This window comes from Trachinotus anak, unplaced genomic scaffold, assembly GCF_046630095.1.
Source record: "Trachinotus anak isolate AG129_WGS33_773 ecotype Australia unplaced genomic scaffold, CSIRO_AGI_Tana_v1 ptg000008l, whole genome shotgun sequence".
Taxonomy (NCBI): Eukaryota; Metazoa; Chordata; class Actinopteri; order Carangiformes; family Carangidae; genus Trachinotus; species Trachinotus anak.
Window position 1 is genome coordinate 23,544,675 of NW_027273859.1, and position 232,826 is coordinate 23,777,500.

At 40.3% G+C, this 232,826-nt stretch overlaps 10 protein-coding genes across 21 annotated transcripts in view; 8 read left to right on the forward strand and 2 right to left on the reverse strand.

Moving 5' to 3' along the window:
- Nucleotides 1–2,035: 2,035 nt before the first annotated feature.
- Nucleotides 2,036–15,087, forward strand: malt1 (MALT paracaspase 1). Of its 4 annotated transcripts, none has more exons than XM_071483653.1 (17): nt 2,036–2,329; nt 2,681–2,847; nt 4,236–4,357; nt 4,932–5,079; nt 5,344–5,528; nt 5,734–5,830; nt 5,934–5,981; nt 6,683–6,706; nt 6,822–6,866; nt 7,786–7,989; nt 8,975–9,152; nt 9,774–9,845; nt 9,923–10,050; nt 10,738–10,887; nt 12,119–12,276; nt 12,558–12,683; nt 13,221–15,087. In XM_071483653.1, the coding sequence occupies exons 1-17, from the start codon at nt 2,181–2,183 to the stop codon at nt 13,710–13,712; spliced, it is 2,493 nt and encodes an 830-aa protein (XP_071339754.1). In that variant the 5' UTR covers nt 2,036–2,180; the 3' UTR covers nt 13,713–15,087. The 4 variants fall into 4 exon arrangements, with proteins under 4 accessions (XP_071339754.1, XP_071339755.1, XP_071339756.1 ...); XM_071483654.1 differs by having other exon boundaries at nt 5,347–5,528; XM_071483655.1 differs by lacking the exon at nt 5,934–5,981.
- Nucleotides 15,088–16,480: 1,393 nt separating this feature from the next.
- emb (embigin) lies at nt 16,481–22,898 on the forward strand. Of its 2 annotated transcripts, XM_071483660.1 has the most exons (10): nt 16,481–16,779; nt 18,759–18,836; nt 19,373–19,556; nt 20,057–20,139; nt 20,353–20,489; nt 20,897–21,058; nt 21,236–21,353; nt 21,452–21,485; nt 22,224–22,317; nt 22,468–22,898. In XM_071483660.1, the coding sequence occupies exons 1-9, from the start codon at nt 16,707–16,709 to the stop codon at nt 22,282–22,284; spliced, it is 930 nt and encodes a 309-aa protein (XP_071339761.1). In that variant the 5' UTR covers nt 16,481–16,706; the 3' UTR covers nt 22,285–22,317; nt 22,468–22,898. The 2 variants fall into 2 exon arrangements, with proteins under 2 accessions (XP_071339761.1, XP_071339760.1); XM_071483659.1 differs by having other exon boundaries at nt 16,482–16,779; nt 22,224–22,898.
- Nucleotides 22,899–23,517: 619 nt separating this feature from the next.
- On the forward strand, nt 23,518–33,038 carry ubac1 (UBA domain containing 1). Its single transcript, XM_071483658.1, has 10 exons — nt 23,518–24,497; nt 25,629–25,749; nt 25,832–25,905; nt 26,016–26,123; nt 26,281–26,383; nt 26,801–26,909; nt 27,084–27,360; nt 28,105–28,191; nt 28,696–28,834; nt 30,551–33,038. The coding sequence occupies exons 1-10, from the start codon at nt 24,360–24,362 to the stop codon at nt 30,664–30,666; spliced, it is 1,272 nt and encodes a 423-aa protein (XP_071339759.1). The 5' UTR covers nt 23,518–24,359; the 3' UTR covers nt 30,667–33,038.
- Nucleotides 33,039–34,585: 1,547 nt separating this feature from the next.
- Nucleotides 34,586–60,511, forward strand: camsap1b (calmodulin regulated spectrin-associated protein 1b). 3 transcript variants are annotated; one of them, XM_071483650.1, is made up of 19 exons: nt 34,586–35,063; nt 36,658–36,824; nt 41,417–41,679; nt 46,174–46,335; nt 47,159–47,239; nt 47,569–47,601; nt 49,718–49,859; nt 50,086–50,225; nt 50,350–50,446; nt 51,327–51,483; nt 52,048–52,133; nt 52,262–52,346; nt 53,032–55,309; nt 55,531–55,667; nt 55,758–55,972; nt 56,497–56,599; nt 56,804–56,916; nt 57,259–57,377; nt 58,145–60,511. In XM_071483650.1, exons 2-19 carry the CDS (start codon nt 36,659–36,661, stop codon nt 58,439–58,441), a joined length of 4,674 nt encoding a protein of 1,557 aa, XP_071339751.1. In that variant the 5' UTR covers nt 34,586–35,063; nt 36,658; the 3' UTR covers nt 58,442–60,511. The 3 variants fall into 3 exon arrangements, with proteins under 3 accessions (XP_071339751.1, XP_071339753.1, XP_071339752.1); XM_071483652.1 differs by having other exon boundaries at nt 51,327–51,450; XM_071483651.1 differs by lacking the exon at nt 47,569–47,601 and having other exon boundaries at nt 34,587–35,063.
- An 888-nt stretch (nt 60,512–61,399) lies between these two features.
- On the forward strand, nt 61,400–63,008 carry LOC139624770 (leucine-rich repeat-containing protein 24). The gene is made up of 3 exons (XM_071484147.1): nt 61,400–61,774; nt 62,153–62,677; nt 62,749–63,008. Exons 1-3 carry the CDS (start codon nt 61,642–61,644, stop codon nt 63,006–63,008), a joined length of 918 nt encoding a protein of 305 aa, XP_071340248.1. The 5' UTR covers nt 61,400–61,641.
- An 840-nt stretch (nt 63,009–63,848) lies between these two features.
- Nucleotides 63,849–67,270, forward strand: LOC139624771 (glutamate-rich protein 5-like). Its single transcript, XM_071484148.1, has 4 exons — nt 63,849–63,859; nt 64,565–64,665; nt 64,775–64,834; nt 64,939–67,270. Exons 1-4 carry the CDS (start codon nt 63,849–63,851, stop codon nt 66,120–66,122), a joined length of 1,356 nt encoding a protein of 451 aa, XP_071340249.1. The 3' UTR covers nt 66,123–67,270.
- A 37-nt stretch (nt 67,271–67,307) lies between these two features.
- Nucleotides 67,308–138,935, reverse strand: kcnt1b (potassium sodium-activated channel subfamily T member 1b). 5 transcript variants are annotated; one of them, XM_071483661.1, is made up of 36 exons: nt 136,168–137,400; nt 134,256–134,316; nt 133,297–133,467; nt 111,883–111,921; nt 103,450–103,529; nt 101,985–102,090; nt 101,228–101,287; nt 101,080–101,128; nt 100,805–100,864; nt 99,291–99,365; nt 98,879–98,962; nt 97,375–97,469; nt 95,923–96,103; nt 95,199–95,363; nt 94,108–94,244; nt 92,879–92,942; nt 92,481–92,589; nt 92,261–92,369; nt 88,745–88,894; nt 88,392–88,627; nt 88,034–88,054; nt 87,201–87,414; nt 85,930–86,035; nt 85,042–85,214; nt 83,847–83,918; nt 82,634–82,768; nt 82,156–82,267; nt 81,564–81,665; nt 81,062–81,145; nt 80,837–80,965; nt 80,135–80,155; nt 79,608–79,905; nt 77,259–77,321; nt 76,977–77,027; nt 71,620–71,704; nt 67,308–70,594 (listed from the first exon to the last, which is right to left on the reverse strand). In XM_071483661.1, exons 1-36 carry the CDS (start codon nt 136,211–136,213, stop codon nt 70,474–70,476), a joined length of 3,864 nt encoding a protein of 1,287 aa, XP_071339762.1. In that variant the 5' UTR covers nt 136,214–137,400; the 3' UTR covers nt 67,308–70,473. The 5 variants fall into 5 exon arrangements, with proteins under 5 accessions (XP_071339762.1, XP_071339763.1, XP_071339764.1 ...); XM_071483662.1 differs by lacking the exons at nt 133,297–133,467; nt 134,256–134,316; nt 136,168–137,400 and adding an exon at nt 121,376–121,906; XM_071483663.1 differs by lacking the exons at nt 111,883–111,921; nt 133,297–133,467; nt 134,256–134,316; nt 136,168–137,400 and adding an exon at nt 121,376–121,906.
- On the reverse strand, nt 137,547–146,751 carry LOC139624498 (kelch-like protein 20). The gene is made up of 8 exons (XM_071483666.1): nt 146,557–146,751; nt 146,109–146,263; nt 144,769–144,952; nt 142,858–143,001; nt 142,214–142,347; nt 140,646–140,857; nt 139,773–139,879; nt 137,547–139,040 (listed from the first exon to the last, which is right to left on the reverse strand). The coding sequence occupies exons 1-8, from the start codon at nt 146,577–146,579 to the stop codon at nt 138,983–138,985; spliced, it is 1,017 nt and encodes a 338-aa protein (XP_071339767.1). The 5' UTR covers nt 146,580–146,751; the 3' UTR covers nt 137,547–138,982.
- A 12,799-nt stretch (nt 146,752–159,550) lies between these two features.
- On the forward strand, nt 159,551–175,483 carry LOC139624500 (uncharacterized). The gene is made up of 12 exons (XM_071483667.1): nt 159,551–159,708; nt 161,918–162,031; nt 162,205–162,318; nt 164,307–164,501; nt 164,602–164,779; nt 166,991–167,174; nt 167,404–167,501; nt 167,658–168,053; nt 168,242–168,418; nt 168,793–168,968; nt 170,640–170,863; nt 172,089–175,483. Exons 2-12 carry the CDS (start codon nt 161,924–161,926, stop codon nt 172,678–172,680), a joined length of 2,442 nt encoding a protein of 813 aa, XP_071339768.1. The 5' UTR covers nt 159,551–159,708; nt 161,918–161,923; the 3' UTR covers nt 172,681–175,483.
- Nucleotides 175,484–182,898: 7,415 nt separating this feature from the next.
- col27a1b (collagen, type XXVII, alpha 1b) overlaps nt 182,899–232,826 on the forward strand; it is a 66,439-nt gene continuing 16,511 nt past the window's right edge. For both annotated transcript variants that reach the window (XM_071483668.1, XM_071483669.1), the window contains exons 1-36: nt 182,899–183,415; nt 185,110–185,174; nt 189,364–190,673; nt 194,633–194,686; nt 199,364–199,417; nt 203,215–203,268; nt 203,351–203,404; nt 209,810–209,854; nt 212,413–212,466; nt 213,720–213,764; nt 214,589–214,642; nt 215,612–215,656; nt 217,588–217,641; nt 218,188–218,232; nt 218,917–218,970; nt 219,235–219,279; nt 219,484–219,537; nt 219,864–219,917; nt 220,928–220,981; nt 221,102–221,155; nt 221,244–221,297; nt 221,399–221,443; nt 222,436–222,489; nt 222,718–222,762; nt 222,937–222,990; nt 223,404–223,457; nt 223,643–223,696; nt 224,436–224,489; nt 227,725–227,778; nt 228,243–228,287; nt 228,974–229,018; nt 229,210–229,263; nt 229,954–230,007; nt 230,086–230,139; nt 231,281–231,334; nt 231,579–231,632. In XM_071483668.1, the coding sequence (XP_071339769.1) occupies nt 183,363–183,415; nt 185,110–185,174; nt 189,364–190,673; nt 194,633–194,686; nt 199,364–199,417; nt 203,215–203,268; nt 203,351–203,404; nt 209,810–209,854; nt 212,413–212,466; nt 213,720–213,764; nt 214,589–214,642; nt 215,612–215,656; nt 217,588–217,641; nt 218,188–218,232; nt 218,917–218,970; nt 219,235–219,279; nt 219,484–219,537; nt 219,864–219,917; nt 220,928–220,981; nt 221,102–221,155; nt 221,244–221,297; nt 221,399–221,443; nt 222,436–222,489; nt 222,718–222,762; nt 222,937–222,990; nt 223,404–223,457; nt 223,643–223,696; nt 224,436–224,489; nt 227,725–227,778; nt 228,243–228,287; nt 228,974–229,018; nt 229,210–229,263; nt 229,954–230,007; nt 230,086–230,139; nt 231,281–231,334; nt 231,579–231,632 (3,129 nt within the window). In that variant the 5' untranslated portion in view covers nt 182,899–183,362. The remainder of the gene's footprint in view (nt 183,416–185,109; nt 185,175–189,363; nt 190,674–194,632; nt 194,687–199,363; nt 199,418–203,214; nt 203,269–203,350; nt 203,405–209,809; nt 209,855–212,412; nt 212,467–213,719; nt 213,765–214,588; nt 214,643–215,611; nt 215,657–217,587; nt 217,642–218,187; nt 218,233–218,916; nt 218,971–219,234; nt 219,280–219,483; nt 219,538–219,863; nt 219,918–220,927; nt 220,982–221,101; nt 221,156–221,243; nt 221,298–221,398; nt 221,444–222,435; nt 222,490–222,717; nt 222,763–222,936; nt 222,991–223,403; nt 223,458–223,642; nt 223,697–224,435; nt 224,490–227,724; nt 227,779–228,242; nt 228,288–228,973; nt 229,019–229,209; nt 229,264–229,953; nt 230,008–230,085; nt 230,140–231,280; nt 231,335–231,578; nt 231,633–232,826) is intronic.

A 232,826-nucleotide genomic window follows, 5' to 3' on the forward strand; every position in this document is an offset into this window, starting at 1 on the left:
ATCTTTGAATACAACATTTCTGCAGAGAAACATACTACAAACAACATACTAAAAAAAAGTAGAATTTTTCAATTATTACAGGCATTTGTACTTCAACAGTTTCCACCTTACTGTAAAAGCCAAAGATGGAGCAAATAACTTCTGAGACTTTTTCTGAGGATTGTCACAAAGGCACAGTTGCTTCAGCAGCCATGTACGACACCCCAGGATTGGCACTGTACAGGCTGAAATGGGGTTTTGTGCCTGGCATGCATTCCCTTAGAGAAAACTATAAGCTTACATTTCCCTGTTCCCCGCTTAAGATCACATTTTTTTTTAGGTCAAACTGTAATTGCAAATGGCTGTTTTGATCTTTGAGAATAATTGCAGTAACCAAGTACCATGTGCAGTAACCTCCATGTCAGTCTGTGCTTTGTCTCACAGACTGGGGCCCATGATGAATGTCCACGTCTTCGGGGTGGTTATAAGAGGCCTCGCAACTGCACAAAATGGTTGAAAAAGTTTGGTACAGAGTAAGTTTAGATCCTGGGGACAAAATGTGATGCAGTGAAGTTACTATTTTCTTACACGAGACAAGACATGGCGCCTAATGCACTGTAAGTCCAGTGCATGGAGGTTCCATATGCAGCTACCTGTATAACCAAACAAAAGATATGAAATTTGATCTGTGCAAAGATTTTACACCAGCACAAACCTGTTCTGTCTCATTCTGTGCAGATTTTCATTTGTGCCTCATGTCTGTAAGTCAGTACTTTTCCATTCCTCACTGAGCTCAAGAAAGCTTAGTTTTATTATTAGACCCAAAGGAAACCCAAAGGAATCATATGCATTCATTATAACCCAGAAAAACCCTAAAAGAAACTTAGAGGATATTTTCAATATGCAGAAGGTTGCTTTACTGAAATCCTTTACAGTTGCCATCTGTGTTATTCTGCATTTTTGTTTTCTTTAAATACAGTTGAAATTGTGGTGATGTTTTTATTTATATTTATATTTCAGAATTTTATTATTATTGTTGTATTGGTGTATTTATTTATTAATCTATTTTGAGTCTACCAATTAGAAATGGGCCCATCTGTGTCAGTGAACAGGAATCAGAACGCAATCTGTATCTTCTTCTATAAGGAATGCTCCTTTTAACTGCAGGCCTGACAATCATTGCATTTTTATGCTGTTTTCACTATCAAAGCAAGTCATTGATAGTTGTAAGTAAATCCAATGGTACACATCAAAAATGAAGTGTTAATAGTGAATTTGGGCTCAAGTTCTAGGCAACAGGGTCTCTCGCTGAATCCATGGCAATATTATGTTTGTTTTGTGGGAAGTTTCACATCTGTTCATTTATAAAACATTTTCAATATTTGAATGTAACATTATCCAAAAGCAATTTATGCAAGAAAAAAAGAACAAAATACATGAAGAAGCATGTTATTGGATGCTAAGTTACCTTAGCTTAGTTAAGTTAACAGTTTCAATTATTATTATTATTATTATTTTTTTTGACAAATGGTCAAAAACCCAAAGATATTGGGCTCATAAACTAGCAAATACTCACATTTAAGTAGCTGGAACAAGTGATTTTTTTTTTTTTTTTTGCCATTTCTCCCGCAAAATGGCTTAATGTTAAACAGTTAATCAACAGTTATCAAACTTTTTTTAAACCATTTTATTTTTCAACCAAGTAATTGATTAATCATTTCAGCTCTAGAGGCTATAGAGGTCTGGTTGATTTCTTCTGGGTTCCTGGTGAAATAATGACACTTCCATGTGTAGTGGGGGTCAATAGGGGCCCAACAACATTTTTTTGCCCTGGGGCCTCTTCAAAGTTTAATCCAGCCATGAGTTGTTACTGCAAAGATGTAAATAAAAAAAAACATAAATAAATAAAATAAAAAAAAAAAATATATATATATAAGTAAAATCTTAAACTCTGAATTTAAGTTATTTTGGGCACCAGTTTAGCTAAACGTTTACCTGCAGTGTCTTATCTTGGCGCATATACAATCTTTGGCAGAGGCAGCCCACAGCTGCTTGGGGGAAAACCAGACAGTGCAGTAGGTGTGTCTGTATCTTTCATCAGTTCTTCCAGGAAGTAACTTTTTTTTCTTGAAGTGAACTATTGTCAAGTGCCTCTGATCTGATAGACACTCGTCGATGGTAGACTTTTCTTGCTGGCTGCCATGTCGGATTCGTTGGACCGGTCCACAAAGATTAGCTTTTTGAAGGAGCCGGTTGTAAAGAAACTCTGCGAGGTGTTGGACAAATCCAGCACAAAAGGATGGCGCAAACTTGGAGAGATAGTCGGCAATGAGAGGAGGTTTAAAGTCAGGTGGGTTGAAAAATGACCGAGGTAGGTTGAAAGATAAATAGATAGTTAGATAGATAGATAGATAGATAGAGAGAGAGAGAGAGAGAGCTTTACCCTTTAACCCTATTAGATTACACATCATAGTTCTCAAATCTGAGGTGCAAGTCTGGAAAACTAATGCAGCAGCTACATAATATAGAGAGGTGTTCCTGATATTAAGTCAACCCTCTTTTTGTCTTATTTTTTATTTTTTTATTGAATTGTTTTCTGCATTTGCGTAAATATGTCGTGATCTGCTGACAACCTGAGTGTGTCACGGTTCTGTGTAACCCGAAATATGACGCGATGTCCATCACCTGCATCATCCTCCAGCTCAGACGACATGGAGATGTGCTCTCTGAAGGTGTTGGAGCTGGAGGGCAGCCCGAGCCGCATGCTGCTGAGGCTCATGGGAGAGCGAGGCTGCACCGTGGGTCACCTGATGGACTACCTTCAAACGCTGGGCAACTCGGAGGCCATGCAGTGCCTGAAACCATCAGGTACTGATGTTATGTTGTGTTGTCAAGCATCCAAAACAGGTTTGATGTTTTGTCTCTGTGGTGTATTTTAAGCTTAAAGGGGAATTTATGGCTCACATTCTCATTCGCTCCCTTCACTCTGTACATTGCGAGGCCAGTTTCTATGCCAGCAAATCATCAGTCCAATTCTAATTACAATTCAAATGATTATGGCAATAATTTGCTTTCATGACTTCACAGCTAGTGCAGCACTGTAGCTTGTCAGGGTGCAATCAGCTTGCAAGAGGAAACATGTGATTATATAATTCGATATTATTATATCGAATTATATAATCACATTATTTATTTGATATTATTTATAAATTTGAGCCCATATAGGTATGGGATGTGACTGAAATGACTTATTGTTTCTCGCTGGTTGTGGGGGACCATAAGGTGTAGTACTGGCCTGTGGTCTATTCTGATATTCCTATGAAAACACATAACTAAATAGAATGGCTTTCCATTGCAGGGCAAACAAGGACATTTAAAGCAGCTCTTCACAATACTATATTGAGAAATATTTATTTTTAGGCTACTTAAAATTTGTTCAAGCACAACCAGCAAAGGTGACATTTAATATTAACAGTCTGTTTTTTTTAAGGACGTCTGACCTAGGAGCAGATGTTCATATCAGTTTTTTCTCATCATTAAAAAAAACCTGAAAGCCTCTTACTTCCTACACAGTTGAGAGGTTAAATATGAATAAAGTGTTTTTCTGAAATCATTTTCCATTTTACATGTGCTTTGCCCACATTGCGCTTTGACTACTCATTTCACACTCATTAAAACACAGATACTGGGCCTAACCTGACTTCACCTACATTTGATGCATAGGAAATATATTTTGATTGCTTTCACATTAACTACTTTAAAGGTATGCTTAGAATATAAAATACAATCCTTTGTACTGAAAATTAAAATGTAATATACAAAGGTTTGTATTTGCATTTGTTCAATTCTGGCCAGTAGAGATTGTACTGTTACCATGAAGAAGAAATGAACCCTTCCTCAGACCACCTTGCTGGAAGTGATTCATCTTCTCCTGAAAATATGATGTCTGATTAGAAAGTAAACTCAAAACCTCCAATGTGGGGCAAAACCATCACTGCCAGTTCTAATGTTGGGCCAGAATGGCTTTTGTTGATTTCCTGCTCTTTCGCCCAAGCCACAATTTACAATACTTTGCTAAACTGATACATGCATGTCAGAGTTGCTCTCTAAAAGGCTGACCAAGTTCCAATTTGGGAGGTGCTGAACTCTCCAGAATTTTAACATGGGTCTGTTAAACCATTGTCCATTTAATATGAATGTAACAGTAAAGTAACAACGAAGTATGGATTCATGGTGAAATTCTCATAAATGTTCAGCCTTGCAGATTCTCATTCAGCCCCAGTCTGTGGCTCTTATTTCTGGCCACAATCTGCGCCTCAGCTGCCACGCCGTGGGAAAATCTCCAGTACAGTACCAGTGGTTCAAGAGTAAGGAAGAGGTGAGATATCACTCCTGCCCCCCCCCCCCCCCCCCCCCCCCCCAGACCTCTTTGTGTCTGCTGTTTAATTTCTTTGTTGTTTATGCTGAGTTTATGCGAGATTTTTAATTATTTTGCATCATCTTTTTTTCATTGATTTTATAGTCCCTTTCTGTGTGTCCCTCGCTCTGTTTTACTTATTCTGTCCATTCTCTCCTCTTGTGGTGAAGGAACCAGGTGTCTAAACAGACTCTTATTATAACCTTCAAATGTGCTGAATTTTACTGTGAGGAATGTATGTATAGATGGATGTCGAGCTATAGAATTTGAACTGGACCCTTTTCCACTGGCACCTGGACACCAGTTTTTGTCAGTTTTTCAAAATTTGAAAAGGGAGCATTGTGCATATTTGTCGTCTTTGAATTTGAACATTTTCATACACGAAAATTATACATGTGGCTTGCTTTCCCTGGGATACAGGGCAACTTCTTACAAGGGGGGTAGTAGAGTGAGCGAGGAGAGTGAATAAGAACTGGGGGCAAGGAGATGAGATTTGCTCGTTGGTAGAAAATGATTCATATTTTCACATCCTCAGGTGCCAAACAGCTTCTCACCAGACCTGGTCATTAGTCCGGTCCATCTGAAGGACGCTGGCTTTTACATCTGCAGGGTCAACTGCGGAGATACTTTTGAATTCAGCCAATGGGCTCAGGTGGACGTCCTAAATGTCACCATGTCTTACGGTAAGATATTGCGGCTCAGTCGTTTCCTGTATGTAAATACGTTCTTGTTTATTCTCTTTTCCTTTGAGCTACTTGTTGTTGTTTTACATATTTCTGATATTTCTGCATCCGTTGCGGGACGGGACATGTTTAGTTCCCTAAATGAAGTTACCACTGTGGGAATTGAACCTGTGACTAATACTTTTCCCCAGACCACCTGAAGCGGAACCCTTTTGACTGGATGTAGTAGATGATGTACTAATGATGTCTGCTCTTCGTCCCCAGCAGCAGGACAGAGTTATCATTCCCTGGAGGGTCGGCTGAAGTTGGTGATCCAGCCTCAGTCCCAGCGGCTACATGTTGGGGAAACTCTCCAGCTGGAGTGTGGAGCCATGGGACGGCCGATCCCTCGATACCAGTGGCACAGAAATGGAGTCCCGATCCTCAACGCCACTAAGAGGAGACTCATGGTGAGGAGAGGTCTCGTTGAAGTTTCTGTTACAAAAATTCAAACGTCAGACATTTAAAGGCATGAACTGGTATCTGTCTTATTAGGAGTCATTAGAGTTTAGTTTTGCAGTTCAATTAATTGTTGATAGCTACCATTGTTAACTAATCATAGACCAAATTTTCCTTAAGGAACAAGGGTCCATAAAACTTGTGTCTGCGTTTCAGATTCCTCACGTGATGCAGGATCACCACGGCAGGTATCGCTGTGAGATCAGCAGCAGCACTGAGAGGATGTGGACCAATGAAGTTGATGTCGTCATAGGTATGTCGCATCACACAATTTTTGATACTATAATTCAGCCCAGTAAAACCAGCTCTATTGTCATTATGTCTGAGTGATTGTCTGCTCTGTTCTTGACTGAAAGCACCAAGGATATCTGTCCAGATTTCAGGGGCAGTGGAGTTCTCTGAAGGTAGAGTTGAAAGGCCTGGTACATGGTGTTTTAAATGGCAATAGGGTAACAATTAACAGTTATTAGCTGCATGCAAATGTTGATCCTAACTAACCGTTTACAACTCCAAATAGTTCCTGTAACTGCATGTGGGCCATAATCTGGATTATTATTATTATTATTATTATTATTATTATAATATACTAACACTAACCAGCACAAGGTTTGGAGGGTATGATCTTCAGGTTTCACAAGCATGAATTTTGATTTGACCATGTCATTATTTTCAGTTAGATGTATTTTAAAGGATGGCAGTACTCTATATATGTCTTTTTGTCAAGAAATCCCTTGAAAATACCAAAATCAATATTGAACTGATCCTGCTAAAATAATCCTGTAGTATTGTCCGTGTGTCAAAGCCAGGGTTATTCTCCTTTGTCATTGACCTCCATTGTTGTCTCACAAAAATTACAGACGGGGTACGGAAGTGGGGAAATACTGAAAGACAGTCTAACTCAGTGTTGGGTTTTCATGGGATTTTACTGACAACAAGAAAAACATAGAATAACAGCCTTAATCTCCAAAATTAATCATGATTGGTCGATTCAACATCTCCACCGCCCTTGCTGTGAGGCTTTATAGTCCCTTTGATCTTTTTTTCCTAAATCAGTATCCAACCAACTTAAAAATGATGGTGATGTATTTATGTTTTTGATTTCTAGATGATGTTTACGCCATTGGAGGAGGTAAGAAAGTGCAATTGTCGTTAAGTATTTAAGTTAAGTTATTTATATCTGTTAGAGCACATATTTCATTTACAAAGCACTTGCTATATGATCCTTTGTTGTGTGTTTACTTCAGGTTCCAATGAATTTTTCCTCAATAGTATTCCAGAACAACTCTACGGTTAGTGTATTACAACACACACGTGTTCTTGACTGCATGTTTTTTAGTAATTCACATGGCTGATGGAAGGTTCCCCTGTACTGCATGTCTTATTGTCTGATCCTGTCAATGAGCAGCAAAACAAGGATGTGAAACTTGATGCTTTCTTGTAACATATGTCGTCAGCAGCTGCACAGGTGGACAAAATTACACTTTACAACATAATGAAGTGCAATTACACCAAAGAATAATAACGTAGAAATTAATAAATGTCTCTGTGGACACAGTGTCATCAGAACAGGAAAATTACAGACATCACAAAGGTTGGTTCAAGCTGAAGGTCTGCCATGCTGTCAGATAGTTCTAAATGGCATTGTGTGTAGGTTTCAGTGCACTCACTTCCTTCCTGCATGCATATCTTTGTTATTGTGGCTTTTACCACAACTTAATGAGTTTTTCCTATTATCCAAATGTTCACAAATTAATCCTCGCTGTCTAGATGTCTAGAGTTGAACGATTACATCTGTCAGCTTCAATTAGAAAAAAAAACAACAACAAAAAAAAAAAACCTTCAGAATCACTCAGATCCTTGTCAAAATATTTGCTAATGTTATGTTGTGTGCCAATATATATATTAACATTCAAACTCTTTCCTGTAATCTGTTATTTTGTCCTTCTCCTGTATTCGTAGTTCAGCCAGGCTTTATTAAATAGGCATTCAAAAATTTGCAGCCAGAAAGTCTGTGGGTTTTTGTTTTAGGAATACTTGTATTTTGTATTGTATTTGTATATATGTATTCTATGTTTGAGAAAACTTCCAAATGTACAGTACAGTCACTGGGGATCATTGTGCTAAAGCCAGAATATTGTTAGGGACACTTTGGACCTTTTGCAGCAGTTTAACAGAATGGGTTTCTCCCTCTCCCGTGTCCCCCCTCAGCGACTGACAAAGTGGCCCTGCTGATCGGCAATCTGTCCTACCAGAACCACCCGCAGCTCAAAGCTCCCATGGTGGACGTGTACGACCTCACCAACCTCCTGCGCCAGCTAAACTTCAAGGTGGTTTCACTGCTGGACCTCACAGAGTCAGAGATGAGGAACGCTGTTGATGAGTTCCTGTTGCTGCTTCATAAGGGAGTCTATGGTATGTTGGGATTTTACTCACCTCTGGATGGTTTTAGATATGGTCCTAGATCCAGAAACACTCAGACCCCAAAACATTACATGAATTATACGGTACTATCAGGGATTGTACTGCTACTACTTACTAGATGTAGAAACAAATCTAGGCTGGGAAACCAAAGTCCAAAAACGAAAGTACAAGGAGACGCCGAGGACGCAAGACAGAAAATGTAAACACTGGTAGCACTAGGAAACAGAACAGGAGCACGAGACAGAGGGGAAATTCCACTGAGGCAAAACAGATGAACTGACAAAGACCACTGGGAGCACAGAGACTAAATACACACAAGCGGGGCAGGTAACAAGACACAGATGTAACGCATTAGGGTGGTGGAGACAATCACACTGGAGGGAAACTGGACAAAAACAAGTGGTAAAACAACCAGAAGACACACAAGGTAAATATTCCACAGTAAATCAGGAAGTCAACCAAAATCCAAAGTCCAAATGAAAGAGTCCTTTCAGGGCAGACCATGAATGGTGAAGGCAAGGAAAGTAAATAAGGCTTATCATTAGAAAAGATGAATATATGAAAACTTTGTCAATTTAAAACATTTTCACACTTGTTTACATTAAACAAAATAATGAATAGAGGCATTAGTTAACATTTACATTAAAGCTGTGAACAAGTTTCCATTTAACTTGAAATACAGTGGAAAGGGATTTAACTACAAACCATAACCATTTTAAACCTGCAAATAAAGAATCTATGTACTAATGAGCACATCATTAATGTGTACATTACGCTTTGACATGTTGATGCCCAATCAAAGCCAATGAAAGGAGTAGGTAATGTAAAACTAAAGCTAGGCAGGATGGCCACTGACCTTGTTTGGTTTTTCATAGATTCATGTCAAATCCTTTCCTTTTTTCATGACCTATTAATGTAGCCAGTTTGGTCTTCTATAACCAAGCTCCTGGACTGAAATAAACACTTCCCCCTTTAGGTCTGCTGTACTACGCTGGTCATGGATATGAGAACTACGGCAACAGTTTCATGGTGCCGGTAGACGCACCAAACCCGTACCGGTCAGCCAACTGTTTATGTGTGCAGAGCATCCTCAAACTGATGCAGGAGAAGGAGACGGGCCTCAATGTTTTTCTGCTGGACATGTGCAGGAAGAGGTGAGCGCTGGAGTCAGTGGGATATTGCATTTCTAAGTTGTTACATTTCAGTCAATCAGAAGGTGAGAACCTGGTTTATTGCCAAGTGAACTGCCTGATGAACTGCAGCGTCCTGCCAGAGGGGAGTATGTGTCCAGGGTGGGAGGGGCCATCTACAATCTTTCCTGCTCGCCTCAGGGTCCTGGAGGGATGGTAGACTGCAACCGATCGCCCTCTCAGCAGAGCTAATGATTCAGTGCAGTCAATCAATCAATCAAACTTTATTCATATAGCACTTTTCGTACAGCTTAGAGCAATTCAGAGTGTTTTACCGAAGACTGACGAGCTGATAATAATACAGTCCAATGTAAACAATGTGAGACTAATGCATCCAAGAGACATTGACTTAAAAAAAAACAAGACATATGAAAATGTCGCCTTGGCTTAGTGGGAAATTATAACGTCACATTTGTCACTATTTTATCAACAAAAAACATTTTATCAACAAAAAATTCGATTAGATAAGAAAATATTCAACAGATTAGTCTATAATGAAAATAATCATTAGTTGGACCTTTTAAGGAATTAATCTCTCTCCATCATAAATATGTCTGGGGGCTTATAGATTTATTCATTTTCCAGGAATATTCACGATGACAGCACTCCAAACGTCGTCCTCAGGGTCACGGCCAACATCGTCTTCGGATACGCCACGTAAGTTAAATTCAAAATTAAATGTATACATTTTTTTCTTTTCAAGAATTGAAAGCATTCTTCGTTTGGCTGTGCAGGTGCCAAGATGCCGAGGCCTTTGAGCTGAGCTCCAGTGGCTTCACTAACGGCGTGTTTGTCAAGTTTTTGAAGAAGCGACTACTAGACGATGAGAAGATCACCGTGGTGCTGGACAGAGTCGCTGAGGGTGAGGGAGAAACAGAAACTCTTTATATAACAACCATTTTTAATCATATTTAGCCCTGCAAGAGGTACTGATATAAATAGTATATGTTAGAGTTAGATAAGTTATGGAATACATGTCATATATGCAAATGTAAGATTATTTTGTGTAGTTTTTGTAATTGCATCAATAAGAGCTGTTAAAATGTAATTTTGCTCATCTTAAAATGAATTTGTGATTCAGAAGATCATCAGGTTACCATGAAAAATTATGAATAAAAAATAAATTAAAAAAATTAAAAGACCAGTTTGGCCTGTCTGGTTGTTAAATTAGATTTTCTTTAAAGTTACTGTTTCCCACAGGATGTGTTTTGGTTTATTGTTAATGAAATGGTAAAAAGTTTGATTTGCATTATTAATGGTAAAATTGTATCAGCTTTCTTGTGGGGTAATGGAGTTTCCTTTTAAATGCAGGGTAGATAAAAGACAATGACTCAAGTTGCTGTGAGATGCACTTACCATTAAATAACTGTTAGGATATGGACAGGATAAACTTTAGGTCATGGTGGGTAAATTAAATGCTCCTCAGTGCTCCCCACTTCATGCAGAGTTACAGATGTTTTTGTTTAGACACAGTTTCAACTCATGTAATGAATTTTGGGATATTTTGGGACATTTTGCTGACATGTGATTTCTAATTTCATGTGTCCAGACATGGGTCAGTTTGATGCTACCAAGGGGAAGCAGGCTCTGGAGATCCGCAGTAGCCTATCAGAGAGGAGAGCTCTGACTGATCCTATTCTGCCCGGCGACAGCGCTGATCTCGCTCATGCTCACAGCCGCCAGTGGGCAAAGGCTCACGGTGAGTGTAAAGCACAAACTCTCTGCTTTAGCTTTAGAATTTGTTTCAATCATTTGTTATCACGGTGCCGGGAAACCACCATTAGCTTCCTGGTTCCCGGTCCCGGTTCAGTACCGCACGCTCATTCAAATGTTGACTGTGGTTAATGTGGTCTAAGCACACAATGCTCTCTCACATTATACACACTAGCAAACACAGAGGCTTCCTAAAGCAAACACCCTGTTGCTATCAGCTGGGTTGTTGGTGACTGGTCAGACGGTTGGAGGAGTGAGAAACACACAAACACAACATCATCACGTGTTCCTCTTCTATCAGATAATAATATATTTGCACGTTTTCCTGGGAGGAAGATAATATTCATTCTGGTAGTTTTGGGGACTATTCCAACCTGGGAGATGGACGTATCATGAGAAAACTATCAGAAGTGAAACCTAAAGTCTCACATGCAAATTGCAAACAGTGTTCAGAGTTCATTGTCACCAAGTCCTGTCAGACACTGTGTAACAGTGGTTCCCAAGCTGTTTGGTTTATGACCCCATTAAATCACCTTTTATGGCTTTAGTGTTGATATGAGTAAAGAGCAGTCTAGCCCATCTCAGAATGTGTCATTTGAGGGATTTTCAGAGGCCTGAGTGAATGTGGTGAAAGTATCCAGTATTTCACAAGACCGAAATTTACAATTCAGCAATTTCAAAATTCTGAGAAAAGTCTGAATTTTTTTTCTTTCTTATTAGTTGAACCATCTTGTGACCCCTCAGATTTATTGTGGGAATCCCTGGGGGATCTCAGCCCTCTGGTTGGCAAATGCTGTTATATAAGAAGTGTTTATTATATATATTTTTTATTATATCAGACATATGAAAATGTCAACAGCTATAACTCCACTGTGCCTCCTCTTATGGGTGCCCACAGGATAATGCATAACAATATAGAAATAATGACAATATAATAAAACATACTAAAATAATAATTATTATTACTATTATTATTGTTGTTGTTGTTGACAAATACTTTACATTAATAAACACTTGAAATGTCCTTATAGCGTCAAACAACTTACTTAATGTTAAGTGTTGTGCAAAAAACAAAATAGAGAAAAAAATGGTTTCTTTTTCAACATTTACAATAAATGTCAGACACTATATGAGAAACTGGTAATGTAGCATGAAATCCATCAAATGTGCCGCGCAGCACTTGCTTGATTCGTTTGTTTTGTGTGTCTGGATTCCAGAGCTTCCTGAGAGTATGAGTCTCAACTTTGACTGCGGGGCTCAGATCAAACTGGGCTTCGCTGCAGAGTTCTCCAACGTGCTCGTCATTTACACTCACATCGTTAAGAAACCCGAGAACATGTCCTTCTGCCAAGCTCACGTCACTGACTTCTCACAGGTCAGTATGTTGTCATGAACACTGGTTATTAACCCCTGAGAAGAGGCTGTCCTACCTGTGGGACGCTTTGGCCTTGGTATGATTCAGATGTTATTTTAGGTGTTTTTTTTTAATGGGGTTACGAAAGAGTAAGGAATTTCTCATCTTTCCTACCAATATAGCGGGAATGTTGTAGGAAAATTGGATAATTAAATCAGAATTTCATTAGAATTCACTTTTTACCTAAGTTTGTGTGTTTGTGCATATGGTCCACTGCTACCTGCTTCCTTTCCTTACTGCAGGACCTCGATGTGGATCCTAAAGAGATGAACAGAGAGACTCCAGAGGAGACGGGGATCTACCTCCTGTCCAGCAGCCTGCCGCAGCACTGTCTTTACACCAGACTCAGCTCACTGCAGAAGCTCAGGGTAACAACTCATCAAAACATTCTGGCATATATTGAATAAAAGCCTAATCTCTTTAAAAACAGAACAAGCTTTGTGTTCACCCTTATGACAGTAAGGATAAACACAAAGTTTATTTTTGAACAACCATACAGGAGAATTAATTCTCTGGGGAACTTACATTTAGACATATTTGTATATGTATGTATATGTATTTGCATAAAGATAAACTTTGACCTGCTGCCGTTGCTAGAAGTCAGGGGGAATCACCAAAGTCACTAGGATTCATCCTCTGGGACCCATGACTGTTTCAAAGCAGTGTTATAATAAAGAAAATCCGAGTGAACAAAGTTACAAGGCAACAATCTATTTCTCATTTTTAAATTTGTTTTCACTTAACATAGAATATATTTTTTCTGTGATCATGTGTTGTGTGCATCCTAGAAAGTATTTGGCTCATCATCTCAAGACGAGAGATTCTTGGTCATTATAAACAAAAAAAAGAGGATCCAGTTGTGTTTATTAATTCTACTGTTTCCACTCCAACCCCACATTCAACAGGAGGAGCTGGTCTTCACTGTGTGCCTTCAGGGCACCTTTCCAGCCATGGACGATGATCCTGTCCACTGGACCAAAAGCATCAACATTGGAAAGCCACTGATCGCGCGGCTGGACCTGCACCGGGCCATGCGGAGGAACAGCTGCCTGCAGACCTGCCTGATGCCCCACAGCCCGTCCCACAGCCCCTGTCACAGCCCGGGGCCTGAACACCGCCTCCAACTCCATCATGTGCTGCACCAGGCCCAGGACTACAGCCGCCTGTCCCCGCAGCAACACTACCTGGACGTCTACGAGCGTCTTCAGGGTGCGGCGGGAGGCTGTGGGGATTCCTACTACGAAAATCTCAGCCAGTGTCGCTATGAGCAAATGTGCGACTCAGCTGGTGGACTTTCAAGCTCACCAGGCAGGCTCAGCATCCCTATAGAGGCCAGTGACGACATCAACGAGCTGCAGACTGTGTTCATAAACAGTCTACAGCTTCAGCAGCAGTGAAACAGCTGCCGAATGTCATCGATATTTCTTAGAAGAGAAGCTATAAATGTCTTTAATGCTCTATCTAGAAAACTGCTGCTCTTTCTGTAACATGTGATTTTTACATACAATGTTATATTCTTAAACTTACAAGCATTATTTTTCTCAACAAGCTATATACTGACTACTGTACTTAAGATTTTAATTTTGTAAATGAAAAAGTGCATTTCCATAAACTGACAAGAGGTCATCACTGCAATTGCAGTTTTTTAGGGTTCTGGATCTTCCAATATTTCTCTGACTTTTTCTAAACAGAAAAGCTAAGATACTGGATGGTGTCAAAATGAAATGTGTCATAATCCACATGTATCAGTATTACAAAGAGTCTTTGTAATTGTACCTCTTACAAAGCCAAGGGCATTGGGATTGGGCAGATAAAGGGTGAGGTAGTCTGCACACAGGGCTTTGCTCTCCTTTAGTTCACGGGGACAAGCCAGTCTGAGAGAAAATTTGCAATCAGTGGGGAAAACTGGGGCAGCCGGTGCTCCCCCTGCTGTACAGTGAGAAAATGTATCTGAAGTCATCAGACATTTTATCAAATAATAAACCTGAGAAGAGACAGAGGTGCGTTTTAAGCACAAGTACCAATACTGCAGTGTGAAAACACTGTGAAACAAGGGAAAGTCATGCATTCACAATTAATGCTGACGCATCAGTGTTTAACTCGTTGTTGTTGTTGTAGCTGGTTGAGAGAGCGATTATTAATTTCTGCATATATAAGGGTCACCAGATCAATCTGAGGGTTGAGTCATGAGATGAGTAATGGAAGAGGAAGAAGAAAAATGTAAGCTCTGCAATACAAATCTGTATTTATTGTAAACCCAGGGTAGTAGATACTATGTTTTTAGAATCAATGAGATTCTGATATTTCAATCAGAAATATATAAATATAAATATAAATATACAATGGGAATGTCTAATTGCCATCTCTTAACTAATGATTTAAGATAGCGACATCTATTTCTTTGTAATGTAATTTTTTCACTGTCCAAAGAAGGGATAGTAAAATATTCTATTTGGCCATAAGCTTCTGGACATACAGGCAAACACAAAAACACTGAAAGAAACAAACACACTAACAGAGTGAATGTGTCTTATGATAAATGGATACATTTAAGTTAATCCTTTGGACCCTATTACAAAAATGATATGAATTGGGACACAGTTGGGAACCACTGGTTGATTCTTCAGCAGTGGATTGTATTTTATAAACTTACATGTTTTTATGTAAAATATAAATTTGAACTAACTTGTAGCAACAGCTGTCAAATCAAGTGGAGTCAAAAGTACAGTATTTTTCTCTGAACTGTCGAAGTATAAAGGAGCATAAAAGTACCTTAAAGTTGTAATATTTTAGTCAATATATTTTGTTACTTTCCACTGCTGGTCATGGATAATATGTTTGATATTCAATATGATTAAAAACAACCACACACTATAATTCCAGCTCTCCCCCTCAGGATGGCAGTAGAAGGCCAGTCTTTAAGGTCTGCCCCTGCTACTCCCCTCGCTCCTCTCTGGACCTACCTCCAGTAGCCATGTTATCAGTTCCTCTGTATGCTATTTAGCTGTGGACTTCATTAGAAGTAAGTAAGTAAAGCTTATTTATATAGCACCTTTCACAGATACAAAATCACAAAAAGCTATATGTCAATAAAAATAAAAAAAAATTAAATAAATAAAAAGGTTCGAAATACAGATGAGTAAATAGGCCAATCCGAAGCAATAAAAAAAACAACAACAACAGAGCAGCTATTCAGACAGACTAACCAAAAGCCTGTCTGATGCAGTCTGTGTCTGCTCCTCAGTCAACCCTGAAATTTTCCAAGAGTTCCACTCAGTGACTTTCCTGCAGGGATTTAAGGCATGGTTCACTTTATAATCCCCCACAAATTCATGTTGGTACTTCTGGATTGTCTAAGGGTGTGAGATCACAGACTGAGGACTGGCATCATCCACTGCACACTTGTTAGACATTATTCCTGTACTTTAAGATTCACACCTGCAAACTAAAGTACAACAAGGCAGTTTGTCTTACGTGAGGTCACCATTAGCTGCATTTAGGCTCATGAGCGCAGGCGTAATGCACAGTCTTATTTGTGTACTCATTTCTACCAGTGGCAGTGTGGCACATAAAGAAAGCGGTAGACCACTTCCTGCACAACCCTGACAGCAACTGAGAGCTAGGGCCCCACAGAGACTCTTGCATTTCTTGTTATAGGAACTATTAACAATGGAGGAAGAGGACATGAAAAGGAAAATGACAAATAACCATAAAAATGGAGCAGAATAATGAATCAAAATGTACTAATGTAGTAAGATGGGGGGTGGTACAAAAACAATATGAGCACATCATGTCTGGTGAAGAAAATTATTAAATAATTATGATACAGTGATATGCTCATGTGCATATCAGTGGTACATTTCACCCTTTGTAACCAGTATGTGCAGTGGTTGAGACTCAATCTCTGGTTTACAAGCTAAATTGTATTAAAAAGTGAATCAATTACAGTAACATTTCATTATTTAGTTTCCACTCCTGGTTGTTTTCATGAGGGCAGGCAGATCGTGTGACCTTCAGCTGCCAGGTCCTCTCACATGACTTTGCAGAAAGGTCCAAGGTGGCAACATACTAGCACTGGGATGAGTACAAAGCTTTTATTTCCCAAAGCAAGAATTTTGTTTTTAAGCACAGGGGTGTTTATTTCAGCATGTTCTGTCCAGGCACCACCCATGCATTAGAGGACACACTGCGGCACAGCATCAAGATATAAACCCTGTCTGCTTGAATAATGGATGGAGTCAGCCACCCACAGGCTGCAGGGTGTCATCATAGCTGCGTCACTTGTGCCGGCGAGGGAGGAGGGGTGGGGTGGTGAGACGATGCAGTAAGCAGAGAAAAGAGAGAGGTCCTGTAGGAAACGTGCTCGCAGAGAGGACAGAGGGGTAATAATCATGTCAGCCTTATGGAAGCAGCTCTTTTTTCAGATTCTCCTGCTTCTCATCTCCTGCAGATGCATCAATACAAGTAAATTATATTTAAATTTTATTTTGACTGTGTGTGGTTGTGTTAAAGCTCTGCTTGCATCTTCTTTTCCACTATGTGTTCTGTATCCTTGTGAAGAGTAGAAAGAAATGTCATAGGATTTCCACACCATCAGGTACCACATATTTTGGTTTGAAGTTTCCAGCAGTCAATGTTTATTATCTTTATTCTTTACATTTTGTCCCCTAAAATTTGACAGGAAGCATTTACATCAACACAGGATGCTAAGGCTCTCCATTAAAACCAAGAGTGATTACTTATTTAAGATTATTATGTACAAAACTGAACAATTACAAGGAAAAAAGTGTCATATTTTAAAAGCTTTTTATATAGCTGTCAAAGTACAGATATCACAATTGAACACATATTTTACACCTGTACTTTGACCTGGGTTGTACTCTACTCTTAAGAGTAGTGCTGTCTTTTTATATAACTGTGATTCTTTAAATAACCCAATATACTGTGGGTTCATTGTGAGTAGGCAAATTTCCACATGCAGGCTTCAGGAAACTGTTAAATAAAACAATTATTATTTTAGTCCTTTTCCTACATTTGAACTTGCTCTTGATATTTCAGTATTTACACTATTTCTTTTAGTGTTTCTGAAATTAAAGCAGAAAACAAATCAACAATTGGAGATTTTGAAAACAAAGAATTATGGAATCTTATTGCTGAACTACCAGATAAACACACTTCTGGTGTACTTTCTAAATAGGAAATGAAGCATTGTTTGGGAAGTTCGTCCCAACACAGTTGCAGAAGTTTCCCTGAATGTGTTACACTTGTACTATGCTTTTAACTTCTCTCCAGTTCATCTCAAACTAGCTCAGTAGGGTTTAAGTGTGGAAACTGTAATGTTCTTGTAATATTTTGGGTCATTATCTTGCTGATATCTTTGTTGATTAGCTTTTCCTCACCATTCTGATATATAGTAGTGCAATATACACTAGTACTCCGACAGTACAGTATTACCCTAATAATGCATCAGAGGGTGTAGTAACAGTTTGTCATGAGGCTTATATGGATTACCAATACATATCAAGAACACAGAATCACCATAGCAACCACCTTGTGCAACAAACACCCTAGTAACTACCTAAGAACCACTCTATAACACCCATACAACCCCACGGCAACATCCTAGTCATCCACAAGTACTATATAGTACCACCAGACAACACCCCTGCATACATTTAGCAACACCCTAGCTATCATTCCACTAATCAGCTGCAGGTCTATCATCACCATGTTGTTACTGAGGATGTCAGACAAGCTGAACTCATAAAGGTTTTATTACAAGTAATGTTCATGCAGCCATTTGGAGCAGTTTAGAAAAAGAGGGTTAAAATTTAGTGGGTTAGATTTTCAGATTGTGCAGACTTTCTTAAATGCATTAAAACACCTTTCAGTGATTACCATAACAATCATTACAGATGCATGGGGTTACACTTTTTGATTCAGTTATTTGTCTATTAAAGGGTTAAGGGGGGCATTCATAAGATATGCAGTTGGTGGTGGTTTAACTCTTTGTGGCTGTTTCTGAAATGCAACACAAAGCTTCTTAATCTCTCAGCGAGGCAACTATTACAATACTAGGTAACTAGCCATCTTAAAAACCTGGAAACTTAGTTCCACTATTCTCCTCACAGTGAGGCCCCTGGCAACCACCTACCACCACTCTAGCAAAAAGGTAGCAATGCCTTGATGAAGCCTAAACTCAACCAATTTAAGCACCCTAGCAACCACATTAGTGATGACCAATAATATCCTAGCAACCACCTGGTAGTTCCATACCAACAACTTAGTAACGCTCAAGTAAACCCCTCGTCCAAGCAATTTTTGCTTAGTTTACATTGTTATTTAATTTGTCAGAAAATAGCCTGTTTTACATGCTAGTGTTACATTTTAATGAAGCATGTGTCAAGTTTGTGTGTGTTTATACATTTATTCCTTCGTGTCAGAGACATCTGGCCCAACGCCTTCACCAGCGGCCCCCATCAGTCCTCTGCAAACAGATGTAAGAAGTGTTGTCCTTAAAGGTAACAAAAACAGCATTTAAATGTCATCAGGCATGTAGTGAATCTACGCTAACATGCAACATTGAAACAAATTGAAAGCGCTTATGTTATATGCATTAATTAAATGTCAGATTTTCAGTCATGACTGACAATGAAAGCAAGCTCAAATTTATATAATATAAACTAACAATATTATTAAATATGGCTAACAAAAACAAATAAATAAATAAATAAAATGTTAACTGACAAAATGATTAAATGTGCCTTACATTTTATAGTATGGCAGCAAATATGACCACATTACAATAATTAATTAAGCTAATCATTTACAGGCAAACTGTAAAGAGATAGAGACCACTGGTTCATATTCAAAAAATACTGCTAGTAGTAGTATTTCTGAGTTAACTTCAGCTACGTACAAGTACATTGCTAAAGAACTTGAAAATTGTGGTCTGACACATGACCCTGTGCAATGTGAATTCACAGTTTCTGAATGAAGAGATGTCTGATTTTACCTTGTGTCTGTGTTTGAAACCCCTCTACAACTCTCCACACAGGTGAAAGTCACACTGAGAAAGTTGAAGAGTTGAACCCAGTCAATCTAACACTCGAGTGCATCTGGACTGGTAATCTGAACAAACTACCAAATATAACGGGTTACTGGAGAAAAGATGGGCATGAAATTGAGAACAGCCGTGTCACAGTGCAGCTGGAAAATGAGAAGTATAATCTCAAATGGGTGTAAGTGTTCAGTATCTTATCCAATTAGCTTCAGAAAATGCTCTTTTATCTTAATTTCTGTTGGTTTTATAGGCATATGCCCCGATCGACTCTGTGCTGTGCTTTCTGATAATTTAAATATGTGCATGTGTACACCCTGATTTGAAAAGAAATTATTAATATGTACATATTATTGTATTCTTACACAATTAAATATTTTTTTAATGTTTAATGTCCCCTATGCAGCGTGGGAACTTTTATCTCCACTTTATAGTCGGATGATTCCAAGCTAGTTTTTATTAGTTTACACTGCCAGTCCATATCTGCAGTTGTAAAGAAACATTTTTGGCATTTTTTTTTCTCTACTGTAACTAACCTGAACAAATTTACTTGTAGAACAGTCATGTTTTGATGTAATAATCATGCATATCAAACAGACTAATAACTATTATGTATCATTAATCCTAAATTAAATATAATATGTTTTGGTATAAAACCTCTCATCTATTTTTGTTTTACAGGGTCACGATTGTCAGCAAAGAAAACCTGGGAAATTACTCTTGCATGTTTGGAAATGAAGCAAAAATAGATTTTATTTTGGCAGGTACACATCACATCCTTTCATGTTCATATTTGCGACTACCTGCATCATATTTCACATTCTCAGCCAGTATTTGTCTCGGTATCAGCTCATCAAGTCCCTGCTGCTTATTTATAGTGAATATCAATATTTGCACTCACACGTTTAAAGGACAAGGACTATACAGTGCTATTTTCTCACCATGATCTGTTGCAACTTTTCCCAATTTTCCACCAGCTCCACAGATTGGTGAGGTGCGAGATAAGCCAATAGTCAGCTATGTGGGGGATTATGCTGTGATTACATGTAAAATGGAGGAAACCAAACCAAAGCCCATCTCATGGAACTGGTACAAACCAAATGGGACGGATAAAGTGAGTGAGCTGCTTGCTGACTGGCTGCATTTGATGTTGTGTTAAGTGAAATGTATGTCATTGGTTATTTTCAAATCAGCCCCCTTTCAACATTTGTTTTAGCTAGTTTTTAATTGGTCAATGTTGGTAAGACACAACTTGTTTATTCATAATTTTGCCATCTAAAACAATAGTGGAATATTACTTTTTTAAATCCAGATCATCAATACATTTTCAATGTTTCCCTCTTGTAGGAGATTGGTAAATTTGAAAGCTGAAACTGTATTGTCTTTGTCATAACCCTAAGATGATGCTCATTTCTTGTTACAAAAGTTACCACAACCACCCGATGAAAAAAGTATGACATTGAAATACACACATGATTGGACCCACTGCATTTATAGCTGTGGGATGCTTTTGTTTTATAGGAGCAAATTTCCGTTGCTGCGGAGCCTCACCGGTATGAAATCAAAAATGAGGAGGGGACAACCAAGTTGGTGGTGCACAACCTGACACAGGATGACTCCGGCTTGTATTACTGCGAAGCGGTGTATGCCATCAGCACCTCCATGAGCCACGTGGAGCTAAGGGTCAGTTATGGAAAGTAACTCAGTACATTTATTATATATATTTTGCTAAAAAATTGTCCCATACTTATGTTTTAGTAAGGTTTTGAATGCAGGACTTTCACTTGCAATGGAGTATTTTTTCGATTATTGTACTGTCACAAAAAATCTGAGTACTGAATACCCCCACTGCTGCTGAAGGTCATCACCTTCTGGGAGCCCCTGAAGCCCTTCCTAGCCATCCTAGTTGAAGTCATCATCCTGGTCGCCGCCATCCTGATCTATGAAAGAAGTCAGTCCAAGAAAATCTGCACAGCAGGTAGTCAGACAGCATGCAGATGCTCTTGTTTATGTCAGCATGTAGTGTATTGTACAGTATGTTGTATTCTAACTTGAAATCGTCTTCCTTATTCTCAGAAAATGGGACAAATGCTGACCAAACGAACACACAGTGAGTACAATGTGACTGGTGCTGATGTCTTTACAGATTTCCCATGAGGTACCATTTATAGAGGTTTATAGGATGTAATTATTGGAGTGACATAGATTAGTATAACTTTAGGGTTGCCAGATTGTGGACAATCATCCTCCAGCATGACACTTTGCTTTTCTTCTTAGCTCTTTACAGACTGTTTGATCACATCTGGACCAAAATCCAGTTATAAACATCTTATTAACATTTACAACTGGAGACTTGATGGATCATAGAAAACATGGTTTATTTAGAATTGCAGTGGCTGTTTAACTTTTGCAAATGGCTCATAAGAATTAATATCATACTGACATTTATAATTGCAAATCAGATGATGAATGGTAACTGGGAAACTGTCAACGGAATTGTCCCATTGGAGATAAATAAAGTTTTCTGAATCTGAATCTGTTATCACTGAATAGAAACACACAGCCATGTCATTGCCAAAACATCTTATTTAAACAGAGTCCACTGATCAAAGAGAGTCTTCATACAAACAACAGAATGGGAACTTAAAAATGTAATAGAACAACTCTTAGCATCTACACTTCACATTTACTAATAAAGGTAATAATTTAATAAAGGCCTTAACTATTAATTACAGCTTATAAACCCTTTATGAATGGTGCCTTTTTAGGAAGAAGCATTGATATGTCTTAAGCCTTGATGCACATGTTTGTGGTTTTTTAATGTTGTAAATTTTCATGCTTTCCTCAGGATGCAGGGAGAAAATAATGGATCAGAGGGAGGTTCTTCAATGCGACAGCGCAAAGTCTGAAGACTGTGAAGGCTGCAAACCAGCAGATTCAAGGTTCTTTAAAACTGCTTTGTTTATTTTCACCAAACAAAATGCAATATCCACCACTTTACAATCACTGCTCTGGCAGTTAAGATGGGTGAACAAAATGTTAACCCACTCTGGTTTTCAGTGTTGAACTCTGTATACCCCCACTTCCTGTAGGGAAACCAAGAGCAAGCTGTTGACTTTACACCTCACTCTGCCTTTGTCAGAACGGAAGTACATGATCTTCGTTTTGACAACAACCTCAACTCCTTTTTACTGTTGTTTATGCATTACTGTTAGTGAGCAGTGCCTTACACGATCAAAAGCAATTAACTAACCATTCATACTGTGCTCGCAACGACTTCTTATCACTTTTTGGAGTTTGTCCTTATAGTAATGTGTGCCTAACACTGTCTACTATACTGTGAATTACCTTAATAATCAATATCCTCATGTATGCAAATGTGTCTGTATCTTTTTCATGTCAATGTATCAGAAGATGATCAGAAAGGTCACATTTTCCCCTAAGCATGACTTCAGATGTGTGTCTGCAGTAATTGTTGAAGGGTGTATATGTCAAGAAGCAGATTAAACTACACTAATCACTGTGTTGTGTGTTTGTTTCAGTGACAACAAAATATGTTAACTTGTATTTTGCACATTTTGTGAAAGCATTTGTGTTAGTTATATGTAGGAAACTAACTTTATTTATAATACATGGACAACTTCATCTTAATATTTTGAAAAAATTAACAACAGCAGTTGCCACATTTTGGGGGCAAATTTTTCTCAGCTTTAGCAGCAAAAATCCCCAAACTCATACACAAAAAAACCCATTTCAAATTATATGGTTGTTACTGTTTAATATTGAATCAATGGTCTCCAAGGAAATGCATGTTTAAATGGAGAGAACCCGTCTGGTTGAAGCTGATTGGGTGTTGAGGACCCCACAGATACAGAGTAGTACTTCAGTCCTGTCACTAGAGGTCACTGTAGACCTGCAGTTCAGAGAGGAGCCTTTATTTATTTATTTCTCAGATATACATTGAGGGTTGACCCTCATTTTCAATGATGCCGAGATTGCAAAAGCAGAAACAAAGCAAACAATCAGAATACAAATCAGTTTCAAACAAAACAATTACATTCAAAAATGTTACGATTTAAAAGGTTTGGAAGCATATTTCAGAACCATCCCAATGTTTTCAGGGAATGAATGCACTTAGGTCAGGGATCAGGGGGAGCTGCAGAGGGAGCTGACTGAGCTGAGGAGAATCGTACCCACAGCTGGTTACATCTCTGCTGTGAACTGGGATCAGGGGATTCACACAGCAATTATGACAAAATTTCACACAAATGTTTTTTTTATTTCATATGACTCTGGATGAACATGGCTGTAATCTGAAACTAATCTGAGTCATGGAGGCATACAACCGTGAGGCAGTAATTCTAGTTTTTGTTATTTGTTTTTTTTTTTGTTTTTTTTTGTTTGTTTTTTTGCTTATTCCTGAAACCCCAAATTTAATATTTTTGAAGTGAGATACTGTATTGTATATGGGTGTCTATTAGGTATAGCCATTTGAAAGATTTTTAAACTGGGGATCAATTATATTTTCAGCCCGGCATCGTCATACCAATTACCGAATAAATATGAGCAAGCTGATTGGTGTGGTTTGATTTCCAGGCTAAATTTTCTTGTATTTTGAGTTGTTAAAAAAATAACTACAGCTCCCATGATGCAGCGGCAGCAGCACAGATGAAGTTCATAGTTCAAACATTACAGTGAAAATAGGGTTCTCGCTGGCTTGGTGCTTGTGTGTTAACGAGGGAAAATAAACAACCAGGCCATCACTGGACATACCAATCGGTTGCCAGCGCACCGAAAACCGGCAGAGAAAACCGAAAATGGTCCTCAGCTAATCGGCGCCCGTTCTCCTTCTGTTGTCGGCGGATTTACAGAACGACGGCTAGCTGGGTGCTAACGTTAGCACGCTAGCTTGCCAGGAGCACATAGCAACTGCTGCTAGCTAACGTCACTGTACTGGTACTCTTTACTCTTTAAGACTGCAGCTATGTTCGTCCAGGAGGAGAAGATATTCGCCGGGAAAGTATTGAAAATACACATCTGCACCATGGACGGCACGGAGTGGTTGGAGGAGGTCACGGAAGACACCACTGTTGAGAAACTGAAGGAGAAGTGCTTGAAACATGTAGGTTTTGGGGTTGTTTGTGTCTCCCCTGTTGCTTTTTTTGTCCTGTCATTCCTCAGCCTGGGGTGTTTTGCCGTCTACCATGCCCTCTGTGTAAACTGTCAGTGTCGGTGTCACTAGCTTTGTATTTATAGTAACTGGGTAGACTTTGCTATTTATAATTTAGCAGGTTGGCTGCCCCTCTCAGGCTAGCTACTGCTAACTGTCCGTCTCTTCCCCTTTTCTGCTCCTGCAGAGGCATGTTGCTTTTCAGCCTGTCTATTATTACACTCACCTCTCCTTCTATGGCCTATAGCATAAACTCCAAGTGTTGGTCTTATGTTTGCTTCCCATGACAACATGGGATAATGCACAGATTGACTAACATATTTTGTGTGACATAAGGTTCCAGGCATTTATTAACCGATCTTAATTAAAACAACTAATTGATTAATTGAATATTGATGTAAGGTTATTGAATATTCTTTAAATTAATAGTTTAGTCTTCGAAACATCAGGAAGTAAAAGTAATTGTCACAATTTCCCAGAGTCCCATGTTAAGCTGTCAAATCTTTTGCACTGTCTGAACAAAAGATAGTTAATTCTGGACCAGCAATGACTAAGATTAAGAATTTCTGCTTTCTTTGTTTTATATTATTGTAAACTGAATATTTTTAATCCAAGCCTGTTGAGAGGAACTGGGATGGATCTTATTTTGCAGTTCTTCATTTTACACACCAAACAATAATGGTTGGTTGAGATAATAGTGTGGAATAGTGTGTTTTTTGTTTCACATTTCACTGAGACAATCAGTGGATTATCAGAATTCTTACAGATTAATTTTCTGATAACTGATCAATTATTTATTTTTTTTAGGTATTCATTAAGCAAAAATGCTAGACATACTTTTGCTCTTGCTTATTTTATGTGAGAATTTGCTGCTTGTCAGTTTTATTATGGTAAATGTTCTTTCAGGTTGGTAAATGTTGGACAAAAACCACAAATATCAGTTGGCCTCAGAAATTGTGACATTTTTTACATAACTTAAGGGAGTAATATGATGAAAAATGTATCATGAAAATAATAAATAATTGCAGGTCTGCTGTTTACTTTTTGTTTTCTGAACTGGTGTATATTGTGCTTTTATTGTAGTATGTACACGGAAGTCTAGAAGACCCTAAAACACTTACCCACCATAAACTTATACACGCTGCTACAGAAAGAGTCCTCACCGACACTAAAACAGTCGCTGATGAGAATCTCAAAGATAAAGGTATGTAACCTGCTATTCTGTGATTATGAGAAAAGAGTCCTACAGTTTTTCATGAACTCAGCATGTTTCATATATGCTGTAGATGTTTTGCTGCTCATAAAGAAAAGACCGCCACCAACACCTCCAAAGATGGCAGATGTTAGTTCAGATGAAAAGGTAAGCTTATCCAACTTTTTGTAAAGAAATGACAGCATGTTTTCAAAGTCTGCACAACTTCATTTGTCTGCTTCGTACTAACTCATTGTTTTTTATGGTGGTTTTCACAGAAGAAACAAGATAACAAAGCCCCAGACAAAGATGCTATCCTGAAAGCCACCGCCAGCCTGTCTACACGCCACACTGACCGCACTGTTACTCAGCACAATATCAGAGATGTGAGGGTCTCAGAGTCATCACTTTAGCTGACAATGTGTATATTGAAATGTGAATGTACAAGAAAAATGTTTACCTTAAGTTTAAAATTTGTTGTGTTAAAGATGGTTTTGATTTCTGACTTGTTTGTATGTTCATGTTATGTTTGTATTCTTCCAGTTTCAGACGGAGCTCAGAAAAATCCTGGTTTCTCTCATTGAAGTTGCTCAGAAGCTTCTTGCTTTGAACCCTGATGCTGTTGAACTCTTCAAAAAGGCCAATGGTGAATCACACAATCCCTTAAAACTACTTCCAAGTCAATATCAATAATCCTATCACCGGGAAAGTTAGGATGATATAATATTTTGTTTGATATATACCACACACATTAAAAATAAGTTTCTGCATTTGAAGCAGGAGAAGACACTTTTTTTTTTGTCAAAACACCTCCTGTGCTATGAAATATCATGGAGAGCTGTTGCCATTCTCGATGCACATTGGGCAAGAGGTGGGGTACGAGTCACCAGTACATAACAAGGCCAGCACTTACAAAAATATTCATGTTTCCAGTTGATATGGGGGCAGAAACCTGAGCACCCAGAGTTTACCAACACAGATATCAGCAGATCTTGACAATTGACACATATTGACCAGCCTTTGTATCAGTCCTAAGATACATTGGTGTTTCTGTGTCTTACAGCGATGCTAGATGAAGATGAAGAGGATCGGGTGGATGAAACAGCCCTTCAGCAGCTCACTGAGATGGGTTTCCCTGAGAGCAGGGCCATCAAAGCTCTCCGATTAAATCAGTAAGTCTCTACTTGATAACTAAACGCTCAAACTAATTGGTCCACATCTTCAGCATTATCAAAATTTATATTGTTTAAAATTATTGACTTTGACCTATATTCATGCAAGTAGTTGGTCCTAGATGGTTTGCGTACACAAGACATTTTTTCACACCTCATCCTTTCCTTCTGCAGCATGTCAGTGACTCAGGCCATGGAGTGGCTGATTGAACATGTAGACGATCCCTCCGTAGACACCCCACTGCCAGGCCAGGACTCTTCTGCGGCAGCAGGAGCCACGGCAGCTGCCACACCAGGCCCCTCTGCCTCAGCATCAGCCTCAGCTTCTGGTCCTAACCTTCTCCGCAGCCTCTCCAGCCAGTCGAGCACAGATGAGAGCAACAGGCAGGACGAGCTCACCGAGATCTTCAAGAGGATCCGCCGGAAACGGGAGTTCAGACCAGACTCAAGGGTGGGTGGCCTTATCAGATTGGAGATTTCATACAGTGCTTTGACTATGACTTTTCTAAAGTTTGATCTCAGAGCTCTCACCTGCTAGGTGGAAGACTACACTTACACACATGTACTGTAGCTGGCCTCTGACTATTTGGACGCCAATTTCTGAAATTGATGTGTCTAAAAGACATTGGTATTTTTTCCATTACTCTTGTTGTATTTCCACATATCTCATACACAGGGCAGATGCAAGGCAGAAAAAAAGCTTTTACCAAAATACAATTATTTTTACTAAATATAAGTCTGATGACTTTAAAGTTTCTTGCAGCCTGTTGAAGCATCAGCAGAAAGGAGTACAGATTATTGAAACATGCATTCATCAATATGAAGTGCTAGTAACACCATGGCTGCTTAGTAATTATGAAGTTTTTATATATAACATTGTGTTCACAGTCTTCTCACTTTGTTAATTGTAGAGCTTAATATACCTTAGTTTCCCCAGGAAACTAAGGGTTCTGCTCCAGAGCATATCCAAAAATAGAAAAGTGATTAAAGCCCCATCTTCCAACAAAACACTTCCACTGTGGTTCATTTTTCTAACGTAGCTGCCACCCAAGTAGTTTTAACACTATCTCAGTACTTCTGCTGCTGTGCACAAATGAGTTTCTGTCCCCAAGACATTTGCTGGACTCTGCCAAACTGTGACTGCGCATGTTGTTGTAATTAGACTGAGCACACAATCTTTTTCTTGTTTCCGCAGGCTGTCATTGCTTTGATGGAGATGGGCTTTGATGAAAAGGAGGTGGTTGATGCTCTGAGGGTCAATAATAACCAACAGGATGCTGCGGTATGTTTACACATCTATGATAGTAGTCTTAGAGCTTATACTGAAAATACAGCAATACAAGATATGAGAAATACCCATTTGTCTTGGCTGTTTGTGATGCAACTCCCAGCTTCAAAACAGATAAATGATGCTTAAAATATGTGCGTAAAATTCAGTGTAAAGCCAATTGAGACACATTTGTGATTTTGAGCTATTTAACTTGTGTGTTGACTTAATGATCTCACTTAATTTTTTTAATTGGTGGCAAGCTATAGTTTTTACTCAGGCCACGTTTGACCCATTGACTCCAAAACAATTCAAACCTGACAATGCTGTACTTTCTGTATTTAAGGAGTATGCATTAGCTTAAGAGTAATAGTCCAGATAATCTGCTGTGTCATTGTATGAAAATAAAATTTGGACACTGTTTTGAAGCCGATTCTGCACTCTGACCTTCATAAAGATATCACTGTAGCTTCAAAAACAGAAAGGGAACTTGATGGGTTTTTCCCCCCCCTCCTGCAGTGTGAGTGGCTGTTGGGAGACAGGAAACCTTCACCAGAAGACCTAGACAAAGGCATTGACACCAACAGCCCGCTGTTCCAAGCCATCCTGGAGAATCCAGTGGTCCAGCTGGGTCTAACCAATCCCAAGACTCTGCTAGGTACAGTCTAGTCAAATTTACTGGAAAACCCCAGGGTAGTGATTTTGTAAACCGAAAAAAATATTTCAGAGGAATCACAGCTTAAAGAAAATATTATAAAACTAATAATTGAAAAACTTAGTCTCACATCTTTGTCTATTTTGTTGTGTGGTAGTGTTTCTGAAAACTATAGCGCAGCTGCAATCTCATTCTGTAAAATGTACCTCAGTTATACTTGCTTGTAGACATGTATGCAGACAAATGTGGACACAATGGATGCTTAGTTTGTCTTTTTTTTTTTTTAATACTCCTCTTGAGTTCATTTGGAGGACACGTTTCATGCATGCACAGTAGATCACTGTCTTCGTATTCAGTGAGTGTGAACTATGAATCAAATGAAAATGGCGCCATCTATGCATGAAGAATTACAACACATTTGGTTGTCTTTGTGTTCTTCTAAAGATGAATTGTTAAGGTGAGGGTAGTGGAGGACATAATCAAACAGCTACTCTTCAGAATCAGCATCCATGTTTGTTTTCCAGCTCATGCAGACCCTCGCGTAATTGCGGATGTGGAAATTAAGCCTCAGATGCTCGTTTGCGGACACATGCATGGATAGCTGTGGACAGATGCATAGTTGTTTAAATGTATACTCTGCTTGATGTCTGCTTGGAGGACGTTTTTGATACTCGCATAGTAGATCTTTGTCTACGTGTTCCATGCATGCACACCACAAATTAAAATGGCGACATCCAAGCATCCATGCAAGAACAGCTGCCTTGTCTGCTGTGCTTATTCTTTTAAAGATGAATTGTAGAGGCATATGCTCATGTCTCCACCAGAGCCTCGCGTGCAACCTCCAGTGACAATATTTACGTCATGTGGACCCTTGCATACTTGCAGATAAAGGTTGTATAACACTGTCCAAACACTGGCTAAGAAATAGCCAGCTAAAGCAGACCTAGCCTAGGTAGGCTGAAGGAAGACAAAGAGACTAAGACAATAAACTTAATTAGTACGTGCAATGAACTTTACAAACTTAACAGTGTGATGTCTGATGCCTCCTTTTCACACCTGTAAAATAGTTCATTAGGTCTGGAGCAATGAAAAATAATTGTTGCATCCTATTTCTGGCTTGGTTTTTGTTCACGCTATCTTATTACATATGAACCGCGACCTGTAAACATGAAGTCATATAAACTGACAAGTCAGCTCTAGTGACTCTCATCCTGCACGGCTAAATGGAGCCACATGGGGGAATCAAATTTCACTGTCTGACATCAGGTTATATACGCAGCACTTTACTTTGTCTGTTTTGATTTGTGTTCTCTGGGCTCACAAAGAGCTCTCAAAGAAACAACTCGTTGTAACTATTATTGTTCGAGCCTAAAACTAGACCAGGATAGATTGTGAGGGAGCTGCCAAAATACACACAAGCTTAACATGTCCCTTTTTTGAATCCCTACTTACTTTTCCGGCACCCATGGTAACCAAGTGATTTTTTTCAGATACAGGCTACACAGATTGCCTTTTTAACAATAGCTGAAAAAATCAGTTTGCCACCCTGAATTTTTTCTTTCTTTTTTTTTTGTGGTTAAACCCATTTCTGCACCATGTGCTCTCATAACAAGCTGAAAGTATCTTGACAGTATATGAAAGTCTAGGTTTTACAGGCTGCTGATTTTAATGTGATGGTTAAATGTATGTCTTACCAGTGTGTCTCGTGTTTGTGTGTAGCATTTGAAGACATGCTGGAGAATCCTCTGAACAGCACCCAGTGGATGAACGACCCTGAGACTGGGCCCGTCATGCTCCAAATATCCAGAATCTTCCAGACCCTCAATCGCACATAGAGCCTCCTGGTGACCCCCTTGCGTGACTGTGGCAGCTTGTGTGTGTGTGTGTGTGTATGTGTGGGTGTGTTTGACCATATTGGGGTGTGTATGAGTGTGAGAATGTGTGCGTATCTGAGTATGGCAGAGACACAAGTATTCTTTTTGCCTTGTAAAGACAAAGCTCGAGGAGTCAAAGTATGAATTGAGATGTTATACATATAACTATTTATAACAGTACAGTAAAACACTTATAACAAATGTTAACATAAACATTATTATTATTACAGTAATAATAAAGAAATTGAGATTTAGTATGTTGTTTTTACATTCTAATGAGAACAATTTATAGTTACCACAGACATGATTTATTTTATATAATTTCTCCATGTCCAAAAATGACATCAGAATTCAATTTAATGTTTACAGCTCCAAGACAACAGTTTTTGTATGCTTTGCAATATTTAAATATCAAATACAGTTTTGTCTGTCTCTTTAAATTGTCACTGTATTTCATCCGTAGTGTATGTGTGGAAGATTTCTGTCGGTATTGTGTTTTTCCTTCTCCCATCTGACTTGTTTTCATCAAAGTATCTGCTTGTACTTTAGAGGCTGGTGGTCAAAGTTTGGTGTTTGTTAAGCTCATTGAAAATGGGCTTTCAGACACGTTACCTCTCTCTCCATTCATGCCCGTGAGGTCACTTTAAGTCAACCACCTCTCAGTTGAAAGAGGAGAACATTTGTCCATGAGCTTCTTCAAGCTTATTTATTTGACTTTCTTGCCTTTTAGAGGAAAGCTGTACACTAAACTGTTCGTGTCATGTTTTTACAAGAAAACGGTATACTGTATTAGGCCTGTGTGTTTATTGTCAATGTGCTCTTGAATGTCATATTATCATGTTGCATTCATTTAGCACTTGTTCACTTCTATGAATATCGCTCACTGCAGCACTAAGGAAGTTAAAAGAGGGGTTTGTGTTTTGTCTAAAAAGGCTGTAGTGGGATTTTAAATGAAGCTGAGCCTAATCAAAAAGGGTTTTTGCCTTTTTAACCTTTAATTTGAATGATGAAGATGCATGCTTACTTCAAGCTATGGAGACGCAAGCATCTTCATTCACACAAAGAAAAAATAATGGAATTTGTGGATGAAATTGATGCAACCAATGTTGGTCTTTTGGTTTACTTTTTTCTTTTGAGAGCAACTAACATTTATGCTGTCAAACCAAACCAAAATGTCACTATATAACCTGCCTTGTCATTAGATGTATCCATTGAAAATACCCTATATTTCTGTGCAATAGCAAGGACTTGTGTTGACCTGTAAAGAAATATATTTGATTTGAGTTTTAGAGATGTGTGAACTGCAATGGGTAGTGTGTTATACAATATTAGCCTTTGCATTAAGTACTTAAAATCTCCAGCTACAACAAAGGGATCTTCTCGTCTCCTAGTTGTACTGAGAGTTAAAAACAATATGGAGGGTGGTGTGTTTTGCCAAGGTTTTGAGTGTTTTTATTCAATATTTAAAATGTGGTATTGATGTGACTTTCTGCTCAGGGAGGCTGAGATTGTTTTTCTAAACCTGTCGTTATGGCAAACCTCTGCTCACCCCGTTCTAGTTTGGCATTTGAAAATGGCTTTAACTAATCTGTCTAGAATTTTGCTTATGAATAAGGACACCATGAGACATGGTTTCGTAAATGCAATATTTGAAAATATTTAAATGTTTTTAGAGAGAAGTGTTTGTTTGAACTATGTATATTGCATTATTTATATCAAAGCCAAACTAGTAACTTTTTCTTTTTTTTTTCTTTTTTTTTTTATTTATAACATTTTTAGCAAACCTCAAAGCTAATCTACAAATGTGAAAAAATTAAATGATTCAAATGTTGTTTTTACAAACCATTATAAAATGTGCTTATGAACTGGTAGGTCAGAGTGTGATTTAAAGTGTTTTAATGGAGGATGAATCTCTTCACATCTGAAAGCCTCTCTGCACACTTTCTTCACTGCACTGGACCTTTATCATGGCCACAGTGATCAGCTGTCTCACCACCTCCACGCTTGGCATTGGCACGCATATAAACCATCTCTCTCCCATAATATCTTGAAACAAACATAGGGAGATTGTATGTTTTGAAGAAAAAGGTCCGCAGAAAATGCAGATTTCTTTCACAATGGTCAACAGGAGCAGAAAAGAACAAAATGAATTGTATTGCTTGGGGACACTGAAGAATTGTTGGAGTCACAGGTTATTGTTTTCACTCAGCTTTCATGCAGGACTGTCCCAGATCAACAACCTATGCAATATACTCACAGTCTGTTCGCTCAAACAGCCTCATGGCTACTGGCATCTAAATCACTATTGCATTAAAGTTATTTTTGTGGCTGTACTCTTTGGATCCTGAGTTGTTTTTACATGACTTGAGTCCACACATAGACTTTTATATGTTTAGCAGATGAGTCTACGATTGAATTGATCGTTTTGTTTGGTAAATGGGGAATTTATTGTGTGAAGAAAATGTACTTATTAATATTTTTTCTGCTGGCCCTCAGCAGTGTCAGCCACAATAAATATGAACTAAAGGCATCAAGTACTGTCAAGTTTAGTTTTAACCCTGTGTTGTTTCAGTTCAATCATGTTTAAGATTGTCTGCTCTCTTTAAGTGCTCTGAAGCACCTTTTACACTGTGCAAAAAAACCTGCCAACACATCTGGCATTTGTTGTTGTCACACTGCTTTTTTTTTCAGAATATTTGTGGTTGAAATTCCCTTAAATAATTCCTTATAATATATTGGTTTGAACTTAAACAGATTGGAATAAAAAATAGTTTAAGAGTTGCACACTAAAAACTACATATTTATTTTATATTTACTTTTATGTCTGACTATAGATTGCTCTTTGTCATCATTGTGTCCCTGTAACCTCTCTGGTTGTGTCTGCCTGCCTGTCTATGCCTATTGAGAACCAAAAGTTCCAAAGTTAACATTATCACCATGCAATAGCATTCAGGCCCTTATTTTCTTAATTATACAACAGTCTTTCTAGAGAAGATTGCTTTAAAGATAGCACCTTAATTTACATTTTCAGTTTTGTAATTTTATTTCATGACACACTTTTATTTGAATACCAACAGTTAATTTGACTCTGAGTGTAGGCACTAATGCAGCTTTAGCAAACCTCTCAAATGTGGCATCACATTTCACCACTAGATGACATCATTGGTCAAAGTCACAAGGACAACACAGGACCACAATAATAAAAACGTGTACTCTATATTCAGTTGAACTGCACTTTACTTGGCTTTTCTTATTCCTTTTACACATGGTGCTGGACGTGTTTCTTTGGTCTTGCTGTCATTTCTGTCAGGTATGAATGTTTTCAATATAATTTATTTATAGTTTTATAGTTCTTTGACTACAGATTGTGGCAGCTCTTTGTGATGATAGTTTCCGTGGAGATTTTTCTGGATGTAATTTGCTACTAATTAATAGGAAAAATTATATTATATAACTTATTTAGCACTTAGTTGTGTTCAGTTATTGACCTGCATAGGAATTTTCCTGAGAGAGAGTCAGCTGACATGTTGAGCACTGACCAAAACTGTTACCTTAACAAATAATTTCAGTTGATTAATTGGAATTAATTAACTACAAGTACTAGCTCAACCAGTTAACCTATAGTAATAATACCATATTAATTCATTATCTCTGGAAAACTTAGGAGTAATTCATCAGGAAATTAGACACCTAAAACAAAAGTATTGCTGAAATAATTAAGGAAAGAAAAAGTGGACACAGAAGTTACAGCACTAGCAGGTAGCTTTTTTTTTGGCTTTAAAAATGAAACTAATGAAAATAAGTAAGAGGGTGGGATAGTGCTGGTGTATTATCGTCAGTTATTACCAGTATTGCTAGTAATAGTCTGGCAGGTAATCACGCATGCGTAGTTGCTGCCTTCACGAAGGCTGGGATGATAATTACATGTCTATGGGCAGAGCGCGAACACACCGCTGGTCCTTGCTGCATAGCCCGATCCTGAAAGACCTGCGTGTGTGTGTGTGTATGTGTGTGTGTGTGTCGTATCTAACATGAGGAGTCTAATACAGAGACAGATTTTTACACAGAAGAGCCTCTGAACGTCGTGCTTCTTCGCAGGAAAGCCCACCCTTTTCCCTGCCTGGATTGTGTGGAGGTCTCGCCGTGGAGCGGTTGTCACACAGGCCGCGGATCGGGTCTTGTTGCTGGGAGGAGACCGTTCAGACTCCCTGCTAGCATTATTAGCTGGCTATGATGCGTCGCTGCTGCTGGTGTATTTTCTACACAGCAGGCCACTGTACAGCGAGGCAGGTCCTTGGTTGATTGTTTACCCCGACAGAACTGAAGGGCGACGTGGATTATACACCACACCTTTGAAGGTAATGTGTTGCCAGCTAGCTAACGTCATTCATGGGGCCGATGAATGCAGTGCTGCTCCAAGCTAACGGTTAGCCGGTGTGTTAGCTGCTTTACATTTGCGTGCATGGCCGCTTAGCCAACCTCACGTTAGGCAAATGTGCACTTTGTCACTTAACGGTGGTTACCTCATTAATGATATTGTTGTAACACAAACATATTAACGTTAAAGCCAATTTAGATAACTAGCAATTACCTAGCTTGTCCAACAAGCCAGCGTTGGGCCGTTAGTGGTACCATAACGATAAGGTAGCGATGAGGAATTGCTACAGGTAATATAACAATAACTTTAGCAAGGTTAACTTTTCTGGCAAAATAAAGGCAAACCTCAGTATCTTAGTATGAAAGTGTATAGACTTGCTTTTCCTCATCTTCATCCCATCATGATTAGTGTAATTGGGAATGATTGGATGTGTTCTTACTGTTTAGGTCATTATAATGTGAGAAACACACCCACAATTGTCACTTAACAAAGAAGTTGTGTGGTGGAAATAATGATTGGGCAAGCATCAGCCTGAAGTGAAATGAAGTTGAAATTGCTCTTAGTTTGATTTAGGCAACTGATTAGAAAAATGAGTGCACCTGATTTACTGTCTGTAATAATATTAATATTATTATTAATAATGATAACCTTTAATTGCATATCACTTTTTGAAATAAAATAACAGAGTGCTTCATGGAGAACTGACAGAAAAAAAACACAAAAAAACCCCCACAAAGATGACCCAAATTAATAAAAAGAGGCCAGGCACAGACAGATTTACAGATTTGAACACAGTCACTGAGGTAACAATGCAAGGCTTTTCCAGAGTTTTTGGGCTCTGACAGCAAATACTATCATCCTGTTTGTGAGTCTGGAGGGGCAACCGCTGTGAGTTTTGTTGCACTATCTGAGATTGTCATGTTATCAATGTGATGGTGTCAGTAAGATTCCTTGTTCATTGTCAAAATGTACTTTCTGTAAGTGGTTTTGGTTCAAGGACGTATTATTATAATCACAAAAGTTACACCAGCATCACATCTATTTTGTTCTCCAGTTCTGGACTAGTACAGTACACGATACAGTTTGATTACAACAATGTACATAATGACCAGAAAGTTTCATCCTTGTATTCCAGACTGTTTTAGGTCACCATGGCCTCGCTGTAGGTTCATTTAAGTACAAGATATTGCAAAAACACTGTCTCCACTCTGTCATCAAGCATTTGACATAATGACTGTGATCATGCATGCAAGGTTGCTACTTTGGTACTTATGTCTCAACCACCAGATGCAAGCTGTAATTGACCAATTAAATGAAGATTAAGAGTAGCACCCAGAACAATAATTTCCTTAACAATCGGCAAACACCTGGCAAGACGAGATTTTATTTAATTAATTATTGAAAATACTCTCATGGAGCGTCCAGCTACTTACAAGCCATTCCAAAGGGCTTTCCATCATGGCAGATTGTGGATGGCTAATGTGCTGTTACTTGGCTGTGTCACTTACTATGCAGTTCAGTGTAATTGTGACTGTAACATCATGTTTATTTATTTATTTATTTATTTTTTTAAGGATGGATGTTGATTATTGTGCTGGCGGGGACAGTACCAGGAGAAAAGTGGATTTGTCTGGGGTTGCAGAAGGCACGATGGAAGTTGCACCATTGGAGATGTATGACTCCGCCAGAGCAAAAATAGCTGCCAACCTGCGGTGGCTGTTTGCCAAAGCCTATGGCATTGGTAAGTAATGTACATTTCTCTTCAAGCTACGAAAATGTTATGTACGTTTCTTTTTTAGACTTCATCTGTATGACTTAACTGTAAATAATATCTAAATATTTACTGTTACAGACCATAGAGAGTGTAATGAATCCTAAGATTGTGCCTGGAAATTTTCTGCATATTTTCCTAATATTCTCATAGTTATTTTGGAAATTCAGATGCTGTTGTTTTAACTATGTGTTTACTCTTCTCAACACACTGATGGTCAGCAGATTGTGTAGAGCTTCAGCGGTGAAACATTGACAGTTAAAGTCCAAGAGAAAGAAATATTTGTGCATGTTTGCACTCGGACCAACACTAATTCCCAGTTGACACTTGACACACAACTGAAGCCTCCCCTCACTGACTCACCAGATCCTTCCATTTTTGTTGGGTGGCCAGTGAGATTGAACCCAAATCGGGCTGAGTGACAGGCACTGAGGATTAGGCTATATTTGTTAGACTGTACTCAGAGCATGGAAAATACTGATCTGCACTGCCAGTCACTCACACTCCCTGTTAAGATGGCATCAACATTAGCAACTGGGCCTTTGGGGCAGATTTTGCTGTCTTGTCTGTAGTTGCAACAGTTAACAATTGCTCAGGTTTTAGGAATGAGGTGTGTGAAATTCAGCAAAGCCTTTTAAGGGTGTGTTTTGTTGTGGCTATTAAACTAGCAGCCGTAAAAACCCCAGTACTGCTTATCTTCTGTTATATAGCAGTTTTTTCACCGGGTACAGCTGGTGAAGTGCACAATAAAGACAGCAATTCACCAGATTTTTGGAACATTATTTCAATAATGTGTAGATTAATTTAATGTAGATGTGAAATAATTGAAGGTATGTCCAATCAGGTTCCAATATTGTTTTTATTTTAATTAAACACATCTGGCGGGAACTAATTTAAGGATAAACTCTGTCTTAATTCAACAGTCAGTAATTTCGGAGGCTGTAGTTTATGGTGCTGGTGGAATTGTATTGCAGTATATTGAGAGGTTGGTTTCTAATATCCAGTAGACCCAGTGTTATGAACGGGATGGACCACCTTTGAGAAAACACCTTCGAGAATAATAGTCAGTTGCCTAATACTGGAAAATTAGTGTGTAAATAAAGTTGGTTACAAAAGCAGCAAGGGCAGCTTGCTGTATATTGGTGGGCATGTAGAGGTTGGAACCAGTTGTTGTTGGCTCTTATGATGATCGAGCCAGTGCGTGTGCTGAAAACCTTACACCTCTTATCAGCAGCTGGAAGTTAACAGTCAGTTGTGGCTGATGTAAGTTTCCTTGTTCAAATTGCATGTAACTGGCTATCGTGAGAAGCTACAAACTTCTAGCTGAATTTGAATTTCTGGTTGAACATGAATTATTATACACCTGTAGTCCAGCTTGAGAAAAAAAATATACATGTGTGAGAATGTCGGTCTATTTTTTCTCTGATGGCTTTCACTCACATAATACATTTTTAACCTCTAAACTCAGTCATGGCAGCAGGGAAGGTCCTGACTGTTTGGCAAGTGTTAAATCATTAGCCTTAAAAAATGTTGCAGGATTAACATCGCAGCATATTGTCATTGTATTACTGCAGAGCTGCTAGTTACCTTTTTGATGCGCTGCAGGGTGTCTCCTTATCATAGCAGTTAAGCTTAGTCAGTGTTGGCCTAAGCTATCTGATGCTCAGGTCCCATCATTCACTGCTTTGCATTTCTGTTGTATCAATGTAGTCTCAGGTCAAATCAGCCATCATTATTTCAGAGGCTCGTACAACCTTTCCTTTGTGTTCTGTGGTCTCTCACATATCTGTGGTCATTACACAGATTTCCTAATGCCACTGAAGCATTCATACTAAACAACTGACAATAAGTTGGTTTTAATGGTAATGCGGGTTATGGATGGAAAGCCATTGTGCCGGGTTTTTTTTGTGTCTTTTTTCAGTCCACTGTTTTGTTCTAAACCCTATTTGTAATGAGCTTCATTGCATAGGCTCATATAGAGTTCATACCAAGGCTTGTAGGCATTTGCCTGCTCACTTCACTGTCTGCCATCATAGGCCCTGGCTACTGATGCAGGCCTAAAGATGGAGCATAACAACATCTCTGTACAAACAATAATGATGTATCACAGATGAACCTGGGTGGAGAGCCTGTTGAGTTACAATAGAAACCATACAAGGGCCCCAAATCTCCCAGTGGGAGGCAACTCTCAGGTGCAGCCACAATTATCTACCTCCCATGGGAACTGAATATATATTTGACCATTTAAATTTGACTTTAGTTGTGCAATGACTGACAGACACGAACAGTGCCGTGTAAACAGTCTCGGTGACGTAGTTCCATTACAAATAAGTGCAGCAATCTCATGATAGCGGGGGTTGTCAGCGATTCAGGTGCATCTGGTGTGTACTAATCAGCGTGTGCTCCCTGTTGGGTCTTTGATCATGCATGTGTATGTTTGTGTACATGCTCTCATCCTGCTGCCCTCTGTATGTGCCACAGCTGCTCCCAGCCTGAGCGACAGACAGCCAGACACATCGCAAGCAAGACTGAGCACCTGTCATGGTTGCAGGCACGTTGCTGGTTATTGCTCTGCACTTGCCTGCCTGTGCTGTTTGTGGTATGGTGATGATCCTATTCGGCTGATTGTGCTCTAGCACATCCTGGTATCTTCATGCTCCACCCTATCCCAGTTTGTAAAATTTTCAGGCTGGCTCCTAGTGGCAGGAGGGTGGGGGGCAGCTGCCAGACGACATCAGTGTCTGTAGAATGAAGTCAAACGTGAAGACTCGCCCCAGCCAGACCCCTTTGTTTTCATACACAATTACTCCCACTGTTCTAATTTGTTTATATACTCAGACACATCTCTCCAGGAATGACCCACACTGCTGGGCAGTGTTCACATAATAGGACAACATTCTTATTTGTACCATGTGTATGGTGGCAAACAGCATATTTACGAGGCTGGCATTGTTGTAATTCATGGAGAGTACAGTGTACAGGATCAATGTGGTCTGAGCATTAGCAGCTATTGAAATAAGGGCTGCATGGTAAATCACATTAAAATTGCTGTGTCAATTCATACGTCTTTGCAATCTCGTTCTCACATGACGACAAGTCTTCATATACAGTTTGCATTAGCAGGGAGATTTGATGCAGCGAACCAAAAGCTCCTAATTGTTTCCTAAGTTGCATCAGCAATGAATGAGATCAGAATTACCTAGCTTCAGCAAAATCAGTTGTGACGGAGACAAAAACAAAATGTGCTGCAAACTAGGAAATCTCATCAATATGTAAGTAAACTTATCTCACCCTAGTTCTGACTGAAATGTTCTCATGCTCTGTAGTACTTTTTAGATTAAAACATAATGATGGTCAAGCACTGTAATTTATACAACTGAAACATCACCTCATTAAAATATAACACAATATGATTGATGAAGGCCAAAAAATAAATGGAAAACCCCTTGCACTCTACAATGTAAATTTTATACTTAATATTTTTGTATTTATGCTTCCCCCAGGAGTTGTGACAAAGAACCAGTATCTCATTTGTCCACAACTGGGCAGCTGTAACTGTGAGATTTTGATATGTCTCTGTTTGGTCATGGTTTTGTATTTTATTATTCTTTTTCACCATATTTTCAATACTTCACGAAGTCTGGTGTGTTGCCTTCTTACTTGTGCAGTTCAGCATCCACAAAAGCAGCTGGAAGAAGCTGCGTTCCTGTTTTTGTGAGCAGGAGATTGCTGACGAGTGGCTCCCTTTATCCCCTCCGTCAGAGCAGACACTAAGAACACATCACATACTCGCATACAGCTTATGCTGTGTTACTGCAGCTCAGGCAGAGTTCAAAACAGATTGAATGGAACAGGGATATTTCTATCACCCCACCATTTTGAAGAAAAGTGCAATTTTGGACAGGTTATGTGCATCATGTTAGACCTATTTTAAAACCTATTTGTGTGGTTTACCTTGTAGTATAAATTTGGGTTGTGCATGCCTCAAGTGAAGTGCTCCTCTGTCCCATGCCCTTATATGGCATTGGTTTCTGGATCTGAGTATGACTTCATATCCAGAGAAACAGAATGTCTTGTATAGGTCACAGTTTTCTTTTCATTTTTGTGGCTCCACTAAATAAAAAGCCAACTGTGTCACCTGAGAAGCCTGCTCTCACTGCAGACTCAGCTTAGTAAGGATCTGTTTCCTGATGTACTCTTAAGGGCAGTAAGCCATGACTTACAATTACAGATGGCTATGTTTGCACCAAGTAAACTGAAATTGGCATAGCACAAATATTACATGGAAAGCACTTTGCTTTGTTGCATTCCTGTACTTTGTTGACATTGTAGAAGTTTGGTAGATGTAGGCTGAGGCAGACAGAGATGTCGGCCTTAGAGGTGCTTGACGGGCAGAATCATTTTCCTCCTTCATCAAACAATGTCTTGCTTTATTGTTGTCTTACCAGTAAACATATATCTGTCTTCAATTCAGGCCACAATATGAAAGCCAAACTGCATGTACAACTTTGGGAGTACATGGCAATGCCCCATGAGTCACCTAACTAATCTCTCAATTGCAGACCATATTCCAGAGGATTTAAGGGACCCGTTCTACACAGACCAGTATGACCAGGAACACATAAAGCCACCTGTCATCCGCCTACTGCTGTCCTGTGAGCTCTACTGCCGTGTCTGCACCCTCATCCTCAAGACGGAGCAGGCAGCTTCTCTTCAGTCCCACCTGTCTGTCATCCAGGCTCTGTCCCGAAAGGGCATTTATGTCGTGGAGAGTGATGATACACCGGTCACAGAGGGGGACCTGGCCTGTGTGCCCATCAAAATGGTGAGTGGATGCACTGAAAGTTGATACAGACATGTTTTTGTATGTCTGAAAATACAAGCTGGAGTCGTCATTGATGCTTGAGTTCTCAGTGATCCCTAAGTGGCCATTTTCAATGTAAGCTTCTGCTCTGGATGAAATTAAAAGTCATTAATACTGATATGTTTATACCCTTATGGTTTATAAGACACCCTTTAGCACCAGTATGTCCATAATGTTGCAGTTGCTTTTTTAGCACAGATCGCCTGTCAGAGAAGAAGGAAACCAGGCCAGAAATGAAACTAAAACAGTCATTACGACAACATTACCTGTAACATCCCTAGCACTTCCTGCTTCTGATGTATTATCTTACCACAGTGAAATCAGTGGAAGTAGCCAGCACTTGTATCCTCGTCCAGCAGTCAGTTGCAATCAATCTCAGCCACAGGCATATGAACCACTAGAAAGCCTCTATCTATTGTGTGGAGCAACTTTAAAACCTTGTGGATAGGCTTTCAGTCATTTGTTTCGCATTATACACTGTGTATAAGTGAGTGTCGGACACATTTTTGGTGCTTGATGCAGTGGAACAGTTTCCGGATGATTTGGGTGCACCCTTATCATTTTTATTCAAATTAATTGTGTGAAGACTTCCATGCAAGATAAAACTGAGATTAGGATTTGAGATTGTTATTGTGCCATGGCAATGCTGTATCTAGTCTGTAATGGTGGCAATAAGCAACTTATTATTCCTTTAGGGATGCAACTAATGATTGTTTTTTTTATTGATCAGTCTGCCATTATATTGATTAATGGTTTGTAAAATGTCAGAAAATAGTGAAAAATGACTTAATGGTAATTCAGTTGACTGAATAAATGAGAAAAAACAAACACTTTAGTTTAACTAATAGGACTACATACCTTATTTGTATTTTTAGTCAATGTAAAGATCATCAAATAAAATTGGGTGTTGGATATGCGGTTTTGCATAGTCTTAAGATTTGTTCTCTTTATTTCTTATGATTATTTTGTTAATAATTTTTCCTTTAAAATACAGCTGTATTGTTGCGATTACCATGTTTTAATCCAAGGACATTGCTTTAATCAACATCCCCTCTGCTGCAGTTTTCATATGTGGAACTAACTGATACTTTATTACTTTGTTGAAAATATCACTTTCTGTCTCGTTCATAAAAAAAAAAAAAAATCTACAAATCCTCATACAAATTGAGGTCGGTACCCTCTCAGAACAGGCAGTTTAATCAGGGGCATCAGTGTTAAGAGGGTTATTCTTGCGCTAATACTTCTGAGAATGGATTTTATTGTCTGTGATATTTTTCTCGCCTACATTTTTGTCAATCTGTTAAGCGCATTTCCTGAATGTTGGCACTCCCATGTAGTCTCCCAGTGCTTAGTCAAAATGCCTTTCTCCCAACCTTGCTTCCCTTGTATTAGTTTGATTCTGGTCAAAAGTAAATCTAATGACAAAGATGTTGTAGTTCTTCATGCAGGAAACTGGTGGCTTGACTGGACTGACCCTTTCTGTAGTGTAACACTCATAATATTTTCACAGATCAGCTCTTAAACAGGTTTGATGTCCTTTGTGTATATCCTACATCCTCTAGGTCATCACCTGAATCAATAGCAGCATGTCACAGTGTAGTCAATGACGTACAGAAAGCAACCCCCCCCCACACACACACCCATGTGGCAATGAGATCTGTTGTCTCGCAATTTCACTGAGAGCAGATAGAATGAACACCAACCAGCTCAGTTGCTCTGAGCCATCTTCCGACCCTTTTGTTACCATGGAAACCCGCAACAGTGTTGAGCAGGCCTCCTCTCTGCAGGCTAACTAGTCAGAGATGTGCGTCTGCTTTTCCTGTGAGCGGCCTGACAAAATAATCCATGCACGCCTGTGTGTAAGCAGCCAGACACAAAGCCTGGTGAGGGGATGGAAAATCCTGAGCAGGACACCGGTTATCTTTGATAGACTGTTGGAACCCCCCTCCCAGTTTGCTGACTTGACAAGGCGTTTCCATAGCAACTTCCATTTTCCTACTTTGTGTGTGTGTGTCTGTCTGTGTGTCTGTGTTTGTGTGAATGAAAGAGATATCTGTAGACAGTTCCTCTGCACCTTGTCTGATTCTTGTTGGGGCAACAGCTGGGGCTTGTAGAAGCCTTGAGAAGCTAGCCATACTCTGGAGTCCACTTAAACTTTTGTATATATGTGTGTGTGTGCCTGCACGTTGTCTGTCTGTCAGCGTGCACACTCATACCTCAGGGCAACAGCAGCCCTCTGCTCCCCATGGGACTTCACACTGGGTTGATGAAGGGCAGAGTGAATGGTGGAGAAGAACAAAAGATTGAACGGCACATTGTGCTGTCAGATGTTGATATTGAGCACCACTTATCAATACTTCGGTGTTAAATGCAGTCCACCGTTTTTGATTTTGAGTTGTTTGATATTTTCTGCTAATGCATTAAATTTCAAATGTATTATTTTGTACTGTATTGCATGCTTAAATGCTACACTCTTTTTTCATTTTATTTCTCCCTCTGTGTAAATCAGTTTCTCAATAAGACATGCTATACTTTACCCATTGTGCAAAAGTAGCATAAGTAAAGCATAATTTTGGATTCATACAATTTGGATTAACTTCTTCTGTTGCTTCTGATAATATCATTGTGTTGTTGGTTAGGACAGTGAGTACAGTGACTGAAACGATGGCCTAACCTTTCTTAATAAGATCAGAGTTTAAGTTATCCTTTCAAAGAAGGTAGAGATGCAGCAGTTGTGAACAGAAGTCTCCTTAAGTTGTTTTTGAAAATGCAAAAACAATCATCTTAACATTGGCTACTGTGTAAGTGAATCAAATGACCCAGCAGAACTTGAGCAGCCTTTGGCTCCTGTTACACACAGCCTTCATTCAGTCTTTATGTATAAACTTTCCTCTGTCTTCAATATTACAGTCAAGGTTTGTCTGAAAGTAGATCTTCACTGTCTGCATACATATAGGTCATGCTGTGGAGAAAGCTCTGAATAGCTCTCATTTGTTATGCTAACCAGCCTAATCTCCACGCACTTCCATCACCAATTGGATTAGGCTAGCAGCATGTTACACAAAGCATTGACTGAAACAATGGCATGTGTATATATGTTCTGTAATGGATTCAGGTGCTCCATTATTGGCTGTGATGTTGTGGACCATTGGAATAGATTTTGAAATTAAGGTTGACTACAAAATTTGGGTTTTTCCAGATGGGGACAGAGATTTATTCGTATTTGGTTGGTGTTAATTCCCACCCTGGCTCTCAAGGGATCAATATTTTGACTGGTGGGCACCAGGTGTTAGGCCACTTGCAGTAAGGATCCCCCTGCTGGGGCTCTTGATTGCATTAGGATGTAGAGAGTGGGTTTAAGGTTGGACACCTATTGTGCTGAATCACCTTTGATTGATTTGACATGGTGGTTATTTAAAGCTGCACAATTGTACAGTAACCTTCCACCGGAGCTCTGAATTAGACGGCACCCTTATCCATTAATCTCTTCCATTTATCCACACCCCATAGTGGCTGTTAAGTACCAGAGTCCACTGGTCACTAATTAGTGCTTATAACAATGTATGATCTTCAAATGATGGAAGATTACCTGCCAAAGTAATAGTTTGAATATTCTATAAACAAACTACAAAGTGTCTATAAGCTGAACATTGCTGTTCTGAAAGACCACACTTTATACATCAAAGTCTGTACACCTGCTCTGAGGGGTATTACTGTACACTTGAAAGAGTTTTTTGGCCACACAAGGAAAATGCGTGAAATATGATAACTTCCCTGAAGTGATGCCACTTGAGTCAGTTTCAGTTGGGGTCTACAATTTTAAAATGAAATAATCTCAGGGTGAGGTCTTAGAAAGAAGTTAGGTTGCCAGACCTCTGTGGTCTTTTCCTCTTCTTTGCTTGACGCTAGCAGCTTGATGCTACATTAGCTGCAACTAGCATAACGCACCCATATCTCCAACTGAACGGTTGGTGGTCAAGTTGCATTGTGGGTTAATTAGGAGCAGGTTTTGACAAGTGTAATATTTTTAACTGCCCATTATGTGTCCAGCAATGTTTCTAGGTGTGGAGTGCTACATGGGTGATGAGTACTGGAATGCAGGGCAGAAAGCTAAGGCGCGATAGTAGCAGTATCTGTGGTCAGTCCCTCTATGAAGGCATTAAAGGTGTTGGACTCATTTGTAGTTACAGAAAGTGACGGAAGTAGTTTTTGAAGAATCACAGAAGCTCATTTATCACAGGTTAGACTCATCAGTAAGGGTATACTTAAAACACACTAAATGTAACTATTGTAGCATAGTCTTTATTGCTTGTCAGAATTACAAAATTATACTGATGATCTCAATATTGTTTCATATTTGTTTGCCTCCAGTTTTGATCTCAATTATATTGGAAACTGGGGGGAAAAAAATCCAATGAAATTGAACTGTCCTCTGTCTCTCTTTCTCTCACCCAGAGTGCTCACATGCCAATGATCGATGCCCTGATGATGGCCTACACAGTGGAGATGATCAGCATTGAGAAAGTGGTGGCTTCCGTCAAGCGCTTCTCTACCTTCAGTGCCTCCAAGGAGCTGCCCTTTGACCTGGAGGATGCTATGGTCTTCTGGATCAACAAGGTTCGGACACACAGACACACAACCCAGAAACACCACAGAACATTGACTTTTCACTGCACTCCATACATCCTCCACTGGTTTTAGCCTTTTTATTGTCTAAAAAATCTAGCTGGTTAGATCATGGGCTGCCACCTGTTTATCATTCAGCACCATGTGGAATGAATGATCTGTTTCACATTCACATAAATAACAGTAGTCCACTTGTATATCACAGAGACGGGCTAACAGATAGGAGTTTGGATCCGGTGCACACACTAGAGGCTCAGGCTCATGTTACACTCATCTTTCAATGAGTTGAACGCCTGAGGCAGCGAAAGCCATGACGTAGTGTGTGCATGAATCATCAAATGTCTCACACCATCGTTATCTGGGAAAAAGAAAGTGTCAGTTTTTTAATGGAAGGAAATCTTTCCTGGTTAATCTTTACATGTATTTTATGTAATCACGTTGATTAATCCATGAGTTGTTTAGCTATTGAAATGTTAGAAAATGTGGATTATCATATCACAAATATATCACAATTTTTCAGAGCCCAAGGTTAGTTTAAAAAGTTACAAAAAGGCTTATTTTGTTGGAACAACACTCCAAAACCCATAGATAATTCCTGCAATATCAAGGTGAGAAAAACAGCAAATCCTCATATGTATGAGTATAGGAGAGAAATCTGATTGCTGAGCTGCTGCATGTGTACACAGATTGACAGCAATCAGGTTACTGCAGAACATGTAAACCTGGTTTCTCTGAGTGACCTCATTTCTTGAGCTCATGTAAACCTACTGAGCAGCCTTTGGCTAAACGTAATATGTCATTACTTCTTTTGCAGTTGAACATGAAGATGAGGGAGATTACAGAAAGGGAGCACAAAGTCAAGCACCACCCGCTGGAGTCCCCCAGCCACCAAAAGGTAAAGCCACTCACAGTGTCTAAAATACCTGACCCCAAACAAGTTTCTGCCAGTAGCTTCAATATTTCTGGCTTTCAATTGACTAAAAGAAGAAAACATCCATCCAAATCTTTACCAAATGAAAACATGGTTCAAGACAGCAGGAATGTTTCTCCCTAATGGCAATCGGAGTTGTTCTGACCCTGCTCTCTTTTTTTCTCTGTTTAAACCGGAAGCAGATCAAATCCTTTTGTCTGTGACCTCTGACCTGTTAATCTTTCTGCTCCTGTCCCTCATCTGTCCCTCCCTCCCTCCCTCCCTCCCCTCTCTTATCCCTGCAAACTGGATAGTCTCCCTCCAAATGGTATTGGAAACTAGTCCCTGTAAGTTGGATGCCAGCCCCCCGACCATAACCCCATTTTCTTTCTCCTCTCCCCCTTGCACGCATAGTTCTGTGTTGATGTACGAGCACACTCCACCATGGCTCATTCAAGCTCATTCTGTGCTGCTTGTAGCCAGTGTGTCAGCAAGGGGGAGAAAGCTGACAGCTATTATTTATTTATTTATTTATTTATTTCCCCCTTCTGGCAAATACGTCACACAGGTGTAAGGTTATTATAACCTTTGTCAAATGTTCAAAAGATATTCCTTTAGCTACGCTTTGTTTGCTATCTCATTTCAAGCTCAAGTAGGCCATGTGGGTTCGCCCTGTGTGTGTGTGTGTGTGTGTGTGTGTGTGTGTGTGTGTGTATGTGTGTGTGTGTGTGTGTGCGCGCGCGCGCGTGTGTGTGGTATTTGCTTGCCCAGTGAGAATAAAAGCAAATCCACGCCTACACCTCTCCTTTGCTTTGCAGTCCCATCCCTGGCCACCTCCCCTCACTGATCTGCTTTGTCATTCCCCCGCCAGTCTCTCTCTTCTGCTCTCACACACTGTTTCCTCTGTGCTCACGGTCTCCTCTGACAGTATCTCTGCTTTCTGTGTGTGTGCGTCAGCCTGATGTCGTGCACGAGCTGGCCCACTGCATGCTGGAGCCAGAGGAGCTCTCTGAAGCGGTACAGTGTTTCCTCCTAGGAGAAGACTCCCTTATGAAGAGCTTGTTTTGTGATAGAGCTTCTCGTTCGCCTGTGACTTGTGACAAAATCTGCCTGACTACAGTTGCTTTAGTTTTGTGGAATAGCCTCCAAATAGATTAAGTAATGTTGTATGTTTGGATCAGTATATTTTTTGCTGCTCAGCTGTTTTGTGATGTACATGGTCTGTTTAAATAGTGTGTAGCTTCTCCAGACTTGTACTTGTGATCGGCATGTTTTATCAGTCTTTTGAGGTCTAAAACTATGTTTAAAATAATGCTTTATTCTCTTTTATTAAAGGGTTTAATTGTTGATGAAAATTACCCTCCCTAGCCATATTATTAGATACACATATACAATCTAATGCCTCTGCCACATATTCTGCTTTTACAAACTGCAAACTACAACTTCAATAATAAAAATACAGCTAAAATGATCCCTCTCTGATATATCATCTCTGTAAAGGTTGAGCTGTTGTATTGGATTGTATTAGATTTTACAGGTGTACCTAATAAAGTGGCCAATGAGTGTATGTTGATAGGCTTCTTATTATTGTTGGAGTCATTCCCAGTTCTGCATCATATGATGCAAAGACCTTGCACAATCTTCCATACCAGCAAAAGGCTAATCCTGTCTGCATTTCATAATAACTTTGATTAATTTCCTTCATGCCTCTTTTAGTAGTGCCACAAAAAATGTCAGATTGATTAGTCATTACAGGGGAGCTGTGTTCTCAGTATAAGGTGAATATATAAAGTCATGCAGAAGCATTTGGCGTTACAAGCAGCAGTACCAGACAGTACAGATTGTTTTGACATCCTGTGTGGTCTATGAATATGTTGCTCCAAATCATTTGCAGACCTGTAAGTTTGTGCTTGTGCTTTGGGAAGCTGAAATAAATACTGAAAATGCCCATCCTTGCCAGCTGTATAGAGCGTGTGTCCTAAACTAATGCATCTGGGGTGAGTGAGTTTCTGTAGCAGCCACACACTCATTTCCCATAAGTGGGCCAGTGATTACCCCAGTTTCTGTCCCAGTCAGCTGCTGCACGTTGCCTGGGCTCCACCGCTGGCTGTCTTCCTCATTAAAGCCAGAGGAAGGCTGACCATCTACTCTGTGTTGCTCATATCACTGCTCTAACACCTTCACCTCCATCTCCTCACAGTTAACCTGGTCTTCAGGGTTCTCCCCAAACTGGATGATCACATTAAACCTGCTGCTGGATCAGTTAAAAAGGAGTTTTAAGTTCTATTAATAAAACAATCAAGAACCTTTTTGCTTTGAAACTCCAGGGGAGAACCTTGATCTGATGCATAAATGAATTGGCCAGAGCATTAACTGTCATTTGTTGGTAGAACCATGGTGGGGTGTGTTGCTGCTGTGGCCTTTCCTCTCATAAAACCGTCATCCTCTCCCCCTGGTGGTTAGGTGCGGTATCGTCGGGAGCACGCCTCAGGCCGACAGCTGCCCTTCTTTACACTGCTGGAAGACCTGATGAGGGATGTTTGTGATGGAGCTGCACTGCTCACTGTGGTCCACTACTACTGCCCAGAGCTCATGAAACTGGAGGGTATGCTGTGCTTGCGTGCATTCACTTTCACACACACACTCACAAATGCCCTCGTTCAATTGAGCATCAAGCTTTCCCTGCTAATGTTGAATTCAATATCTATGTGTGATACTATTTCTGGCGCTTGCACATGGCTCACTGTTCCAGTCCAGGCAGTGTGACATTTACAAACATAAGGTCATTGAGTTGGCTCCTGATCTGACCTGCTCTCTGCCCGTCTGATCAGATATTTGCCTGAAGGAAGTTCCCTCCATTGCTGACAGCCTGTACAACATCCAGCTGCTCAGAGAGTTTGCCAATGAGTATCTGAACAAAAGTTTCTATCTGACAACAGAGGACATGCTCTACTCACCGCTCGTGCTCAAGGTACAACTGACATACTGTGATTTCATACACATTTGCACTAGAATTGACCTTTTAACCTGGTAGTTCAAAGGTCAACAGTCTGTATTCAAGTCTTCTTACCATGTTTCTGGTGCTCTCCATTTAGCACAATGTGATGGTGTTCATTGCTGAACTCTTCTGGTGGTTTGAGACTGTCAAGCCAGAGTTTGTCCAGCCCAGAGATCTCCAAGAGTTTAAAGATGGTAAGCATCACAGCGTGACTACGCATACAAGATGAAGATATCGCTTTGGTGAAGGTTACACAGGTTCTGGTATAATGAAAGCATGACCATGGATTTAGCATCATGAATGTCAAAACTTAGATTCAGCAGTTGTTTCAGGCACGACATGAAAATTCAAGTTTAGATTTAACAGTTTTCACGTAATGACAGTGCAGCAGAGTTTGTGTTTATGCACCAAACCTTTAAGGTGCACTAATAACAAACACTGGTTACAGAGAAATGGCTTTGCTTCTTACTGTATTTATTAAGCATATATTTAATTAAGAACCTAACTATATTCTTTCTTTTTTTTGATCTTTTTTTTTTTTTTTTTGAATAAAGTGTCATGGGAGCTGAAATATTGAATTGACTGATCGATTAGCTGATCAACAGAAAATTAATCTAGCAATCACCAACTACTTTAATGTCGCATTGATCTTTTCAGTCCTTTTTCAAGCAACAGTGCAAAACATTCTGTTATTATCATCTCCAATATGAGGATTTGCTGATTTTCTGTCTCTGGGTTTTTACCGTTGCTCTGACAGAACAGTCAAAACCTTGGGCTCTGGGAAATAATGCATTTTCATTTTTTCCTGATATTTTATAAACAAAACAATTAATCAAGAAAATAATTGTCAGATTAATCCATTAAGACAATAATCACTAGTTGCAGCCCTAGTTACAGGAAATTGCATTTTAAATTCAAACTCTTATTTTATGTCTTACCTGTATTAATCTTTTATTTAGGTCAAGTTTAGAAATAAATGCTAGTCTCACCAGGTAAAACTTTTCTTGTGACAGTGAACCTCAGTGACTGCCTGTCTTTTAATGATCCACACCTCTGTCCTTCTCCTTTCCTCAGCTCGAGCTATAGCTCAGCCCAAGAGTGCCCGTCCATCAGTGCCCATCTCCAATGCCACCAAGCGCAGCTTCCTGGCCAGCCCTGGCGTGGCCGATAACCAGAGCAGCCCTGAAGTCTGTAACAGGTACTTCCTGCACCCTGAAGACTCTGACCCCCTGTAAGTCTTCTCTCGCTTTCCTTCTCATTCCACCTCATCATGAGCCTGTCTGCTAACCAGTTTCAGTAACCCTTCAAGGATGGGTAGATATGCAGCGGTGTCTTCATTTCCATGTGCCCTTCACCTCTAACCCTTCTCCTGCACCAAAGTGAAAAAATGATACGCACAAAGTAAAGCTGATTCTTGTATTGTCTCTGTCTGAGTGTGCTTATTAGTGCTTGTGTGAGAGACTGAAAGTTTGGGTTAGCGATCTGAAAATATTATGTTCTACTGTCAGTTGGGTTTTTTCATGCCAGTTCTTGTCTATTAAATGTTAAAACACTTGGCTTTCACTGTGTGAGCAGATGGTATTTGGTTGGCAGAACAAGTGCCTCTTTGTCTTGGGTGTGACCTGTGTACTGGGCTGATCCAGCGAAGTGTCTGTTCTGCGAACTATTCTGATGACAGTTTCAGTAATTGTGCATAACTGTTAAACAACTACTGGAAAAATTACACGGTGGAATAAATGTTGCTTTGGCGGGTTGTTAAAATGTTGTACTGATTCCTGCTCTTTTTGGCTTTTAGTAAAGGGGGTCCAACCTTCAGTCCTTCCCACCCACTTCTGCCCCTGCGACAGAGGCAGCAGAAGCAGCAAGGAGAAGATGGTGCAGGTAAGAAAACACACAGATCCTCAGAATCTACATATAAGCATACGATACAGCTTAATCAATTTGTCATGCTATTGTAGTCACAAGCAGCTTGTTTCCTACCTCCTGATTACTCATGTGTTTCTGGTTAGGCCTGAGAAACCGTTCGAACTCTCTGACTCAGATGGACGGACAACCCCGAGGATCTGTTGTTGCATGGCCTGACAAGAGGCAAAGGTATCTGGAAATAATGCAACAGCACAAATTTGCTAGACAAATTGTAAAATACTGTAAAGTTGGTGTATGTATGGCCCAAATGTGCAAATGCAAATCCATATATATGAACTCTGTATTCAATTCAATTCAATTTTATTTGTATAGCGCCAAATCATAAAATACATGATCTCAAGGCACTTACAGAGTAAGGTCGAGACTTTACTTTGTTATAGAGAAAAACCCAACAGCTCCCACAAAGAGCAGCACTTGGCAACAGGGAGGAGGAAAAATTCTCTTTTAACAGGAAGAAACCTCCAACAGAACCGGGCTCAGGGTGGGCGGCCGTCTGCCTCGACTGGTTGGGTTTAAGAGAGAAGAGAGAGAGAGAGACCAGGAACAGCTGTATAAGTCATGGTGTTATCAATAATAATGACAGATAACAGTGGTTAATAGTAATGATGAGTAGTGGTAGATCTGGAGCCTGCTGCTCCAGAAACAGAGATACCTGCAGAGAGAATGAGGACACAGAGAGGGAGAGAGAGGAGAAGCAGAAACTACAGGAAAGGGGGAAAAAAAAAAAAAAAAAAGAGTTAATGGCATAAAGTAGTCGAGAGGGTATATTGAGTATTATAATATATTGTATACTGTCACCTGTATATTATACTGACTTTACAAGTGAGATTTTTCCAATGCTCTCCCCCTGTAGACCACTGTCCACACTGGGCCCCTACATGTTGCATTCAGCCACAGACAGTGATGCAGACATGGCCTCTGGTGACAGTGTGAGTCTGGCTCGCTCCATAAGTAAGGACAGTCTGGCGTCCAACGTCATCAATGTCACCCCCAAACACCAGACTTCTGCCCACCAGCCCTCACAGGCTGCAATGCGCAGAGTCAACGGCCACGGCCTGCTCAGCAGTGTCAACGCTGAAGGCGAGGAAGAGACTCTGGTGGCAGTCGCAAGGACTGATGTTCCCGCCACCCCCAAGCGGGTAGAGGGGACACAAGCAACTGCCACTATTGGATCCAAACCTTCCACTGAGTCCACACCTGCACCAGATAGCTTTTACCTAGAACCACTGATGCCTGCCGTACTCAAAACGGCCAAAGAGAAGTCTGTATGCCTAAACAAGGAGGAGGAGAGTGGTGAGGGGACCCGCTCCTCAGGGAGGGGCTCTTTACGCCGAGGAGATGGATCTACATCAGCTGTTCGTAGGAAAGCACCCTGCAGCCTAAATCAAACCTTCAGCCCTCCAGGTGAGGAGGCAGACTTGTCAGAGGAGCCTCCCCAGGATCAGGCAGGTTTTAGGCCAAATGTCACGAGCAGTGTGGATCCCTCGTCCAGAGAGACAGCCGGGGGTTTCTACCTGCATTCAGATTCTGAAGAACCAAAGTCTGGCCAGGGCCTGGATGCTGAGCTGGAAGACCTGGATGAGGAGGAAGAGGATTTGGATGAAGCAATTACCACTAAAGACCCCAACTGGCCCAGGAAAGCCTTCAATGAGGAAGATGAAGAAGAAGAAGAATCAGCCAAACTCCAAGAGGATATGAATGTGAAAGAGCACGAAGACAAAGATATGAATGGTGGCAGTGGTCGTTCCAGCCCCTGTCTCAGCGCTCACTCCCAGGCCAGCAGCATGGCCAGCGGCAGTGTGCGCATGACCTCCTTCGCAGAGCGCAAAGCCCAGCAGCAGCGCTTTGGCAGCAACCATGACCTGCGCTCCAGTGCCTCCAGCTCCCAAAGGACCACCCCAGATGGGTCAGAGAGCAGCGGGCCCCTGGCCTCCTCCTGGAGGCTCAAAAGAGACCAGAGCCCCTCTTCACCCATAGGAGGATGCAATCGTACAGGCGATGGTAGCGGTGGTGCTAATGTGCTGGCTTCTGAACTTGTCCAGCTACGTATGCAGCTGGAAGAGAAGCGACGTGCCATTGAGCACCAGAAGAAGAAGATGGAAGTGCTGTCGGCGAGGCAGAGGCAGAAGCTGGGGAAGGCAGCTTTCCTCCACATCGTAAAGAAAGGTGGAGGCAAGAGTGACACATTACCCAACCCACTTAAAGCTGACATCTCTAAAGAGGAGCTCAACGGGGAAAAAGGACCATCAAGTAAGGATGATATGTGTGTTGATGCCCTGAGGGGGGACAAAGAGGTGGAGGGAACCACCCCACCAGGTGCCTTAGAAGCAGACAAGAAAGGAAACAGTGGAAGCTTCTATGTAGAAGAAGAGTTGGACCTGAATGAATGCAGCCGCTCCATCGAGCTGCTGAACGAAGCCATCGGCAGCATCCAGCAGCAGATGATGCAGCTGTCAGTGCAGCAGGAGATGTTGATGAAACAGAATGTACAGTCCCCCTCTGGTGCAGCTCCACCTCCTCCTGTCACCAGTGACAAAAACAGTGACTCTAAGGCAGGGGCAAGCTTTCATTATGTGGAGCACCTCTCCGGCAGCGGTACCGCCCCCACCAGGAAACCCCCCAAGCTCAGCTCAGGCCGGAGCTCCAGGTCCAAACCGTCAGAACTAAAAATAGCCAAGGAGCAAGGGCGGCAGGCCTCCACATTACCACATCCAAGGCAGTTATCTGGGGGCAGGTCCCCCAGGGTCGAGCAGCCTGGCAGCCCCAAAAACCCTTCAGCAGGAGAGACAATCGACAGGCCAGGCCTTGGCCACATTCGGAGCGCCACCTTCCGGCTGCATGACGATGCGAACATGCGCCTGCCGACCCGAGTGGACCTGACAGCGGTGGCTGCCCCAGAAGTGTCCTTCGACGAGTGCCTGTCCAGCACCACAGGAGAGTCCGTGCTCAATTCTTCAGACGGTTCAGGAAAAGAGAGCATACCATCAGAGGAGATGCAGCGCAGCAAAGCCCACCTGATCGAGGTTGATCTGTCAGAGCTGAAAGCCTCTGAGGAAGAGGAGGCTGCTGAGGGCGGAACGACAGAAGGAGGTGATGCAGAGCAGAAGTCAGTCCTGGGCTTCTTCTTCAAGGTAATGCCTTTTGCATCAAAATGTAATTGATTTGGTTTTTATTACAGTGATGGGGATATCATGACTTAATATCAGAAATTATGGCAAATATTTAAGCCACCTTTGAAAATTTGATTTTTAATTATATACCTGGTAATTGACTACATCAGAACTAAATGAAAGATTGATTAAATCGTTTAATAATAAAATGATTATCCGTTGTACTTTTCCCCATGCTCTAGGATGAGCAGAAGGCAGAAGATGAGCTTGCTAAGAAAAGAGCAGCGTTCTTGCTGAAGCAGCAGAAGAAAGCTGAGGAAGCTCGACTCCGTAAACAACAACTAGAAGCAGAATCTGAGCTGAAACGCGATGAAGCAAGGTAATTAATTTTTTCCAGCATTAATATTAGGATTCATACGTTATTCTACCAAACAGATACTAACAACCAGGAGTTTGATTTCAATACCAGACGGAAGGCTGAGGAGGACCGGCTGCGTAAAGAGGAGGAGAAGACGCGGCGGGAGCTAATAAAGCAGGAGTATCTGCGGAGGAAGCAGCAGGAGATGTTTGAGGAGCAAGGCCTCGTGAAGCCCAAAACCCCCAAACCGAAGCAGAAACACAGACCCAAGTCTGTCTTCAGAGAGGAATCCTCCAGTGACAATTACTCCAAGTGCTCTTCCACACGTAAGATTGTTACGTCATGAGTTTGACATTTAGCTGAAGTCCCATTTTTTTTCTTTACATGTCTCAGCATGGTGCACTTTGTTTGATTTTTCCAACTGAGCCGTGGGACACGTTTCCTGACAGTTATTTTCTATTTTACGTCAATAATTACATGTCCTAAAGTTATTGATAGCACATTAATATTGAACATGACTGAGATTAGGGTGGTGGTTGTTGTCGCTTTTTCTGAATTTACAATTGTACACGTACATGGGGAAACTTTTTTTGTAATCATCCCGGTTAATATTTTAGATTATCTAAAAAAAAAAGGTCTAAAAATTGCATTGAATCTATCCATAACTTTTCTTAAAAAATTGAAGTGAATGAAATTTGATTACATTATTGACTTTATGAGCATCAGTACAAATGCTATGAAGTTCCATTTAGATGATGAAGCCCTGAAAATTATAAAGTATTAACTGTGTATTTAGCAGTTGTTTCTAAATGTTGTTTTTAACACAAATTGTCGCATCTGTGTCTTATAGCTGACAACTTGAGCAACGCCCAGTCAGGCTCCAGTCTGTCTCTGGCATCGGCCGCAACCAACGAGGCTGACAGCATCAACTCTGGGGGAGCTGGTTCTCAGCGGTAAGCTGCTCAGTGTTTTTTCTTTTTTTTTTTGTGTGTGTGTTTACTTGTGAGCTGGTGCTTAAGAATATTTTGTACATTGCTGACTTTTAAGATTTGCAGTATTTACAGTATTTATACTAATGTGTTTACAGAAAATGTCATCTTATAGTTGTTATAATATATAATTACTCAGCTTGCATCTCCTTCCATTATGTCTTCCAGCTGTGACTCTGTGGAGTCATTTCCAGGCAGTCGTAACAACAGTCGAACTGCAGAAAGAGACTGGGACAACGGCTCTACTGCATCTTCCATCGCTTCCATGGCTGAATATACTGGTAAATGACCAGATATCATTGTGTTAACAGCTATCATCAGATATACTTCAGTGACAGCAGCCCTGTGGTTGTGTTTTTTCAGTTATTCATGGATCAGTGATGAAATTATCATATTTCAGGCCTGCTTTCAGCATGACACAAATGAGCACCAGTCAGTTTCACTGTTTTGCTTGTCATACTTTGCAGAAAACAATAAATGGATAGCAGTTACCTGACTGTAACCTGAAGTGACGGTGGCGTGACGTAGACTTGCAGTGAATTAATTGTCATCTGACTAATTATTTCCTCTCTTGTTTTGTGTTGCATAAGACTTTTGTTGTTAAACCGGCTTTCCTCCCTTAGGTCCCAAACTATTCAAGGAGCCCAGTGCCAAGTCAAACAAGCCAATCATCCACAATGCAATCTCTCACTGCTGCCTGGCTGGAAAGGTCAATGAGCCCCAGAAAAACCAGATTCTAGAGGTATTTTGTTTGTTTAATGACATGTCAGGAGTTGTTTTGTTACCTGGTTATTTAATGTCACCGTGGTTGAAAAAAATGTTCGAAAACATTTTTCAGAATATTGAAACGATCAACAGTTTTATAGCCTTTGTACAATTATGTTGGTAGGAATTTAAGAGTTGAAAAATAATAAGTCCATTAATTATGGAGGGGGTGAGAGGAAGGGATTTCATGCATTTCTAGTCAAAAAGCTTTTTTTTTTTTTATATATATCTCTCTGAGCTTTGACAAGTGAAAAAAAAGAGTTTTCAGAGCCTCTTGTGGTCAAAATGAGTATTACAAAAACAAAGACAAAAAATTCACTTGCTTCTCTACCCTTATGTAATTGATTAGTTAATCGACAAAAGAAATAATCGTCAGCTATTTTGAGAATTGATTAATTGTTTGAGGGATTTTCCAAGCTGTCTTATATCATTGCTAACTGAATACTTAGGTTTTTTTTAGCATTTAACATTTAGTCACTCCAAAAAAAAGATGTAGATGTCCCCTTCAGATCAGGACAATTGTATGACATTTTATACAACACAAGAGCACGTACTCACTCTATTCAAATCTTTTTCTCATGGTTATGTAAATATCTTGTAATTCAAGATGTGAGCCAAGTTCTTCTCACTCTTTTTTTGCCTACCATGATTTTCCTTAGCGACCTTTAAAACCCTGCTATTTAAATGTACCGTTCCCATTTGACTGCCAAATTAACAATTGTTCTCTGGCTCCTTCTTCACCAGGAGTTGGAGAAGTGCGAGTCCAACCACCTGATGATCCTGTTCCGTGACGGCGGCTGTCAGTTCAGGGCGCTCTACTCATACTTCCCCGACACTGAGGAGATACAGAAGCTGACGGGCACTGGACCTAAGAGCATCAGCAAGAAAATGATCGACAAGCTGTACAAGTACAGCTCAGACCGAAAGCAGTTCACCGTCATTCCTGCCAAGACTGTGTCTGTCAGCGTGGACGCCCTGACCATCCACAACCACCTGTGGCAGGCCAAGAGAAGTGCTGTGCCAAAGAAAAATGTAAAATAGCAGTCTGTGTTTTTAACTTCTGTCATCCAAATCATCTTAATCCCCATCTTGCTTGTGTCCTGCATAGACTGCATTGATGCTCACAGCCAAGCTCACCCCCGTGCTCGGTCTGGAAACCTACTGAGGAGAGGCCACATCTATGAACACGTGGTCATGTGTAGGTGGACCAAGACAGAAACAAGGGAAAAAGTATGTGTGGTATATGTGTATGTGTGTGTGTGTGTGTGTGTGTGTGTGTGTGTGTGTGTGTCACAGGTGGTCTGAGGAACTGGTGCTTGCAACAAAAAGAGGAATGCCGGCTGAATCTGCTTCTCCCTGTGATCTAAGTGCGATCTATTCAGGTTTCTTTTGGTCCAGCTCTGTTTTTCTACGATATCCACGACTCAAGCATGTGGCGTTTTTTTCCCTCTGTCTCTCTATCATGTGGTGGATGTTCATTTTTACATGACGTATTTATTAGTTCAGCACTGTCATGGTCAGGAGCTCAGCTGCAGCACTAAAATCCTTCCTTCCTCCTCTCCGGAAGCGCCTCTCCTTTGGACTAATTTGGACAAAAGGAGGGGACATGGGGGATTTCTGACGCTCTTTTCAGAAAATCTGAAGCAAGGGATCTTTGTACGACCCTTTAGGACTGTTGGGCTGCTCTGCCGTCCCAGCAAAAAACAACAGTCTCTTCCTGCGTGGACTGTCAAATCTGTCGAATCAGGCTGGCATTACCGATTTTGCCTCACCAGGGATCTCCACAAACCTGCTGCTCTGAACTGTCTTCTTCTTTTGTCGCGGGGGAGCTCGTCAGGGCTCCCTCAGACATCCGTTGGCCTTTCATGCATCGTGGTACTAACGTCTATTTATTCAACCGCTTTTTAAACTAGACGCTGATCTTGTAGCACTGGATATGTGTATAGCGAAAAAAAATATGTTAACGACGGTCATTTTCAATACTGTTGTTGGAACATCCTTTTTCTTGAGGGTGTCAAAAGAGGGTGAATGATAGGCTTTGGTACAGAAATGATGCTTTTTTTGTTTTGTTTTAGCTTTTTTTAATGATTATTATTAAAGCAATGTGGTATAGAGTTTGAGCTGATGTTATGTGTTTTCATCATAACGGGAATTCTCTGATGTTTAGAGCTTAGTTGTGTTTTCTCTCCACTGGGCACTCTTGAATTGTCCTGTATAAAGGTGCACTCATGAACACTTGTCGACGGCTTCTTTCATGCAATGTAACTCCCCCACACCTCCCTCCTCCTCCTTCCCTTGAGTGTTTTTGTCAGCCTGTCCCATCTTTAACCATGAGAGTGGCGCACACACACACACACACGAACACACACACACACACACACACACTCTTGTTGTGAAGAGTGTTTTCGTGCTGCTCTGTAACCGGTTCGAACGACAGTATTTGATATATTCGCAAAGGGGTTTCTGTGTGTGGGCGGGTTGGCGGGAAGGGGGGGGCTGTGGTTCAGTTCTGTACCAACATTAAAGAACATTCCTCCAAGGTGTTGACAAACACTGCCACGTCGTCTCTCTCTCTTCTCTCTGTCTTTAAGGAAAATCCAAGTGCTTTTTTTAGAAACCATTTGTTGGCCTCGAGAACAACCAGAAGTGTTGCACAAGCACTTTACTTCCTGTTTGTTTGGGAATTTTACCTTGAATGGGCATAAAAACTAAGAACTAATTAATAATACTGCTGTTGTGCGCTCCGAAAAGTGTGAAAACTAAACCAAACACTAAGATTTAATACTGACACATGAATCTGAACGGCCTCCGCTGATATGATACTACTGCTGTCTCCAAAAACTACAGAATACTTGATTTCTCGTTTGCTGCATTTTGGAGTTTTTGGGGGGGTTTGGGTGGGGGAGGTGGTAGATCTTTAACTGTATGTCAGTGTATTTTTATGTTAACTAAAAGATTGTATTGGCATTTGGTCACCATTTTTGTTACACTAGTGTACTTTTCATCCTTGTTGATTTTATCTTTGATCCCATGCCATCTATTTATTTTAAAATGGAAGCACTGAAACGGAATAAATTTTCAATTGAATAAAAGTCACATTTTTCATTTTTATTCTTTCTTCATGCCTTGATTTGTTCATTTGTGAGACTCGCTGTTTATTTTCTTTTGCTAGTTTAAGATATCACACTGATTTTAATATTTACAAAACAGATCACTGATACCACAAAACTAGTATTTGTCTATTTTTTCACTTTTTTTTTTTTTTTAACAAAAGCGTGGCTACATCTTTTCACTGAGTTTTCTTCCCATTTATGTGTTAAAGGTCCATTAGTTTACACTTTTCTGGTGCTTTATTTTAAGTGTTTAGGTCCATAAGAAGATATATCTTAACAACCAAAACCATTCCAATGTAGTTTTACAACCCTCTCAGGCTTCTCTCTGGACCTCTAGTAACTCTAGCTCTAGCTAGAGTACTAGCTTTAGTCAGTCAGCCAATCAGAAGAGAGGCTCTGAGCCTCTCTTCTGATTGGCTGACTGTTTTCTGAGTTATCAAATAAAAATATAGCAGATTTCTGGTTAAAACTCAAGAGAAACCAAATCCTGCATGGTTGGATGCAGTGTCCATGTGGGCTGGGCTTGGGGCATGGCTGTAGGAGGTAACTGCTTTGTTGTGACATCACAAAATTACAGAAGTCCTGACGGCTCGTTTTAGGGCTCCGTTTCTGAATACAGGATGTGTGCATTTCTCTGTGGACTGGGGCTTTGATACTTTCAGTATTAATATAGAACCTAGACCTGCTTTATAATCAAAAAACACATGGAAGTCTCACCTTATATAATATGGGACCTTTAAAACTAATCTCACAGGGTTGCGTGAATCTACGTAAAGTAAAGAAGAAAAAAACACAGGGTTTTCTAATTTAAGCAACTTAAATGGTCAAAACCTCCTCGGGCCTCCCCTGGTGCCTCGCACTCCACCGACCAACTGGAACAGCGGCCTTTCTAATTCCTTAACGCCAGTGCTCATAACCATGGCAAACTCTGATCTGCCATAGCAACTGTGTTTCTTTTTCACACCTGGTAGTTCAGGTGATCATGAGACCATCAAACCTGGTAAACCGACCCACCAGGTAGCATCCCAACTGTAGACCTGCATCCTGCACTGATGAGACTGATCACCATGATAGGTGAGTTCACTTATTTCACCCTTTAAACTGTCTGTAGAAAATGATGAAGTGTTGATGTCAAAGCTAAGGCGATTCCTCTGTATCTCCACAGTCGTTGCTGCTCTCGCTTTGTTGCTGGTGAATGTGCACTTCAGCCATTCATGTGACGGAGTAGATCAAGTTCTGATCTGCCGGAAAATCCCTTCATGTGAGAGCTCATGGTTTTTGATTCAGAGTGTTTAATAATCAGTTATATAAGTAGACTCTCAAAGACATCCAGGTACACTGATTTTTACTTCCCTTTATTTTTAGAGATTTGAATGTTAATATTAGATTCCTTACGTTTCACAGCTTTTAAAAAATTAATGACACAAATAATTTGCAGCCTCTTAAAATCTGTCTTTGATCTTGAATTAAGTATTAATTCTTTTAAAAATAGGATGCAATCACCAGACCCTTGTGTAACTTCCCACTGCTGAAAAAACCATCTGAAAGCATACACTGGATGTGACAGAAAAACATGTTGTTGTACTTACCGTCTTAGATCACAGGCTTTCTACTGTAACTGTAACTCTAATTCTCTCAGACTTCAGCCCTGGTTATTTGACCCTGGTGATGTACCTCAGTGACGTTGGGGAGATCAACTCCACTGTGTTTCGCAGCAGCAACCTCACCTCAGTAACCGGGCTCAGGATCGACAACGCTGGCGTCACAGCGATCGCTGAGGGAGCGTTCGGTTCTTTCCAGAACCTCACAAGTGTCAGTTTAAGGAGGAACGCGCTGATGCAGATCAACTCAAACTGGTTCGGCCGGCCTGCTGTCCTCAGGGAGCTCATCCTCGAAGAAAACCAGATTGAAGCAGTGAATGAGTCCACGCTGAGCGGGTTTATCAACCTCACAAAGCTCAGTCTGAATAAGAACAGAATCAGAACCATTGAGCCAAACAGTTTTCGCTCACACACCAACTTGGCTGAGCTGGACTTGTCTGGGAACAGGATGACTCGGGTCTCTCCGCAGGTCTTCGGGGCCCTCAGGTCCGCCAGGATCAGACTAGATGGGAACCCCTGGGACTGTTCGTGTGAAGCTGAAGACTTGGTTGTCTTCCTAAAAGGTTTGTGAACCATGAGAAAAAATAACAACAAGAAAGACCACTTTGATCCCTAGAGCTGCCTCTCTTCTCAGATCTTCAGAGCAGATCTCTGCTCGACAGACCGGCGGAGGTGACCTGTGAGAGTCCTCCATCTCTGAGGGGTCGACCTGTGTGGGGCGCGTCGGTGTGCGTGACGTCACCTGCACCAGGACCGCCATCAGTGTCCCAAACTGTCCCCCCCAGACCCACCGATGCAGTCACAACAGTCCCTGTATCCTCTGGTACATCTGGTTCTTCTCAGCTTTTCTTTAGGGCTGTCTTGGAAATATCCCAGACATTAACAGCTGAGTAACGGCTAACTTTTAGAAAATTATGAGAAAAAATTCCGGGAAATTCACTGGAAAATGATGGACCCATAAAATAAATTCCCCGCCATTTGATTTTGAATCTTGCCCTCTCCCACATTAGGTAACTTGTTGGTTTTGCTGTTCCCTCTAGCAAAAGTTGTGACAGCTCCATCACAAGAAACCTCTGTCCAAACCAAACCCACTGATGCACCCACCCACCCAATAATCTCCTCACACACTGGTACCTGCACTTCTTCTTGTCCTAGTTTGTGTTTAATGTTTAAAATTCTTCACCTCACAGTCGTATTTGTTTTTATGTTTGTGTCTACCATCTGTGTTGTTCTCTGTAGCAACGCCTCCAGCACGACCAACACCACAGACGTCCGTCCGCCCCTCAGCCACTGATGTCCTCAGAACGGTCTCTGTGCAAACTGGTACATTTACTTCTTCTTGTCCCAGTTTTCTTCATATTTAATATCATTTACAAACACAATCACAATATTAGAGTATTAGGGCTGTTCTGTTACGGGAAAAAAAGTTTTAATTTCAAGAAAAAAGTATTTGTAAGGAGTTTGTGTGTGGACAACTCAGAACAAGAATGTTTTTTATTATTTGTCTGTTGCAAAAATAGTTTTTAATGAAATGCATTGGAAAGTTAGACCATGGGCACATAAACAAGTAAACAACAAGTTCTTTTTATTTTTCTATGAGGTTTTGATAATAAAGTTGTAATATTTTATTAACAAACGACAGCTGCTGCCTTACAGATGTATTCCTCTGCTACTCAGACGTCTACATCCCTGTTCAACCAGAGTCATCTAAAATTTGTGTGTGTGAAATTAGTAATGGCTAAAAAGTGTGTTGTGATTTGAAGACGTCGCGTCAACATAGATATCTCAGATGTCAGAGGTCTTGTCCATGAGAGCCTGAAAACTATATGTCTCCGGCTCTGTCTGTCGTCGGCGCAGAGGCATGAAAAATTTTCTTTCTTCTCATAAAATGACTTTCGTCTAAAAATATGTTTTTCTTGTCTTAATTTTATGTCATTTTCTTGTAAAATTCCCCTTGGTAATTTGGTAATTGTAGTTTGGCAATAAATGTGCAGCTCAGAAGCTGAATACTGGAGCTTTCTGCCTCTTCATGCTCTTCATTTGCAGATGAGTTTGCCCCAACCATGAGCTCTTTGTGGGGAAAAAACTGAAATTTGTGCTCAAAGTACTTAGTTAAACATATGATGGGCTTTACTGTTTTCCTGCAGTCGGTTGCATTTTCTTGTAGGCCTGACACATTTTCCATCACGCCTGCATGCATTGCAAAACTGCAGCTTAATATTGAGTCCTCCTGAAATATAACATTTCACCTGCAGGTGGCGCCAAAGCAACATGATAAATGAACTCATGGGCCTGACTCTGAAATCCTGTAGAATTCATCCTGACACAAAACCCGGATTTTCTTTCTTTTTTTTTTTTTTTTTTTTTCCCAGTCACGGTTTAGGCAACAATCTTCATGACTTTCTCTGACTTAATATATTCTGATACTGATTCAAAATCTCTCACCTCAGAGGTGTGATTAAGCATTTCTGCTGTTCCCCCATAGTGACCCATGTGACCTCAGCGGCCCGGGAGGCAGAAACCTCCACCCCCCCGCACACTGCAGCGACCGGTGCGTTTTCCTTTTCTTCAGTCTTTGGTTTGTTATTTCCAGAATCAGAAAAGTGCCTCACCCCTTACACAAAATGATCTGTAATTCATGTTTGTGTTGCTCCTTCTAGAAACTTGTGTGACCCCAAAACTGGATTCAAATACCGTCTACGCACTCGTTGTTGTGATAGGTAGGTTTAGTGTTTTGTTTTTTTTTTGTGTGTGTGCAAATGTCTGTGTGGTTGCACTGAAACATATTATGAGATGGTTGAAGATAACAGCTTCCTCCGCGCAGCGCTGCTCTGCGCGCTGCAGGCCGCGGGGTGTGTCCTGGCGTCGCAGCGCAGGAGGAGACGCAGCAACAAGACTGAAGGGAGGAGCACGGAGGAGAGGCCACACCCTGATCCACCTGAGGACAGAGACCCGGAGACGGCTCAGGGGGGGCCTCATGCTGGACCCAGGGCTAAGTCTGCTAATGCCATTCTCCTTGTGTCTCCTTCTGCTGTGTCCGGGGAAAATCAAGCGACGGAGGCTCGATCGAAAGGCACAGAAACCCAAGCGGAGGAAGCAGGAGGAGTTCAGGAAAATGTCACAGACCCTGAGAGACGAGCTGATGCCCGCAGGAGCCCCGGCGCAGACCCCCACCGTGTCCCCGCCGGCGGCGCAGGCCCCCACCGTGTCCCCGCCGGCGGCGCAGGCCCCCACCGTGTCCCCGCCGGCGCAGACACCGCGCCCTATCTGAGCATCGGCGCCAACCGGAGCAGACACAGCCCGGACAGTCTCCACAAACAAAGGTCAAAGGGTCAAAGGTCACCGATGGGAAAAGTGATGGGCAGGATCTCCACCTGGCCTCCGACTGCAATTCAGTGGCAGGCGAGATGTAAAATGATGGAGGAGGAGGAGGAGGAGGAGGAGGAGGAGGAGGAGGAGGGGGGTGAAAGAGAGAAGACGGTCAACGAACAGGAGCATCCGTCTGTTTCTGACAAGGCCGAGGGGGGAGGTGAAGTGGAGGAAACTCAAATGGAAGATTTAACAACCAGAGACCCCCCAGAGATGAATCCAGCCGGTATGAAGCTGAACTTCAGCGAGGCTCAAGCCCAGACTGACATCAAGCGAGAGGAGCCAGCCTCAGTGAGACAGACAGGCACCAAAACCCAGAGTCAGGATCCGGGAACAGTCAACCCTGCAGAACACCCCGCACACAGGACCCCCAGCGAGGGCAGCAGCAGCAGAAAGCCCCAGCAGAGGGGGGAGGCAAAGCGAGCAGGGGCGGGCAGACGGAGGGCGCAGAGCAGGAGCACCGGCTCCGGCGGTGCCTCCCCAGACGACGCAGCGCTGCTGTGCGGGAACCAGTTCGCCTTCATCGACCTGCTGCATGAAGTCGTGCAGAACAACGGCCGCTGGACCCGGGAGAGGTGGAGGCAGATCCACGTCAACCAGCGGCGGCGGGAGGACGGAGGGGCCCGAGTGATCCCCTAAAAACATCCAGCTGTTGTACACACACAATATTTAGTAGTGAAATAAAAAACAAGCATCTCTGTGTAAGATAAAGGAACAGTTCAACATGAAACTGTCCATTAAAGGGACACTCAAGTGATTGTGTATCAGGGTCCCATAAGGTTAGAGGACATGATTAAAATAAGAAAGGTCACAATCGAAGCAGCAGAGGCCGAGATATCAGGACTCTTTTTGTCTTTAGTATGGGTGAAGCCTCAGAAACACCTGACCCTACATTTCCCATAATGCAACATGTTATAAAAATGGATAAGGGATTCATGAACTGTAGAAGACTTTTGTTTAATCTTATGATACTTTAGAGGGGCCTGGCTCCTCAGTTAAGAAGCACTGGACTAAACTACCAAACTGTTAAAACTACTACACTAAAAAAAAAGTCTCTGTATAAATTGATGCATGAGTATTAATCATCTATACATGTCATATATCATTTATCAGCAACAAACAGGTAACCAGGCTCTGTCCAACTGTTTCTTGGCTGCTGTCACACCATAAGTTTGTATAAGTGGTTGTTGCTATTAACATTGTTCACTCTTTAAAACAGGTGAAAGAAAGACGGTGTACCGGACAATATTTAGATGCTTCATAGTTGTGTTGAATTTCTAGGAACAGCAGGGTCACAGTATGATGACCTTCCCTCCGCCGTGCTCCTGTTGACCTGTGACCGATGTGATGGATACTTTAGGTGTTATTCAGTCTTTTAGGAAGGTGAGACAAATGATAAGTAGTGAACAAATCCTTTCACCTGTTTTAAAGAGTGACAAAGGAGGTCACCATGTGTCGTTACACCGGCAGTGGCAGTCCTGTCATCACTGTGAGGACACAACTTGTTTTTACTCTTTAGTTTGTTTGCAGATTAAACAAGATGGAAATCATCACGAGTGAACTTTAGAGGTTTTGGTAAATGTTTCCTGTAGTATGCTGAGCTAACTCAATACTGTATCTGTAGTCAAGAGAGTTGTATCCACGTGTCCCAAAATGTTGAACTAATACTTTAGCTGTGAGTAAATAATAGCGCCCTGATGAGATGTAAAAACTGGTCGACTGAGCTGGTAAATATTTAAATTACACATTAAGTGCATGTGATTATTCATGACATTGTCATCTGAAGTTCTGAGAAGAAATAAAAACACCTTTTCGTTCATTAGATCTGGCTGCATGCAGCATTTATTTGTTCATATTTTAGATATGGAGAAGGACACTCGCTTCTCATAAGAAATAGTACAAAATGAATCAACCCCTTTTTGACACTGACTTAAAAACAAAAGTGGAGGTAAACATAATACAGAGGCTTCTGATAACACTGAGACGACATGCATGTTCCATTCATATAAATACACAGTATCAAATAATGGATCCAACTTGCAAGCAGTTGACTTGATTATGGGTTTCTCTAGCAACGGGACGTCGCACTAAATGTCCTGCTAAATGTACAAAATGTATTGTTCTTGGCAAGCTTGTATATCAAAACATGCTTTTTTTTTTAAGTGTTCACATGCCCCTTGTGGTATTGTAAGTACGGACAGTAGGAGATCTGAAGTGATTTCTCTGTGGAGTGTTGTGAAGTGACGACCCAGGAAGACGTTAAATGAATGGATCAGCACCCCGATCGTATCCTCCGTCGTGGTCACCCGTGTGTTCACTCCTTAGCTCTCCTGCCCTGTAAACTGACCATTCTGAGGGACTACTGAGCAAAAATCTACAGTTCAATTCAGCTGGACTCTTTGCAAAATATATAAACTGTAAAAGATGAAAAGGAGCTTCTGCTGATTCCTCCACATAAAAGGCAGATCTCAAAGAGAAAACGATACATCTTAGATTACTTTCATCATAACTATCACTTTGACATGGAAAATAAAAATGGCACATGAAGTAAGCTTTGCAAACATCTGCACGGTGCGCATGTGCCATGATACTGCACATCTGGCTGTCTTTGCTTCACAGGAGTGGTTGAATACTGTCCGCCGTGTTGTACAGATTCAGCTTAAAGGGTCATGCTGTTTTGCTCTAGACATCCCCGAAGAGCTTAGTGCAAAAATAGTTCAAGTCCTCTTTCACTTTTCAAATCACAGACTGAAACAAAACAAAGAAAAATGGCAAACAGTGAACATATTAAGTTACCATTTACAGTGATGGAACAAAACATTCAGCTGAGAAATGATCAAATGAAAAGATTCAAACAATGCACAGTGACATCTGTACATTTTGGAAAGGAGAGCACTTCATTTTCAGCTCAAGTATGTTCCATAGATTTGACTTTGCATGTCAATATTTGTGCAAAACTGTTTTGCTGCCAGTCATACTGCAACTCATTACAGAGTTCTAACTGATATTGGATTTTGAGACATATCCTGATATTGATGCGAGTTAAAACGATTTGATAATGATTTATCCAACAATCATTTTTCTAATAAGATACCTTAAAATCACTTTGGAAATTTGGAGTAAACGCTCATTTGCTTTCTTGCCGAGAGCTAGATGAGAAGACTGACACCACTCTCATGCCTGTAAATGAAATAACAGCCTACAGCAAGGAGACAGTTAGCTTAGCATAAACACTGGAAGCAGGCAGTTAGCAAATTCTGCCTACCAGCACATCTTGCACAAATGAACATGATATATGTTGTTTGATCCTCACAGAAATGCAGAGTAAAAATGTCAAATTGTCATTTACATGTTTTTGCATGGGTTGAACAGAGCTTTAAAAGTGCTACTTGACGCTTCACTCTGCTTCATTTAGCTTAGTCTTTATGCTAAGCTAAGCTAATCTTCTGATTCCTCCTTACTATATTTATCACAGATATGAGGTGTCAAGCTGCTCATCTAACTCTCAAACAAGCAAATTTCAACAAGCATATATCACTATATGTTGATCTGTTCCTTTGAATTTAGATATTAAAGATTTGAGACCATGAAATGTGGAGAGAGACATTTTACACTTGAAAAACAATTATATTCATCAATTTAACAAAGAAAATAATTCAAATATATTTTTTTAAAGTAGCTTATATCACTTGGAAAATCAGAACTACAATAAACTAAACTGATTTATGATAAACAGTAAATTAAGTAGTCTGGGCTGTGGGAAAGCCTATTTAATTAACATTACCTTCATTTATGATTGTTGAAATAGCTGATACAAATGAGTAATTCATATTTTGTATGAATGTATCCCTCATTTACCGGTATTCTTTTGGCATTTCTATACTGCAGATGGATGTATTAGGTATCAGGTGCTAAAATAAAAAAAAAAAACCAAACATTAACACTGATATCATAAAATTAGATGCAGAATGGCACAGAATGCACAAATCATTTAAATATATTTACAAAGAAATAAAGTAAACAAAATGGCACATACAGTAGAGCAGACATGATTCAAGACTCTTAAAACAGTGAAATAAATTAACAATATTCACTTTTCAACAATAACTACAAAAAAAAAAAAAAAAAAAAAAAATCAGCTTCCAAAAACATGACAGGAAAAATGATTATATGGCTGATTAAAAATGCCACGACAGTGTGTAAATTCACAGAGGACAGTTTGTCGTAAAAAAGTTTGTGCTCATAAAGGAAATGAAAATCCTGTCTGATAGAGAGAATACAAACGGTCAATAAAAACCAAAACATCTGTAGTAAATTAAGGAAAGTGCACATGTACTGTAATTTCATGGTAAATGCTTGAATAGCTAGAAATTCAAAGCATTTAGCCTTCTCTTTAGAAAACATGATGGTGGAGGTATGGAGGAGGGAGTAGTTGCCCCGAGATCTGGTTCTTTTGTGAGTTTAGGTAGAAACCAGGTGTAGAGGAAGTTGGTCTGAGTCACGGCGTGAGGGCAACTTCGCCCCTGCGTGAAACATTGTTGGGTATAATGATAATTTGATATCCTGAATGAAAAAAAAATCCTCTGACTGTCCAAAGACCTCTCACAACAGCCATCAAACCTCTCAGACCTTTGGTTAGGGGGGAGGAGGGAGTCGTTTCCAGTGCCTGGTTCTCAGTTTCAGATTGTTCAGCGAGGGCGGTGTGTGTTAGTACAGTTAGTAGAGGCGTGTGAGGGGAGTCGGGGTCAATGACGAGGCACTCTTCATGCATCCTCCTGTAGCAGCTCAGTGGGAAACAGCCGGTTTCTCAGCGCCGTCTTTTAAAATGTTGATTGTTTCTGGTCTGAGCCTGAGAGACGCATAATGCACATTCACTATAGACAGCTGTCCTTGGCCCGAGGCAAGCCTTCTTCTGTGTGCAACAAACAAGCTCTGTCTTAGAGGTTAAGGGTCACGGTGTCGAGGACTGGGTGGGGAGGGTGGTGGGGTTTCAGAGGTGAGTCTCGTCTCTTGTCTCTGTGCCAAAGTCCTGCTGGTTCCTGGTGCTGCGTCCCTGCCCCACCTGTGAGTCCTCTGGCATGTGAGCCAGCGGGTCAGACCGGATAATGTACCTGAAGAGAGGAAATCAACATTATCTGGCAGTATGGAGCAGTAACTGTGCAAGATGGGGAAAACTCTTATCAAAACTTGAGCAGAAAAATTAACCAGAAAATCACAGTTTCAGCCTAGAAGTCTAAACACCTCAGAGCCAAAGTGTTTATAGTTGGTTGTGAAGGGCCACTGTCAGAGGCAGAGTGAAAAGCCGGCTGTCAGGGAGAGGGACGAGATGCCATAATCGTTTAAATGGGGATAAGAGCGCACGCTTTCGGCAGGATTTCCTTCGAAATTTAGTGTTCTTTTTTGTACCCAAGAGAATGACAAGTAAAAAATGAAAAAGAGTTCAAGTCCTGTTTATTTTCACCCCTCCACACGCCTGACCAAACACGGTGCTAAGTAACAATGAATGTTACATAAAACCATGAGGTGGTAAATCTAGTTTTCTGTTCAGATGCTGCCGACCACCTGACAAGGACGTGATGTGATACTGCCACTTTTTAAAGGCAACACACTGTAAGTTAATGATGCTATTTTAAGCAAAAACTAAATCTATGCTGTTTCTTTTCCTGTACACATCTGTACTTATTATTTTACTCTATTTTTTTTCTTTTAACCTGTAAAGCACAATGTTTTAGAAAGGTGCTCAATTTAAATTAATTTTCATGGAATATATAAGCAGATAAAGGAGAGAGGAATGAATACTTCTGACAAACAATATACTGATTTTGGTAAGACATAATAGCAGACAAACTCTTGATACTCATTTAAACGCAATATACTGTCTAATTATATCTACAACTGTTAAAAAGCGTGTTCTTTAAATGAAATACGTGTTTGCCTTGGCATCATCACTGATTTGAAAACATGCACTTGTGTAACTTTGCAGTATCCTCTGACAGCCTGTCTCTGACTCCCCCTGAAATGAAATGGCAATTCATTCTGGTTATCAAGGTAGAAACTGACATTCACAGCAAAGTAAAGTCGACTGGATAAATGTAAAAAAAAGAGACAGTAATATATCCTTTGCTCTGGTTCTTACACAATGTCATTGAGTTCCAGCATGGTGTCAGGAGGAGGATTGATGAGGACGTAGGACAGTGTGTTCTGGTGGTCGTTCATCTCGTCTGTAAAAAGAGACAGAAAAGACCTTCAGAGCTGCTCTGGAGCCCTCCCTCATCCTCCTCCATTATACAGTACATCAGCCAGGAAATGAGCCCTCTAACCACTTTCAACCTTTCAGTGAAGACAAAGGCAAAGTAACCCACATACAGTATAAGACCAAGTGGTATGAACATCTGAGAGAAAGTTATGCAGATGCTCTTTTCCTAGACCGGCTGCAAACTGAAGAGATGCTTGTTACAACTGTTAACTATGACAATTTAACAATTTTCAAAAGAGTAGTAACCTACACCAATAGATTAATTTATAAATCAAGCTGACTATATAGTTTTTAAAGGACAATAAACAGCTGAATTTACACTGCTTTGATTACTGATGTTGATATATGGGAGTTTAAATAATTTGATAATAAATAGGCAGATGTGCTTTTTGTTTTTTGTTTAATTATCAAGATGAAAACTGTGCAGGACATTTAGTAGTTGAAAAATAAACGTGTCTCTGGTGAACAAACTGTGATGTTTGTAAATGACCTCAAACCTAGTTTGACATTTCTGTATTAAAATTTCTTGTTACGTTTCGGCCTACGTATACACTAATACTGATATATCTGCAAGAAGCAAATATCAGCTAATAACTCTGCCTGGCAGATTCATTGGTCTGGCTCTAATTTTAATGTACAAATGGTTTGCTGTTTACTTAACAATTACCCATGTGTGCAGCAGGCTGCGGTTATTAATAATATAACTGATATTAACTGAATATGCTGCACACCCACAATCTTAAAACTATTCTGATTCAGTGAATCCAGTCCAAAGAGTTGGTAAAAGGCAGAAAACATAATAAATACATTTGTAATCCAAAGTGCAAATTTAACAATAAGTCACAGTCAGTTGTTCTAATATTAAAAACTATACTGCCAATTTGATTTATTATTTTAAATATTTATTTTGGTATTTTGATTAAAATAATTGTTTTATTCTGTAATAATTTACTTTCAAAATTTATACTTATTTGTAATTATTATTACTAATATTTGTTAGCATTAACAGCCGTTTACCTATCAGTCCAGTACAAATGTTGCATAGCATTAAACGTTCTGTTTTGCTTCTATTTCTCTCATTTCTTTTCTTCTAATGAAGTTAGCATGCTAACCAGCTAGCCATAGCCCAGTTGGCTCTTCCTGCCACTTTCCGATACCGAGTCACTGTAGCGTCCACTCTCCCTATAAGAAGTAGCACTGCTCAGAGGATGCATTATAAGCTCTTGAGTTGTAAACACAATGATGGCTGAAGCTCTTGCCAAGACTGGTAAGTAGACAGCTGTTAGTGATCATGCTGGCTATGCAACATCAGCAAAACTTACAAATAGCTCCTTTAACAAATTTTTCATTTGTAAAATATTTGTATAATCCCTCTTTTTTATCTAATACAAAGTAGATTGATAAATTGATTGATTTACTCTTTGCAAAACTCTATATACAGACGGCTGTAAATTATTTAGCATTAAAAATTATATAACATTAACAGTTGTAACAACACTATTTCATTGCTTCCACCGTGTAACTAAACTAACCATGGAAACTGTTTTGCACAATTTTTATTTGAGTCTTCAATATTCAATAAGAGGAAACAGACTTAACATTCATTCCCCAGATGAGTGACACTATTGTGTGTGAGAGTGTATGTGTTTGTGTGTGTTTTATTTATGTCTGTATGTATGGGTGTTGAGTGCTCTCTGGCAGCAGCTCCTACTTGCATTACGTGATGGACAGAGGAAGGCAAAGGAGGGCACATGTGTCTCCATGACAACCCACCTGCTTGTGGCCCTTTATAAAGCCGGGCGGGGTGGAAGAGAGAGAAGGGCTAACCGTTACTGACAGGGCACTGTGTGGAACAAGGGGAGGCCCATGCTGCCTGCTGACTCAAACAGGACCTCATGCGCAGCTTCAGAACGGAGCCAACATGCAGACAGCGTCCGCGGCCACGCAACATATCGATCTCCATCGCATTCCTTTAGAATCCTGCGCATTCCACACTTGGACCAACAGGCTGGTAAGGCGGCAGGTTGCCATGCCAACGGACGACACTCAGCCCCCCCCTCCCCCAACCACCCGCCCTGAGTGACATGTTACACACCCACAGACACAGAGGACATGCTCCAGCATCCGTCAGACTGGACCAAACGCAGAGCGACTCAAACCAAACACAGTGAAGCAGAACGCATTGGGAGTGTGAGAGTGGAAGAGGTTGACCTGCTGCTGGATCATCACCTGGAAGTTACATTTATGCAGTAACGCTAAAAAAGGCCCTTTGTAACTGGAGAGAAAAGATGGTTGCAGCATTCATGACTGATATTAACGACTGTACCAATTTGTTTCCCCCCTCTAATCCACACTTACTACTGTAGACTACAGTGTATTAAATATGGATTATACCATGGCCACGGGAAAGAGTCATTTCTAATTAGTGGGTTGTAGTTTTCTGAAATTGGAGGAAAGCAACCACACACACAGACACACACAGACACACACAGACACACAAACACACACACACACACACACACACAATGCAGTCAAAGAGTGTTACCTCAGTCATTTCATTGTTTTGGCTCTGTAATCCAGGACATCAGATATACATATCAAACAATGGCTGAGTTTAAAATGCTGACTTCTGATGGTGTTTTTATATACAGCCATTTACTGCAAATGGAGCATATTTAAGTAATTAACTCATCCAATGTCCCCTAATTTTTGAAGACTAGGTATAATAAAGCAACAATTCCTACAGAATCTAGTGTGGATGCAAACACCTTTGTTAGAGAGTTTAATGTCTTAATTTGATGGTATTTAAAGCTAAAATCTGAAACAAAATATGTTGTAATGATTTTTATATGCTAGACACAGGGATTTTGGAATTGTTGATGGAAAGGTTGGTCTCTTTTCCTAATTAAGTTTGGTCAGGTTTGCATTTCATTTACTAAGTACTTTTCAGGATCCATTTAAGAATTTGCTTCAGAGCTCCTTTTAACACAGGTGCAGTCAGTGTATTGTAGATGTGTGGCTATGACAATAAAGCTACAAAAAATCAGCATTACTTCAATTAATCATAATCGCTCTTTTACATCACTGCAGCAAGGTGAGGTTAAACCACTAGAGGTCAGCAAAAACAAGACTCTCAATTGATTTAGGCTTTTTTTTTAAATTAAAGATGAACGTAGGCACTTTGATATCATGGTTATGTTTCATTTTTAAATCCAATTTGCTGGAGTACAAAGCCATGGCAACAAAAACTGTTTTCCTGTCCTAACACTGACAGGATAACCACCGGTAAGTGAACCCTCTGTAATTACCTCCATTTATGTATAAATTTGTCCTTAAATATGGTCAGATCTTCATCTGAGTTACAATTGTGAACAAGCAAAATCTATTTTAACAAAGAACTCTCAAAGTCAATATATTGTTCTTGTCTATATTGAAAAGTCACTTAAAGATTTGCAGTGTAGGCTGGAAAAAGTATGTGAAGCCCTCGACAAAGCTAACTGGAGTCAGGAGCTATCAAACCTGGAGTCCAGTCAATCAAACAAGATGGAGGTGTGGGCTAGAGCTACTTTGACTTACAAAGAAAAAAATCTAAGATCTCAGACTTATAGTGATTTGGGGGCTTTGCTGCTTCTGGGTCTGGACAGCTTGCCATCATAAAGGGTAAAATGAATTCCCAAGTTTATTAAGTATCTTACTGGAGAATGTCAGGGTGGCTGTCCATCTGCTGAAGCTCAGCAGAAGCTTGATGATGCAGCAGGACAATGACCCTTATCATCAAAATAAATCTGCGACAGAACTACTTCAAACTAAAAATCCATCTATTGGAGTGGCCCAGTCAGAGCCCAGCCCTTAACCCAATAGAGCTGCTCATATCAAGAGACAGCTGTGTCCCAATTCAGGGGCAATCACTCAAACTAAAATGAGATGGTCTGGCCCGTGGAAACTGTTTGCCTTGCGTCACCATCTGTATCCGCCCTTACTGTTGTGTCGCAAAGCGCAACTCCTGCCGCCTATCAGCTGTGACAACACATAACTTTTTTTTTTTTTTTTTTTTTCACACTAACTTGAGGTTTTTAGGCGCTTGGTTTTAACAACTGTAACTGAACAGAGTCAAATTCTTACTTTTAAAAGTTTCATTCTCAGGCTCTCTGTCGGTGTTGTTTTGCTTTTATTTCCAGTGCACATTCTTGGGATAGGTTAGGAAAAGGATAGGAAAAGAAGGCTGCATTTCTCGGCTGCAATTGAAGGAACCTTGGAAATAGGTGCATCGCTGTAACGCAATCAGTCTCCGCAAGTGCAGCCTCCAAAGGATGCAGCCCCTGACTTGGGACACATCTTATGTCTGAGCTAAAGCACTTCTGAACAAAGAGAGATCCAAAATTCCTCCTGAATATTGTGTAGCCAGAAAACAGTTGTTCTAATGTTATTGGTGCTAAGGGAGTTTCAACCAGTTATTAAATCCAAGGGTTCACTTACTTTCTCCACCAGCACTGTGAATGTTTAATGGGTCTGCTTAAGACTGTAATTGTGTGTGAAAAGCTTAAACATATTCAAAAAAACAGCTAATCCCAAAGGGTTCACATAGTTTTGCTTGCCACTGTAAGTCAGTGTACAAACTGTATTAAACTGCAGGCAACCATTGCAACAATATTAGTAAAGTCTAACTAGCAAAATAGACCAACTTCTTCAAAAAATTTATGACAATTTAAACACTGCTTCTCTTTTTGCCTGTGGCTAAGTGGCCATTGTATAAAGTGATAATACGTTCTGAGGTGTCCTGATGTCTGGAAATAACAGACAAGGTGGAGGTAAAGGAAGCAGAGTGGCTTTTCCTCCTCTCAATTCTTTATTTTCTACACCTGGACACATCTGATACACATTATTCTTTATATTTTATCTCTATATCTATATTCTACACCTAGCCTTCCATCCACAGACATAATGCGTTCCGCTCCACTCTTTAAGCCATACTCTTGTGCCCTGCAGTACTCTAGCCAACTGGGACTTCACCTCACAGGAACACAATGCAGAAATGACCAGACAGAGAAAGAGAGAGAGAGAGAGAGAGAGAGAGAGAGAGAGAGAGAGAGAGAGAGAGAGAGATAGTAGAGCGAGATAGATTTGGCTACTGCTCAGTCTGGCAGGACACACACACACACACACACACACGCACACATACACACATACACGCACACACTCATGCAATAAAGTTGCAGTACTGTGATCAACCAGCTAACCTGACAGCCTGGTTCCCTCTGTATACGGGTGCTCTGAAATGTCCTGCAACTCTAAGCAATGGCATTCACTGTTAACTTAAATATTCTAATGAGTTCATTTATAATTAACTAGAAGATGTATAGTATCCATAAGAAAACAAATATCTTCTGCTAGTTCTGTGGACAAATTCAGTGCACTATTCTTCAATGGATGCTGCTAAAAGGAAAAAAAATCTCTTTCTCCACAGGATGGACGTAACCACTCACATGTTGTAAATGAGTTATAAACAGCACACAAATTACCTTGCAAATATCCTAGATTTACTCGATTCATGACATCGCTCGCAGTGAGATTAGAAACATCCTCTACAAGCCAACAGGAGGGAAGATAGAAGAGTCAGAGAGAGAAAGGAGGAAGAGGAACAGTGGGAGGGGGAAAAAACAAGAAAAAAGGAAAACAAAGATCAGGCAGGCAGCGAACGCATTTGCAGTTTCAAAAAGAACTCTTGAAAAGGTGAGAGCAATGCAAAGAAGCCATGCGTTAGTGTGTGCACAGAATCACTTCCAAATTATTCATCTGCCACATGTTTCAGAAATCCTCACTGACTTTCATGGTTCTTAGGAAGATCTTGAGCTTTTGGGGTTCTTCCTGAAACGTATTTAATTGACATGTTATATAATATTTAGGAAGTGCAACACATCTGGAGCATGATTCTGCTTTTTTTTTCTAAAGCATGAAGCTGGGAGGAGAGAAGAACTCAAGGAAAAAAAAAGTTCAGAAGTGAGCAGATAAGAATGCAGGCAATTGCAGTCTGTGATTAAATGCAATTGAGACAAGGTTTAGTGCTCCTGCATCTTCATGCATGACGTGTTCACATCTACATGTTGGAATGATCAGGACTATGTAATGGTGTGTATGAGTTATGGCACACAGAAGATGAGATTGATTGATGAGTGTGAAAGTAATGTGACACAATGAGGTTTTCTGAAGGTTAATGATGATGAGGTGTGACGTTAATGATCTGTCCTATCAAAACCCACAGCAACACATCTTAATAGTAAATGAAGATGATAACACAGAATGACTGGAACACAGATTGGAGTTTTAAATAAACTTCTTGAACACTGCGCTGTTCACATGGCAGAAGTAATCTAACTGACTGGGAAAAGCCTCAGTGGGTGGGGCTAAAGAATCACGCCATGCCTTTTTTAAAATCAAGTTTCAGTCGGGCACACAGGCCTGATGGGAATAAGTGCTATGCAATGAGCAGCAACCTAATCAGACCTAACAGATACTTATCTAAACAACGTGACGTGCCTTTTTCAAAGTCTGTTCCTGCGCAAGATCACTGCAAGTAAATGGTGTGTGACATTATCCAGGTGGGCTGACAGAAGCCCAGGAAACAGAACAAGGGGTAAGAGAGCAGCTAATTTTAATTGCATGGAGGATACTTACTGCAACTCCAGATACTAATGATGTCTTTGCAAGGTCATAGAGCAAATGTTGCTCACATAAAGTAATAAAAACAGTTGTAACTCAACGGAAACAAGCTAAGCCCTTTGGCCTGAAATCACATATTATCACATATTATGTTCTACTAGTCAGTTTTATGGTTACATAACCTCTGTTTTTCAGTGAGATCATGTCATTAAGGCTGCCACAAACTATTTCAATTATTATTCATTAATCATCTGGAAATTATTTCCTCACTTAATAGTTCAGCCTATAATTTTCCTAAAAATGAGACTTACATTTTCCTAGGTTCACATATTCTAAACATATAGCAACGGTCTAAAGCTCAGATAGATTCAATTTATAATGATAGAATTCTGTAGAAACCAGCAGGCATTCACATTTTAAGGAGCTGGCACTGGTAAGGTTTTAGCAATTTTGCTTCAAAAAAATTAACTTTTAATTGATTATCAAAAATGGTTGCAATTAATTTTCTGTCCATCAACTAACTGATTAGTCAACCTGTTGCTTCAACTCTACTGTACATGACATATGGGATTTTTATTCTGTTTTTCCAATAATAATAATAATAGTACATGTATGCAACAATTATCAAAACCTGATATTAAAAAGTGATTTACAAAAACTAAAAACATTGAAAGATGTTACAAGAAAAACACCTAACAATATAGAAAGTAAGTTAGTAAGTCTATCAAACCATAAATGCTCACAGCTACAGGTCTGCTCACCTTCCCTGGCTATGACCATGAAGATAATCAGAGCCACCGCCATTTACATTTTTTTTTTTTTCTCTTAACCTTTTCTCTTCTTAAAACTGAGATTCATAGGCTTCACCCACTGAGGTTTAACTCATTATTTCTGCCACCAGAGCTGCTGTGACCTTACAGAAATGTTAAATGAACAGAGACTCCAATCTGCAACAAACAATAATTTGCATTATTACTCATTTCCAGGTATATTATGACTTATTAACATTGAGTAATTATAAATTGAATGAAGATAAATAAATATCCAAAATGAAATAATTGTTAATAATCACCTTTACTGTATTCATTTTTGTTAAACAATTAATTTATCATTAACTATTACATTAACATTACATCAATTAACTTCAACTTCTACATAAAAAAGCACATGACTGCCTATCACGGTGTCACGCCATCAGCTGCTCTACTCACCGTATCCCACGGTGGGCAGGCCCAGGTGTTTCATGCGGTTCTTGACCAGCTCAGACAGCTCCTGTCGCTCAGAGCGTCGGTACAGGTTGAGTCTCTGCTGCGAGATGCGCTCAGCTCGACTCGACGGTTTGTTGGTCTTCCTGCTCAGACGCCGTGCCCACTGCATGCTCTTCTTCCTCAGCAGCGGGTGCTCCGATTGGTCACTCGTGGTGGAGTTTCTGTGGGCTGTCCTCTCCTTCCAGGACTCTCCACGCTCTCGATGCTCCACGCCCTGCTCCACGTTGATGGACACCTGAGACTGGGAGAGCAGGGGGACAGTCTTAATGCTGGATGCTATGTGTGTGTTAATGTAGGCTTGATATTATTTCTGTTCCATTTTTTTTAAAAAGAGATTTCTGTCTGTATGACATTAGAAGCCTGTATAATCAAGAAATGATGGTTATTTCCTGCATTTTTTTGCTGCTTTAAGCGAAAGATGACAGCTGACTGACATATCCAAATTAAAAACAAGCATGCTTGGATCTTACCTGTGCATAACTGTCCTTGCACTGAAACAAGAGAAGGACAGACAGACATCCAAACAAAAACAGATGCAATGAAAGATGGGGGGATCCAAAGCAAACAAAATTATCAAAAATCAGCACATGAAATAGTAAATGTGGTGGATTTCCTATTTCATTACAAATTAACTGTGAGAAATGAACACTGGTCAGTGCAGGCACATTTCTGGTTGATGGCTGGTGAGTTTGTCCCTTATACCAGCCACTGATGTAACCTGCCAAATATTACTGAGAGGCAGATTTCTATTTTCTATCTGAATAATCACTCTGGCACCAAAAACTGTGGCATCCAAGCAAAAATATTAATTTCCTTCCCTGTTGTCATATAAATGTCATCAAAATGAAAACAAACAAGAAAAAAAAATCCTTAACAGAAGCAAACAGAAGATGCAGAAACTATGGGCAATAAAATTAGGCAGAAGGAGCAAACACAGGAAGGCCATGATTAGAAGGAATGAATAAAGGCAATGCGGGGAAATAAAAGAAAAAAGAATGAAGGGAGGAAATGATGTGAAAATGAGAAAAATGGGAGAAGAAAACAAACCCTAAAAGAAGAATGGTGGAGGGAAGCCAGAGATGCAGTAGGGCCAAGGTCAAACCAGAAGCTGAAGCTGAAGCCAAACCCAAAGCCAGATGTCTGACTTAAGTATGTGATCAAACTGAACTTGCCTCTGAGGTTGAGAACATGTGTGACTCTGTGCGGTAGATCCCTATGGGGATCTCAGCGCTGGAGGAACAAAGTTTCTGAAAAAGCCTGCCGTAAGTCCTGATCCACAGATCCTCCTCTGTGACCTTCATCTGAGGAGAGAGAGTGACAAACCAGTCGATGCACATCACGCACAGTTACTCAAACTGACCAATCCCCTGCTTAGACACTGGAGTATTCCTACTTACAGCACACAGGTACCCAGAGCCAGGTGTGGTGTCCAGTCCAAGGAGAAGCCTCGCAATAGCAATCATGTAGTCCTTCACAAAGGACTGTCAACACAGAGAGAAGGACTGATGAGTAGGTTTTCAACTACAGTAAACCCAGCCCAGCTGCAAACAACCTATACAGCAGCTAGTTTCAGACATTTATGCATATTTACTTTTCCACATACTGAGCATATCAAGTCTTATTTTCATTATATAAATCTGTGATGTTCATTACACACCTGGAATCACTAAGTGACAATAATATTCCTTTTATTGAGCACCCATTTCCAGAAAAAAAACTCACTTTCCAGCTGTCAAAAAACAATTTTAGACAAACCTTTCAGCTCTTTCCTTTACTTGCTTTGGGCTGCTATAATGTAGCCACACCAAGTTCTAAGACTTGCCTGGTGTGTGTGCATGCCTCAGGTCTATATTTATCTTGACCTCTTCCAGAATGAAGCCCAGAAGTCTGTTATCCCACCTGGTAAAGCAGCGTATCCAACATGCTGATACTGAACACCCTGCCTGCAGCAAACGGCAGCCGGAACATGAAGGCCAGGTTGGAGCCCTTATCACGCTCTATCTGGAAAATAAAATATCAAAAAAGATTTTAGAAACAGAGCAACAACATGTTAAAATATCACTTTTTTCTTTGTGTTTGCTTAACTATTGCTCTTTTGCTTCATCTTAAAGAAGACAGAAAATGAAAAGGCCTGTTGGTTTTCACAGAGGAAAACTTAAAATTGGTTGAGAGACACATTTAGTGAAGGACCACTAAAATCCATGAACTTTAGTAAATGGTTTAGTCCAGATATGACTGATCATCTTCATTAGTCCCTCCTGTATTTTTTAAAATATATTTTATTCTGTCACTGACACGGAAAGATTGGCCTTTTTTTACACCTTCCACTGCTACAGATATTCCTCTATAATCCACATCTGATTTGTCTTTTGAGCACATGGATGACACAGGGATGGAGCTTCATCATTGTCACTTTCAGACAGAAGAGTGAATTAAAGCTAGGGAGTCTTAACATGCATCACACCCCCTCCACCAGTCTTTAACTACTAACCTTCTCCAGTTTGGAGAGAGCGAGTGAGTAGCAGTCCTTGGCTCTGAACTGCATAAACCTCATGTTGGATGGGTGTGTGAGCTCGGTGATGATGCTGAGGCTGGGGAACAACCTGAGAGTGGCGGGGATAAAGAGAGAGGGATGTCAATAGAGAGAAGAAATGCTTGGTGCTGAGGGGAAGACCTGTTGTGGCAGTGATAAATGCTTTTAATATTAGCTGTTAAATAAAAGAGTAGGTTCAGAGCTTTGGCAACTGCAGTTTGTCTTTGAGATGAGCTCAGTCTCCATTCTGGCCAAAAAGTCCAAAAAACAAGCATTTACTCTCTGGCATCCTACTGAGAACAGATGAGGAAGTTAATTAGGTGGAACCTAGTGCACAATTGATCCAAAACTTGAAGGTCCAGCTCATACATAAAAATCCACTGACAGTATTTGTTGTTTACTGTCTATTTCTTTAGAGTAAAGCACTCTGTGTTACCTGAACATAGTTTGGACGTTGACAATGGTCTTGGCATCTGCCATGTAGTCCTCCTCAGCACTCATGGTGCTCTCCTTGTCCACAACCACCAAGTTGTCTGCATAGATTATCCCACACTGCAGCAGGTTGTCCAGGCTGGTTCATTCAGAAAGCAACAGTGTTTATTACTTCATGACATGTCAGGAGATATCTCCTCTTTATAACAATGGTATAACATCAATATATTATTCCTACATTTCCTAGAATCACTCTGAACAACCTGTAACCTGTAAATCCAACCTTAGCCAATGTACAACATCAGCAGGTTACAAGTTGCAAAACAAAGACTAGTTCTTACGCTGAGATTGGTTCTCACTAAATATTTCCATCCACTACCATTCACAATATCCAAATATTTCCATCCACTGTGTAGCAAATGAATAGTTGACGACACTGACATTAGTTTGCTAATACACATGTACGACCTGATTCTTGATCAAAATGCTGTTTAAAATTGATGTAAACTGGATATGCTAATAGTGGACCAGTCAGTTAGTTTAGCACAATCCTACAATATTATCCCCTCATTCTAGACTGCATCACTACTGACTATAAAACGAATTTCTCCATGAACGCAGATGCAAATAAAACTGTCATATCTACATTTACAAAGTAATGTACATATAAATGAGTTCATTGTATCATTTGCGCACCAAAAGCAGTTTCTTTTTTGGAAGCTTATGTTGAACTTTTATCAATGGAGAAAATCAGTGCTTCCTAGCAACCAATTTGGACATTACTTGAGTGTTTAATAGCAAAGCTTTCTTAAGTTTTAAAAGTGCAAAATGATTTAGTTATATCACTATTTTGAAGCTACTTAGCCGTTACTAAAAAGCTTAAGCTGGTGCAACCCAGTCCTGGGCTTAATGTATTTAACATTCTGCCAAAATGGGTGTCTACGTCTTTTTGTAATGGCTTTCATGCTGTATGAATTTTGAACATCACTGCATCACTGGAAAGCAGCCATATCTTTATCATCCTCTAACATCAAAAACATCATTTCTTGTTTTAGAGAAATTAAAAATCTGCAATCAAACTCCAACATTTCAACATAGCTGTTCAGTTGTAGATGATCTGTTTTGCTGTTAGCTATTGCTTGTGAAAAACACTGAGATGAACATGATCCTTAAATTAGTTAATCAAATGAAGAGGTTTTTATAATTCAAATACATACTTATCGATAGTGCCAGCCATGAAGTAAACCATTGGAAAGCAGCAAATGGCCTCTAAGAAGTGGTTGTCTGGCCTGCAGGAAACAGGAAACGTCATGAACGTCATCCCACACTAATTATCTTTGTTAAACCCCAGTGAAAGATTAGAACATTGTTGGTGTAATTTCCTGAAATCTCTTTGTTTGTTGGTTTATGAGGGCAAAGGGATTTGTTTGAACTGTATTAATTGATGGCTTATAGGCAACAAGAGGTAAACATAAGGTCAATTATTCAATGCAGTGGGATGATTTAACTGGTTGCTATAGAAACTCCTGAGGGTGATAATTTCTTGGCTCTCTGTCTTTGTAATTTATCTGTTTCAGCAACTGCAGAGATCTGGCTGAGGTTAATGAAACCCACAGTGAGTTAGAGCAACAAAAATGTGTGGATCACTGCAACACACACACAAATAAGTGTATACATGCCCGTAACACAAATGGACTCTTATACAGAGAGATCTTTTCTTTATGAATAATGCAAAAGCAATTCTTTTCTTTATCTTAGAAGAATAGCTAAGCTATAGCTTTTCTACTGAAAGGAATTTCTTTTAATCCACATGTGTCCAAATGCAAATACACATCAACACACAAACAGGCATGAAGAGATTCCTTTTTTCCCCCAAATCTCTTTTGAACTGATTCATTTTTCTGCATGGAGAACTGCTTTCTATTATTCATGCAAAAAATTTTGTCCTGTATCTTGATGAAAAGTTAACTCCTATGTTCTCCAAGCTGTAATTTCAACTCTGCAGCAGCCATCTCTGGCTCATGTGCTCATTTATTCAAGTACCAGATGATTTTTATCTTTGTCAAACTCTGAAATACTGAAATAATACAAGACACTTGTAAAGGTTCTATTAATGCTAAACCTATCTCAACATTAATGTACAGTGATGTTGACATCCATGTAACAAAGGAGGGCAAAAGAAAGGCTTTATTAGCTGCTAAGCCGATCAATATGCAAACCACGTTGCAAAGTAGCATACAGTCTCATCTTTATTGTGTTGTATGTATATAATTATAGATGGAGGTATCATGTGTGTTCACAGTTTTTGATGTGATTATTAAAACATTGGTGCTTTCATCACTGTACATCACTGTAAAGACTAAAAACAAACCAACAAACAGTGGGTTGGCAGGGAGGGTTCTACAGTCTTACGGGTAGTCCAGCAGCAGCACTATGGGGTTGAGCTCCTTCCTGGGCCGGTAGTAAGCGCGCAGAGGTACGATGAAGTTGTAGAGCCCGTTTCCTGCCGTCTCTGCTGACACTATAATCAGCTTATTCTTGAAGCCGTATGCTTTGGCATCCTCAAAGCTGTTATGTGTGCAGCCCTTGATGGAGAAAGAGAGAATTCAACCAAAAGTCAGTCAGGTTATTAGCAGTCACATCATCATGTGACATGACAGGTTATTTCATGTCAGATTCTGGTAATGCTGTATTTCAGGAGTCCTGTATTTTACATTTAATTACCTGGAAACTTTCCTTATGGCTTCCTAAAATTTCAGTATTTAACTGTTAATACTAAGATATTTTGAGAGTCTGAATTTTGTTTCTTTATGACTTTGAACTGCTGTACATTATACATCTGCTTGGTAATTGGAGAATAGTTATTTAATTTACATTTATGCTGCATAGTGGCTGAACTGCATGCTTACTTGTAGTGTTCAGCTGCATTGGAAATTCCTTAGTTTTATATTTCAAATGTATATGGTGATCACAAAACAAAACACATGCTAATAAATTTGACAGATTTTGTGTATATCAGTTATACCTTCATATACACAGCCTATTTCTACCTAATTTCCACAGTGGCTTAGTGTGGCACATTTTCTACACACTACTTAACAACTGCAGCAAATAACATTCTGTCTGTATCCCTTATGATTAGTACAAAATTATGCAGGTCTTTCTTGGAAACATCTTCGTAATTTAAAGCTAAATACCAGCTAATGTTTAAGAAATTATGAGGAAAGTTTCTAAGGCATTAGCTGGTTTTTATCGGTTTATGTTTGTGCCGTTTCTGTCTTTTCCTGCAGATGAATTCACCTTGTCGAGGCGAAGGCAGCAGAATGGAGCTTTCTGTGGTAGGAGGTGGCACAGAGTTGGAGAGCTGCCGATGTAGGGCGAGTTGGGAGGGTAGCCCTTCACAAAACTGATGGAAAGGAAACAGGAAATGGCTGTGAGAAGAAGTCCTATCAAACTTGTAACAACATTGTAATTGAGTCAAGGAACTAAAAGCCTCGACGAAGTAAAGGTTTTCATCGAAGAGGGATGTTCCTGAATCAATCTTCATTATTTTATCATTACTTTATTATATCTAATATCACCATATGATTTCCAAAATAACAATGTTTCTGCTTTTCAGTTTATTATTAGATTCTGCAGCTGTTTGGCTCAAGTTGCTGATGTTTATAATTCCGAAGTAGTCATTCCTGTTCACTACATCAATTAAAATGTTTATTTCAGTCTGTTTAGTTTAAATCGTGTCTCATTTTGGTGTCAATTTGGTTGCGTGTCCCCTGATTTGTAACGTGTCAGCTGCAATTATCCTCATCGGTTTCACAGTGCCCTTTAGTTTGCCACTAAAAGAGATTCTGACTTTGTTTACCTACAACCTGATCACCACACGATGGCACTGCGGGACCTTGAGTCTAAGTTGTTTTCCAATCAGTCCTGCTGAAAACCCAAGAAGGAAAAACTCCACACAAACCATGGGTTGCAGTAATAAGAGGCTCAGAGGTTAGGGGGACCGTGTTATGTCCAACTTCTGTCTGGGTCTAACAAGTTGCTGTTCAGCTAGAGTACAAACTGTGAGGCACAAGGACTCAATCTATCTTGGCCTTATCTCAGTCTAATGAAACCACACAGAGAAGGGAGAAAGAAGAGAGGAACACACTGCTAAGATAAAACAGATGCCTCTGACTTGCTGAACTATCATGGTGACTATCTGAGGGGTCAGGATTTATGTAAGGACACACAACATAAGCCTCAGTTGAGAGGAAAATCGCTGACCCTGTCTATGTCATGATGTACTCATTCATCACTGCCACCTCTGCACCTTTCAGCATGACACACAGATTACACGCTCATTCCAAACCCATCCATCTCCCCTCCTACAACCACTGAGGCATTAAGAAGAACAGGACAGGTGAGATCAATCATGTATAGAATGCAAGACACTTGCACTATGAGGACATTTCACTTTTTTACTGCCACATGACAAGACAAACTGCACACTACAAAACCACCAAATCTCTTTGGGTCAATAAGATCTAAACCTGTCTGTCTTACATTGTAACCACAGCCACGTCACTTACTCTGACCCTACGGAGCCCTCCTCGTCTGACTGGTTGGTCTCATCCTCTGATTGGTCGCTGAGCAGGTCGCAGGGCAGAATGGCGGAGGAGTCGGCGATCTCTAGGACAGGTGCAATGCTCGGTCTGCGGCTTCCGGCGCCGTTCTCCGTCGGCAATGTCAGTTTGCCGCTTTCCTCAGGGGGATCAGGATTCTGGAGATCTATGGCTACAGTGCCTGCAAAAAAACAAAAAACAAAAACAGGATGTTACTATATGTACATATACCACTGAGCCTGAAACTTGAAGGCTATTTAGAAATACCAGGCACAGCACTTTCACTGTCATGTATTGTTAGGCCAACAGTGAATGTTTGCACAAAAACGCCATGATAAACCCACAACCATTTTATCTCAGTGAACATTCTTGAGCTGGAAAATGCCTTTTCATATTGGATATAATACAGCCCACGTTTAGCTTGTTCAGCATCTTAGCCCCCATCATTCACCTTCATGAGCTCAGCTATTTGACCTTGAGGAGAAAATGTATTGCTTTCTGAAGCTAGCACAAATGTCATGCACAGTACTGACATTTATTGTCAACTTACATCATATTAGTTTGTGATATGATGTATAATATACACACGATACATATGTCATGTACATCAGATACATGATATATGCACAGTACATGTCAGATACATGATCTAAATATACAATACATATAAAAATGTGATCTATCAATTAAAAGTGTTAGCTTAAGTTAGCCCTGTACACTGTATAACTTATTATGAATTGTAAACTTTTTAGAAGTAGCAAATAAGTGTGTGAGAAGTGATGCGCCATGCACAAACTTACCATATGAAGTGGCCTGATCAACTTTCACAGGTCAAAGAAAAAGCATAACACAATTATGTCAGCCGACAAAGTAAAAAAGCATGTACAAAAAAAACTCATGCATAACAGTCAGCAAAAGCTTACAGCATCACCAAGGCAGCCGCTGTTCAGAAAAGCTCAGTGCAAGTGCAGTTCAGAGTAAAACATCAGCAGCAAAGCATCCATTTTCTCTTCTTACAAGGAAATCCTTTCAACCAATCAAACGTCAGCCTCTGTCTTCAAGCTTGAAGCTTTGCAACTAACTACATTATCATCCATCCTCGTCTCTTTCTTTACTAGCTTCTCAACATTTTCATCTGCTTCCGGCTTTTTCTCTCACCCATGCTGGCAATGATGCTGTGCACAGGCAGCCTGGAGGGGGCGTCGTAGAGGCCTGTGACGGGCAGACCTTTGCTGTGCTTCTCCTCCTGTTTGAAGATGAAGGCCGAGTTCTCTTCCTTGGTGATGTTGATGTAGTAGCAGGTGTCAGTGGCAGCCATGATGTGGCGGGGGCCGGGGTTCAGGAGGATGCTCTTGTTGTCCTCCCGCTTCACCCCGATCAAACACACACCATACCTGGGAGGTAAATGGAGGTAGGCAAAGTTTTTGCTCCGAAAGACATATATAGAGACATATATAAAGACAACATATTAGTATACTGTGCCCAGTCTGAGTAGTGAAAGTTTTACTAACTTCTTATGGGCGTGGAAGGAAGCATAGGTGAAGCTTTTTCCATCATACTCCCCAAAAAACTTGCTGTCACACAAGCGGATATGGTAGACCTCGTTTCCCGAGCAGCGTCCATACATCTTCTGCCAATGTTCTGGTGACAGCTGCCCCTCCCTGGAAAAGCATTATCAGAATATTTACCACCTGGATTACACTAACTCAAAGAATCAGACTTCTACCATAGACTGCTGGCAAAAAGCAGCCCTGTTTTATAAAGGAAAAATAGGGTTTCTGCTTGAATTAGATTTCAGAATATAACTAAACTGCCATCAATGTCTCAGTTTGTATTTCAAGTGTGGCTCGAGGGTCATTTCAGGTCAAAAGAAAGCCCCTTTAAATCAAATGTGCCTTTATTTGAAAGTCAACAGCTCCCCGTGGACTTATAAATCTATCTGATCTTTCATGACCTTACCCGACCCTGTACTACTTCATTCTAGTGACAATAATGAACTAAACAGAAAAGGCGATAAGGCTATGTTTTATTTAGGCAGTTCATGTACTTCATAACTTAATCAATTGCGCAATTAATGCTTAATTTAGGGCCTGCCATACAGCAGTCTATTCCTATTCCTGTCACCTTAACAGCCCCAAGCCAATACAAGTTCCCATAATAGAAGTTCAAATGGATGTGCTGTGTGCAGTGAAGATACAGTAGTCACCTTGCAGAGAATGTGAAAAACACAGCCAGCTTTTTAGCCTAAGGTGGAACGAGTGTAATGTTTACTGACTTGACAGTGACAAGTGTCTGCAGTGGTGACAGTGCAGTACTCAGCTCTGCAGAGAGGAAACCCAGGTCCACTCTTTATAACTGTAAAAACTCTGCTGCAGGGATATCAGTCATTTTTCTCTGCTATTAATAATCTGTCCACATATTGAACATTAACAGAGCACTCAAAGCTAGGAAGATTGAAAGTTTACTGAATCAAGCATTTCATAGGGGGGGAATTGAGTTAAATCTCAAAACACAGAATCAGAATATAACATCAGTTTGAAACCGATGTAAAGATGAGATCCACTGACAAATGTTCAGCTCTCTTGCTACTGTTTAAAAACACATCGGAACAAACTCTCTCTACGGTCAAAACTTAGCACATCTGACATTTCAAGAGAGATGTTGTAGCCTACATTCATCTATTAAAGCATGAAATGATCATGGATACATAAACTAATTCATTGTCATTCTTAACATTGTTGATATTTTATCAGAGTTCCTTCTCTTCCACTTATCTTTGCCTGATCACTGACTTGCACCATAAAGGAACAGCAGTAGTTTGATGAGAAGATTGACTCTGCTCGCATGTCTGTCCGTATCATGTCAAACTGGAACGAGGAGAAGGTTAGCTGTTAGCTTATCTAAAGATAATAACTGGGAGCAGAGGAAAATGTGTCCAAAAGCTAACAGAAATCCATCAACCACCACCTCTTAGGCTCATCAACACGCTATATTTTGTTTTGTTTTTTTATGTGTTCAAAAAACCTGCTTGGTGGTGGAATTTCTAACCTTTGGACAGAGCCAGGCTACGTGTCCCAGCAGTCACGCATTTTTTGTAGCTCGTGATGAGACTCCTACACTTCTCAGCCCACTCTTTTTCAGCAAACTGCTCCACTTCTCTCAGGTTTGATGGGTGCCTTTTCCCATCTGCCAGTTTCAGATGGGGATGGGGATCAAATGGGATTAAGATTAGGGCTCATAGCACGCCATTTGAGAATGTTCTGATCTTTTCTTCTCAATCATTTTCGCCTGCTATTAAATGTATGTTTTGTGTCATTGATCTCTCGGAGGAGCTGTGATCTGCTGCTGACACAGAGCTCTCTGACGCTGGGCAGTATGTTCGACCCAGAATTCCTTAGTAATCTTCTGTTTTCACTGTTGCCCTGGACTGATTTAAAACATCCTGTGCCAAACACAGCAATGTAATCCCATGTTTCACAGCAGGGATGGTGTTCTTTTCTTTAAAAGCTTCATTTTTTCTTCAGTGAGCATTGAGCTGGTGTGACTTGGCAAAAGTCTCTAACTTTGTGCCTTCTGTCCAAAGGACATTCTAACAGAAGCAAACTCCAATCAGGTTTTTTTCTGTTTCACTCAATATGGTCCGACTAAACACGGTTGTACTTTGATCTTGGAGGTAAATTTGCATCTGTTTCGATGTTTTCCATGGCTCTGTCTCCTCCATTCAAACTGCCCTCTTGTGAAATCTAAAGTTAATTTTACTCTAATGGCCCTGTCCAGGGAGGTTGGCTACAGTCCTTTGGACCTTACAATTGTTAATAATATTAGCAACTGTGGCCCCAGGAAAATCTAGCGGCTTGGAGATGCACTTTACCTTGACAATGCACAACAAATATCTTCTTCCTTCTCTCCTCAGACTGTTTTTCTTCATCTTTAACTTGTCCATGTTCAATGTGTTGCACAGTCCTCCTTGTACAAACAGTACAAGGAGGACTTACTGACTGATTATCAGATTGTAGACATTTGTGATACTAATTAAAAACAAGTCTGCTTGAAATATCACAACAATCCAACACAGTCCTTCATTCCTCTGCTATCAGGCTACTAAACGCAGACAGTTGTCATTTTAATGACTGTCTAACTGATTAGAATCAGAATAATTTATTGATCCCCACGGGGAAATTAGCTCACGTTACACTTACTCCTTTAAGACTGGAAATGTAACAGCAAAGAATAGAGAATAAGAAATAAGATTAAAAAGATAAAAAGACACAGATAAAATATTAACATAAAATATAAAAATACGCCTTGTACTATGATATATAAATAAAAAGTAGAAATATTTAAAGAAATATGTAAGGATATGAGCCACTCCTATTGAAAGGTTAATATATATATATATATTAATATATATAATATAAATATAAATGCAACAATATGTGGTGTAATTTCACAGTTTAAAACTCATTTTAAAATTAATTTCAAAGTGTCATTCATTTTAATTGTGTAGTCACTTCATGAATTTTATCAAATTTTTATATTATTCCCTTGTATTCACCCACATATATTGATCTGTTGCCTCTGACATATAACTAGTTCACCTGTGAGTTTGAGGTTGTGTGTATGGACTTGGTAAGCTGCAAAGAAATTAAGTCATCCGAATCTGAATCAATCCACTTATTTATCACCATCTTGACCACAACCCAGACTAAATGATTGCTTCCACTTTTAGAAGTCTTTGTAGGATAAGCAAGAATTTAGCTCTTTTCACAGCTTCTTTGTTTTATTCTGTGGCTTTTAATTTCAACATTTTTCAAGAGGAATGAAGCAGTGTTTTGGTTTTGTGAGGAGTAAGGGCACCCACACTGTTGGCCACATGTGAAGATGATTTGATGAGAATAGAGCAGCAACAATTCACACAAGGTAATAATAGAACTTACTGACAGTGGACAGTGCATATTAATGTAAATGGATGGTAATATAAATACTATGAGTGTAAAGCATGTGTAAGTGTAGTGGTGTGTACTCACTGTCCTCTGGAGGTGTGAACCAAGAGCGTGACTAAGGTGGACGTGGCTGGACACACACAATTGAGTGCCAACATGGCATACTTGAACTCCTCTTCACACACTACATGATCTGATTGAAATGCATAAATTACAGAAACAGGTTAGATTGAGAAATGTCTAAAATCTAACATAAAGACAAAATTAATGTGTTTCAGTAGGTATGTGGCTTTCCTGCACTTACCAGCAAACTTTACATGAAATTTATTTTCTGGTTTGAGAATCTGGACATAGAGAGGACAATTTGGAGCAAAGTCCTTCGCAGCCCAGGCTCTCAAAATAGTCTGGTGATCCTGTAGGACAAGAAATAGTTGAATTTTACTTATCCAATGACTCATTTGTAAATGCAATTAGATTTTTATGGACCTTGAAGCTTGCCTCAGAGACTCATGTGTGCGCAACACTCAACATAGTTCATGTGTGCTCAATACTCAACTCTCCAAATGCTCGTTTAATTTTAATAAGAAAAGGACTGTGAAGAGAAATTGCACTATTGAAATTATTATTATCATAAGAGGGTTTGTGCTGGAAATAACATAGAGTTTACAACTGTTTCGACAAATTCCTGTTGCCGTGACTCACAGCGGCAGTTCGGTCAACTTCGTTTCTGCTGCTCAGGATGAAGCAAGCCTCGGCATCATCCATCCTGAGGATCGACAGAGAGACAAACAGAAAACAAACAGAAAAATAGACAGGCAGGGTCACGGGCTGGTGACTGCGGAGAGGTCATTCACACAGACAGGAAATTCATTACTGAAGGAGATCAATGCTTTAAAGAAAAAATAAGCATGGATGAATGCCAATGCCCCATGACGATGGCTGAAAAGGTTAATAGCCACATTCTAGCATGAAAACGATCTGCTTTTGTTTGACATAGACTGCAGTGTTTGTTTTCATGAAGGGCTGAGATCATTCATTTGTGACATAAAACTCACATGTTCTGTGAACTTAATGAAGTGAGTAGAAGAAAATCTTTAAGCATGGCAGGGCTTATGTGTCTGTGAGGCTGATTTTATCTATTACTTATCAGTGCGTGAAAGTGCCATAGCATCTAATGCCCTGCACATTGCTTCGCACACCGAAGAAGGGGCTCTTGAAGACGTAGGGTGGGCTGCTGGACAAATTTGCTAGTGAGAAGTTAGACCCCATTTCACTGGTATCACATCACAGTGTGAAAATAACATTTGCCAGTAAGCTCCCCTGAAGCTACCATAGAACCATGAGAGGCACACTGGTGATGCTTGCGCTGTTATATTTTGCATCATCTGAGCCAAGATTAGCAGGTCAAACATATTCCACTGTGATCTATCACAGTGTTTTATTGCTGCCTGTTTCTGGCCTTTGATGTGAGCAGGTGATAAATGCAGAGTGAATCCCATTACACTCATGTGCAAGCAGAGGGCAGCCAAATGGACTTGAAAGCATTTCACACTAACTGCACTTCAGTGGCTTTGCATTGCCAGTGGAAGTCTTACACTTTATATTTACGTCTAAAATATTCTTATACGGAGATTCTTATACTGAACTTAAATGGAATAAAACAAAGAAAATGTGCAGGACTGAATCCCTAAACTTTCAAGAACATAACATGAAGGTTCAAAGAGCTAAGACTTTGGCATTAACACCTGGTTTTATGTCCATCAGTGATAACCATGAGTTAATCAGATATGTTGGCAGCAATTCACAGCTCTGAAACGGGGTGAAAATCAAGGATGCACTGTTGTGTCCCAAAACAACTGGGACACAACTATGAGCAGGTCTGTTTTTTATGTTTGCCTAAATGTGAGAATCCATGCCAAGCTTTCACTCACTTGGCCCTCATCAGGTCCTGGTCCTTGAGGGCAGATCCTTGCAGGTAGATGACCCGCTGTGACCACAAAGGGATCTGGAGGATCCGGCGGACCTGAATGTCCATTTCTGTCGGGCACAGAATCACCACGTAATAGTCCTGCGAGACAGAGACACAGGAGCCTTTATTCAAATCCCCTGAAAACTTTTTCCAAAATAAATTTCTCTGTATAACATTAAATATTCCTGACTGAATAAGCCACACTCAAAGTTACTATTTAGCTGAGACCTGCCTGCTTCAAATGAGAAGAGAGAAGACAGAAATCTTCCATGAAAAATAACTGAAACAGTTTTAACTTTGGCAGAAAACTGTTCATGTAGGAGCCCAACATACCCAACATAATAATGCGATTGAGAAAATTTGCCTTGAAACCGTTTTGCAATTACATGTGCATTATACTATGTTTAGTTGCATATAATATGTGCAGGTAAAGTCTTTCCAAGAAGGATGGAAAGTCCAGTCGCCCTCGCCCTTCCTGGATAACCATGATCTTCACAGACATCACAGGTGAAGTCTGTTACTCCTGTTGTGTTTTAAGCTAAGTTTATAATCGGCTAAAATGTTACTTTAGTAACCTGGAATGATGCAGCAATAGTAGAAAAGCTATCCTGTATTTATCCAACAGCAAAACTGCTTACTAAATTAGTACAACAAACACAAATCTGTTATCTTATTCATGTAGCTCATTACACAATAGTTGAAGCAGAAAGTGGGATGTCCTGACTGGGGCCGAATAAAAAAAAACAAATTGAAAAAAAACAACAAAACATACTGCGATTATTTGGCACTCAGGATTTCAATTAGTCATTTTTGCATTTTCATTTTCACCGAAGAAAAATATAAAAATGATGATGATGTGATTTTTGTTGGGGCTTGTACCAAACAACACCACAAGTTACCATTATCAAAAATTGCAGCTCTTGCAATTTGGATATTGCACTTGGACATATTGCAATTTCTATAATATTTCAAATAATTATTCTTAGTCCTGACTGCAGTTATACCTACACTGTTGGTGAAATATGGCCATTTCATTTGGCCTCTCCACTGTACCTGTAGCCTGGGGTGAGCGTAGAACTCGTTGAGGAAATCCATCAGCAGGTCAATCTTCAGTGAGCTGACACACAGCACCACATGCTTCTCTGTCTGCGCGCGGTGACGGCTATAGTTCCCCCCTAACTTCTGGCTCTCCATCCACAAGTACGCTAGCTCTTCAAACTGACACAATGACAACAACATCAATGTGATGTAACAAGCAACAAGACTTGAATTAATAATGAGAGAGAGGTAGATTTGCTGTCTGGACACAGATGGGGAGTTGGAGCGCTGGAGTGAAAACTGCTGATGCACTAGTTTGCAAGCAGCAGGAGTTCATTTCTATTTCTCACCCAATTTGCTCTTCAGGGAAAGTAAACATCTTAGAATATTTGAAGCGATAAGCATGTTTGGGATCTTAAAAAGTGAATAACACAGCAAACAGGTCGATTTAGCAAGTGTGGGCCAGCATGACTTGGACTGAATTTTGAACGAGATTTGCACACTTCTTCTGCAGCCAAAATGTCAGAGCAGTAAACACTTTTATTTGCAGTGGATTTTTATTTGCTACCAGCCTGTGAAAGATACAACAAAATGTCCATTAATGTTTGATGATAACCTGAAGGTCATCACTAGATGCAGAACATCAAAGAACTACCGATGATAAGACAGAACCTGACACAAGAATGGAGCCTTTCACTGCACTTAGTGGAAAAAATATCGTTTATGCTATAGTCAGTACCTGCAGTGGGAGGACCACCAGGGCAACACAGATAAGAATGACCACCAGCAGCTGGGACGGCCAGATCTGTGGCGTGACGTCCCCGTAGCCCACAGTGGAGAAGGTGACGATGCAGAAATAGAACGAGTCAAACAGGGACAGGTTCTTCCCAGCTCTCTCTAGGTGCTGGATCCCACAGGCTCTGCAGAACAATGAGGAATTAGACAGTGACATAACACACGTCTCCTACAGATAAAAATAATCCAAATAAAACACCTGAGGAGATATTTCAAATCAGGGAATCTGCTTCAGTATTATGATTTAGCCTGGTGGACTGCATATCAAAATTCAATTTGCCCAGGATCAAAGGGCACCAGAGTCAATACTGCTAAGGCTCCTGAGTTTGTCATTTAAAGTGTCACCAGTGATTGCTCTGTCAGTTCCACCTCGCTGCTTGTGCTTATTCGTTTGTGCTTTTTTCATTGATAAGTTGAAGATTTAATGAAACCCTGAGGCAGAGGGAAGAGGTGGTGAGAATATCTAACTGGACAGAGTGGAGTGGATGAGGTAGGTGCTGGGTGGTGGCCAAGGGTCATGAAGGCTGCCAAAGAGCTAAGGTCTGAGCTTTGATTGGTGTTCTAGTAGTGAAAATCAATCAAATATGAGAAATAAGAATGGGTGAATAAGAATGGTAATTTATGCCAAAAACCTTAACAAGGTTTCTCCTTTAAAGGTCCCATATCTAACACTTCTTCTGTGTTTTATTTGAAGTGTTGATATCCATAAGAAGATATATTTGTGGTTTTAAGAACCAAAAACCAGGATTCTCCCTGGAGCTCTGGTAACAACAGGTCGGTGAGACTGAGATTTCAGCTAAACACTCAGAGAAACCCAGTCCTGCAAATGCTGGAGGGTGGGTCCTGGTGGGCTGCACTTGCAGCATGGCTGAAAGCAGCGACTGCTGTATTGTGACATGACAAAGTTACACAAGTCTTGGCGGCTCATTTTAAGGTTCAGTTTCTGTGCACTGAGAGCTTTGATACTTTCACAGATTTAATATAGAAACTAGACCTGGTTCATAATAAAAAAAATTAAGGGACCTTTAATTTGCCATCTGTTTTTCCTTGTCAGTCTGTCATGTGACCTGATATCCAACAAGTGCTTCTGCTCATCACTATTTTTGGTCACAAAATAGTTCAAACTTCCAAGACAATCATGGCCAAAGTATAATTTGTATTTACAATTTTTTCCATTTTCCATTTGCTTTTGCCAGTACCAGAAACAAAATGACTTCATAATATTAAATAACTCCTATGTCAACCTATTTCTTTCAGTTTCACTTCACTTCACTTAGTTTCACTTTACTTCACTTTAGATTTTGCATGAAGGGTCACTAAACAAGATGATTACATGAAAGCCTCTGTGGTTAGAGATACAACTCTGTGAGTAATGGCAAGAAAGATGTTCACTCACCCGGTGAAAACCAGACACAGTAAAGTGCAGATGAGGATGAACACCTGGTTGAACATGGCTGAGTGGGTCCTCTGGATGGCACGATGGAAATCATTCTGGACAGAGGAAGAGAGAGGCAGGATTCATTGCCACATCCATACCAGTGACTGGGAACTGAAATATGTTTTCTCCTCTGGATTACCAATTAGAACATTTGTAAGATCTCAATAACTGCATCAAGAACATTTGTACAACAATGCTTGTAAAGTCAGTTACCTTCCTCATGTTTATTAACTTTGCCTTGACCTGCAAAGATTCTTTCTGTTACGATCTTACAAGGATATAGAATAAAATCCCACTGTTCTCTCCTTTTTATTGTGCATTTCAGTAATCCATCCATACTGTGCTTTCTCCTATATCAGCATACTGTCCATCTTGAAATATATATGCAGCTCATGACTCATTTCCATTCACACCTTGTTAGCATGTTCTGCATGCCACCGCTTCTCCAAACTGCCACTGCTTTCTCTCCATGTTCTGGTCTACTTGGCACCAGATTCTACCATCTGCCCAACTACCGCCTTGGCATGAGGTTCTTACTCTGTCGTGGTCTCATCTGCATCACAGCAAGAACATACACTATCGCAGTTGGATATCATATAATTGCTTTGAATTCCACGTACTCGGTGACTTTGCACCCATGGCAAATCCTGGACAAAACTGATACTACAACTCTGCACACCAGTCATTTCTATCCTTCCTGTTTCTGTGTTGCATTGCAGTGTTTTGTCCTGTTTTTTTTGCCTGCACTTGCCTCTTTTTGTTTTGGCTTTCCTTGATCCTTGGTTTACTTTTGTTTAAAATGTGCTGTGGTCCTGCAATAAATGTAATTCATCATTACCCGAGTATAGCTCAGCATAGGTCTCCAGTGTATTAAGTATTTTCAAGCTTTGCAGTTGCATCACTAAACCCCAGCAACTGCAGCCATGGGCTAAACCTGAAAAAGATTGCTGTAATATGGATGTAGATCTATTCAGTCAAGTCAATAGCTTGATTCTTTGAAGAAATTCTAAAATAAAACATGTCTCTATCCCTATTCTCCTTTATCTTTTCTCCAAACAGAAGTTAATCTGAACAAATGGTTGGTGTTAGGTTTGCTAGCCAACTGATTAGCCAGCAGGCTAATTTATTTAAGTAACCAGCGTTAATGCCAACAATGTCACACAATAGCTCCAAAATGATGGCATTGGCTAGTGCAGAAATTAGATGGTTTCACAAAAAGGCAGTGTCAACTAACAAGAGAGAAAGACATTTACTTGCTAAACTGAATTCTGTTCAGACAGCTAAATTGTATAAACCCGCTCAGCCCTGACAGTCAGTCTTACTCATGAGCTGAGCAGACCTCCAATATGGCTGCCACACTTTAAAGCCCTCAGTGCTATAACCCCTGAAGCTCTGTGTGCTCTTTTCTGCAATACATCTACAATTGGTACATTAAAATACATACACTATTAAAAATACTTACGATCATGTTCTCCAGGGCACCTTTGGCTAGCCAGCAGTTAAGAAATACAGGGACGAATATGTTTGTCAACGGAGGCCAGAAGATCTTCAGGAAGATGGAAAGAGCGAAAATGAGAAAAACGTGGGTGATATACTAATCACTTAACATACTTGAGACACAATAGGTAATCTTTATCTTCAACACAGAAAAGAAGAAAAAAAAGAAAATTGGCCATTATTCATAAAGGGTATTTGGTTGGGAAATGTTAATGCTGTGATGAGGTATAAATTGCATGGAGGCCTTAACATTAGATTATGGTATTGTTCTGAACAATCCAATAACAAAATGACCTCGAGCCTAAATGAAGATACCTGTGCTAATACATTTTTGGGGAACAGATTGACTGATCAATTGATTTAAGTTAATTACTCACTGTGATTATAAATGGCACTGTATTGATCATCTCCAAAATGAAGGATATCTGGAAGATCTGCTCCCATATGTTCCCCTGGAAAGGAAGTTGATGCGAAATAATTCAGTGAACCAGTGACAGGTCAGATTGTTTTAGAGAGAACTGTAAGTCCAGTAATAATGACCTTCGGAGGAAGTCATCTGCAGAAGAAAACAATACTGTATAAAGGGCAAGATAACAACAGTCTTGTCAGTATGTCAGTTTTATACTCCGAGGGGTGAGTAAAATAAAACCAAACAAGCTTTTTCTTTAGTAAAAACAATTAGAATGGAGTGGTAATTAATGCTGGGTCAAGAAACAACAAGAAATCTTCAAGCATTCAAAGCATGTGCTTGCTTGAGGTGCATGTTAGTGATGCTTAGCCACTGTGTAAGAGTCTACAAACAAAAAATATTACTACAATGTTTTTAAATAAATCTCTCTTAAAAAACTAAGTTCTTCCTGGTTTTATGAGTTTTTAAAGAGTTTACTTCTTAAACTACTGTTAGCTGCATTCTCTGCTCCTTCTTTTTCATGTGCCACGTAAATAAAGTATTATGTGCCTACAAGCCACCACCATCTGAGAAAAATAAAATTCAGACATTTGCTCCCTGTGAAATAAATGCAATAGGAGTCCCTACACAACTCTGAGGAAAGATAAAAAGACATGGCAAGACATCAAAAGGTGAACAATAGATGCATTTAATAAAACCCTCAACCAAGATCACCACGTGGGAAGGAGCTGAAATCTATAGAGCAACACGTCTAAGAGACATAACAGGTCTCAGAGCAGCAAACATAAAAGCTAAGATTTCCAAGATTTCTTTTGAACACCAGCAATACTTCTGAGGACCACAACCCTGCCAGGATTCAGACTTGATCTTTGAAAGCTGTGGGTGGTGTTAACAGGACAGGTGTCTTCTGCATGTTTGGTCCCCATGTCCTTAAATCCCAAGGTCATTTAGCCTCATTGCATTTAGATGCAAACTGAGCTTTTCTTTAACCTTTTAATCTAAATTAGACAGAACAGAAACATGTCTATGTAATGTAGTCCATCCCAACACCATTTAATAACGTGTACTGTTCTTTTGTGAAACTTGAAATTTCTAATAACTGCTGACACTGAAATGCATCACTTGAGTTTTTTCCACAGGATAAATAATGTTGATATCTTCCCTCACTATTTGCATGACACTCCCTTAAAATGCATATGAACCACAGATGAAAACAACAACCTGCCCTTTCAGCTCGATGAGCCTTTCTACATAACTTGTTTCTGCAACAGAGTGTGTGAAGTGTGAGTCGCAAATAAGGGCAGGAGACTCCTGGCCTCCGGGTCTTTTATAGGTGCCTTGGCACTGGCGCTTGGACTGGACACTAAAAGCTGTTGGCCCAAGAAAAGAAATAAACAGGCAGTGCTGGACTTTGATCAGACAGCTGCAAGACATCTGCATGGATTAAAGTGAGAAACCGTGCACTGTGGGCCTGTTTCTTACCTTGTAGCTGAGATATGTGATAAGCATGGTCTCCAAGAAACTGATTAAGGCCACTGTCACCTGGAGCAGAGGGGGATAGGGAGTTAGATGAACCAAGCAACTGCAAACTCATCATTTCTGGCTGCTCAACCTTCACTGAGGAAATACTGTGCTCTGGAGTTCTTCTATCAAATAATGGGAGCTGGTGTGTTTGGCTTGAATTCTGCATTAAGATTCCGTTCATGCAGTGGGAATGTGATTTATGTGCACTTTCACTGGCGTGTTATTATTCTCACCTGTATCGCCCAGACGGAAACCCGTCTGTTCACCCAGAAAATCAACTCCCTGTCAAAAACCATGAGAAGGTTTTTCCTCACACTTCATTGTATCCTGATAGAATTTCACTTCAGATTACAATTAATTGCCATTTTGACGGAAACATACCAATTGATTTCTGGTGACTCTGCTGTGTTTGTCCAACTGTTGTTCCGGCACACTGCACTGCTGAAAATAAACAGCAACAAGGAAAACACAAAAGGGGCATGAAAGTGTGCGTGAATGCGTGTGCATGAGTGGAAATATGCCCACTGGGATAAGTTAACATGTACAATGTGTCTTTAAAAGCTGTTGGCACTAGGTAGAATACAGACAACTTCTGCATGACTGCACAAGAGGAGCAACTTATCTTTGCTCGTTGTCACTTACTGTATGTTTTAGATACATGAAATGAATAAAATTACATTTTCACTTAAAGATAAAGAACTTATTTCCTTGAAAACTCCTTTTGTCATCAAAACCAGACAATGTCACTGACTTACATGCTGAGTTAAGTTTTTAGTTTTAGGCCTAATTCTCAGGGGATGCCCTTAGAGATCCTCTAAGAGCTGAAATTAAAAATATTAAACATATTTTCATATAAATAAATGTTCTCTGATCTCTTTCCAGATTTTTTGTTTTATGCATATGCCAATGGGAATTTTTCTTTCACAAAGTTATTTGGTTGGTTTGGAATTCATAGAAGACGAAAAAGATAGATGCTAAGACGACAGAGAAAAGAGCTGCAACTAGAAAAAACAGTTACTCTTTTTTTCTGTCACATTAATTATACTTAGCATCAAAGGTAAGGTATTTTAAAAAGCACCTATCCAAAAAACTATGGAATCATTACACATGGGGGATAACTGAAGAATGTAACTCTCACCATGGGTTGCCATTGACATCCTTCGGGTCATCTAGGCTGACTCTCACTATGTAGAGGACACAGGTGAGAATCTTCAGTGAGAAGTTGAACAGGCGGATTCTCAGGCCTGCGGAGCAACAAACACAGCAACATCGGACAAATGAATCAAAAACTGGTCCGCATTAACTTAAACAGTAATCGCTTGAGTTTGGGTTTGTTTAAATCTCTGATATTTCATTTGCAGGCTTACAATTCAAAACTCTACACACAATCTGCTCCATATCTCACACTTTTTTCCCCACACTAGTCTGCAGTCTAAAGTTTAATCCCTTCAGTGTTATGACTACCTCTGTGATTATAAGTCTTCTGCTGATGACAGAAGCTGCCAGATCTTTTCTCATTAAGAGGCTGATACTGCTTGTACACCAGTTATTCAGGTGCATTAAATGCCTTTAGTGAAAGACCTGAAGTGACTAAATCTGTCAAAGCCCTGAAGCATGACTAACGCAGCTCCAGGCTGCTCTGGCACCCTGTCACAACTGATATCCCCTGATGCATAGCTTTCAACCCTCCAAGAATAACAAAAAATAACACCAGCACCTTTTCATGCTTGCAATATGACAAAGGGCTACACAGCTAGATAAATGACTGGCAGTGCTACACAGAAATAGCCCAGAGGGATAATGTTAGTGGAATCACTATCTCCTGTAAGTAAGTGCGGCCATTTACTGATAAACACACACCCGACTTGCAAATATGCATAAGAAGAACTTGGTATACAAACATGCTTGTTAGCCAGAGGGTGGCGCTAGCAGTATTACCCATTTCCAATCAGCCTCAGCAGCTACTTAATCTCTTGTGACATGACCTCTTCACATGAAGCCAGCGTCAATGTTAAAATGATTTGAAAACAGGACAAACACAAACAATGTTGCAGTGAAATAGAGCAACAGATCCCTGCAGCCAAGTGTGACATTTTCTTTAGACTCTGTTGTTCTATGTCAAAGACTGTGGTGGCTTAGTGTCAATGACAAATTAAGGGCAGAGCCAAGTCAGTGTTGAGGATATGTTAACGACATGTTTTACCAGAGACAAAGAGTTCCCATAGCGTACATTTTTTTTTTTTTACAACTAGATGCAAATGAATGGCTTTCAGACACAATGCACCAAACTGCTGAACCGCACCAGAGTCTCTTTCTGAGATGTTGTGGCACTGCCAGTCTTATCTCCTAATGAGAAAAACACTGCAGCCCTGCCTCGTCTCGCAACAAATGAACCATGCTCTTTTGCCACACTGGGGCCATACACTCTTTTAAAATGAGGAAGTTAATGTAACGAAAAACCCCACCTGAGACAGAAATTGGATATGCGTCATCACTGGCAGCAATATCCTACATTATGCTTTTGTTTCTTCGTTTCGCTCTGAGTATATCTAGTGGCAGCAGGAGAGGAGAGGGGCGTGATGTTCCCTAGTGGCTGTACTTACTTGACCTTTGGTTTTTGATGAAGAAAAGCTTCAGCCTCTCCTTAAAGGTGTTCTCGTTCACATAGAACTCCACCTGCACCCTGTGGGGGAACAGGGACAAAATGTCAGTGTAAACGTTCACAGGTGGTTGCGCAGAAACACTCTGAGCTCCCTGCTGACACATGCACAGCAAAATTCATGGCACGTTATCGAGAGTTAGTAAATTACATTTGACCAAACAACATCAAGCTTATAAGGGTGCTGTATAATCAGGTGTTAGAAGTGTATTTGCACTTACATAGATGTGTTGAATTCAGCATCATTTACAGTAAATATTGCATGTGTAACAATGGCTGTGGTCCACACACTCATATTCATGTTTGCAGCCAGGCTGGGTATCATCTGATGTCAGTGCCAATACAATACCTAAGTTTCTGTACTGACATCAATTTTTTTTCTACTAAACCTTTTCTTCAAACAAAGTCTGACAATAAAAAAAACTTCAATTCTACAATACAGTTTTAAGCTTGATGCTGAGGAAACCTTTCAGTCAGTGCAAAAGAACTTATGTGCCTGGCTTTAGTTTGCATCCTGTTATTGCACAGCTATTCCTCATAATGAGGGATTCAAGCAAAAAAAAAAAAAAAAAAAAAGAAAGAAGTAATGTTAATTGTGTAATCGCCATAATTGTGTTTGGTGAAGGTTTCCACTAAAGAAGGACAACAAAGCATGAGTTTTATGGAAATTTAGCTCAGTTAAAGCTGTGCAAGTCTCTCTTCTGACTAATCCTCCATTACCATCCATTTACCATCAGTCATTATGTCTAGCTCCCCTTCACAATGCAACAATATGAACCACAAATACATTTGATCTGGAAACCGTTTGTGCAGCACTGGTACTTGTTCAACAGTGCTGATTATTACATAGATAGAGGCCTATTTTTTTCATATACTGACACTCTCTAAACAGCACACTTGCAGTGACGCATATGCATACTGGGAAGACATGATGTACTGAGTTCAAGATGCATTACAGGTTTTTAATTGCTCTACTGAGACATGAATCCAAACGGATTCATTTGTGCATGAAACAGAATGTAAACAGTCTGACATGTTGTTTATAGTTTGTCAGATAGTCTGTGGCACTTGGCACTTGGGTCTAGACTATTTGAGTGAGAACATGAGGACAGCCTGGTTTACAGTACAGTGGGCACTAACACAAAAGTGTCCATTAATAATTCACAATAATCTATTAAAAACTACAGTACTTCAAATCTAACAGCTATGTTTTCTCACTAGTAACACGTACCATGACAATCCAGAGCTATTAAAGTTTCAAGCAGATGTAATGGACTTTTAATAAGCTACTGGGGCTTGACCACAGGATAATTTAAGCACAAATGATGATATAGCCACTGTAGGTCAGTTAGATAAATGCAGGTAGGGAGACATAACTATTAACAGTGTCTTTACTGTAGAGAGGTTGGTTGTTGTTGCTAATGGACATGGAGGGTAGTATTAATGGCCCCTTAGAGCCTTCTACCTTGTGTGGCAAGATGAATATAAGGTGCAAAAAGACAGGGGAAGAGCAGAGAGAGCAGGAGGGCAATTATAGCAGCCCCCGACTCCTAAGGGATGTATGTAGATAAGAGTGTAGGTGGAAGAAAGAACGTGAAATATGCACCATCTTCCAGCTATTCCTCTCTCTCCCTCTGCCAGCCTCATTGCCATGGAGACAGCTTCCAAGGCAGGAAATGTTCACTGTCTGTTCACTGGATGAGGAATTAGGCCAAGCTACACATAATGACATGTTCTTGTTTGTAGGGACCAACCACACACCAACATCCAACATCCAACATCCAATCTGACTTAATCCTACCCAGACACATAGCTATATGTAAACCACTTAATCTGCTCTTTCACCTGAGAAGCAGTAAAAAACTGTAAATACAGACTAATGGTGGCGAATTAGGTGATCTGTAATGCATACAGACTGCCTCTATTCACACAGCTATCAGAAGAGACATGGACAACAGTTATTACAGGTACCTGCAGTTACACTCAATATCGGAAATGTGAATACAGCAAAACTTAAAATGTGACTCCAAAATAAACTCTGCATATTGGCCGGACAATCCTGCGAAAAAGAGACAGAGCCAAGTGTGTTCTGTCTGTGTGAGTGGGAGGTTATGATAACCATGTAATAACATGTCCCCTGTTCTAAAAATATTCTGATGTGAGGCTTTCCCTGCTTACTTGCATGCAAGATGAGACACCTGCAGTGCAATCCCAGAGTATATAAATAGTAACATTTCTTGGTAAGTTGGCTCTGTACTCTATCACATTTTATTCGAAGTGAAATAATAACTAGCTAGTTTGAGGCTGTTTTCATCCATACTGAGAGAACCATGTAATGTGCACTGTTGCCACCTTTCTGTAATCTTCTCGCTAGATTCCTGGCGACTTTTAAAAAGTCCTGTAATGACTTCTTTGAGTTGCCAATGTCCTTAGTATAAATTATTTATTTAGACTATTCAAGTTTTACTTTTTCTCAAAATACTTTACAAGTCATGAAGGTTTTACCAACTTCCCACTGAAAACAGATGGCAGCAGTCTGTCTAAAAATAGTCGGTCACTCCACCACTCTTACTATTAGTGAATGTTGTCCTATGAACTACTGACATTTATGTTCCCCAGAGCATAAATTCCAATGAATTTTATGAATTAAATTGCTGGATGAATTGTAATAACTTTAATAACTAATTTCAATTTGCCCAAAACTCTGGTTTATGATTAGAATGCTAGAATGCTGATGTTAGCATCAAGGCACCACTGTGCGTAAGAGCAGCCTCACAGATGCACTCCCTTGGTAGTCTCCCTCCCTTGGTACTCCCTTGGTAGTCTCTGTTGATTAAAATGAATGAATTTATTCTGGGCTCAGGAAACAGACTCCACACATTAGAAACATAACTGAACCTGGTGAACTATTTCATCCCACATTCCCTGATTATACCAAACTATAATAAGAACTAGTTCTCAGAATAACAAATTCCAGTAAGAGCAGTTTGCAATAAGCATATCTCAGATGCCAAGATGCTACAATCTGAGATCAAAGTAACAACAACCCTTATCAGTTGAGTCTGTTTAACAATGATTGACCAACTATTCATATTTGTTGAAGTTTAAATAAAGTTGTCATGATGGTATTTGGTTGCTGAACATTCCTCTGTTAGGACCCAAAAGAATTGCTTTTGCTAATTGTTTGAGATTACTGTCTGACTTCAATCTCTATGAAATGTATTCAAAAAAACTAAAATTCCTACACACTCATATTGGATCAACAGTGAACACTTTCAAACACTCTGAAAGCTGTAAGTCTGGATTACTACATCACAGTGTGCAGTCAAAAAAAGTAAACGAGTCGGTGTCAAACGCTTGTGGTTCAGTGTTCGTGTTTGTTTTTAACCACAACTGCAAAGTTGAGGCCCTACTGCACCATCATTATTTTGATTTATACTCACAAAATTAACAAGCTCTACAACACAAATGATGATAAAACTCTCTACAAGACACTGCACATTTTATCATGTGTCTAAGTAGTTCCAACTGAGGCTCCAAATAGCACGCCTTCCACACTTGATGACTCCCAGCAGCTGCAGACCCACAGCAATACCTTTTAAGTACTTACGCTCTTTTCTTTGGCATCTCTGTAGTCTGCAAACCATCACTGCCAAGTTATGGACATTAGCCAAACTGTCAAATATAAACACAAGCAGTGGGTTTGAAAACCCAAGATGCCAGACAGCATCTACAGGAGACTGGAATTTATTAATCTTAGAAAGAGACACTTCCTTTGCTTCCCTTAAGTTTAAAAGATGGCAGGCAAGGCATAAGTCAGAAAATGTTTGCAGACAGTCACAATAGATGCATCATATGACCTTATGTCCTCAACTAACAGGTCCACATGGTATATAGAGCCTTTTGTACATATTGCAGCCATTTAGAATATGGGACAGCAGGTCCATAATGAGGCAGTGATCATGATGAAAGTAACAAGGAGCAAAAGTGTAGCCTGAGAGAAAAACTAGGTCTGGTGGAAAGGACCTGTGATCAAGTTTGTAAGTATTAAAGTGGCACACACACACACACACACACACACACACACACACACACACACAGTACACCATGACCAATGCCAGTGATAGGATTACAATATTATGAACCAGCGCCTGAGACACTGAGCTACTTCAAGTGCTTTGTAGAGTTGGTAAATAAACATCAAACAGCTTGTTGACTTGGGGAAAATCTGGCTGACAGAACAGAGCTGTTCAAACGGAAAATAAAATAAAAAAGTGCTGCAGGGACAAGCACAGGTGAACAATAGTATCAGTTAGCCTAGTGGAACATCACCTGGGGATAAAATGATCATAGGAACTGTAGGAGGAAGTTACAGCACAGATCAGTCCTGAAAACAGTGTGCTGATGCTTCTGCAGAGCAGAAACTGAAAACAAATCCTGTACAATCTTCTAATATCCATTCTTGTAGAGGGCATTATATCATGGTCATCCGGCAGCACCAAAGTCAGCATAAAGTAACCATGTATAAAGAACCAAAATTACCACAAGTGTTGGCATAGCAACAAATGTGGAAATGATTGACCCAATTATCTATGAGTTTAACAACACGTATCACAGCTTCTGATATGTTGTCGTTGTCTCGTGGCACAGAATCAGCACAGGACCGACAGCATGCTGCGTCTTATCTGATAAACAGTATGGTAACAGACTTTCCTATTACAGCCTGAACACAGTTTATTATTCTTGTCTCAGGTTTTCTCTGCTCCCCCTCTGACAAAGCAAACAGTTGAAAATAGAAAATTTCCCATGCACCACCCTCAGAAGTGTGCCTGATATGAAAGCTGCAGGGATTCTAAAAATATTACACTGGGACATGAATATTCAAAAGCTGTGGCATCTTTGTTATTCTCTGCTTCTGTTTGACAGAGCTGCATCTAAAACCTCCAATGGTGAAGGTACCTTTTGTCCAATAGCCTCATTACAGTGCAAAAATAGTTGAATGGGCTTCCGGCCAGACACAGGTTGTGGCAACTGGTAAAATACTTTGTCACACAGATAATGAAGTCAGAAAGCTCAAGAGGAAACCATCAGAGGTTGTGTTATAGTCAGCGGGGGGGATATTCAGCTTTAGGGGAGTAGGTTGGTCGACTGACAAGATCAACATGAAGGAGTAGGTATGCATCATTTCTGGTCCTCTGAGGCAATCTTATACCATGTAAGATGCTGTCAACAAGCATGGGAAGCAGGGGGAGAGTCTTTGCTAGCCTATATTTGCACATATTGGTCTGAAAAAGTGGACAATCCAGTAAAAAGATCTTATTTAAAAAGACCTCACAGCTGGAACAAGACCTCGAAGTACAAAGCTGTCCATAAAAAAAAAAAAAAAAAAAAAGGCCACAGAGGGTTTTGTAAAGGGTCTACTTGCTTAGCGTTAGTCCATGAGTATTAGTTCAGCATCAAACTATAAATAGTAAAGCTCAGAAAATGGCACATGAAGTTAAACTTCCCCTGTGTGAGAAATGGGGCATTCAGCTAAGTAAAAAAAAAGATACCCAAGAAAGAAATTTGAGAAAGCCAAAGAGGTCATTTCCTTGTGTCAGAAAATGACAAGGCACATGTTAGTGTCAAATGAAAGCTCAAGTGTTCCAAGACATGGGTCTTATCTTAATGTGCAGCAATTCTGCAAGAAAATCCTTAAATGAGCATGGACATCTAGGGGGAACTTGAGGTAATATCACTGATGTTGAAAGATGCCTTTGATATTCACCACTCACTCTCCTACAGTCTTTTTGTTATGTTGAGTAAATGATGCAATGAGGTGATTCTAACCAGGTGAATGTGAATTTGTTTCATAACCAAATGAAGGTACAGTAAATGGGAATTGAAATGTTTCATTAATAAACTGAAATGGAACAAAAAAGGTATATTGAAGGCATATTCTGACTGAGCCCAAACGTATCATCATTTTATGCTAAACATTTCAAAGTAAAAGTAAAGCATGGCTGTTCGATTTAAATTAAAATACAAAAAATAAAAATAAAACTACAGGTGAATAATGTGGATGTTTGTCAATGGAAATCTTAAGAAATAAAGGAAATGTTTCCTTCACACCATGTTGCAGTAGAAAAACATCATCCATCTTTAGATACTTTCACTTCTGTACAGTGTACTTCACCTCATGATTTCATTATAAAACCAGATACCTACCTAGTGGAGCTACTTGTGGAGGCCTCTGTATCAAGCTCCTCCATATTAAGAAGAATCAACTGAGATGTTGTGAGCACCTTGCGCACCCTTTACCGAGATGAAATGATCTGTTTAATTACGTGTTGTTGCTATTGCTTAACATGCAAAGATGACTGTTTCATACTCTATGAAACTATATATACAGTCACTGACTGAAAACAGAGTTGTGGTTTCCTGCATGTGCAATAGGAGACTTTCTCTTTGATGAGCTCAAAGAAAAACTTGCCACTTCCTGTGATGTTATGTGACAGCTTAACCTTTTTTTTGAAATACCTCAATGTGGAGTTTTAGTACCATAGATTTTGATGGAAACTAAACAGAAATGACTGTCCCAGGAAAACAAGATCCATCACCACAGTATGTGTTACAATGTTCATGATCCTCATCCCCTCTGTGCCATCAGCCTCATGCAGTGAAATAAAGAGGGAGCCTTTTTTGTTGTGCAAGAGTCATATCCTGCACATAACAAAAATGCAATATGGTCTGTCAGCCTGAATTTACTACTAAGAGAACGACCACAAAAGATGTTAACAGTGATGAGGGGAAACACTCCCATGTCACCACATGGGTATAGCTCACCACTCAGCACATCCCCAAGGGTCACAACCCATTTTCCAACAGTAGCATGGCCCCAACAAGCACTATATTCAAGTGGTTATACACCACAGCTGAATGGTGAAGCATTGCAATTGTGCTTTTGGACTGTATATAAGGCTATTAAAAAAACAAAAAAAAAAAATTTTATTAATGTATGACTTGGTAGTAGTTCTGGGAGACACTGTCCTATCAAGGAGACATCACAGCCTCAGGGGACGTATGTTCTGGGGCATGTTTCCTTGATTGACAGATGTGTGAGCCTACTAAAAAACCAGCTCCACCCAGGTTTGGATTTTGTGGCTTCAGCATTAGTGCTTCCAAAAAGTGCAATCAATGAACCCAAGTCAGGGTTAAAAATGATCCCAGAATGTCCTTTCAGAAAAATAAAACTGGAGATGATGCCAAAGAGGCAATATACTCGTTTCTAGCCACTTGATGTCTTAGTCTAAAGGTGTGGACTTTCCTGCACTTGCAGACTCATTGGCTCAGCAGGCTCATTCTCATGAAGTCTAGTGCACATTGAACTGCAATTAATCAATTTGACACCCATGTTTTTGGAAAATGAGGTAAAACAGCTCTTTGAATAATGTTAGTTTCCTGGTGCCTGTTGTTTTAAAATATTGTTTCTATTCTGTAAAGCACTTTGTGTTGGATTGTTTGTATGAAAAGTGCTGTACAAATAACATCGGATTGATTGATTTACATCAACATATCAAGCAACACAAATCCACTAACTGCAATAAACAGACCGCAAAGTAAAACATTTCAGTCAAATGATGGCAACAAGAAACACATTTTAAATAATTACATCATATTTTACTGTAAATGACTGATATGGCCTCCAAGCTTCACCACTTTTTAAAATCACATCTTGACAGCATCTGTATCACTGATGAGTCTCAATTTCCCCCAAAGTATATACAGTAAACATTCTCATGATCAGTGACTCAGTGGCATGCACAGTAACAGCACTTTATATAATGGTGTTTTCAGCACCCATTTCACCAATATAAGCTTTAGATATTAGTTTGTAGGAGATTCTTTCACTTCTGCCGACATAAGTGATGTGTCTGGCCCAGATGTCACATACTGATGGAGCAAAGACCAGTGTGCACATTCAATCAAAAGACAGATAACACATCAGGAGTAGGTTGATATATATAAATAAATTTAAAAAAAAAAAAAAAAAAAAAAACAACATACACAAGCTGCCTTTTCACCATTTATTGTGGTATAATTGAATGTGACAAAAATCTAGGACGTGCTAAATTGTTTTCTTTGAGGCTTTGCCACAACAACTGTTGAAAAGGTGGCCACAAATGGATTTGTTCTTCCCAGATCTGATCATTACCACAACAATCATTTCCTACGTAATACAACCTCCAAAGACAAACAAAGCAGTACATCTATGTCCAAATATAGTCAAAGTGAATAGTGCTTTGGAGCTCTCAGAAATTTCCCAATCAGTCCTGTGCACAGTTACCATTTCAGACACAATCCATGCCATGCAAGCTTGATGCTGCCAGGGACTTACTGGGCATTGGTTGAGTCCATACTGTACTCCTCCTGATACCTGGACGCAGCACACATGGACACAGATAGGCACAGATTAGGAGAGAGTGTGGTGGAGATCACAGGAAAGGGAAGGAAAGGTTGAGCCACTTAGGATACCACTGCAATTTATTTGCATTCACTTGCATCTTGAGTCAGAATGCAACCATTTTATAACCTTGAGGGAGAATCTGAACAGTTTGTGCAGCAAGAAGGTCCAAGATGCAATCTCAATCTCATACCATATTAGCTATCAGTAAAGCCTGGAACATATGAAAAAAAAACAAAACATACTAAATACATCTTTTGTCAAGATTTTCTGTCATTCAGGTCGTAGTTATCTAAGAAAAGATGAATCAAGGGCAACTGGACTTGGTTGTTTATACCTGAAGACGTTTCACCTCTGACGCAAGAGGCTTCTTCAGTTCTTTGCTTCTTTAGTCTTGAATGACAAGTGAAATGTCTTAACAACCAAGTCCTGTTGCCCTTCATTCAAATTTTCTTGGATACTTAATATTTTTGGATAAATCCATTGTGATCTTCTCAGGAAATTGCATCATACCCTGTATTTGAGCACCTGCTTCTTACTGCACAGTCATGGCCTACTGTCAAGACTTTTCCACCAAGGTTTCATTGAATCACCTTCAACCTCCACATACAAAACGTTTGCAGTGGAAGTTGACAGTATTTGAGCCTGGAAGGAAATACAAATCGTATTTCAGATTAATTCACAGGTTACATGCAAGGCAAGGACTACACATTAACTTAATTAAAGAAAATGCTTCAGCTGCAGTAAGAACAGATGGGACACTTAATGCAAACCACAGGGGATCAGTGGACACACCCTCTCGGTCAGTCTCAGAGGTTGCTATAGTGAGATGACCAGGGAGAAACAGGAAGTGTGTAACACTGCGGGACACTGGCAGACAGAGAGACATACTCAGATATTGATTAATGACTGACAGATGCACAATTCTGATGGGCTGGTTGTCAAAGGTTAAACGCACAGTTTGATTTGAACAACAAACGGACTTGTGCACATTATTGTGTTCCTTGACTTCCTTGGAAAACCAATTACTGAGGCTGAACCATTAAGTATGTAATATTTTTTATGGACTACACAGCATCTAAATTCAGTCTGCGACTGAGAATCAAACAGTATGTCTTTTACTTAAAAAAAAAAGTATTAATTGTACACATGTTGATTTCAAATATTCAAAAAACATAATAATAATAATAATAATAATAATAATAATAATAATAATAATAATAATAATAATAATTACACAAGCACAGGTAACACAGCACGATGTGAACTCAGCTGAGTCAGAGGCCTACAAAGCCATTTGGTGTGACTAATAACTTTAATTATTGCTGGTACTCTAGTTCAAGCAGCCTGGTACTGAGCCTGTTTGCTCTCTGGGATGGTTTACTGAGACACACCAATAAAACGGAGCCATCATTAATGTTATTAGTTACAAATGAGTCTTTTCCTGCAATGACGAGGCAGATGTGCTGTGAAAAAGGTCAAGAGAACACAACAGAAAGAAAAGTTTCTCTACCCCCTTACAGAAATGTGCAGACAGCATTAAATAAGCTGCACAAGAGGAATAGACAGCATAGCTTTTGTACCAATGATTTGCTCTGTGTACTACCCTCCAGGAATTGTCTTATAACTTACTCTGTACTGAACAAATTCAGTCCTGATACAGTAAAGTTTGTTGATTTTTATTTTAAATCAGCATAATTCATAGTCCATTCAATTGCAAATATAATTCTTGTACCACTCAGAAACTGTGGTTGGTTGGTTTGGGATTTTATAACTAGTTGAAATTAAATTTAGATATAGTCAATCAGTTCTAATCCAGTTTTGATTGTTTAAAAAGTTGCGACTCATTTCCATTTCATATGTATATTTGATATATATTATCTGCATACCTCCTACATTTCTGTTGGTTTGATTAATCAAAAAAAAAAAAAAAAACAAAAAAAAAAAAACAAAAAAACAAAACTATGCACTGCACTGTTTTGTAGCTCAAAGACATTACATGCTACGTCGTGACATTTGCCTTCCACTGTCAAGCAACATATTGCAAGACAAGGTATGCTAACAAACATTGTGAAGTGAATTATTAATTCATTTAGTATTATGTCTGTGGTTCTTTGTACTGTCCTTATAATTCAGAAATATGTGTTGCTAAACTATTATACTACTGAGTGTAGTGAGTAAGATGCCTTCAAGGTCCAATCCAAAATACATCTAAATATATTGCAGCATAAGTGGATGGATAAAAATATAATTTAGGCTGCTATCTCTTTGAAGCTTGTAAAGGAAAAAGGAAAGTGCAAAATGAAGAAAAGCTGAAGGAATTTGTGTATTAAAAAAAAAAAAAGGTCATTATCAACAGTTAAGGTTGTATTGCTCAAAAGATTGACATAACAAGGACCAACATCATCCCATTTATGCCTTTCAAATGGACTAATGCAGTGTCCATTAAACCCAGGAAGTAGCTAGCTCACAAGGGACGACATACACCTTTCCAGTAATTAATCAAAAACCTTTTTAGCTATAAGCATTACTAGAAAGTTACTGCATTCAGCTGTAACTTTCTAGTAATGCTACCATAAAAGTGAATGCTCAACAATCACCTGAAGTTTGTCATTCACACAAGGTTCTTGTCTGAGAGCGACTTTGAATGGATTGAAAATAATTTGTGAGGTTTTAGTTCTTGATTATGTTGTATGAAAGAGTTTCACATTTTTAAAAGACTCAATTCAATATTCACTTCATTTCATATTCGTTTGGACCTGTAGCAGTGCATGTAAGAGGGAGATAAAAGATACAACAACGATGGCTTGTCAGGTATTTTGGAAAAATTCTAATAATATTAAAGTTGAACTGTTTTGACAGATACGCAACAGACTGATGCTGTGTGATTCACTAGGTGTCAACTGCCCCTAATACAAGTTAGTTCATAAGTGAAATAAAGCAATTATGAAATGATTAGGCTGATTATCAGGAACACCGTACATAACAACATCAAGGTCATCTCTTCTGCTGTTGTCTTACTGTCCATTTGGTGGCTATTTAACAACACTTTAATGAGCAATAAAGTAGTTATCTGGCTGCTAAGAGCTTCAGCAGTGTACAGGCTGATAAACAGAGGCTCCCTTTGCCTCCATTAGCTTACAACTCATACACTGAAGCGCTGTCCCTTCCTCTGTGTTTTTAATATAAATTCAGTAATTCCGAAATTCAATCCTAATATTCATGCAGTTCGCATCATGATGCCCTTGAAGTCTTACACTAATTGTGATAAACACAATAAAGAAGAAAATGGAATCTCACCTCTGGGTTCAAAAGTAGGAGTCGAGCCACTGAGACAACAAGTGCAAAATGACCAGCACTTTCCAAGTATCCCTTCAATCACACTTACTGAGAACTGCCTCCAGCACTGACTGATACAATGTGGGAGGGCCTCACACACATACACTATCTCTGCAGCAATTTCAAGGACAAATGGGATTTGTAGTTTTCAGTCTGTTTACCTGCCTCTATAAGCTTGGCAACATTTTCCCTTATATTACAGTTCCCATACTTTTCCTTACGTGCCACAGAGGCAGCTCAAGTTCTCCTGTCCAAAAACATGACTAAGTTGGTGCTAGCAAAGTAACCTAACACCAGGTTAAGAAGAAAAATCTAACCCTAGCATTCTCACAACAAAATGCACTGCAGCTTAACTATTCTGGCCATAAAATATATGTTAAAAAACACAAACACAAAAATTAATCAACATCCATATACTCTATTATACCATTCCCCCAGAAAACACCCATTTCTGACTGGCTGACAGGTATCCTATGAAATCTTATAACAGATCACCTCCCAGCAACAGTACCTCTGCTTTCTGCTGCACCACCCATTACAGTAACTCTTAGTTTTCAAACAGACCCAACCAGGAGTTAAACTGACCACAAGCAACCTTTAAAAAGAGGAAAGATGGAAAAAAAAAAATAATTGGAAAAATAAAAATCATGGTTTAAATAAAACTGCTTTTTCCACAATGGCCATGACGTAAGCATTTCCTCATCATCAATATTTTTATATATCAGGATCAGGACCTGCAACAGATACTATAGCTTTGCTATGATCATTTTTGCTGAGACCATGTCAGATACGTGGTCATTCAATGTTACAGTACTTGGCACAAATCAAGAATCTTCTCTGCACTGGACAGCTCCTTTTTTAATGTGATTATTTTTAACCATGAACAATTTCTCAATAGAATTTCCAGAAATATTACTGTAATTATGGTACATAGCGACTGAAAAGAGGCTCACAATGTTGTGTTGATGCTCTAAGCATTTGTAGGCAAGTGATGGCGACGTTGTCTACAAGAGACTCATCAGTAAAATTATGGACTCTATGATAATAGCACTCTAAAGAACTCTCTTACAGGCATATTATTCACTCAGATAATTATCCTCCCTTCCGTTGCAATCAACCCGGCTCTCAAAGTACTGTGATAGTTTTACTCTGCTCTCTTCCTAGCTGAGGGTGTGAGCTTTTTCCGGAGCACAGCCCAGGTTCAGCTCTGAAGACACTGAAAGCTGTTTGTACGAGCCACCTTGAGTTTGACAGCCTATCTTATTATCCCACATCCTCACACTCTTCTAATTGATTCTCTGCTAACTGATGCTCTTCAGAAGCTGGAGAAGGCAAGTGAGACATTGGGTCTGATTGATGATTTTACCTCTGTGTGTACACGCATATACACTTGTTGTGTACAACACACAGCTAAACATACACAGTATCTCAGACTTAATTAAAGGCTAGTTGCCATTCTTTCAGACGTATTCTCCTGATACAGTATGTGAGGTCTTATTAAAAGTTCATTTTGTTTAGTGGTGCGCCCAAAAACCAAGGAACTTGTTATTTTTAAGTTTCAACTCACAAGTCAACTGCTGAGAGATTTCATCCTCCTGGTTTAATGAACAATAATGATGGACAACATGCGATTTACCCTAAGGACCACTTTCAAACCCGTTATTAAACCTTAGGTGCTCAAATTTAAATGAAAGCATAATTGTTCTGTGAAACAGGGTGCTATAAATAATCCGTAAGACAAAGGGGAGGAAAAGTACTTCTGCAATAAAAGCATAATTGAGCCGCAATGAATTTCGGAAGGATGTAAAGAATTATACTGATGGAAAACTGAAAATATTGTGAACAGTTTTTTTCTTTTCTTTTCTTTTTTTCCCCTAATGGCAGAAAAATGATGTGCGTCATTGTGAGAAAAGAGCTAATGATAAAACCAATCATAAAAAAGATGGTGTAATTAGCAGGCAACCACAAGGCCAACATCTTATTATAAAGAGAATACAAAATTGCTGAGATTGTAAACAAGCAGAGAGGAGGTGAAATAGCATCCTGTTAGTTGACTCCAGTGAGCTGCTTCCTTTATTACATCAACACTAATCTAGTATTCATTGAAATACTGTACATGCCCATTACATTCCTGCTATTTCCCAACTGACTCCTGCTTACAACAAAGGAAACGCTCATTGAGTCGCTGCAGATTAATGAAGATTTCTTACCCAAGGCATGCTTGTCCTGCCGAGGACCTATGTTGCATGATACCTCCCCTCTGTGTCCCAGCTTTTCCCATTTGTAATCACTAACTGTCAATTAAGGAAACAATAAAAAAAAATCATCCATCAAGTCAAAGCATCAGTCAAACTGTGGACAACATACACGGGCAGTATCAAAGAGTTAGGAGGCATCGCTGACAGACACTATAAAATGCATTAGTGCTTTAGACTGACGGACATGTACACTCTTTGTGATGCTGGAACATCAGCATATTGTATTATGTGTATGTTGCATATCAGTCAATCTAAAGTCCTGCTTTTTCTCCACTTGCTCTGTTGGCCTATATCCACAAAAAAAACAAAACAAAAAAAAAACAAGTCATCTTGTATAATATACTGATGTAGCCTCTATGAGAATACAGTACGAGTATACAGCTTCCACTTGGCTCAAAAAATTCAGATTTATTGCACACCAACAGGCCAAACCAAATGCCCAGTTTCCGAGCAGATTTTTCACAGTGAGCCAATGTGGTAGCGATGGCTGGAGGGAGCCAAAATAAATCTGCATTAATTTATCTGTTTTGATCACATGCTGTGTTTAAAAGATGGTCCACCCCTCTGTTCTTGAAGATACTCCAAGACTCATTTAGTGTCTTTGCTGTGTTGCTGTGTGGATGTCAATACTGTAAAGAGAATCCTATATACGCAAACATATAAAGGGGATTCCCAGGTCCTTTAAATTATGCAGAAGTAAATTCTTCACAGGCTGCATTGTACAACAGGCCAGATTATTGATTTTCTCACCCCTCCCTCCACATCCTCTCATTCTCGACACAAATCCCAAGCTGATCACATTTTACAACCTAGTAAGCTCTCTGATTCCTGACCGCATCCCATCAGCCTGCAGGACACATTCAGGGACTCTGTCTAGACTTTAGAAATAAAATAAAAAGTTTTGTCATACCTGAAAGAAAGTAATGTGATGGGACAACAATCCGAGGCAAACATTTACTCATTCATTTAAGATATAACGACTTGTTCCCAAAAGTGTCGACGGTGGTCCTAAATGGTTACCCAGGGCAACTGGCCAACTGATGCATTAGGTTTTACAGATTCAGCCATTTGCGGATATTGTGTATTAGATCCCCATACAAGCAGTCTGGCCCTGCTATATAGCCACAGTGAATATTGTTAAATTTCTCTAAACTGATTGGCAGTCTACATGCTCTTCCTCCAGCCTATTCAGACCAGTGGCCAACTTTTTAAGTCAAGATTTTGATCGCTCTTACAGATCAGATCACTACAAACACCTAGAGCACACGAGCTACACCTCTCCATCATCGCACATCACAGCTCATGCTCATTATTCACTGTCAGTATTACTAATATTTAATGATCTCACTGCAAGTGCAACTGTCACTGCCATCTTTGCCAACTTTATCATCATCATCATCATCATCATCATCATCATCATCACCACCACTTACATTAATGTCATTATCATCCCTATACACTGTTTTTATAATCACTGTCTAAAGTTGTGATTTTTATTTTATTTTTTTGTGGAAGACTATTTAAAAAAAATATATTTTTGCCATTATTGGACAGTCAATGGTGAAGAGGAAGACAGGAAACATGGGGTGAGGGGGGAGGGGAGTGACATGCAACACAAGTCCCCGGTAACATCACAGTTACCTGCTGTAACCATTTCCTTTTTTGATAGCAGTGATGACCAGCTGCCCCATTCATGTCAACCTTTAAACCTCCAGTCATCATTGCTGTGATGGCTTTCATCATTATTGGTAGAATTTAGTGTTTTGTTATTTGCTCTATAATCATAGTCATTATATAGTGTACATCCTTCATAGGCATTTATAGGTCCTACTAGTTGACAGAAACAGTTCTGTCATCAGAACCTCAAAGCTACATTCATCATTAGGACCAGCATAAATATCAAAGTCAACAGTAGAGTACAGGTAACTCAAAATCATCTTTACTGGACTCATCATCTTTTTTTTGCATCCTTAGCTGAACCACTACAGTATTTGCTATCGTCGTTGGCGTGATGAAAACATCACACAGATTGCTCCGAGCCAAGCTGTCATTTCCAAACCAAGATCATTATAATCAAAAAGTTTGGCAGGAAGAACAACAATACTTGAAAAGTGTGAACTTTGCAAACTTAAAAGGTGCTGGAAATGAAAGATATAGTTCAAAAGGGGTGGACTCATCAACTTTGCAACTGCAAAGTTCACATTTATTGGCAAAAAGTGCACAAATCAACACAATGCATTTCCTTGAGGGGGGAATTAGAAAACAAAAATGAAAATAATTAGAAAGATGTCCACGCAAGCTTTAAACCCTGTGCAAAGAATCCCTGACCCATCTTTAAGGTCAATCCACAAGCATTCTTTGGACATGGGATAACACTGCCAACTCTGTAACACACCATGACATCCTTCCAGGTCTGTCAAACAAAATGCAGAAGCTGAGCTACAGACTTTTTGCTCCAAGGCAAAGCTGTGCAGAGGCGTATGTATTCAGTTTACTGGAGGATTGTAAGGTTTCAGCTGACTGAGAAACATTCAAAAGTGCTGAAGTATTGGTGGACTCGCATCACTGAACATTTCTCAGTAGGATTTATTATTGATGGGAAATTATAGTTTATGGCAAGGAAGGGAGAGGAAGAATTTCATTAATATCTAAAGAGACTTCACACAGTTGAGCCTCATTGTTATGACTTAAGTGTTGACACAAAATACTTTGAGATTATTATTTCTGTCGAAATGTTTTTCCCATGTCGCTGTTGTTGCTTTGTTATCAAAGGAAACCATTTCAAATCACAGACATATCCCACAATAAATGCCACCGCAAATGTTCCATGTTTCAGTGAACAGATTTCACCAAAAAAATGTCGATGCTCTCCAATAAATATTACCAGGAGAAATATGTGTGGTAAATATTGAGATACGGCATTCACTGCACCACCAGCACATTGGCTGTGCATCGGTATCTGAAACACTGCCAAACAAAGAGACATTCAATGATTTCAGCCAAACCAACCCCATATTGTACATAAGAGTGCCAATCTGAAGCTCTCAAGTTCTTCTGTCTCTCTCTGGGGGAAAAAAAAAAAGTCTCCCTCAGTTGTTACAGGTTCAGCCCATGTCACACAAACCACGACCTAATTTGTCTACCAAATAGCAGGAGAGTGTCCTCACAATGGTGCAGATATGTGCTGAAATATAACATGTAGGTTTATCAAAATCTGAGGGTAAGTCAACATAATCAACCATGGTTTGCATTTTTATTTCCCCCATCAGTCTGGTTCCATCATATCAAACATGACCACATTTTTAAAGCAGTGGTGTTATAAAGATTTTCCCTACCCTATAAAAAAAAAAACAGGATTCATAAAACTGTAATGGGAATGCAGCATGCACTGAATTATGTAATCACTATACACTGCAGCCATTAAACGGATCTCAGTGATGCTGAGAGAAGCATGGTTGACGGCAGAAGCGTTTGCATTCATTCAGCTACAGTATCTGCCATGAAACAGACTCATAAACAGGCGCACTGGCTGCGTTGATGTTCAACCCCAATAGGGACGATATAGCATCTGGTGCGTAACGATTATGTCACTCACATCCCTATAAAATTCCCAGGGAAATATCATTTTAGGGATGAATACATTTAATGATAATGGAATATTGATCACGGCGTAACTTTTGCGTAAGGATAACTGCGAGCTAAGTCAGCCTACCAGGAGGACTGTATGCACCGTGCGCTCGCAGCATCATGTTATATCGCGGATGCTGCATGTGTACGAGCGAGCTGCATTCACAAACATGCCACTCTGGAGCCGATTTTGCGGCAGCTACCTTTGGCCGGCATCGCTCCCAAAAGAGCCCATGGTCCGGAGAGGGTTGGAGGGGTTGACCCAGGTGGGCTCTGGGGTTTTCTGTACATCGGTCTTGACGTCTGGGTCGATCTCTGAGGGCGAGGGCGTCAGCTTCGCGCCTGCCATGGTTCTCCTACCTCCCGAGAGTTACCTCCAGCAGAGAGCGGCCAATTTGTTCCCTCCTCCTGAAAGTCAGCACAGGCTCAGTCAGCGACCGACGCCGCCGGAAAACCGCATCCCCGTCTCACTGGCGCTGCACGAAGGCGGAGGGAGAGCGTCTCCCTCTCTGCCGCATCACCCGCTCCTCGGACTCACTGCGAGCAGCATCGGTTTGTCTCCTGGCTATGGAGCGCTCCTCCATCCCTGGTGGAAATGTGAGGTCCCCGTGTGTCTGTGAGATTCACACGTCGTCACGATGTAACGTCAAACGCTTGGCCAACCCAACGGGCTCCCCATCCATCTTACATAACTAACATGGTCAAATAAAATGATCCGCGCCAATCATTCACCTTCATCATGCCCATCAGTGCAGCGCCTGGTCTTCATTCCCGGAAGATGACTTCTGAAGACTTCTGAAATCAAATTCTATTGTCATCTATAAAGCTTCAGCTGTTGTTTTGGTTTTAACTGCGGGACAGGAGGCAAATACACAATAATGACAAACCACAGACAAATGAGCAGGTGGCCTCGACAAACACTCCATGGCCGGTTTGTATGGAAAAACACGGTGCACCTGGCGGACACCTTACATGAGATATAATATTGGAGTGTCTGTCAGTTAATTTCAGAAAACCAGATAGTTGAGTTTTTTTAGACAAGAAATATGCGGGATTTTCTTTAATGGACAATCTTCTGCTGCATAAACATACACTGATAAATGATAAATAATCATGTATCAATCAGCCATGTGATAAAATCTTTCAAAGCTTATTAACTGAGGAGATGGTGCACTTTTAAAGATCTAAGTGGATTTGCAGCAGTTTAAGTCTAAGCATACACAAACACATGTTTTTAGCTGATCTAGTTTGTCAGTGCGACTTTGAGGAGTTAACATTGATTCTCCTCCTGTTTTTAAATCCCACCTCTTAAAGCTCGCTTATCCTGTTTAGCTCACTAATGTTTCTTCATATTTATTTTGTGCAATTATATTTATTTTTATTTATTTTATACTGTTGTATTTTATGTCTTGTACTTGCATTTTATCTTTTACTGTGCGTGGTAAGGTGTCCTTGTGTGCCTTGGAAGGTGCCTATAAATAAAATGTATTATTATTATGATTCATAATTTAAAAGCTTGCAGAGCCAGGGCGCAAACACTAGATGTTCTCAAGATTTTCAATCTCAAAAGGACAACCACTCTGTGACATAGTGTCCTTTGCTTTGATTGATTCATCGTCAAGGAGAATTGAGCTACCACAGCACTCATAAGACAAAGAGCTGGGAGATGCCCTGTACACAGCACCAGTACCACTACCACAGCACTAACAGACCACAAACAGTCAGTTAAAATGACAGTGACATCCATTATCCACTGTTCATTAGTGTTCTCATCCATCTGACTCACGTGTGTTTGGACTGAAAAGTGGAATAAAGTGTAGCAGCTTCATAAAACATGTCTATGGGGGGAGAACATCACACAGATGGAACCGCGAACAACACGTCCCTGTGTGAGGTAAGAGTGTTAACCACTGAGCCGCTGTGCCTCCCACGTTCGCTTTAACAACAAGTCAACAGTTCACAAGCATTTATGATGCACCTCATGACGAATCCTGAAATGAACTTGTAACCTGAGATGGGTGAAGAGCTTGTTAGGGGCCTAGCAGGGGATTTCCACATCATCAGCCTGGACGCGGGCTGTAAAACAGGTCAGGTACACAAGGCAGGAGACAGGATAGTGAGTGGTTGAGTGGATAATGCTGAGGTTTCTCCTGTTTTCTGTTGTGAAAAAAAAAAAAAACAAACAAAAAAAAAAAAAACAAGACTAAATCAAATACTTGATTACCACACTTGTAAGCATGATTCAGATTTACATCTCATTTTCTCAAGATTAGGTTGGTATCAGCTCATACTCCACATGCATTCAGAACAGATATCAAAGATTAATGTTTCTCATTTCTGGGTCATCATCATCTCGTTGTTAAAGGCCTATTTACAGTGATGTGTTCATAGGATGCAGTTTATTTCTAATGCAGCCAGAGGAGCCACATGAGCTGAAGCCTCATTAGTAATGCATTTAGGAAACACATAATACACTCCACATTCATTCTTCATGGCATTTTGAGTTCAGCCTTCAGGAAGAACATTAAATTATCTGTTGATAGTAACCTTGGGATTAGAGGGGTGGGCCTGTGGATAGAGAGCTGTGTTTAATCCACAACTAGATAGGAAAATCTGGGAGGTGAAAGAAAAAAAAACAAAAACAAAACAAAAAAAAACAAAAAAACAGCTGATATGAAGATATATGTGAGGAAGCCACTTAATCCTGATTCTGTTCCTGTGAAGAAGCTTTGTGGTCCCTAGAGTAGAACAAATTATTGCTGATTTGCTTTAAAATGGTAGAGTGTGCAACTACAGTATTCAGTATATACATAACATTGACATTCATTTAAGTCAACATCCTTTGTATAAATAATGGTAAGGGCATTTTCCACCTCCACTCCTGCCCTAATTACCAAACAACATTATCCAGCAGTTAAAGCTGTAATGTATTTATGAAAACATGCTGCTCAATGAACATTATGGTATTATTTAATCATGAGAGCAAACAAATCTGCTCTGGAGGAAACTGTGTCTGTGCTCCGAATGCCCGTGGGTGTGGGGGACTGGTTTCCATTGATTACAAGGAAAGACTCAAAGTCATTAAAAAAGAAGGAAATTAAGGGATTGAGAATGAATATCAAAGATGGGGGGGGGGGGGTGCAGAGGGACTGATTTGAGCACAGAGACACGATGTGGTGAAGTAGAGAACTGCACAGTGTGAGTCATCTGCCAACAGCAATAGTATAAAAACATACTGTATGAGGAACAGGCATCAGGCAGTGCTGGCTTAATGCATTTTATATCTAATGACACAGATGGCAGTATAGCCCCGAGTTTTATCTCTCATGTGGTCGCACTGCAGTATCTTTGAACAAGCTGCTCAAAACCTTCTCATGCTTCAGGTACAGCACAGAAGCTGGGGAAAACAATAATACTAGAAAACCACAGTCAATATAGATGGTGGAGAATGTTCTAAGACTATTAGCCCACTTAGTGGTTTCAGATTCACAAAGAATATTTACATGCACTATATCTAAGTCAGGCCCTGGTATGTCCAATACATAAATATATTAAAATTGAACATCAGATTCTGCAAGAAGAGTAACTTCCTGCCACAGAGATGAAAAAGAGCAGATAAAGCAGGAAACCGAGTTTTGGGGACAGAGCTGATAGACAGAACACCATGTTGTACCATGGTGACACTGCTCTGACATTTTAAGTTGTACAGTGGCAGACAAAGTAATTGGAGCAATAAGGGCTTACTCAAAGAATAACAAGATTTATTTCATCTTCAATTCATGAAACAGGTTTGATATAGAGAGCTGCATGAAAAAGCGAGAGATCATATTTCCTTTTTTTCATGACTTCAATTTGTAAGCTACAGTCTGCCTGTGAGAACACACCAAAGGCAATGATAGAGCAGATAATTTAACAATGTTTTAGTGAGCAACCAGGCCTCTCAAGCATCGAAATCATTGGACGCACTTTGGCTCCATGCTCCTTGCTGCAGATGGGTGTTGAGAGCTGGAATAATACTTCCTCTGTCAAAACATATTAAGGCAGTGAGTTGGTGCTGCTGTGGGCGAGCTGTCTGCCTGTGCACAGCATAGCCAGAGAGGAGGAAGAAGTCTAGCCAGTGCCACTGGCAGGCTTACACACAGGCGCGCACACACGCAGCCCAAGCACCACATTCACAGAGATGCTTTTGCTTGCCGACTGCTGGTTTGCCAAAGGCTTTTTCGTGCAAAGAGGTTCAACTACCCATTCAATGGTCGCAACCTTATGTTCGCTTCCAAAAAAGGATGATTGTCTGACGGAAGGTTGAGTTGTTTAAAAGTGAGTCTGCCTGAGCTAATGGTTCATCTGGGAAGAAAAAAAAAAGTCTTAAAATTATCTGTGGGACTATTAAATGATGTAATGATGTAATGATGTAATGCTGAAGTGTAAATAAATACTACTTCAGCTTGTGCACTATTTCCTCATACTCTATGCCTCCAAATAAACTGCTGAATATGATTTTTTTTGGTTTGTTTTCTTTTTCTACATACAGCTACTATTTCCCTTTTAAACCTCTCTGAAAATGTGCAGGCACTTTTACTAGGCCACAATACTGACAAATAGGCCACGTTCAACAGTTTCATGAATAAAACAACTGCTCTCAACATGATGGTACGCCAAAAAGCAGTGATGATGCCGTTCTAGCCTTATTTGCATGTCATGGGAGAGTCAGCTCATGTGTTTATGGATGTAGAAAGAATTTTTTTTTAAGTAGTTGAAGAGCGCAAAAGTTCATAATTGATAGTAGCAGAAACTTTTCATCTTCTTCAGTAATAACTCACAGTCTAGTGTGTATTGATCCTTGTGTGGGGAAGTGTTTGAGTAATGGCCTGCTTTGTTACCATCTCCCAAAAAGGTAAGGTAAGGTTTTCTTTCTTAAATCAGAGAGGCTCACTTGGATCAAATTCTGTCTTTTTTGTCACTATATTTTATCATTTGACTCACAGTCTCTTACTGACAAGAATATATATCAGGTGAAGGAATTTCAGTGTAACTTTTAAATTCAAGGTCATAAGAAAATCATTAGTGAGGTGGTTATATAACCAAATAGAGCAGAAAAGTGAGCTCAAAAATGTGTCACTGGTATTTAATGCAGCTTTTAAGATCAGGAATACACAAAGTTACACTATATCAACATATTTCAATAGACAGTCAAGTGTTTTGTCATAGCAATGATATTATGTCAATACAGTACACAGCCCAGCTCTGCTTTTCAGGGAATTTCACAGCCTCACAGACAAGATCCATGAGCCAGCAACGCCTGCAGCTGATCAGAGTTATGCAAACTGTATGTCTTAAAATTCTCTGACATATACAAAAAGGTTAATACAGACATCAAGCATTTAGAAATTAGGCATATTTCATTATTCATTAAAAGCAGCAATGACAATGATGACTATTTAAATGAAGACAGAGGGAGATAAATGCTGGTGTCTCAGTAAACAGGCGAAAGGAGAAAAAAGAAAATCATCACTAGTGTGGCAGGCAGCTGAGTTATTTGAAGGCTGTTTCTGTGCTTGTTACTAAAATAATGCTGTAAATCCGTGATCAGTGAGCCACAGCAGCGATACTGATTATGAAACATTTTCCTGATTGTCTTGGCCAGGCAAAAATCAAACAGGCAAATACAGCACCACAGATTAAATCTCCTCATAGCTTTTAAGACTACACAAATGCCAGATTGAGACATTAATGAGTGATAATTAGTATTTCAGATTATTCTAATCAAGGCAAAAATGTGCGAATTATAAACTGTTTACGAAACCAAGCACTCGCTTTATAATTCTAATGCAGCTTCATTATTTAGGCCTTGCATATTTGATTGAATCTCTCTGAACTAGTGGAAGTAACTGTGCTCTGTGATTCCTGAATAATCCCCTATGTGATGCTGCATGTCTCTCTCACACACACACACACACACACACACACACACCCACAACACCGGAAACCACTCTGCAGTGCTGACAACCTCATCGAAATGTCTCCATCATCACAGCTGTTTATTTAAGTCTGACAACCCAACTCCACTGATGCTAATTAAGTTGGCAAGACAAAGGATGGAGGCTAAACAGCAAATGCGCAAGAGATTTTCCAGGCACAAAGATGCAATGGCCCAGAGGAGAAAGAAATTCTGAGAGGTAACAGAAATCCTATTCTTCTCTGAGCACTCCATCCCCTCTGATAATTTTCTCTATGCAGCGTACCTTTAATTGTCTGTCCCATCTGACCTATCCTTCTGAGAATGTGTGCTCAGCCACTATAATGTTTCAAATCATTTCATATGAAGACCAATAAAAGCCCTTTAGCAGAGCTGCATGCTTTTATTTTTTTAGGCTTAAGCACATTGTGCCACTTTCACTAATACCTCCAATGTGTTGACGGAGAAATAAATCTTAGTAAAAATTGCTGAAATGGAGCCCTGTCCAAATTGAGCTTTTCTGGGAAAGCAGTGCCTCGGCTCTCTCTCATTCTCACCGTTTATTTGGTCACATTCCAGTTTCTGCTCACTGAGTGCACAAATCCTCTGAGAAACTTGGATAACATGTTTGGGGCCTCATTGTGATGTTAAGAGTAATCCTTAAACTGTCAGCAAGTCAAAGACATACAGCCACTCTGCTGCTGATGAGAATCAGTGTAGCAGCCGTAAAGTGTTGCCCACCCACTCTGCTGATGGTGGTGACTAATACCACCTATGGTTTAAATTCAAGATCTGCTTGCTGAGTGGAACCGGTAACAACACCTGTTCAAGCATATAAGACATTTAGGTGAGATGACGCTGGGAAACTTGAAATGTGAAGAGATGTTATCATTACTAAGTTTAATTTACAGTACATGGAATTGTGGTAGGGGAACAGATCTTACTGCATGTCCACCTCCATGCAATTAAAGATGCACTATACCCTTCCCCCGCCGGGCATTTCTACCGTGATATAGCGTGAAACCGTTTCATCTGTAGTTGCTGCCATTAACAGCAATTTGTAAGACGATACCCTAAACTTACCATATCACAACAGCACATTTCCACTTACACAAACAAGACTTTAGTAGTTGTCACATATACAGATGTATGTGTGTCTTGTTGACACTGCTCTCTGTTTATACAGGAAATCAGGTAATTAAGAATTGCTATTCTAAATCTAAAATGAGCAGGGATTTGGAATTGCACCTGTAATGTGAACATAGCCTGAGAGCACTCTACTGTTAGTCCTCCATGACTTGTTAGACTTAATCATCCTCATCCCCATCATCACCTTAACATTGTCTGCCTCTTCTCTCTTTGGTCCTTTCTCCTCTTCCCTCCCTCCAACATCTCAACTATTTCATCCTCCTCTTTCCCTTCCTCAGGGTTTTTTGTGTTCCTTCTGCTCCTCACCTCCCCCTTAGTTCTCTCTCCTTAACTCTTTCAGATAGAAATCATCCAGGCATCAAATCCCAGCATTCCCTTCGGCCACAGAATCAGCTGCTGCCCGTATCAGTGCACAATTAACATCTCCTGACAATTTATTCCACTTGGAGGTTGGTTCAATAATATCTATCACGACAGAAACAATCTATACAAGACCTTCAAGAGATGCAACCCCTCTCTTCAGTTAAAAAAAAAAAATTAATGATTTCGAAAATTTACCATAAGTATACTGACAGGGGAACGTTGTATCAGAATCAATCTAGATCAGAAATTGATGTTTACACCCAGCTGTCATGATGGACATAATAGACTTTCACTGCAAGATGACTGTTGCTCGACATCAGAACATGCGTCAGTGCTGATTCACCATTCCAACCGCCACCATTTGACTCACAATGAAGTGTTAGAGTTGATTAAGTGACCAATTAACAATACTGACTCAGTCGACATTACTCCCATCAGCATACTGCCTTGATTAAAGGAGAAAAAACCCCAGGAAACAAGATTAGATATGCAGATGAAAGATAGATGGTAGCAATTTTCTCCCTGCTGCTCTTTCTGTTTTCAACCCTGTCGGCATGCATTAAAGTGTTTCGTGTTTCTATTTCTGACTTTGACTGAGGCTGCCCCCCCCTCTGCTGGCAGACAAACTGAGAAGTAAACCCACGTACTCACACTCGGATATATAATCAGACACTCACAGGCCCACACATACACACACACACACACACACCAGTGTGTCCATACTGAGAGCACATACACGAACACCTGCAGAGACAACACACACACACACACACACACACACACACACACACACACACACCCTTGTCAGACCCATGACTTCAGCGTGATTGCTCCTCTTCAGCGCCCACACAGCCAAGCCGTCATTACATCCCTCTGACACCCAACCCTGGAGATAATGACAGCCCCAGAGGAAGCCCCCCACCTCCTGCTGTCCACAGAAGCACATTGAACACCCACGTCTACAAAGAGATGAACAGAAATACAATGACACACAAAAGGGTTTATTGCCTGCCTTAACACTGTTGGGAGTGACACACATTGAGAACCTTGCATTTGCTCACAGACATACACACAGTGACAAATGCTTTGGTTTTGTAGTTTTGTGGAGATTTCAAGACATTAAAACATCACTAGAGTCAAGCAGGGTTAAGTAACACAAATGATCTGACAGGCTGTAAACAAACACACAGTTCAGCCATATTGTCTAAACTAGAAGTGGCTGGCAATGACAATATATACCGGTACACTCGATACATATGTCAGCTGGCAGAGAATCGGAACATCACCGTTCAAATGAAGTGCTAACAACTTGCAACCTGTCATGGGTGGGGTGGGGGGGTGGTTACTCAAGCAGGTTTGGCTTTGATCAGAAACCTCTACTTGGCTATTTCAAGCAGAAAACTTTTGGGAAGAACTGTGTTGGACTATTTTGGTCAATGTTGCACATCAATGAGTGGGACAACTTTATGGTGATATGGGATTTTAATGCGATTTTTCGCATTAATTTCATTAAGTACCTTGATTAATCAGATTACGACATTATTTAATCTATCAACAGATCCTTCATGCAAAATTCACTATATTGCAGTATACCAAACATACTGTACATATAGCACCACCCACTCCATTTTGAAAGTGAAACAAAGGTGCGAGTTCCTTCCTGATTCAAATTTGGCATTCTTTACCTAACATGTTTGTGCAAATTGACTAACACAGTGGACAGTAGTAACGACACTGATAACTTGGAAAAATCATCTTTGTAACAAGATGTTTGTGCATGTGAATGCTCTTTTCGCCACGCCCCTCTAGCAATGTTATTATTTTTATTGAATTATCACCGCCTGAGTCCTACAACCAAATGCCTTTTATTCCCATAGCCCACTATGACAGATGCAATGAAACAGATGCTAAAGGCCATCAGGGCAAGGAGGGGGTGTTCTGGCTCTCCCTCTAGGGGTTAATTTGTTTTGAGGGTTTACACTTGACGAGGCATCAGTACAGGAAATAATCTACATTACAACCATGAGCATGCAGAAGATCATCAACCACGAATAAGAGCGTAACTAAAGCCCAGTGACACCGTCTGCTTCCGTTTCCACTCCAGAGCTCAGAAACTGGCAGTTTCTGTCCAGTGACATAAGACGCTATCAACAGTGGTGTTTTCTTCTTCTCCATTCATTTCCTAAACACATATTGTGTGTATGTGTGTGTGTGTGTAAAGCTGCTGTTTACAGCTGTTATTTGTTGTGAAAAACAAAGGCTGCTGTGTTTTTGTCATGGCGGGATCTGGGAATTACATAGCCCTGAGACAAGACCTAGCATGCGCATAAATCCACACAAATGTGGACGCAAACACACACACTTAAGCATACATGCATTGGTAGCCCAGCAACAAGCCCTAATTGCCCTTTGGAAACTGAATAGTGATCAGCGAGACCTACTGGATGAAACCCGCACACAAAAAGGACAGAACCGCACATACACGCAAATATAATCTACACATGCAAAATCAAGCAGCCTGATTGCCATACTTCAGAATCTCAAAGTCTTGACACAATGCGCATGTTGTTGTCTATTAAAAAAAATACACCTAATGCTGTCATTATATTGACTGTATTTACATGTAATTAATATGTAGTGTAATCTATACCATTAAGCGTTACTTAAAATGTCTTCAGCTCAAACCATTTGTTTACCTTCATGTCAACAGTGCCGACAAAAAAAAACAAGGCATGTAGCTGAAAAACAAGGCCAAAAGCATCTGTCGTTGAATATGGAGAAATCACTGTATCCCTTTGGGAAAACACACAACCTAAAGTGTGGGCAGAAATGGCCAAATGCTGGACCACTGCTCTAAATGTTATGTGTAGACAAAAGGCCTTGCATTGATATAAAAACATACTGACAGCAGTTTACTGCAGGGAGCCAGGGATACAGAGGGGAGAGTGAACAAAAAGAAAAAGAAGGAGAGAGTATGGTGGCGAAACAGAATGTTGTCTTTACTTTCATATTAAATTTTTGGTTCGGTATAACGTTTAATCAGTGATGATACTCATTTTCTATACATACACAATACAGATCGATGAGCTAATCACAAAACACAAAAAGGTAACCACAGAAGGTTATCGACTCCTTGCTGAAATATGGCTGCAGCTGACAACCTACAGCCTGGGTTTGAGAGATAACATACACATCCTTTTCAGTGGTACTGTTAAAGGGACAACCAGGTATACATATCAACAATACAAACTTTAAAATAAAACCCCTTGGTAATGGCGCTATAATAGTCAGGGTTTGCAGGTTGATACAAAGAGGGCACTAATGAAAGCAGAGATTCTGTTTTAGATGTCAAACTGCAAATACTGTATCTGCACAGCAAAATAAAAACCAAGGGGTAACTTAAATTTTTGCATGAAATGACCCGTTCAGTCAAGCTGACCTCTGCCCTTTCTTTGTCCAGTTTCTTTATAAAGAAGCTCGCTGACCTCTCTCCTTAACACAACACTCTTGCCTTTTAAATCAACCATATGTTATATGTCAAACACCCTCAGGCTACTGATATTAATTGACAAGGGTTTGCAGCACAGTCTTAAGAAGATCCTTTAAATGTAAATTGGATTCAAGTTCTGTTAATTTTGAATTGAAAATGACTGACAAAGCAGTACTCTCCACAGTCTATGGTTCAATCCAAAGCTGCTTGCTTTAGAAAGAGTGATTGAGTTCAGCACCACGGAGAGCTCCGCTGGACTCAGCTATGGCTGAGGCTCAGCTAATTCTTCCCATCTTGGATGGCAAACAGCATCTATTGGTCTGTTGCTGCAACAGCAGCAGCAATTGAGCTCTTCAGAGACTCCCAAACACTCCAGCGTTCTAATGACTGTAACACCAGTCCAAGGGCCAAGGGAGGGGCTACTTCATGCTTAGTTCAGACCAAGAGAAGGTAATCTCATATCAACTGAACACTTTCATTAAAGCATCAAGAACACATCAACACTACTTGGGATGTACATTGCTTTTCCATGTTCATTTGATTGTGTTTTCTTATTTATTTGGGTAATTGTCCAAACGCAGTACCTGTTTTAGTGTCCATCCCTCTGAAAGTGAGGAAAGACTTGTTTCTAAAGTTACTTTGAACCAATGTGACACTTAAACTTGTAGGACAAAGTCAGCATTGAAGAGGCAGGAATACCAATTTCCCTGATGGTAGTAGTTCAAATTGTCCCCCAGCGCAATACAACAATAAAGTCTGCGTGAGGAGCAAGACTCTTACTTTTTCCCTACAAAACCTCTCACTCAATTGTTTCTATTTCCATTACTGTACCCACCTACACATCGAACCAACAGCTAAGCCCCGCCACATTCTCTAGGGGGTTGTTGTGAGAAGTCACTCTGGGCAATGCAGGAAAACAATAAGTCAAGTAGAAGTACATGATGCAGCTTGGGGAAAGCAGTGTAGTCTGTAACACTCAACATAAATGTAACTTCTGGAATGTGTGGACTATCATTAACCACTGACAACAGTGTTTCAAGTATCAAGGGAGATTTAAACATAAAGCAGATGTATGCATGCACACATACACACAAACACAAAGCCCTCCCTCCAGGAAAAGCCCTGGGCCGCCTCATACTGTACAGTAATAGTGTTCGTCATGCTACCTGTCATCATTCTGGAATGTCTGGTCCCCCAGCAGCAAGTCCCTGAAGCGGTAACGAGGTGGAAGAGGAGGCACCTCTGAATCCACGTCTGCCATCTTGAGAGCCGAGATGTCCAGAATAACACCCGAGTTGCTGCTGTTGTTCTTCTGCAGGGTCTCAGTGGAGGTCCTGCTGTACGAGGATGAGAGCAGCATCTGTGCATCAAGATTCCAGCTTTTGCACTGGTAGGCTAAGAGTGCCTGTTACATCACAATGGTTCATATTACAGTACAGTAATGCAGCGAATAAAAGGCAAATGAATGCAAAAACCCATTATCCAGAAGGCTGTGACATATGTTCTATTTATTTATTTAAGAAAAACCTACAGCAAGGAAAAAGTCCAATTTTCATCTGTTCCATATTGATTCCATGCAAATGTGGCATGCATTCACTGAAAAGGACAAGTGATAATGTTTGCATTCTGCCTTATCTGAGCAATGCAAACACTTGAATGAAGAGACTGGTCTGACTCCTAAGCTGTTCTATCTACATTGTCAAACACAGCTGGGGAAACAACTCAGATGATTTGTTTGCAAAACGAGGATCTGATTTTCTGAGTCAAAGCAAGTCATGCATGAAAGACTGAACCAGATGATGAGGATGATGTAGGCGAACTGTCCTATTTTACATGCATTTATTATTAAACTAAATCAAATCAACATGTACAATCACATACTTTATTCAAAAGGGAAAAACTAACATTTTTCCGCCACCAAAGTGGACACTGTCAGAACAGGTTATTTACAGAGACAAATACAAAAACACTATGCACCTACTTATAACAGTATGTGTGCATGCAAATGTGTGCGTCTACCGCTGACAGTATTGGCAACAAATCGGTGTGTGCATGTACATATATGTGTTCCTACCATGTCACTCAGTGTCACATGCAGGGGAATGAAGTGCTTCAGTAAAATTACCTGTCACCCTGGGAACTCGATGATCGGCGTGGAGGGCTCATGGCTGCCTCTTGTGGGGGGACTCGAGTGACAAACGTGAGCGAGAGAGAGAAAGTGAGGGATAAGACAGACGGGGAGAGAGTTTAAACATACTTATTTAAAATTCACCTATTAAGACTTGGTGGGGATGTAACATGATTACTTTCACGGCCTGTGTCGCAGCTTAACTCTGCTTAACTCAACTCGAGTTGAGCAAGCGTTCGTACGAAACGTGCTGCTCTTTAAAAAAGGAGTTGGATTACATGGACACACTTTAATGCAATGGTATGGTTTAATATTAATGTGTTCTCTGTCTTACACTTGCCCAACTGATGCTGTTTTATTATTTACAGTATATATTCTGTTAAAGTGGAAAGTAGCATTTCAGGTGGGTCAGTCATCTATTATCTACCTGTTTACTGAAGGCACTCTGGAATATGGGTTTTATTTTGTACAGCCATGGTTAGGAGGCATCCCCTTATCAAGCTGGTGTTAAACCCATTTTCTGCCAATAAAGCAAAAGAGGGAGAAGCCAGTTATGTCAGAAACAGGACACTGACATTTCTATCACACCTCTATGCACTGTATGAATGTGTAAGAATGTACACTCTTTCTTTTGATCGTGTATGTCTGTTCATCTTATTTTATAGATGGTTTTTACATGTTGAATCACATGCTGTTGGGATTGCTTTGATTTCCATCTAAAGTGTCTACAGAGAAAATAATAAGTAAGTAATACAAAGCTGTGTATTTGTGTGTGTGTGTGTGGTCATCATAGTACAGTGTGGGCAGCCCTGAGTGCGCTAACAGAACCCAGAGACATGCTCTGCTTGATTATCAGTGAAAGCAGAGAACCTCAGGGTGATGACAAATGAGTGTGTTGGAGAGGAGAAAGGAGCGGAGGAGAAGAGAGGTGCGGAAATAAAGAGGGTGACTGCAGAAGAGTAAAGAACCAGGTGACAAAATAAAAAAAACCAAAAGAGATTAGACTGCCCTGCCAGTACAATAAACCAAGTCCCCTGTGAAAATACAGAGACTGCAACCTTTGAAAGCGGACTTAATGGATGAAGCAAAGTGACCACAATAATAGCAGACAGAGTTGCTCCCGGTAAGAGACAGTCTCCTCTTAATGGAGAGAATTCCAGATTCCGACCAAAGAAAACAGATCAAGCGAGACAAAATACATGGCAGGGATAAAAATTGGTTTCTAAATAAATAAGAAGGCCCAGGGTGAGAATAAACAAACAAACAAACAAACAAACAAACAAACAAACAAACAAGGGAATCAAAACTGACTAATAAAGCATGTGAAATTATGCTTTCTTCAACTCTAATCTTGTAGTCTTGGAAGATTTCGTTGTGGTTACACAAAAATAAATTTACCATTTGCACAATGGTTTATCTCTGAAACACAAACCATTCAAAACAAAGTCTTGAAAAACTATTTCCATTGAAACATGCTGCACATTCACATTTAGTTACTACAATCATATTTCAGAGCCTTGTACTTTAACATAATTCTTAGGGGGACACCTTGCTAAAAAGTCTGCAAATGGATAAGAAGCTGACAATAAACTCCCATCTGAGCACCACTGCAAAACTAAGGACTGACGTTAGGCAATAATATCACAACATTTAGAAATACAGACAATGAAACAAAATTGTATCACAAGCTTTGTGACATAATTTCAAGTTATATCAAGTTGCGCGATATTAAGTCTTTGAGAGTTCACTTCAGAGTAACACAAACACAAACTCCCCTCGGCTTCAATGGCAACGTGAATGCCTACAGATAGATTATTTACTTATATAAAGTGAGAAGCTAAACTTAGACATGAGCACCACAACTTCAGGCGCAGGCTACACGGTTTGACTTCTTGCTAACTTCGTTTACCTGGCTGTGTTCCCGCTTCTGTCCGAGGTCCCATCATCGTAAACATGGGTTTGGTTTAGAAGACCTCCAAACACTGTCCACACAGCGCTGCCTGTGAGACAGAGGGTGTTTGCCATCAACGCGTCCCTGCGACGGCTCCGTCATCATTGGAAAATGGCAATTACAAGGGGGAGGGACGTCGACTGGACCGGTCAGGTGGCAAACAAGAGTCCAACGGAGTTAGCTTTGGGGTTCAGTTAAATTAAATCAATCCACTGTGGAGCCTCTTGGTGAGGAGATCACTGGATACGGGCAGGCTAGCTTGCTGCCAGCGCTACACAGCTGTCCAGGGGCTGGCAAGACGGGTTATTTAGGTTTATGAGAGAAATTAGTCCCGGTCCTCAGCTCTGATTGGCTAACACGCCTTCGAAACCGTTGAAATCGCACACCTGACGGTTAATTTAAATATCAATGCGCTAGACCCAAGAAACGCCAACCGATGCTGAAAGACTTCATTGTCGCTTAGCAACAACTTTGTTTGCTACTGTCGACGAACTACATCGCTCGGCGGAAGAACTGATAAACTTGATCTTCCATTTGCCTTCTGATCTTTTTTTTTTTTTTTTTTTTTTTTTTTTTTTATAAATCCGTAACCCTTTTCAGCTGCTCTTACTACATCGCAAAATCACCTAAAGTCACCTTGAGTCGCGCTTCTTGAGGCTTTCTCCGTTCCTGTCTCCTGACATTGGCCAGCGCAGCTAAAATAAGGACATCATGGAAGCGCGTTGTGTTCGCTGTCGGTTTGTTTCCATGTTTTCCTGCCAGCATCAGCATCCTCTTCCTCCCCGGGAAAGAGCAGGAGGAGGGCGCCCGTTTTTCAACCTGAAGTCACCCACGGGTGCCTCGCCATCTACTGGAGAACCTTCAAATAATTCGGTGTATACAGAGGAAGCTGATGCGTTTGAGGCTGTCAGGAAACTTCTCGTATTAAGGCTGTTTTTTGTTTTTTTTTTGTTTTGTTTTTCGTGAAATGGTTCAACCTGACAGCAGATGGGTTTGTGCACCCCATTTGCCAAATATAGTCACACTTGTCTGTGATTTCAAAGTTTCAAGACAATGGTTTTATGTGTAGACAAATAAAGACTCCTTCTGCCTTATAAGCATGGTTACATGGGCTTAAACGCTAGTGTCGATGACGTGCACGTAAACTATCCTCTTCAGTCAGAGTCATCTGGTGGTAGGAGGTTGAAAGTGCAACTTTTCTACCCCACTGTGTTGGCACTTGTGAATGAAGAGATTAACCATACTAGTCACTAAAAACATAATCTGACAGACAAGGCTTTAAATGGCCTGTTTAGACATTTACCTAAAAACACTGCACTGGAATTAGACCACAACAGTCCCCAAATAATGAATTATTTATTCATTTTTCTCATAACTTTACAATATCCAACATCAGTGATGGAGTATACACAACATGCAAAGTCTTCTTCACAGTATCTTACTAGGTAACATGTATTATTTTTCTGTTAAAACATACCTGGAGCAGCTCTGTCCTCTGCTATTTGCCTCACAACTGTCCCTCTCAAATTGAAAAAAATATTCATTTTGTGCTCGCAGTGGGACCAGTGGGAGAGACGTAGCTGGCTGGTGTGTGTCTCTCCGGAAAATCCGTGTTGCTCTACGTGCGTCGCTTGTGCTCAGCCTCTCCACATTTCAGCCTATTATTCTCCAGGGGAAAGAGCTCTGAGCGTCATCATTTTAAAGCCCACACAGCTACTTATGCTTTCCCATGCCAGCAGTCAGATCTCACTCACTGGCTTATCTCACTTGGATCTTTATTCCCACAGATTCCTTTTCCACAACTTGATCCAGTTGATTCAGTTATTTTACAACCCGTTCTGTTAATGTTTACCCAAACTAGATGATGAAATATGGGTAAATTTGTTAACACTGTACTGCTGTGGCTCATTTGCTGTAAAATGGCATCATGGAAATTCACAGAAGCTGAGGCACACGCTTAATATTAACATCTACATGTAAAAGAAACAGATCAACATCATTAAAAAAACAAACAAACAAAAAAATCATTACTCCATATTCCTTTTTAAAGGAGCCATAGTACATTCAGTAGACCTTTTGCACTTCCAACAGCCACCGTTTTTCACCTCTAAAGCATCCTTGTACAATATATCGAGGTTAAAAATTTCTTTTACATCCAGATCCTGAACTTTCTTTAACAAAATACCTGCATTAAATCCATGTTAACCTTCAATCCATATCTTTGCCTCATGCCTGCTACTCCACATTAATACTTAATAAATACAATCATGAATTAATATCACATCACAATATTCATAAGTGCCACTTGTGCACTATCCCTTAAAACACTAGATGACTGTGTCGTGTCTCACATTGTGATTATCTTTGTGTAATATAAGGTCACTACAATGTTCAGTCTGTACTTGAAGGCTGTTTATCCAAAATTTGATCTGCTCATAGGGGGGGGGTGCAACCTGAATTTATTTGCCATTGATTCATCTCAATAGAAGTGGTCTGTTATGTAAGCTAGAGACATAAAAAAGACAAAGACCCATAACTTTAATGGTATCCTGGTGGCCTCTAATGTGCATTAATGCTCACAGTCATTTTGTAGCAGCGGTTGCCAGCTTCGGCTAATGCAGGCACGTCTCATTTTGGATTGAGCTCCTTAATTATTCAGTCATTATAGTACATTACTTAAACCATATCACAATGTGTCCTGGAGCCCGGCGCACATCCATTAGCGCTATATCTCTCCTTTCTCCTGTTGATATAATTCGTGCATTGTCGAGACTCAGAACAGCACAGCCACTCTCCCTCCCGGGTGCTTGCTCTTCATGCTTCCAAAGTGTCTAAAAACAGATCGAGAGGGAAACAGTGCGACTCAGACAGTGAAGCACTCAGATTCAGTGAGCAGCCTGAAGGCGTATATAATATATAGAAGCTGTACATACAGCTAGTGCATGAATCACAAAGTGGCTCTATGTATTTGTCTGGCTGTAAGCAGCAGACTGTCTTGTTGATATAAAGTAATTTTTTTTGGTCCTTCCCTCTTTTTATTCATCACATCTTTTCAGAAAACACTGACCAAAGTGTTTTTTCCCTTTTTACAATGTCTGTACCACAATGCGTCCTGTGTAACTTTACACTGCGATTGTAAATCATTTAAATAATAGTATAATGATTCAAACTTTTTTTTCCTCATAAAGGATCTAATTATACATAATTTGATTTATATTTTCCAACTCACTCTTACTTAGTGGACCCTTCTCTGCTATAAAAATAAAACATGGTGTAGCTCCTACCCCTGTTTCCATGTAAATTGATTTCCACATTGTGGTTTGCTCCTGCTGATATGCACAATGGTGATTCAATTCATAGCCTTTTAAAGCGTAATGATGTTATGGCTTTTATATTTCCTGCAAAACCACATTAACAGGAAATAGAAACAGATGTATGTTCGCTTCTTTGGGCGTTATTTGAATGATGAGTGATTTTTTGGCAAAGTCCAGCAAAAACTAAAAAACAAACAAAACTCCACAGCAATGAGCACTGAGCAGCATCACACTGGTTTTTCCTCTTACCTCCATGTGTTGGTTTCATGGCTGTAAACTTCTATTGTTTTCAGATTGGTGACACCATCAGAGCCTCCCACAGCCAGCAAGGCACTGTTGAAGACTATGAGGGATGTCTGAGGCGTGACACACAACAGTAAGTGTTTTATTTTAAAAAACAAAAAGAAAACTATGAACAAATGAGTTTAAATAGAAGAGTTGATTTGATTTTTCTGACTATTGCTAACCAGTCCAGGGGTTTCCTTAAAGGGTAAACTGCGCCATCATATACTTTTGTAACACCATCAATTACAATACACAAAATACTATATGCTACCAATACAGCCCTGCCAACAACATGGCTCTGTGGTTGGAACTGTCGGTCACTTGATTCACCATTCTGGTCCAGACTGAAAGATCTCAACAGCCACTGGATGGATGAGGGAGGATGAAGCCTAACTAGCGACTTTCTAGTGCCACCGGCTGGGCAAAGTTTTCATTCATCCAGCAAAACCTCTCAACATTTAATTGTATTGATGCTTCATTTTTTTTTTTTTACTGTGGTGGCCTGATGATCATCCAGCATCACTATGAGGTTGGCATTTGGTCTATTGAGTGACATTTCTTTCTGAGAGACGAATGGATTGCCATGAAATTCAATACAGAAACTCAAAAAATTTAAATGAACCGATAATTACAATACAAAACAACAACAAAAAAACATTTAGACTGTGGAATCCAAATATAGTAACCAGACCCTAAGCATTTACTTAAATATCTTATGTCCTTTCCTCAGTCATATCTCTTCTCTCCTGTTTTTATCATTTGTATGTAAGTATACCCTGAATGTTAAATCAGAGTGGAGCCCTGGAATCTTATGTGTTACAATCATCCATTACTTACATTGTTTCTCTTGTGCCTCATGCGTTTCACAGGTGACCACCTCATGGTCTCAGGGTCAAACCTCTCAACAGCACAGAGCTCCAGGTTGAGTTCGTCTTTGCCCCCGGCCACGTAGATGTGTCCCAGGTACACGGTGCAGCCGGCGTTCTCCCTGGGACTCAGCATATGAGCACATATCAACCAGGTACCATCTATGGGGTTGTACCGCTCAACTGGAAAACATTTGGAGGAGAGCAGATGTCAGAGGCCATAGATACCATATATTACTCAACTACATACACTGCATGAGTAACAGTACCTTACAGGCAGCCAGTGTTTATATTTATACTCAAAAACGTCCAGGTTATATTGATCTATTACAATTTTAGATGTGCATGAAAAGCTGAAAGTGTCTGTCAGAAAGAGAGATCCTGATGATATGAATGTATTGGCTATTTTTAAATAAAAGTGTCTTTAAAATGATCCAGAAATACTGTAATTTTTCAATGGTTTTTCTAAAGCAGTCAATAGGAACCAAAAAAAGGTTGTGGGAATTTTAGTGATGTGCAATTCTCACAGACTAAAATAGTCAGTGACAAGTGGCAGCACAACATAACCCCTGTTTATCTTTGGCAAGGTCAAGGGGCTGAAAAATGTGTGTGTGTGTGTGTGTGTGTGTGTGTGTGTGTGTGTGTGTGTGTGCGTTTGTGTCCTTGGATTTGGTTGTGAACGTGGGATACAGGAGGAAAATGAAAGGTCCAGCTAGTTGTTATGTGCTGCCACACCTCAAAGAACTGTCAAAGAAAGCTGGGATTATTTCAAATGATGGTGGGAACAACTCAGTTTGCAAAATAACAGTTAACTATTTGCTGAGTAACTTTCCTGTATGAATAAAGAGATCAGTGTCACTTCACGTGCCTTTCATTTAGTATTCTTTACTTTGTATAATTTTTGCCCGTGGTACAAAGTCACATTAACACATAGAAACTCAACAGGCACTAAATATTAAAGGTCCCATATATCCACATTTTACACTTCTCCACTGTTTTATTTGAAGTGTTGATATCCATAGGAAGGTATACTTGCGGTTTTAAGTACCAAAAAAGATTATGAGTAGTTTTACATCTCCTCTCTCAGGCTTCTCTCTGGAGCTCCAGTAACAACAGGTCAGTCAGCCAATCAGAAGAGAGACTCTGAACCTTTCCTCTGATTGACTGGCTGTTTTCTGAGTGATTGAATAAAGTATAGCAGATTTCAGGTAAACACTCAGAGAAACCAAATCATGCAAAGTTGGATGGCGGGTCCAGGTTGGCTGGGCTTGGAACATGGCTGAGGGAAGTAACTGCTTTGTTGTGACATCACAAAATTACAAAAAGTCCTGATGGCTCATTTTAAGAATCAGTTTCTGAATACAGGCGGTGTGCATTTCCCTGTGGACTGAGAGCTTTGATACTTTCAGTATTAATATAGAACCTAGACCTGCTTTATAATCAAAAAACACATGGACATTTCACTTTATACAATAGGGGACCTTCAAACATATATAATAATAATAATAATAATAATAAATTTGTAATCATATCCCTCACCTGAGCTCAGAGCCATGTCACCATCATTCCCTCCGATCACATACAAGTGACCTCCCAGCACAGCAGCCACTGCTCCGGTGCGTCTGGTCAGCATCGGGGCCTGTTTGCTCCACGTGTTCATTTTTGGATCATACCTAGAACAACGACGTGAAGGTTAGCAGGACCAATTTAACAAATTGTGCGTCAATCATTCATATTCTTGCATAACTCAAATGAATCATTTCTTTTTTCTTTCCTCTGAGTCAGCCACTTCAGATTGCTCTCAAAGTGATGTGAAATGTCAGGTAATTAAGGTCATTATTACTTTCATTCTTGGTATAAGACACAGCCTACTCGTTCCACGATCATTTAATCTTCATTTTTAAGCGGATGTATGTTTTTGCTTATAGCACAAACAAGGAAACAGTAGCAGATAATGTTAGGAATGAGAGAAAAAAGAAAATCTGTGCTAAACATGTTCATCTTCTTTACAAAAACCTTTTGACTGGAGGATTTTATGGAGAAAATAATCAATACAAGTGTTAAAACTCAGTGTAGATGAGACGTCTTGACCACAGTCTCATTTGTTTACAGTGATTATAAAAGAGGAATCACCGTCAATTCTGTAAGATAATTATCTTCAGTAAGCACTTATGCTATAGTACCTCTCCACAGTGTTCATAGCAGTGATGCCATCATGTCCTCCAATAGCATAAAGGTATCCATCCATTGCCACCAGACACACTCCTCTGCGGGGGCTGCTCAAGGGTGCTACATCTGTACTCCAGCTGTCTGTGTCTGGGCTGTACCTGCCATGATGGAGGTCAAGGAGTGTTGGTGGGTAAAATCAGCTGCTGGTGATAACAACCTGAGTAGAGCCAACACGGATGCAAGCTTTCATAGAAAACATTTATTTTTCAAGTGGTTTGTTTTGTTTGATTGCCACTGTGTGCTTTGGGGAAACACACATAAACACACGTTCACACCGGAAGAAAGCATTTGGGCTGTGTGAACGTCTTTATAAACATCTGCCAGAGTGTTCCCTCCCCACTGGAAGCCCATCAGAAATTGTTTCCTCTTCTTTCAAGGCCATTAGAGGAAAACCCACATCCCACAAAACAACACTTTCCTCTAATTGGAAAAGTTTTTGCTTGAGTGACGTCAGAAATGTCACAACGGCGCTGTAACTACCCCTCAGAGATTAGGACCATTAACAGCAGATCAGTCGGGAGCAGGACATCCCCCTACTGGTCTGCAGCCAGCCGGGCATGATCATTATGGGGTTAGGTGGCTGGCATTCACTGAAGCAGTGACTGTGGGAATTGGGAACGGAGCCGGGTCCCCTGGAGACATCTGATACAGTAGGAGGAGAGGAAGTGGGACAAAATGTGCTATAGGAGTATACGTGACTTTATTTTTGACCTTCTCTGCCGATGAGGATTAATTACCCAGGCAACATGAGTAGATGAGGCTAATCTTAAAAAGTGTGAGTGGTCTGCTGCTCGTTAATAAAAATGGCTCAGGGTTGTATTTTGTGTTTAATGTCAAAAGGTCTTCATCTAATTTCTGCCTTAACGCTGACCTCTGTTGTTCAGTGATGTAAACAACAACAACAAATAAAAATGGATCCTTCTTTCCTCTAACAAATCTAGTGATAATGCACATGTATTTTAAAGAGCATGGTCAGTGGGGTAAATGGTCAGGTAACCAGGGCTGACATATATAGACAATCAACCACTTACGCTCACACCTACCACCAATTAACCTAACCTCCATGCAGTATACCCTGCATGCAAACAAATTCAACATGCAAACGCCCACAGGTTCAAACCCAGTCTTGCTGTGAGGGGATAGTGCTAACCACTGCACCACTGTGACGCCTTTTTTATCTTCTATATCTTATTTTGCTGCTGCTGCCATCTTTGTCAGGACGCCCAGGTGAAAAAGGTTTTTATTCTCACTGAGGCCCCTTTCCTGGTTAAATAAAATTGTACAGGCAATAAAGTGGGCCAGAGGTCTCTCCGTGTCCAATACCTTCCTAGTTTCGACCATAACCTTTGGTCAGCTACATGGCCTCATCTTCCACAGATCAACGTGAGAGGAATCCTCTGAAAGACCCTGACTGTCTCTGCAAAGAAGCTCTTACTTGTTAAGAGACAACTGGTATTTCAAACTATCTCCCCCTCCTCTAACGTGCTTACTTACACAAATTCACAACCAGCGTGAGGCAATGAAATGGTTCATTAGAGCTGTATCCAGCTTATACCAGAAAATCGACACAAACCAAAATAAACAATTTCAATTAAAACCACTCTTAAAGTCAGCAGTTTGATGTTTGGCTTAATAACTGGAACATGATATTCAAAGGAGCATGTGGTAAAATAAACCAAATCTGTTCAAATGAGGATGTGAGAGAGCTTCAAGCTTCGAGTGATAAAACCACAGGAGAAAATTTGAAGTTATTATATAGTGCAGACATTTCAAGATAAATATAGTTGCAGAATTAACTGTAAGACGACACACACAAATGCATACATTTTAATAAAGATATTTTGAAACTGTATACTGTCTCTCACCTCTCCACACTGCTGTAACATCGGATGTTGTCTTCTCCACCCACTGTGTAGATCTGGCCATCCAGTGTGCCCACAGCCACACTGCCTCGATTGTTGACCATGCGTGCTGCTGTTCGCCACTCGTTGTACTCAGGACAGAACTGCTCTACCAAACAGGATGGGTCGTCCTGGGTCCATCCCCCGACTATGGAAAACCAAAACAGGGCACTGATTATATGAATACAATTATCAGTCGAAACATATCTTCTGTCTCTTCAGGCCTATCTTTGTGCTGCTTCCATAAAAAGAAAATAAATCTCTTTCATTTGCTCCTGAAAGAATTTCCTAAAAAAGAAGAATCTTTAAACTACTTAAACTCTTAAAAAAAATAAAAAAAATATCACTGTCAAATCTCACACCAGGCTTCTTTTTTTAAATGCAGTAGAAACAGTAAACAAAGCAAACTTAGGCAAGGATCCAATAGTACTGGGCTGTTTTGAGTGGTTTCCATGGCGATCCTTGGCCGAAAGAGGAGTGATGAAAGTGGACACAAAATTGTGAGACAGCAAATTCACAGATGGATTGATGAACATCATGTCATATTGAAGAAGACTTGACACTAGTGATTGAGACAATAAACTCACAAGTTAAATGTTTACTGAGGTAATAAATCAAGTGAGAAGCAGGGCCATTTTCCCATAGACTTCAATAAAATCAGACTTGTTTTTGCAGCCAGTGGAGTTGCCCCCTGATGGTCGTTAGATAGAATGCAGGTTTAAGGTACTAGCGCATTGACTTCGCTTTTTAGACCTGGAGTCTACATAATATACATATCTAATGAAACATTCATTAGATATGAACAGAAGACCCTTTATATCACATGCTACTGCCCAGAACAGGCTGGAGCAATTACAGTAAAAGGTGAGACAGTGGTATAAGAGGCCACATGGCACAGGCTGACTCACTTCACGCTGACATATCTTGCTGGAACACTTGAGAAGAAGATCGCCTGCCCATCTCCTAACATAACAAAGTCTAAGCACCTGCTGTGAACGAGGTCACAATCAACTCATTTTAAACTACTTAACCATTGTGTGAGCTTCTCACATTTTAAGGCTTGTAATAAGGGACGTAAAATGGAAACCTGAAACTGAGATAAACCTGATGACATCATCATAGTGATTTAAAAGAAAGTTTCTAGTGGCTCTAAAGGTTACTCCTCATAATACCAGGTATCACATTGTAAAAGACAATTTGCTCTTTTTCTGAACTAAAACAGCAAAAACTTCTCTTCACAGTGAAGGCTCCATCTTAAAAACCAGAAATCTTCTTGTCAGAGCTGTATTAATGCAGGAACTGACCCACAAACATCATGTCAGTGGAGATGGCTTTGGGGGGACATTTGCTGAGCCGCCTGTGGAGGGAGAGGCGGGTTGACATGGGGCGATGGCGGGTGGACCCTCCTTTGCTCTTTTGGATCAGCATATGGTAGGTCTCTGGTTCCTCCAGGGCCGCCCTGCGACATACAGTCACAAGATGAAATTAAATAGATGTGAACAAATTATAGATTTTGAAGCCATGCCATACCATAATTTGTATATCTTATTTAGAAATAACTATGAAAGATTTGCACAATTTATTTTATTGATTACTTTATAAATATATAATGTGTACAATATAACCTCATCCTGTTTTCCCCAAGTGCCAATTATATTGCAGTAAGAACACAAAACATCTTAAAGTCCACTTTCCATCTCTTAAATGCGCTGTACCTACACTAAGGCTCTAAATTAGGATCAATACCCTTACCCTTGTTCATTGTACACTCCCATCTTTTATCTCCTCAGCACTTGTCCCACGATGTGCAATCAAGATTTCTGCTTGTGCCTCAATGCAGCACCTTTGTGTCGGGTCTGTGGTCTCCTCTGCTTTATCAGTACACACTGCTCTGTGTCCCGCAGTCTGCTGTAAAACTGCCGGTTTTCACTGGTTTCTGATCTGAATGACATTGTACTTGACTGCTCCAAGAATTTAAGCCCCCCCTCCCCCAGCAACAAAACCCCCACTCGCTCATCCACCCACCAACAAGTGATTCATCCCACCATCTCTTCCGCCTGAAACCCAAGAGTCCTCTTACATGCCCCTGTTTCCATTTGACAAACTGTCATGCCAAAGGAAATTGTTGGTTTCAATTTTAGGTGCAGAAAAGACTCCATTTAAGTTACTGTGTCACTGGTGTGAGTTTAGACCAGGGACAGGCAACCATGTGTCGCGGTGGGTCAAGAGTATGTCGAGTTTCACCTTCCTTTCCTTCATGCTAACGAACTTGAGTTGAAGGATTTATGTTTTTGTATATGTTCAGTGCATTTCTCGGCACATATTGGTTTACTGTAAGCTGATAGGCAGGGCTGGAGGGTGATTTTCATTTGTGTGGGTGCAAGTCAAAATTAAAATGTGTATCTACACATAAATTATACAGATTGTAAAGGCAAAATATCAACTTTTGGATCTCTGCAAATGTCCAGTGACTCAAATATAGTTCATCATTTGGACTCAATCATTTGCGAGCTAGCTGCCTCCCCTGGCAGCCAGCTCGCTGGCTGAGCCCATGGCCCACTGGGGCCAAGCTAGCCACCTCCCCCGCTATCTGCTATGCTAGCTCACCCTGTTTTTTTTTTTCATACAGGAGCCAGCAGTCCCACCGCAATTACTTTAGAAATTGCAGTTTCTAGTTTACTGTGAGCTTCTGCAGGTTTCAACTAATGCACATCTCACTGTCTAGGTTTTCATCAGTGCGTAGAAGATTGCAATGAAGACCAAGAGATTTGGTTAAAGCTCCTGAAAAAGCTGTATGCGTGTGGACTTTTAGTTAGGTTTTTTATTTTTTATTCTATTTATTTTTTTTAAATCAAACTATTCAAGAATGAACTTTCACATACAAACATACGAACTTCCACTTTGTGATGATGATTTGAAACTACACTATTACACTCACTTGATTATTGATCAAGTGTGTGATTCTCTATGTTACTGAATGCTTTTCAGGTAAAGAGGTTTCTTCTTTGTTGTACTGATGGTGCACTGTTGGTGTTGGCAGCTACATTCATCTTCACCATTTCACATTTTCACCAGGGAGGCCCAGATATCCATTACTGTCCCGACCTTGTCAGCTCCCTCTCCCTAATCTCTCACTGATGCCATCACTTCTTTCCTGTCTCTGTTTGCATCTCTACCTGTGCTACAGAAGAATGTCTATATTTATATATCTCTCCAGTGGAAATGCCTCACAAGGTATAATGATTCAGCTCATGTAGGTCACAATGCATTATGTAGATGAGATATATAGACAGACAGTCAGACCGACCAGGTGAAGCAGCTGCTGTGCTCCTGTCGACAAGGCCTTCAGAGTTAATCCAACAAGAGAGGAGTCCGAGGTCCTGAGGTATAAAGAAAATCGATTTTCTAATTATCCAGATAAGAGTAGCTGAGACTTCCCCTTAGGCCCTACTGTGATGATTAAAGTTTCATCCTCTGAAATGTCCTGAACATACCCTCCCAGAATCAACAGAGAGACCCAAACACTTGGCTGGCAGCTCTCATTTGGCCACTTTATGACCTTGGCAGCTTGGTTGCACCCCGCCTGCCTGGGGCCGCTTGAGCCATTCAGCCGTAAAATCCGAAATTTTCAGGAGGTCAAGGGTTTACTGACGTCTGTGAGGATGAAAAAAACTGCTGACAGGCTATCTACTGGACCATAAACAGCTCTTCCATGTAAAGGGTTTGCATTTCTCTCTTGATCTGCATCATCAGGAAACATAAAAAGTTGATATCTCTGTTGCATTGGTCAGTGATCTGTTGCGGATTGCACTGAACAGTTGACAGCTAATCAAAGTCATACATGTTTTTGATTTAATAACTGTAATATGGAATACTACAACCTTCATTTGACTCAGAATTGTGAATAAGGAATGAGAGCTGTCATGAATCTGGTAAAATTTGGGATGCAGATAGCATTTAAAAGCATATCAAGTTCATCTGAAGCCTGGATACAAGGGGAACCGTCATCCTCAGTCACCACTTCCAACAGCCTCAGAACTGTCTTTCTCATTTGTATCTTGTGTATTTAACATGTAGAAGCAGAAGATGCTATTTTAAAGAAGTTATGTAGAAAATGCATCGGCTCTATTTCTTGGCCAACAGCTGGGTCTAGTGAATGCATGCAGCATTTGTGCACTCACACTCATACGTCTGACCAAAAGCCAGGTGACTCATGGATGCCTTGTTTGTAACACACCCTGGACTATTCTGGAGTTTGCCAATGCAGATGTACAAATGAAAGATCAAATCAATTTTTATGGGTGCTAATGCAACAAATTAGTTTTTCTGTTTGAGGGAAAAGCCTTCAGAAAAGTTCGGAAAATGTGTGTAAAACAGACTCCGTATATAAATTAGACATCTGACATTCCAGTCAGACATGAGTGACGTAGTTTACAGTACAGTATGGCGGTCATGTGAGAGGGAAGACCCCATGCAGCTAACTCTCCTGAGCTGTCAGTCCTCTCACATGCCAGGGAGCCTCACTGCCACCCAGCCAGTGTGCAGCTGTCTCTGGAGACTTCCTGCCAATCACATGTCACAACAGTAGGTAAGGCATTCTGCGCGGCACCCATGTAAGTGATCCTTAGCCTTAAAACGTCATCCCCCCTAAAAGTTAGAGAAGATATACTCTTAGTGTGGTAGTGGTGGAATGTGGATGTTGGTCGGGTATTCGTGTTGCTGTAAGATTTTGCTGATTGGTGATTTTAAGATGTTTAAGGGAAAAGGGAGGTAGAGATGATTAATCTGAATGCAAAGACACTTCACTTTAATATATATTTTTTTATTAAAGGAAAAGGAGGAGTGTAAATGTATAATATAGCAGGACCACAAAAGTTTCTGTTGTTAGCATGATTTTGCACAGCAAATGACAACCATAGAAATAAGTTAGGGTAACTTTAAGTAATCTTTTTCTTTTCTACAATTAATTTTTTTTGTTTGCGTGCCGGAGTTCTTTGAATTGCATGTTTCCTCTATTATACTGTTTTGTGTATGCATATATACTGTATATACTGTACAATTTTCTGACACACCAAATTATTAAACATAAACATAAGCAAACTCAGTTACTTTATAGTACATCAATACTATGGCAGAAACATCACTATCAACACAATTTCACATAAAAAACCTGATTATGAGACAACAGGATCTTGTACGCTGGAAATTAATTAAGCTGGTTCGTAACTCTTCATGTCATTTTTTAAACCTATTATCTTTCAAAGGATTATTACTTTCTGTGCTTATATTAGATTTGAGTCCAGTTAATGAGGTCTTATTAGGGAAAAAGGCAGTGTCTTTTTCCCTAATAGTGCAGTTTTTTGTTTTTCTTCCTTTAAAATTAATGTTAAAAAAAAGTTGTCGTAAATCCAGATAAATAAACACAAACTAAGTCAGTGGTGGGGTGACCATGACCCTGATGCCAACTACGATCTTTAAAGGTTATGGAGATGTCACGTTTCTTGCAGTTGTTAAAAACAGTTGACACACAACGTAGTTGAGGGGAAAGTGATATAGAGGTCATGGGATGGGCATCAGGAAGGTGACCCAGGACACTTAAAAGTTAACAGCTGTGCAGCTTCACATGGGGACACTTTTGACAGAGGATCTGGAGGCCTGTGAGTGTAGAGAACACAGAAGATCTTCGCAGTCAGGTCAAGTCCATTTTCAGAGGCCTAAATATTTCGACATCTGTTTTCCGGCATCAGTCTGCACAAGGCACAAGGCAGTATACACCATAGGGAATAATAAAACATACAATCTCTGAATGTGTGGGCCAGTAATAAGTGGGGCAATATCCCAAAACCCTAACTCTTAAAAACTGGTGACAAACACTATCTTCCATTTCTGACATGTTTGTACTTAAAAAGTCATTGGGGATAAATGGCTATATTTCTAGGTAGGTAGGTATCATAGCCAATTTCAGATGAAGTCATAAACAAAAGTGTTTCTTTATAAGAATATCATAACGGGGAAATAAGCAGGTGAGGCAGGATGAGTGGGAAACTTCACATATTTTCACATCAAAGATTACAGGTCATGAACAGTACTGCTGCATACATGGAAAAAAGCTGTTGGTCTGATAAAATGCCTCAAGTGATGTCACTAGATGGCTAGATGGCTGAAATAAGGTCTGTGGTTAACACAAGCCCCAGACATTTTCCCATTTTAGTCTATGACATCAAATACATCACTAAATACCCCAGCTGTGATCTTTTTAAGCTTCTACATACCTCCCTTAAAAAAGGCCAGTTGCTAATATTGTTAATGTCGCTAAATGAGACTATGGAGGTTGTCAGGGATGTTAAATGTCATAACGGTGTATATGAAAACCGATCTGCTCATCAGTCTGTCTTTACAGCTTTTGCAAACTAGGAGCAGATTGCACTGTGGGTAATGTAGGCTCCAGGTTTGGACAAGGAAGAAGAATGCACTGAATAAACAAAGGTGATATCTCTGGTTAGGCTGCATCTGTTTCCTTTTTGTGAAACTGTCCATCGACTCTGACAGTGTTATAGCAGTGCAATGTCAAATCAGTGGAGTACTCTCAGCTAGCATGATGGTTGTCCCAGCAAACAACTCAAAGCAGTAGCTTACCGCCCTCCTAAGCCTGTTTAAATTAAATATAGCAATTAAGTCATTTTCTTGTAAAGATCAACCATCTAGACTTGAACCACACTCATATTTTCAAGGCAAGTATCACTGCAAGCCCGGACATGTTTCTCTTACCAACCCTAACCAAACCTACCCAATATAATATCATAAATACTGTGAATTCTGCTCTCTGCCTGTGCATATGGACTTCTATTTTTAACACTGAGGAATTATTAATATAGTCATAATCACATCATTGCTAATCCATCAACAAACAGCCATCAACAAAATCCATTACAGACCAAACTGTTCACAGCCGAGTGTGGGCAGCTCTAGTGCTGCACAGCAACCAGAGGCAGGAGTCCATTAGTATATTCCTGAAACACCAGGGCTTAGTAATCAGATTCACATCTTTACTGACTTCCCAGACATATCCAGCCCACACACCACTATAAATCTGCACACAGCTCCGTGCAAGTGTTACCTTAAACTGACATTACACATTATAATGAGCGATTAGAGGAATTATATGCTATTATGATCAAATTATAATGCAAAATGCACCAGATCCCCCTTAACATATGTTCTCCTTCAGCTGGCAATTTCCGGCATTTCCCAAAATTGACTTTTGCTGTTGGCGGTGTAGAAATTGATATCTCTGCCTTATAGATCATGTGATATGATTTTTTGTGTCTATTCTGAATCTAATACTAAGCGAGTGACAACTAAATATGGATGCTTACTGCAGAGCTGAAGACATGATAGATGAAATTTGCATTTGTTGGACCTAAGTTAAAAATAAATGAGAGCTTTAGACTTGGACTTCACTGCTGTTAGAAAGAACCAACCTCAGTTTTGACTCAAAATGAGAGAAATTCAAGTTTTCGGCCACTTGGGGGCGGCGGAACAAACTGCGAACATAACATCAACAATCAACCTTGTAAAGTTAAGATGACAAACATATTAGCTAACAGTGAGTTATTAATATGTTCAGCAGATATACAGTATTAGCATTCATTTGGAGTTGTGTTTCTGGCCATCCGTTGAATGTTAAGTACAATATTCACTCTCTTTTAGCTCTATTTTTGGTCACCATCAACTTTTGAGAGAAATATCAGACTCTTTACCTGATAAATGCTCCACTAGTTTAACCAGCAAGTCGATAACTTTTTCTGTCTCCAGCATTAAAGTTGCAGGCTGCAAAATCAAAACAAATGACTTAAAAGAGGTTATAACCCAATAGCAGAGTGGTTACATAACACATGGGCGCATATGCAAATGCACAAGCAGGCAAATCCCTGGTTTGAATATCTGCTGCATGCTGCATGCCTATCTCTGTCCCCACATTTCCTTTCTCTCTACACTGTCCTGTCAAATAAAGGCGTAAAATGCCCCCCCAAAAAAAAAATTTAAAACAAAAGAGGCTATAAGTCAAATCGTTCATCATTACAAGCGACACCTCTTGCGTTACACATTACAGATACAGAATAGATGGAAAAATATAGTATAAATAAAAGTAGTTCGGCTTTATTAGTTAGCAGTCAGACACATTAAAAACTTGGCTTTCCAGTGAAGGACTTGGAACTTGGAACCTGATGTGACAGGTTTGGAACTGAACTCAGAAATGTCTGCATGACTTTGCACTCGGCTTTGATTTAAAAGCAGCTCTGCTTGATGTTTATAGCTACTGCTGTCAAACTTATTTATTTTTTGTATAGTACCACTGGAATTTTTTCAACACAGACATCTATAACACCATTTGACCACTTAACTATTGCTAAGAATAGAAATGCTTTCATGTGATTGTCCAGTTTTAATACTCAACTTAGTAATAATCATGTAAATTCATAAGAGTTAGTGTTAATACCCAGTAGTGAAATGTTTATTATAAAACTTAAGTGTCATAATTGACAGAGATTGAATACAGTGTTAATGGGTGAAATAGCTCTTGGACAGTAAAATAGTATTTCATTTTCAGAGTGGATTTTCCTTGTTTCCTTGAAAGCAGGATCTTCCTCTCTCCCACTCTGCCTGTTTGAAAAAAGATATTTGTTGAGTATAAAGACACTGCTGTGTGATAAATGGAGATATGCTGCTGCAGAGGTACACATTCATGTCAGATGCACTAATCTCATGTCTGCTTCACCTTCTGCTATTTGAGAGCTGAAAACAGTTAAAGGGTGCCTGTCCTGGTTTCACCTGACTTATGGCATATACTCATTTACACAGAAGAATGCTACATATCACTGAATTTATCGAACCCAGATTAACAACAAACGTCCTTCGTAAGCAGTTTGACCATGACCTGAAGGCTGATAATCGTTCTGTTTGTAATTAGTGCTCTTATTGTCTTTATCCTGTTTTCTCAGGTGTCTTGGAAACTAAGGTCAAATGCACAGTAGTAACATAATCACCTCTCTATTCTACCTGCAACCTGGTCATCAGTCATTCTCTGCTGGACAACAATACAGTGTACAGTTACAAGCCCAGTCAAATAAAGTCAAATATAATACATGTAAATATATTCAAACTTCATTTTGTGAACCCTGCAGACAGGTTTGGGGATGATAGCGCACAGTAAATAATGAAAATGCATTTAAAAGATAAATAATATAGTGAAAGAAATAAAACAGATTTGTATAGCACTTTAATGACAAAGTGCTTCACAATCTGCCTCTTATTTCCGTTCTCACACTCTGACCTGACCACCTCAAGCAGCTGGGGTTCAGTTTCTCCCTCAAGGACACACTGACATGTGGAAGAGCCGGGGGATTAAACCACTGCACCCCAGAAAGCCAATTATACAGTTCCCCTTGAGTCACAGCTGATGAGACCACACTAATTTATATACACAAAAACACAGTGGCCGGGTTGCCTGACCCTAACAGGGCTAACTCAGGCAGATGAACATATTCACATGTAGGAAGATTTCGGTTCATCTGAACTGCATGTCTGGACTGCAGGAGTAAACACATGCAAATTTCACCCACACAATCAGCCTCAGACCCAGCACCCTCTAGGCTGCACAGCTAATCACTGAGCCATGACACTGTCTGTACTGCGTAATGGTGGTGGGTGATCGAGACGAGAGCAGTTAATGCTGAAGTTCTGTTCCTGTGAAAACAAATACGCCAACATTGTGTCATTAGAAGCACCAGGTGGGAACATAAAACCCCCTGGGTGGTCTTACAGTTTTTTCGAAATCCATCATCGTAAGTTTTAATACAGCAACTTCACACACTTTGGATGAAAAACTAAAGATGCTTGCTTTGCTATAAGCCATTGTCTCATGAGGTTTAGACAATATTTCCTTTTTTTTTTTTTTTTTACTGGGCTATCACATGCAGCCTGCTCCATGTCCTGTCAAGAGGGTGCCAGCTTGCCACATGGCTCAACCAGTTTCCAGCTGGGACCAGCTCCGGCACCCCTGCTGCTCTGCACAGATGGGACAGGCCACTCATGCCATCCACTGACACCGTACATGGAGTTGTGTTAACTTGAGATCCCAGACGGATCGTGTCACACAAGTTCCCATTGTTAAACCTAATGTGTGGTTGGCCCCAAACAATACAGAATTACATGAAAAAATATACCAAAAATATCCACCCAGTGAGGAGCGTAGGTTTTTACAAACAAACTAAATGATGCATATAACCTCAATACATGTTTTAAGTGGAACAATGACCAATGATACAAACTATCAATATTAATTGTATTTCCAAATGTATTGATTAATGAACCATCTAAAAACAAGAAATGTCAAATCTCAATGTAGTTTTACATTTCCTCTCTCAGGCTTCTCTCTGGAGCTCTGGTAACAACAGGTCATTGAGCCAATCAGAGGAGAGGCTCCTCTGATTGGCTGACTGTTTTCTGAGTGATCAAATAAAAACATTCAGAGAAACTTGGGCTGTGTCCGAAAACACTCACTACTCCCCATATAGTCCACTATATAGTGAGTTCGCCATTTTGTAGTGCAGTGATGATTTAGGACACAACCTAAATCCTACAAAGGTTGTCCAGTCCAGTCCAGGTGGGCGGGGCTTGGGTCTAAAGCAGTTACACTATATCATAAACTTATCAGTTTGCCCAGTTGTTAATTCATGCATTAATGTAAATTTTTGTCACCTCTGTTTAGACCCCTGCCCTCCCAGAGGAGAAGAAGGCTGCGGCAGCCAGGTGAAGGACACTAGTCATCAAATCATTCTTAATGTGACAAAATTAAACCTGACAAAGTGCATCACTGCAAATAGTTGTGGAGGATGGGATATTTATACGTGTGTGTATGTGTGTGGTTGCATGCTCGTATTAATTCCTAATGTGTGAAATCAGTGTGCAATAAGCACTGCGTCTCCCATCTGCCAATTCCCAATTTTTTAGAAAACATAATTCTCCTGTGTGATGTAGTCTTGCTTTTTGTATTGAATTAATTTTTTTTACCACAACATGAAATTTAACAGAGTGTTGAAACCAGGCAACAAATTCCTGCAACCACAGCAGTTTGTGCAGCAGGTCCAGTATTTTGTGGAAACTCAGCTACACCTGCCAATTATAAGTTTGAGTGTCCACAATAAGCGGCCTTGACAGCAGGAACAGACGATACAGCACATCAGAAAGAGGGAGGTAATTAACCACAGAAGATCGACTCACCACTGGGAGAGATTCAAGAAGAGCCGCCCGCCAGGGCCCTCTCCCATATGCGCTGAGGTAATATGACAGAGTGGGATGACATGATGGGCTGATTGGTCTTCTTGCTCCCTCAAGTGGTGAAACACTGACATGACAGGATGCAAGAGAAGACATGGCAACTGATGTTTGCTCATTGAGGCAATGAGCAGTAAGGTTCTGCTGTGCATTCACTATACATTTTGTTTTATGTGATATTCCCATCATATATAATAACACATGGAAATCAGCCTTTTGGAAAATAGATGGAATGTCAAACACCACACACAAAATGGGAAGAAATTCGAGAGCCATGACTGTAAGCCTGAGCTATCAAGATGAATGACCTGAAGTTGCTCCACAAATAATCAGTGATTGGCTTATTAATAGCCCATAATGTTGGAGGTTTAGCAGAACTGCATACTGCTATGTGCACTTCACAGTAGAGGCTTGTGTATCACTAGAAAATCACGACGCATGAATGAATGATGTTTTTATTATGCAGCCCTCATCACAACTTCATTTAAGCTGGATTTAAAGGGCGGTTTAAAAAAATTGAAACAACACTACAAAAATAAATGAATAAAATCACTGGCAAAAACAAAATTCTATATAACACTGGAGAAATCAGAGGAAGTAGTCCAACATGCCTTCTTCTCCAGCATCTTAAGACAAAGTTAATTTAAACACATAGAAATGAAACCACTCCATTTTTTTATGATCATCTGCTCACCAGAATGTTTCAAGTCATTTAATGGATGAAGAACTCTCTTGAGTCATCACAGGATGTTCAGACGACAGGACTCACTTTCCACCCTCCCCAATTCACACAGCTCGGTTTTCCTCCTGTGTAAACCGTTGTTTCGTATGCATATGTGATATTTGCGTTGGTTTTTTCCATCTCAACACATTTATTTCTAATAGTTTTTGAAAGTTCACTCTGACACAGTTGCACATAATAATTGCTGCCCAGTGAAACTATTGGCCACTGAGCAGCTCCACTCACTCCCCATGGGGTTAATGTGCTTGCTGAAGGGCACCGCAGCGGTGGTAATGAGGAAGGGGAAACACTGCTTTTTCACTTTAGTTTGGGTCCAGAGAATGAACTGTCAACTTTCTGGTCACAATCCTGTTTTCTTTTTTATTTTCAGGCCAGTAAGTCCCAACCTGAGGAACTCACTTCTGCAGCTATCAGGCTGTTTCGGCAAATATTGTGGGGTAACTCAGCTAAGTTTGGGTGTAAATAAAGTAGTCAGCAGTTCAGCAGGAAAATCTAAGTTGTCAGCTAAAACTAATAGATAAATAGCTAAAATCCCCTGTTTCTGGTCATAGTACCACAACCACAGTTTTTATTTGCCATGAATTGCTGCTGAAATTCTATGAAGGCCATCCCATCTACTGAAGGGGGAGGATAATGGAGTACCCAAGCTCACTTGATTCATTGCTGCTTTAAGGCACTGCTGCTTTATATTGGTTACAAATTATACAATAGGAAGAATAGACGGAAATGAAATATATTCTGCGTCTTTGGTTCCCACAATGAAAAGCAGGATGAAGGGTCAGTAATCTTAACTGTCCCCTGAGAGCAGGATATTACATAAGCAGTCAATAAAACTCAGTAATAAAGGGCTTTGGCACGGCTTATGAACTCCAACATCAACAATCAATGTGGCCTCACTTCCAAATATTCACTGCAGCGCTGATCATTGATGACAAATCTCAGCTCTCAAAAAGATGCTGAGCAGAGGAAAATGACAAATCAGCCCTCCTGGAAAGCGCCGCTCACATCATGCGTCACATCTTGGACGCGGGAGGGCGGAGGTGTGTGGAGAGCCCATAATGAACTGACACATTGCTTCAGTGAACATGGCAGGAAGCAAATGCTGGACTGCCAAGCCAAATACACTCAGACCCCCTATCAGGCTTTTGGATGTAATGGATCCATCAGGCAGACGGAGCCTGTTGGCCTCCAGAGACCCTTTGGATGTGCCACGGCACATAACAAAACTGCATGGAGCCAGTGTATACTTGGCGGGTCGGGCTTTTTGAGAGAGCTGAGGTGTGCGCACAGTGCGACCATTCAGACAGCTCACAGAGGAGAGATGAAGGGAGAATGAGCAGGTCTTTATGGGGGAACGGCGGGAAAATGCCAGTTACATAACAATAACAGTGCATGAGATTCTCTATTCATCAAACGAAACCTGTTGGAGATTTCAGTTATTTTCATATGTTTTGTATCCACAAGTGGAAATATCGTGATGGTGATCACATGTCTGGATTGTCCTAATCCCCGATATGAATAAGATGATTCCTTTTATATTTCTTCAGTGTGTCTGGCAACAAGCTGTGTACAGTCAAAACTTCAATGGCACTAATTATGTCAGCGCAAGGATTGGACCCATATGTCAGTCTGCCAAGATATATGGACAAACTGTGTCTTCATTAAAGGATAAGTTTGCAGTTTTTCTAGTCTGTCTTAAAAGAATAGTTAGGTGAACATTTAAACAGGTTTTGCCTCCTGCTGTTAAATGGACCTTTCCAGTCTTACTGACTCAAAGCGCTTTAAAATACTTGTCACATTCACCCATTCACTCACACACTCACAAGTCACACCCACACACACACACACTCGTACACTCGTACACTGATGGGTCAGCCATCAAGGGGCAATGTGGGGTTCAGAATCTTGCCCAAGGACACTTTAACACGCAGCCTGGAGGAGCCAGAGATCGAAACCACCGACTTTCTAATTAGTGGATGACCCGCTCTGCCTCCTGAGCCACGGCGGCCCAGCTGTTCATACATGCACTGGGGACACTTCACTTCCCAATGTGTCTCCGCCGGACGTGATAGGCTACAGAATCCACAGTCCTTGTTCTGTGCAAAAACAAATTCCAAAATTTATCTGAAGTTAATTGGAGGCTTCAGCAGTCTGAGTGGGTATTCTCCACAGTAACAGTCTTTGTAGTACCAGACTCCCTCTCTGTGTTGCTGCTGCTCCACTGTAGCTGAGCACAGAAACATTGTCTGTGGACTTTTGCAATAAAGAGATTGCAAGTCTTGAGGATAAACTTTGGGATGTATTTTTGCACAGAACAAGAACTGTGGATTTTGCCTCTGATCAAACAGGCAAAACCTGTTTCAATATTTATACGAGTGCCTGACTATTAATTTTTAAAGACTGTTATTCTGTCTTTATTTCTCTCTTTGCAAATTATTTAATTGCAGGAATATATCTCACACTTCCCCTCTTAATATAGAGGTAGACAGTGAATAGATAAAAGTTTAAATCCTTAGGACAAAGACTGATTTTAAGCATCATGACACATTGCATGGAAAAGATACCCGTTAAAAGTCAAGAGGGAAAAGCCTCATAAACAACGGCACATGTGGCCAGAGTGGATAGAGTGAAGGTCAGGGACTATTAAAGATGAATGAGGAACCAGTGTCGGGCGGCGGAGGCCTTGTGCCAAAGGTGACGGCTGCTCGGGTGTCACTGGCTGGCCGTGGAAAGAGGGAGCGGAGAACAGGAGATCAACAGCTGTGGAGGGATCAGATCACCTGGTAGAAAGACACATTGAGCTCCGTACGTGGACAAGCCAACAGGTAAGATCTCTGTCCTGCGTGGATGTGGTGGGAAATTAGTGAATGGAGGAAAAGAGAAAGAAGTTTAAACCTCTTATTATAGATGGTCATTAGAAAGAAGTACTCCATACTTTTACTTTTTCGAGTGTTTTTTAATCTGTTTTATTAGGTAGTTGAATAGTTAAGTTATGGGGATAGACTTAGTGCATTGACTCAAGAAATGAGAAACTTGTACTTGAAATTAGCCTTTTTACAATTTTCTGCTGCTTTGCTATTTCATTTGACTTTTTATTCCACTACGTCTATTTGACTTAAATAGTAAATTAACAAAACATGTAGTCAAATACAAAACTACCCAGGATATAATGGAGGTAAAATTGGCTCCTCCTATTTCAGACAGACAAATATTTAGAATGCTGCATAAACAATAGAGCATCTGCAATATAAGACTCTAAAAGCTGCTACTCTGATTACTTGTACATTTGATAAATAATGTGCTTTTAACATTTCTATACTTTTACTTCCAAAAATCTAAGCAAAGAATCGGGATATTTCCCACACCAGTGAAAAAGAAATGAATGTGTGGTACATCTTGGTGACAGACAGTGAGGAATAAGAGTAACTTCTGCACAAAGATTATGAATTAACTTAAGAAGAGGGAATAGTATCACAGCACAGGTCTCCATGTCCAACACATGCAGCCATTACAGACAACATTAGTCTCATTTTTCCAGGAGTTGACGGTAAAAAAGTACAAAAGTACATTTACTGTATGTACTTTATGGTATGTACTTTACTGTGAATATCTGTACTTTACTCGAGTATTATTCTTTGTAAACTTACGACTTTTATTCCATTACATTTAAAACACAAACATTGTCCTTTTGACTTTACCGCATTTCTGTGAAGTACTCGTTACTTTGCAGCAGAGCTTTTAGTCAGAGGACTAAATTTTCTTTATTTTCAAAAATGCAACAGGCCATACGCTGTTCTGGCCTTATCTTAAGTCCATGTTTGAAATTTTAAAAACAAAGAATAGGATGGGTTGACAATAAAGAAGCATCTGCCTCTGAACACATATGTCCTATTTTTCCTGCTATTTACCATCTGAGGCTGAGGTGCACTCATGCATACATATTACATAGGCAACTAATCTCAGGAGATGGCTGCCTGCCTGCTGCCTCCTCTCCCAGACGCACTAGCCCAGCAGATGACGTGGCCACGGATGCTGCGATTAGGTTACAGATACTGTAATTCACTGACAGGCTGTGCAGGAAACAGCGGAGGCTTGTTAGCGTGCAGTGGAAAAAACAAAGATCAGTGTCTTCCTAATTTAGATTTCCCTTGTACAGACTTAATTTTTTAGCAGTGTGAATTGAACCACAACTAATTGGAGGCTTTCATTCCTGACTATTCATTTAGTTGCAGAACCACAGTGACCTTACAAGTCCAATGAAAAGAAGAAGTCTCAATCCATTTTCATCTGTAAATTCTCTTTTCAGGACTTTATGTCCTCCTTGCCAGACTGAATTATATCCCACAGCCTCTTATACTCATACTGATAAAAAAAAAAATTCTGCTGTTTCTCCCCTCTCCCTCTAACTTGTTATATCAGTATACAGCACGTTAAATTACAGCTGGCTAAAAAAGTTATAATAGGTCAATAATAACTTGGTACCACCCACATTTTCCCTAATTATCAAGCTGAGGTAACATCTTAGTAATTACAGACATTAACTCATCAATAACCTGTCTGTTTTCAGATTAGTCCGTTGTTTCTTCTCTCTTATTTCTTGTTGAGAGTCAGATGAGAAACTTGATACCATTCTCATGACTGCCCATTAAGAACTAAGCTATAGAGCCAGGACATAATTAGCCTTGCTTAGCATAAAGACTGTAAGCGGGGTGTATCAGCTAGCCTGGTCTAAACAGGGACAACACACCATGTCCTCTAAAACCACAAATAGACTTTTATTGTTTGTGTACAGATTAAACAAACAGAGCGAGTCTGTTTACTCCTGCTTCCGGGTTTTTATGCTAAGCTAGGCTAACCATGACCTGGTTATGACCTCTGTAATTACTACAATATAATCCTAATATGTTGTAACCAATATTCCTTACACTCAGGTAAATTAGTATAAAAGTATTAACTAAAAACCTAAAATTCAAAAACAATTTTTACAGACTCTATGTTCATATGTTGCTGTTTCTCTCTGTGCTCATGAGTCAGCCCAGGATGGAGTCATATCAGAGGGAATCAATGAGGAGAATCAGGAGAAACAGCAAGACTCTCCTCCAGGATCTCTTTTACAGGGGAGTCCACGGAGGAGACAGGGACACTCCTGTAAGTGTCTCATTAGGATGGTCCCTGTCCGTGTCTAACCGCCAGCTTCTCATTTTTATCAGTGGTTGTCTAATTGCTTGTAACACATCTTGTAACAGTCATTGCTGTGAATATTATTACTTGTACATCGGAACGGTCTCATCCTCTTTTCTGAATGATTTTTTTAAAAACAGATCCCAGCACAGCCTGGCAGAGATGCTAAAATGATCCACTCCATTGCCAGTCTGATCAGAGCAAAGAGCAAACTCCTCCTGCTTGAGAGTCCTGATACTGTGGAGATCTACAAGGTGAGAGGTAAAACAGTGGAAGTGCAGTATATTACTACTATTACAGTGAGCGATGCCTTTGATTTGCAGCTTCAGTTCTGCTAAAGCTTGAGAGCTGTGACTGAATCTGCTGCAGTGCTGCGATATTTAGAAGGGGTGGTAGAGCAGATTTTTTATCATCTCAATTTTTTTTTACATGTGGCATCCAAAATACATAAAGCAAAACCAACTCTTTATTTGAATCTTTTAATGCTTTTTTAAATAGTTCATAACTTGCAATTTATCAAATATTTATGACAGAAATACTCTCCAGATTCAAAGTTGTTTTTATTAAATGCAAATGAGAAACAGAACAAATAAACATCTTATAACAGTAAAATTTTTCCCAGCTGACATAAAACAAAAATATGCTTATAACTTATACTCGTACATGCAAACAAATGCTAATGCATAAATAACAAAGACAGTTGTATGTAATGATTTATTAATAGAAACACATAGAACAAATATTCAAGAAGTATTTAGGCGACTTGAATAATAATAATAAAAAAAGAAGTAAAAAAAGGAAAAAGAGGTAATTAATAATAATGGTTAGGATCAATAACACAGAAAAGGGTTCCATACTTCAAACTTATTCACATGACTTTTGAATAAAGAAAGTATTTTTTCACATTTTAAATGATGCAGGTCATTTGAACATTCAAAATAATTATTGTGCTCTGAAGTGTTTATTTCTGTTTAATCTCCTGAATATATGAAAATGCGATTCTCCTTCTATTAAGATAACATACTGTATTAATACTTGTGCTCTCTTGAGACTGGCTTTACAATCGCCACTGCCATATATGTAAAAATATTATAAAAGCAAAATTAATACTTTTTTACTCAGCTCATTAAACCTCAAAATGGAGAAAGTAGTGAAGTGGTAACCTTCCCATTGCCACAAACTGAGCTTGCCGTTTTGATGAGGGTGACAAAAACATGGGCTATTTGTTTCCCTAAATATCCCTCAGAAGAAGAAATATACTGTATGTTATCTTAAATAGAGATGTTGCTCTGTTGATGATTGTGGCCAGTTAGGCTACACAGCGGTCGAACTCCTCATTAGACTTTATGTGAAGAAATTGCTATATAACTCGCAATAAAACAGAAATACAATGTTGGAAAAAAAAACTACTGTCAGCTTCAATCACAGATAAACAGCATGTGAACTCTCATTGTATTTCACCATATTTTACAGCAGGGGTCCCAGAAGTTAAATGTCATTTTTTGTAGCAGATGTCAGAAATTTATCAACTTTTCAAAATCATATTCATGAGCAACTCTAATCACTTGGATGAGGTCATGCAGCACCCAGCCAATAAAACAAAGCTGGGCTGGGTTCTCTAAGGTTTCAAACCAAGCATTACATGATTTATATAAGATTAGTCCCTGAGAAATGGGGACAAATAATCACATGAGTGACAAGGTGATGTTTGCTCAGTGAGCGTGTTTTGAATAATCAAATATATACGCAATTTACAAATAAATGTATCTGCACAAGGTTGGTTTCAGTTGAGAATATAACCTCATTTATGTCACAACAGTACTGAATACTTCTCTGAGATATAAGTCTCTCTACCATGACCGGTAAACAACTGGTAGCTACAGCTCAGCAACTCTCACAAAACTTATAAAAAATTCTAAACAAACAAAAAAAAAAAAAAAAACAAGTTGGGGCTCTGCTCATGCATACACACATTTGACCCTTTTCTGCAAAACTGTACTCGAATTTACTCAACAAAAACATGCACATCATCCAGACACTCTAACTTTTAAAAAATTATTACAACAACTTATAACTTATATCTTAGAAATGAGAAGAAATAATCTCGAGAGTAATAGGGTGATGTTCCTCAGTGAGAACGGCCCAATCCCAAATCCCAATGTCCCCCCCTCAGGCCTTCACTGTCTTTAAATTTCTAACAGATCATTATTCTTTTAACTGGTTACACATGTGCCCTATATAGCTGAACGAGCCAACAGCTCGATCCACGAGACCTTTTAAAGATGACGTTTACCTCCCAGCCATCACAACGAAGGCCTCAAGTCTGAACTCAATCAGAGGGGCTCTGAGTCAGTCCTGCCCTTACCTGTATGACAAGCGAAGAGGATCTTTCTCTTCCGTAACCTCTCAGAGAACAGGAGGTCACCCTAAAAAACAGGTACCTTGACATCTGTTTCATTTCCACCAAGCTTGGATTAAAATAGGTTTTAAAATTCAAACCTTCTTGCTCTGTCCACCTTCTTCTCTCTTCATATCAGAGTAACCTAAAGGAGCAAAGAGAGGCAAAGAAGTCCAACGTTACTGTGACAATGACCTACCTAGGACAAGGTCGCCGGGGGTCAGGGTTGGGGTCCACGCAGGATGAACTGAAGGTGCTCCAGCAAGTCAACGGAGGGGAGAATATCTGTGTCTTCAAGGGCGTGGTGACTCCAGGAGGTAGGAGCTATGAAACCTACAGCATTTAAAATACAATTCTACTGATTCTCTCTTTAAATGTCTTTAAATCCACTTTAAGAAAACAATAGTCTCCCCCCCCCCAAACAATAACAAAAAACAATAAAAAATCTGGGCCAGAGTAATAGGTGAGTGAGTATTTCATCTTTGTAGGTCCTACAACACCCTCATCTATTTTCCTCTAAATTGGACCATAATTTAAAAAAATGAACACCATGTTTTATTGAAGAAGACTTGAAACTAGAGCGATTGAGAACATTGACTCATTAGGAAAATGTTAACTGACATGATAAATCAAGTCAGAAGTAGGGCCATTTTTCCATAAACTTCAATATAATCAGACTTCTGTTTGCTGCAAGAGTCACCCCCTGATGGTCATTAGATAGAATGCAGGTTTAAGGCACTTTCACATTGGCTTCACTTTTCAGAGTCTTCCTCCATTTTTATATACAGTCTGTGGTAGCCGTATAAGCTGAAGGAATGAAACAAAGAAGGAGCCTGTGTAGGATTCAGGACTTTTTACTCACTCATCATAGTTTTGTTTTTTCCTTTATGGTTTCACCTTCGTTGTGCACTTGATTTTACACGATGTAGACTGCACATATTTGAACATTTTTTGTTTTGTCTTAGAACCAACAATATTTTGACTCTGTACCTGGAAAATGAAAGCTGCCCTGGGTTGGTTAACCCAAATTACAGAAAAAACATATTTTCTCACTCATCTGTAATGACACTTAGTCATGCAGATAGTTTTGGTTTTATTCACAGACCTCACAGTTTTCATTGGCACTACTTCCAACTGAGGAAACTGTCCCCACAAAAGCTGACGGTGTGTTATTTGATTTTGGGCTAGATAAAAACTGAATTTGATTTTTTCTTGATCAGAGCTGAGAATGTCTGATTTGGCTTTGATTTGGTTCCCGTTTAAAAAAAAATGCAACATGCCATGGGCCAGCAGTTCCCAACCTGGAAATTCAGGACTCCAAGTCCAGTTTTCATGGTCACGAAATAATTAACAAGTCAAACAAACAAACATTTTCTCCTATTTTCGTTTTACTGCTGTTTGAGCTGAAGTACAAGCAAATTCTCATGAACAAATCTTTAACCCTCAAGCTGAACTGACTATACTGAATCATCCTTGTCGCCAATCAATCAGTAGCTTTTTGCACCACTATTGTCAGCTCAGATATACATGTTAAAAATCCAGGTATAAAGTTACTTAAAGACAGTGAAAACCACAGAAACAGTCTTAATGTTATAACTCTGCTGCACATACTGCAACAGACTAAGCTCCTTACCCTATAAACAGTGCTTTTGTGGGCCTAGCCTTGCACTGAATCGGATGTAACAACAACAGCTCGACCTTACAGTCTATAGCAGCCGAATGTCATGATGTGATGAATGAATATGTGTTCGCTAAGCTTAAGGTGACCAGATTTCTGAAATGAAACCGGGGACGCTTCCAGTTTGGCGGTCAGTATATCATTAAAATATTCAATGTTTTTTTAATGAAATAAAAAAGGGGTGACAGTTCCTGTCTCATGTACTTCAACCATGGTAAGTTTTGTACTATAATGGTACTTTCTGGCTGAGTTTTACTCAGCATTTTCTGCTAAAACTAGGTAAGACAGTGGTTAGTAGTAGAAGAAGACTGATCTGAAGCTGCTATAGTTAGGAGTCAGCCCCCTCTGCAGGCCAAAACAAACACAATGTGAGATGTCTGCCTTTCTGCTGCCCGGTTCACTCATGTTTTATTATTTGCAATTTAAAAACAGGGAAATTTCCGGAGTCAGCTCCAGCTGGGGACAGGCCACTAAAAATGGGGACATCTGGTCACCCTAGCTTGGCTTTGAATAAAAGACTGAATTACATATTAGGTACAGTTTAACAGAAAAAAAAACTGAAAAAAACAATTTGAAAAGTAATTTGTCATTTTCACATCTAATATGCAACTTGAGATGAGGGGTTGCGAGTGGGCTTTGCTTGGCCATGAAGGGTCACAAGCCAAAAACATTAGGAGCCCCTGCTACTTCCTGGGTGCTGCCATCCCAAGTGTCCCGCAGCACTATGAGCACAGAATACAAGGTTGCTGATCTTCACCTATCATAACACAGTCAGACAACCATGCTGATCAAACACGGTCATCTTCAACCTTCCAGCATTTCATCATATTGTCCTCCTTGTGTCTTTCAGAGCAGTTCCAGTTTGTCTCTCAGAGACACAGAGGTTATCCCTTCAGTGCTACCTTGTATGTTAATGGCATCATGGCAGCCAGGATTAGTTCCTGCTGTGAGTACCGCTACGCTCCCGGCTTCCAGCAGGGCAGGAAGGGCTGCTTCCGACTCACTTGGCTGGCCGGTGGGATACCTTGTCACAGGTTAGATATCAACCTCTGGGGGACGGACGGCGTAACATGGGCAGAAAATGAGAAATTAGTACCAGTCACAACAGATTGGGGAAACATTGCTCTGCAGATATAATGCACTGTGTGTTGACAGAAGAGGAAAAAAAGGATGCATATTGCATGACATGAGGGACTGGTGTTGGTGGTGGTACAGGGGAGGAAATGTGAGTCATGATTAAAGCACATCTTTCTTCTTTTTCAGATGCACAAGTCTCCGAAACAAATACAGCTCCTGCCAGCAGCTGAACAACGGCACAAAGGAGAACCTAATTCTCCCAACAGAGCAGAGCCCTGGCAATGGTACAAAGCCGCAAAATGACTGTCTCAATTTCCCCTTATTTCCTAAAGTTTATTCATCAACATATTTTTGAAATTAGGCCCAGTCCATGATTGATGACAAAACTTCCCAAAATATTTTTTTTTTCTTTCATTCTGTCTCTTATGTCCCCAATGCAGGCACAATTGAGTCACCATCATCCCCTCTGTTTATCCCGGCCAAACCAGAGAAGAAATCAGTGAGGAGGACGAGAAAACACATTAAGGAGGGCGGCGGAGGATCAACGGACAGCGAGGACCATGTTGTAGCCGGGATTAAAGAGACCTCCAAGAAGAAACGACGCAAGGGTCAAACTAATCAGAAAGAGAGCAAAGGCAAGACAGCTGGAAATAACAGAGGAGATGAGGGACAAGAAAGCAAGGGCATGGAGGTCTCGCTGAGGTCGACAGTAACGGAAGAATGTGAAGACCAAGCATCGTTGGCCAGGCAAGAGCAGAAACAGCAGAAAGCAGCCAGCAATGTCCCAGCGCTGCAGACCGAGCAACTGCAACCAGACAGGACAAGCGAAGTTCCCGGTGAGCAGTGTCTGACTCATTTCATCTGGTTTCACTCCTGTAAGAGAAGATGGAAAAAAATAGGGGAGACTACTTTCATGTGAAGATGTGAATGACCTTCAGTCCATGTACATGTGGTATTTCCACTTAATATTAGTTTGTGGAAAAAGGAAAATGGCAAAGAACAAGAGTTTTTTTTCCTTTTAAAGGTTCCTTGCAGGACAAGGAAGCTCTGACTAAGCAGAATGGAGGGAAACAGAAGGGATTGGAATCAAATGGGAAAAACAGAGATGGGGAAAGACTGAAGGACTACTATGAAGAATGTGTAGAAATGAGTGCTGCGTTGGAGCATGGCCCAAACAAACACAACTGGTTCAAGGCAAGCAGTGAGTAATGAAACCGCAGCACAGTAGGAACAAACTGGAATCCCCCTGGAGTGCTGTAACAGATTTACATAATACACTTAAGCAGAAAGGGTTGAATAAGCAAGAAAGTGACGCATTGAGCAACATCTGTCTGAAGGAAGATTGACGACGTGCGGAAGAGGTTATGCAGAAGTTGTTCACACAGACACACACTCATTTGCCTACATAAATAAGCCTCGCTGCAGCAGATCTGTTTTCTCTATTGAATGCTCAAACTGAATTTTGGATTTTTACATTCTCGCATCAACTGTGGGTATCAATATCTCTGCGTGCACTTGGCTTCACATAGTTGTATAGTTGCCTGAGTTGTTTTTCTTTTCTCTCTGTATGCCAAGTCCTGGAGAGGTGCCGACTCCAGAAGAGACTGTCAGTGCGCCCCATAGCTCCAGGCTCAGATGTGGAGCTCAGTTCAGAGAGTGAGACTGTCCTGCAGCAGCCTGATGGAGATCCAGGGGCAGAGGAGGACACGGCCAGCCAGGGCGCTGGTAAAGAACAAGACCTGCAGGCACAGGTCCGCGCACAACACAAATTACTGTAGTAGCTACAGGTCATATTCAGATGCAGTTTTCCAATTTGCACAACAGTTATTATATTATTTAGATTTTAGCCGTAATGGGGAAGTTATACAATGCTTCCATAATGACACAGCAGGAATTATATTAATAATTATATTAATAATAATAATAAAAATGAAAGAGTAAAAATTGAAGGTGCAACTTTAAAGGCCCCTTATTAGCTATTTTCCTGAGCTTTATTTAAAGTGTTGATCTTCATAAGATATATTTGTGGCTTTAAGCACCAAAAACCATCTCAGTGTAGTTTTACATCTCCTCTCTCAGGCTTCTCTCTTTGGCTCGAGCAACAACAGGTCGGTGAGCCAATCAGAAGAGAGACTCTTAACCTCTCCTCTGATTGGCTGATTGTTTTCTGAGTGATTGAAGGTAAACACTCAGAGAAACCAAATCCTGCAAGGTTGGATGGTGGGTCAGGGCTGGGCTTGGGACAGGGATGAGAGTGGTGACTAGTTCGTTGTGACATCACAAAGTTACAGAAGTCCTGACGGCTCATTTTAAGGCTCAGTTTTTGAATACAGGCTGTGTGTGAAGATATTTTCAGAGTATTAATATAGAACCTTAACTTGATTTATTATTAAAAAAAAGACATGAAAATCTCATTTTATACAATATGGGACAATTAAATGAGTTGATGCAGATTAAAAGGAATGAATATGTGTTTCACTGATAGTGTATTTATGATTGAACACCTCACGCCACCTCACATGGCCTTATATTGTTGGTGTGAAACTTCTATGAAGTTGCTTAATTTACTACAAATTCATCCTAACCTAAAGGATTATTTCATTATTTGGGAGGTTAATGCACAAACAGTTGTAACAAATGGTCACTGAGTTTTATCTGGGACAGGCAGGCGTTTGGCTTGGTCGTACCCATCATGATGAAAAAGCTTCCAACCGTGCCTGAAAAATTCCTCAAGGTCTAGCAAAGTGGCACAGTGGATGTGGCTGACAGCCAGACCATATGTCTCTCTGGACTCTCACCCCGTGTCTGTGTTTTGAAAACCTGCAGCACCTGTCCCGCTCACATCTCCCGGCCAACAGCACATTTTGGATCTATGCTGCTCACACACAAACAGTAAATGCTTGAAGTTCACAATACTCAATTCTCAGGGCTGTGATGCAAAATTCATTTCTGTCAGAAAGAAAAATAATCTGTCTGTGCTACAAAATGGGATTTCTGCATTTTATAAGAACTTGCTGTCTGGTGATTGAGGTGAACTAGAAGTTAGATGAGAGATATCTATTTGTATCACTGTTTTGCAGTCTTTTATCCTCATGTGGGAGACCATTTCCCACAACGATTATAAAGTAGAAAAGGGCATTAGAAATAGAATAAATAAATATATTGGGGTTGTTGCAAAATGTTTCTAACTGCAACATTTTTCTTTATAGTTCTAAAGCCATCGACCTCATAAAATCTTTCCAAAACCCAGTGGATAAGCTCTAAAATGCATACCAATCTTTTTTTTTCCAGTGAAAAGGTGACCTTTTGGAGATGTGTCTTAACTTTTGGAAATAATATCTTGCACCAAGCCAAACCAAAGCCAAAAATAACAGCACAGTTCAAATTCTTCCATGACGTTTCCTTGGTTTTTTCGACTGTAGCTCGATGCTATGATGACGGTGCTGAGTGCATCCGATGAGGTGGAGCAGCTGGTTCTGAGGAACACCGACCTGACAGACGACCTTCTGCTTAGCCTGGCGGGAGCCCTGAAGACCAGCCTGTCCGAGGTCACGATGCTCAACCTCAACCTCAACCTCATTGGCCCATATGGTGCTCACATCCTGCTGGACGTTCTGAGAGTGAAGCCTCAGATCAAAGGCCTACAGTAAGTCTCAGACTCCACTGATCCATGTTACATCAAACTCAAAGAAGAATGATAATCTAATTTCTGAAAGCACACTGAATAACAAGCAGATCCAGGAACATCAGCCTTAATACTCTAATATGACTATAAAAGAGAATAATAGAACTGACGAAGCAGAAAAAGACACCGCAAATCCTAGGATGGCCTCCTTACTGCAGAGGAAAATCTAACACAATCTATCTCTTTTATGTGAACAAGAGATGCCTCCAGTGCCTTACCTTTCTCAGTCATTTTTCCAGCTAACTACAGCAAATGTGTGAGAGCTGGTCTTTGTGGCATCAGTTCAGAGAAATATCGACAGGCTTAGAAACTTAAAGTGTGAGACACAGCATAAGCACGGCTGGTCACATACTGGACAAAACAACACTGTGGTGGTTAAAGGAACTGTTTCAAACTGAAATTTGGGGAAATGCATTTAAGTTCTAGCAGAGTTAGGTGAGAAAATGTCATCCGTCCATTACATATGAGGCTACAGCCAACAGCTGGTTAACTTAGCTTAGGACAACTGCTCTGAGTAACTGCCAGGCAACCAGCAGGGACTCTGGGAAGTTACCGGCCTCAGCCAAGAAACAGTACGGCTTGTAATAAAATGGCAAATTGTGATTTTACACTTTGGTTTTTTTGTATGGCTTAAACAAACTAGATGTAACATATTTTCCAGTTTTTATACTGAGCTCATTGAAGCAGCTGCTCGCTGTAGCCTTATATTTCACAGACAGACACGGTGGTATTGATCTTCTCATCTATCTCTGTGCAAGTAAGCAAGTAAGTGTATGTCCCAAAATGTCAAACTGTTTCTCTAAAGTACACAGCAGATCCCACGTGTCCCTGTAATGGTTGAAAGTATTGATGAAACAATGAAGAAAATGTCCGCTTAAATCTCTGCAACACCCCCTGGATGCAGCAGTTCAAACACTTGTTGTGCAATTGTTCAAATCCTTAGATCTGCATTTGAATGAAGACACCAAATATATTTGACTCACTAGAATCGAAATGTGTTTAAAACTCATCCATGAGAGATATGGGCTGATTTTTTTTTTCCATTAGATGTGATGAAACTGCAGAACAAGCAGATACAAAACCTACATGTGACACTGTGGAAAAAAATGTTTGTTTAAGCTCACATAAGGGAAAACTTAATGTCACCTTACCTCCCTGTGGTTACCACTTTTTTCTGTCTCTACAGCTTGTTTGGAAACAAACTGCGTGACCATGGAGTGCTGACTCTGTTGAATGGAATAGCTGAGCTGCAGGATCAAACAGTGAGAGCTGCCGCTGCGATTCAACAGGCAATTGAGCAAAACATGCTCCTGCAGCTCCCCACTGGGTGGAGCTCTTTCAGGGTTTTTGCACTCTCAGAACTGGATATTGGGGGAAATGGCTTGAGCAGCGACGGGTTAAAGGTGTTAGCATCATACATGAGGCGCTACTCCTATCTTCAGTACTTAGGGCTGGCGCAGACCAGCAGCGCCGATCTCTCGGCGTGGAAGGAACTTTTTGACAGCCTAAAGGTAAACAGCTCACTGACTCACATCATCCTAGACGAGAACAACTTGGGGGACCCCGGGGTCAGGCTGCTGGCAGACATGCTGAAAGTGAACACGAGTCTGCGGCAGGTGGATCTGGACCGGAACGGCATCAGTGACGTAGGAGGAAACGACATCATGGAGGCACTGCTTTGCAGGACGCAGCTCCGCCTGAGGCATCTGAGCCTTCAGGAGAATAACATCAGTGCAGGACTACTGAGTAGGATACAGGAGGAGGTAAAATATAACTGAATTGTGCAGGAGTGGAGGAGTACACTTTAAAACCACGAGAAAGGTATATTATGTAACATAATAAACAAAGCACAGACTTGAGAACTCATAAGCTTCTTTGTTTACATTTTGAGGCCACAAAGGAAAAAACCTGACTCATTCGACAAACACACACACACACACACACACACGGATCTCCTCCTTCCTATAACTGGGTGGCCCCGCTAACAAATGCTGCATCTTAGTTTATCCCAGGCAGGTGGTGTAGGAGGCGTGTTTGCTTTAGGGCTGCACTGTGGTCTGGATGCGTTTTCAAAGCGATCTCAGTGAACTGAACCTTTCTTCTTTGTGGGGAGGTTACATCCTCACCTTGATTTTCTTCTTCTTCTTCCCACCAGTGTTACCCCTCATGACTCCACACCTCCTACTTTGCTAAAACTGACTCCAGCACAAGGCGCAGCGATCCTTCTGTCATTTTATTGAATAATTTTCCTCCTCCAGACAAAAAAGAGACCACGGTGATTCATTCCACCCACGGTATTTACAGGTCATGGATGACTAATCCACAATAATCCCCCCCCCCCCCCCGGAACATTTCAGTAGCCATCATTAGATTCCTTTTCTCCACTTCTACAATTCAAAAGAGAGTTCTGGACAGATAAAACACCCCATGTCAACTACCCGCATTTTGTCGTTCTCTTCATGCTCTAGACAGTGCTTCTATTCAGAATCAATGCATGGGGGCGGTGGGGGACTGTGGCAAATGCGTCTGAATTTTCGAGGCCGTCGTCTCATTGTGCTATCAACACTGACATTCTGAGAATAACTGTACCTGTGATCAAAGCTTGTCAGAGTGGTAATTATCTCCTCCTAGCAGAGCTGCCAGTAGCGATTCTGCTGAAACCAATCTCTTCATATTTCATCTGTAGTCTTTTCGAAATTCCTGTCTGTGGAAGCCCGATAAAGACGCTCTACGAAGCCCCGGGACGATGACAGATGAATGAGACTGGTGCACCTGAAGATTGCATCTGCAGAAGTTATCCTGCTCTGAATAAGATTGTGTTTGTGGTGCTGTAGAACTTTTGAAACTCTGCACAGTGAGGAAAAAGATGTCTAGTATTTCACAAGGCCAGTAGTCTGCATCTAAAGTCTTGCAGTTAAGAATCTGTTATCAGAGCTAAAAAGACTCAGAGTTTGTTTTCCTTTTTGACTTTTCATCTTCTAAGATCTCAACAGTCAGATTTGTACTAGATTGAATACACAACAAAGTGGTACACCACCATGCCTGGCTGACCATAAGCCTACAAACAAGAGCTGCTCTGTAATTCGCCTCCTTCGATAAGGTCTTCATGCTTCTCTGTTACATGTAAAACTCAGATCAGTGACCCCATTGTCTGTCTGCTAATGTTATCTGCACTTGGCCTGAAACAAATCCTGCAGTGTTACAAGCTTCTTTCAACTGATCTTCCAAAAACATGGCCTTAAATCATAGAAGCTCAGTCTGTTAGGAATTTGAGGGTTTACTCGAGGAACAGTTTCCCCTTTCAGGCCTTTGTAGTCACATGAAACCTCCCTAGTGCTGCAATATCCACTGTCGCACAGCCCAGAAATAATCAGGTTAAACACATCATTCATCTATGTGACTAACAGGTGAACTTTTACACACCTGAATCTTTGTGAAACAAGGAATTACCCTTTTTTATAGCTGAAATGTACATACATGTGATACACTGAGGGGTTAAGTTTCAGACAACCGATGCTGTGCTGTGGGGAAAACAGAGAGTGGAAAGCCTTGGGAATTCAGTCTCTTGACTGTGACTTAAGGCAAAAACCAAACTAATGAGGTGAACAATGGTTTCTTGCGCTCATGGGAAGTTCAGTGATTCAGACTTCCTTTAGTTTTCCTGGGCAGGCGAGATGCAATTTATTTCCACTTACAGCATATAAAGGGTCAGTGTCTGTTTGCTGGGCCATTAACGTTTGATGTCTTTGTAATTGTTCACCTCTGGATACACACAGGTAGGTACAACTTGTGCAACTTTCAAGTGAATATTTTAGCCTTGATTCGGGGATATAAGGTAGACTGAAATTTCTCAACAAATATTAGATGGATTGGCACAGAATTTTGTACAGGCATTCATGGTAAATGGTAATCGGGTTGCACTTATGTAGCGCTTGTCTAGTCTTAGCTGGTGTTTTTAACTTTTGCTTTTATTTGATGTATTTTGATTTTAATTCCTTAATTTGATTTTTGATTCTTTTGATTGTGATTGTGTTCACACACCGATGATGCAGGTTCGGTATCTTGGCAAAGGACATTTCAAAATAAATGCGGACTGGAGGACCTGGGACTCAAACCAATGACCCACTGATAAGTGGAAAACCTGCTGCCTCCTCTGCCACAGCTGCCCCATGGTTTATATGGGTCATGTTTTATATAGCCTAATAGCTTCAACGATCCCCTGACTTTTCTTTCAGTGACACTATGAAACCATTAATTAGTGGAATAGCTTAACAACTATTGGATGGATTGTCATTTCATTTACCACAGACACTGATCATCTCATCAGATATCAAATATCTGCAAAACCAATAACATCCTCACCAGTCCTCATCTGTACTTTGTGTTTTGATTTCATGCTGAATTAAAATGTTGAACAAAGTAAGTACTACACCTGCTAAACATTAGCATGTCAACAATGTCATTGTGAGCATGTTAGCATGCTAACATTAGCATTTGGCTCAAAGCAGCACTGTGCTACTAGCTTGTAGCTTGTCTTAATCTTGTTGTATCTGTAACTGTGCATAAAATCTATACTTTTAAGGACCTTTAGATTATGTGGCTTTTCCAAACACCAGAAGTCAGGCTTCCATTCTGCATCATTTCCTCCAACACCAAAATGAACAGCAAAGCATGCTGGGACAGACTGTAACCACTTTGTGGATCTGTGCCATGAGAACAGTCTGAGTCAGTGTGTAACATTTGGGAATACATGGGCAGGGGTGTATGTCTGTGTACAGTGGAGCAGTTTTCAGCCCACATTTAGAAACCAAGGTGGTGTGTTTGTGTTTACGGAAGCCCGGGGGCGGTGGGCGCCTGTCTAAACAGCAAACCCTCTGTTGTGTCCACGTAAGAGTGTACTGTACTGACCGCAGGCGCACACTAATTTGTTTTGTCTCGTTTGTCAAAATCAGATGTTACTTGTGCAGCTTGACCAATTGGAGGCCATTTGTTGTTAATTCAAAAATATTTTTTCACGTGGACTGGAGGCTCGCCGTGAGCCCTGAGACATTGCCTGGCTTTGTGTTTGGCTAAATAGAATCACGCTGTTTACCAGTTTATGATGGTGACAAGCTCATCAGGTAAGTTACAGCGCCTACAGAAAACTATTATGTGTTGCAGATTAACAGCAGCATGAAGATCTTTGTCTTCATCTTTAACTGGTGCAGTAGAGCAGACAGTAAGAAGGGAGCAGGAAGTCGACCTTGGCTCACAGTAGCTGCACACACTGTACCAGAGGATGAATGTGGCCAGGCCTGGCTGAGGATGAGAGTGAAGGTTTCTAGATATGTGAGATGTAGCGCTGCAGTGAGACCTCTCTATAACAGATCTCCTTTATAATCAAGAATAGGACAGCCATTTATAGACAGGATACTGTTGTGATAATGACGCATGCAGAGGTACAGTTACAGGAAAGCAAATTGTTCTTACTGCTGTGACAGATTTGTCAAAAAGCGACTTAAAAGTTCAAGTGGAATATATTCAAATGTAAATTTTGTACAGTTACATAAAATGTGTTTTCTGTCAACTTGTGTTCTCCCATCCAGCACCAGACTTAGATTATCTGTGAAATGAATTTTATTGGATCTCGCAGGCTAAACAAATCTGTCCCATGTGGTTTGACTGCGTTAGCATCCTGAAGAGCGATGCCAGTACCAGTATTTTTGGATTGATTCCTCAAGTTTGATCACTATCACTGCAATTTCTCTGAAAAGTATTCAGTATTTCCTCTGTTGTTGGGAGAATCAGCAGCATTTAAACCACTGGTTCCCAATCTGTGGGTAAGGGACTCACAAAATATGTCCAAGAGGTCACAAAATGAGTAATATGACAGACAAATTTAAAACATATAGCTATTAACCAGGAGTTTTTTTCTGACAGACTTGTAAAAATGATTAAACGTATACAACCTGAGAAGGTAAAATCCCTTGTAGGTTAATGTATAATGTATTAAAACTATGAAAATGGGCCACACAGGTGTTTGGGTCATTTTAAGTACATATAAAATCAAAAAACGTAGGAACCGCTGATTTAGGCTATAATCATGAAAGTGAAATTTGTGTGGGCTAAGTCACTGCTTTTAAAACTGCAGTAGAAGTCAGTGAGGAAAGTCTGTGGACCAAACACTACTGTCCTCAAAATCCTAAGATTTCAAACAACTTAATGCTCAAAGCACTCCCTGCTGCCACGTTCAGTACACTTTGTGACACAGCATTTTGATGATGGTGAAAGAAAAGTTTTAAAAATCTGCCCCTTGAACAATGGCTCCTGCTGCTGTTTGACATTTGGCAGAAAGAGCAGCTTTTCAATATGGATTATTCATCAGCGGTTTGATCCTCCACTCAAATGTCACCACAACAATGCCTCTGACTTGGCAGCAGTGTCTGTCTTTCTGCAGCTCTGCGGGGTGAGGAATTGGCAATAATTACCACATCTAATGTGGCCTTCAGAAAGATTTAGACACGATGTGTTCAAACACTTTCGCTCTTCATATTATGATTATTATAACCATTTTATTGAGAGGTGAGGAAAAAAAAGAGAATCTTGGCTCACTGCGTCACTGCAATACTGTGCACTGTGCTCTGACTTATGATGTTTTCTAAATAAGCTGTAAAGTGAAGAGAAGCCTAATGCAGGAAATATGCGAGCTGCTGCAGCCTAACATGGTCTCTCAGGTGACTGATGCATGCAGCAGTTCTATGGCTGCAAAGAAAATAACAAATACATTTACTTAACATGAAGCTTGACCACACTGACCCCTGCAATTCATTTAAAAAAAACCTAGATGCCATGATTTTTCATGACTCATTCTTTATATGAACAAGACTTTGAACTGTTCAAACAGTCCAAATCCCAAATGTATTTAGTTTTAAATCACAGAAACTACAGAAAAGCAGCACATTTGAGAATCTAGAACCAGTGAATCTTTGTTTGTGGTTGAAAAAAAACCCAACTTCAACAATAAACTATCAAAACTGTTGCCATTCAGTCAACTGTTGTTTCAGCTTTAATTTATTTGTTCATTTGAGCAAGTGGTTAATCCATTGAGATTAAGAATGTTATGCAACTATTAAACCTTTTCAAAACACAAGAAACTACATATTGTTATCCTGTAGCGGCAACTTATTAGAAAAAGAGAGAGAGCTATTATTACATCACTCTAAATTTACCCAACATGAATGAATAGAACTTTTCTCTCAATTTCCTGTTGTATGTATGGAATGGGTAAACAGATCACCAGGGCACGCTCTTATTGGATCCAGCTGGGCCTGGACAGAGGTTGCCGCATTCAGCTGGACCCAATTCCCCAAGACATGGGAGTAAAACAAAAGACTCAGTGTTTATCAGACAAGAGTTTCCATCACTAGAGCATGATATGAAAGGATACATGTGCTATTTTATTTCATATTTTGAGGCCTCTTATAAAAATAGATAGAGGAGAGGGATAATCAAAAATGATCATAATCCCTTCAGGTCTTTTGGTGTTTTCACTAATCTCAGAAATTACAGCCACAAGTCAATGGAATAAATCGCTGTAAGTCTTAAACTGTGCACAGAAACCAAATGTTGCTCCTAAATGATATAACTGCTCTGTTAGGTGAAGATGATTCATGTGGCTATAGTATAGGGACGGTAGTTACATTGACACTGTCTGTCTGCCGGAAAATCCTCCAATTTCCTGCAGACGCTGAACTTCTAATATCCATTGTAATGTTGGGGTATACCGGCCAGCTGACTTCTATTACCCACCACTGGTCGGGAGTAAAAACAGTCACAGTGTCTATCCGCACCTGTCAATGGTTATAGATGAGGTCCAGAATGGCAGTCACATGTGATGAGTGGAAGAAACTTATAAAACACTAATAGAAAAACTTGGATTGCTTATTTTTTTATTTATTTAAAAAAAAAAATTTACTCTGTTTAATTTCCACCAGAACTCATTCAGGGTTTCCATTAAACCGGCTCTTGGCCTGAATACAGAATGGCAGGTCTTTGCTTGGATTGGAAGGAGACGCTTGTTGAACTGCTGTCAGGTAGGAAATCTGCTATAAAATTGCGGTGCTCTTGCCTTCAGGCGCTTTGTCCCAAAGGCCAGTATGAAATGGGCTCTCAAGCTTTTACACGTTAAGGACCACCAGCATAGGTATCCGACCACAAAACCCCGATGTGTCCCAAGAAAATATATCTGGAAAGACTTTACAGAGCAATTACATAACTCACAGCCTACATTGCATGGGAAAGGATGGATGCTGACAGCTATTACTTGCCCCCCCTTTTTTTAATATCAATGTGAATTAAATTATATGTCTCTCCTTTCCATTTTTCTAATTGTCAACAAATCCCATGAAAAGACCAAAGTGTCTGTGTAATCATAGCCTGATGCAGCTTATTCCGCTGTGACACAGAGCTCCAATGTTGCCCAAAAACTATTAAAAGCACGTCATTAAGCCACACCTTTGCATGAGGTGACTTTGTGAACATGAATATGGGCATTGTAGTTTATTTCGACTCAGCCCATACACACCATGGGCTGCTGCTGGAAACACTTGCTAACACACAAAATGTGTATTAATCCACAGCTGAAAATAGTCCCCAACAAATTCCCTATTCAGGCCTGCTTGAGTGATGTTTGTTGAAAACCACTGTACCTGACTGTTTTAAGAAATTATTTAGCCTTGTTAAAAAATGAATGTATGTATTCGTGACCTGTTTTTAAAGATACACATCTTAAGTAAAAATGAATGGGCTTGGGGATGAGTGCTATAGACTGGTGAGTTAAATCAGGAAGTATGTTGTTGTTGGTTTTGGTTTTTGGCAATAATGAAGATACTGAATTTTGCCAGCTTTCTTCTCAAAATTAAAGAATTAAAGAATTTGTTAACCTTTGGACAGAGCCTGGCTAGATGTTTCCCCCTGTTTACAGTCTTTATGCTAGGCTAAGCTAACCAGCTGCTGGCTGTAGCTTCAAGTTTATCATAGGCACGAAAGCCATTGAACTATTCCTTTAAACCATTCCTCTTCTCACTTGGCCTCCCTTGGCATGCCCTTGAGAACACTTGGCATCCCTGGTTCTCAGTTTGAGAACCACTTCCATAGGCTGCTACACTAGTCATTACAAACCCCATGAAACCGTACACCCCCGATTGGAGATCTTCCTCTGCACTCCTTCCACAGGCCGCGAGGACATTGCCCTTCTTGTCTGTGAACTAAAACTTGCGGTAACAAAAGCTCACATCCGACGTAGCTCAGACAGGTACATGGGAAGTTCTCTTTCAAAGCGGTGAGCTCCCTTCCTTCCTGGCCCTGAGAGGATGAACTGTGAGGGGGCTCTGTGTGAGCATGAGGGATCCAGTTGCAGGCAGCTGAATCGGTGCTCTGTTGGGTCTCCCCTGGACACTGTCATAGCGTGTTTGCTGAAGGCGGGTCAATGAGGACTTTCTTTGGCAGAGGAATTTCACAGCACACGACAGCGCAGACATGCACACAGACACACACACACAAACACACACTGGAACCAGTGCAGCCCTGCAACCCAGATCCCTGCTCCTCTGGTGAGAACGGAAGTGGTTGTTGCTGAAGCAGGAGGTGAAGGAAGGCTGTCACAAAAAGCCAGTCTATTGGTTCAAATTTCACTTGATGACATTAATTGGTTGTTTGTTATAATGGAAACATGTTAATTGCATCTTCTATAGTTCAGTGGAACCTGATGCAGTGTTTACGCTGGATCTCTCAAGCAGATTATACTGTAGAAGTTATACCAACCCTTTTCACAACAAATAAAATATATTTGAAAAAGAGCCAGTTTATTAGCAAGATGATGCCATGAAGGTTCTTTGTGATTGAGTTTCACCAACACTGCACACTGTTATTCAAGGAAGAAAAAAGAGAATAGATCTGCTTTATATGAAAAGTGCCTTTATATAACTTCTTTTGTGCTTTGGCACGATATGAATAAACAATTACATGACCTGACCTGAAATGCAGTTTTTATTTCACCGTGTCCAATAAATTGAGTGGCTGATTCTAGCTTATCACAGATGTAGACAAACTGTATAAAGGCCAAAGACCTGCCTGTGGCGATTTGGAAACAGTGTTGCCATCACACAATGGTCTGACAAAACAATCTCAAGTCAAGGTCAACTTACATGTTTAATGTCCTGCTTCGAAGGTTTTGCTCAATTGTTGTAAGTAAAAAAAAATATCCACATTGTCTTTAAAGCTGAGTTCAGCAGTTTATTTTTGATGTTACAATGACAACTGAGCAAACTCACCTCCACTGATGACCTTGAGATAAGATTGTTTTGGAAGGTCATGAACGAAATGTCAAGCTTGACTGAACCTATTTTTCAAATTGGTAGGTTTACTTATTTACTTATTAGTTTATTTTAACAGGGGAGGTGCACATTTAATAAACGTTGCTGCATGTGACAGAGTTAAAGACTAATTCTCATCTGTACACCTACTTCCTGGACAAATGCTCAACAGATCTGTGACCGAGTACATATGTATCATGGTCACAATTATTAAATAACCAGCATTTCGAGAGTGTTTCCAGAAAACTGTTTATGTAATGCATTAATATAAAAATGAAAAAAATATTGTTCAAATTAAATATCAATATCAGCCTCAAACATTAGTATCACTTGGTAGCACTTAGACTGAGTCAGGCCTATTTTACAATAAAATGCTGATATACAATTTTTTAAGAATAATTTCTAACTTTGAGAACACACACACACACACACACACACACACAGGAAGGTACAGACCAGTTTGAGCTTCAATGCAAGTCCATTTAATTGGAATCTCCAGGACATCATGCGCTCACGTTCTCTACAAAAATAGGCCTGTCTCACAGCACAGATTTTTACTTTGTCATAGAAGGAAAAGCACAGGTGTTGCTAATAAAATGAATGATGGCTCTGTTCTTTTTGAACACTGAGCTGTGTAGCTGTGTCCCATTTCAGGGGCCAGATCCTTAGTCACACAACAGTGTGACTAAGCTGTCCCATTTCGTCAGCTCCTTCAAATGCGGCAGAGAACTGCTTTTTTTTTTTTTTTCCTGGGCAACAATGGCTCCAACAGGTGGATCATTCATGGCCCAAAAGTTTACACCTTTAAATTTAAGTACTGGGTTTCAGCTCAGTTCAACAGGTAATGGTACAACTGTCAAACTTCCTAAAAATCAAAAACCAAGTTTTTGTAAAAAAAAAAAAAAAAAAAAAAAAAAAAAAAAAAAAGAAGAAGAAATTAAGTTTTGTCCAAGGCCAGACCATCTCAGCCTTTGTGATCTACGAAGGCTACAAAGGTCCCACCTTCGTGGACCGTGTCCTCTGAGGGATGCAGCCCCTGAATTGGGACGCAGCTTGTGTGACAATGAGCCAGCGTACACAACACCAGGACCCTGAAACTGATACAGCTACATTTCATTTGGCCAACTTTAATTTTATTATTTACACCGGTGCTTTTTTTTTTTTTCAGTCAAAATTTCATATGTAAAAAAAAAAATGTAATTTTATCTTTAACTGTGGTAATAAAATATAACACCTTCAAAATAATTTTACAGTGGGGTTTTTTGGTGTTTGTTGAAGGTTTCCTGCAGGGGTGTGTTAGGGGTGGCTTTAGGGGGCCCAGACTCATGGCCTCAGTATTTCTAAAATCCTATATAAGGCCCTGAAAATGCTCAAACTGCAGCAAGCAGCTTGTGGCTATCAGATGGATGTGTTCAGTCTTTTATGCCACTGACTGACCCACTACCACACACACACACACACACACACACACACACACACACACACACACCATGCACAACCTGAGAGGACCCTGGCTTCTGAAAAGACACACCTTCAGCTGAAGGAGCTGCCCGGTCGCACAGCTCCAATTTAGTTTCCCTCGATGTCAGCTGAGGGCGACAGAGGGAGGTGTTCCCCCTCCCCGGTTCTCAAGATTTCCCTCGGTCCACAATAAACTTTCATTTAGGGGAAGTCGGCACACACATAACACACACTCGCAACGGCGGCCCGTCCTCTCGTCCTGCATCTGTTTCCCGGGAAAAGCTGCGCTGGACTTGACTTGACGTTCATTGTTCACTTCTCAAAACGCGCGAAAGGAAGACGGGGAAAAAAAAACCCATAGGAAGCGCACAGGTGGAGCTCTCCGGAGCGTGTTTTTTTTTTTTTTTAAAGGATTTCTGTCATCTTCTGGAAGAAGTCTACAGGGATTAAAAAAAAAAAAAAAGGGACACGACAATGACAGAAAGCAGCCTTTCTTTCACTGCCGGTTAATCCCACAGCCTTTGATGCGTTGTTTTGTTTTTGTTTTCCGGCACGTTCGCTCCTCAGGGAACACCTGGAATGGAAAAAGTGTATCTGGCTCGTCTGGACTGTAGTGAAAACTCCCAAGAAAGAATGAAGTAACCGCTATGGAGCCGGACAATGCCCCGTACTCCAAACTCAAAACCACTGGAGTCGGGGGGTGAGTCGCTACATTTTAAAGTACAAACTAAATAGCTGTTTTCCTCTCTCTCTTTATGGGTTGTCGGGTTAAAGAGGAAGTCATTCATCTCCTCATGAACATCACCTGCGTCAGAATAACCGTGCCATGTACGTTTCACTGAGGGATTCCGTGCTTAGCTGCTTGTGGCGCTGATTTAAGTTTGTAATATTTTCCACAAGTGGTCTGACAAACTTGCGGCAGGATTTGCCGACAGTTATCCTGAGACAGTAAAGAAGAAAAGAGTTAGCACTTGAAGTCATGTATCGGAGCAGGTGGGGCGCTTTAAGTTAAGTTTAGTCTGCTGTACTGTTCTTGAGGTTGTGTCTGTTCAGCTTGTATGGGAATGAGCTGCCAGACGATCTGGGACTGATTTGAGGGAGATGTATGAGAGGAGGAGAAAGCCTTCTCCTTCTCTTCTTCCTCCTCCTCCTCCTCCTCCTCTTCTCTCCTCCCTGCTCTGCATCTCACTCAGCCGGTTGGCTGGCTGTCCCAGTGGGAGGGGAAATAAAAGTGAAAATGTTGCATCATATAACCCTGCTGGACATATGACAGATTTCTGTTTCTGTTGCTAATGTCAGTGTAGTGTGAGAGCAGTGGGACGTAATGAGGAGGGAGGAAAACTTTCAAGAGCTTCCACTTGCAGTCATTGTGCCAGTGGTTGACCAATGGCTCTCTGCGGTTCTCTGGAAAGCCACAAATGCAAAAGATTTCCTCTAACTGCTTTCATTATGGCACTTGTCACTGTGCCTGTACCACTTCAAACATCCCTTGCTCAACAGGCGTCCGGTTTTATGTAGTGCATACAATGAAATCACTGCTCCAGGACCGTGAAGACCAACATTATCTCTGCAGTGACACCCTTCAGCGAGAATACAACACCTTTTTAGAGCCATATCAGCTCTACATGAGAGCAGTCAACACTCCTGTTATCACTTGTCTTGAGATATAAATGTCACAGAGAAATCAATGGTGGAAAATATGCTGTGCATTGCCTGATGTGAGGTGATAAATGTCACTGTTGTCATGTGAAAGTGGGGTTGATCTAATCCCAGTTGAAAGGATTACATGGTCTTTTGTGGGTTGAGAAAATACTGCAGCTTTTTGGATCCATGAAATCCTTTTGAAACCCGCAGTCAGGAAGTGTTTTCTCTCAGTTACTGAAAAGTTCAAATGCAAATCCAACACTGATAAATGAAATGAGTTCTAAATGTCTGTATCTTGGAATTGTAGGTTTTAAAGTGATGCAGTGTGGTGCGGGGTTGTCGGAGGTGGTCCGGTGTGAGCACACTCCCGTACCCCCCGCTGAGCAGTATCTTATCTGGACAGGCAGGAAGATAAAACAGAGCTTGTTGTTCTTAGACTCCCTGAACAAAGCAGAGCTGCTGCTGATGCCTTCACTCATTCTGCTGCAGGTCGGGTCACTGTGGGAGGTGGGACATCAGAGTTCATGGCAAAATTAGCATTAAGCATTAATATTTAGTGCATCAGTCTTATTTTTACATGCTATGATCTAGGCTTGTACTGTGGTCTGCAACTTCTGATTCAATATTGTGACTTTGACTTTTAACATGTAAGAGAATAAACTAAATTTGAAAGATTAATGAATAGGAACGAAATGATCTCTGAGATTATCTGTACCTTAATGTTTCCAAACTGCTGTTCTTTCTCTTTAGGAGAGTGCTGATTCTTTGGACCATACTCTCTTGCACCTGCTCTCTCAGGCTCGCACAAGCACAAGGTAAGTTTAGGGACAAGGGTGGGTGTATGTTGTTGTTTTATGAGACCATACTGATGCGAGCACCGTGTTGAACTGGTGGCGTTGCAGTGTGGGCGGAAGAGGAAATTTAAATGGATTTATGGGAGGTTACAGTGACACTTTCAGGTGTCTGTTGTGCACTGCACCACTGTGGGAATATTCAGATCCTAAACTAGGTATATTCTGAGTATATACAGTTGGATAGCAGTAGACTACAGAATGAGCGAGTAAATAAGTATGTTACCTTAACATGGGCCCCTTGTTGTGTGCATGTTTATCCAGGGATTATCTATGACTGGCATCTACACTTCCCCCAGCTTGGACAGCTTTACCTCTAAATCAATGCTTGCCCCTGCAAAGTCCTTGTGCGAGATGGGCTGCTCTTTTCAGAACTTTTTCCATTGAGGTTGTGGTTGTGTGCTGAACATTTTAACTGGATTAGTAGGAACCTGTAGATGTCCTTCAGAATAGAGCTTCTTTTTCATGGCATTGTTTTCTGTTTTGTTTTCTGTTCTGTGTTCTGAGGATGGTGAAATTAGAGCCACGTCTTTTCCTACATCCCATTTTGTCAGTAGAAACATTTTGAAACCCTGATATCTTGGGCTCAGATTTACTCTTGTATTTACCAAGAATAAATGTAAAAAGAATAGTTATGTTTTGTAATATGTGCATTCAGAAGTGTTTCCGACATTTACACGACCTGATGAACTCACAAACCTTTTCTGATCTGTAGCAGTTCAGTTCTTATGTCTCTAAGCCTAAGCAAACCTCATTCCCTTGTCTAATGTCTTAATGAAGGTTAGACAGCCCATCAGCCCTCCTTCCAGGTGGTATCCCTGCTCACTTGAAGTTGACTCTCACCCAGCTGAGCATTGATGTGTGCTGCTGCAGTCAGCTCTCTGTTACACAACCTTAAGACACTTCTGAGCATGTTATCTAATTTTGCTGTCAATCAAAATCTTACTCAATCATAGCTCTTCACATTTTCTTGATGCCTTTTGATAACATAAGCCACGGCATTCAAGGTTTAACTGTTTCTGGTAGTTACTCTGCCTGAATTCTGCCTAAGTTGATATTTTCCTCTCATGATGACTGCTGAGTGTCTAGAGACCTACAATTTTATATGTAAGGATGTGTTAATTTGCAAACTCTCAGATACTAATGAGACTATAAATTAGCTGGCTCTGGAAAAACAGCCGCGCTGGTGCACTATTAAAGCCTTCAGACTGCGCTTGGATCATTTTAAAGACAATGTCTATGTTGTTTCCTCTTTTCATAAGGAGATTGCAGTGGAAATCTTTCACATGGAAAATTACTGTGCAATCACAGTCTAATGTATCGTGTGTTTGCATTGTGCTGGCTGCACTCCAGTGTGTTAAAGTACCTGTCAAGGATCAGTGAAGTGTATCCTTTCCCGGCCATCAGAGGTCTACCACATTTTCACCTCAGACACCAGATGGAAACTTAATTGTCACAGGGCTTTAAATTTTGTCTTCTTGCATAGTTACCATGGCTACACATAGATTAACAGCCAGCACGTTTCCTCAGAAGGCTCCGGGCCTGATCAAGGTCGGCCACAGTGCAGCATCCCTGGAGCAGATTTTGGGGGCTCAATATGTCACTGTAGATGTAATTCCATCTTCCAGATGATGGCTCACCTGTCAGTGCCAGGAGTTACACCTGCAGCCCTGGGACCACCAGTTGACCCAACACCTCTCGGAGGCCATATAGGCAGAAAGCAAACTGTATGAATAATAATCATGATTGTAAATAATTCATATATAAGAAGGTAAAGACATACACCCTGGGAATGTACTTCTTCATGTAAGGAATTATGATGTTCCACTGGCCACTCAGTCCTTTTTAAGAAAAAAATCATCCATTTTAATGAGGAATAGGAGAAGTTTCAGACATTTGCTAAAATCTGATGGCCAATACAGGAATTAATGTGTGAGTCAGAGGCCAACAAAATACTCCCTGTTTCTTGAGAAACAGTGTGACTCAAAAACTTGTTTTAAATGTGAAGAACAGTTGTTTTACTTAATGAAAACACTTCTCCCGAATGAGCAAATTAGGTTAAAGTCTCAATCAAATTCAATTTTTTGTCTTCACTAGAAGATTTTTAGTGTCAAGCAGCTGCAGTAAATCTTGAGTGTGCACGTTCCAGCTGTCTGAGAAAAGTTGTGTCGTTTGCTGCACTTGTTCTTTAGCAGTGCTTTGTCTCCAGGATGTTTTATACTCAGTTATCAGTTTTTTTTTTCTCCCAGCTCATCAGGAGGTCACAAAAAGCCTTAGGCGGCCTGTCTACTCAGATTTAGGTATGCAGCAAAAGCCATGACAGTCGGTCACAAATCAATGTAAAAGAACAGTTTTGCTGTCCTCATACCATGTTAACATTTCAAATCAGTGTTGTGTGGGTAATTTCACTGAGGAAAGTCTTTGTTCTGGGTTCAGTTTCTGTTTTCAGTTTCTCTTCTTTGGTATCGAGCTGACCTCCCGCTGTCTGCACACACCGAGCAGGGTTTCCCTCCTAATATAAATATATAAATATATAAATATATATATATATATATATATATATAGTGTCTATACTTGTGTCTCCTCTGCTGAGTCATAATTCATCATTTAGCAGTTCATTTCAGTATCCCCCACACATTTGTTTTATATTAGTCTGGAAAAAGATTGATATTTGAGATCCATATATAAGCAGTTTCTGCATTGCACGTACTGAGGGGATTAATGCACTGTATTCAGGGTATGCTGATGATCAATTTATTTTCCAACCTTGCTAAACTAAACAAAAAGCCTTTGTTTGACATTACTGATGACTTGCACCGGTGCCTAACAATAGACAATAGTATGACAACGGGAACATTTCCAATCTGCTTAGATGTTGGAACCAAAAACAGATTTGACTGTCTAAAAGCACTGACTGTTATTCTTGTGAAAATAATATCTAGATTTAAATTACCTTGGTGCTGTTTTTTCAGTGGTTCTCAGTTTGGGATCATCAGGTTGGGTTTGGCGGTCACCAAGTACATCATCTTCTAGACTTGTGAGGTGATTTTAGGGGTTAAAAAAACAGTCCCCCCCCCCTTATTTTAGCTTTACTTGTGAAATACTAAATAGTGTCAATTCACTAACTCAACCTAGAGAATAATAATATCTTTTCTCCAAGTGTGTACTGGGTGGTCACCAGCTGCTCAAGAATGTGCGTTTGTTGTAAAGAATATTCTAGAAAGAAAGGCTGCTTCTTGCTACAGTGAATTGTGGATTTAATTAAACTCAACAAAGGTGTTGATCCAATTAGGAGCAGTATACAGTATACAACACTGTAATGTGTAAAAATTACCCACATTTTCCTCCCATGAGATGCAAGTAGCAATTAAAAACCTGCAGAAAAAGCTGCAATGTCTTATCATGAGCTCGAGCCCCCGTCAGAGTCATCATCTTTAATCAGCAGAAATTACCAGATAAAGTGAGATGACTTTTCTGCCTCTGCACTGATATACCTCCTAACATCCCCCCGGCCCCCCCCTCCCACCGTCCTCCCCAGGGAACTGTTTAGTCTCCGTTTCCTGAGATTGTTCTAATTAAGACTGATGTAATGATTGCATAATTTGTGGCAATCTCCAAAGCTGGATGTCAGTGTTTGGCCCTATTGAAAAGTATATGCATCCTTTTTTAAATTGCTTTTGCTGCAGCATTTTCATTAGTCTAACTTTAAACTTGTGAACTCCCTGCTTGGCATCACAGCATATTAAATTGTCACTTATACTGCCACACTTGTGTTTGTACTTTGATGCAGATCAGTGCTCTTGAGTGGGAGGTTGGTAATAGATGTCTTACACAAATGATTATGGTATTGTCTTTGAAATTGCTTATTAATGCACATACAAAGTGAAATGTTTAATGCAATTTTTAATCTTCTTAATTTGAACATTTACATATTGTGATAGTTTTCCTGTTATGGCCTTCTGTAAGGCTTTTTGTGGTCTGTGCCTTGATCAAAGTTATATTACAGCTATCACTTTTAGAGGATTTGGAAAGAAGAAAATCACACACATGTTCTTTTATGTTATAGAAGCTTATAAATCATGATATCATCATATTGTAAAAAAGTCATCCAAGATAAGAGTCACTGACTTCACTGTCTTTTGTTTTTCTGAAGATGTGGATGTTCTGCAGCAGCTCGGGCTTGCTGGGCGAAGATCAGGCGGGTCATCATCTTCAGGCGCCCGCACCATCCCTAATGGCATCATCCCCTTCAAGTCTGGAATTATCCTCACCCCGAGGGCACGTATCCAGGTGCCTCTGCGCACTGTTATTCCTGCTAGCTACAGCTCCACCAATCTCTCCCTGATCCTCAGTTTGTCAGTTCATCGCATCAACAGCGCTTCTCTTTTCTCCGTTCTGTCTAAGAAACGGAAAGTGCAGCTCGCAGTACAGTTTGTTCCGGGGAAGGTCCTGGTACACGTGGGGCAGAGGAGCTCCGTGAGTTTTGACTATAATGTCCACGATGGCCGGTGGCATAGCCTGGCCTTGGATGTCCGAGGCCAGCAGGTGTTCTTGCACACGTCTTGTGGAAAGAAAAGCATACACACAGATTTGCGCTCTAAAAAAGTTGAGGCCCTGGATCCTGAGGGCTCTTTCCTGCTGGGCAAAATGAACCACAACTCGGTGCCATTTGAAGGTGCCATCTGTCAGTTTGACATTTATCCCTCTGCTAAGGCAGCTCATAACTATTGTGATTACATTAAGAAACAATGCAGAGAAGCCGACACGTATCGGCCTGTGTTTCCACCCCTGCTACCTCTAATTTCCACAGATCCGAATATTACTGTCACTCATCTTACTCCACTGTCACTGACGGAGCTTTCCAAAAAGGGGCAGAGACCTTCTCTGGCCTTGATTGAGGAAAACACCAGGACTACTATTCTTGTTCCAACTGACCGCTTACTGATGCAGAACAAAACATCTGTGCATCAGACTGTGAGCCCTCCAAAACCTGGTGCTGCGTCTGTTTCTCCACTGGTTCATCCAGGGTTGGAAAGACCATTAAAATTTCCGACTCAAACAGTTACCACATCTCTTAGGATCAGTGTGACACCACCAGGCCTGACTTTACATGCTGGAAAGAGCACAAAGCGAGGAGATACTTATGCCCTGAAACCTTCTAGGAATACTATGGATTTACCTGCTTCCACCAGACCATCAGAGATGAAGCCAAACCTCCAGACCACAGCTGCGTCCACACAGGGGTCTCCTTCAAACGCCCACCTTCCCCATAAAAAGCAGTTGAGCACAGTAGCTCTTAAGAAACCTGAGCCAAAAGTGACCAGTGCGCAGGATGTCAAATCCACCTCGCTTATTCTAGTCACTCCAGCTGCAACAGATGGCTTCCAAACATTTGACCTGGAACCGACCCACTTCTCGCTGCTGGCTGGACCACCTGGACTAAAGGGAGAACCAGGACCGCCGGTGAGTGTGTGAGCTCTAAACAAACACAACACAAACCTGCCCCCGAACCCCATGCATGAACAAAAGCAATGTTTACCAATCCTTTGAGCCACAGTGAGTGCATCTCTGTGCTTGCACTACGGGAACATTTGTTTATCTTATGATTTGTGTACAGTGTAGTATTTAAGTGTTTATTTTATGAATGAATGTCATATGAATTAGAGCAATTGACTTGCAACAGATGCATTTTTTTAACTCTTGGCTGCCATTTTTCTATGCTTTGGGCTAGTTTCCTAATACATCTTTGGATCATAATGATATACAAGTTTAACAGTGTTGTTTCAATGTTGGTTGCCTTTCTTTGAAGTTCAGGACTGCAGCTGACGTGGATGCTGACGTGTCTCTCGGTTGTGTGGTTTTGCAAATCTGGCAGTCACCGAGCTTTGCATCTCTAAAATGTTTGCTGATTAGACAGTAGAAGTGCTGGGTGTCTCAATGACTGTGATTTTTTTTTTTTGAATTGCTTCATTCCATATCCTCAATTTCGTTTTCTGACTCGGTGTTAGAGATTTTCTATCCTCGTCAGATTGGTGCTGATTACTGTGTGATTTCCTTTTTAGCAGGGGTGGTAGAAATAGTCAGGTTCATGCCAGTTAGTGTTTGTCTGAGTGCAGGAGGCTGGCGGTGAGGTGTTAGATTCTTCTGAGAGAGCGTGTGGCTGCTCAGAGAATGGATACTTTTAAAGTAGGGGCAAAGGTAAAAAAGGATAAAGCACTTGTGCACAATTAAATATTGAGAGTAGAGATATAAAGGTCTATACAATATAAATCCAGTGCCTCATCCACATTATTGAGAACTGTGCTATTGTGCCCATTTGAAGCTCTTTGGACTTTCTTGGTAGGCATGAGAGCATGATGTGCAGGAATTATAGGAAATGGTAAATTGTCTTTACAGACAAAAAGTTAAATCAAATGGATAATTCATTACAAATATTTGACTGAAACTGTAACTTGCCTGAGTGTTGAGCATGTCAGACCCATACATGGAATATTACATTTTAAAATACATGGTTCTGATGATACCTCTTGAGATTTTGCATCTGTTTATAGAAAAAAATACGAAATCTATTAAACCACTGCAACAAGCTTTAGTGACGAAAAGTCATTGATGAAGAAAAATGTAAACAACCATTATATTAGATCATCTTAAGACTGCAGAGTAAGACTGACCTCTCTAAGTTCAGAACAAAGTGTTACTGATTAACACAATGGAGGTATTTTATCTTGACATTCATTAACCAGTGTTGACTGTGGACTGTATACATTCTTATTGACCATGTGGTCCTGTCAGACACTGTTCCTCTGTTGAACAAAATATGGTTACCCACATTTTCCATTGTTAGAAAGACTTCTCTGTCTTGTATTGGGTCATGTTTGACCCAAAAGAATGTTTTAAGTAAAGCGTTTCTGCTCTGGCAGCGAGGGAAACCACAGCTCTGCATGCCCCTGAACCCGCTCAGACCATTTTTATGAGAGAGGAATAACCATTACCAATCAATTTCTGATATGTGGTAACTTTCCTGAGGACTTATTATAGTGTGAACAGATTGCTGAGTCAGATATAGGATCTAAAATTAAGTTGAAGCACATTGTTGAGTTTTAATCACCCTCTACTGGGATTAGGGTTGACATTAATGGGTTAGGGACTGTTTCAGAAGGTATACATTACCAATAAATGTTAACAATAAGAGAAATGCCTTTAATGGTAAATACGACAAAGGTGTACTGCAATTTCCTAAAGACAGCATGTTTGATATGATGCACAAGTGCTGATGAGCTCAACTGACCTAAGCTCTGAAGAAGGAGGATCAAAATTAACATCTAGATATGAGGGCTATGGAATATTTGATACTTATTGTGTATACTAATGTATAATACTGACAATGCAAATGTCATTGTAAAATTCAGTGGTTCAGTTACTTTCATTCAGGCATGAAACCACTGACTTCTCTTTTTAGTGCCACAGCAATCCCAGGCCTCATGTTACCTGACTGTTACCTTAGACTAGGTATGAACCTAGTGTATGGTTTGACCATGTATGGGTGTGCACAGGGTGCAATTTGTGAAAAGAAAAGAAAAAAAACAGATCAGTCCAGAGAGAATTTATTTCCTGGTTCGATCACGGGTCCTCTCCTCATGCGGATACATGGGGGGTGGGTATGCAGCGAAACATGAGCTTTAACTGGGTGTGGCCAAAACACTTTAATATTTAATCCATGGGACGGTCAGAAAGTCAAAAACACCAGCAACCATAAAAGAGACAAAATGCTAACTGCAACACGTCAGCACAGCAATAAAATCCCTTTTTCTGTCTGAAATACTACAGGGCTTTTCATTTCAAATTGTTACAGGAAGGGTTGAGTCTGAATTCATGGGTAATGCAGGCAAACAGGAGCAGATCAAAACAAGGCTTCACACTAAAATACTGGTACAATTATACATATTAAGCAGAGGGATTTAGAAATAAAGGCCTGCCTCAAATAAAGGCCTCTTAGCTTGTGCAGTTGTCGTAAATAAAGGCCCCGTTCACCCCAGGAAATACAGTTGTTAAACTGTAAATGACTCCTGATGATGTAATAGAAACCACTTGAGCCAAATTCATCACTCAGTCACTCACTCACTTAGTCTTGGACATTCATGGAGGTAGCTCTAGCCCATGGCAGCTCCAGCCAAAAAGTGATTCCAAAACCTCAAGCAGTGAGGTATACAGGCTTTTAATTTGAGAGAACCTGTTTTAATTAGGTACTCCTGACGTGAGGTATTCCAGTTGGTACTGTGAGTAGAAAAGTTGGATTGATGCATCCTTTTGTGCTCTTTTGAACTTTTGTTTTCCTTTAGCTAGAGATGTCCTGAACCTCTCAAAAGCACTAACTTGGAAGTTGTGCACCACTGGGATTTTATAGCTTGACAATGAAGTACTTAGATCTCTATTCTTTTTGTCGCTAGCCAGAGAAACACAGAGAAAGAGGTAAAGATGAAAAGTAGTAGTCAAATTTGAAAATCAGTTTGCATTTGCTTTTATTCCACTTGAATAGTTATTCATGATAAAATAATCTCCATTCAAATTATGACTTGAAGCCACAGTTTCAAGTCATAAATAGTTATTGTTTGTAAACTGAATAAATTCTATAAAGATAAAGATCTAGCCCGGCCTTGGCGCCTACCCAGCAGCAACTGCAGCTCGAAATGCTTATCATGTGTGGACAGCCTGATATTGTTGAGGTTGCTGAAAAACCCTCTGGCTTTTCAAAGTGCAGGCTCGCTGAAAGAGTGAAATATTGATCCTCTCCAAGTCAGACAAAAATGCTCTATACATCTGACATTATTACAGTAGTCCAATTTCAGCAGGAAAGCCTCAAGCTGTTTTTAGGTCCATTTTCCTTCATCACGTTCTTTACACTTCTGGGTCCATGGGAAAATAAGTAACACTCCCAACATCTCAAGTGAACTCGGGTTCCTCAGGATGACCCCTCATTAGATTTGACCTTTCAGAGCTTTGCTAATCCATGTATGAAATTGTTTTAAAGCTAGCTGATGCCCATAATTAATGTGACTGGCTGTGGTTGGAATCAGTGCCGACCTCCCTGCCAGTGCAATGAGTCAGACTTACAGTCAGTGCGCTGTAGTGGTTTTACACTGAAATAACATTGGCTACAGAAGGACAGGGCTGCTCTGGCCTCTAACAAGACATCATCATGCCTGCCAACATCTCGCTGACTGAGCGCTTTGCTACTTTCAGCTAACTTCACGTCTTTACACAAAAGCTCAGGCTTGAGTGACTCTTATCTGATTTTTCTACTCAAGACTTTTCAAGGCTTTCTTGAAATGACACAGCAAAAGGCAGCGACTCTTATTTCCTGCTTTGTATTTATGAGGCTTGCTTCACTCTATCCCTGACAGCCCTTATATTCTCCTTTTTAGGGCCTTCCAGGACTTCCAGGGATGCCAGGAAAGCCAGGGAAGAGGGGCCCACGGGTGAGTGTCACCCAAACAGTGAAAAGTTTCCCATTGACCTTCCTACAATTCCTCTTTTTTCCATGATTTATTTTTGTCAATTAACCTCCAAAACCTTCCCTATGTACCTCACTTATTTCACTATCTTAATGGTGCCTTAATCATGCCTGATCCCGCATTATAGTGAGATACCACCATTAGAAGTGCACTGACATTGAAGATCTTTGAGCATTTTGATCAAGCACTCAGTGACATCTTTGGATTACAGAGCATTATTCAGCCAGACGTTAGTTTGCTTTGGCTCTGGCTTTGATCAAGCTGGGTTTCTTTGCTGCCAAAGTCCATTTGTAAAGCTCGAGAGCAAACAACCATAAGCCACAAATCTGTCGGTTGCCAATTTAAAATTAATTGAACACATACAGTAGGTATTAGATGGATGTGAAAAAAATAAGGTACCTTGTGAGAGCATATTTACATAAATATTTCCAGAACAGGTGCTTTCTATTCCATTCATAGACAGCACCGGTACTTAAATCAGGCATACGTCCTATGCTAATATCAGTAAATGCTTCTAGTGTATTGGACTCAGTGTATTGGACTCAGTCCTCTGGTGCCATGTTTTCCATTTAGGGGCTCCTGGTGGAACCAAAGAGAGTGAATGCAGATGTTATTTTAAGACCATGTTTTCAGAGGACATTTAAGAAGAGGGAAAACATTGGAAGATGATTTGTCCCAAGTGATGATTTTGTTATTTTGATTTCTTTCTAAGGCCCTGATTGCTGGTTACTGATGCTTGTGTATGTAGTTGCTGCCTTTGTTCACCTCCCTTATACGAAAACGAATAAGGCAGAATTAGATTTTAGCTGTACAGTGAGTCTTGAGATGAAATGTATATGCTAGAACTCAAGGCAGTGAAAAAAAGGACAGATAGAAATTTTAGTTGCTCTTTTGCAGAGCCGAAGTGCTCCTGCAGGGCACTTGTGCTACCAAGGAGTGTGTATCTGTGTGTGTGTGTTTGGTGTGCTACCTGCCGCAACCCGTGAGACTGCACCCTGTGGTCGGGCCTCAGAGGGGTGGGCTGTGGGAACCCAATCTCTTTAAACAAGGAAGAAAGAGGGCTTTGTCCCCATCTTATTAAAGGCATTTAAGACCCTGTCTGGAACTCAGCAGCTCTATCCAGAAGTGAACCAACCTCTATAGAGTTCATTCATCATCAAGCTCTTGAGACCCAACTGCAGGCCATGCTGAGTCAGAGCAAAAAAATACTGATTGTTTTCTTGAACCATCAGAATTTTCCTGGATAGTTCATGCAATTAGAAAGAAACACCTCACAGCTACACCAGTGAAAGTGATTTCAGTATAGTAGAATATTTTATTTTTTAAATGTAGTTTACTTCCCTGTGAGTTAATGAACTGTAAGCCTCCTATTTATGTTGCTCAAGCAGTCATCAAATTACACATGGAAAGATATTTACTAGGAAGAAGGCTAAACGTGAGGACTGCAGTTCCTCGATGCTACTGATGGCTGCACACAAACACACTGAAGAGTATATACACCAAATCCAAATTTTGTGTGTGTGTATGAATTTAAGACACCAACAACTGTGTGTTGGGCATATATGATGGATTTATTCTCCTTGGCATTATCTGATTTGCTGTGAGTAATCTTTAGAGAGTCCTTATCTGATCTCACATCAGATATAGAAAAAGTGGCAGGGAGATAACGATGGGAAACAAACTGTTGCAGTAAATGTTTGGTCTTTGAGGTGGGGGGAAAGTGTTGCCTCTCTTACTCACCACAAAATCTTTACAGCAGTTGGAATGACACAGCACCATTAGGGCTTTACCTCTCTCACAGCAAGGTGTCATGTCTGACTGAGCAGACAGTCTCACCACCGCCACCGACGAGCAGCGTCTCTTTACACGTGAGAGCGTCCACGTTCCTCGACACAGCCATAAGCCCGGCAGAGCGCCGGAGTTCACGCGGCCCCGGAGGGGAGGCTTGAGAGTGGATCAAAGGGGGCTTTGTGCAGAGAAAAGGACCTGCCAGTGTGCAGTCAGTATGTGATTCTGGCTTTCGGTGAAATTGCATTTGCATAATTGTTAAAGTAACGGTTGACACTCTGTGACATCACATAGGGAGTCTATGGAGACTCAGCTAGTTTCACCGCTGGTTGACTGGCGCATAAAACTGAATTGATTTATGTTTGTTGTAAAATTTAGATTCTCCTGAAATGAATTACACGTGTAGGCATGAATGAGTTTGATTAGGTTTTTTTCTTCCATTATTGACCACACAGATGGTTTCCACTATTGCCTGTGCTTCAGCTAATCAGGAGCACATTTAGAGAGTTGAAGTCAAGTGGCGGGGGGTTCACACAAGACTGCCAGTGACAGGCAGTTTGTTCATCACCAAGCTGATCCTGAGCATTGACAGTAACAACAAATTGTTTCAAACTTTTTTATCTCATGGCCTTTCCATTGTCACTTGCATATAAAGGTATTTTAACACATCAGTCATTTAAACAATATCTAGTAGATGAAAATATATCCATAGGTATCAGCATGTGGAAAGTCGACCTGCCATTTCCAGCTGCAGCCACTGTTGTTTGTATGCAGTAAACGTGTAGAATAAAAGAGCAACACCATTCAGAGACATGAATATTATTCATCAACAGAAAACCCAAAGAAAAGGCTTATGCACTGCACATAATTGTCTGTACTGAAACGATTTGTAGATTAACCAAAATTAGTTGTTAATTTAAGTAATTTATCAGGCAAAAACACTTTGTGGTTGCAGCTTCTCAAAGATGAGCATTTGAATCATTTTATGTTTCGTACTGTTCCACTGTTTTCTGACACTTGATAATGTATTGATTAAGGAAGAAAATTAAAGAAAACAATGGCGAATTGAAACCTCAGTCAAACTACTGGTTTGTCTCCCAGACCCATGATCTTTAGAGAAGCAGTTAGCACTCAGTTTCCACCAGCACTTTTACCAAATGCAATAAAGAGGAGTTAAGATCCTTTTAATATACATTATATTGAATAATCATCGGGCTAAAGACTCAATGTTTCCTCCTGTGCAGCCCAGAGGAGGTGTTAGGAGGCCTGTTCTGGGTTAATGGCCTATAAAATAACAGTAGCACTCCACACGCGTCATTCCTGTAAAAGTCACTGGCCTGCATCGTTAACCTGGTCACAACTCTGTCTTACAGGTGGCCCTCATCTGCGGGCCTCAGGTGTGAGAATGCGCGTGCTTGTGTATATGCCGACCTGGGTTTACATTAGCGCCCATTGTGTATGTTTGTTTACTTGTTGGTGGTATGTGAATGGTTTCCTGTCAGGAGCTCTCTTCAGTAATTAAGCAAAGAGGATGTTTGTTCCACCTCTCACCCACACGAAGATAGACGGACAAAGTGAGTCATTCTTCCCAGTATCTCCGTCTCCAGTGGGACCACACCCGCCCACCTTGTCATCAGCGCCGTGGCTCCTCACCTTATGTGCTGTGAGAATGCAATTTGTAATATTCTGTCTCGACCTCCCTTTTTCTCTCTGTCTCCTCCATTCATATCTGGAGATAATGATTTCCATACGTTTTAATATTGAGAGAGGGAAAGAGGGAATGCTCTGAATAGAGGAGGAGGAGGAAATCTGTAGATGAGCTTCTGTTAAGTGTCTCCATATGTCCAACAGCGAGCGCCCGCGAGGGGAGAGGTCTGGCCAATTCAAGGGGAGGGGAACGGGCCTGAGCTGTTTGACTTGTCTCCACAGTCTGATAATAGAGCACAGATAAATAACAGAGATGGAGACCGGCTGGATCACCCAACCGTACACTTACACCTCTTGGCCTCCTCTGTCTGTTAAGTAATCCTATCCCTCACTTTCACCTCCCGCTCAGGGGAAGAGGACTCTCTTCAAAATCCATGAAAAGTCAGAACCACTCAAAGAATGGGACAAAGATACAGTAGCTTCCTGTTTTAGCCATCTGAACATGTTTCAATGTTTTCAGTTTTTCTGGGGAAGATTTTTCCATGCTCAGCATTTCAACCCCACTCCAAACAAGTCTGCAGTTGAATGGGGGACTCTTCAGTTGGATGCCTCAGGAAGTTGTGGCTTTATTTTCCCAAACAACCCTTCTTTGCAGCTTGCTTGAATTTAAAGTCCTTTCAACGAGAAAAAAACAAAACAGATTTTGTCTCTTCAGCCTCTGCTCCTGTAGATCAGGAGATAGTCCATTTTGATAAAGCATTTGGCACAGATAGCTCCATGAATTTACGCCTAGGCATGTAACTAAACACAGATACCTGATTTGTGGTACAAAGCGATTTGGGGAATATGGTGTGATGGATGAGTTGCCTTGACTTTGTGGGACCCCAGAAACCAGTGGAAAAGTGTGGGGTTGAGGAAAATCACATCCATATGTCATAACTTGGACAGGCAGGCAGACAGGCAAGACAGGCAGGAGACACAGTATGTCTCACTGAGCACCTATACACAAACACAGAGGGACCTTGGGGCACCGCTGACCTGTCCCATAACACAGCCAGTGGAAAAGGAACAATATGTGCATACAGCTGTAAATACCTCACATATAGCACTAACTCCCCCTCTCTGCCGAAATGGAGGCCTGCTCAATGACCCCGATGATCACCTCTACTCTGTGTCCTCCTTAATCATGTATATCCCTGTTTTCAGGGTCCCCCTGGCCCACATGGAAACCCTGGTCGTCCCGGACCTCCTGGAGTGAAGGTACAGCATCAATAATGTTATATCTCTCAACTACTTCATCTAAATCATTAAAGGAAAAGACTGGAAATATTGTATATTTTTATTTTTGCCACTAAAAAGACCAAAAAACAAGCAATGAATCCATACTACTAACAAGTATTACAATGTGACCAAAGACTGATACAGTTATCAAGCACTTTATTAGGAACACCTGTGGATATGCTTATTCATGCAATTATCCCAGTCAGCCAATCATGTGGCAGCAGTGCAGCACATGAAATCCTGCAGATACAGGTAAGGAGTTTCAGTTATGTTCACATCAAACATCAGAACAGAGAAAGAAATAGAGAAAAAAAATGTGATCTTTGTGACTTTGACTGTGGTGTCTTTGCTGGTGTCAGACAGTCTGGTCTGAGTGCGGTCTGAGTGTTTCTGAAACTGCTGATCTCCTAAGATTTACAGTCCCTAGAGTTTTTGACTCAGAGGAGTGAGAAAAACATCCAGTGGGTGTCAGTTCTGCGGATGGAAACGCCTTGTTGATGACAGAGATCAGAGGAGAACGGCCAGGCTCATTGGAGCTGACAGACTAAGGTACCTCAGGTAACCACTCTTTACGGAAAAGCTTCTCAACATGTCAAACCATGAGTTGGATCAGCTACAACAGCAGGAGACCACGTCAGGCTCCACTTGTGTCAGCCAGAAACACAAATCTGAGGCTGCAGTGGACACAGATGCACCAACACTGGACAGCTGAAGACTGGAGAAATGCAGCCTGGTCTGATTTCTGCTGAGGCTGCACATTGTCAGGTTATAATATGACGTCAACGTCATGAATCAATGAACCCAACATGCCTTGTGTCAACAGTCCAGGGTGGCATTGGTAGTTTAATGGTGTGGGGGATGTTTTCTTGACTCCCTTTGGGCCCATTAATACCAGTCAGTCATGGTTTTATTGCCAAAACCTGAGTATGGTTGCTGACCATGTGCATCCCTTTCTGGCCACAGTTTACCATCTTCAAATGGACACTTCCAGCAGGAAGCAATTTACTATGTCACAAAGCAAAACTTGTCTCAAACCAGTTTCATGACCACGATGGTGAGTTCAGTGAACCTCAGTGGCCTCTCCAGTCTCCAGATCTGAATCCAGTAGAAGACCTTTGGGATGTGGTAGAACAGGAGATTGGCAGGATGAATGTGTTACTGATAAACCTGCAGAAATGATGTGATGCAGTTGTGTCAACATGGAGCAGAATCTCAAAGGAAAGTTTCCAACATCTTGTGGAATCAATGCTACAATGAACTGAGGCTGTTTTAGGGAGGAACTACCCAGTATTAGTATTGTTCCTAATAAAGTGCTTGGTGAGTGTATATCTAATTTCTCTGTGCTGGACACAACACATCAGTGAACCACACTGTTGCACTGGGTGACATGTTTATTCACGATGAGCATGGGCACATATTTTGAAGGGATCCAACATACAGTGCACCGTCCTACTGCTGTAACACATGAAATGTCTATGAATCTGGGCCTCGAAATTGTCTGCAGAAAATGCACCATTTACTTCTGTTTGAGTGATGTTGGCTGAAAACTGCAATACCTTGCTGTTTTAATCAAAGAGTCTGGAAATAGTCAGACTAACGCATTGTTTATTTGTCCTTGTTGATTTGAAAACTCAAGAATAACTCCAGTCTTCTTTTAAGTTTTGTAATACTGTCAGTGTTTTGTCTACATCAATGTTTAATTTAATTTGACATTGTGATTGTATTTTGGATATGTCCCTAAGATGATGCAAAATTGCACAGATGCACAGTGGATCAATATGAGATCATGTCCTTAAATCATATCCCCTCAGGGATGAAAGAAGTTCTAACCAGGAAAAAATGTTAAGATAATGCAAATTGTAAAAAAAAACAGCTTTATGGAACATAGAACATATTAAAACCAGTAATAGTAGTGTAGACATAATACCTCTTTATGCTCCATATCTAAGTGATGTACGAAGGACATTTACACAACGATGTGAATATTAAGTATTTCTTGTGGTTTTACTTCCTCATGCAGTTCTTGTGTTTTAACCTGGTTTGCGTGTCTGAGATCAGATCCCCTTAGCACAACTCTTTTACCCTCTTACAAAGCCACTTAAGCCATTTGTTTCTGTTGAGGAGAGAACAGCAGTTTCAGGTCTTTCTGACTCACTAATTTGCAAATACTTGACATGAGTCTGTGTTCCAGCTGGTTTGAACTGTCAACAGAGAAGGTTGCTTAGCTCCATAATGTGTCAGTCTGATATCACAAAGGAGTCTGCGTGTTAGACTTTGCTGGAGTCAAATGGAAAATTGCTCTTATTTCAAGACTCTACCTAATCCATTCAAATGCATTGAATTTCAGCATTTTCCACAGTATTCAGGCACCAAAAAAAAACACATAATTAATACCATGCTTTGGCCTACTTTAACCAGGGAAAAACCATATCTCTTATATCGTACATGTGTGTCAGCTGGAGCCTAACCAAACCTGGCCTTGCCCAGTTTGACTCATTTGCACACAAACCTAAAACAGCGGACTGTCTGGTTTGGCACAGTTCTCTGTTTTAGGAGAATGAATACATACCATGTGTTCGCTGGATTTTGTCACTTTGTCTGGATTTAATGATGAGAAATTGAGACAAGCTGATGTCCAATCACCTACTGCTGTTAGTAGCCTACCATTAGAATAAAAAACGAAATGAATGAAGGTATAGAATACGCATATAATCAGTGGAAAGTACAAGTGCTTGTTAAGGTCTTGAGCTTTCAGAAGAAATTACCTAGTTTAGCTCCGCTTTGAGCTTAAGCTCTTTGGATAATCTAGTTGAGGTGAAAAGACACAGTGTTCGTGTATATATATTGCTCTTGGCTGGAGCCGAACCCCAGGCCCTGTTAAGAAATCAGTCTGGAGAAAATTCCCACAGAATTGCCAAGTTGTATCTGACACGAACATGCAGGTTTAACTGGGCCAATGTACTGTAGATGGGGAAATTTAATCTTACTTTCATCAGTAACTCAGTCAATGAAATATACTCTATTGAAGCAGTGCATGTCCAACACTGAGCTGTTAGTGTGCTGTTGCCTTTTGCACTTAGAGCTTTGGAGAAAAAATGGCCCCCATACTCCTTTTTAATAAAAGAGGTGTTAACCACAGGATTGCACCAAAGTGAGTCACAATGTGGGATTTATTTCTACACCCAAACTTCAATTTGTTGACTGACTCGTGTCAGAGCGTTTTGTAATTAGCTGATAACAGCTATTGTTTGATTACAGCCCAATCAACACAGTGCTGCAAATTCCTTTTCTCATATATTGGTTCTTTACATGATAAGCACTAACACAGGAAATTATCTATGTCTCCATGGACCTCTGACATTATGATTGCGTAGATTGCTGGGCAACTCACTCACCAGTACAACTGGACATCAAATGCTGAGCCAGAATGCACTGACAGGATTCCCACTGCCTGAAAAGGGAGAAGAATGTACATGTTCACTCCCCATCACCTCTTGCTGGATTGGTGTAAACCGAGTAACCGGAGGGCATAAATGGCCTGCACGATTGTGTAAATACAACTGCTACTTTCTCCAATAAGTAGGGTGAAGTCATTACTCTTATAGTGTAAATGCAAACTGCAAGCTCTTCTGCGCCTTGTAAAGTGAAAGGCTGTGGCAATGCAGAAAATATGCAGTGGGCGCTGGTGTAGACGAGGAAGTATCTTGTGCCTACTGGGGGAAAAGTGTCTCTGAAAATATTAAAATAAGAAAATGTTCTCTGTTTTTATGTTCTAGGGACAAAAAGGAGATCCCGGACTGTCCCCTGGTCAAGCTCCAAAAGGACAAAAAGTACCTTTCCTTCTTGATTATTTGCAGACACAGTCATGTAAATTTGCTGGCGTATTGAATGTGACCTAATTTGTCATTTCAGGGAGAGCCTGGTGTCGTGGGCCCCCCTGGACTGCCTGGCCAAGATGGACGAAAGGTAAAAAAAAAACTGTCTGGGCTCACAAACTCAAACTGTGTGTTTGTTTGCGTGTGAAAATATGCAAGGAAGTAGCTGATATCCGTCAGAGTTTACTGGCTCTGTCCCAGATGTGTGAAAGTTAATATTCTAGGTGTGTATCTGTTCTTTTTCTGCCCTCTGAATGTTTTCAGACATAAATCAGACACAAAATGAGTAAGTGACTGAATGAGTGGAGTTGTGTATATCAAGGATCAGTATGTCAAATGTACGCTCTCAGCCCTGGCCCTCTCTGAACTGCCTCTGAGGAGGGGAATCTGTGAAATAGCAATGTTTACAGGCTCCAGCCAAACATGGATGTTTGAGCTCTTGTTTGGAAAGCAGCCTAACATAATGCAGGCGTCAAGGAGCACACCTGTGCTTTGGCTCCCCTGTGGGTTGAAATACTAAAGGTTTGAATAGCTGGGCTGTTACATCATCAGTATCACAGACCTCCAAAATGAAGAAGGAAGCAGAGGAAACCAGAAGTTTACTGGGAGAAGCTCACGCTGTAAATCCATGTTATGTCATTCATTCTCTGGAGAGCAGTTCCCCCCGAAAAGTAGGACAAGTTGTGTATGTGGGTTAGTTCCGTGAACAGCCCCTGCTCAGGATTGTTCGTCTGCATGATTTGACTTCTCTGAATGCCGCTGTGCTGGGTTATCCTGACAGAGAGTGATGGTTAGCAGCAGAGCATTTTCTCCATGGCCTTGTGCATTTTATCCTTGGCCTTTTCCCAAAGCCTGCTCACAGTAATTACACATCTCAAGTGGACCAGAGCCTGTTGGATTTCCTACTATGCATTGTGTGCAAACACCACAGTACTCTGTAGCTGACTGATTCTTTTATGCATATTGTTCATTTTCAGACAATATTTTTGCATTAGTTTTTTTCTTACATATGAATATTTTTCATTTTGGTGACTGAAATGCTTTTTAATCAAATCGTCATAAAACATAATCCACCCCCCCATCATTAAAGAATTATGATATTCTATATTTTTGCTGTTATCAACAAATCTCACGACAAGACCAAAACTAACAATGCATTAGTCTCTCTCTCTCAATACTGTTTGACTCCCCTACACTGTCTTTGGCACTCAGCCCGAGCCCATTGGTTCTCCCAGAAGACGTAAATCTTTAAAACGAGTCACAAATATGTAGTTTCATTTGAAAAAAGCTTAGGGTTTCCTTGAAACAGGTGAACACTCCTGTTATAGCTTACATTAGTCCAACAGGAGTCAATAGTGCATTTGTTTCTGCCCTATTTTCAGCCGTGGATCAATACATTGGTTGTTCTCTTGTGAGTATTTACAGCAGGATGGTGGTAGGACGGACTCAAAATGAAAACAAGAACACCAAGGTTCATTGTGAGGAAGAAACATGTCACCCAGTGTCACGCGGCTCATCAGTGTTATCCACGTTATTCCATTATACTTTGTAAGAACTATAAACGCAACAATGTTTTTTTTCTTTCACTGAACTGTCTGCATGTGTCCGTTAGCAGGATGCTGTTGGTGTCGCCCCTATCTTATCACAACTTAAACAGGATAATATAATCAACCCTTCATCTTCTACTACCAAGGGGTGGGGGATGACCTGAAGACCCAGCGTCGGTGATGAATAATGTGGTTTTGGGTAATAGCGGGGCTCTATGACTCAGATAGATAAGCTACATCAGGCTTTGAGCTGCTAATACTTGTTAGTAGGACAAAAATGGACCTTGAACCATTATTAAAATAAGGTTAAGGTCTCCACTGTGAAAGATGTTGATTATCAGTCCAAAATAGCAATAAATTATTTTCAGAATAGAGCCAGTGAACTGGAAAGACAAGTTTGACAGAACATTGTAGTTTCACTTCTAAAACGTTTGCTAGCTGTCTGTATCAATAAACAGCAGGCCTCATAAAATCTCTGCCATATTTGCTGTCAGTTCCCCCACCCATCATTGGAGAAGGTGAAAACATACAGTTAATTTCCATGCCAAATTCAGCATTTCTCACAAAATCATCACTTAAACCATTGTATTCAATGGCAGGAAATCTCCCAGATTTACATGAGGAATTGGATTAAAATGGCTCAAATAGCTCTAAATTTCATTGAGGGTTACAGACTGTTTTTTTTCTGGATGAAATGAGAATGAAACAGAGAGCCGCTGCTGACTTACCTGACAGCATCTGTTCTTAAAAAAAAACAAAAAAAAAAACCCAAAACACCCACAAAGTCATAAAAATGTATGGAGAAGTTGCAGCATGTTGTCAGAACAGAAACAAAAAACTGCACCAGTACAGTAAAGGTCACAGTGAGGTCAGGCTGTGGATGTCAGAAGAATGCTAATTAAGAGAACAACTGTCACACAACATGAGAAATCCTTTGTAAGCAACTTTCTTTCTCACTCAGATGCACGCACATACACGCACACACCCTGTCGTCAGTTGGGACGCAACAGTATGAGTGCAATAATGCTTTGGCGGGATCTCCAACAATCTGTTATGCAATCGGACAGCGCTGACTGTGAAAAACCATCTGGTGTGCTCAAGGTTCCTCCATTCAGTGTAGTAGTGGGGAGGACTCCAACTTGAAAAAGGAAGACCTCGTCTCATGAGTCACGGAGCGTGGAGTCATGGGAAAAAGCTGATCTTCTTTCTGCTGATTTATGGTCATTGTGGATCTCTGCTTGGTGTGGACCAGCGTCCTGGCACAGGTTGTAACAGATCCCCTCTTCCTGTTCTGATGATCAGCTCAGGTGGGATTCTTACCCCCCCCCTTATCAATCCTGTGTTAACCTTAAAAACACTCGCGTCCACATGAGCAACTGCTGACAGCCATACAAAGTATTAAAATGCAGTTTGTATCCAGCTAATAAAATCAAGGCAGTCAGCTTGGCTCTGCTAAAAGCCACCAGACACCTCATTGCTTGCAGCTGTGCTAAACTTTTTTTTTCTTTTTCTTTTTTCTGATCACACTCTGGGACTCGAAGCCAAAACTCCTTACAGCGCACTTTTGTATTCAAATTACACTGAAATTCCATCATCTGCCACAGTTGAAGCTCCAGGTTCGTTCTCTCATCTGCTCTTGTCCAACCAGCCAATAAAGCCATGACCTGCTGCAGCTTTATGGACCCTCTGCGCTGAGTTTTCATCTCAGTCCCTGGCCTGCCGCCAGAGAAAGCCTTTCTCACTGTGGGAAATGTGTAAAGATGTAATGGGAAGGTTGCCTGGGAGTCAGTCTGCACTGCAAAGTAAGAAAGGACTCATGTTTGTGTGTGTCAGGCTGAAACACCATTGAGAGTATTACCATCCTTGGACCAGTGTGCCTTTTACACAGCCAGTTCTGATCATGGTACACTGGAATAACACTCAGCTTTTTATTAGCTGTGCAGCTTTCAAGATTTTTCCCTCCTGCTCCTCAGCTGTGTATAATAACATTCTCATACCTTTATTCGCTGAGTCTGATCTGTCTGAGGAAGAAGTGTGAGGCCTGCCAGGTGGGAATATGTTTTTGCATTATGATAAAAATGTAAATCTATGGAAAGAAAAAGGTACTTTTTGTAGGCCAAGTAAACTTACTCTGTCAGGGAGACACCATTGCTGCTGCTGCTCCTGCTGTTGCTGCTGCACTTTGCCTGTTGGCTGCTGGGTTGGTCTGGTGTGAATTACACTAATTAAAACTGTTTGCTCTTCATAGAGAGGGGGAACTAAAGGAGAATGTGATCCTCTGCCATCTTCGTGTCACACAATGGATTTCCAGATCTGTGAAAGCTGTTTTGAGCTTATATACGATACGTACTTCAGGGACAGACCTCTACTCCCTTCCTTTACTGTACTCAGCTGTACTGGCTTTCGCTGCAAGGCCCAGACACATTCTTTTGTCCTTTAGTGGCAGCAGCGCTTTGGTTCCTGCAGGACACTCATCTATTCCCAAAACCCGTGTCAGATATTTCATACTCAAAGCACACTGCTGTCTTCCTGCAGATAAATAGACAAATAAAAAGGAGTTTGACAGAAAAGAGTATAACAGTGACTGGTCGAATTACTGCGGTCGATGGAGCAGCATCTGGCCTCGCTCTGTGTCCAAAAGCTGCAGGGGATGTGACAGAAAATTTGAATCTTAAAAAGAATAGTTGCCTTTCAGAGTGCGTTTATTTTTTCTTCCTTTGTAAGGGCTCTTTATTGGACTCAGCACCAAGTTCTGAGCATTTGTAAAACATCAATGAATATTTTTCATCTCTGTTACATACTTCTGTGAATGCTCAAATTTAGCTTCATGCTGGTGATTTAAGGTTCAGGTCTCCCATCATGAAGATGTCACAGGCTTGAGTCTCAGATGATTGTTTGTAGCTGCGGGATAGCTGTGATATATTAACTTGAACTCTTCCGATGGGGTGTTACTAATCTACTTTGCCAGAGTTAAGATGATATATATCAGCGTTTTGATCAACATGGGATGTTAGCCTGCCAGCACAATTTTACTTAACAGTTTCATGCATGTCAGTCTCACTCTGCTTCAGCCCCTCAGCCCTGCCTGACCCACCAGTGGGTCCATTAACATTAACTTGTGTTCTGCAGTCAAAAGGTTCTCAAACCCACAAAACTAAATTTTAAATTCTAATCAAGTGCCCAAAGTTTCCAAAAACAACAACCATGTCAGGCTCCGTTACTGTATGTGAATTCACAAGATGTAAGCACCAGAAAGTTTAAATGAAGTGTTGAAAGAAGATACACACTATAGTAGGTATATGGTATTTGGTAGCATACAGCTAAAAGGGGAAACATGAAGTCACTGCATTGACTAAATAATAGTCCCGTGCACAGGCCCCAGTAAAAACACACATTTTTATTGTTACTTCTTTTCACTTTAATTTTGCAAACCAGATATAACATGTTAATTTGTAAAGATTGTCTTGTTAAACTTTGGACAGAGCCATGTTAGCTATTTCTTTCTGTTTTATCTGTTCTGTTTCCACTCTTTGTGCTAAGCTATCTAACCATCTCCTGGCTGTAGCTTCATATGTCACAATCAGATATGAGAGCAGTATCAATCCTATCAGCAAACTCTCAACGAGAAAGTGGATAAGTACACATTTAAAATGGAAAAAGAAGCTGTGGAACAAATTTGAGAGATTTTATTAGCATATGGTAGAATCACTCTGCATTCTGAATGATCACAGATTTTAGCATCCTGCCATGTATGAAAAAATACTGTTCCTAGTTCATTTTTCACATGAATATAATCTAATCTCAGCAAAATAAACAGCAGCACAAAAAGAGGCCAATCTCAGGATTGAATTCAGTCTAATTATGATCATAATTGTTAACTTTAGTTCTATGCTCCTTCCTCATTACCATCACACAAGCCTGCATAAACCCAGTGAAGCAGCCCTGCTTTATATCAACCAAATATACCAAATATCTCACTGGACGTTTGCAGAAGCAGATCTTAATCCTCATGTACACACTGCGGCGGCAGGCTTGAGAGTGCTTTGCATGGCTCTCTTGATGGTGAATTGTTTGTTTACACTGATTCTGTTTTTTTAACATCAGCCTCTGGCTCCCTGTGGTTTACTTGTCCTGCTGCCCAGAGGCCGACGCAGCTGGTGGCTAATGACTTCACACTTGAAGGGATAGGTCTTCTTCCCTCAGAGATAACTTGACATGACTCTATCTACTGTAGGCTTTGATTGTGAGAAGACTAATACATTTTGCAACCAGCTGGCCATGCTCATTTGAGACCATAGGGCATGAAGGTGACTATTAATTACCCTTTTGGGTTTTACTTGTTACCGTTCAATTTGTTTACTGGTTTAATTAATGCAAGATTAGCCTGAATAGTTTAATCAGTGCAGGGGTGGCTGTGATAAGACAAACTCATAGCAAAGCAGCTGTGCTGCAGCAATATATTCAAACTGCGTTGTGCTTGTTTGGAAAACATTAAGAATCATTTTTCTTTGGGGTTGAATGGCGAGCACTGCTTAGGAGTGGCCTTTTAGTTTTAAAGCATTAAGATTTGTCTTTGCCGTGGAGCCTTTTAAACTAAACCTTCTGGGTGAATATAAGTTATTTTATTGAACTTTTTATATGGAAACAAAGTCAAGTCCTCTCTAAGGCAAGTGGAAAATCCTTCCACATAATTTCAGTCCCTGCGGTGTTAACTGAGATGCTCTTGAGCACAAGGTGATAAACAACAAAAATTAGATTAAATTTGACCGTTGACTTAATATTTTCTCCCTAAAACTGACATAATCTCTTTTTCCACAGTGCATTATTGAGCATTGTACTTTCCTGTGGGTTTGTGATCAGAATTTAAATGAGATAAGATACCATAGTATTTTCATTTAGTCTTATTGTTGGATGTGAAAAACTCTAACTTTTTGTTTCTCTATCAACAGGGACAAAAAGGTCATCCTGGTCCCTCTGGTCTCCCAGGTGAACCTGTGAGTATGGATAATATCAAATATGTAGAATTTCTTTCTATGTATTTTCACCAGTCGACCACCAAGATGTAATGTCACTCCCCTTTGGGTCACTCAATAATGAACGTGTCAGTAATGCAACATCTGTAATAGTGGGGCCCCCCTAGGTCAATGAGTGTAACAGGGAAATTACTAGAATGCAGTTAATACAATTTTGAGATGCATTCTAGTAAACTCTGCGGTGTGCTGCGTCATTGCTCCTTTTTTTTTTTTTTTAAAAACTTGATCAACAGTGTCTGAGGTGAGAGTGTGAATTTTATCCTAGGGATTAAAATCAATCATGAGGCAACTAAAGAGGATTTCCCGAACAGCAAGAGTGTCATCCGAAAACAACTGAAATGTGATTTCTTTGGTTCTTTTGACACAATCCCTCCCCCGCCTCTCTGAAGTGTTACCATGCTGTCTAAATCCACTGCACGCTGTTTGTGTGTCTGATGGCTGCAGTGTGTTCGCTGTATGTTTACTCATTGAATAGAAGAGCTTAGAATCTGCAGAGACAGTTCCCATAAGACGCCAGCATGTCTTTCCATTTATAGTTACAAAAGAGAAGAAAGGGAGGGAATGACTGGGAGAAAATATTAACACAGAGACATCGGGATGTTAGGAAAGAGGGGTGATGGGTGGGCGGGGATTACAGTTCCAGAGCAGAGACATTACGTTATGCGTTTGGGAATTTTGGCGGGAAAAACGAGTGAAAGATTTTTGGCAGAGGTGCAAATGGGCTAAATAGTTTGGACACTCGAGGTCATTCCTCCTCCTCCTCTCCCTCCTTCCTGGTTTAAATCCTGTGCACTATCTCTGAGAAGACTGTGCTGTGTCATAAGGAAGGAAAAAAAAGAAAACCTTTCCTGTCTCCTCTGGTATTCTCTGGGGGTGATTCACTTATTTCTTTGGAAAATGACTAAAATGGCATATAGTTTAACACGCACACCTGTTGAACATTCGTTTTTTATTATTGGCCTGTTTTCCGAGGCCAGTTACTTTTGTTAGTGCAGTTGATTTGGTTGTTTTCTACTCCAGTGAAGTTAACTGGCAACATTTTGTGCCAGATGATTTTACTATGTTGCTACAAACACCCCTGATTGACTATTCATTTAGCGGAACTTGTGTGTTCGTTAAAGGCGGGCTGTGAAATTTTTTTGCAAACAAACATAATACTTACTTTCAGTGATTCTCACCAAAATGCGGCCTAACAAATGGGTTAATTGCGTTTCCTTCCTCAAAAAAAAAAGCAAATATGATTTTTTACGTTTTACCGAAACATCCATGTTTATGTTGGCTAGCAGTCTTCTGTCCTGCCTTTTGCTGGCTATGTTTATTAATGTGTTACTGCCACCAACTGTTGATCAGTGGGATAGCGTTGCTTGCATGGGCTACATATTTGAGATATTGTCCTCTGCAGTCACAAGGAATACATTTAGTATCCCCTGTATGCTTGTGTGCCTCCTTGCATCAGTAAACTGGGACACTGAACATAGAGCCGAGTGATCAAAACATCCACAGGGTACCTTTAAATGAGTACCAGTCGTTGGGTCAAATGATTAAATGTGCCGTTTAATAAAGTTTGGAAATGGATTAAATTATGTTGAGAGGCATTTCTAATATCGTGCATGTGTGGAAATGGGCCGATTAGAAACAACTCTCAATATAATACCATCCAGTCCAACACCTTTAACTGCGACTTCAATAATAAACTTATCATCGAAGTTACACATTTCTGTCAACAAAAACAGAACATTATGAGACTCGTAATGATAGATGATAGTGCAGAGCTGTTGTATTTGGCTGCATTAGATTATACAGGTCTTCCTAATAAAGTGGCCACAAAGTGTATGTTAATATATGTTATATGTTTTATGTTATATATATGTTAATATTGTCATATTAACCACAGCTTCTGCAACTAATGCAGCTGCTTCTGTGACTACCATGTCTTTGTGGCCATTTACAGGAATTCTCATATCATTTTTAATAATGCACAACATACAACATTTTAGTCTCTCTCAGCACATGAATCATCCATGTTTTCTGGAAACTGTAAATGCAGAAACACAACAATTGCCAATACAAAAGTGTATAATGAACGTGGTTGGCTTTAAATATATTGTATAAGAAGAGCCTGTAATTTCTTGCATGCCTTCACGAGTTAATCCTGTTTCACTCTTCCCATAAATTTGTAGAATTAAACATTCTTCTCAATGGCTGTGTTTGGTTCGGTCTTTCTGGCAACGTCGACTCAACAAAACAAAAGGTCTTTATTGAGAAGCTGAGAGATTTAACTTCTTCCATAGGACCAACTGACTGTTGTTTAGTACTTTATAAATATGATGCTTCCTTTCATTTTACTACCATCTTTGTTAAAATTTGTTTTATCGCAATCAGTGAGGTTCCAACAGAAACCTTGTGTGCATGAAAAGAAGAGTACTGCTTCCTTCCTTCCCTCCATCCTTCATTCCTCTCTGTTTGTCTCTTGCCCTCCTCCAGGATTTCTGATTTCTCCTCTGTCCTCCTCTTCACAGGGTGAACGGGGAGATGATGGAAGCCCTGGGGCCAAAGGCTATCCTGGCAGGCAGGTGCAGTAAATCTAGTGTTGCAGTGCTGGTTGAACAGGGCCACACAAACACACACACACACACACACACACACAAAGAAACACACACACAAGGATAAAACAATAACTGGAGGCTAGGTTATTGTTTCTATTGTGAATTCAGGTTTTTTAAGATATTGGCTTGATTCTGACCTTTTTAATAAATCAAATTTTAGCTAGTAATGTCTGTTTAGTGTCAGATTGATGAATGAAATGGGAATTATAAGGGAAACACTGAATCCTTGTGTGTTTTCTGTAGCTGGAAAATAATCACATTTAAAGATATTGGATGCAGGCAAAAAAAAAACGAAAAAAAAAACTCAGCCATCGGCATCTCAGCATCAGCCTAAAAAAAAATCTAATTTGGTAAATACAAATAAAAAGTTTATATCAGCTGTATGAAAGGAAAAAGGCCCCAGAAAGAGCAACAACAGCTCTAAACTATAGAAGCACCTGTGGAGGAATTTCAGCCCCCCCCGTCTACTGGGGAAATAAAATGTCGAAAGGTTTCCATAGGAAGCACTACCCCGAAGAAAGAAAGGGTAATAAAAGTGTGACTAATGCCACAGCTCCCCGGGTACAAATAAGCCTCCTCTCTCCTTCCAAACTGTTAGCGTCAGACCTTGCCCCACTTTGAGGAATAGTGTTCAACACTAAGAAGTCGAAGCTGGGAAGCATTAGGGTTTCTCTGCATTTAAAATCTGTTTCCTCTTAGCTTTAAGTAAATTTAAGCTTCAAAAACAGCTGGACAACTGCTTACTCAGTTGCACTCCCTGAATGTTTATGATAACGTAGAGTTCAGGCGCGGGTCTCAGCGTTTGTCTCGGCGCTATAGTGCATTTTCTATGTCAGGACACTGATCCCTATAGACACTTAGTGGCATGTGATGGATTAGGCTTTAGCACCCCCTATCATCTGCACGCTGTGAATCATTAGGGCTGTGGGTCTATGTCGAGATGCTACACTTTGCTGTGGGGAGTGCTCCTGAGTTGCTCTTTATAGTTGAAGGGGGATATTTTCTGCTCTGGTGGATTTGCTGGCAGTGTCTCTGAGAAATTGATGTGAACGCTGCTGAAATATTAACACTGCAAATATCAGCCAAGATGCTAATTAGTGAGTTTTAAAAAGGATGTAGGATAATGCTGATGCTTATCATCAGGAAGTGATGAAGTTTAACCAGGTGAGACTGAAGTTCTGCCACTGTTTGAAATATGTTTTATCATCTGTTACTTTTAGGGTTTTCCTGGGCCTATAGGAAAAATGGGGCCAAAGGGAGTCAGGGTAAGTAGATGCTGGAAAAATACAGATCTAGCAGTGATTTGCAGTGATTTTAGTAAATGTTTGCAGAGAAGCATATTTCTTCTCTGTACAGAAAATGTGTTGAAATTTTTTTGTTTCAATGAACTGTGAAATGCATACTCATTGAATTACCTAACCAATGTGGCTATATAAAAAGGCCAATGTCATAATCGCCACTCTTCTGCCCCAGTTAACTTCATGATGACGATTACAGATGGTTCTGTTAGGACATATTTGAACTACTGTAGGAACAATTAACTGTGGCCTACTTTAAATCCCTTCCATACTTGCTGTTCTTGTTAATGTTAGACAAATATCATAAAACTATATTGCTCTGCTGCCGAGGGCAACCATAATGCATTCAGACTTTAGCTACTCATGTATAGTCATTGTAATTTCTCCCACTGCTCTTTTCTCCAGTTTTCTCCTCTTCCGCCATTGAGCAGGTACGGCAGAGAGATCTTCAGAGATCCCTGATGTGAGGGTATGTGCCCTTGGACTACATCGTGGAAGCCAGCACCATGCAGTCCATGGGCATATACACTTGCCTCAAGGCTTGGCTCCTCTGGACCCCTCTCCACTGTAGCATAAAGCCTGCGGTGCTGTAACAGATCAAAGCATCACAGCTCAATTCTTTGTAGATATTTTTAGACATGTGTTGATGCTGTTGACACGTTAGCAGGTTTTCTGTCCATCTTCATCATCTCTGCTCAGTCTCATTGTGCCCTCTTGTCCACCTTCTTTTGCTTGTCCATCTATCTTTTCCTTATCTGTTCCTCCACCCCATTTTTTATTCATCTCCCCAGGGTCACATTGGCATCCCTGGGCTTTTTGGCCTTCCTGGTCCTGATGGCGAGAGAGTGAGTATTAGTTGCTTTGAGAGAAAATGCCCGCTGGGTTGCATTATATGAGCGTCCATGGGCCAAAATCATGAAATAGATTTCATTCATTTGAAGTACTCCAGGCACACCTCAGCAAATCACTTTCATAGGTTCAGAGTGGGAGGACAGACAACCTACACTCCAACCCCTCTACTGTGTCAGATAAGGTTATAGTGTAGGAGGTGGATTTAAATTTACTTTAACCCAACCAGGGCTCAATGTAAACCTGAAGGGCAGTGGATCAAAACAGTGGCACCAAGTCTCTTAGGAATTTCATATCAAGTATTTTGGAAACTGTTTTCCGTTTTTCGTCACCAAGTGGCACTATGGTCCTGTTGGCCCCCGTCAGCGTGTCAGTTGGCAAAACATGTCAGGAACATTGGGATGGATTTCCATGAAATTTGGAACAAGCATGGTCCTGAGAGGATGGACCCCACGTCCCAAATCAAGGAATGGACATTTCAGCTAGTGCCAATAACAACAAAAATGTCCACTATGACAGAATGGTCATCGAAATAATTAACAAACTCTGTCCATCTCAGCCGTGCTTTGAGATTAATGCTAACGTTTCGTATTGAATGTTGTATGCAAATTAGCATGCTCATGTAGCATTCAGCTCAAAATTCAGCTTAGCTCAGACTCAGTTTACTTCAGTCTGATGAATACTGAACCAGAATGTAGAAGTTGAACCTGACAAGCTGAGTCTGAAATGTCTGTACATAGTCAATATTTACATTTTCACCTCACTGGTGGTAAGGAGCCACAACAGAGAAATTGTTTCTCCATTGTTACAGAGCACCATAGCTTCACAGAGCTGCTTATGTGGCAGAAGCTCTTTGGGCTTATCATCCTATAATTGCTAAGTTTTTACATTATGCACTTTTATCTCTCCTTTAGTTCCTTATCCATCTTTCAGTCTCTCAGCTGTTTTTTCTTTTCTGTTTCCAGGGAATTCCCGGCGTTCATGGGAAGAAGGGCAAGATGGGTAGGCCGGTAAAGTTTTCTCTCAACATACTTCTCAGACAACGTTTTTAATGCAGCCTCATGAAAGTGAGGATGTTTTGTCTTGATCTATGGACTCTTGTTGTATTGCAGAGCTACTTTAAAGTGTATTAAATGACCATTACCCTGACAGAGACTCTAGCTCACTGTGGAGCCCCTGCTGACCTTAGTTGTAAATCTGTGAAGAAAAGCTGTAGTAACTTCCACACTGACACAGTGGTGCTAGGGATTGTTATAATGGGAGAAATATGCACCTTTATATAGTGTAACTGAATCTACTGGAAACACAAATGTGCACGTATCAGCAGATTATATTTAATATATTCCCTTTTTCAAATCAGAAGTTACTGGCCTCATATTAGAAAACACCATTTACAGTGTGCATATTACTTGTCTTGTTTTGCATTAGACTGATATCATAATGTGAAGTGTCAGTTGTGGGTTTGGCTATCTGGAGTCTCTACCCACAGACCAGGGCAGTCTGTCGTCATTGGCGCCTGGAAGTAAATTCCCAATCCTTCCAGGCTAACATGGAAAACATAACTGCTGCACATAACCACTGTAAATCAGATTTTCCCAGGCTCAGTCTGGTTGTACATGTTTTTTTTTATATATATTATGAAGTAATGGTCAGTGACTTAGACTGAGGTCCAAAAGTATGCTTTTAATAGCCAAGTCATGAGCAAGCCTTTTCTCTTCCTCTGTGGTGAAAAGTGAGGTCAGTCTCTTTGTGTAAGAAGTTTTTTTTTTTTTTTTTTCTGTGCTGAGTCTGCAGTAAAGCAGTATAGCAGAGACAAACAACAGAAAGAGTTTGCATGTTTGATCACACAATATGATTCATGTCATAAAAGACTAAAACAGTTTGTACCACAAAAAAGCTCATTGGGCATTCTTGCATGTTACGGGAACAGCTTCCCTCTGTCCATGTCAACGTTACAGTTGGAGAGTGGAAAAGTATGTATTCATCTAGTCAATGTTATATTTTGCACATAGCAGAATGGCAGGTCTTCCACTGGATAGATCTCCTAATGAGAGGGGGGTCCTGCCAACCTCACTGAAAGTTGTTGTTGATATGAGAACAAAGTTTTGCATGTGTTTCTGATCAAACCCAGTCAGTTATTGACATTTCTGGAGAGAGGCAGCTTTTTCCACATTTCCTGTGGGCTTCACGTTGCACCAATTACCTCTTATTACTTTATCCACATTTACCTAATGTTCAAAAAGAAGCAGTCTGCCACACAAATAATCCTATCTCAGCCATCTCTTGACGTCTTAATATCTTTAATTTGAGTTTTTCCTTTCCGTCTCCAGAGAACAAGAGCTCTCTGCTCTGTTCTGCCATTTGTCATTATTCGAACTATAGCACTCACCTTCTGTAGGCGAGTGCTGAGCCGTGATGTTGCAGTTGGCTCCGTGTTGACCTTGGCACACTGACAAGCACATGTTGAGCGTGTGGCCTCACGGCTGCATCACGCCTCTTGTTCTGCCTGTATAATGGAATTACGAGGACCAAGCAAAAAAAAAAAGACGCAGTCAGCAGTTCCTGGGCCAAGCAGCTTTATTCAGCCATTTAGGCAAGTCCTGGGGGTTTGGTCTTGCGGGCTGCTGAGCACTCCCTGCCAGCACGCGCACACATAGACGCTCGGCCGCGCTGAAACACTCAGTCATGGAATTTCCTGCTGGTCTCCCAGGAATGAAGCACTGGGATCACATTTGATGGGATTTGCTTGGCTTTACTCTGCAAATTTCTGTTTTGGGAAACACTTTGTTGCTCCCCTGAGTTTTGTGCGATAACTTCACTGACAAACCCTGTGATATATGAATAGATTCAACATCTAATTGGATGTTTTAACCAAATTCACGATAGACTTTCAGTTCCCCCTCTGGTTACATGACTGTCCTGTTTTTGTTTGTGTGTTCAGGGGTTTCCTGGTGACTTTGGTGAGAGGGGACCTCCAGGGCCTGATGGGAACCCAGTAAGTGAAATGATGTAGAAACATCAGATCCACTTGCCTCTCTTTCTTGACTTTGACCCACACTGCTCGTGATTGACAGGGTCAGTGTGAGGTTGTGATTGGCTGACCTCCCAGAGCCTCCTCCAGGCCTCATTTCCTCTCCCTCCAGAGGGAAGAAGGGGATGTTCCATTTGGCTGAATTCATCTCCTTTCATTCATAGTGAAAAAGGAGGAGGCGACAGGAAGGCCACACTGGGCTGCGTGTCATCCATCTCTCTGCTGGACGCGTAGCTCGGAGAGGATGTAGACATGGCATGTGGTGTGGCTGCAGGGGTAGATCGTTTGGACAACAAGCCTCTGTGTGTCAAGTGCCAAGTGCTCACTCATTATGCTAAATTGAATGGAGAAACACATTAAGGCTATCAACAGAGGAACAAACTAGTAAACAAACAAAATATAGAAACCTGCTGTATGTTTAGATGTGTGCTCCCTCTGTCTGCAGTGCCACACCTCTATCTGTCTCTGTTCATCATGCATCTCTTTCTTTCTGCTCTCCCTCCCTCTCAGGGTGAGCTGGGAGCTCCTGGCCCATATGGAGTCCCCGGTCTTATTGTGAGTGTTGCTGTATTCTTTTCACTGCTCGGTTAGCTTTATAGTTTGTAAAATTTAGTTTATACTTAATGTCCTTGTTTCTCTTATTCGTCTTTTTCTTCCAGTAGATTGTAGCTGCAGTTACCGTTTTGAGAAACATGATTCCTTACTTGCTATTCTTACAAGTTTCTTCGACATCTTTATGTTGGGACATTCAACTCAAAAAATTCTCCTTTGAGGACTGGTCCTGGGTTTCAACCCTACATGTGACCGAAACATGTCCGTAGCACTGAATATCAAAAAACCATAAACTGTTGAAAGCTGGCATTGAATGTCAGGGCATCTAAATAATCTGTTATTCTCTGATCAGATAGTTTGTGATTTAAATCAGAGTTTTGTTATTATAATAGTATTTTGTTCAGGCAAAGGTCAGTACTACAACGTTTAACATTTGGCATTTGGCGTCTTTTGTGAAATGAAAACAGGTTTATGTATAAAAACATGTTTATATTCTTCATCGCCTTGGTACTTAAACAACAGTATTCAATTGACACAAGTATATAACAAGTTATATCATACCCAGATCTAGTTATGTGTAATAGAAACAAAAGTGACAGTGAGCATATGATATGTATTTAGGTTTTACAGTTTCATCTGCTTATTGAGTTCAGTAAGAACATGTTTTGTGTGTGTTGTTGGTAACAGGGAGACATGGGCCCTGTTGGCATTATGGGCTTAGCAGGACCTCCAGGACTCAAGGTAAACAAAGTGGATATGTTGTGTATGTCTGTGGTGTTGATATTGGTGTGACATCAAAAACTTCAGTTTGGTTTAAGAGTTATTATTCTTAACCAGTATATCTCCAAGTACCAGTAAGTTCCTCACACACAGATCAAGTTTGTAAACGTTGTGAACTCTTCCACACCATGGTCACATCTTCTCCAAACAGCCTGACAGTGTAAACACTCGTCAACATGGAAAATGATGTTCATGTTTTTTTTTTTTTTCGTTTTTGCTTCAAAGGGAGTACCAGGCAACCCAGGGGAACAAGGACTGAAAGGTGATAAGGTGATCTGCATATATCTTTCTTAGACTACTGACTTTCTAAATCTGTGAATGCTGGAGAGCAAATCACGAAAGTGAATCTCTGCAAGCAAACACATAATGCAAAGCTATAATACATGATTTGTGTTATACGCAGCGCTCCTGCTGATTTAATAACTCTCTGCCAACAGTCTGGGTATTTTTTCATTGTGCTTTGTGTTTTCTCAGGGCGATGTTGGTTTGTCAGGAGAGCCAGGGGAGCGTGGATTCCAGGGGGACAAGGTATGTGCGTGTTGGTATGTGCTCGGGAGGTAGAGCAGGTCTCATAGATAGTAGGATGGGCAGCTTGATGACCGGCTTTTCCTATTGCTTCCAATGATTGGACCAGTGGCATCTCTACTTCCACCGGCGTGTTTGTGTGCATGGGTTAATGAGAGCAGTTGTAAAGCCTTGTGTCCTGCTCTCTAAATGTGCCGTGGTGGTGGAGTGGATTTAACATTTCCTCTAGTAGAAATGTAGTTGGTGTGTCTCTGTATCTAATCAGTATTCTTCGACCTACCTTTTTGTCTTGTTGACTTGTTTATAATGCACCTCCTTTTATGTGACAGGGTATGCATGGCTCACCTGGGTTGCCGGGTCCTCGTGGAAAACCTGGACCACAGGTATTTTCTATCCACCTTTCAAACACTGAGTAACAGCAGTGAAAAAAAAAATACAACAGCATAACTAACGCTACATTTAGTTAAGAGGAACTTGGGGATGCAGATCCCAGCACCAGAGCAGAGTTGGGATGTCTTTGATTAGACTGCACAGTCTGTCTCTACACAGTTTTTTTCAATGAAGCAGTTTCTTTTCCTACTTAACTGCTTTGGTTGCTTGTATCTTCTGAGTATTAAAACCCTGTGCCTATTTTTCTGAGTGATCAGTAAATGATTGATTAAGTACTCTGTCTAATGGAGCTCAGAGTAGGCCGAGTGGACACAGCTTCTCCAAAAAAATGAAAGTTGTTTCTACTAAGAATTTTGATTTAAAAGTACAGTGGTGTGCTCAGACGGTTACAGTAAGTCTTATGATTTACTCAAGGAAAAAAAAAATGCTCGTGCTCTTGAATAAAAGTGAGGGAAATCTTCCAATGTACACAGAAGCATATTTAAGGTACTCGTCTGTGGGAGAATTTTAGTCGAAAAAATTTAAGCTAATCAAGCACAAACAACCCCTCAAAGGGCAGAGCACGGGCAAATTCCCAGTGCAAATGCTCCCTGAGCATTAAGACTAATCCACCAGTTGGCACTCATGTGCTCTTAAGTGTCCTTAATATCTTGAGTGCTCTCTGATCCTGATTTGAGATTCCTGGGAAAACCCACTCTCTTGCTCGCTTGACCCTCTGCATGATGTCTTCATCTTACAGCCTTGATAACAGCCCTTCTGAGCAGCCTCATTACTCTCATTCCTCCTATCAGGATCCAACCTGAGCTCCAGCAGAGTGGCTGATTTGATGTGGTGAATACTGTAGCAGAAGATTTCCATGTAACTTGCATATACTGAACATGACTTTTTATCCGCTATGAGGCCGATTTTATTGTCATTTTCAGGGTTATATTATATTGTATTGACATTCCCTGCACAAAGTATCTGCTGAATTTGCAGTAACATCATTTGTGACATTTCTCAGGGTAAACCTGGTGAAAAGGGCCCTGATGGTTTACCTGGCCCCATTGGCCCAGAGGTAGGACAGATTATATTAACTAAGTTTTACATTTGGACTAGATGCATATATAAGTTGCTCTATCAGTGTATTTAATATGTAATATGTAATAAATGTTCTACCATGTGGTCATTTTCACAGGGTTTTCCAGGTGACATTGGCCCACCAGGTCAAAACGGCCCTGAAGGACCCAAGGTTAGTTGAGTGAACTTGACTACTCAGACATGAATCGGCAAGCTTGAGAAATGCATCGACCATTAACTTTCAGTCTTGTTATCCGTAGGGAAAGCAAGGGACAAGAGGTTTGCCAGGTCCAAGAGGAACACCTGGACTTCAGGTAGGTTTGACTTTGGCGTGTTGATATTTTGAAAATGAGCAGAAGAAAAAGACATTTTTCTTCTTCTGACCTTTTGTGGCAATTTTCTGTCTTTTCTTCAGGGTGATGAGGGACCACTCGGGCCAGCTGGACCTGCTGGACTCGAGGTGAGTGCTGATTGGATAATGCCTGCAACTCAAGACCAGTTAGAAAATATCATAACACTGTAATCATGTAGGATCTACTATACACACCAGACCACAATACAGTCTACGCAAAGCACCGCGTGTCTCTGTCTAAACTTAGGCTATGCCTAATTTGCAACCCAAGGTCTGTTATGGACAACAGGTCTGTTGGCTGACGGTTCTCTCTATTGTTCTGAAGCTGTTTTGAAAGACTTCCTATTGGACACTGTATACTCATATTACCAGACTGGTCAGCAAATTGCCATGTTCTATTCTATCATAAAGAAATCACACACACACACAAACAAATCAAAGCAACTATCTTTCAGTTTCAAACCAAATGTTTAGCTGTTTGTTAGTGTGATGAATGAGTCATAAAATACTTTGAGTAAATACTGACAACAGTGAATTATTGGTGTCTAGGGAAGTCAAACTCCGGTAAAAGCTATTTAAGGTTATTAAAAGTTGTGTGTATGTAGATTTATATTCTGTTTTCACCATCTTAACATAGAATATAGTGGATGAAAGCCAAACTTTGGATATAATATGCGACAGATAGGGTGGCTTTGAACTGGAAGTAAATGTCCACAGTTACTATTTTGGTCCAAAAAAGTATTTGTCATCCCAGTCTAAACAATAGAGAAGACTTTTCCAGTGAAAAAGGTTGACTCCAGTCTGCCATTTCCCCTAAAGTGTAACCCACAAGTGATCACTGCAAACAAACACAAATGATCCAATGACTTTTGTGAGTAATAAGAATCCTTTGATGCTGAAAACAACTCTTTGTTTTTCTGGATCATTAACTTTCTTAAAGGGATGTTGTTTTGGCATCAATTGTTGGTCTTTTTTTGTGCCACAGCTTCTCGAGGGACAGGCGACTCACAGACTGCACCTTTTACAGGCGACACTGACACTTTGTTTTGTTGTGTGGAGCTCCGGTACACTTCTATATGTCATTTTTGCTTTCTGTTCAGGGCAGGCCTGGGAGGCAGGGATTCCCTGGATTGACAGGCCCAGATGGACCCAAGGTCAGACATAATAGTCACACGTCCACCGCCGAACCACTGTCATCCTTAACTGAACACTCTCTCCCTGGTCCTCTTTTATGATAATGTATCATCTGAATATGTGTAAATTAGATGTTAATTCTCCGTTACCACAGGGGAACACGCCTCCGAGCACATTTCCACTGATTTGAACTAAAAACGAAAGGCATGAATAAGTTTGTGATATGCTAATTGGCTGCTCTGCTGTAGGGCGAGACCGGGATAACTGGTGAGGTCGGAAAGCTTGGCGAGAGGGTAAAGGCTTTTCTTCCTGTTTCTGCTGATTTCCGTTTGATGCTCACTGTGTGTCTGTGTGTGTGTGTGTCTGTTTTGTTAGATCCCCAGAGCTGAGCTATTCTGAGAAATATAGCTTCAGTAGAACTAAGAGCAATAAGAAACGATTATGACAGGATGTTTCCCCTTCTTCAGGGACTGCCTGGTTTTATTGGGCCTTTTGGAGAGATGGGCATCGCTGGAGAAAAGGTTAGTGTGGTCTCAATTTGTCACACTTTGCTAGCAACACATTTGGTGCTGTCCAGCATCCAGTTGAATCTGTTGTATTGCTCTCTGTGCGTCTTGCATGTGGTTAGTGCTCAAACAACAAGCCAATTACAGCGAATTGGATAATCAATCATTTGTCATTTATCAAGCAAAAGATCACAGCTTCTCAAATGTGCAGATTTGCTTCTTTTAACAAATAAATATCTTTGAGTTTTGGATTGTTGGTCAGACAAAAACAGCAATTTCTATGCATCAAAATTGTGATTTGCATTTTTGACTGTTTTTTTATATTTTGTTGATACAATCGATCAATCAAGCAGATTAATTGATAATGTTAATAATCATTTAGTGCCTCTCGCGAGAATTTTCTCTAATCGTTGCTTGTGGTTTCTCAGGGGGACCGAGGCAAAACAGGTGCCCCTGGGCCGCCAGGTGAACCGGGGCCGATGGTAAGGAGTAAGTCTGGACCCCGTCTCTCGTACCATGGGGCATTCACTTCTACATACGTAAGGGGGGTGTGATATGTTTGGAGAGACTGATTTAAACAATAATTGTCTAATAGGGAGGTAATATAAGACCATCCATTTAGGAGCTAAATCCACGATTTCTAAATTGTAAATGTTGTATCCATCAGGGTCACACTGGAATACCTGGAGAGACGGGGTTACCTGGACTGGAAGGGATCCCAGTAAGTTTACTGTTATCATTGTCATAGCTTTATGTGCAATGAAAGTAAACCACAGACGACACCAGCTGTGTGATCAGACCTTGTTTGATACTTAATACCAGTTTGAAAAGCCACGTTTCATTGCCCTTTGTGGTTGAAAGTCAAATCTGTTGCACTTCTGACCACACCAAGCATCAGTGGAAGGTTGGATTTTGTTGCACCAACCAAGTGCAACACTGTGAAGGTTTTCCTGGAGAGACTGTTTGAAATGCATCCAAAAAATAAAATATATGCAGTATGTTAAAATATGCAATATGTTAACCCTGTTTTTTAATCATCTTGCGCCGGCCGGCTTTTAGTGGCATAACAACTGTTATCTCCAATGTGGAGAGACATCATCTCTTAAGAACTAGTTCTGAGATCAAACAACCTTTAAACTACTGGAGTTTAACAAAAATAAGATTTTCAGCTAGTGTCAAGTTACTCTTTAAGAAAAATCCATTATTGGCTCAACATATCACCCTAACTTCTATAAATGCATTAAAAAGTCAGCCTTTAATAGAACAAGCTCAGCTGCTGAGTACTGGTAATATAGGTTGGTTAGAAAAAGGATCTTTCTATGTTTCTGTGTACCTGCATTCAACTTGCAATAATAATGTTAATAAAAGCAATACTGAGACTAAGACAGTAGTCCCTTGTATCTCAGTTTCCATAGTTTGATACAGTCAAACTCAAAGAATATTTCTTCACACACATTCAGGGGCCTCCTGGTTCATGGGGATGCATCGGCATCAGAGGACCCAAAGGCATTAGGGTAAGTGACTGAAATCTGTGTGATAAGTTTATATAACCATTAAATGACACATAACTACTCTCTGTTAACAACTTATATGACACAACAGCTCAGTCTACGACCAGTTCATAGAATTAGCGTCATGGCTCTAGGGATGGCAAGGTCTGTGTGTCTGTGTATGCGCTCAAATTAGGGTCAAAAAGATTTTGAGCTTGTAAAGTGATAATAACGAATGATTTCATAATTTGTTAAGTAAAGTGTTTGTAAACCTGTAAAATAAATAAATAAATAAAACAAATTTGACAAAATTTGTACATATGTAGAGAAGATTTGTAGTTGTTTAAAAAAAGTGGTCCACTGGTGAGGTTACACAAAGACACTGAAAGAAGATACCTTCATCTCCACCAGAAAGGTGTAGTAGGTGGGTTTCCATACATACACGGCACATTAAACATTATTACCATTATTATATATATATTATACCATTACTTTATACTATTATTGCTCAGGGAAGAGCAAAATCTACTACACCTTTCAGGATCGAATTGTTCAGTCAGAAACGCTCAGTTTTACATGCAGCTTTCTTCTTTCTGTCTGTTCACAGAAGTTCACAAAGGCACTGCTTTTTTCACAGTGTTTTTGTGTAACCTCACCAGTGATATCTTATGTTTTGATTTTATTCACGTTGTCTCTTTTTCTTCTCTACAAATACAAATACTTGAATTTCTCATGCAGATTTATTTTGCAGGATGACTTACAACTACAAACTTTGGAATTATTTGTGTAGATCACTTTACGAGTTCAAAAACTTTAGTCCCAAATTTAAACACATACCGGTGGTCCAACACTCTTAAATATCTCTAGCTATCAGATGAAGTACCATTAGATTTTGTGCAGACATCCATGGTCTGTAAAAATTTGTAAGTCATCCAATACTTTGCCAAATACCTGCAACTTAGTTCAGTGTTAATTAGCAAATGTTAGCATGCTAACATGCTAAACTAAGGACGTGAACATGGTAAATGTTGCACCAGCTAAATATCAGTATACACTGTCATTATGAATGTGTTGCTATTCTAGCTTTAGCATTTACTTGTTGCCTCACAGAGCCACTAGCATAGCTGTAGTCTGATATTAGTCTCGTTTCATATTTGCTGGTAGGTCTTCTCCGTGGAAAAAAAGTAAAAAATATAATTCTGTATAGGAGAGCATATATTTTACAGCCCAAGCAGCAGCAACAACATTTTATTTGGAATCACTGGAAGACGAACTGTGCAACCATAAAGCACATGAATCCACCCTCCATAGATATTTAAATCTCATTGAAGAGCAGAGCAAAAACACCACACTAAGGATTGCTTAGGAAGAAAAAGCCTTTGAGAAACATAAAGTCCCGTGTGTTTCTACATAGACACAACAAGTAGAATCAGAGCATGTATTAGTAAAGCACATTAATTCTAATATGCTAAGCAGCTTGTCCCAACATCTCGCTTTATACAATAAAATACCCTGGAGTTTCTGAACATGGAAACGTGTGTTCGTTTCTGTGACTGCTATGAGCTCAGGATAATTCAAGTGTTCGCCAGCTTTTCCATAATTGAGTTTTCTGTTTTGTGAAAATAGCCCTTGGTTGCACAGCAGGATGACTGGACTGAATGAGTAATTGATCTAACTTAAATAAATGGTATAATTAAAGCATTTCATTCCCTGGATTGGTTTTACACGGCTCCCCTAATATGACAAGCAGTCACAAATGTACTATTTAATAACTATAATAACTGAAAATTACATCAAGGCTTTGGAAAATAGAATTAAAACCACTATGATTAAACACCATTCTCCTTATTGCAGTGTCCAAAGTAATTCCCAGTTAACAGGAAGGGGGAAAAAAACAGTAATAATCTTTTCCTGTGCCCAAAGTTTTGTATTTAAAATTGTGATATTACCTTAAAAAAAAAGAAGATAATAGCTTTATTTGAAGGATGCAGATTTTAAAAATGTGATCCGTGTGTAGGGGCAAAGGCAATATATTTTATTCCTTCTCCTCTTATTCTTTGTTTCCTCTTGTCTCTAGTTAAGTTTTAAAATATACTTCATACTTCAATCCTACATCACCATCATGTCACTGTGTCATTCAGTTTTGTCTCATCCAGTCTCACTCCTCTAAATTGAAGCATCTTTTCAAGCTTCCCCTGATGTATTATAGTGATATGTAAATAAGTAATCACCATCATTTTAGCATTGTGGAGGGAGTGATGGATAGTAAATGTCTGCACTGTAAAACATACAGATCTTAATCAGTCATATTGTCAATCTTGTTTTACCTTCTAAAAAAAAGGGGAAACAAGGTAGTTTTAGGCAGTTTAAGCTGTAAGCATCTGCTTTTTAACTTGAGATCAGAGACATCACTCCCACAGCAACATGAAGCTGTGACTTCTTTTAAAAAAATTAAAATTTCACTGGAAAAAAGTAAATCATCCCCTTATGTCTAAATGTCAAGTTTAAAGTTTAATGTCTCCACATAACAACAGCGTGTGAAGAGGACAGTAAAAGGTCAGTTATTTATGTGATAATTAAAAACATTTTTTTTGGATGATCAGGAAGCTTATTAAATGTAATTAATATTTTTACCTCAGCCACAATTCGAAATACATTAGTCTTCCCTCTTAGCTAAACATCTCTATGTCTCTCAGCAACAGTCTTAAGCAGGTTTGCCTGTTATTACTATTAAAATGTCAAGGTCTACCATTCTGCTCTGGCTCTGTTTACATCACTTTTATATGAGATGCTTCGATGAACAACATGCAGAAGACACAGTCAGTCCCTTAATGTTTTCTAATAGTTAATAGTTTGGTGCACTTTAAAAGGCAAGAATGAGTCAGCTACAGGATTTGTGACCTTTTCCCAAGGCTTCTTTACAATAACCCCAGTGTGCAGACGGTACCGCTGTGTGTGACCGTGGAAAGATGGGGACAAAGTCTACACAGTGTGGATTGGGCACACTGTGGAGCTAATTCTCAGATGCCAAGTATTTGCAAAATAGCCACAATCTTTGATCGCGTCTCTCCAGTGAGGGTTAAACCATACTACAAAAGCAAAACTGCCTCCCAGGCTCTAATAAATGGGGATGACAAAAATGGAGATTGACGGGCTAAATTCATTGACTTAATGTATTAAATAACATTCGCCTCAGGTCTGTTAAAGGCCAAGTTTTCCAAAGCTATTAATCAGTGGCAACTTTTATTTCTTTGTATAGGGTCCAAGGGGTCCTGATGGCCCCATGGGGGAGAAAGGGTCAACAGGAATAAAGGTGAGCACATGGTCAAACAGTCGAAGTTGACAACAGTTAATAAAACATCTTCAGAGCCTCTTGTTCACTTCAAGTTTGTGGCTAATTGTTGTTTATATTACTTTACATAGCAAACTGCCTTAGAGCAATGTCTGGCTTTAAGCTTCCTAATTGCACACATCAAATCTATCCCATGGAAATCAAGGATAAACAAAATGACTCCAGTCTCTTAATGGAGGGAAAAAAAGAAAACCATGAGAGCTTTTGAAGCAGCTTTTGTTCAGCAGACTGTAATTATTAACTATTTTTAACATCTGAAGGATCTTCAGAGGACACTCTGCTAACTACAAATCTAACAACAGAACCTTAAATCAAAGAGTCCTAAAATATTGATGGTGCTGGAAGTGCTTGGCAGTCGAGAACATTTTGACTCTAGGGGATTTTTTAAAAAGCTCAGTTAACTGAGTTGGATGTTTTCTTTTCAGGGCCCCGATGGCCCACCAGGAAAACTGGGCCTCCCTGGAGAGATGGTAAGGGAAATCAGGCTTCTTCACTTTCCTCTCGAAACAGTAAAGACATTATTAGCAGTATTAGCAACAATCCTGGTGAGAGCACATTCGGTCATGTGCCCTCTGAAGGTTGCAGAATAAGTATCTTGGGTAAACAGAGAGCGATGTTGATACTTTCGTCCTAATGAAGACGGATTTCCTTGGCTGTCTTGGAGAGAGACTTCTCATTAAAGCAGGGGCAGATTATATAAACAGTGTGCTTGTTGTTACATACAGTATGTGGTCAAGTAGTATACACATCTGCTAAAATGTAATAAATCTTCTGAATAGTGAACTCGACATAGCACTGCTTCATTGTGACATTTTTCATTGTTTTTCTTCAGTTACATCATTCCTTTTTTAGCTGAGAGATGTTTAGTAAGTGCATCCACAGCTGGCTTGTGAACTTGGAAAGATATTAATTTAAATTTTTGGATTAGTTTGGAAATTAATCAACAATTTATTTTCCATCATTCACTGTTTCTTGCTGATGAAATGTAGGGATTTTCTTTGTTTACTATCATTTAAAGGAGGATATGGAGCATATGCAGAGCTCAGCACTAGTCTTATACTCACTATACCTGACTATGACATAGTATAAGAATAAACAACACCATTAAAGCCTGTCTGACTCTCCTTATTTTTTCGCCTTTGTTGTTTTGCTGCAGGGAAAGCTTGGCGAGCCAGCTGAAGCTGGGCCTAAGGGATTTCCAGTAAGTGCTTGGGGCTAACAGAGGTCTGTTTTAGGTCAGTCTTTTTATTTTTGGGGTGGAGGCATTTTGGGGAACAGTAATGGATAAGAGAGACTTGTGTGGCACGCTGTTTCTCTAGTGGCATTTCAACCTGTGTATGAATGCCAGCAGTGTGTGCATTTGTGTTTGTTATATATTTGTATTATTTTCAGGGTGTTCAAGGACCCTCGGGACCTCCAGGAGCCAAAGGAATTGCAGGAGAGCCCGTGAGTTTATTATTTGCTTAGATGAATGTGCCCTATTTTGGTTCCATAATTGAAAAAAAACTCATTATCGAAGAATTAACTGGATGGTAATGTTTTTTTTCTCTGTGTTTTTTTTTCTTTTTTCTTTTTACTCCATCTGGTAAAATGTAAAATTTTGGAAGCTGTAGAATCTCAAAGAGAGTATAGGAAGAATCCATAGTGTCCCATTATCTATAATGATCTGCAGCTCTCCTTACCGTGCACCCTCCTTCTCGCCCTTGCACATAAACTCTGAATTTCTGCTTTGACACCTTTTATTCAGTGCATCCATAGCCTGGTCGGTCGAAAATCCCTGAACAACCTAATCCTCTTTCTCTTATTCTGTCCAAGTCTCGGAGACACAAGCAGAGAGGTAGAGAGGCTGAGACAATTTGATTTACACCGTCTCCTTCCTGGAGAGGCAGCTGCATTGTAGCCTGAATGTGTCTCTATAACAGCAGGCCTGTTTCCATCACTTACAGAAGCTTTGGCTGTGTGTTTTGAAGGCTCTTAGCCCTACAGATTAACTTATCTCCACAAATCCTCACTTTCTGCCTGGTTCTTATTTCTTTTCACATTTTTCCTCCTTTACTGTCACTTTTCAGGGGTGTTTGTCCAAGATTAGACAGCACTCTTAACCTTTTTATTGATGCTTCTGCTTTGGCACTGCAGGGACCAGCAGGGCCCCCGGGAACGATTGGGCAACTGGGGGAGATGGGACCGATGGTGAGTTTGATCACACAGCCGGTGTTAGAACTCCTACTGTTAGCGCTGAATACTAAAGGCTGTCGTTGTTTGTGACAGGGCCCACCAGGGAAAGCTGGAGAGAGAGGACTGCCTGGTGAAACTGGAGAGAAGGTGAAGATGATGAGGATAAGATGTTGAAATGTTCACAGATTATTAAGATGTTGGACTGGGGGATGTATACTTGTTTTTATTTTTGTCTACATCATCAAAAGTGGTATGGAATGGTTACATTACTACAGAGTAAATTCATTAGGGGGTGGGGCACCACCTCCTGCTACATGGAGTTCTGTAAGCAGGAGAGGACAACATTTTTACCAGCACAAAGTGAAATTATTATCATTTAAATCATGATTTCATTTGAGCAAATGAAAACTATGTGTGATCTAAACGATATAAACTATATTGAATATTAATATTAATGAAACATTTTTGTTTTTGCTCCCATTTTTCATTTATTGAAATAAAAGACCTTAAAAGACTTTTTTTATATACACAGAGGCTTTACATCTCTTAAATTAACTATGGTAACTACTAAATGAAGTGTGGATTTCTCATGACTTGGGCTACAGGTGTGCATTTTTTAGCGGGGGAAGGTTGTGAATCGGAATCCTAAACCTAGAAATCCATAGTCCAGTACCTAATAAATGTATTTTTTCCAAATAAAACTGTGCATTTAGGGTGAACTTTTATTGTGACCAGCCCAAGGTACACCTGTGCAACAATCATGCTGTGTAATCAACATCTGGATATGTAAGGTGGAAAGATGATCTCTGCCAAGGATTATTGCTCACTAACACAGATTTCAACACATTTGTGAGCATTTAAGAGACGTAAACCCTCTGTGTTTGTAGAAAGTCTAGATTCTTTATTTCAACTAATGAAACATTTCAACTAATGAAAACTGCCTATGTACCATTCTCCCAGTGCTTCTACAGTACCCACACAATAATCAATAATCCTATTATATGTTGCATTGGAAACAAAACAGCCAATCAGAAATCACCTACTCCAGTTTTCCAATTAGCTGAAGTTTTGGCAAAGTAAAACTGAGAAAGGTTATTGTGCACTTATGTCGATGATCAAGTTTACTTTCTCCATAAAATACAAACTGTGTGCTTACAAAACACAAAATGGAGTGTAGACACAATGTCTAATGTCTAATGAGTAACTCTGGTGGTAATAATACCAATAACTGGTATCAAAATCAAAGAGATATGACACATCGCCAACATCATGTTTCTTCTCCTGGCAGGGTGCCATTGGTCCACCTGGCAACATCGGGGAGCAGGGTTTGATTGGCCAGAGAGTGAGTATCCCTTCCTTTTCTTTCAGTTAAATCCTACTGAGTTAAATGATGTTGGCGAACCCTTCATAATATTCAGAAGTTGACATGTCACTTGGGACACAGTGTAAAACAAGTGGTAAATGTGATTTACAAATGTAAAAACTGTTACAATGTGCTTGTTAAACATCTGTTTTTGCTTTCTGTTATTAGTGTACTTGTGACACTGAAACATGCTGCAACCATATTTTTATGCTTTATTTATCAGGGTGAGCCAGGCATCGATGGGGAGGCTGGACTGAGTGGACCCGATGGTGCCAAGGTAAGTAAATGAAAGAAAAACTTGAGATATGCATCACTTAGATAAACTGTGTGTTTAACTGTAAAGGCCCAGGGTGCATGGAAAATGTTATTTGAAGACTTCAGCTGGTAATTACATTGTTGTATCTAATTTCAACATGATTTTTTTTTCTGTCCTGAAGCTGCATGTCTATGAACCCAATGAACTTCCCTGTTTACTTTTGCAGCTTACTGTAATTGGAGCAAGATGAGTATTGTTTGTAAGATTTTACCCTTTGTACAGTTGGAGCTGCATTGTGTTGACACTTAGTGGAAACAGATAAAATAACTATTTTAGGGAGCTCTACTGTGTGGCAAGTATTGGGATAGGAAAAAAAAGCATAAAAGGCACACAAAGCTTGCCTACTCAGCAGAGCCAAACTGCTGGAAGTATGGCTGACAGACCCACAAACAGCTTCTGGCTTAGAGAAGGTGGTAAAATGTGAGCACAGAGAACACAGAGGATTAGAATAGAGTCAACCTGAGCTCCGTGCTGTACAGGACGTTTTCTGTTAGTCAGGGGAGTAAACTACTTTGAGCATTTCTTGGCCAGAGTGCAGCTCCTGGATGGAAAACAGCAGCTCGAGAGGGATTTGCAGCTTTTACTGTTAACTGTTAGGACAATGAAAATCAGTGCATTGTCACGGTTCATTGAATGAATATGAATTGGTGAAATCAGAACTTGAAATTCAAGAAATAGTCATATAAACAAAGTCATTACATCCCACAAAAACATTGGAGTAATTATGGTAACATGATGGGTTGTAGATTTGATAGTAGCATTTGAATAATTTTCAGACAATCTAGACTTGGTGAAATGAAACCTCAACCTGTCAGTGTGTGTGTGTGTGTGTGTGTGTGTGTGTGTGTGTGTGTGTGTGTGTATATATATGTATATATATATATGTATATGTATATATATATATATATATATATATATATATATATATATATATATATATATATATATATATATATATATATATATATATATATATATATATATATATATATATATATATGTATATGTGTGTATATATATATATATATATATATATATATATATATATATATATATATATATATATATATATATATATATATATATATATGTATATGTGTGTATATATATATATATATATATATGTATATGTGTGTATATATATATATATATATG

Coding starts and splice junctions, on each gene's coding strand:
- LOC139624498 (XM_071483666.1), bottom strand. CDS start 146,579: ATGGGAGTGTACAATGAACAAGG. Junction 143,002..144,768: donor TGTTACAGCAGTGTGGAGAG/GTGAGAGACAGT, acceptor CCATCATGGCAG/GTACAGCCCAGACACAGACA. Junction 139,880..140,645: donor TGAGGCACAAGAGAAACAAT/GTAAGTAATGGA, acceptor GTCACGCCTCAG/ACATCCCTCATAGTCTTCAA.
- LOC139624770 (XM_071484147.1), top strand. CDS start 61,642: ATGTCAAAGCTAAGGCGATTCCTCTGTATCTCCACAGTCGTTGCTGCT. Junction 61,775..62,152: donor CTGCCGGAAAATCCCTTCAT/GTGAGAGCTCAT, acceptor TAATTCTCTCAG/ACTTCAGCCCTGGTTATTTG. Junction 62,678..62,748: donor CTTGGTTGTCTTCCTAAAAG/GTTTGTGAACCA, acceptor CTCTCTTCTCAG/ATCTTCAGAGCAGATCTCTG.
- LOC139624500 (XM_071483667.1), top strand. CDS start 161,924: ATGGAGTCATATCAGAGGGAATCAATGAGGAGAATCAGGAGAAACAGC. Junction 162,319..164,306: donor ATACTGTGGAGATCTACAAG/GTGAGAGGTAAA, acceptor TGCCCTATATAG/CTGAACGAGCCAACAGCTCG. Junction 168,054..168,241: donor CAGGACAAGCGAAGTTCCCG/GTGAGCAGTGTC, acceptor TTCCTTTTAAAG/GTTCCTTGCAGGACAAGGAA.
- camsap1b (XM_071483650.1), top strand. CDS start 36,659: ATGGATGTTGATTATTGTGCTGGCGGGGACAGTACCAGGAGAAAAGTG. Junction 41,680..46,173: donor CCTGTGTGCCCATCAAAATG/GTGAGTGGATGC, acceptor TCTCTCACCCAG/AGTGCTCACATGCCAATGAT. Junction 55,668..55,757: donor CTGAAACGCGATGAAGCAAG/GTAATTAATTTT, acceptor TTTCAATACCAG/ACGGAAGGCTGAGGAGGACC.
- kcnt1b (XM_071483661.1), bottom strand. CDS start 136,213: ATGTTTACGATGATGGGACCTCGGACAGAAGCGGGAACACAGCCAG. Junction 87,415..88,033: donor TGATCAGGCCACTTCATATG/GTAAGTTTGTGC, acceptor GTTTTTTTGCAG/GCACTGTAGCCATAGATCTC. Junction 80,156..80,836: donor ACATGTTCTCAACCTCAGAG/GCAAGTTCAGTT, acceptor CTCTTGTTTCAG/TGCAAGGACAGTTATGCACA.
- ubac1 (XM_071483658.1), top strand. CDS start 24,360: ATGTTCGTCCAGGAGGAGAAGATATTCGCCGGGAAAGTATTGAAAATA. Junction 24,498..25,628: donor AGGAGAAGTGCTTGAAACAT/GTAGGTTTTGGG, acceptor CTTTTATTGTAG/TATGTACACGGAAGTCTAGA. Junction 28,835..30,550: donor CAATCCCAAGACTCTGCTAG/GTACAGTCTAGT, acceptor GTTTGTGTGTAG/CATTTGAAGACATGCTGGAG.
- malt1 (XM_071483653.1), top strand. CDS start 2,181: ATGTCGGATTCGTTGGACCGGTCCACAAAGATTAGCTTTTTGAAGGAG. Junction 10,888..12,118: donor CCAGTGGGCAAAGGCTCACG/GTGAGTGTAAAG, acceptor TCTGGATTCCAG/AGCTTCCTGAGAGTATGAGT. Junction 12,277..12,557: donor ACGTCACTGACTTCTCACAG/GTCAGTATGTTG, acceptor TCCTTACTGCAG/GACCTCGATGTGGATCCTAA.
- LOC139624771 (XM_071484148.1), top strand. Junction 64,666..64,774: donor CCCGCACACTGCAGCGACCG/GTGCGTTTTCCT, acceptor TGCTCCTTCTAG/AAACTTGTGTGACCCCAAAA. Junction 64,835..64,938: donor CGCACTCGTTGTTGTGATAG/GTAGGTTTAGTG, acceptor TCCTCCGCGCAG/CGCTGCTCTGCGCGCTGCAG.
- emb (XM_071483660.1), top strand. CDS start 16,707: ATGTCAGCCTTATGGAAGCAGCTCTTTTTTCAGATTCTCCTGCTTCTC. Junction 18,837..19,372: donor AAGAAGTGTTGTCCTTAAAG/GTAACAAAAACA, acceptor CTCTCCACACAG/GTGAAAGTCACACTGAGAAA. Junction 20,140..20,352: donor AATAGATTTTATTTTGGCAG/GTACACATCACA, acceptor ATTTTCCACCAG/CTCCACAGATTGGTGAGGTG.